The sequence below is a fragment of the Myxocyprinus asiaticus genome, chromosome 9, assembly GCF_019703515.2.
Source record: "Myxocyprinus asiaticus isolate MX2 ecotype Aquarium Trade chromosome 9, UBuf_Myxa_2, whole genome shotgun sequence".
In the NCBI taxonomy this organism is placed as follows: domain Eukaryota; kingdom Metazoa; phylum Chordata; class Actinopteri; order Cypriniformes; family Catostomidae; genus Myxocyprinus; species Myxocyprinus asiaticus.
Genome location: NC_059352.1, coordinates 41,771,329 through 42,048,020, shown reverse-complemented (window position 1 = coordinate 42,048,020; position 276,692 = coordinate 41,771,329). Strand labels below are relative to the sequence as shown.

Sequence of the window (276,692 nt, the reverse complement as noted above, 5' to 3'; positions counted from 1 at the left end):
GTGATTTTGGGTTACTTTGGGACAGGGATGATGGAACTTCACCTGCTCCAGTGATTTGTTGAAGATCTGTGTGAAGATGGGGGCCTGCTGGTCAGCACAGGATTTTAGACAAGTCAGTGAAACAACATCTGGGCCCTGTGCTTTCCTTGTCTTTTGTTTCCGGAAGACCCGGCACACATCCTCTTCACGGATCTTAAGTGCAAGTTGAGTAGCAGGTTAGGGAGGAGAGTGGTTGTAGGAGGTGTTAATGTTTGTGTGAAGTGAAGGTCAGAGCGGGTGTGGGGTGTGAGACTGAGCTTTTCAAATCTACAGTAAAACACATTCAGGTTGTCAGCCAGTTGTTGATTCCCTACAGAGTTGGGGGATGGTGTCTTGTAGTTAGTAATGTCTTTCAGGCATCTCCACACTGATGCAGGGTCATTAGCTGAAAACTTGTTTTTCAGCTTCCTAGAGTAGCTTCTTTTAGCCACTCTAATCTCTCTTTTCAGTATGTTTCTGGCCTGATTGTACAAGATTTTATCTCCACTTCTTTAAGCATCCTTTTTGGCCTGACAAAGCTGCCTGAGTTTAGCTGTAAACCATGGTTTATCATTGTTGAACATTAAGTCCTAGTAGGAATGCACATATCCTCACAGAAACTGATATATGATGTCACAGTATCTGCAGCCTCAAATGCACTCCAATCAGTGCAGTCAAAGCAGGCTTGTAGTTCCAGCTCTGCTTCATAGGTCCATCTCTTTACTGTCTTTACTACATGCTTAGCTGATTTAAGTGTCTGCCTGTAGGTCAGAAGAAGTGGAACCAGACAGTGATCAGAGTCCCAAAGCTGCTCTAGGGACTGAGCAATATGTATTCTTTAATGATGTGTAGCAGTGATCCAGTATATTTCTGTCTCTGGTGGGGCATGTAATGTGCTGCCTATATTTTGGCAGTTCACGGGTGAGGTTAGCTCTGTTAAAACTGCTGAATATAATAAGTGAGTCCGGGTATTTGTCGTTCTGTGTCTGTGATCTGATCAGCCAGCTGTTGCAGCACTGCACTCACACACGCTTTTGGAGGAATATAAATACTCACCAGAATAAACGAGGAAAACTCCCACGGCAAGTAGAAAGGCTTACAGTTGATAGAGCGCTTCCAAATTAGGACAGCACATCTTCTTTAATGTTGTTACATCTGTACACCAACTTTCATTGATGTAAAAGCATATTCCACCGCCTCTCTTTTTCCCCGTTAACTCCACAATGCGATCCGCTCTGAGCAGCTGGAAGCCCGGCAGATGTAACACGCTGTCCGGAATGGCTTCACTCAGCCAGGTTTCTGTGAAGCACAAGGCAGCAGAGTTTGAAAAGTCCTTGTTTGTACGGGTGAGATGTAGTTCATCCGTTTTGTTAGGAAGAGAGTGGAGATTCGCTAGATGAATACTCGGCAGCGCTGTTTGAAACCACGGCAACTAATGTCCAGCAAAACATCCGAATAGTCAAAAACAGGGAAAAGATTGTCTGGTATGTTCAGCAGTTCGTCCCTGGTAAAACTGATTGGAAAAAATTACTAAACACAGGACAAACAAACAAAAATAACAAAAGAATTGGAGAGCTCCACACTGAGGCTGCCATCCGTGGCACCATGTTGAGAATAATCAGTTTTAACAATCTGTTTTAGCTCCATAAAAGAAAATGTATACTATACAGGTGCATCTCAATAAATTAGAATGTCGTGGAAAAGTTCATTTATTTCAGTAATTCAACTCAAATTGTGAAACTCATGTATTAAATAAATTCAATGCGCACAGACTGAAGTAGTTTAAGTCTTTGGTTCTTTTAATTGTGATGATTTTGGCTCACATTTAACAAAAACCCACCAATTCACTATCTCAAAAAATTAGAATACATCACAAGACCAATAAAAAAAATATTTTTAGTGAATTGTTGGCCTTCTGGAAAGTATGTTCATTTACTGTATATGTACTCAATACTTGGTAGGGGCTCCTTTTGCTTTAATTACTGCCTCAATTCAGCGTGGCATGGAGGTGATCAGTTTGTGGCACTGCTGAGGTGGTATGGAAGCCCAGGTTTCTTTGACAGTGGCCTTCAGCTCATCTGCATTTTTTGGTCTCTTGTTTCTCATTTTCCTCTTGACAATACCCCATAGATTCTCTATGGGATTCAGGTCTGGTGAGTTTGCTGACTTGTCAAGCACACCAACACCATGGTCATTTAACCAACTTTTGGTGCTTTTGGCAGTGTGGGCAGGTGCCAAATCCTGCTGGAAAATGAAATCAGCATCTTTCAGCAGAAGGAAGCATGAAGTGCTCCAAAATTTCTTGGTAAACGAGTGCAGTGACTTTGGTTTTCAAAAAACACAATGGACCAACACCAGCAGATGACATTGCACCCCAAATCATCACAGACTGTGGAAACTTAACACTGGACTTCAAGCAACTTGGGCTATGAGCTTCTCCACCCTTCCTCCAGACTCTAGGACCTTGGTTTCTAAATGAAATACAAAACTTGCCCTCATATGAAAAGAGGACTTTGGACCACTGGGCAACAGTCCAGTTCTTCTTCTCCTTAGCCCAGGTAAGACGCCTCTGCCATTGTCTGTGGTTCAGGAGTGGCTTAACAAGAGGAATACGACAACTGTAGCCAAATTCCTTGACATGTCTGTGTGTGGTGGCTCTTGATGCCTTGACCCCAGCCTCAGTCCATTTCTTGTGAAGTTCACCCAAATTCTTGAATCGATTTTGCTTGACAATTCTCATAAGGCTGCGGTTCTCTCGGTTGGTTGTGCATCTTTTTCTTCCACACTTTTTCCTTCCACTCAACTTTCTGTTAACATGCTTGGATACAGCACTCTGTGAACAGCCAGCTTCTTTGGCAATGAATGTTTGTGGCTTACCCTCCTTGTGAAGGGTGTCAATGATTGTCTTCTGGACAACTGTCAGATCAGCAGTCTTCCCCATGATTGTGTAGCCTAGTGAACCAAACTGAGAGACCATTTTGAAGGCTCAGGAAACCTTTGCAGGTGTTTTGAGTTGATTAGCTGATTGGCATGTCACCATATTCTAATTTTTTGAGATAGTGAATTGGTGGGTTTTTGTTAAATGTGAGCCAAAATCATCACAATTAAAAGAACCAAAGACTTAAACTACTTCATTGAATTTATTTAATACACGAGTTTCACAATTTGAGTTGAATTACTGAAATAAATTAACTTTTCCACAACATTCTAATTTATTGAGATGCACCTGTACTACTTTCAAAATTTAATTTTGCCTTTGCTTTTTATGGCAACCTGAACCAATAAAAACATCTCAAGTCGATACCAACTTGGATTTATAGCAGAGATGTCCCAATACCTTTCTTTTTTTTTTTTTAAGAACAAAATGTTTTTCAGAATTCCATAAAAATAGTTTACATTTTTTCAACCAAATTGTGTCTAAATAAATGAATTAATTAAATCTTTAATCAAATTAAATTACAACAATTAATTTTCAATATAATATTTTATTATTTTTATCAAATGAAGTGTTTTCATACAGAACCTCACAACACAATCCAAAATACAACATCAGAGTTATTTTTGTCAAATAAAGTGCTGCATAACAGAGCATAGATTGCAATGTGCAATATTGATTAAATATTATACAATTACTATTGATTTATTATTAGCACTGTAAAATCTAATTAGTTGACCTTAAGTAAATGTACTTATTTGGCTCAAGTAAACTGAACTTAATTTGTTTAAGTAACGTTAACTGTTACAGGTAAACTTAACTCATCTGTGATTGAAAGTATCATTGTTTTTTTTATTTTTATTATTAACAATTTTTATTGATTCCATTCAACTAATTAAATAAACATAATAGAAAATGCGGAATCAAATTATATAAAATAAAACCCTTCCCCCGATCACCCCCCACCCGACACAAACACTCACCCCAGTGGTCATAAATGTTTAGAAACATAAAAAAACACACACACACACAAAAAAAGTATACTTTCAAAAAACAATAAAATTGCTCACATTTAAAACTAGAGATCCCTGCACTACCCCTCCCCGAGAGCCTTCCAAAAAGGCCAAATACCTGCCCCATTTCCTGTCAAATAACCCCAGATTGTCCAGCCTTCTATACAATCCTTCTTCAAAGGCCATCACCCTCCCCATCTCTGAGCACCACTCATGAAATTAGGGTGCTCAAGATGTCCTCCAACCCCTTAAAATAACCTGTCTGGCGATCATGACGCTAGTTAGAACCCAACTCTTTATATGCTTATTCTCAAAGTTGATGACCATCCCATCACCCAAAATACAGATTATGGGGCAAAATGAAAGCCGAATGCCCAATACATCACATACAAGACTCTGAACTTTCAACCAGAACTCCTGGATCTTAACACACCCCCAAAAGTCATGGGTTATGTCTCCATCCTCTGATTGGCATTGCCAGCATTTTATCCCCTTTTCTCCCCAATTTGGTATGCCCAATTCACAATGCGCTCCATTAACCCAACATGACTCTATCCATCCTAGCAACTGGACCAACTGGTTGCTTAGGAAGCCTGACTGGAGTTACTCAGCACGCCCTGGATTCGAACTTGTGACTCCAGGTGTGGTAGTCAGCATCTTTACTTGCTGAGCTCCCCAGGCCCCTATCATCGCCAGCATGAAGTTTTTCAGCAATTTGTGCTATAGTAGCTCTTCTGTGGGATTGGACCAGACGGGCTGGCCTTCGCTTCCCACAGACATCAATAAGCCTTGGGTGCCCATGACCCTGTCGCCGGTTCACCGGTTGTCCTTCCATGGACCACTTTTGGTAGGTACTAACCACTGCATACCGGGAACACCCCACAAAACCTGCCGTTTTGGAGATGCTCTGACCCATTCGTCTAGCCATCACAATTTGGCCCTTGTCAAAGCTGATTATGTTGACTTTAAATACAGAGGTGTCATGCCCACATTGTGAAAGCAACTAAAAAAAAAAAGCAGTTGAATGATGCCCCTGAATAACTGCTATTTTATTGAGAATTTAAACCAGAGCATATCATAGATAAGCAGCAATGACGGTGTCTTTGGATTAAACAACATGTCTCATTCTTAAAGGGATAGTTCACCCAAAAATGCAAATTCTCTCATCAATTACTCAACCTAATTCCATCCTATATGCAGGGTTGGGGAGTAACGGAATACATGTAATGGGATTACGTATTTAAAATACAAAATATAAGTAACTGTATTCCACTACAGTTACAATTTAAATCATTGGTAATTAGAATACAGTTACATTCAAAAAGTATTTTGATTACTGAAGAGATTACTTTGCATTTTATTGTCATTTGTTTCATATAATATTTAGTCCTTTTAAATGGAAAACATTTATACATATAAATGATGCGATCAAAAGTGTTTTTGAACAGCGGTGAAATACTTTGTTATGATGTGTTACATTCATACGAGCAGACAGAGAAGTAAGTTTGAAGTAAGTTTGGAGCAGAAGAAATAGAAATAAACCTTGTGTAAATTGTCAGCATTACACTAAGCTAAAATGTTATTTCTAGCCATTTTACATGCACATGTTACCAGGCACGATCATATTTTTTTATCAAGAAAATTCACGTTGGATCATAATTTCTTTTTTCTAGTAAGACCTTTGATATTAGGGCAAAAATCTTATTCTTGATAAAACATTTTTTAAAGTTTTCCTGTAAAAATAACACTGCATAAGATATTTAGGTTTTCCAGAGAATGTATTTTTAACATGTGTATTTTGTCTTACTGTACTGGCAGAGTTTTTATAGTCAATACAAGTAAAAAAATCTACCAGTGCTGAAGAAGTAATCCAAAGTATTTAGAATACGTTACTGACCTTGAGTTATCTAACGTAAAACGTTACAAATTACATTTTACAGCATGTATTCTGTAATCTGTAGGGGAATACATTTCAAAAGTAACCCTCCTAACCCTGCCCATATGTGCATGACTGACTTTCTTCTGCTGAGCACACACAAGATTTTTAGAAGAATATCTAAGCTCTGTAGATCCACACAACACAAGTGAATGGGTACTAAAAAATGTAAGCTCCAAAAATAATGCATAAAGGCAACATAAAAGTAATCCATATGACTCCCGTGGTCAAATCCATATCTTCAAAAGTGACATAATAGGTGTGTGTGAGAAACAGATCAATATTTAAAAATGTTTACTATCAATATCCACTTTCACTTTTACATTCTTCTTTTGTTTTTGGCAATTTTGAATTCTTTATGCATATCGCCACCTACTGGGAAGGAAGTGGAATTTATAGTAAAAAGGGATTTTTTTTTTCAAAATATATTTGTTTCTCACCCACAGTTATATCGCTTCTGAAGATATAGATTTAACCACTGGGGTCTTATGGTTTACTTTTATGCTGTCTTTATGTGCATTTTGGAGCTTAAATTTTTTGGTACCCTTTCATTTGCATTGTGTGGACCTACAGAACTGAGATATTCTTCTAAAAATCTTGTGTGAGCTCAGCAGAAGAAAGTAAGTCAAACACATTTGGGACGGCATGAGGATGAGTAAATTATGAGAGAATTTTAATTTTTGAAACTATCCCTTTAAGATGCTAAACTGCTTGATTATCACTCCAGACTGACAAAACAAACATAAGTATAAAGTTCTCAGCCATGGTTTTAACATAAAACATTTTAGTTCTGTCATTATCCATTATTTATGTTTAAAGCAGTATTTTTCAAGCTGCAACATCAATGTCCTACTTAAGCATTTGTAACAATATTTTGCTAGTTCTTTGTTTAAATTATTATGCATAAAGTGTGTATGACCTCATTTATTGTGAGTCCTACCTGGAGTAGTTGTACATTACACTTTACAATTCCATATCTTTATATTTTTATTATTTCACTGCAAATCTCCATCTCATTCTAAGTATGCAGGAGATTAAATATGTTGGTTTTAAAATAATAATAAAGTAAATTTCTGTGGCATGAGAGAGGTTTTGTAAATAAAATAGCAAGTGTAAATAAAACAATATTTTTTTAAACAATGAGAGGAGATTGTACAGAATTAGAAGATTATAGTAATGTGGGGTCAAAAGCATCAACCTCATGCACCGATGGCTGCCAAACACTGGCAAAACAACAATTACTAAGTACCACAGAACAATAGAGGCTACACATCTTTCAGAACACAAGTGCATTGGCACTGGTGTTTGTTTTCTGGCATTGCTGGTGCTGTTAATGGTGTTTGTTGCTTTTTCTGTGAAGTAGCTATCCGCCTGGCTTAGAGTCATTGATTTTGCCAATCAGCGACCATGTGAATTTTTCAAAAAAGGATAAGCAGCAGAGGGTTTTCCTAGAAAAAAAAACAAAACAACAACTTCCAGGCCATCAATGCGTTTGTTTGCATATGCAGTTGAATGTGAGGACATCAGATATCAAGTTATTAAAAGGAGTTCCAGAAAAAAGACGAGATTTAAATGGACCACAAAAGTTATTTTCAATCTAATCAAAGGTGGTTCAGTGCCTTAATGAGCACAGTTTCCTTTGGTCTGTTTTCGTATTTCCTACTGAAACATAAAGTTGGGGTGGGACTTGTATAACGGGCTTGTGCCTTTTTTTAAAAAAATAGACATTAGGCTTTAGTTTACATTACAGCCCCTGGCAAAGCTAAACACACCCCTACTGCTTCTCATGCCAGAGCCGGTGTTCAGCTGGGGAAACTGAGAAGTGATCTCAATACCTAGTCTGTACTCTCTTCCACTGACTTGAGAACCAAATGATGATCTAACTGACCACGTTACTACATTACCAGGCCACAAACGGTCTTTGCTTACAACGAGGCTGGAGCCATTGTGCCAGTCAATGCAGATGAATGAGAAACAATCCAGTAAAAGAGCAATATATCAGTGTTTTGAATCACAATACACTAAACATACAGTAAAGAATAAAGAGCATTTACTTGTGCTGGACATCACAAGAAACCACTGAAAAATGGCTGCATTTAAAACTCCAGCAACTTTTCTTGCATCCAACTACCACATGTGAATTCCATTCTCAGATGGCACACGTACATCTCCGAGATGTCTGTTTTAGATCTTTTCATCTGGAAAACATCACAATCTAATTAACATCTGCTAAACATCTTAAAAAGATTTACAAATGTTCTGAATTATAAACGTCTTAAAACATATGCTGAATGTCTTATTGACATCCCAGACATACTTATTAGCATACGTCTTATAGACGTTTTGCAGATGAGAAAACAACCTAAAAAATACGTCTTCCAGATGTAAACAGACACATCAAATAGACGTCTGGGTGTTGTATGTGTGCTATCAGGGTTTAGAAGTGATCATACCAATGCCCTATTCCCTTCAAAGATAATTACACTCCATTGTTAGCCCTTTTACACTAACAAGGTTCGGGGGTGGGTTCCTGGGCCGGTGCGAATTCTCAAATTGTTCTGCACGTTTCCACCGCAGAAAGGCCGTTCCGGGGCGGAAAAACTGGTCCCAAAATCTTGCTGGTCTCTACACATGAACCGATTATGTCAGGGGGCAGAAGGCGGGATAATGTTTCATCACCAGGTGCAGTTTTCCAAAAAACAAAAGTGACTACCGTCTGCAGCAAGGAGTAGTACTTCACTATATAACAACAACAATAAAAAAACGCACAAAAATGTCAGACCTCAAAAGCGTTCAGTATGAGCACTTTACTTGCGATATGGTGATATGGTCTTCTATGGAGATCCAAGATGAACTAGGGAGATTGCAAAGGGAAATAAGTCTACAAGTGTTGTGCCAATTTTTCACTCACTAGTATCCTTATGTTTAGGGTTGGGCTTTAGGGAGAGGGAACAATAGCCGCTTTTCCACTCTCTGGCCAGTGCGAGCCAGAGCGATCAACTGTCCAGCCGGGGCCAATAGCCTCGGACCTCGAGCCGTGAGACCAAAATCGATCTGCATTCCCACCATCAGGCCAATAGCCCTGCAGCTTTGCCCTAAAACCCGCCCTTAAAACGCCACCCTGTTGCCAACGTCACACACCCTGCCCATTTCACAAGCAAGAGGGAAGCTCAAGCTGAGGTATCATGTTATCTAGTTATCTAGAATATCGAGTTTATATTGTATGTAAACATTAGTTAATTAGCAAGACAAGTTAGCATTGACAACTCACAGACTGTAACTGCCATGGTGTCCCGAGTGGTCTATCCTCTAACAGTGGGACGATGTCCCAGCACACTGTCCATGATCTTGAGCCATGATCTTTAGGCACCGCTTTGTCCATTGTAAAATTTAACGGATTTGTACTGTGCCTGCAATTTTTACATTTTTCCATAACCTGTACTGTTATGCAACCTGCAAGTTCGGCGATCTTGTTGCTGAAACCTCTGATCTGACTCAGCGAAATTCTGCTTTTGACATTGACCCCACCTCTATCCCCAGTTGGCCTTGTTTGGCGCAAGGGAAATCGGTGGGCCAAAGGCCATTGACCGTTTGCCCCGAGGAAGCCACGAGACAGCACAGTGAAGCCCCGGAAGTGACAGTGGGAACGTAACTTGCCCTGGCACACACTAGCATGACCTCATTTGGCCTGGCTTGTGCTCAGTCTATTGGCCTGAGATATATATATATATATATATATATATATATATATATATATATAAATAGATTTTTTTATATAAAATATGAGACATATTTTAATTTAGAAATATTTTGATATTTTATTTTTCATGTCATTCATACGTTTTTAAAGCCTTAAAATTAAATCATAGTTTATCACTATTATTTGATTTATATATTTGAAGGTAAATATGTACAAATTTCTTCTAAGGTGTATAAAGCAAACAAGTAGAAAAAAGCACACCTTGACAATTTATATGACAATTAATCTTCATAATCGCAATTATTTGTTTGACAATTAATCGTCAGCCACATTTCATAATCGTGACAGCCCTAGTCTGAAGACATACAAATTATAAGGGATTAAACTTTTCTTTTGATCGTTGATTCAGTGACTAACTAATTTCACACAAGACACTCATTTGTCACCACCTTCTGGCATCACCAGAAATGGTCACTGAATCATTAAATGGATCTGAACGAATTTTGGTGAATGTAGTCAAAACACTCGAGCCACTTGGATACATTCAAATCCCACAATGCACAAGCACAAGGAAAAAATAAAATTGTGCACATGCACAATTGGCATTATTGTAATTGATTAAATAATTTATTTAGGACCAGCTTGTGCTCAGTCTATTATTGTCATGTGTGAAACAGAATCAAGTGCCCCACAAGATGCCCTTTATTTTTGCAGCTAATTCTGCAAAGGTTTGCAATTAATTTGCAATACTTGAATCTTTAAAATATTACAAATATTAAAAATAAATAATACATATATTAATATAATACTTATAAGTATATATTAATACATACTGTAATATATTAATACTGCACTGTAAGTATTGGGTCTGTGCGAGCCACCTACTGACAGCTGTGTCCCCCCCACTTTTAAAACGATTGCTACGCCCCTGTGTCTGTATTTCTGACGGTTTATTCGACTATCTGTCTGTCTGTCTGTCTATCTGATGGTTTATTCGTCTATCTATCATCTATCTGTCTGTCTGTCTGTCTGATGGTTTATTCGACTACCTATCACCTGTCCATCCATCCGTAAAATTTCAATAAAATCAAATTTCAGTCATGGGTTAAATGAGAACTAAAAAGACTTTTGGGTGAGCGGGTGAACTTAGGAACTGCCAGACACAATCGAGGTAAACCAGCCAACTGTGTGATATAATCCCCAATTTATTTTGCAACAAAAGAAAATCCTCATAATCGGTTTATCATCCGTCACGCCCTAATCCTCGTGGGGTGTGACTGAGGACCACTATTCATCCCAGTGCCAAACTCCAATGTCCAATCCCCTTCCCTCTGTCGCATCTCTACCGTGGAACTTTTAAAAGCCGCTGCGCTCCACACATCCAGCACGCATGAGCTTCTGTCTGCAAGCGGTGGCACACCTCAGCTATTAGAAACTCGTAACTTTATTACTTTGTGACACATTAAACATGGCACTTCAGTGCACTATTCTGCACGTGAGCCGCAAGAGTCTGCTCCAGGAGACGTGCAAGCAGTTTTTCCTGCAAGCCCACGGGCTGCACAAGTCCGAGGCGAGCGGCTCTCTGGAGATCGCGGCGCACAGTCCAGCGGCTCTCAAGGAGGAGAACATGGTGCGCCCCGCCGAGAAGGCGCAGAAGGCGGAGAGAGTAAAGACGCTGCAAGAGATGCCCGGACCCAGCACCATCTCCAACCTCATGGAGTTCTTCTACCGGGATGGCTTCAGCCGCATCCATGAGATCCAGGTGAGTGGAGATGTGAACGGTCAAATGTGAGCCTTACCAATACGCGTTGTTAATTGGAGTTAATTACCCTGCCCACACTTCAAAACAATCGCCCAATATTAATACACTCACAGCTGTTGTATGATGGGAACGTTCGCCAGAGCTCCAGAAAACCCACACCGACTGTCGCGTCGGAGGCTGTTGAAAACTTTTTTTGTATTTACATTTGCATGGCACTTTGGTGCATTTTAGGCGCACAACTCACACGTTCAATACACGTCGAAAATGTTAACGTGGTAACATCTAAATTAACTGGTTTAATTAAAGTCAAAATATTATTTAACATCAACCTGAATAGATTAGGTTACACCAACAAAACTAATCGTAAGGGTTAAATCGGGTAGAAATACCTAGGTAACGATTGCAGTTTTCCTCTTTTTACAGTGCACGATCATGCAAAAAATAAAACGGAAACATTACCTTTTAAAAAAAATTTTTAAAAATTATATACATAATTATTATTTTTTTTTATTTATTTTTTTTCAATACTCGTTATTAATGTGGCATGAAGTATTGTTGCGCATTTAAGAAGTACGCTTGGATTTGCGTAGATTGGAATACAATAAAAATGTGGCTACGTAAACTACAGCGCGGACGCGTGAGAGGTATTGAATTACTTTTCGAGTTGCATAAACTGGCGTGTCTCCACCCCATCCTTGGGTACAGTTGCAAAACCTTATTTTATTCAAGGCGCGGTCTGGCGAGGGGATCAGATTCAAATTGTATAGCAAGCAATAAGGTGTCCCTGCCAAACACTTCAGAAATGCCCACATATAAAGGCTAGATTCTTAGAACTTCTCTAAGAAAACTGTCCCAGTGGAGTCCAGTGCTATTCCAACAGTCATTGTTGAGTGGAATGCATACATTTACAATCACTGACTGATAAAAGTGGTCAAGTTCTGTGCGAGAGTCTTCTTAGTCTTAGCATAGCGAAATGTCTTCCAGGATATCTCTTGCTTAAGCAAACTGTAAGCGGAGAAAAGCACAGAGGTGTCTTTGTGTTGTCTTAACATGAATGGGTACAGAAGACTTTGAAAGGGGAGATTAAAACAGGCCAACCTCACTCAACTGTCACTGCAAGGGCTGTATTTGCAAATGACCTCAAGTATTTGCAAATGGGCCAGGAAATGTGCTCTCAAACATATTGAAACAGTTGACTAACAGTCATATGGTCTTTGTGGAGTCATAGAATGGTCAGTCAGGAAATATGTGACGTTTTTGTGCTTTATCAGCATTTTGAAAACTGTTTCCTCATTATTTATAGGCAGGGTTGGGAGGGTTACTTTTGAAATGTATTCCACTACAGGTTACAGAATACATGCTGTAAAATGTAATTTGTAACATATTCCGTTAGATTACTCAAGGTCAATAACGTATTCTAAATACTTTGAAATATTTCTTCAGCATTTGTAGATTTTTTCACTTGTTTTGACTATAAAAACTCTGCCAGTACAGTAAGACAAAATTTAAATGTTAAAAATACATTCTCTGAAAAACCTAAATATCTTATGCAGTGTTGTAAAGATAAATCTAATTGATATTTTTACAGGAAAACAATAAAAAAATATATTATCAAGAATAAAATTTTTGCCCTAATATCAAAGGTCTTACTAGAAAAAAAAGAAATTATGATCCAACGTGAATTTTCTTGATTAAAAAATATGATCGTGCCTGGTAAGGTGCAAGTAAAATGGCTAGAAATAGCATTTTAGCTTAGCGTAAAGCTGACAATTTACACAAGGTTTATTTCTATTTCTTCTGCTCCAAACTTCAAACTTACTTCTCTGTCTGCTCGTATGAATGTAACACATCATAAGAAAGTGTTTCACCGCTGTTCAAATGCACTTTGGATCACATCATTTACATGTATAAATGTTTTCCATCTGAAAGGACTAAATATTAAATGAAACAAATGACAATAAAATGCAAAGTAATCTCTTCAGTAATCAAAATACTTTTTGAATGTAACTGTATTCTAATTACCAATGATTTAAATTGTAACTGTAGTGGAATACAGTTACTTATATTTTGTATTTTAAATACGTAATCCCATTACATGTATTCCGTTACACCCCATCCCTGTATATAGAGTACAATGGGGCTAAAGGCACACCTTAACGAAAAGGTGCTTTTTTCTGGTCACAAAGTGTATAAAAAATACATTACTTTTTTTTTTTTTTACTAAAGATTGATTGAGCAACATCATTTGTGTAAAAAGAAATAAAAACTTAAGGAAGTTTTGATTAAAATTTGCAAAACAAAAAAAATAAAAATGGCGAAAGGTGGCGAGTGGGGGTAAAAGGTTTATAGTGATATCTTGTAAATACAGGGACAATAGTTATAGTGCAAAATTTGTCAACTTTGTCTAATATGTTTGAGACGGCAAGATGCTTTGTGTAACAAATTAAAGGGGCATTCAGTAACTTTTTTAAATCATCTTGGACTTACACTGACACCTAGGGGCATGGATGCAGCATCATTCAAAATCAATAGTTTTCAGTTACAGATGCCATTGTAAAATTTCACTATACACATTATTAATTTAATCCAAGAGTGAAAGTGTCCAATAACAGGGTGGATACTGAGATTAAGCCAGTAGTATTTGACTGGTCATGTGATCCTAACATAGCCCCATTAGGTGACCCTCTCCATGTAAAATAAAACAGCTATTATAAGGTTAGTGATATGACTCATCTCATGTGAGTGGTCATGATATTTTACATATGTTTCAAAATTATAATTCATTGCTTTAGGAGTACAACTTTTTAATGAGGAAAGAATTGAAAGAGTGCACCTTTAAGAAATGTTTATTCAAAATAACCACTTCAGAAAAGGGTTAACCCTATTTTCTGTTAATTTCAATCACATCTGGCATTTTATGACATCTCAAGTATTCTATAAACAAATTAATCTCTATTGGATCAGTCAATGTGAGCCCACTTTGAAAATTTTTCATAACAAATATATTCACTCTACTTAAAGGAATATTCTGGGTTCAATACAAGTGTAGCAAAACTTCACACAGGGAGGGAAGGAGGACACAGGGAACTGGGTTTCTTCAGTCTCAGGTAAGGCTTTTTAATTGATCTCTGGCTCTCTCTCCCCAAGCTCACTGCAACTAGAAACAGGTGTTAATCATAATCTGGCTCAGGTGTATGCACCCTTACCGCTTTCTCTCTCCGGGCGGACGCTTGACCACGCCCCCGCTGCCACATATCACCACCGCCTGACTCAGGCCGGGGAGACATCCGGCCTGTCTACCACTTCCCGCCCCCATTTCTGGAAAGGAAGTCGGCGACAGCCATCTGCGCTCCCAGCCTGTGGACCACCTTGAACTTAAATGGCTGAAGAGCCAGATACCAACGGGTGATCCGCGCGTTAGTATCCTTCATGCGGTGGAGCCATTGGAGCGGGCCATGGTCTGAACAGAGAGTGAAGGCCTGCCCCAGCAGGTAGTACTGGAGAGTGAGGACCGCCCATTTGATGGCAAGATACTCCTTTTCAACGGTGCTGTACTTAGTCTCCCTCAGCGAGCGCTTGCGACTAATGTACAGCACCGGGCGCTCCTCCCCCTCCACAACCTGCAAGAGTACGGCCCCCAGCCCCCTGTCTGAAGCGTCCGTCTGTAAGACAAAAGGGAGAGAGAATCGGGTGAATGTAAAAGCGGCCCTCCACAAAGTGCGGCTTTCACTTGCGTAAATGCCTGTTGACACTACTCCGTCCACTGGACCAGGTCTAGAGCTCCCTTTTTAGTGAGATCAGTCAGCAGGCTGGTGACGTCCGAATAATTAGGTACAAATCTCCTATAATAGCCAGCCCCAGGAACTGTCTCACCCACTTTTTGGTCTTGGGCCTCGGGCAGGTCACAATCGCCGCAGTCTTATCAATTTGGGGACGCACCTACCCGTGGCCTAAGTGGAACCCCAGATACCGTACCCCTCCACCTGTCCAATCGCGCACCTCTTGGGGTGATCAAAGGGTGCTTGCCACATTTCACATCTCGTTGCTTTTGTGCAGGACCCATCCGCGCATATTCCCTTTAATACATTTCTGAATTCAGGCCAATTAGTCTCCAAAATCAGCAGATGGGTGAGGCGGGAACTAACCGCGGCCTCCTCTCTGTGTTTTGTTCCCTGAAATTTGATCACAAGGGTCACCACGGGGTAATTGTGAAAATCCCCATGCACACACTTCACCCTCAACCTTTTGGTTGTGCCCAAAGCCTCGTGTTGAACCAAGCATTGGTGGATAGTGGTCTGATTACAACCCGTGTCCACCAAGGCTTGGTGTGTACTCCCCTTGACTCTTACCGGTATCCTGTACCCTCCAGCCCGATCGGGGCAGCCTGTGGAGTTTCAGGGATCCGGACTACAGTTCCCAGCTCCATCACAGGACTCTGATCCCAGAAGTGTTCCGGATCCCGCAACGCCAGCAGGCCGGCCCAGGCGCTTCGCCCGCACTTGAGGGGGAAAGCGGGAAGGCACAAGAGTCGCCGGGAAAGGGATAAACCAGCACAAGTGAGGAACTGGCTTCAGCGGCGGGGTTTCATGCCCCCAGGGTGCAGGAACAGGGCCTGCAGAGAGGACAGAGTGAGAGGGGGAGTGGGAAGAGATGGGAGGAAGCACAGGGGGAGGGGAGAGAGAGACAGAGGACTCTTCCGTCCTTGGGCACACCGCCATATGGTCCTCCACCAGCTGGACCGCCGCCTCCAGCGACACCGGGCGATGGCACTGTACCCATTCTGCCGCCCCTTCTGGAAGCCGGTGGATCAGCTGTTCCAGCACCACTTGGTCAATAATTCCCTCGACGTCACGGTCCTCCGTCGTGGTCCCCCGCCAGCAGCAGTTTTCGACTTCATCAACCGGAAGAGCTGGCGGTGTTGTTCTGGGCTCCGGCCAACCCGCTGCAGGATGGTTTTCTTCAAGACGTCATAGGCCAGGAGACTAGCCGCCGGCAGTTGTTGAGCTGCGAGCTGGGCCTCCCCGGACAACAAAGGGATAAGCCGGGCCACCCACTGAGCACGCGGTCTGCTCAAACAGGTCGAGGAAGGCTTCAGGGTCAACTTCCGTGCCCATCTTCACGAGTGAGGGCGGGGGCAAGGGACTAGTGTTGTTCGGGGTCGCAGCCGAGGCTTTCTCCTTGCTGAGGAGGCTTTGGATCACCTGCCGGTCCTCTGCTTGAGCCCTGAGGATCTCATAGAGGGGATCCTGGTCCTGACGGAGCTCAAGCAGGGCCTGTTGGTGGGAGTGGTGCAGGCCGGCGAGGGACTTGAGGACTTCAGCCAGTGGTGAGGACTACATGGGGTGTACTTCCTTCAGTTCCATGTTCCCGGGTTGCGGCACCAGTGTAGCAAAACTTCACACAGGGAGGGAAGGAGGACACAGGGAACCAGGTTTCTTCAGTCTCAGATAAGGTTTTTAACTGTCAACTTTCTGAGCTTACAGCGTCACAATAACTCAGTAGCTTCACAATAACTCATTAGCTTCACATTAACACATCAACTACTCAGCGGGACTCTAGGTCTCTGGCTCTCTCTCCCCAAGATCACTGCAACTAGAAACAGGTGTTAATCATAATCTGGCTAAGGTGTATGCACCCATACCGCTTTCTTTCTCTCCAGGCGGATGCTCGACCATGCCCCCACTGCCACAACAAGTTAAGATCAACTGACAACATTTGTGGCACAATGTTGATTACCACAAAAATTAATTTCTACAAAAAAAGAAAAAATATGGGTTACTGTGAGGCACTTACAATGAAAGTGAATGGGGCCAACCTGTAAACGTTCAAATACTCACTGTTTCAAAAGTATTGCCACAAAATGTAAACAGTGTGCATGTTAACATGATTGTAGTGTGATAAAATCGCTTGCTAACCTTTTCTGTGTAAAGTTATAGCTAATTTTACAACTTTGCTGTAAACACTAAAACCCTAAAACTACCGTAAAAACGAAGATTTAAAAAACTTTACAGTTCAAATAACGCAAGTTTTAACAGAAGTGTTAATGTAAGTGATTTTTATAAGCTTCACATTTCTGTGTTGAAACTCTCCAAAAATTGTCCCCATTCACTTCCATTGTAAGTGCCTCACTGTAACCTCGATTTTTGCTTTTTTTTTAAGAAAAGGAGAAACAAGTCAAAATTAATTTTTGTGGTAATCAACATTATGCCGTAGACTGAGCTTGACTGAACTAATCCTTTAATCATATCAGTAACCTTATAAAAGCTGTTTTATACTACATGGAGAGGGTCCCCTCATGGGGGCTGGCATGTTGAGATCACATGAACAGCCGAATTTTACTTGCTTTATCTCCATAATCTCTATTATATACATTTCTACAATGGCATCAGTAACTGAAAGCTATTGCATTTGAATAATGCTGCATCCATGCCCTTTGGTGTCATCGTAAGTCCAAGATAATTTAAACAAAAAACAAAAATTACTCTGTGCACCTTTAAATTCTTCAAGGAAGCTACTTGGAATTTTAGTTTGTAAAGAATTTCATAAACAGGCACAGTTTATATTTGTCTATAAAACTAATTTGAAGCATTTAAGCATATGCCTTTATATCAAACAGTTTTTATGACCATGAGAAACATAAATTCAAAATTCATCAGTGAAGTGTGTCAACTTTTGACTGGCAGTGTACTGTATATATTTAAGGTTTATACAGTATATATTCATATATTTTCATAGTAATCAGTGATGATGACCTTAATGCAGATTAGCAGGAGCTCAGCTTCAGAAATCCAGGCTTTGTTAAGCTTTAAATCCGAAGTATACTTGACTTATTATCAGTAATCCACTTAACCACATGAAGTGAATTGGCAATTTTTCAGCTGTAAGAAACACATTTAGTTAAAAGTAAACTAGAAGGAGGTGAGAGGTTTAAATGATTAAATGTCATTGGCGACACCCACATAAATCAAGTGTACAAAATAATTCCTGCTCCACCTTTTCTTGTAGATGGAACACTCTCAGAAGTATGGGAAGATCTTTAAGTCACGATTTGGACCTCAGCTGGTGGTATCCATCTCTGACAGAGACATGGTGGCTCAGGTTCTCAGGGCTGAAGGTGTGGCACCTCAGAGAGGAAACATGGAGTCCTGGAAGGAATATAGAGACCTGAGGGGGAGATCCACTGGACTAATTTCAGCGTAAGAACCTTCTGTTGTGCTTTCTGGAGGAGTGGAGTAGTTGAATGGTTTAAGAACTGTGCTGGTAACTGAAAGGTTGTAGGTTCAAACTTTACAAGGAGTTATTCATAAATGCATCACCACTGTGCCCATGAGCAAGATACATAATCAGTTTGTTGATTGATTGGTACTTAAGTCAAATTAATCTTCCAGGGGGACTGTGTTTGTAATCAGTGTATTAGAATTCTATACCAAAGGAAGTGTCAGGTAAATTACAAAATAATAATGCCCCTGCTGAAAAGACCAGCTTCCAGCTTTCAATTCCATTGAAATATTCCATTGTTAGATGCAATGTTTTGTGGTTTCTCAGTCTCTGCTTACAAAGATGGACAATGTAAGACTTTTTTTCCCTAGCGAGGGGGACGAGTGGCTGAAGATGCGCAGTGTTCTTCGTCAGCTTGTCATGCGCCCAAAAGATGCAGCCGTTTTCTCCCCTGATGTTAATGCCGTGGTATCTGACCTGGTGGACAGAATCAAGACACTGCGAAGCCAGCAGAATGACGGCCTTACTGTCCTCAACATCAATGACCTGTTCTTCAAATATGCAATGGAAGGTGAGCCAGATATTTCTGTGGTAAATCCAAGTATATTTATTTAGCTCTTGCTTTGATCATGGATCAAGATTTGGCATCCCTTCAACATAACTCAGGGTTTTCCCTTCATGGTTTTTTAATTTCCACTACCATTATCGTAGAATCAGGTAGCACTGTATACTGAATTTATCTGGAGTGGAATTTCAGGACTTTGTATAAATTAAATTAGATCTAGCTACCTGGGAAGTCTGAGTAATCCTCTTTGTCTATCATTTATCAAATTAAATAGAATTAATTATTTATTCCAACAGTGACCAAATGGAATTTATTCACAATGGAAGATTGAATAGGATAATTTCCCAAAAACGTATAGTTCTGCGTACTTATTTTTATGGGAGATTTCTGTGATTTGGTGTACAAATTCTTTTTAGCTAGTAACTTTTGTGGCTGTTGAAGAAAATTGCCTATTAAATTGTTAAATGGCAGTCCAATTTAAAGTATAATTTTTAATGATGTTTTGGAAGCCTCCAAAGTTTGATAGTTTGTGGAATCTCACATCACTCCAATTTGAACAGCAGAACATTAATTTAAGATTAGCATCAGATCTAAAATGTTTGTTTTTAACCAGTTTTTTAGCAAGCAAGTGCTATTATTTGATTAAGACATCATTTGTAATCTGCAAAGCACATAAATATAAATCTATATAATACAAAAAGTGGATGTGGTTTGATTTCAATGTTAACTCTTTTCTAGGTGTGGCAACCATTTTGTATGAGACTCGACTAGGCTGCTTGGAAGACAAAATTCCAAAGATGAGTCAGGAGTACATTGCTGCACTGCACCTCATGTTTAGCTCTTTTAAGACCACCATGTACGCCGGTGCCATTCCCAAATGGCTGCGTCCCATCATTCCCAAACCCTGGGAGGAGTTTTGCAGCTCATGGGATGGCCTCTTTAAATTCAGTAAGAGCATGGGGAACTGTGTTGGGATTCAGTGGTCTTTTACAAATCTGTTTGCTTCAGTGATGTGTGGTTGTGTTTGAATTTTGTATATATGTTTTTTAGGCCAGATCCATGTGGACAAGAGGCTTTCAGAGGTCAAAAAGAAGATTGAGAAGGGCGAAGCGATTAAAGGAGGTTTGTTGACTCATATGCTCGTCACAAGAGAGATGAATTTGGAGGAGATCTATGCAAACATGACAGAAATGCTCCTGGCTGGGGTTGACACGGTAAGCACACAGGATTCTGGGAAGATTTAATTGCTAAGAGGTTGCTCTTTCATAGCTTATGAGACTTAATGGAGGTCTCAGCTTAATTTTAGTATCAACTTTTTCTTAGATGTTTCTCCTAAAATTCCTGTGAAATTAAAGTACACGCAAACAAGACAATTGTTGATATCAGACTGATACCACTGTTAATTCGGTGACAGGAGGTTGAAAGTTCTGCTGCTGAAATTGGTCTGTGCTTACTAGAATTCAACTGACCCCAGTGGCCGAAGTTGGAAGTGTTGTTAAAGTGAAATGTCCAAAGGGTGGCGCACAAAGCGACTTGTATTATTAATTGTACATGAAGTAATTCAGTCAAAAAGAACGCATATTTTATTAACCCTATGCTTTATCCAAAACCTAACCCTGAACCTCACCGTCAGTGGATTAAAAATGTCATTTTTGAGTAAAATTGCAACCTCTGAATCACGCTCACAATTGTTTATGTGAATGCGATTAATCCCTGGTTTCCATAGGACCAGATCCCATATCTCAATATCAGTAGCGCCAGAGGGAAAATTGCTTGAATTGCATAAATAGCTTATAGGATAATGGCGCTTGTCAGTAATTCAGGAGAATGAGGTCGATTTCACTGTAAATGAACTAGAGGTCGACCGATAGTGGATTTTGCCGATACCGAGGAGGTGGAGGAAAAGGCAGATAACTGATTAATTGTCCAATCGTTTTTTGAAAAATCAATGTATAGAATGATAAAAAAAAAAGTCTTTCCTTACTATGAAGGGCACAGACATTGAGGCTGCAAAAGTCCAAAATGAATAAAATCCCAAAAGCAATTTATTGTGCAACCAAAATCTCAATAATAATGTGGAAATTTAAGATTTTGTACATTACAGGGGACTTTCAACTTTAAACAAGTCCAAAATACACCAGAGATTCTTATTTTGAAATGACAGAGACTTGGCTAACTTACAAGGCTCTAGATGCAAGTACTTAACAAATTTAGCTTTTTATAGCCTATATATATTCACCTGATGAAGAGTTTTTATGTACATATTTAAATAGTCACCAAAAAAAATGTATAAAAAGAAACTATCGGCATAGATTTTTGCAGATAACCGGTAGTTCCAAAATGCAACTATTGGCACTGATTAATCAGTAAAACCGATATATTGGTCTACCCCTTAAATAAACATTAAGAGTCAGCATGTTGATTTTCCCGTGTGATCATGTTGTTGACATACAGTTTGAGAATAGAGCTTTCAAATGAACACGGATAGGATAGTTTAGATAATTAGGTCTTAAGAATTTGATGTAAAATGTGTGATTTTATTTAGAAATCTTTGACTTTTGATAGCAGCCTTTATGTTGGCAATACAATATTTTTGAGATCTCTTCTGAAACACAGAGAAATGTGAGGTTATCGGGGACTTTTTCTCAGGAGAAACAGGAGATTTAAGCAAAGCTCTTCATTTACTCTCCATTTAATCTCACTGCTGTCTAAGAGAAACATTTGAGGAATTACAGAAATCTAATTTGTGACTTTTCTGTGCCATGAAGCCAGTTTACATCAGGCCATTATATTAAATATATTGTCATGGTAGATTAAATTGTACAGTGTGAAATAAGACCTGTTGGCAATGCCTGCACTGATGTGATGCTTAGTTGTAGTTATACAAAGCCTCCAAGCTGCGAGTGTGTGTGTGTTGAAGTAAAAAGCCAAGACACATTGTGTATTGAGACAGCTGGTGAAGCGTTTGCCTCTAATGATGATGACAAACGAACTTTCTCATCAGGATGGTGTCACCGGGTGCCTTTTTCTCTTACCATGAACTCTTTTCAAATGGTCAGATCGAGACGGGTGTCCAAGGTCTCCATGGAGATCTCTGTGTTCACCTGACCTCACGCTGACCTCTCCCCATACGTCTTACCACCAGCTATTCATAATAAACTAGATGTGCCAAGACTCTCCTGTTTCACTGATGTGTCTGTTGGCATCTCCTTCCCTTTGATCTGTCTCTTTGTTCGTTTCAACTGTGGGATCACGTTAGCAATCATGAGCCAAAGCTGGTCATGTAATCTTTCTCTCTCTTCCATCTCACTGCCTTTTCATCTCTGGGAGCCAAAGGGCCTGTTTTGGGTTATTGGTTCAATAAGGAATTAGTCACCCAAAAATGACAGAGTATTGCGTTAAAAAAACTTTGTTCACACTGCACACAAATCTGATTTGGTTTTCAAATTCGATCTTTAGGACTGACTGTTTGCACTGTCATTTTGCAAGTTGTGAAATCTGATCCATTTGTTCCAATATATCTACACCGTTTGCTAAATGAATGATGCAAGTAGCATTATGATGCCTGTAAATGTTGTCATTTAATAGCTGTATGTGTGGAAAGAGAGGACTGAAAATTTTGAATTGACACTTTGCTGTTGTATGAGAGAACATGGGTAATGGAGGCATTACTGTAGTTACACGTTCAGACATATTCTGTGTTCAAAACATTTACATTTCAAACCAATTATGGACGTGGGTTGAATTGGGTTGGCAAATATTGGACTTCATGTGGTATTTTGCTGTTCAGACTACAAAAAAACTAAACATATTTCAGTAAGATATGCCCCAAAATCAGATTTTTGTCACCGGTCTGCACAAAACCAAAGAGTCAGCAAAGAGCTGTGTGATCACTGGAGCTGAACACACATGGCAGAAGCATTTTGGGTTTTGGTTGAGGATGAATGGGTGTAAGTGTGGCAGGTGTTTGATCACAGGATAATGGGGCAAAAAATGTCAAGGAGGGAGACACCAACATGGGAGTGATCGATGTTGACTGGGCGATCTTTGAAAGAAACTGGAAAAAGCACCATGGGGGGAAGGTGGATGGATTTTTAGTCCAGGGACCTATAGAGAATCAGTGGTTATATAATGGACCATCTTATGCAACACTACAATACATAGTGGTGAAACATTCTTAAACGGGCTGAGGTATTAGATAATGTAAATATTTCTAAAAATCTTCAACTTTCTTTTCTTCTGTCTCTCCTCTTCACCTCTCCTCTGCAGACCTCTTTCACACTGTCATGGAGCGCATACCTTCTGGCAAGACATCCCATGGTACAGCAGGAGATCTTTGAGGAAGTGGACCGTGTGCTGGATGGACGGGTCCCAACTGGAGAGGATGTTGCTAATTTGCCCCTGATTAGAGGGCTTGTAAAAGAGACGCTCAGGTAGGCTCCGCCCACCAATGGTCAACAGGCATGTTTCTATAAGACATCTTAAATGATCAAACAGCAGAAATATTAGTGAAGTTTGACAAGATGGCTTAACAAAGCCTGAAAGTTTACAATAGTTTTAATAGCTTGAAAGTTAAATGGTTATAGTTTAAAGGTTAAACAGGCCTTATGGTTTTTTGGGTGGCTTTAGGCAGTTGCGATGGAGTTATCGTTGGTTACTTGGGCATTGCTAGGTGGTTGCTATTTAGATGCATTTTTATCTAAAATATGCACTACCAATGCTTTCTGATACTCTTTTATTACAGTAAATGGCAGGTGCATGTGCTGGCACTGATTAGCAACGCGGACAACCGAAGTATACTTAGGCTTTAGTCAGAACAGGCTGTAGGACTGTGCCGAGATTGGAGGATATGGCTTGAAAGCTTTAGGAGGAATAACAGTCATAATTTTCAATGGAAGTTTAGGATTTGAAGTATAGGATTTTTGATTGTTTGCTATGGGAAGCTACTGTTAGTCTGATCAGAAAAGATATAGCACACTTAGTCAAAACAGGCTGTAGGACTGTATTAAGTTTGGTGGATGTAGAAAGTTGTAGGAGGAGTTAGAGGCAGTTAGGGGTTTACCAAGCCAACATATTTTAAGGAACCGCAGAGTTTATTCAGTTAATGACACATATACAGTGATCTTTCAAGAAACGAGCAGTATTTATTACAATTTACAGAATGTCTAGTCTTAAAGATTCTGGGCTCATTCATCTCTCTCTTATCCCTGCAGGCTTTTCCCTGTTCTCCCTGGAAACGGCCGTGTTACACAGGATGATTTGATCATTGGAGGTTATTTCATCCCTAAAGGGGTAAGAGTAGATATTTTATTTATTTTTATTTTTTTTTTGGGGGGGGGGGGGGTGTGATTTTTCTCCTCTTTTTCACCCAATTTGGAATGCCCAATTCCCCATGCGCTTTTAAGTCCTCGTGGTCGCGTAGTGATTCGTCTCAATCCGGGTGGCGGAGGATGAATCCCAGTTGCCTCCGCATCTGAGACCATCAACCCGCGCATCTTATCACGTGGCTTGTTGAGCACGTTGCCACGGAGACATAGCACATGTGGAGGCTTCACGCCATCCACCGCGGCATCCGCGCTCAACTTACCACGCACCCCACTGAGAACGAACCACATTATAGTGACCATGAGGAGGTTACTCCATGTGACTCTACCCTCCCTAACAACTGGGCCAATTTGGTTGCTTAGGAGACCTAGATGGAGTCACTCAGCACACCCTGGGATTCGAACTAGCGAACTCCAGGGGTGGTAGCCAGCGTATTTTACCACTGAGCTACCCAGGCCCCGGGTAAGAGCAGTTATTGTGTGACTGTGTGCATATTCAAAAGTACTAATATGCCTTTGTATTAATAGAATTAATACATTCATTTTGTATTAGTAGTATTAATATGCAATAATATGTACTGTATACACTGTATATACTATCAGAACTTGCCAAATGCTCTTGTCTTTCTTGCAATTCAAGATTTATTCATTACCTTGACCAAAATATATGTATAGATAGGGTGTGGCTAGAAAAATTACAGTTCACTTGTGTAGTCAATGTATTAATTGTGCTAAAAAGTACATTGTCCTGCAATTTAAAGAACAACCAAAATCAAACACTCACCAATGAGTCTTACCATGAAAAACGAACAACTTCCTCTATTCACAGACTCAGCTTGCTCTGTGTCATTACTCCACCTCCATGGAGGAGGAGAACTTCCCCCATGCTGATGAGTTCCGTCCAGACCGCTGGATCCGCAAGGATGCCTCTGACCGTGTCGATAACTTTGGCTCCATTCCATTTGGCTACGGTATTCGCAGCTGCATCGGTAGAAGAATAGCTGAGCTGGAGATGCATCTGGCTCTTACACAGGTGTGTGTGTGTGTGTGTGTGTGTGTGTGTGTGTGTGTGTGTGTGTGTGTGTGTGTGTGTGTGCATGTATGTACATGTACAGCTGAATAAATGTAGCATATTCATGCAATTAGTCAAAAGTCAAAAGTACCTGTTCTTTGGGACTAAGTCGTTACTAAAATTAAAAAGGTATATAGTAAAATGTATTTTATTATTTTTATTATGTTGAACCTATATCTCACCCTCGTGAGTGCTGTTGCACTGAATAGAAGTTTTCATTATTTACTTAGTTTATAATGTGACGCTGTGTTGTGCAGCACTTAATTTGATGTAAAACAAGAGTAATGTTGTGTTTTAGATTATGTTGTGAGGATCTTTACTAAAAAATGTATTGTTTTGTTGAAACGTAACAGATCTATTTTCATTTGATTTAAGTTTAGATTAATTTGATTAGACACTTTTTGATGATGAAATGTAATTAAACTTTTAAAACATGGAATTCAGAAAAAAAAGGGGGAAATTTGGAATTTGGTTTTGATTTTTTTTATAGAATTTAGAATAAAATAAATAAAACTGATTTCGTAGGGTGCTACTAAAAAAAAAACGAAGCAATTTTTACTTCATTGACAAACACTCGAAGGAAACATGCTATGGTTTTAATCCATTTACACGGAAATGTAACATTTTAATAGGCTAATGGAGTGTGTTCAATAGCATATTACCTATTTTTTCCTGTGGTATTGAATTTGGTATCGACAAATGTGAAATTTAACTGGTATGGGTACCAACTACTGAAATTTGGGTATCGTGACAATACTACATGCAATATAATCATAGTGTTTGAATTAATTTGTCTAATGGTATGTTGCTGTTTTTCTCTATCACAGCTCCTTCAGAAGTTCCACATCGAGGTGTCTCCCCAGACCACTGATGTGCGTGCTAAAACTCATGGCCTCCTCTGTCCGGGAGCACCCATCGACCTTAGATTTGTGGACCGAAAGTAGACTGCCATTACACTTTGTGTAAATACAGTACAAAACTTAATCCACCTTGTGCTTCTAGAAGTCCAAAGATGGTTAGTGTCATTATGTATTACAGTGCTTTTAGTATTTTTTTAATAGTTTTAAATAGAGTTTCTGTTTGGTTGGTAGTTTTATTAATTATTGCTGCTGTGTAAGAATGTACAGATCCAAACAGATGACCGAATATTTTCAAAATGTTTAGAACTTGTGCTCTTTTATAATATCAAATCAATACCGATTACTTTCAGAATTGTGTTTTAAATGGCAAATCTTTTTTTTTATTATTCAAATTAAATATATTTTTTTTCCCTCTCAGCTTAAAAATGTATGTGGTCAAGAAAAATTTGTATATAGAAGTTTTACAATTGCATTAGCTTTAGTATCAAGCTCATTATTTATTTAACATGGATACTTGCACATAGTCGTATATACACGCTTAACATATACGCTTAATGACTTTTAGCTTACAAGCAAGACTTCCCTAAGCAAACATAAGTAAGTCCTACCACAGCTACAAAGCTACTTTAGAAAATCAGGAGTTATGCTGATATCCTGTCCTATAGACACTAATGTCATAAAATATTGTGTACAGGAAACACTTCTAATCAAAAAGATGTCCATCTTGATTTCAGAGTGACTATGATTTTCTTATGAATATGAAATATCATGTCTTTGTCATCAGGGATTTTGTAAGTTGTTCCTCTGAGGAATACATTTGAACGCAAAATACAAACTTGTGCCTCTTTGTTAGTGCACTAGCCATGTAGGCACGAGATGGATAATGGGACATGTTGAGAATGAATTACTTCAAGACAAAAAGGTGAAGCCACTCAAAAATGCACTGAGTCAAGTTTGGAAGGGTTTGATATGTTGACACTGTTCAATGAGCTGCTGAATTTTGTAAGAGAATAAATAAAATGAATGAATTGCATTTTATTGCATCGTTTTTATTATTAATCTGCTGTTTTCCTCAATTTCCTGTTTTCCCACAGAGTGGGAACTATGTCTAAAAAGAAAAAAAAAGTTCAAAATGGTCTTCATTATCAGGTTTACTTAAATTTCATGAAACTAAATAAGGACTTGATTTTTGCCTTTCAGAATCATTGCACTACAATGCCTTATGTAACACTGACTCAAAGAGGTCATTCAGATAAAAGTTGTGTTGGATGATGCATTTAATCTATTTAACACTGATACTGCAAAAATGACATATGATTCTTCACACATTGCTCACCCCATTATATAGCTTTATCTTTATTTTCTTATAAACTCTGTAACTGAAGGTTTGACTGAAACATGATGGAAGGTTTTCTGAAAGAGACTATAATGTTACTAATGTTTGGAAATAAATTTGGAAATGTAAATTTTTACAATGCCAAAATAAATGTTTATATATATATATATTTCTCATTACCATAATCAGTCCAGACATTTTACTTTTCCTATTTTTAATAATGATTATCATTACCATAATACAGTAATATTTACTGTATTACGATGAAGACACTGTTATACAACTATTTTTTAAATTAAATCAGCATAAATTAAAGACACTAGTACAAATACTACCATAATACTTAACTACTTAAAGAGATAGTTCACCCAAAAACGTTCACTTTCAAATTCTTTCACAGTTTGAAAGTTAAGTAAAGTGGAGATTGATAGTAAAAAGGACTAAAAGGGTTAGTTCACCCAAAAATGACAATTCTCTTATCATTTACTCACCCTCATGCCATCCCAGATGTGTTTGACTTTCTTCTGCTGAACACAAACACAGATTTAATAACACTGTTAGCAGTGTAAATATGTCACCTCTTTAGGTCCATACAATGTAAGTGAATGGTGACTCCAAAAAGCTACAAAAATGAGATAAAATCAACATGAAAGGAATCCATAAGACTCCAGGGGTTTAATCATTGCCTTCTGAAGCTATCCAGTTGGTTTTGGGTAAGAACAGACCAAAATATAACTTGGCGATCATGATTTCAAGCTCGATTACACTTGCTATAGTGCTATCTATCACTCTGTGCATATATCAAGTGCTAGGAAGTGTAATCAAGCTTGAAATCATGATCATGCCTAGAGACTGCAAGGACAAGATGTAAAGAGAAAAACAGTTACATTTTGGTCTGCTCTAACCCAAAACCAACTGGAGCGATTCAAAAGACTAAACCACTGGAGTCTTATGGAATACTTTTTTTGCTGACTTTATCTCCTTTTTGGAGCTTTTTGAGTTCTGGCCACCATTCAAATGCATTGTATAGACCCACAGAGCTGAAACATTCTTCTACAAATCTTCATTTGTATTCTGCAGAAGAAAGTCACACATATTAGATGGCATTAAGGGTGAGTAAAAGATGAGTTCATGTTCATTTTTGGGTGAAATATCCATTTAAATATGTATCTGTTTTTCACCCACACTGATCACATTGGTTCTGAAGATATGGATTTAACTTTTATGGTCTTATGGATTACTTTTATGAGGACTTTGTGATTTTTGGGGCTTAAAATGTCTGGTCACCATTCACTTGCATTGTATGGACCTACAGAGCTTATATATATATATATATATATATATATATTTAAAATCTCCATTTGTGTTCTGCAAAAGAAAGTAAGTCATACACATCTGGGATGGCATGAGGATGAGTAAATGATGAGAGAATTTTCATTTTTGGGTGAACTATCCCTTTAATAGTCACTGAAACCTGCCATGTCGATCTCTCGATTATGTAATCCTTACCTCTCTCCACCAGATGGCAGGATGCTATGATGATATGAAACAAATGGGGCAAATTTACTCAAGCCACGTTAGTGGCATAGAGTGAATTATCTCAGACCTCAATACCTATAACCAAATGAAGAAAAACGAAAAATGCCAATACCAAGTGTGGTTTTGTGAGGCGCATTAGCGCACGCACCAAACCTGTGCCTGTCAAACAAATAGGAGTAAGCTTTCAAGTTCCGATTGGTCCAAACAAAACGAGCCACGCACTCTGATTGGCTAGAACTCGACACAAGTCGAGTCTCTGGCCATCCGAGGCGTTATTATTCTGTGACAGCCTGTAGATGGCGCTGTGGACTCACTTGCATTTTTGAGCGAAAGAGCATCATTGCAATTCAGTGAACTGAAGTAGCGTATCTGTGTGTGTACAGTGTTTAAAAAAAAAAAGTGTACTTACTTCCTAACATTTTTCGCTCAATGTGTCGTTATGCTCTCTTGGATTCATTTAATCTCCAGACCATCTCAGTTTTCGCGCTATTATCGTTCAAGTGCTGGGATTTTTATAATATGATCTCAGTTATAATTGACAGCGGTTTATTTTCATCGGGTCGCGCGCGTTGAGCCTAATGTAAACAAACCCCGGTCGGAAGTCACAGATTAAGTGAATTTAGTTCACGAATTCACCTGAAATCACCGTCAGAGGCTTGAACCGTGTGTCGGAGTCCGTGGGAAATGTCTTTGTCGTGTTCCCAGGCTCTGGACTGAAGTTTAAGCCGTTTATTTGAGTGTGTGATTCTCTGTCTGATTCGTCTCGAGGCCTCAGATCTGTGGATGAGGAAGTGAACGGACCGAGCTCACCCAGGTGATTAAATTATGTTTTTTATAACGGTTTTATCAGACGAGTGATTGATTAAGACATTTTAATCTTTTTAAATGTTCTTCTTATAACTCGGTTAGCTGATAAAGCGGTAAGTATTGTTAGCACGATGCTAATTTTGGCCTAGAGTGCTAAGCGGATAATTGATAAATGTTATTTATCAGCCTGAAAACTGATATGAATGATTGATTCATGGCACCAGTGAGACTACGTTTAGTAAATAAATTAATTTCTGGTCTTATTTGTGTGTTAAAGTCTAAACACAGTTTTTAAACGGAATTGACAGTACTTTTGACAGTACTTTTTTATGCTAGCGAGCTAAATGATTAGCTTCATGAACCATAAGAGTAAGACGATTGTTTTTGGCATATGTTATTTATTTGTACTTGAGTTGTCATATGATTTTGGGAGTTTAAAAAAAGATAACCTCATTCATTTCAGATTTAGACAGCTTAAAGGCAGCTAACTAGATCTTTTGATTGTGAAACTTTATTATTCTGATGTCGTGAGATGATACTGTGTAATTATAAAGGTTTCTTTCCAATTTTACTTAAGGTAAACTGTTTACTGTTCTATTACAAGGAACAATTCATTGCCAGGATTTCCATTATTGGGTTATTGATCATCAACAGTTTATGATCAAATAGCAGAAATATTTGCACACCTCTGTTTATGACCGTTTTATGCAATAAAATAATATTCTTCTTGTCTAGGAGAAAGGATCTCCTCTTTCCTTTGCTCCTGGGTGAATCGGTGATCTGTCAAAATGGGTATGTTGTCAATCAATACACTTTAGTAAAGAATTGTAAGACAAAATATGCTAAAAAAAAAAATCTGACTCTTGTCTGTGTATTATAATAGCTAATTATAGATGTTGTCTGTATTGTTAAAGCTAGCTTTTAAATGTTTAATTCAATTGCTCATAATGATTGTACCCTACAGATGAGCAGGAGGCCCTGAATTCCATTATGCAGGACCTGGTGGTATTGCACCGATCCAGCCGACCATCCGGTCTGTCTGACCTGGGCAAACCCAAAGCCTCCTCCCCCAAGAACCAGGTCTGACTATGCACTCTTTTGTAATCCACATCAGCACCTGTCACCTCACTAAAGCATGCTTGACACCCTAGTTACTGGGATCTATTCAGAATTATTTATTGTGTAACTGAGAGCAAGGCTGTTATTTTACTGTAAAATATAGCTCTTATAGTTTCATACACACACACACACGCACACAAATGCACAGAGCTTTTACTGACATCACTCCGAGAATCTTAACAGTTTGTGCTCTGGTTCCTACTGTTGTGATTACACACAACTGTACTTCGTGATATGTGTGTGTGTTTATGTAAAATTGTGTTTGTTTGTCCACAGAATGATGTAAGGGTGAAGTTTGAGTACAGAGGAGAGAAGAGGTAATGACCACAAGTGCTGCTTCTGTTCTACATCACTTCCTATTTTTAGCACTTCCCTCTTGAGGTTTCTCTTAATTAAACCTATCCAACTGAGCGCTGTGGTCGCTTCGTAATGGATGTTTTGTTAATTTCTCTAAACCTGCGTTTTTATTCCCAGTCCTTAAGGATTACTTCATATAAGATGTTTTGTTCTGAGCTTTACGATCGACGGCGCCTTATTTAGTTACCGGTAAATTAAATTCTACTTGTAATGCATGTGTATACATGCATCCGTGCATATGTACATGTGTGTATACAAAAGAGGAGCGTTTGTAAGAACACGCACACCAAAAACAAACTTTGTAAGGTGCAGTGTCAAAGAAAACAAGATTATCAAAAACAAAAAACTCACACACTCACTGCTCCAAAAATAATTTTAATCCAAAACCATGTGGTTAACATTTCGACTCGAATAACGTTCTGAAGAAGACTTTAGGATTGGGAATATTGATAATATTCTTAATTTTTCCTTGTAATTTTCTTGTGATCTCTATAACAGAGAAAAGCTTCATAAGGAGCAGTGTATCAGAGAATGAGTTTGGAGGAACTGTTTAGTTAATTCTGTTGAAGTACTATATGATGGTGTGGTTAATAATGCATTGTCTGATACTTTAGGATCCTACAGTTCCCACGACCCGTTAGTCTGGAAGATCTGAGCACCAAAGCTAAAGTAGCATTTGGGCAGAGCATGGACCTGCATTACACCAATAATGAGGTAACAGAAATGCCGCCTTTATCACATTTATGATTATATTTATATGAATATATTGAGAGGTTTGTGTTTGTGGGTTATATTGCAGAATTAATTATGCAGTCACATTTGTGCCTTCCCTTACTCTTGTTTGCCTGTTCTTTTTTTTTTAATCTTTATTCTTATAGCTTGTGATTCCGTTGAGTACTCAGGATGATCTGGATAAAGCCGTGGAGCTGCTGGATCGCTCAGTACACATGAAAAGCCTGAAAATCCTGCTGGTGCTCCCTTCCTGCACTCAGGTCAGAGAGCGATTGAGATCTTACGCATTGTAAACCATCCTCAGAGTGGGGGTGCTGATGTGAGGGCTGTTATCATGACAAAATTAGAAAATCTTTATCTGATAACTTAAGAAAACATAGCTAGATAACTATATTAGTTGTGATATTAAATGGCTGTGGCTTTTGGTACTGATGATGTTTGACTTTGAAGGCCTGTTTCAGTATGTATAAAACTGTAAGTCAAAGTATTCTCCTACTTTAAAGGAATATTCCGTGTTCAATACAAGTTAAGCTAAAACGACAGCATTTGTGGCATAATGTTGATTACAACAAAAATTAATTTCGTCTTGTCCCTCCTTTTCTTTAAAGAAAGCAAACATTTGGTTTACAGTAAGGCACTTACAATGGAAGTATAGGGAGCCCGTAAATGGTAAAATACTCACTGTTTCAAAAATATAGCCACAAGACGTAAACAAAATGAGTGTTAATATGATTTTAGTGTTTTGACATGATTTTTCTGTGTAAAGTTATATCCAATTTTACAACTTCGTTGCCATGACAACGTAATGCCTAAAACCCCGAAAACCAAAAAAACGACAATTTAAACAACTTTTCAGCTTGAATAATAGGGGTGGGTAAAAATATCAATTTTCCAGTGTGTCACAGTTTTGAATGATCTCTATATAGATTCTTAAATCCCAAGATCGATCTTTTACTCTACGTGCAACCAAAGTCCTGGTGCAAACCTTTGCTACAATGAGAGGAAATCACTCGCATTAGCTACCAAATTTCGTGCTATATGTCTAAAATGTATATATTTGACAACTGGCTGGTAAATGTTTACATTTCACTCACCAGTAATTGTGTAGTATAGTGGAGTATTCAGAAGCGAGATCCTTTCACTGCATGTTAAAGGGGCATTTAGTAGTTCTATAGTTAGCGTTAGCATTGCTCTTCGTGTACTTTAAGTACCGATATGAGAGTGTTATTAGACGTTGTACTTCCATCTATCGATGTGGATCAGCGAGATCGTCTCTGCTGCCCCTGCCAGCTTTGGAATATCATTTGCATCTGGAAGATGTTGGCATTTGAGGTAATTTCTAAAGTCATTTATTTCTACTATAATATAATTGCTTTGCCTAAAGACGAACGTCAGAATTCAAGCAAACAGACTTCTACAGTTAAGGACAGATTATTATTGTCCCTCATATTAATAATCTTTGGAGACTGTCTACGTTTCACGTTATTTCTAAAGACAGTTATTACCTTCATTAGAGAACTGCTTAGTGTAAAATAATCCTCAATTATCTAGCGATACAGAATGTCAAGGTAAAGGAAATAGTAGAATTGTTTTTGATGATCAAATGTAGCATGTCCATAAATACAGTATTTGGCAAACTCGTTTTGTTTCCAAGCAACCAAAGTCATGGTTTACACAAAATCCAAAACAATCGCTGTGCCAAGCTACTTTGCATTAAACGAATTAAGACGTATGCCTTTTCATAGAGGTGGAGGTAGATGGGCCCCCCTTCCTATAGCTGTGATAACAAAGAAAAGACAATTACACGGTGCTTTTCGGTTGCGTTTGTAAAAACAGCTGAAAACTGTCCATAACTAACATATGTTGACTACACATGTCATTTTAAAAGGTTCGAGGGAAACTTGTATGAGTTTTCTGTAAATTCCACTAATACTATTTTCGAGAGTTGTCTAAACTATTAATAAATCCTTACCTGTCCAAAAAAAAAAAAAAAAGCAACATCGGCATCACTACTCATGTTTTTCTCCATCATCAAATCTTTCCTCCTTGTGTATGCCGTACCAATGTTTACTGTAGATTTTTTTTTTTTACCTTGCTTCTTGTTTCAGACCTTTTTCACTTCTGCAGTACAGCTACTGAATCTTCCGTTGTCTCCACTTCTAAAGCACGAAAATAAGTATGTTCCATTGTGTTCTGTTTGCTCTTCGAATCACCAAACAATACTGTGCTAAGCATAGCCAAGCGTTCTGTAATGCGTTTCCAAAGACGAGATCCACGCAACCCATTTGTCATTGAATAATGTCTCTTTTAATACCCTTTCTGTTCTCTACAGTCAGTTGTGAATAAACCTTTCATTGTAATCATGCATGACACAGATGATATAAAGCCATTCGAGTCCACTCTCATAAACATACGCTCATCTACAGACACTCTTTACAGAAATGCCTGGTTTGTTAAAAAGACAGTACTGGTTTTAGCACATGTTCAACAAATCAATGTAAATAGAAACAATTATCCAATTAAACAATAAACATGTAACAAAAAATTATATATGAAATATAAATCTTCTTTATTGATTGAATACATTGATTTGTTCATTTTTAAAAAGACAAAATGTGACCAAAATGATTAAAAACTAATAAAATATAATTAGTAAAATATAGGGGATTTTTCCCCTTTTTCTCCCAATTTGGAACGCCCAATTCCCAATGCGCTCTAAGTCCTCGTGGTCGCATAGTGATTCGCCTCAGTCCGGGTGGCGGAGGACGAATCCCAGTTGCCTCCGCGTCTGAGACAGTCAACCCGCACATCTTATCACGTGGCTTGTTCAGCGCGTTTCCACGGAGACATAGCGCGTGTGGAGGCTTCACGCCATCCACCGCGGCAACCACACTCAATTCACCATGCGCCCCACCGGAAACAAACCACATTATAGCGACCACGAGGAGGTTACCCTATGTGACTCTACCCTCCCTAGCAACCGGGCCAATTTGGTTGCTTAGGAGACCTGGCTGGAGTCACTCAGCACGCCCTGGGATTCGAACTAGCGAACTAGTGAACTCCAGGGGTGGTAGCCAGCGTATTTTACCACTGAGCTACCCAGGCCCCCAGTAAAATAATAATTTCATAATGTACCTAGTTAGGCGGTCTCCTGTATAATTAACAGCATTAGCTGGGAAAGAATTGCTTTCATATGTAAGCAAGAGGGACATAATAACTGAAATATACCCATTTGAATCGATATTGAATTGATTTGAAATTGGAAATGAATTGAGAGCTTGTGAATCGGAATTGAAGCAAATCGGGAAATCAGTACCAATGCCCAGCCCTGTCGAATAATACACATGTTTTACAGAAGAATAAATGTAAGTGCTTTTCTAAAATTATAAGCCTTTTTAAACCCATTCTTTTTTTCGAGAAAAGGAGGGATGTCTACATTTTTTTTTTTGTGTTCGTCAACATTATGCCACATATGTTGTCGATTGAGCAGAAATATTCCTGTAGTCCTTGTACTGAACTGTATTTCCACATGGTGGCCTAACATAAATAAAATTGTATGTATTTAATGTTATAGATACTATATTGTAACTGCTGGTTTTTATGGTGTATGTTTTTATTCTCTTGGGTTTCTTAATGTTTTTTTAAGAGTTTTTTTTTTTACGATGTACGATGGAAGCACTGTTGTAGCCCCCCATTAAGATTAATAATGTTCTAACTTTTATATGCTAAATGCCCTTAGTGTAATTTAGACTGGGTTTTTGCTTTTTCAGAACTCCAGTAAGGATCTGTTGCCTGCTCAAGAGAACTTAGACAACACAGACTTCAGAACCACAGATAAAAAGAGCATGCTGGCACTCATAGGTGTGTTGCAGTGTCTTTAAATTATTCTATTCACCTAATATGTGCACCATGCTGATTTCAGATTATTTTATACATGTATTTTTGCAATATAGGATTAAGTGAAATGTATCAGAGAGACGTTTATCATCACAGTCACATGGCTATAGTGATGTTTCTATAGCCACGTAAACTTTTGACAGCTTAAACAATTTTATTCTTGTACTAAGTCAAGTTGAACAGTGATATATGAATGATTAACAAACTATTTTAAACAGCTTTCTGTCCATGTCTCCTCCTCCTGCTCTCTTTCTAGGTTCTCAGTCAACAGATCGCAGTTCTCCTCCTCCAGGCTATATTCCTGACGTCCTGCAGCAGGTGGCAAGAAATGGCTCATTCACCAGCATCAACAGTGAGGGCGAGTTCATACCAGAGAGCATGGACCAGGTACAAACACTGATAACACACACAGACATGTCTTGGCTGTAGCAGTTTTATCAGCTTGTGTGTCCTGTTTGCTTAGTTATTTTTTCCTGTCTCTCTCTAGATGCTGGACCCTCTGTCTATGAGCAGTCCTGAGAATTCTGCATCAGGCAGCTGTCCTTCCCTGGACAGTCCACTCGATAGGTGAACTAACACAAATACTACTCCTTACTTATGCAATCCCACATATTCACACTTCCATGTTGTTAAATTGTGATATTGACTTTGCACTGATCTTTCGCCCTGCAGTGATACCTATCCCAAATCACGTATGCCTCGAGCCCTGAGCTATCCAGATAACCATCAGGAGTTCCCTGGTAAGCCCTCATTCACCTTTCTGCTTTGATGTAACATGAAACCTTGCATTAGTTAAACATTTCTCAGTATCTCATGGTTTGTAGTTAAAGTGGGTTTTTTAATTGCTGATACCAATATCTAGTGAGCAGGGTGACCAATCGCTGATGAAATGCCGATATATTTAGTAAAATGTAATGATAGCAGATGTGATGAGGGGCCTGGGTAGCTCAGCGAGTATTGACGCTGACTACCACCCCTGGAGTCGCGAGTTCGAATCCAGGGTGTGTTGAGTGAATCCAGCCAGGTCTCCTAAGCAACCAAATTGGCCCGGTTGCTAGGGAGGGTAGAGTCACATGGGGTAACCTCCTCGTGGTCGCAATTAAGTGGTTCTTGTTCTCAATGGGCCGTGTGGTAAGTTGCGCGTGGATCGCGGTGAGTAGCATGAGCCTCCACATGCTGTGAGTCTCTGCGGTGTCATGCACAGCGAGCCACATGATAAGATGCGCGGATTGACAGTCTTGGAAGCGGAGGCAACTGAGACTTGTCCTCTGCCTCCCGGATTGAGGTGAGTAACCGCGCCACCATGAGGACCTAGGAAGTAGTGGGAATTGGGCATTCCAAAACTGGGGAGAAAAGGGGATAAAATTATAAAATAAAATAAAAAATTATAGCAGATGTGATTTACACAAAATTGCTTTATATAAATGAACACTTATTTTGAGCAGTATTTACTCAAAGATTTTAGATCTGATACTATGTACACTCAATTAGCCAAGCAGGTGATGTTATCAACCTACACTCAGAGAGCACATTATTAGGAACACTATGGTCCTAATAAAGTGCTCGACATGGTCATCTGCTGTTGTAGCCCATCTGCCTCAAGTTTCAATGCGTTGTGCATTCCGTGATGCTATTCTGCTCACTATAATTGTACAGAGTGGTTATCTGAGTGACCGTAGCCTTTCTGTCAGCTCAAACCAGTCTGGCTATTCTCCGTTGACCTCTTTCATCAACAAGATGTTTCCATCCGCAGAACTGCCGCTCACTGGATGTTTTTTGTTTTTGGCACCATTCAGAGTAAACTCTAGAGACTGTTGTGTGTGAAAATCTCGGGAGATCAGCAGTTACAGAAATACTCAAACCAGCCTGTCTGGCAAAAACAATCATGCCACAGTCGAAATCACTGAGATCACATTGTTTCCCCATTCTGATGGGTGATGTGACCATTAACTGAAGCTCCTGACCTGTATCTGCGTGATTTTATGCATTGCACTGCTGCCACACAATTGGCTGATTAGATAATCACATGAATAATTTGGTGTGCAGGTGTTCCTGATAAAGTGCTCAGTGAGTGTATATTGATCATCTCAAAATGGACAAATTTCAGCCGATTATACAGCATGGTTGAAATTTTGGTCTGTCACTTTTAATGATTGTTTCCCCATTGCAAATGTAAAAAAAAATGTTTCTGCTGTTTCTCAGAGTACGATATTCCAGTGTTCGAGAAAACAGGGAAGGGAGGCACCTACCCAAGGCGATATCACATCTCGCTTGGTCTGCAGGACTACAGCGATGGTGAGATTTGGACCACGGTCATGAACAGATGCTTTGGCCATATTTCCAACAAGCAAACATTACAAAACTAAACCATGCTTTCATGCATTTTGAAATGTTTGAAATAGTTCCTACTGTTCCTTCGATGGATCTACTCATTCTATCTTTCTCTTACTCCACTCAGGGCGAAAGACGTTTCCTAGAGCACGACGGACACAGGCTCACGGTTTTCGTTCTCCGGTGAGTTTCAGTCCGACAGAACAGCGGAGCCCCAGCACCAGCAGTGGAAGCAGTATCTTTACGCCTGAGCTAGAGGAACCTGGACGCAGACGGCGTGGCAGCGATATAGAGCCCAGCTCCAACCCAACTCTATCAGTGATGGACATCAGCCCTCCCAGCCGCTGTAAGTGATTTTACAGCTGTGCAGAGGTCATGCTCTGCTGTAATTGTTCCCATAGTTCTATGGGAACTCTGTTGTAATCGTTCCTATGTTTTTCCCATTACGGATGTGACCTAACGTTACCTTGGTATTGATATGCCTTTGGGCCTGTGATCACTGATTGATGGTTTCCTAGAAACTGATAGAGCTCAGCCTAGTACTAAATGTCCTTTGAGTTTGGATAATCACCATGAGTATTATTTATTATTTTGCACTTCAGCTGTAAATATTTGTTGCTTAATATTCTTAAGACAAAACTTTTGACTTTATTAGTCGTGCTTGCAAAGGAAAGCATTGCTATTACTTAGGGCTGCAACTAACAATTATTATTATTAGTTTTATTTTTTATTATTATTTTAAATTATTTTATCCTGCAGACTAGTTAACAATAAAGTTTTGCATATACTCTTATGTAATTGTTTTTTGTTTTCTTATTCGATAATGAAATAATGTATTGTTAGATGTTTTTGTTTCTTTACACAAAGAGTACTCTCAGTTCCACACAGTGAATTATAGATGTTCTAAACTCATTAAGAAAAAAAAAACACTGGTATTGGATCGGGATCAGTTTCGGCCGATACTGATAGGACAGGTATCGGATCGGAAGAGAAAAAATGGTATCGTTCCATCCCTAGCTATTACTGTTGCTTATATTAGGGATTATTAGTGGTGCTTGCTAATTAGTGCTTTTCTAAACCTCTAAACTTGTGTTATACTTTGGCATCCCACCCTTCTAACACCCTAGCACCCAAAAAAACCTAGCATTGTGGCAGCGAGTTCCGCACAGGCAAGTGTTGCTAACATAATCTTCAGAAAATGACAAAATCAGTTCATAAATATCCCTCGTCTTATTGTGCATGTGGTTCTATAGGAATTTTTTTTTCTTCTTCAATTGTTCATCAAATTGCAACTTTATTCACCTCTGAAACAACTTTTATGCTGATGTAACTAGTATACATGTGGGAAATACAATGAACTAATAATATTTTAGCCTACTGTTTCACCATGCAACCAAATCCCAATGGATAAAATGAAGTGCCACTCTACTGGAAGTTACATGAAATTGCAAATGCCATTTGATGTTGACTTAAATCAGTTACAAAGACTTTTTGAAAAGTTTTTAACCTATAACTCTCCTGCCACTCATCTTTGTCTACAGCTCCTCGGGCTCCAACAAACTGGCGTCTGGGGAAACATTTGGGACAAGGAGCATTCGGACGAGTGTTTCTCTGCTACGATGCAGACACTGGCCGAGAACTCGCCGTTAAACAGGTCCAGTTTGACCCGGACAGCCCTGAGACCAGCAAGGTAAAGCTGGTTTTTCAGTGTTCGGAATGCAGATTTTTGGATTTTACATGGTTAAAGGGTCATGAAACCCCAAAACAATTTAACAAATATGAACAGGTTGCACATAATTGAAAACAATGGAAGCACTTATTATGTTTATTAAAGGGTTAGTTCACCCAAAAATGATAATCCTCTCATGATTTACTTACCTTTAAGCCATCCCAGATGTGTATGACTTTCCTTCATCAGCAGAACCGAAGTGAAGATTTTTATAAGCACATTTCAGCTCTTTTTGTCCATACAATGCAAGTGAATGGGTGCCATCAGTTTGCTGGCTATTTGACAGTCAAAAAGGCATATTTAGGCAGCATAAAAGTAATCCACATGACTCCAGTCGCTCCATGTCTTCAGAAGCAAATCGATTTGTGTAAAAAATAAATGAATAATTAAAACTTTATTTGGAATTGTCCCACGTTCCGTTTTCATCTTTCTCCGTGTTTGTCTCTTGCTATCAGTCCCACATGCAGCCAGGAGGAGCATCGTACACATAGATATTTACATACCACAATATAGACGGTGTAGAAAAATCTCTACCGGTTGACATTTTAGTCCCCACGATATATATATCTCCATACCGCCCGGCCCTACTGGATAACTTTACACAGACATGGTTAGTAAGCGATTTTATCACGCTAGAGTCATGTTAACATGATGAGTATGTAATTCTTTTCTGTGGTAGTCGACATGCCACAAATGTTGTCGTTTAACTTGTATTAAACCCGAAACAGTTCTTGTAAGAATAAATATCTATAAATTAATGTTAAGTCTCAAAGCAGTGCTGGTTATGATGGTAATGTCTGCTTTGAGTGCTGTGCGAACTTCAGTCTCAAAAGTCTGAACAAAACATTCAAACCTTTTTGCAGATTTGCTAACTGTTCAATTGTCTTCACTCTTACATTTTTTTTTTCCTCATGACTGATATACAGCAAAGTGCTCCAGAACACTTTTGTTTTCATCACCACTCATAATGTGATGTTCAGCCATCTCTGTTGTTTGTGTGTTTTGGAACACTTCCCACCCCTGTAACCACCCACATTTTTTAATATTTTACGCCCCTTTGATGAGCCTTTTTTCAGTTTTAGTTGTGAACAATTGGTACTGAATTAGGGGGGCTTCATGACACTAAAGTCTAGAGAAAGAATCTAGTGGACCTTTGCAATTATTGTGGTGTGTGTGTTCAGGAGGTGAGTGCCCTGGAGTGTGAGATTCAGCTGCTGAAGAATCTCTTCCATGAGCGCATCGTTCAGTACTACGGTTGCTTGCGGGACACACATGAAAGAACGCTCTCTATCTTCATGGAGTACATGCCTGGGGTGAGTGTGAGTAAATGCAGACTTGAGCGCACGTGTTCTCATGCACTTATTGTGTTTCATTCAGCCTTCTGTGCAATAGGGCTGCAACTAATGATTATTTTGATAATTGATGAATCTAACGATTATTAGAACGATTATTCGACTATTTGGGCGATTATTGCAACAGTTAATCATTAGCTCTTAACCGACTATTCAGGTTGTGCCTTGACTTAAAAGGTTGTATTAAACGTGCTCACTAACAATAAACACATTCAAAATATATACAGGATATTAAAATGAATAAATGTCTATTTTTCCAGCCTGTTGTATTAGTATTTATTTATCACACCTTATTTATTTTAGATAGGCTACAGTTCCTATATATTGTTATTTACACAGGGCAAATAAACTATTTATCAAATCTACTTTTATTATGTATCGTATTTCAATGAGAATATAATTCATTACAGCTGACAGTTACGTGAGCAAACAAGGTTTGAACATCAACCGTAACAAGATCAAACTGAAACTGACAGCTTTTTAACACTTCTGTGTACAAATTTGAAGGCTGCTTATTGGATCAGTACATTTAAATGTCATATTATGTGACTATGCATTACTTTACGGAGAGCTTAGGACCTACTAGTTAAGTCTTGCCTTAAGAACAGGTTAAGTGAGACTTTTCAGCCCTACCTAGGGTGCAACCACATGAACATCTTACGTATTTATCTTGAGAGAAACTTTATGACAGGATCCATTCAGGACACTAGTAAATGCCTTGTGCTTTACTTGCATTTATAAATGCATTTTTCATAGGGCTCCATTAAAGACCAGCTGAAATCATACGGTGCTCTAACGGAGAATGTCACACGGAAATACACACGGCAGATATTGGAAGGCGTGTGCTACCTGCACAGTAATATGATTGTCCACAGAGACATCAAAGGTGAGATCCAGCAAACTGAATTGTTTTTTTGACAATAATAGCTTGTAGTCTTTGACTCAGGCTACTTCATTTGTGGCTGTCAGCTGCAACAGCAGCAGTCTACATTTTTTTTAATTGTTGTGCATGTGAGCATATCCAAGTGTAGTCAGACAGAACCCAGGTACAAATATTAAAGATGCACTCAGTAAATTTTGTGTTTGTGTCATCTTGGACTTACACCGACACCTAGTGGCTTGGATGCAGCATCATTTAAAATCAGTAGTTTTCAGTTTCAGATGCCATTGTAGAAATTTAGTAGTCACAGGCAGCCATGATTACTTTAATCAATGAGTGAAAGTGTCAAATAAAGAGGGCGGTTACTGAGATTATGTGAGTTGTATTCGGCTAGTCTTGTGATTCTAACATGGCAGCCCCCATGAGGGGACCCTCTCCATGTAGAATAAAACAGCTTTAAAAAGGTTACTAATATGACTAGAGTCTTCGTTTTAATGTGAGTGCTCATGATTTCCTACATGAATTGCAAAATTACTATTCATGTCTTTAGGAAAAAATTACTGAGTGCACCTTTAAGAATCCTTTTATTGGGAAGGCTTGCCTCATGAGTATTAGTACTAGACACTTTATGTTTGCTACCTTGCAAACTGAATTGACACTCGTTATTGGAATAAGAATTGTTGGATTTTCGACTTTAAATACAATTTAAAATCCTATATGGCCGTATAGGTATCTTTCTACACATTTCAAGTTTCCAAAGGTGTTTTCTCATGTCATAATACCCCACGCGTCACCCCACCCTCCATTTTTATCCACAGTTTTTAATCTTGATATCTGAAAACCTACAAATCCTATTCTCTCCTCTCCTTCTTTCCTGTTCTCTCATTCATGTAGGTGCCAATATCCTCCGAGACTCTGCAGGTAACGTGAAGCTGGGTGATTTTGGAGCGAGTCGGCGACTCCAGACCATTTGCCTGTCCGGAACGGGCATCAAATCAGTGACAGGAACACCTTACTGGATGAGCCCTGAGGTCATTAGTGGAGAGGGCTACGGAAGGAAAGCTGATATCTGGTAAGGCTGAGACCCCTTAAACATACATGTATCTCAAATTAACAAACAAAACTCAAAATCTTTATTTCCAAATTAAGAATGATTAAAAAAAGGATTGGTTTTGTGTATGCCACGTTAATACTGATGGTAATTTTGCCACGTTTCAAGGAGCATCGGCTGCACTGTAGTGGAGATGCTGACTCAGCGGCCGCCCTGGGCAGAGTACGAAGCAATGGCAGCCATTTTCAAAATCGCCACACAGCCCACCAACCCCACTCTTCCACCTCACGTGTCGGACCACTGCCGTGATTTCCTTAAACGGATTTTTGTGGAGACAAAACAGCGACCTGCTGCTGAGGACCTATTACGGCACACTTTTGTCCACTAGCCACTCCCCCTTTTATCTCTGACCAATCAGAGACTTCCTTAAGTGTCTGTAGGATCGTCGCCTTTTGAGACTCCCCTCACTGGACCAGAGCACGTAGGGATGGCAAACAAGACGGCAACGTCCTAAATCTCACATCTCTACTGGGGCAGGAGGGTGATTTGAAAAAGCTTGATTCTGTATGAAAACATTGCACCTTATTTTCACTTAGGGGTAAGCACCCCTTAAGACAAACGGATATCGGTATTGCTAAAGACTAAAAGTTCTTCTTTTGTTGAAATGATCTGATATTCCCCATGATTGTGGAGAGAGAGCCTTAGCTCTGGGGAGTCCAGTTGGATTCTGGATGCACTGGGTTAATGCAGGAAGATCTTGGAATGTCAACCCCAGAACAAGGCAAGTACGCCAAAACGCTGCTAATGGTTAAATGAGGAAAAAAAAAAAAAAAAGAAGAAAATAAGAGATGACAGAATGTGTGGGTTTCTCCAGCCCAGCTGTCATGGCGCTTCTATAAGTTCTCATATTCTTGCACAGTCCTCATAGAACATGTACAGTAGGGTCCAACAATCTGAGACTACATTGAAAATATGGGATTAAACAAGAATAAATCTGGATATAAACAATGTTTAGGGGTTTTGTGTATTTTAAAACATAGAAAAGTAAAATTAAGAAGAAATATTTTTGATTTTCACCATTTCTATGTCACTAATCAGATGTAAGCAAATTTGTGACATTGACCTTTGTATAAAAGTTCAGATTTCCTTGCTTCCATTGAAGCACACAAGATGCTCTTGGGAACATTCTCAAATCGTCCTGGGTTAACATGGGTCATCAGGTTTTGCACAAACTTGCGGAGTCCATGCCAGCTCAAGTGCAAGCAAAAAGGGGGACATTATCAAATACTAAGAATAGCTATTATGCTAATAATACAATTTGCAATGAAAAAGATTGTATTAAATTAGAAAAGAGTGCAAAAAAGAAGCATTTCCACTAGTAGTCTCAGACATTTGAACCACACTGTACAAACACTGATCAAAGGTCTTACTATACAATATTTATTCACTATGCTGTACAAACATTATGTTTGCTGGACTTTCCCCTCACTCTCTGATTGCCGCCACATACCACAGTGTACATTCTCTACAGCTCTAGAATCGTCAGGGTGTCGTATCTCTGTTCTTTTCTACCGTCTGATTTGTTTCTGTCTTCACTGCGTGCCTTTTTAAAAAACGTCCTTCCTGGTTTTTGTATTCTGCATCAGTATCCAATCATTTTTCTAGAATTTTAGAGGTTTAATGTATAGATACTCACGAGTCTTTCTGACTTTGGCCTGTACAGGATTTAGTAACGCTCGGCTCTTCATACTGTTTCTAGGTCGGCATAAGCAGAATAACTCTGCCTTCTTTCCCCAAGGTCCCTCTGCTGGTTAACTGACCTCAGGTCAGATTCACCTGTGCATTCTCTCAACACAATGCCGTACATTTCAATCTGATCAAATGCAGGTTGAATACACACACACTCACCAAAGCGAAACACCCAGACCACACAGATAGGTTTTAGTGCCTGGACACAACTGCCATACAAAGCCAAAAGGCGGTAACTATGCCAACACTGAGAATGAGGAAAAATGGTTTCAAAGTTTGGTTGTCCAGCCTGAATATAAAATAGTCTCACTCAATTTTCTCTGAATATGAGCAAAGTTGAGCCAAACCTGTGACAGATCATAGTCTAAGAGACGTGATTTTGGTCCGAGCTCATAAAATAACTCATAAATGGTTGTAAGGGAGTGGGGGGGGGGCAGAATTGGGAAAGGACCTCGAGCCAGGACTCAAACTCTGGTTTCCCGTGTTGCTAACACACCATTTGTCGGCGCACTGGTCATAAACAACTCATGGTCAAAGCTCAGTTTTGACAAAATTTGTAGTTGGTGCTTTTGCCTTTGCAGGACAGAGTAGATCATCATATTACAGTAAGAATCGCTGTAATTCCAGTATGATCATAGAGCGGTAGATTGTACTGAAGAAATGGATTGCTCTCTTTATGAAAACGGCAATGTAAGTGCATTTCTTGTGAAGACTACACAACCTAGATAATTTCAGTTGATATTCTCTTAACCAGAAGTCTTATAAGTTTCCTGCTGATGTTCCAATTCTTCAGATGACAGTGTTCTTGTCAGAGGTTCACACTCTAATGTATTTTCAGTAAAGTCAACATATGCAGAATTTCACAATACGTAACGATACTCAGCACTTAACAGTACTTAACGGTCTGCCTATGAATTAGCCTCACTATCCCATGATGCCTTGGGACAGGACATTTCACCCGTTCACACACTCGGTTACACACACTCAGCTGCAGTGCGAACACTCCTGGATATTTGAGTGAGCTGTCTTTCACATTACTGTTTAAGATATGCTCAAAGATCTCACTATCTCTCCTTCATGTAGTGCTGAAGTGCCTGCCTTCAGACGTAGGTGAATACATACCTTTTGACGTTACCTTTTTTCTTTTCCATAAGCAAATTTTGTTTATGATTTATTTTCTTCTTTTCTGTTTTGTGTCTTATTTTCTCACGAACTGCCTTTCTTAATTAGAAATAGATTAATTTTCCCCTCCTATAAAGAAGATGGTATGGTACGGTACTTGTATGGTGCTTGTAGTATTCATTCCCATAAGTATACATTAATTTAATAATCATAGAATAGAAACACAGACATTTAAAATTCAATCCAAGCAGTAATTTAATGTATTGCTTGCTTGCTTGCTTGCTTGTCAAAATTACTGTATTAAAACAATAAACCTTGATGTTTAATAGGGTGAATCTCATGAAAACGTTTTTTAGGACTATTACGCTGTTTTTGCTCAAATCTTCTGCCGTTTGTTTAGTGGGCTTTTAAAATAATATGGTCAAATTGGCAGATTCAATTTACATCAAGCTTTACTGGCAAGATAAACTTAAGTGTACATTGCCATTGCATTATAAGACACTATACATGCAGATATAAAACAAATTGAATGCTGAAATTATTTTGCTGAAGTTAAAACTCTCAAAACTATTATTTTCTCTGCACACTCTCGCGTGGTTTCGCTTTTGACACTGGTTCAGATGACAGTGAGTGACCGTTTTGGGGCAAAGCAGAATGGCAGCTTTCCCAAATCTCTCTCACACCTGGTTCAACGCTTGTGGGTTAAGTCTTCATTTTCTGTACAGTAAATCTGTTCCCGTGTTTATTATGCCACAGACATGAGTCGCACATAATGAATAAGTGTGCACTGCTCTACAGAATCTGGGCCCATATTCACAAAAAATCTTAAGGCTGAAAGTAGCTCCTAACGTGGAAATTTAGGGGTGTGTCACTCCTAATTTTAGGACTTGTAAAATTTTAATCTAAGAGTAATTCATGAAGCATTTTAACACTAAAAGTAGCTCCTAAACCCATGACAGCTTAGAAGTCGTCCTGAGGACTTCTAACTCCTTAAGAGTGACTCACAAACGATCCAGAGCATGCTGCTGTTGTCAGTCCACATTAAAAACAATATATTAGAATATTATTATGGCATTGACTGTTTAAAAACGTATCGCCTGAATCACAGTTGAGTCTAATGTATTTTAATGATATAATATAATTAGAAATATTATAATCTAGCCATTGACCTTTTAAAAAAGGTATCGCCTGAATCGCGAGGGTGTTTTCATTATTGTAAACTAGTTAGAGATGCAATTACCTCTGCCACAAACTGAAACAACCCAATTACACCGGAGATAAAGATTATAAAAACTCTGCACTCCCTGGACACATCTAAATAAAACTGTGTAGCATGGATGAATTGGGAATTTCTGTCATCCGTCAGCAGAATAATCTAGATTATCAAACTGTAAATGCCCTCTTCAGACCATGCATCGTTCGACATTTCATAGCGAATTTTTTGCTGTGGATGTGCGCTCGCTGATGAGAAAAAAGGGGGCATTCTCTGGGAATCACAGCAATCGCAGGGCTACCCAGTGTTTTGATGCTATTGACGGGATGCAAGCTCGTTTCATTACATCAACACAGGATTAAGAAATGTTCATCAACCGAAAAAATATCTCTGTATCTGTGTGTGTGTGTGTGTGTGTGTGTGTGTGTGTGTGTGTGTGTGTGTGTGTGTGTGTGTGTGTGTGTGTGTCATTGTCTGTCTTAGCTGACAAATAGCTGTTCCCTGTCTACCAATCACTGAGGGTTATTTAAAAGAGCACGCTAAAAAATGTGACATCATCCATAGCAACGAAGTCAACTCTGCCTTACTCTTATCTTAAGATTTCCTTACTAAAACTTGCTCTTAGCAGTTTTGTGAATAGGTTTAAAGCAAAGCCTCCTAGCTAGGAACTCTTTGGATAACTCTTAGTGGTAAGATAAAAATCTTTGTGAATACGGGCCCAGTTTTGGTGTTATGATGTGCAGTCGAGTCGAGCGTGTACCTCCTGGTAATTTATATGCCAGTTTTAGCCACAGGAAATGGGGGGAAAAACAGGAAGTGAAAAAAAAATGGATACTGCATTAATTGTTCATTCTTTTAACATGTTAAACAGTCAGCTATTAATCACAGAAATTAATTTTTTTTAATTTCCCATCCTTAATAATTATTTCAGTTGTAAAGTACAATTGTAAGTATACATCATGATAGTATTTGTTGAACTAAATTGAATTTATGCTGATTTTAACTGAAAACAATAAACATAAAAACTAAGCCTGTCAATTTAACATGGTAATTCAGTGCTTATAAAAAATAACGCTTTAAAATGAAAGCAATTGATCATGCCCCTTGATGGTAAATTCAGTCACAATTAAATATTGATGTATGCAATTATTTGCGATTTAATTCCATTAATTAATCGGGATATCATGTAATTAATTCGAAAAACTTTAATCAGTTGACAGCTCTAAAAAAAATTAATAATAAATAAAAAAATAAAAAAAACGTTTTTTTCTAAACAGGATGATTTTCATTGCTGAATTAAAGTAATTAGAATATGATTTTTTTTTTTCTCCACATTATAATGACAATTTGGGGGGGAAGTTCGCTTAATTGTCATGAAAATAATGTCAAGATGCAAAAATGCTTTAATGGTCCTAAAAATATACTTAATATTCTTCATGCAAAATATAATTTATTATTACTTCTCCTTTGAATTTAGGGGTGAAATATGACCCTGACATTTTCTTTCGTGAGATTCATGCTATGACGCTCTCACTATAGCAACATAAAAAACCTCAAGCCAATAGAATGTGGTCACATGAGTGAAGCTGTCAGTAGGGGTAGCTATAGCAACGTCACCAGTAAACTGCGGCATCACATGTGGTACTTACTTGTCAGATGGTATAATTACACTCCAAGCAAACGTTTGCAGTTTTGTTTACTGATGGTGACTAAGAAAGTCTACCTCCATTGTGTAGTTAATTTGGAATGATTTCTTGAGACATGGAAGACCTACTCACAAATAATAGACCTATTATATTAGCATTTGTCTTTCCAAGTCACCTTTGAGTCGTGACGACACTTGACTTGGCCTATAGTCATTTAAACATGGGCAGGCTCACTTTGTAAGCCCCTTCCAGCTCTTTCTTTAATGTCTTCATTTTATTTTGCCATGTGATGCAGACCCGCTCTTCCCAGCCTTGGGTTGCTGTGGCAGTATTTGAAGGAATTTCTCAGCACCCAATGTAATGAGCAAAATTTCTGATCCATAGAGGTTTTAAAGTGCCAGTTTGTAGAACTAAACAAACACATTTTATTTAAGCAGCAAAAGCATTACCCATTCAGATGTTGTACAAACATACTACAAGAAAAGTAGTCAGTGTTTGTTTGTAATGTATGTACTGTTTCGATTTTCCTATTGATGCTGAAATGTTTGCACATTTTGAGACCATGGTTTTTACACTGAGTTTAATACTTTTGCCAGTGATTGTCAGTCATTCTGTGTGTGTTTGTACATGTGATGTTCTTGCAAGAGTCTTGAATGCTTTTTCTTCTTTTAAAAAGGATCTGAGATAAAATGGTTGCCCTGGTTACCAGTTTTGTTAGCCAAGTTGGTGACATGGTCACTCACTGATATAAAGTCTGCTCATCTACCCATAGTAAATTGAAATTCATTGCTGATGGTTGGCAGTGCCAATGTCTGTCAACAAACAGACTTGTTAAGTTAACATTCTTTTATGGTTCTTTTATGAATTCCAATAATAACATTCAAATGCTTGCAGACTGGTGCCAAAGAATCTGACTTGACCAACGTAACTGGTACCCTGGCTAGATGATGTTGTAATGTGCAAACTAGGAAACTTCCTACATGAATGTAATGTCAGATTATATATATATATATATATATATATATATATATATATATTTTTTTTTTTTTTTTTTTTTTTTGCACCAGTAGGTGGCATTATTCAACTGCTTGTCTGTGTATAAATTCTAGGATTCTAGAAATACTTTTCCAATATAACATTAGAGCTCTGTAGCTGCAGAACTCACTATGTTTAATGTGTGAAAGTCACAACCTTTGACAAGCTCTTCCTCAGCTCAGTCCAACCCTCCCCGCGGCCCAACATGCCGTACTGCTGCCACTCCAGGGTCATGAATGCACTTTGTATTTGTTTGTGTGGGTGGGTATATTGTCTGATAAAAGTGAGTGTGTCTGTGTGTGTTTGTCTGTTATTCAAATAAAGAGACTTCTTTTCTGTGTGACGGTTGAGTGAGAATATTGCCAGCGCACTCTGGCCAAAATGCGTTGCGCCTCCTACAACTGATAACAGAAAAGTAAAAAAAGACAAAAACAAAACCAGTTTTGAACTCTGAAATTAATTTTTTTGACAATACTCTTATCTGGTACAAAACTTATATCTGTTGTTTGTCCTCTTTGTCTATTTTATGAGAAAAGCCATGTTTATAATTCAATTTGGTTTGTGACCAATAAGCCTGTTTATATCAAATCTGTATATCAGTGGTATGCATATTTTTTTATATATATTTTTTTTATTTTTTCTTTGTTTTTAAACTCAAAATTCTACACATGATTGGCATCAGAAAGGCCCACTGAGGCAGTACTGAGCAGACTATGTCCAGGATGAGATCATGAGATTGCCTATGACAGCTGGCACTTTGTAAAGAGTTGCTAATGATAATGAAAATAATAATAAAAAATATTTATTTCACATTTCATTGTGTTATATTGTTTTTTTGTTTTTTTACCACAGTGCTGTTTATTGAATTTTTATTTTTATTTTGCCATATTCATTACAATACTATAATAATACAATAGAAACACTTCTCATACCCATACTGATACATTACACAGCGTAAACATAAGACGAAAAAATAAAAATCTAAGTAAACTCAGCTCAGCATCATAATAAAATACTTTACCAATAATTTCCACTTCCATTTTAAGGTTCACACAATTAACTTCAGTATACTTAAAATTTATCAAACTTCTCTGATTGTCTCTTTGCATTGTACATAAGTTTTTCTGGGCGACTATTAAAAAAAGTTCATTCCTCCATCACTGTAAAAACTGATTTTGACATTTAGTTGTATCAGTGAGCTTTTTTTGAGTTGACAACTAAATATCATGCCAATTTAAGTTATGTTTCTATCAACTTGTACTAAAGATGGATTAACAATCGTATTTGCCATTTCAACTCACTTAACAAATCTGATTACAGTTACTTTTATAGATTACATGTTTACATATTAACAAAGCAACAGCAGTAAATTGTTAATGTATTGATCATTTTCATACCAATATTATCATATTCTTACCTTGAAATGAAATAGTCTCACAGATGAACATTTTGAGCATGTGCTCCTTTTACGTTACAACAGTAAGATATGCACCTCAGCTAAGGAATAGGTGATGGACTATTACTATGTAGTAAGGATTAAAAGTCAGTGTGTCAGAGTTTTGAGCTGTTAGCTTTGACCTACAAAAATCATTGCTGTTGATTTCAGGTTCATTGAATGAAAAAGATACAGTGGCATGCAAATGTTTGGGCACCCCTGGTCAAAATTTCTGTTGCTGTGAATAGTTAAGTGAGTAGAAGATGAACTGATCTCCAAAAGGCATAAAGTTAAAGATAAAACATTTTTTTCAACACTTTAAGCAATATTAGTGTATTATTTTTATTTTGTACAATTTTAGAGTGAAAATAAGGAAAGGAGCACTATGCAAAAGTTTGGGCACCCCAAGAGATTTGAGCTCTCAGATAACTTTTACCAAGTTCTCAAACCTTAATTAGCTTGTTAGGGCTATGGCTTGTTCACAATCATCGTTTGGAAAGGCCAGGTGATGCAAATTTCAAAGTTTTATTCATACTTTGACTCCTCAAATCTTATCCCAACAATCAGCAGCCATGGGCTCCTCTAAGCAGCTGTCTAGCACTCTGAAAATTAAAATAATTGATGCCCACAAAGCAGGAGAAGGCTATAAGAAGATAGCAAAGCCTTTTCATGTAGCCTTTTCCTCAGTTCGTAATGTAATTAAGAAATGGCAGTTAACAGGAATGGTGGAGTTCAAGTTGAGGTCTGGAAGACCAAGAGAACTTTCAGAGAGAACTCCTCGTAGGATTGCTAAAAAGGCAAATCAAAACCCCTGTTTGATTGCAAAAGACCTTAAGGAAGATTTAGCAGACTCTGGAGTAGTGGTGCACTGTTCTACTTTGCAGCGACACCTGCACAAATATGACCTTCATGGAAGAGTCATGAGAAGAACACCTTTCCTGCATCCTCACCACAAATTTCAGCATCAGAAGTTTGCGAATGAACATCTAAACAAGCCTGATGCATTTTGGAAACAAGTCCTGCAGACTGATGAAGTTAAAATATAACTTTTTGGCCGCAATGAGCAAAGGTATGTTTGGAGAAAAAAGGGTGCAGAATTTCATGAAAAGAACACCTCTCCAACTGTTAAGCACGGGGGTGGATTGATCATGCTTTGGGCTTGTGTTGATGCCAGTGGCACAGGGGAACATTTCACTGGTAGAGGAAAGAATGGATTAAATTAAATACCAGCAAATTCTGGAAGCAAACATCACACCATCTGTAAAAAAAGCTGAAGATGAAAAGAGGGATTGCTTCTACAACAGGATAATGATCCTAAACATACCTCAAAATCCACAATGGATGACCTCAAGAGGCACAAGCTGAAGGTTTTGCCATGGCCCTCACAGTCCCCCGACTTAAACATCATCGAAAATCTGTGGATAGACCTCAAAAGAGCAGTGCATGCAAGACGGCCCAAGAATCTCACAGAACTAGAAGCCTTTTGCAAGGAAGAATGGGCGAAAATCCCCCAAACAAAAATTGAAAGACTCTTAGCTGGCTACAAAAAGCTTTTACAAGCTGTGATACGTGCCAGGAGGTGTTACGAAGTACTGACCATGCAGGGTGCCCAAACTTTTGCTTCGGGCCCTTTTCCTTTTTTGTTATTTTGAAACTGTAAAAGATGAATATAAAAAAGTAAAATTGCTTAAAATATTAAAGAAATGTGTCATCTTTAACTTTCAGCCTTTTGGAAATCAGGCCATATTTTGCTCGCTTAGCTATTCACAGCAACAGAAATTTTGATCAGGGGTGCCCAAACTTTTGCATGCCACTGTATGTTTAAATATATATATATATATTATTTCTTATTACCTCATCAATGGTGTGCTCACACATTAAATGTAATTGCTTCAAAGGCTTCATTGATGTTCGTAATGCTGCACTGTAAAAAAATTGCCAGGATTTGACCAGATGTAAGATTGTAATTTCTTACAATAAAATACTGTTTTCAAAATGTTACTGTAAAATAAATGCAGGCTAGGTCATTTTCTGTCACAACAAATTACTGTGAAAAAATACATTTGAATATCACACTGCATTATGAGAAAACTGTGTTTTGTTGTCACCATTATGGTGTTTGGTGTTCCCTTTGAATGGGACCTTACCTTATTTATTTCTAATTCACTTTCCTCCAATTGGTGTAATTGTGCTAAAGAACATAATTTATTGTACTAAGATGTATGGAGAAAGTTAATAAATTTAGTGATTGACTTTATATCAGACCATATGATTTCTTTGAAAGTTAAATATATATATATATATATGTGTGTGTGTGTGTGTGTGTGTGTGTGTGTGTATACAATTAAAAAGAACAATGAGGAAGGGATTTTTGTAAAGTTACACTATAATATGGTTGGTTTCATCTCTCATTAACTTTTTTTTATGAGTTGTCAATCAGGCATGCAAGATATCAACACTCAGCATACAAATCTCAATGACAATTAACAAACACTGTAGATAAGAAAAAAAAAACAGAAGAACATTGTGATTCTATGACACAGCACTGCTATATTTCAGTAATTTATTGGCCCTTTTCACTGTGAAGTCACAGTATACAGTTGTCTTTTAATTTATTAATTTTTACAGTGTGCTTTTGTTTTATGCCCCTAAAACGAACTTGATGTCTCATTGTTTTGAATTATAAACTTGCTGTTATATTTAATGTTTATTTAATTCATGTAATGTTTAATGTAATTTTTTTAAAATGTCATAAGGAGCTCTTTTTGTGAGGCTCTTCTTGTTAGTAATGAAGTATGGAATAAATTTTTTTCCTCTTTGTACTTTTATGTGAAAATGATTATTCTACTTAAATGCATGTGACATAACATAAAATAGAATCAGGTTGAAAGTAATCCAAAAGTAATCAGATTAGATTACTTAAAAATGTAATCTATAAGAGGAATTTTCTGATTATATTTATTGTCATGTAATTTCGATACTTAATCAGTACCTATCTACAATTCACAAGTAATTCACCCAGCACTAACTGTTAGTTAATAGTTGTGTGGTGATGTTAAGAGCTTATATTTTATTTAATGGTGTTTGTTGAGTGTCAACATTACTGAGGTTTGTGTTGAAAACGTTGCGCTTCCTGTTCAAACTATTGGATGTCCTGCCTTTGCTGGTGTTCATAGTTATTTTATCAGAACATAAAACTTCAAAACTGTAGGTGCTGCAATGTATTCTGGGTAGCCTTGTGTGTCACAATATTCAAGTTATTTGAATAAAGCCTGTTCAATCCAGATTACTAACAAATAAACAGTTCTGTCAATGGATTATATAGTTGTCTCACAAAACTTCTTGAAAGAAATGATATTTTTTGTTAATGTAACTTGATTTAGTTAAAGCAAAAATATAACTGAGTCAGCTATTTTTTTTTTTTTTTTTTTTTACAATGATTGTGTTACTGATGATTCTTTTACTGTTTTCCAGTTTCGTAATATACACATCTTAGCAGCAGTAGTAAACATCAAAACGGTTTTCTTTCCAAATCAACTTCACCTAATAAACTTAAATCACCCATCAAAACAATTACAACTGAGTACTTTTAAGTTGTTCCAATTAATGATATGTACCATTGCAGAATTTTTCCGTTTTTTTTTACATTCTCAAAACATAAACATTATCTCTGCATTTCAGGAGACTACATCGTGGGCGTCCCGAAGATATATTTGATGTAAAAATGACATTTTGTAGGGGGTGTAATATGTGCAGTGTATTACATTAAATTGTAGTAGTTTTTGCTTTGTACTAACTAGTAATTTCTGAGAAATAATGAGTATTTTTTTCCCCCATTCTTTCACTGAATTTTCACATTGCATCTTATTTTCCCAAATTGGTTTTCCTTTTAACTAATCATTCCAAAGTTCAACATTCAAAACTTTATGTGAAATAAATCTTTTAACAGTATTTCTGGTATCCATCTGATCGAGCTATCCAGCTTTGAACTTGTAAATATTTAAAAACATGATTCGTTACAAAAATAGCCCACAGTATTAATGCCCCTAGTTCGCCATGTCAACGTTGTACTATCTATGGGCATGTGGTATTTATCCCATAATGGGGTATATATGGTAAAAATGTCAAATCCAAATAGTTTATTACTATTTCTCCAACACCTATATGGGTTTTGTGACAACATGCCTCGCTATTTAAGGGGACTGTCAAAACGTCAACATCGGTTAATAAACAGTAAAAGTGGGAAACAGTGTGCAATTTTTACTTGTTATTTTTAGCCAAGACTTCAAGGTATGTACCTACAAAAATGTACACATGCTCAGGTTTCACAGGATATTTTATTCAGAGACAATTTACCCTATACTTGACTAAACAGCCTGCTTTTTGTTTTTTGTTTTAAAGTCTCGGCATGTAAACAAACCCTAGGCGTGGCCTAACTCGCCGATTCGAAGGCCGTGTCTCGAAACCTAGTGAGCTGCAGACCTAGGCAGCATTTTTGGATAATTTGGAGGGTAGTAGCATTGTGAGAAGTTATTTAATGTCTAACCATTCTGGCTAGGTAGGCAGGCACCTCACTAGGTTTGGAGACATAGCCGAAGAATCCCGCCCAGGGTTTGACATAAAACATCTGCGATATTACAGAGCGCAGAACTATTGCAAAAGATATCGCCAATCATGCTCTCCTGCGGTCTTGTAAGAGCCGATCACTTAGCAGCTCGTGTCGCTAGAAATTTCGTGCCAATTCATGAAGTGGTCACGCGAACACTGAAGTCGCAAACTAGCGATTTAAACGTGCAGAGCACTTCAGCAATGACGGGCAAAACCAAAACCAAAACCATAGATGATCTACCGGGACCCAGTCTGGCCACTACAGTGTACTGGCTCTTCGTTAAAGGATATGCGGATAAAAGTCATGCAATGCAGGTAAAACGTCTTTTTATACATAAATGTTCGATGTAAGTAACGATTAAATCAGCTATAAAAAAATTCTACGCTACATGTCAGGCATAGTTTGGTAACATTTTTATTTTATTTTTTTATTATAAGTCACTACTAAATCAGTTGTTTTGTGCTTTGTTGGACATCCATCAAAATGTAATAATATTTCTAACAATTTTTGTACATGAGCTAATGATCTGTTATGGATAAATTAACTTTCATTAATAATAAGTAGCATAAATATCATGCATCAATGCTTAGCAGAACAAACTCAAATATAAGATTATGAGAAAATATATGAAAATATTCACAACTTTTCTATTGAAATGTAAACCATATAATGTAGCCTTATAATTTTTGTTCATGTTGTAAATGAAAATGTTTCTAGTGGACTAATAAGCATGGTATCCTTTTTTGAATGATCCATAAACCCATTACTGACCTTATTGTGTTATTTTATTTTGCTGTATGTGTAATTTAGCATATAAGGGTGTTTCTTCAATTTCAGGCACTTTTATGTCCCAGGGGATGATTTTTATTAAGCAAATTAATGCTTTTTTTCTTTCTGTTGTATGAAGGTCACATTTAAACTGACTTGGAAATTATTATTTTTTTTTTAACCAGGCCTTTGTCATTTATTTTTGGTACTTTTCAAATGTCTTATGTACAGATGTTACTGTTTTAGCCTTTTAGCCTAGTATTAAACTATAAAAAATCCATTATAATGTCATTATCATTAATATCGGCTGACCGATATATCGGTCTGGCACTAAGCAAGACAAAGGAATCTGACTTTACTTTCAAGTCCACAGTGCTGAAAGTGCCCGAAGTTTAAGAAACACCCATAAGGGGCCTGGGTAGCTCAGCGAGTACTCCTAAGCAACCAAATTGGTCCGGTTGCTAGGGAGGGTAGAGTCACATGGGGTAAACTCCTTGTGGTCGCAATTAAACCTGGATTGAGGTAACCATGCCACCACAAGGACCTACTAAGTAGTGGGAATTGGGCATTCCAAATTGGGAGAAAAGAAGATAAAAAAAAAAACACAAAAAAAAAAAACACTCATAAATCTCAAAGGCTCAGGAGATGCTGGTGCTGGGAGCTGATAAATGCAAAAGATATTTGTGGAATGAGGATACAGAGCTTTTTCTCTAGATCTCTTGAGATCAGATATCTCAGCACATTTAGTGGGAGTGGTGTTGTACATTGGCTTGTAATCCAAGGGTTGCATTCTCTAATCACTGTTATGTCCTTGAACTAGAGCAAGGCTCTTAAATGGGGTCACATCATCGAATTTTTATTGATCTTTTGAGTTAATTGTTAAATGAAACCATATTTTAACTTTCAAAACTCAAAACTTCCTCCCCATTTATTGGAACTAGGCCACAAAACAGCCCTAGACCCTGTAAACAGCAAATAGTAGGCCTATCTGAGTGTGGCCTGTGCATGTTAGCTAGTCAGAAAATGTGTAGGTGACCCTGTCAAAATATTTCTCTTTTAGTTTGAGCAGCCTGACGTGTAAACTTCTGGCTCAACTGAGGGCATGAAATTTGGTTTTGCTAACCAATCACAGATTGTCCCTGTAATAAGTGTGTTAAAAGTCACTTTGAGTAAAAGTGTAAGCTAAATAACAAATTACCAATATAAAGTAATTTTTTTTCCCCATTATGCAGGTGGAGCACAAACGCCTGTATGGTCCGATCTGGCGCTCCCGATTTGGGCCCTTTGATGTGGTGAATGTGGCAACAGCAGAACTGATTGCACAGGTGATCCGTCAGGAGGGCAGGTACCCGGTGCGGACGGACCTGCCACACTGGAGAGAGTACAGAGACATGAGAGGACAAGCATATGGACTTCATGTGGAGTATGTATCTCTTTCTTACACACATATACAGTACATACTACTGGTCTATTACAGAGCCTAGTACCAGAGAAAAACATGCATAACATGTTTATTTGACTGGTCTTCCTGCCCCAGTTTATGAATTGTCTTCACATTTATGGCCTATTATTGGCTTTTCACCCAATAATGAAAATTCTGTCATTATTTAGCTACCCTTGTGTCATTCTAAACACATGTTGTTATTTTTTCCATGAAACACAAAAGTAGACATTTTTGAAGAATCTTTTTCGCAGCTCTTTCCATACAGTGACAGTCACATAATGACCAGCTCTGTCAAACTCTTCTAGAAAGCACAATAAAAGTATCATCAAATGTCTTCTGTAGCCATATGATAGCTTTGTGTGGAAGAGACCAAAATTTAAAGGGATAGTTCACCCAAAAATGAAAATTCAGTCATAGTTTACTCACCCCTGTGTTGTTATAACCCTATATGACTTTATTTCTTTTTCTGAACACAAAGGGAGAAACTGTGAAAAAATGTTGTGCTCAGTGATGTCACAATGGCAGTTTATATTGACTACCTCTTCAAGCTTCAAAAGAATGCAAAAGAATAATTCAGATGTCTAATAAATTATTCCATGAGACTCATGATTTTTATGAAAGCATACGATAAGGTTTGGTGTGAAATAAACCAAAATCAAATGTATTATATAGCAGTGTTGTAGTACTCGAGACCAGACTCGGTCTTGTCATGGACTCGACTCATTCTTGACTCGAACTTGAGCAAGAAGAGTCCAGTCGAGTCCCTTTTCAAAAAATATACAGTGTAAAGCTTCGACTGATCTGACAAACATTTTTGACTGACAACAACAGAGATCTTGACGTCATGTCCCGCATTTCAATCTGCTGAGTAGAATCAGAACTATTGATGCCCAGTTCACAAATAAACCATTCAAGTGAGTCGGTTCTTTTCAGCAAATTGGCCAAACAGGTTAGCAAAAAGGTCTGAATCGATTGGCTATTCAGTCCGATTTGTTCATTGGATAAAGTGGATATTTACCTACAGTCAACAAAAGACTGCTTTTTTGAGAGGTAACTTTAAGAATCTTCCAACTTGGTGCTGTGTCTTGATAACAAGTAGTTGTTCACACCAAATGCGTTGTTGCATCCACCCATGCTATTTTTCAGTTGTTTTTCTATGTAAACATGCTAAATACAGTGGTGTGAAAAAGTGTTTGCCCCCTTCCTTACTTCTTATTTTTTTGCATGTTTGTCACACTTAAATGTTTCAGATCATCAAACAAGTTTAAATATTAGTCAGAGATAACACAAGTAAACACAAAATGCAGTTTTTAAATGAAGGTTGTTATTATTAAGGGAAATGTGTGAAAAAGTGATTGCCCCCTAAACCTAATAACTGGTTGTGCCACCCTTAGCAGCAACAACTGCAATCAAGCGTTTGCAATAACTTGCAATGAGTCTTTTACAGCGCTGTGGAGGAATTTTGGCCCACTCATCTTTGCAGAATTTTTGTAATTCAGCCACATTGGAGGGTTTTCGAGCATGAACTGCCTTTTTAAGGTCATGCCACAGCATCTCAATAGGATTCAGGTCAGGACTTTGACTAGGCCACTCCAAAGTCTTCATTTTGTTTTTCTTCAGCCATTCAGAGGTGGACTTGCTGGTGTGTTTTGGATCATTGTCCTGCTGCAGAACCCAAGTTCGCTTCAGCTTGAGGTCACGAACAGATGGCCGGACATTCTCCATCAGGATTTTTTGGTAGACAGCAGAATTCATGGTTCCATTTATCACAGCAAGTCTTCCAGGTCCTGAAGCAGCAAAACAGCCCCAGACCATCACACTACCACCACCATATTTTACTGTTGGTATGATGTTCTTTTTCTGAAATGCGGTGTTATTTTACACCAGATGTAATGTGACACACACCTTCCAAAGAGTTCAACTTTTGTCTCGTCAGTCCACAGAGTATTTTCCCAAAAGTCTTGGGGATCATCAAGATGTTTTCTGGCAAAAATGAGACGAGCCTTAATGTTCTTTTTGCTCAGCAGTGGTTTTCGTCTTGGAACTCTGCCATGCAGGCCATTTTTGCCCAGTCTCTTTCTTATGGTGGAGTCATGAACACTGACCTTAACTGAGGCAAGTGAGGCCTGCAGTTCTTTGGATGTTGTTGTGGGGTCTTTTGTGACCTCCTGGATGAGTCGTTGCTGCGCTCTTGGGGTAATTTTGGTCGGCCGGCCACTCCTGGGAAGGTTCACCACTGTTCCATGTTTTCGCCATTTGTGGATAATGGCTCTCACTGTGGTTCTCTGGAGTCCCAAAGCTTTAGAAATGGCTTTATAACCTTTTCCAGACTGATAGATCTCAGTTACTTTCTTTCTCATTTGTTCCTGAATTTCTTTGGATCTCGGCATGATGTCTAGCTTTTGAAGATCTTTTGGTCTACTTCACTTTGTCAGGCAGGTCCTATTTAAGTGATTTCTTGATTGAGAACAGGTGTGGCAGTAATCAGGCCTGGGTGTGGCTAGAGGAATTGAACTCAGGTGTGATAAACCACAGTTAAGTTATGTTTTAACAGGTGGGGCAAACACTTTTTCACACAGGGCCATGTAGGTTTGGATTTTGTTTTTCCTTAATAATAACAACCTTCATTTAAAAACTGCATTTTGTGTTTACTTGTGTTATCTTTGACTAATATTTAAACTTGTTTGATGATCTGAAACATTTAAGTGTGACAAACATGCAAAAAAATAAGAAATCAGGAAGGGGGCAAACACTTTTTCACACCACTGTAGATGTCTTTGACCATTGCATTATGTAACGCTGTGTTTTTGGCGACTCATGTAGGAGCACCACAATTTTTCTTTTGTCTTTTTTCTTTTGTCAAGTTAAAAAGAACATCAACTGTTAAAAACGCATCATGAGATGCCTGTGTTATACTCTTTTCCCCTGATAGCACATGTACAACACCCAGATGTCTATTTGATGTGTGTGTTTACATCTGGAAGACATCTATTTTACATTGTTTGCTCATCTGCAATACGTCTATAAGACGTCTCAGATGTCAATAAGACATCCTGCAAATGAGACGTTTATAATTTAGACTCATTGTAAATCTGATCTTTTTAAGATGTTTAGCAGATGTTAGATGCTTTCCAGATGAAAAGATCTAAAACAGACATCTCGGAAACGTACATGTGCAATCTGGGTTCGTTGTACTGCGTTGGTCTGAACGGCCTCTAGTCTTTTAGAAATACTTTAGCCATTAGTTACATGAATGCTACACATACTGAAGAAAATACTTCTCAAAATGTCATCAGAATTGAATGGTTTCTGAAAAAGTATCACTTTCTGCATAAACATTGTCATATTTAATACATTATTGTTTGGTTTTAGGCCCATTTCAGTTATTGTACATTTATACTGTATTTAATACATTCATAAAAATCTCTTGTCTTAGACTCAACCTTTACTGGTCTTGACTCGTACTCGACCCTCTTCTGATCTCGGTCTTGACTCGAACTCGACCTACTCTGGTCTCGGACTGGACTTGGACCCGTATGAGCTGGTCTCGACTACAACACTGTTATTTCGGATGAGCTGGTCTCGATTACAACACTGTTATTTAGTAAAAATGTCCACTGACCGTTGAACTCCTGTGCACGTTAACCCTGTCCCTGACAACCATGTCACTCATGTTTATCACATCTGTTTGCTGTTAGCCAGCTATAGTTTGTCAGTGCAGTAAGTAGTGATCTGCTTAGGGCACGAGAGCAACAGTTCATGCAACATTGCCCCCACGCGACATCGAGGTGAGAAAAGAACTTACTAAACATGCCTGAAGAGTTTGTAGTCGAAGAATTTATGCATTTCTATGCCCAGCCTTATTTTTTTGAAAGTTCACAGTGCACAGAGTTTTCCATGCGATGCCGAAAATAGAAAACAAGCGATCGATACAATGTACTGTCACTCCTTACTGCTGGTTAGGACAAAAACTCTGATTATCATAAAAAATATACCTTTTATCACGTGTCGTTTACTGTCAGGTTAGGACACGGTGTGACTGTGGCTGCTGTAGCCTCCTCTATGTTTCGGTTTGATTTCCGAGTACTCCGTTGAAATAAATAGATCAGTTGTTCTCTTCAGACATGTTTAGTAAGTTCTGTTCTCTGTTTTAGCTCTATAAATAAAAATATAATTTATGAGTGCAAAAAAAAAAACCTGGGGTTTGTATACATTTTGGTACAATTTTGCCATTTTTTTTTGTGTTACACTATTTATAAGAGAGAGATTGAGGAATATTTAAGAAGGGTGGGCACAACTCTTAAAAATGGATGAGGTATAGGGGGTGGAATGAGGTCCCGGGTCACTAAAGACCCAAGGAATTAGTTTAAGGGTCGAGCAACATTATGTAAAAATATTATAGATTATCCTACTTAAATGCATGTAACATCAAATAAACTAGAGTTAGGTCAGTGGTAATCCAAAAGTAAAACATAAATATATAGATTAGATTACTTTAAAAATATTATCCAAGAGATTACCTTACTGATTCCAATTTTAGTCATGTAATTTGTAATCAGTACCAGATTGTAATTATGAAGTAATCTACCTAGTACTGCATATAGACTACTTTTATGATCAGTATGAACTTCAACTGTCATATGGAAAGAGCTACATAAAGACTATTAAAGCAGTTCTACTTTTGTGTTCCTCGGAAAGAATAACAACATATGGGTTTGGAACAACATCAGGGTGAGTAAATAATGCCAATTAAATTTTTTGCGACTATTAACTATTTAAATATTAATTTTTATATCTTACATTACCATTTATTGGCCTTATGTCTCCAACTTGTATAAAGTGTATTACATTTTTGGATTTTGATGAGATTTTGTTTTTCATTTCTTTGTAATGGACCCGTCTGAAATCTTTATTGCTGTGTCTCTCAGTACAGGCCCTGAGTGGTATCGCATGCGCAGTGCCCTAAACCCTAAGATGCTCATTTTGAAAGAAGTATCTGCGTATGCGCCCATCATTCACGAGGTTGTGACTGATCTGTTACAGCGCTTGGAGCTCCTGCGTCTGCGCAGTCAGGACCAGGTCACCATTAATGACCTGGCCGCTGAGCTCTACAAATTTGGGTTTGAGGGTGTGTATGGCCCTGTATACATCTGGTATTAACATCCATCTCAGGTGATCCAATCATGCCTCCTGATACCTTATGGTGAAAGTTTCCATATATTATTTCCATAATATTTCCATCCGTATTGTGATGCACATGTCTTTTTTCTGTAAAATCTTTGCTGATTTTGTTAAAGTAACAGTAAGTATGTTGTTATTGATATTTTAAAATGAGTATTTGCTGAATTTAAGCAACTTGTGCGTGCTTAAAATTTGTATTATTATTTTATAGAAATATCATGTTAAAATATATCAAATATGATACAATAGGCTTTTGAGGTATATGTATATTATTACATTCCATTCATGCCCACCACAATAAAAAACACAGCTTTGAAAATACTGACATATAATTTTATAAGATATAAAGTAGCAACTGATATGTATTTTTATATGTGCAGCCTGCTCTGTCATTATAAAGATATCATTTTTTAAATATATATTGTTTTACAAGCTATTATGATGTCATCCTACTGAGACCGAACACACACACAAAAAAAAATTATAATTATAATTTAGCTTTTTCAAAGGTGCTTTATGTAAGATTGGCAACAAGCGTTTGAAATGGGTACTGCAATCCAAATTCTAAATATTGGGAGAGTTGTCTGCCCCGCCCCAGACTCGAAGCTCATGCGGGTTGCCAGAATGTTGACATGCAAATTAGCCAACTCAGCATCCCTCTTAAAGGATTTCTGGGCTTTAAGCTGTCTCCATCTTCCAAAGGCATCTCCAGTATTTATCCTTGTTTTACTACACCTCTGGTCATGGTGGTCTTTAGATGGATGGCGAGGCTTTTTAAGTCGGGTGGAATCTGTTATCTCTGATCCAGTTCGTTTGCTGACTTCCATGGCTGCAGCACGCAGTGTTGTTTGCCTGCAAATTTGTTCAAATCTGGCAACCCGGTGGTGTCAAAATACTGTTGGTGAGAGGGCCATGGGCGGAATCATACAGGCCAAAACATAAACAGAAATTCTGTCCCTGAATGGAAACTTCAAAGTAGAATATACTGGCTGTAGCATTGTTATCGTAGAAGCCAATATTTCAACTTAGCATGTTTCCTAATTCTCTAATGACATTATGGTCATTTCATGATTTAGTACAGTACAAATATTACATATAGCACCTACCTTTAAACATCAGTTTAGTGTTTGATGCATTAAAAAAGGTGAATTTCATTCATATTTGATTTGATGTGCTGAATTATAATCTCATACATTGCTATAGACCAAGGAGAGAATGCTGTCATGGCCAAACTCCCAAACATTTGGTATCTTTAAAAAGCCCAGGATGTCCTCTTAAGATACCCCAAGATTTACTACTGTGGCATGTATGGGCTAAGAGAACCTTAAATAACAAAAGAAAAATATATTATCCATTCTTTTTTTTTCCAGTAAACGAAAATGTTTTCATTTAGTTTTAGTTTTAATTTTCGTTGACGATAAAATAACACTGGATATAGATGGGCTGCATTATCACAGAGCTGTTTGCAGTGAACTTTGGAAACAAAGCCTAATCTATTTTTATACTGACACTTTTTTTCTCTTTTCAGGAATCTCCTCAGTCCTATTTGAAACGAGGTTAGGTTGTTTACAGGAGGAAATTCCCACAGCCACACTGCGCTTCATATCTGCCGTTAATGACATGTTGACGCTCTCGGAGAGTGTTCTATTCTTCCCACACTGGACACGTCGCATTCTCCCGTTCTGGAAACGGTTTGTCCAGGCGTGGGATGACTTGTATGACGTAGGTATGCTGAGGTGGGGCATGTTCACCAGAGGGTTTAAAAGCATAAATGTAATGCTTTTATTTACAGGTACATGAATTGTTTATTTGATATTTGAGCTATAGAGTTGTTTGCTGTCCTTTTAAAAGTAGGTCTACTTTTCTCGGTAGATGAACTGCTGCAGAGAGTTTACTGTGGGTGGGATTTACATTAGAACGGAGGTCTTGTGGTCAGTGCTAGTACTTTGATGCTCATGAGACACCAGTGTTCAAGTCTGTTGTTGGTCTTGTTCCCATCCCATTCCCCTTTATCACTCTCCCCTTGATTTCCGGTTTCTATGCTTATCAACAGAATGTGTCAAAATGCCACAAATAAAACAGACCCACTTTATATTAGGTGTCTTTAACTACTGTGTACTTAAGCATTTGATACAACGTACTTAATATGAACATACATGTTGTTGCATTGTACTAACATTCAAATTACCTGCATTTAATTACATCTGTAATTTAATCGTTAACCTTACCCCAATCCTAAACCTAACCCTACCCAAACCCTTACCATAAACCCTAATCTAAACCCTAACCCTACCCCTCAACCAACCCGTACCTCAACCTCAGAAGCAAATGTGAATCTTGTGAGAATTATGCAGAATAACATGTAGTTACACAATAAGAACACTGTATTGCATGTATTTTAATGTTTATACATAGTAGTTAAAGTTACCTAATATAAAGTGGGACCAAAAAAAAACCAGTCAGAGCTCCTGGAAAGATAACATTTATTGCTTGTCGGCATCGCTTTATCACATCGTGCCAGCCTGGTTAGGACACAGTTTTAACAATTCTACCACCAGTATCATGCTATATTTCATATTTTAAATGTGTATTTGTGGTGCAAATGATCATCCCATAAGTTTAATTTGTAAGTGCATTACAATAAATTGACTTTTATATACCATACTTTTTTCTTTGTTTTGACAAACTGAGGGACACGTCAAAATATTTTCTGTGGCAATCGACAACATGTCACAAGTGCATTTCAATAAATTGAATTTTAAATATCTTACTGTTTTCTTTGTTTTGACAAACTGAGGGACATGTCGAAATATTTTCTGTGGCAATCGCCAACATGTCACAGATGCTGTCGAAAGAGGTTAAATTGTATTTAACCCAGAATTTGCTAAGGATAGTAAAAAATTTATTCTAAATGACTGCATGTGTGACATACATATGATATGGTGGAGTTGAAGGACAAATCAGATTGGGAAACAGCAGCATAACCCATTGCCATTTCTATCTGTGTGTGTGTGTGTGTGACTTTCACTGTTGTTCAGCCCGACATCTGATTGACAAGAAGGTGAAGCAGATACAAGCTCAGATTGATCGTGGAGAGCAGGTGGAGGGCATGTATCTCACATACCTGTTGTCCAGCAACAAACTCAGCTTAGCAGAGGTGTATATCAGCATAACAGAGCTTCTGCTGGGAGGTGTGGATACGGTAAGAACAAAAAGGAAGTACTGTAGAAGTACAGTAGATAGTCATCAGAAGTTATTCATGTTACAAAAAAATAGAAAGAAGTTATGTTACAGAGATAGTTAAAAGCCAAAACACATAGGCTCAGTTCTAAAACCTTTATGATTAAGTACATTGAAAAACAAACCTATGGTTGCATATGTAACAGTAGCCAGCTGGTAGGTAGCTGTGCAGTGTATAAACCTCACTCCTCTGGCCTTAAGGGGCGCACTAGCGACTGACACTAGAAGCTGTAGCCTTTAGCGCCTCGTTAGCGCACCTGCCTCTCATGCCGGAGACGCCGGTTGAATCCTGCTTGGAGTGGGTCGAGCAGGACCGGTTACAGTGGTGCTGTGACCCGGATGGGAGTGTGGTTTAGGGGGGTGAGAGTAACGGTAGCCAGCTGGTAGGTAGCTGTGCGGTGTGTAAACCTCACTCCCCTGGCCTCAAGGGGTGCACTAGCGACTGACGCTAGAGGCTTTAGCCTCCTCTTTAGCGTGCCTGCCTCCCATGCTGGAGACACCGGTTCGAATCCCGCTCGGAGCAGGTCGAGCAGGACCAGTTACACATAGTTCTTTCAGTTAGTCAACTTCCCACTTTGACTTTGCGAAACATGTATTGTTACTTGAATTGGTGCTATTTTAGTGCATTTCTGTCTTTATACTGTGGAAGGTTTTGTTTGGAAAATGTAAATAAAGCATAATTTTTACATATTGTTTTGTTTTCTTTCCTAAGAATGAAATAAGTTTGACAGGAAAATAAGTATACAGTATATAGAGTAAAATGTTCAAACTTTCTAAATCTGCGATTAATCATGATTAACTATGAAAAATTATGCGATTATTCGAGATTCAAAATGTTAATCGACTTAAAGCACTAGTTTTCTAACAAAACCATATAAGTGTGGATGTGACCTTAGAATTTGGCCAAAATTAGGGATCTTAGAAGGCAGCATAATCGTGTCTACCCTTCAGAACAGTGTCGGGAACATGCCTATAATGCCTTAAAATGAGTTTTGTAGAAACAGAGCCATACGCACATGCACACACACAAAAGCCATTTATTTTCGACCTTGATGTTTGTGGATAAGTTCTGAAACTTATACTGATTCTTGTTTTTCAACAGAGCCATATGCACAGTTTTGCACACACACACACACACACACACACACACACACACACACACACACACACACACACACACACAAAAAACATTTATTCTCGACCTTGATGTTTGTAAATAAGTTATAAACTATAACTATAAAACTGATACTATACTTGATTGGTTGTTTATGACCTTGAACCTGAGTTTGTCAAGGTAAACTGATCCAGTTTAATTGTGCCCCACATTCATCGATACAGACAGGGATGATAATCTGCAACGCAGCATTCCTTGTTGTCTTGACCTGTTTCCGTGTACCGTGTATGAGGGCTTTGTATTGAAAATGAGAAAGAGAGTACCTTCTAGCCCCGCTCTTTTACCTCTTCGGCATCATTTACTTAACTAATGTGTGTCTATATCGTAAAATCAGCTGAGGTCTATGAATAGATGATTTGATAAGATATTTTACAGTCTTTTCTCTCTGTATGGACAGACCTCGAACACACTGTCATGGACCTTGTACCACCTTGCGCGTGACGCAGAGGTACAGAAACAGCTCTATGACGAGGTTGTCACGGTGTGTCCAAATAAAGAGCTGCCCACAGCAGACCACCTGACCAGGATGCCCTACATGAAGGCGGTTATCAAAGAAACTCTCAGGTAGGGGAATTCACCCTAGCATCACCCTGTATTCCCTTTTTCAGTGAGGCCTAGTGAGTTGTAGTGCTTTTTGTGTGTCATTTGTCTGTGTTAATGCATTATGTGGGACTCCAAATGCAACTCTGAGCATCTCACAGACCCGCACTGCGAAACACACTCAGAGCAGCACCTAAAAAGCACATGAAGATTAACCATTTTTGAATCGCTGTGATGTGCATGTGCTGTCAGGTTCACACCAAACTCCCGCGAAAATATAAGCGAGCATTTTGATAGTGAACGCAAATCAAATCCGGTTTCACTTTAATTTAACGATCGTGTAATGGTAATTGTTCTTGGTCATCACGCAGTGTTAAAGGCAAGCAGTAACACAGAGGAGACACCCGCTTACTCTATTTCTGTGGAGATGATATATGTTTCTTCATTCTATTCTATTATATAATATTAGATTTTCAGGTTGGCTGGGCTCCAAAAACAACAGTGTAATTGTAAAATTGCCAAGACTAAAGTAGACCAAAAAAGCATTTGGAAATATTTTGATTTTTTCATTATATTTCATAATACCCCTGCAATATTTTTAATAAATAAATATTTAAAGCCTTAAAGGAAATAATTTATCCCTACTTTATTATATGATTCCAAGTTAAATATGAAAAAATGACTTCTTAAGGTGTATGAAGCACACATACACATTAATTAGTATGAAAATTTGTATGACAATTGATCATCATAACCATTAAAGCCTTAAAACAGACAATTATTCGTCATAATCGTGAAAGCCCTAAAACTTAAAAAACTCTTAATTGCAATTATTTCTATGACAATTAATCGTCAGCCAAATTTCTGAAAAAAACAACAACAAAAAAAACCACTCATGTCTGAATATGAACTTGAAATGATGATCTGTGGGTAAGCTGGCTTTAACGAAAACTCAGATTTGTTAAATTAAAGCTTCACCTTTGTGCCTGTAACCTTCATGACACCTGCTGTGTTTACTGAGGATTTGTTAACTTATGGTCAGAAAAAGTAGGTCAATATAAATAATTGATGCACAACTAAATAGTTGTACAAAATAAAAGATACATGGAATATGCTTGTTACTGTATTATTGTAGGCAGTTTTGAAGCAATATACAAAGTAACAAAAAATAAAACGCATACACTTGAGACTTCGATGTGACTGTCTTTTTATATAGTATGTCGTAATATTATGTAAATAAACATACAAAAATATTATAGTATTGTTTTCTTGTTAACACTGTTGGGTAATGGTGCTCAATATGCCTTTGTAGCAGAAACTGTGTAATCAACAAATGGAAAAGGAACACTAATACTGGACTAAAAACTCTTAACGCAGAGAGTGGACTTTGCCATTTCATTTCAGAAGTCCACCACATGCCTCTGCCATGTATAGTCTATTTTTTGTAACCAGGTGACAGTTAAGTAGTCAACAAGTGTTTGCATTATGCAGAACAGGATGACCTTATAATGTTATACTGTGCCCAATAAACGTTGGTCTGACTTTCTTAAACAATCCAACTCATACCAATAGTAATCAACACCACTGTGCTTGAGCTAAATGGAAGTGGGAGATGTAATGTCAGAGATAAAGTTGAAAAATAATTAAATAGGTAATTATTAATAGATTGTAAAACACAATTACATCGATGCCACAAGGCAACTTAGATCGCTTATGTAACGATAACGATAGTTATCAGTTCTTTTAATGATGCACATGACAAAATGAATGACTTGTAGTTCAGTAAGTGAGTTAAGAGTAATTCAGTAACCTCTTCGACTGATTCATAAGTGATTCACAAGAGTCATTATTTGGGGAGTCGTACTACACTGTTGCGCTGTTCTGTGCAGAAGATTTGCTGTGATGCTAAAAAATAGTGCAGAAAACACTATTTAGAACAGTGTTCCGTCCGCATTGCAGAAAAATGCACGTTTGAGCAATCTTCGATTCTTTCATTTAACACCAACCAATGAAAGTTGTTGTGGTATCTTTATGGTGTTTTAATATTTTATAATTCATCAAATATAAATTAGGGTTAACCCCCTGAGACCCAAGCGTGACTGCTGTGTGCATTTTCTATTTCTCTTTTTGATTTGTAACTAGTAGCACCTAATAAACAAGCAAAAAATTACAAGAATTCTAGAGCAAATAGTTTTCCTAAAAATGGATGGTAACATATATTGACTAAGTTGTGAAAATTTAAATAATACCAAGCTATAGAAAGTCATTTTTTTTTTAATCATACTGTTTATGTTTCCAGGAGTGTTGGTTATTAATTTCTTGAGACGTTACAGACATTACATCAAAGATTAAATGGCAAAGTAATGGCCAGCATCATCCAATCACTGCCAACCATGTTAAAATAAAATTATACATCATAAATTCCTAATCTATGTAGTGATTATCAATGTCCCATGTCTACCAAACATGTTGAGTGGTTCAAACATCATCTGCAGCCTGAAACTGAAATATAGGTCAGATTTTAGGAGTGATTGCACTTAGCTGCATAGAGAGCAATAGGATGCTCCCTTGCTCACTATTTAGTGAATGACTTAAACTCCAGTGTGCTGTCTGTCTGCACTGGTGTCAGAACAGTTCTAAATGCACCTTATCTTTAAGGGTGTAAATCGGATGTTTCATCACAATATGATCATGTACCGATTCTCTTGGCCTGCGATCCGATATTTGCCGATACTTCAAAGTCTGCCACGATACGATTCGATTCAGGGGCCTGCGATCGATATTGCGATTTTATGTGCCTATTTTACACAATCAATTACAGTTTGTTTTTTTTGCCCTCAAATGCAACCAAAATAATTAGATTATTTTATTCAGCTATCTGTATACACATTGGGACATCCACAGCAAAGTAAGGTACTTCAGATGTTGAAAACAATTATACAGATAAATAATATAAAAAATAAAGTCACACACATGATCATCACTCGTTTGATGACAGCTAATTTTTCAGTTTAGTCCAATTCAAAATACTTACATACCCATGACTTGTTTCCAACTATCCGTGCTATCCGTGGTTTTCTTGGCTACAACTTCCACAGCTGTAATGAAAAATTATTTTACAGTTAACTGAGATCAATTTTAGTAAGGGTCTTGATGTGTAGATGTGTAAAGTCTTATAACTGATGCCACGAGAGCTCACATTTTAAGGAGTGCCTGGTTGATGTGCTCGCATATCCACATCCCACACAAAAAGCATATTTAGTGCTCATAAAGTCAAACGAATGTAATAAGGTTGCTTCATCACCTGACGGAAATGCGTACGGACGTGGCTGAAATGAGAGTATTAAAATAATATTTACATGTTGTATCGATAGCATTGGATCGTTGGTCATTGGATTGATCGTTACACCCCTACTTATTTTCATCTTAATTCCATACAAAGCCTCTGAAAGTAACATTTTTCAGCTTTTGGATGAACCCATTGATTGTCAGTGTGAAAATGCACAGTGAATATAGCATTTCTTAGGAAAAAATGTGTTAAAATACACCATGTATATTATGTTTAGCAGCGTGGCGTTTTACAATAAATTGGTCAAATTTTACAAATGGCATATCGGATGAAACTAGAGACTAATCTTTTGTCTCAAACAGGTTTCAATGTTAAAAATTCATTAGGTTTCTTACCAGATGTAGTTTTGTTGGCGTTTCTTCCAAAGACAAACTCCACTGTGGTCGGCACCATGTTGTTTTGTCACATGACTCCGTGCGTCAAAAGTTGAACCCTTACTGACAGCACAGGTTCTCTTGAACTGGGATTACGTTTAAATAAATTTAAATTATGCGTTGCATTAAATACGCGTATTTAATGTGTACGAGGGGTGTATGAGGATAAATGTCAATGAGTTAAATTGAAGGTAAAATTTTTACATCTGTGATTAATGATTGCTATATGAAAAGTACAGTTTACGAATCGGTGAGTACTAATTGATAAATTGAGAGTGCTGTTTTTAAATCTGTGAGAATTGATCGAGAAAAGGACGGTGAAGTTTAAGAATCTGCATGTACTGATTGAGAAATTGAGGGAAGAGTTTTTTTAGTCTTTGGCCCGACATTTTTAAACTGAGTAAAGTTTATAAACTGAGAGTACAGATTTACAAATAAATAAAAGTATTTAAAAAATGTGATTAATATATATATATATATATATATATATATATATATATATATATATATATATATATATATATATATATATATATACACAGGTGCTGGTCATATAATTAGAATATCATCAAAAAGTTGATTTCACTAATTCCATTCAAAAAGTGAAACTTGTATATTATATTCATTCATTACACACAGACTGATATATTTCAAATGTTTATTTCTTTTAATTTTGATGATTATAACTGACAACTAAGGAAAATCCCAAATTCAGTATCTCAGAAAATTAGAATATTGTGAAAAGGTTCAATATTGAAGACACCTGGTGCCACACTCTAATCAGCTAATTAACTCAAAACACCTGCAAAGGCCTTTAAATGGTCTCTCAGTCTAGTTCTGTACGCTACACAATCATGGGGAAGACTGCTGACTTGACAGTTGTCCAAAAGACGACCATTGACACGTTGCACAAGGAGGGCAAGACACAAAAGGTCATTGCAAAAGAGGCTGGCTGTTCACAGAGCTCTGTGTCCAAGCACATTAATAGAGAGGCGAAGGGAAGGAAAAGATGTGGTAGAAAAAAGTGTACAAGCAATAGGGATAACCGCACCCTGGAGAGGATTCTGAAACAAAACCCATTCCAAAATGTGGGGGAGATTCACAAAGAGTGGACTGCAGCTGGAGTCAGTGCTTCAAGAACCACTACGCACAGACGTATGCAAGACATGGGTTTCAGCTGTCGCATTCCTTGTGTCAAGCCACTCTTGAACAACAGACAGCGTCTGAAGCGTCTCGCCTAGGCTAAAGACAAAAAGGACTGGACTGCTGCTGAGTGGTCCAAAGTTATGTTCTCTGATGAAAGTAAATTTTGCATTTCCTTTGGAAATCAGGGTCCCAGAGTCTGGAGGAAGAGAGGAGAGGCACACAATCCACGTTGCTTGAGGTCCAGTGTAAAGTTTCCACAGTCAGTGATGGTTTGGGGTGCCATGTCATCTGCTGGTGTTGGTCCACTGTGTTTTCTGAGGTCCTAGGTCAATGCAGCCGTATACCAGGAAGTTTTAGAGCACTTTTTGCTTCCTGCTGCTGACCAACTTTATGGAGATGCAGATTTCATTTTCCAACAGGACTTGGCACCTGCACACAATGCCAAAACAACCAGTATCTGGTTTAAGGACCATGGTATCCCTGTTCTTAATTGGCCAGCAAACTCGCCTGACCTTAACCCCATAGAAAATCTATGGGGTATTGTGAAGAGGAAGATGCGATATGCCAGACCCAACAATGCAGAAGAGCTGAAGGCTACTATCAGAGCAACCTGGGCTCTCATAACACCTGAGCAGTGCCACAGACTGATCGACTCCATGCCATGCCGCATTGCTGCAGTAATTCAGGCAAAAGGAGCCCTAACTAAGTATTGAGTGCTGTACATGCTCATACTTTTCATGTTCATACTTTTCAGTTGGCCAAGATTTCTAAAAATCCTTTCTTTGTATTGGTCTTAAGTAATATTCTAATTTTCTGAGATACTGAATTTGGGATTTTCCTTAGTTGTCAGTTATAATCATCAAAATTAAAAGAAATAAACATTTGAAACATATCAGTCTGTGTGTAATGAATGAATATAATATACAAGTTTCACTTTTTGAATGGAATTAGTGAAATAAATCAACTTTTTGATGATATTCTAATTATATGACCAGCACCTGTATAGTTGTGCTGAAAAGTTTGCATACCCTGGCAGAAATTGTGAAATTTTGGCATTGATTTTGAAAATATGACTGATGATGAAAAAACTGTCTTTTATTTAAGGATAGTGATCATATGAAGCCATTTATAATCACATAGTTGTTTGGCTCCTTTTTAATCATAATGATAACAGAAATCACCCAAATGGCCCTGATCAAAAGATTACATACCCTTGAATGTTTGGCCTTGTTTCAGACACACAAGGTGACACACACAGGTTTAAATGGCAATTAAAGGTTAATTTCCCACACTTGTGGCTTTTTAAATTGCAATTAGTGTCTGTGGATAAATAGTCAATGAGTTTTTAGCACACATGTGGATGCACTGAGCAGGCTAGATACTGAGCCATGGGGAGCAGAAAAGAACTGTCAAAAGACCTGCGTAACAAGGTAATGGAACTATATAAAGATGGAAAAGGATATAAAAAGATATCCAAAGCCTTGAAAATGCCAGTCAGTACTGTTCAATCACTTATTAAGAAGTGGAAAATTCGGGGATCTCTTGATACCAAGCCAAGGTCAGGTAGACCAAGAAAGATTTCAGCCACAACTGTCAGAAGAATTGTTTGGGATACAAAGAAAAACCCACAGGTAACCTCAGGAGAAATACAGGCTGCTCTGGAAAAAGACGGTGTGGTTGTTTCAAGGAGCACAATACGACAATACTTGAACAAAAATGAGCTGCATGGTCAAGTTGCCAGAAAGAAGCCATTACTGCACCAATGCCACAAAAAAGCCCGGTTACAATATACCTGACAACACCTTGACACGTCTTACAACTTTTGGCACACTGTAATTTGGAGTGACGTGACCAAAATAGAGCTTTATGGTCACAACCATAAGCGCTATGTTTGGAGAGGGGTCAACAAGTCCTATAGTGAAAAGAATACCATCCCCACTGTGAAGCATGGTGGTGGCTCACTGATGTTTTGGGGGGGGGTGTGAGCTCTAAAGGCATGGGGAATCTTGTGAAAATTGATGGCAAGATGAATGCAGCATGTTATCAGAAAATACTGGCAGACAATTTGCATTCTTCTGCACGAAAGCTGCGCATGTGACCCTAAGCCAAGTTGACCCTCCAGTGGTTACAGCAGAAAAAGGTGAAGGTTCTGGAGTTCCATCACAGTCTCCTGACCTTAATATCATCGAGCCACTCTGGGGAGATCTCAAACGTGCGGTTCATGCAAGACGACTAAAGGCTTTGCATGACCTGGAGGCATTTTGCCAAGATGAATGGGCAGCTATACCACCTGCAAGAATTTGGGGCCTCATAAGCAACTATTACAAAAGACTGCACAGCTGTCATTGATGCTAAAGGGGGCAATACACAGTATTAAGAACTAAGGGTATGCAGACTTTTGAACAGGGGTCATTTAATATTTTTCTTTGTTGCCATATTTTGTTTTATGATTGTGCCATTCTGTTATAACCTACGAATATGAATCCCATAAGAAATAAAAGAAATGTGTTTTGCCTGCTAACTCATGTTTTGTTTAAAAATGGTACATATATGACCAATTCTCCAAGTGAATGCAAACTTTTGATATATATACTATATATATATACATATATATACATATACACACATATATATATATATATACATATATATATATATACATATATATGTATATACATAATAAATTAAATTAAAACAACAATAAAAAGTCAAACATAGAAGTAAATAAAGAAAAATACAAAGTAAACATTCACACATACATATACTTATCAACTAAATTCAAATTTAAGAAATGTGGATGGGTTATTTTTTTATTTTTTTATTTGCCGCATCCTTCAATAACACACTCTTTGCAAAGCCGACATGACATTTGTGACATGATCACAAAACAATCTGCACTGAAATGAGCCCTGTAAATGGTTAAGAGCAGACTGAAATGATCCAGACCCTGTTAAAAATAAACTTAATCTGTGCTGAAATGCAGAGCAGCAGGTGCTAATACACACTGTCAGGACAAGCACAATGCCTGGAGTACTTCAACACATGTATGGTTAGTTATTCTGGTGTTCAGAAATAATATCTTCACTGTGACTGGGACCAAATAGGCTTTATTGACTTGTAAATTTAGGCTCTTATGTGTTAATGTATTTGATCAGAATTGCAGTTATTTTGGAATGAGCCATTTTTGCATCTTGGCTCCAATTTCTCATGATATGACCCCTTTAAATGTAGGATGTATCCTGTTGTCCCTGGTAATGGACGCTTGACTGTGGACACAGAAGTAATTGTGGATAATTATTGGTTCCCTAAGAAGGTATCCACTTGTTGTGTCACACATACATGTACAAACAGCCTGAAACAGTATTGCTAACTCTACAGTATATCTAATTAAATACCTAATATCCTAACTCCAGTGTTTGTGTTCTCTTTCACAGACACAGTTCCATCTCTGTCACTACGCTGTGAGTCACGATGAAAGTGAGTTTCCAGATGCGGAACGGTTTGTTCCAGAGCGCTGGCTGAGGGAGAACCCGTCTCGCTCTCAGCATCACCCCTACAGTTCAATCCCATTTGGGGTTGGCGTGCGGGCCTGCGTGGGAAAGAGGGTGGCAGAGCTGGAAATGTACTTTGCTCTGTGTAGAGTGAGTATGACCCATTTTCACATTTTCTGTAGGTTCCATTTTACACAATTTTCAAAATATTGTGTTAGCCGAGAACAAAAGCAAAGAAAATCAATCAATCTTTCTTAAGCACAAATTGTTTTTTACTAGTCTGTGTACTCATATCTGTGTCTTGTTAACTAATGTGAAGTTTATGTTTAAACTTCAGGTGTCTCAGACATTTTGCTATCGTTATCTCTCTCCGTCTCATGAATTTAATCCTTGGCCTTTTGATCCTGCAGCTGATGCAACATTATGAGGTCAGAGCCGATAAAGGGGCCCCACTGATACAGCCCAAGACCCGAACCCTGCTCATACCCTCTAAACCCATTAACCTGCAGTTTATCCCTCGGGCCTGAAGAGAAACCACCAAGAAATCTGTTTTTCTAATCAAATCAGCACTCTTTATTCATTTAGTTTTGCCATCTATTCCTGCAGGCCCTTACCCACAAATGCCTATATAGGGTAGAAGATGGAAATGGGCCAGCAAAATAAATAAAAAATCAACTGAGCTCAAATATTTTAACAGATTGTTACAGCTGAGGTCTTGGATTGTCTTCTGGGTTTTTGAACAAGCTTTTGCCAAACTTTTTTTGTCACGTTTGCTTCTATGCAGCAGAACACTGTGTGCACTGTGTTCCTTGCAATCTTATAAAAGAGACAAAGACGTTCTGTCTGTGTGCTGGTGACAGTGACTCTATAAAACCAAGCTGTTTAGTGTCTGATCAAGAAGAAACAGCGTTTTTAAAAAACACGTTTACTGGCTGTCATGTTTTTTGCTTCACAGTGGCTCCAATATGTTATTCATATTTTTCATAGATTATGAACATCAGTCAAATCATGATCAATGGACATATTAATAATTTGGAAATACACTTTTCCCTTTTATAATAGCCATAGAGGGAGGAAAAGTGAGAGATTATATATTTTGTGCAGATGTTTTTGAGCATGGTTGAAAGCTAGGGACAGAAATGCTTCTATTTTGTATTTTTCAAATTTAATACGGGTATTTCATTACAAATTACATTACCAGCATAACAGTTTGAGGGAAAATTTTAATGGAAAAATTTACATTTTACTCTTATGTCAACCTGCACTCCAGCTGGCACGGACTCCACAAGTTTGCGGAAAACCTGATGATCCATGTTATCTCAGCGTGATTTCAGAATGTTCCAAAGAGCATCCTGTGTGCTTAGAAACATGGAAATCTGACCTTTTGCACAGAGTTAACATGTCACACATTTTCTGACATTTGATTAGTGCCCTAGAAATAGTGCAGAATCTTAAATATACATTCAATGTCACAACTTTGTTTTACATTTTCAAAATTCTAAAACTTTATTTTCATGTTTAAGTGGGATTTTAAAAATGTTTTTCAGTGTGGACTTTTGACCCCACTCTAGATTAATTTATTTGAAATAAATCTGTTGTCAGATCGCCCACATGTTGGCTTACATCTAGGAAGATTTCTTTCCAAAGGCAATACTCATTTTATGTCGTTATACAGTAACCATTGTAATATCATTGTAATAATAGATCAGTAGATCAACATAACCACAGCTTTCTACTAGAAATGGTATGATTGCTTGGATTACTGATTTCTTTTACAGACATATTACAGCAAATAACTGAGTAATACATAATTTTTGGAGCAATACACTTTCTGTCGTACCAAACACTACGTGCTCTGTAAGTGCAAAAGCATTGTAATAAATGGCTTTGGGTAAAATTGGCTGAACCTGACTGTAATATGTTCTTGAGCCATCAGATAATACAGAATGAGCAAGCTTGCCGCCTTGTGGTATTTTATGTACTATTTGTGGACTCAAAAGTTCAGTGTGTTATTTCTATTGCTCCACACGGCTATCTGTTTGAGCAGCCTGACGGAACATTGCTTTTAACCTGGTATTTTATAGCTCCATGGGTCAACCAATGGGTGTGTACTCAGCCATTACTAAAGTGTGTGTGTGGGGGGGGGGGGGGGGGAGCTAACCACATCCTCCAAACCACATCCTCCACAGTTTTAGCAATATATGTGTTGCGTTAATATGCATTATTAATAAAAGTTGTATATCCTTTCTTATATGCTAAAATGATAACTTTCCTGACCCATGTCTTATTGAAAAAAAGACATAATTTATATATTATATATATAAAAAATATATTTATTTAAATTGTTCGATTATTTGTCTTCTTTATGTATACATTTTGGATGGTTTATAAAAAAAAAAAAAAAACATTTTTAATTATTTTTATTTGTTTATTTTTTTCCTTCACCTGTAATTGACTTTATGATTGTATTCATACATTGTTTGATCTTATTGAACATTTATATAGAAAAAATTCAGTTTTACCACCATTTTTGGACTTTTCAGACGGTCCCTTACCACACCCTCTACAGTATTAGCACGTTTTAGCACAATGTGTGGACTTTTCAGGCGCTCCCATACCCACCGTAGGCTAATTTTCCAACTTATATCAATGTTAAATGTGCGATCTGGAACGATTTCACCGTGACGCCATCTGACCAGCTTAAATACTGGACAAATCGCGTCCCGTACTGTTTCAATACTAGACGCATCATTTTATCTTTAAATACGGGACGATCCCGTATTTTAAGGGACGGGTGGCAACCCTAAGCTGAACATCAGAACATAATACTGGGACATTGATCGTTTTCCACAGTCAAATATGGCACAATAATTCTGCAAAAGTATATGGTCATAATTTTATCCAAAACTATTTAAAGGCATTGTATACTCCCCTGTGTTGTTAGAACCCTATGACTTCCTTTCTTTTTCTAAACACAAAGTGAGAAATTTTGAAGAAAAAAAAAATGTGCTCAGTGATGTAATACTGTGACAGTTTATGGTGACTACCTCTTCAAGCTTCATATAGGAGGCAAAAGTATAATTCAGAAGTCTAATAAATTATTGTATGTGACTCATCCCTTGTCCTGAAGGCACATGATAAAGGTCCCGATATACTTCAAACGAAATCGAAAAATAAACGGGAGTGATGAACAAAATCTGACCAAAAAGGTGTTTTCGCGTTCGTTTAGGACGGTGGTTTAACAGCTCGCCTAAAATTTTACCGCCTGCTAAACACCTTCTTACTGCCATTGGTCCACGTCATAGGCAGGTGTGACCTGGAGCTCCACCTACCTTAAAGCCGACTGCTAATGGACCCCTTTCACAGACACGTTATGACCACTGATATATATATATATATATATATATATATATATATATATATATATATATATATATATATATATATATATATATATATATATGCGTTTCTACCTTCTTTAACAACGTAAATGTAGCAAACTTTTTTATATTTTCAATTTAAAACATATTTATTGTAAATGTATAACATTAAATGGAATACGTTTAAAAAAAGCAGTTACAATAGCTGCGTTGAGGCTTCTAACACATCTGCTGAGGGAGTTACAAAAATTATCCTGTTTCTCTCTTATTACTACTGTTATCCAGCGCTGTGCATTTTTATCTTCTTTTGCAAAGCTGTGAAAGTTTAATCGTTGATTTTTTTCTTTTGTTGTTGGGTAAGTTAGGTCCCCCATCCACCGCCATTCAAGTTTAGCCAACTATGAAGACTTCCGTTTTGCGGAAATCTACTCAAATACTCTGAAGTGCCCATTCACTCATGTGCCATTTGCAGCGAAAGCCATTCACACATCTGCCCAAAGTAAGCCTATCATTATTCTTTTGTCTTTATTCTGCACATTAACACTTTTATACATGCATCTTTGCAATAGTATCAGTGTCATCATAAATTACAATAGCAGTGTAGCAGACGAATATTATAGCATATATTAAAACGCGTATAGCGTGTTAGCGCATTAGCGTCATGAATTAAAAATGTAAAGACAAATGGTATATTCTCTACTGCATATATATTACTTTAAATCTTCATTGTGTGGTTAAAACAACTATACTTACAGAATGAGGCATAAAGTCATTGACAACACATTTTAATGTCACATTAGTTAAGGTTTTACTGAGCATCCTCATATTTAAATGCTCCTCTTAATGCCTCCCACAGCAGTGTGGCCGGTGTCTGAATGTTTTTAAACAGTATACCTTTGCTCGGCTGTTTAGAACTTCTTTTTACCCCTCAACGAAGACTTCTCCAGATGTAAATCGGGGCTTTAAGGTTTAGTGAGAAACAAACCTAAATCTAATGTATTATTTAGTGAAAATGCTCACCGACCATTGATCTCCTGTGCGTGTTCATGAGAGTGCACGAGAGCAGCAGTTTTGACAGCCCCCGCTCGCGAGATGGAATGTTCAAGCGAGAAACTGCTTTCTTTTCTTCAACGGGACCACCAGTGATATTAAAAAAGTCTTAAAAGTTAGAAGTCAACGAGAAGATGTATTTCTATGCCTAGCCTTATTTCTTTGGACCGGAGTTTCGAAAATCAAACAGAGAGATGGAAAAGGCTAATGCAACCACACATACACAATTGTACTAAACTCAAAAACTACAGTCAGACAGAGAAGAAGTGTTTTGGATGTTTTGCTTATTAAAAGTGAACTGGAAGAATCAGAGAGAAAGGCGGAGGGAGTGGGAATGTCAGTCACTTTTTCTCCATTCTGAACCAGTGTGTAAGTGACAAAACTCTGACTGACAAGAGAGAGACCTCAGCGAAACAGTCGGTAGGTGTGACACCCTCAGCCAAAATGAAGTGGTTTTTGCCGAATAGTGAGATGCTGGCTTTAAAATACTGTCATCAATCTTGCATATTTGGGTGAATCTCATAAAACCTATAATTTACATTATATTTGGGCAGCTATTTTTCTACTTAATTAAGCAGCTTACAAGAGCAGCTCCTATCTACTTGAATTGTGAAACACGAATATTTACAAAACGGTTGGTCAAGAGTACAAAGAGCATATTTCAAATCAGCAGTAATATCTGACAACACTGGAATCATAAATTGTGCTTCTTTACCTCAGATTTAGCTAAAAAAATCTAATATTTCCCTGCTTGTATAGTTAATGTGCTTGTGCGTTCTCGAGTTGATTGATAGGCGATGTCTGTATCTAAAAGAAGATTGGCTCTTTTACCTGTTGTTCTGTAAAGGGAACAATTGTTATATGCATGGTGTTACCCAGACTGAAATGTAAGACACACACAAGTGTTTCCTGTGTTATTGTTGAAGTAAACATTGAGTATGTTGAAACGCTAGTCATGTCTCATCCTTTCGTATTATATAACATAACATGGTGTCAGAAGTGGGATAAACTCCGTCGGAGTGTCAGCATGTCGCCAGTGAGGGAGTAAAAAAAATGTCAGTATAGAGTTCAGTGTATGCAGGGAGGGAAACCGCGAGTGTGTCTCCGTCAAAGGAGTGACTGAACTGTGAACAGAAAAATAGGAAGATGGATGAAACAGCAAATGTGCCATAGTTGACATCACAGCTGATGCCTCCAGGCAAGTTTGATTTTAGCAATGTGAGTGAATGGCCCAAACAGCTTGCGGAACATTGTGAGTTTGGAGCCCTAAGAGAGGAATTAATAAGGGACAGGATCGTAGTTGGCATACAGGATGCAATAATATCTGAAAGTTTGCAATTAGATCCTGAACTCACATTAGCAAAAGCGATGACTAAAGTGAGACAGAGCGAGGCTGTAAAGAGACAGCAGCCTATTCTGCTCAGCAGCTCATGTGATGGACAGACAGCGGAGAATATCGATGCTGTACACACAAGGACAAGACAGACAAAAAAGGGCATGAAATGGCAAAAGTAAAAGGCTCAATGTGAAGTAGACAAAGACTGTAAAGTTTCAGGTTGTGGAAGATGTGAAAATACAAAGAAACACAATTGGAAAGAGTGTCCAGCACATGAGGCGGAATGCCGTAAATGTCACAAAAAGGGACATTATGCAAAGCAATGCTGGTCACTCAGATGCAAGCTGAACAGAGCATGGAAGACTTTGCTTTTCTGGGGGAAGTGTGTTCATGAGACACAAATGAGTGGATTGAACTAGTCAAGCTAAATAGTTAAAGTACAGAATTCAAGCTGGACACTGGTGCAGCAGTTACTGCAATCCCAAGCAGCAGTTTTTCTGCAGAGATACATGGTGCACTACAGCCACCCCGCAAAGTACTGTACGGGTCCTGGAACCAGGCCCTTAATGTTCAAGGATTTTTCAAAGGGGAACTGAACAACAAAGACAAAATATCCAAACAGGACGTTTATGTTGTCATTGGACTGTCAAAAGCACTACTGGGGCTGCCTGCTCTTGAAGCTTTACAGTTAATTCACTGCTGAACATCACATCCATTGGAAGCTCGGGCTTTCTACCTTACATCAAATAAAATGCCGCATAACCGGTGGACTTATGTGCTGTGCAGTTATAAGCAAAGGTCATCATTTGCAACATCTGTGGCCATTTTTGCTTGGTCCTCAGTGGCCGTGCTCTGATCATACTGCCCAGAGTTCTGTTGAATCGTTCAACATGACCATTTCCCATGGGATGGTATGTGGTCGTTCTGGACTTTTTGACACTGGTGACTTTAAGCAGCTCTTGGATCAGCTGGCTCACAAAGTTGACCCCTTGATCTGAATGGATCCTTTCTGGAAAGCCATACATGCAGAAGTATCTGTCCCACAGTAGTCTCGTCACTTGTTTTGCTGACTGGTCACTGCATGGGAAAGCATCTTAGTAAAATGGTCTGTTATGACCAAGACATCAACACTCTGACCACTGGAATTCTCTGCAGACCAGAAATCTATGCAGACCAACTCTAGAGGGCTTGATGTTTTTACACTTTCCAGGTGAGCTCTTCCTTCGGGCTCTGGCATTTTTCTCACTACACAATGCTTGCAGCGCTTGACATACTCATGGACACCTCGCTCTAAGCTGATCCAAAAGAACCTCTGTCTTGCCAGAGATAAAGTCCTGCTCTGGCCTTGGTGTCCAGCTTAATCATGGATACCCTGCAGGGCATGCTTAACCAAGGAAGATGGAACAACATACCGGAATCTCTTCTTACCCGTCAGGGCATTTGTACACACTCTGTACAGAATTCCATCAAGCATTTTGAACTTCTCCCATTACTTCAGAGTTTTGAGCACCTTGAATGTCTCTCCAGCCCTCTCACGCCTTGCTGGTCTCTTTCCTCTGCTGACATAGAACAGGACTCTTGCAGAGTGGCATCATCGTGCTGCTTCTTCTGCAACTCGTCCAAGGAGAAAACTGGCATTGCACTTTGACCTGGGTGCAACAACTGTTGGGTGTCCTGAGTGAGCTACAAAACTGCTCTATCCCTTGTGCCTGCTTCTCACTCTGCGTAACCACTGATGAGAGCCGACACTTCAGCACTGGTAAGTTAAAAATGTTCTGATCTCTCACAGGGGAGGTGTTCAATGATCTGTGTATTGGCACTAAATCTGAAGGCATCTTGGATGGTGTTTCCCCCAACCTGTTCTGCTTCTTCCAATAATTCACCATATACCTCAGACATCAGCCTCTGACTAACACAGCTAGGGACGAAGGGCTGCCTGCTTAAAGCCCTGCAACCACATTTATACTGCCAGGTATGTACTGAATACTGAAGCTTTAATGGGCCAACTTAGACACCCACCTCTGCTCATACATGTCGAGCTTGGGCTTTGTCAAGATTTAAGTTAACAGCTTGTTGTCTGTCCAGATAGTGAAGTCATGTCCCTTCAGCCACTGGCTGAACTTGTCACAAACGGACCACTTCAAGGCCAAAAACTATAAGTGGTGGGCAGGATATTTCACCTGGGCACGGGTGAGAGCTTAACTGGCAAAGGCAATAGTTTGTGCCTTGGCCTTTCCTTCTAGTGCATGTGACAGTACAGCACCTAGTTTGTCGAGCAATGCATCCATAAATAAAATGAATGGATGGTTGAAGTTGGGGTGAGATTCTAAAAGGACAGTTTACAGCTTTTGGAATGACTCAGTATGCTCTCTTTTCCAGTCACCGGGGTTTAGCTTCCTGAATGCGGCAGCACCTCTCTCAGGGGATTTTCTTCCCTTTGGTGCAGCAGTCAACGTGAACAAGGGCTTTTCAATACTGGAACAATTCTGGATGAATTTCTGGTAGTACATTACCATTCCCCAGGAATTATTTTATTTTCTTCTGGGAAGGCGTTACCCCATCCTGCATCAAAAGTTCTGATTCAGATATGGCAGCAGTAGCACTCACCTTGTCTGGATCAGTTGCCACTCCAGTGTTATCGATGAAATGTCCCAAAAGTCTCACACTCCTTTGAAGGAAATGGCACTTTTTTGGGGCCAACTTCAATCCATGTGTGCTGAGCTTGCTGAATACCACCTTGAGCCGCTTGGTGGATTCCTCCTCATTTGGGGCATACACAAGAAGGTCGTAATAGTAGAGTGAGGAAGTTCTGATCCCCAAAGATGTTGGTCATGATTCTCATAAAGCTAGCTGGGCTGTTACATAGCCCTTGTGGTAAACGATTGAATTCATAGAGGCCCATGGGAGTCGTGAAGGCTGTGAACTTTTTGTCTTCCTTAGACGTGGCGATGTTATAGAATTCAGAGGTTAAGTCCATTGCACTAAAGATGGCATTTCCTCTCAGGGCAACTAAACAGTCTGCCAGATGGGGTGAAGGATGGGCATCCTTCAGACGCAGACGTGAAGATCCCCGTTTTTCTTCCATGACAGTACAAGTGGTGAAGCCCACTCACTGCAGGACGTGCGTATAATTTCTTGCTTCTCCATCTCTGAAAACAAATTTCTCAGCTTCTGATACTGAGCTGGAGGGACACACCGGTATGGAAGTCTGAAGGGTCGACTATCTGATAGATGAATATGGTGGACAATATCCTTGGCCTTACCACAGTCCAGCTTGTGATTGGAGAATACACTCTCGTGCTTCTTAATGAGCTGTAACAGCTGGTCCTTCCAGTATGGGGATACCTCACATGACTCAATATCCAGGTCACTGAGATTAAGCCTCTGCAGGCTTTCACAGATATCAAGGGCAGAACAACCATCTTCGCTACCAGCCACACCATCGGCGATGCTCTGGCTCTGCACACTCACCATCTGTTCTTGTGTGAGACTAGGGTACACATCAAGGTCTTTAACGGACACAACAAGGAACACATCAGCTATTTTGGAGATCCTCTTCAGCATGATGGGCTTGTCAAGCAGATTTATAATCTAAACTGGCACCCATCTATCACCAGACATGGAGGCTATGGCTCTCCCAACCATAACCCTCTTTTTGTGCTTTGGGTGGTTCAGTTATTATAACACTGCCTACTGAGATAGGGGAATTTGTTGGAAGCCTTTCCCATACAAGATGTTCTCGTCTAGGCAACAGAGTGATGGCCTGAGCTAGCTTTGCGGTGCCCACAATATCAGGGATCTTGTCACCTTTCCATCTGCTAAGACCTGACAACATGTTGAGGGATTGTTCGATTTCTGGCTCCCAGATGTTTCAGGACAGTTCATCACATTCCAAAAGTCAGGTGTTTGCTTGAGTTGACTGAGGAGGTACTTGATGACATTTGTGCCAAGAATTAACTGGTCTTTCTGCCCTGCAACAACTAAAATGGGTACACTGACAAGCTTACCATAAACACTCATTGTAGCAGATAAAAGACGGGCAAGGAGGAGGCGGGAACCGGCTGAACAGTAAACATAAATTTTTATAAAAACTCAGTATAAAAACATAAAACAAACACGAACACACATGTAGCACGGCCATGTGCATCTCTCTTTCTTGAACCGGCACCTCTGGCTAGTCTTTATCCCCCTCCCGGCTGATTAGCCCGATTCAGGGTCGGCCATGTGTCCTCATGGGCTGGCCCTGTCCTCCTCCTCATCACACTCCCCCATTGCCCGACTCAGGCAGGAGAAACCCCCGGCATGACGCACTCCCCTCCCTTCCTGGAGGGGGGGCATTGCCCTTCTGGCCGTGCCTGCCGGCAGGTCTTCCCCACCTTTTGGAGCCCTGGGAGAGCTGAGGGCAGGGAAAGGGAAAGAGTGAGGTAGAGCGACAGAGAGAGAGAGAGAGGAGAGAGAGAAAAACTTGCTCGCTGGCTCCCGGACGTGCTGTCGCCCTGTCCTCAATCGCTCCTCTGCCCTCTGGCGGACAGCAGCGAGTCCTCCGGCCCCTGGTGGATGGAACCGCTCTTCCCCTTCTTCAGCATTGTCTCCACTGGTGTCCAATTCAGACCTGGTCAGGCAGGGTGTCAAAGCCTCCTAAGAGGTTAAATTTGAAGTATGACAAGAAAAAAAAGAGTTAAGATGTTATATTTCCTTAAAGAGAAATGTGAAATGTTGGGAAAAAGGGGAAATTCTTTACTTAACAGGGGAGGTAAAGGGAACAATTGTTATATGTATGGTGTTACCCGGACCAAAATGTAAGACACACACAAGTGTTTCCTGTGTTATTGTTGAAGTAAACATTGAGCATGTTGAAACGCTGGTCATGTCTCATCCTTTGGCATTATATAACATGACACCTGCAAGGCAGGACTTACTTTCTACATCTTGACTGTTGGGTGTTCCAATTTCTCCCTGTCATTTAAATAGAAGTGGCCTGTCTCTGCTAAATAGTCTCTGGTATAATGCAGTTTCCCCTCTTCAAACACACCCGGCCCCAGGCATCAAATTTTTACTTCCAGCAGTCAATAATGCCAAGTTCTTGTGTGTCTTGTAACCAGTCATGACGTGGCAAGTTTGAATTTGCAGAAGTGATTTGAGAACTGCGGCAGAAGGAAAGATTTTAAGCAAATAATGACTTAAAGCTGAAGTATGTAACTTTTTCAGTGTTAAAAAACTTTCTTCTATCCCAGCTTAATATGCAGAGACAACTATAAGTAAGCCATTAATAGGCTGATTTTCTCGAAAACTGTTAACACTGTCTGTGTGATGCTATAAAAATGACTGTTTTTTTTTTTCTCCAGGGACCTGCTTAGACCCACCCCAACAACATTACTCAACCAGTAGTGAGTTGGGGCTGGGACTATCTCTTTGTTTGACCAATGGCAGATGAATGGTGTATTCAAAAAACATTATTTTTGCAAATGGCGCTAGTGTCACAGAAATAACTTACTTTAGCTTTAATCAAATAAAGCTATGGCTTCAGGAAATTTGGAATATAGCACAAAAGTACTAGTTTTATAGTGCTTTTATGGTGATTTACGAGCTTGACAGCCTATTAGCTTTTGAAGATCTTGGCTTTCAAAGTAGTGGATGTTCTACATCAGAGGGTTAAAGGAATAGTTTACCCAAAACTGAAAATTCTCTCATCATTTACTGAACCTCATGCCATCTCAGATGTTTATGACTTTCTTTCCTCTTCAGAACACAAAGGAAGATTTTTTAGAATCTTCAATTTCAGCTCTGTAGGTCCACACAATGCACATTAGCAATTACTGTAATACAGAGATGATTTGAATGCTTAATGTTGATTACATTTAAAATACTTTTTAACATTTAAAAGTTTTTGTATGACAGTTTTTGTATTAGACCTAAAGTACAGTTCTGTATTATCTGCACTGATGCTGCTAATGACAGATTCACAGATGTACAAATGATACATAAAACAAAATGTCCAAGATGAAAAATTGTCAGCTTTATTATGAACAACATTCCAGAGTTTAACAAGTGAAATACCTGCTAGATTTATTTTTTAGGTTTATTTACACATATTTCTAAAATCTCGGAACGCTGACAACTGAGACTACTTTTCAAAAATCAACAACATCAATTTTATATCGACTAATTTGAGTGAACATCTGTCCTGCTATGATTCCGATGATAACTTATTACATACTACATTTGATGATGTCAAATGTAAAAACCAGAAGGTCGGGTTTAGAAGGCAGTGCAGACCACCAACGTTTTATTCAGCTTTCTTTTTTTGAGCCTGACAGGAGTAGAGGGAGCGTTTTCCTCTGCTGTGTATCTATTATGGCAATGTCAAAAATATTATGTACAAATTTAAAATGATACAGAATAATACATTTAAATCTATAGTTACAAGTACAGTTATGAGCATTGTGACGATTGTGATATTGCACAACTTGCCGTCACTGCGATTCTATTTGTTGGAAAAGTGTAGAATACTTTGTACAGAACACTGAACTAATTAAAAGAACTGAAGAAAATAATAGATGTGCCACACCTAACAGCTGTAAAAATAAGACACTTATGAAAAAATGTTTCCAAAAATAAAATCTCAGTAAAACAAAATATACACATTGTGCAAATGACTCGGCATAGACAGAGAGACGGGGAATTAAGGAGAGCCCCATTAACAGTCTGTTGCACGTAATTGAGCATGTTGATGAAAACCAGTGACATTAACATCCAAACAAATCCACACGTATTTTACTGACAAATTGACCTTTGTTGCCTCTCTATACAACACAATCTTTTTAAAATTATTAGCAATATAATATATTTTCTTGAACTTCCTTTTTTTCTATTCGTTTTTTTGCCCATATCGTCTATGGGAGGTGATGATGCACCATTTTTTGCAGCGTGCATCTTTAGTCCTTATCTGTATGACAGCAGGGGAAAGAGATGGGTTTTCCTGTTTTGACGACCAATGGCAGCTTAGCAGAAGGTTGAATGGCATGTCTTCAATGCCTGCCCAGTGTAGGCTTGTTCACTGTGGTGAAACTGAAGGGTGAATGTGTTTGGTTGAGTTCTGGCTGTAGTGGTTTTATTCCAAAGTGTTGAGAGGGCGTGGCTTTACCGGTTCGAGGACAGCACATGACCTGGTACCCAGCCTTCTGCAGCAGGTGATTGGCTGTTTGCTGGTCGATAAACCAGGCACATGTTCTGCTGATTGGATGCCAGGATCTGTACCTTCTCACCAACCACCACACAGATCTCGTCCTCCTTCACAGCATTGTAGTCCTGCGTGACGTGCACTGATGACAAGCCGTTACACTCCCCCTCATCCAGGTCCTAGAGGACAGAACAGACCCACACATTTTCATTAAAGGGATAGTACATCCAAAAATGAAAACTCTCTCATCATTTACTCACCCTCATGCCATCCCAGATGCATATGACTTTCTTTCTTCCACAGAACACAAATGAAGATTTTTAGAAGCTCTGTAGGTCCATACAATGCAAGTGAATAGTGACCAGTGAATTTGAATCTCCAAAAATCCCATAAGTAATCCATAAAACTCCAGTGATTAAATCCATATCTTCAGAAGTGACATGATAGGTGTTGGTGAGAAACAGATCAATATTTAATCATTTTTTACAATAAATCTCGAATTTCACTTTCACTTTTGCATTCTTTGTGCATATCACCACCTACTGGTTGGGGCTGGTCAAAGGTGGAGATTTATAGAAAAAAAAGGACCTAAATATTGATCTGTTTCTCTCCCACACCTATCATATCACTTCTGAAGATATGGATTTAACCACTGGAGTTTTATGGATTATTTTTATTCAACCTTTATGTGATTTTTGAAGAAATTCACTACTCACTTGCATTGTATGGACCTACAGATTTAAGATATTCTTCAAAAAATCTTTGTTTGTGTTCCGCAGAAGAAAGAAAGTCAAACACATCTGGGATGGCATGAGGGTGAGTAAATGATGAGATCATTTTTATTTTTGGGTGTACTATCCCTTTAAGAATAGAGATAAAGTGACATGAAAAGGAATGCACAACCCATTTTACTTAAGTAATTTGATGGAATTCAGAGTGAAATGGGAAAATCAATGAGAACAAAATGCAGGGTGTGACTTGATGTAACCATTCGGAATTGAATAGATTGTGAAAAGTGGGTGTTCCAAATGAGAATGTAGGTGGGTAGTTGGCAGGCAGGGGTTGAAAAGTATGAGAGATTTGCAACGTCAGTCGAATTCCTTTTGGAGGTTGTACAAGTTAATACATTTTGATTAAAGAACACTAGGGCTGTCAACTGAATATGCTAATTTAATACAATTAATTATATATATATATATATATATATATATATATATATATATATATATATATATATATATATATATAAACATTAAGAATAATTAACACATTTAATCTAGCTAACATTCCATATTTCAAATTAAAGAATTTTTGCTCCATCGGAGCAATTCAAGCTTGTATCATCTAATTTCCAAGATCGTTTCTGGGTGTCTGTGGTCATCCATCTACAGGACAACGTCTGGTGTTCACAAACAGATTGATTGAGCACAATAGAATGGATAGAGAATGCAAGGACCATGAAATTACTAACTACTATTGACTTGATGAATTGTGCACAACAAGACCAGGAAGGTGTATTAGAAATAGGGCCAATGTTTATTTCATGTTGACTTTAACATATGTCTAGGTGTGGACTGGCCATAGGGAGAACCGGTGGGAAACGGGGCCGAATTGACGGCGATAAGCTGAAATGAGCCACCGCGTTATACCGAACGGGCTGCGACTGGCTGAAGAGGGCTGCAAAATGGCGCCGCGATATGCCGAAGGGGGCCACGATATGCAGAAAAGTACAGCGACAACCCCCCTTTCAACAACTTTTGGCCCGATTTCTATTTAAAACACAGGGCCGATTTCTCTTCACAATACGCCCCTGCATAAGTCCATCTTCATATGGCTATACAGTGTTGAAAGGCTAATCAGGACAAAACTTCAAATGGACACAAGTCTGTTGCTCACTCACTCTGCCTGCGCCACTGTGCCAACCTTGACCTGGCACTGGCATGGGAAATAAATAGCTCAGCATGAAAGCTTAGCTTGGAGACATTTAAAAATAAAAAAGTAGCAAGCAGCTCTTCCAGTCTGGTATTCGTTGACAGTCTGATTTATTAGGGCCACAGAAAGCAGGGTGTGCCAGGGCCAAGATATAAGTTCACCAGAGAAAGAGAGAGAGAGAGAGAGAGACTGCAAGGAGAAGAAAGAGAAAACAATGACAGAACGTGAGGAAACAGAACAGAAGAAAGAGACACTGCAGAGAGAAGAAATAGGTATAGAACACAGTGAGTGCTGGGAAAACTAGGCCATTCCCCCCACTAAGGATAACTAGAGGCACCTCTCCTCCCTTAAAGACAATCAAAGTGGAACTTCACAGCCCCGCAACACGGGAGAAACTCAGTTCAGCAGGATACACATCCACAGACAGCATTGACTAGCATAGTGTGAACTAATTATGTTTAATTACATCTATCTGGCCTGAATGAGATGCTAATTAAAATGGTCTGGGCAACTGATTGATTTGAGATCCCATCATTTTAACTACAGAATGCTATTGAGATAACTGGATTTTTGCTTTTAGTCACACAGGTTTTTAGGGAGCTTTTACACTAGTTTGTTGGTGCAATAAAATCAAATTTGATGTCTAATTATTTATTTATTTGGTAAGTAGTCATGTAATAAGCCAGATAAACCCCATCAGGGTGATACAAGTCCTCTCCTTCATGTCAGGTTCTGTATAAGTGGGATGTGTATGTGACATCTGCATAATCAGTTGATTAGAGTGGATTAAATCTTGTTTGGCAAACATGCTCACCTCCTCTGTAGGCTTGTTGGGTTTGTGGGTGGGGCTTCCATTGGTGTTGGGTTTGAGGGGGGTGGAGGGGTGAGAAGACGAGGAATGGCTGTTATTGGACAACTGTCTGGTCAGAGAACCTCCACTTTCCCTCTTCTGGTACTCCTGTGGGTTCTGGAGAGCTGATCAGGAACATATTAGAAGAAGATTATTGAAGAATATCAAGAATTCTTTGAAAATAAAAATCCGAGAACAATTCAAAACAGCACAGATCTGTCTGTTTATCAGCCAACAGCTGACAATACCAACTCTACAATCCCTCCATCCATCTTACAAACTCATCCATCTATCTATCCATCCATCGATTCACATTACTTACAGAATCATCCATCCAGCCACACTTCTTACAAACTCATCCATCCATCTACATTACTTACACAATCATCCATCCATCCATCCATGTAATTTACAGAATCGTCATCCATCCATTCATATTACTTACATAATCATCCATCCACATAATTTATAGAATCCTCCATCCATCCATCATCCATATAACTTAAAGATTTAGCCATCTATCCATATTAGTTACAAAATCATCGATCCATCCATCCATATAACTTACAGAATCATCCATCCATCCATATTATTTACATAAACATCCATCCAAATAATTTATAGAATCATCCATCCATATAACTTACAGATCCATCCACCATCCATCCATCCATCCATCCATCCATTTAACTTACAGAATCATCCATCAATCCATATTAGTTACATAATCATCCATCCATCCATATTACTAACAGAACCATCCATCCATCCATCCATCCATAAACCATCCATCATCCAAATAATTTACAGATCCATCCATCCATCCATATAACTTACAGAATCATCCATCCATCCATTCATATTACTTATATAATCATCCATCCAAATAATTTATAGAATCATCCATCCATATAATTTACAGATCCATCCATCATCCATCCATCCATCCATCCATTTAACTTACAGAATCATCCATCAATCCATATTACTTACAAACTCATCCATCCATCTATCCATCCACCTATCCAAATAATTTACAGATCCATCCATCCATCCATCCACATTACTTACAAACTCATCTGTCCATCTGTCTATCTATCATCCATCCATTCACATTACTTCAGAATCATCCATCCATCCATACTTCTTAAAAACTCATCCATCCATCTACATTACTTACACAATCCATCCATCCACATAATTTATAGAATCATCCATCCATCCATCCATCCATCCATACACATAACTTAACAGAAAATAAAAATCAGAGAACAATTCAAAACAGCTCAGATCTGTCTGTTTATCAGCCAACAGCTGACAATACCAACTCTACAATCCCTCCATCCATATTGCAAACTCATCCATCTGTCTATCTATCCATCCATCCATTCACATTACTTTAAAAAATCATCCATCCATCCACACTGCTTACAAACTCATCCATCCATCTACATTACTTACACAATCATTCATCCATCCATCCATCCATCCATGTAACTAATAGATTCATCCATCTATCCATATTAGTTACATAACCATCCATCCATATTATTTACATAATCATCCATCCATCCATCATCCACATAACTTACAGAATCATCCATCCATCCATCCATATAACTTACAGAATCATCCATCCATCCATTCATATTACTTACATAATCATCCATCTATCCACATAATTTATAGAATCATCTATCCATCCATCCATCCATCATCCATATTGTAACTTACAGATATCCATCCATCCATCCATCCATCCATCATCCATATTGTAACTTACAGATACATCCATCCATCATCCATCCATCCACATAACTTACAGAATCATCCATCTATCCATATTAGTTACATAATCATCCATCCATACATCCATATAACTTACAGTATCATCCATCCATTCATATTACTTACATAATCATCCATCCATCCACATAATTTATAGAATCATCCCTCCATCCATATAACTTACAGAATCATCCATCCATCCATTCATATTACTTACATAATCATCCATCTATCCACATAATTTATAGAATCATCCATCCATCCATCCATCCATCCATCCATCCATCCATCATCCATATAACTTACAGATACATCCATCCATCATCCATCCAACCATCCATCCATCCATCCATCCATCCATCCATCCACATAACTTACAGAATCATCCATCTATCCATATTATTTATATAAACATCCATCCATACATCCATATAACTTACAGAATCATCCATCCATTCATATTACTTACATAATCATCCATCCATTCACATAATTTATAGAATCATCCATCCATCCATCCATCATCCACATAACTTACAGAATTATCCATCTATCCATATTAGTTACATAATCATCCATCCATCCATCCATCCATCCATATAATTTACAGAATCTTTCATCCATCCATTCATATTACTTACATAATCATCCATCCACATAATTTATAGAATCATCCTTCCATCCATCATCCACATAACTTACAGATCCATCCATCCATCATCCATCCATCCACATAACTTATAGAATCATCCATCTATCCATATTAGTTACATAATCATCCATCCACATAATTTATTGAATCATCCATCCATCCATCATCCACATAATTTTAAAGATCCATCCATCCATCATCCATCCACCCACATAACTTATAGAATCATCCATCTATCCATATTAGTTACATAATCATCCATCCAGCAATCCATATAACTTACAGAATCATTCATCCATCCATTCATATTACTTATATAATCATCCATCCACATAACTTACAGATCCATCCATCATCCATCCATCCATACATCCACATTACTTACAGAATTATCCATCCATCCATATTACTTACAAACTCTTCCATCCATCTATCCAATCATATCAACTTTTTATTTAAATTTTATCTATATAAATAAATTCATTAAAACTTTAATCAAATGAAAGTATAACGAATAATTTTCAATTTTCAAATTAAGTGCTTTTATTCAGAACTTCACAGCACAATCCAAAATACATTGAAGTAATAAATAATAATACATTCAGTGTAAATTCAGTGCTTCATAACAGAGCATCACAGATCCTATTGCTTAAATATAATACAATATTATTATTATTAGTTGTAGTAGTAAAGTAGTATAACAGTGAATGTTACATTTCTGTCATACTTTTTTCATTTAATTTGAGCTTTTATATTGGTGGAGCTTTTATTTTGAAGTGTTTCTGTGTTGTTATGACCAAGTAGCTCTGACCAGATCCCTTCTATATAGGGAGCCTACAAGCTTAGCCTAAAATAGCATAACGCTGCAGTCCCATAGACATGATATGGGCGGTACACTAGCGAGGAGACACGAGGCCGTTCTTTTTGAATGGATATCAATGGGGGAGATGCTTCATTACGAATAGACTGTTTTTGTGAGGAAACAGCTCATCATTTAATGAACTGACCACCTGTTCGCTAATCTTCAACATGTATTGCACTAAACAATCCTTTTGGAGTTAACTATGTTTGGAGTTTACTACGATAAAATTGCTGTTTTGTAAGAGAAGAAACTGACTATTTTGCGACAGGTAGGTGTCAGTTTACGGCTCTCCCCATTCATTTGTATGGTATCCGCAAACTGTGACTTACCATTTCACCATTACGCTCTCGCCTAAGGTAAAAACACTGAGGTTTTTTATCTCAGAATTCACCTTATGCACCAGAGAAAGTAGTGCGCAGCCATCTTGAAAATGTTGTCTCTGAACTTCCGTTCTAGTGGCTCTATATAGATATCTATGGTGTTGATGTCAAAGTGTAATTACCTAGCGAAGTGGATTTACAGGTTATAGAGTTGTCATAAGCTATCATGAGTATTTTAAAGTGTTCAGGGGATGTCGTAACAACTGGAAGCAGAGCGGAGAGATTTTTAAACAAGAGTACTTCATTCATAAATACACAAGATCCTACCTTCAAGCTGTGGATGTACTGATATGCCTCTGTGCTTATGAAACTCCAAGAGACAACACAAAGCCATTAAAAATATCTTGAACGACACCTCTGACCATCTTCTCATGTCATTCACCCATCGCGTTATAGTTAAGGTAAGCAGATTTTTCACGCACACACACACACACACACACACACACACACACACACACACACACACACACACATGTTGGTGCAGCTATCATTATGAGGACTCTCCATAGACATAATGATCTTTATACTGTACAAACTATAGATTCTATCCCCTAACCCTACCCCTAAACCTAACCCTCACAAAAAAAAATTCTGCATTTTTACATTTTCAATAAAACATCATTTAGTATGTTTTTTTAAGCGATTTGAATTATGGGGACACTAGAAATATCCTCATAAACCACATTATAGCATAATACCCTTGTAATTACCAGTTTGTAACCTAAAAATAAGTCCTCGTAAACCACTTAAACCCGCCCACACACACACACACACACGTGAAAGTGTTTGTTTTATTTTATATTCCGTTTACAACTATTTTAATCACATTTAAGCCTCTAAAAATTGTAGGGCGACAAATTAATTTTAAAAAGTGCAATTGTAATTTTCTTTAATGTTGAACTTGCATGTGTAATAATACGAGCTGTCACTGTTGGACATTTCATATCAACTACACATTTTAACACAAATTATTAACAAGCTGAAACCTAAAAATTAAGGAGAATTGCACGTATAACAATTAAACGTGTATTATGAAAAACATGCAGTGTCATAGCTGTCCAGATGTGATCTGCCAGGTCCAATTTACCTCTGCAGGTGTCAGAAAATACGAACATTTAGAGTGACAGAAAAAACACCTCACGAGAATTTTCACGTAGTAAAGGGGTGCTGTAGACTCACACCATCAACTCTTGATGAAAAATACTTTCTGGGCTCCCACAAGTAATCCATTTTGATCGACTCTTCTTAGTAGCTTCAATACAAACAGGAAGTTAGATGACAAAATTCGGAAGAGCGGAGCATGGAAAAGGGTGGGCTGAATAAGGTGAATAGAAGCTCTCTGCTCTGAAGTTATGACGAGCTTCCCACTTTGGAAATGCCAGTCGTGCCAACGAAGAAGAAGAAGCCACTGAAGAAGCCGGTCGCTACATGACTCAAAGTGATTATTAAACCACAAAGGCTGCTATTTAATTAAATAAGTATGTACTCTGTTTGTGCTTTGTGCTACAAAGTGAATTTGTGGTCTGTTCGCTGTCATCTGCTTCAAACAGAGTGCTCAATGCTCATGACAGTGTTCCCTGTATGAGCCAAAGAGGATTAAAAGGTACATGCGGTGCAGCTGGCGTTGGCACAAAACTGTCTCCATACATTCACAAGTGCTCACATTTGCAGCGCGCCGCTCATGCAAACTATATCTTTCTATAATTAAATCACACCTTTTGCAGTAAAATAATCTCACTAGGACATAACATGATTTTAATTTGTGCGCTGAATGTTTATGTAATGACATTCGTATGTCAGATGGTATCGGTTTGTGGTATCGGAGCATTTTTACGAGTACAAGTACAGTACATGAGCGGACCCAATACTGATACCAGTATCGGGACATCCCTATAATTTACAGATCCATCCATCAATCCATCCATCCATCCACTATCATGCCACCCATCCATTTTTTTGTTCATAAATCACTGAACATTAACCCTTTTTGGAGTTTCTCACCCGTGAGGAAGTTCATCTGCATGTCCAGTAGTCCTCTGATACTTTGCACCCACACTTTCTTGATATCGATGTTAGCGGCCTGTAGCGTTAACCGTTCAGATGAGCCACGACATAACAACACAAACTTACAGGTGTCACTGTCCACATGTTCCTCCATGCTCAGGTAGCTCACCTGCAAAGGTAAACACATTATAAACACTACACCTTTACTATGCATAACATAAAAAAGACTTCTTTTACTGCTGCGGAACAACCACACTGTATGTGTACCTTGATGCTCTTTTTAAACTGGTACCCTGGTGTTGATGATCCTTTTCGCAGCAGCTCACTGAAGATGACGATCTGTTCGAAGAGGAAGACTCTGCGCTCTTTACTGCGTGATAGAACGCCAGAGTCCTGCTCTGTCACGAAGAATGTGTCCTGCTGCAACAACTTTCCCTGAGCTACCAGCTTCCCCTACACAGAGAAACATAATAGAGAGTTATGAATCTTGTGTTAACACTCTGTTGTGCAATGCTGATGCAATGTGATAATCCTTGCACTGATACATACATTATGTGATTGTGTTTGTGCCTACACATAACCTGGTATTTCTCCCTCATGTAGAACTGTATGAGGTGAATTTACTAAACGGTTGCCCCATTGTTGTGTGGATTCTGGCACAGAAATCCTACATCTTTTCCACTAACCACCCAGAATCTAGTTAAATTTCCTTTATATGTAAATTACGCAAATTATATATTGTGTCTTATTCACAGAACACTATTTGCCTGGCACATAGATGCTAATGTGTATTTTCTATTGATAAAGGCAGCAGTCACTCATCAAATGATCAAATAATCAGACATATATTCAGATGCGTGCTGTAGTCAAGCACAGTTTCTACAAAGAGCCAATTCATCTAATTCCTTTCTGTCATCTTTTACTGTTGCTGAAGTCAAGCTCCAAAGTTGTTAGTCTAGACAGTGTAAACAGCATCAAGAACAGTGTTAGCTTAATAATAGAACTTTTTTCTTAAGCTGCTTTGAAATCTCTTAATTGTCAGTGTAATTTTACAGCTACTACTGCTGGCAGTAAACCTTGCAACTACAATTTGATTAGCAAAATTGTTATGATAAATGGTAAGTAAATGACTTACTTTGCAACTACATTATTAATATAATAATTACAATGCAATACAAATTATTTGAGGTTTAGTTACTCTTATGTTCAACTTTTTCATAAGGTGTCTCTGTTATTGTTTTTGAAACAATGTCAGCAAAAGGTATATATCTATTTTTACCTCATAGCCCTGCAATCGCCCCAGATTCATCATGTCGTTACATTGTTTGGGCACCAGGAACATCAGATCAACTGCTTTCTGCAGAAGTCAAGTCACAGACTAGCAGTGTCAATACATGACTGGACATTAAGGATAGAATATATTATAAATATTGAATTGATTCAAATTTCTACAGAACTGCTTTAGGCCACGTACCTCTAGCTCTTTACAGTCCAATCCTGCTTTAGAGCTGTATTTCAAAAAGTCCTTGAAGATCCAATGCAAAAAAAAAAAAAAAAAAAAAAAGGAAAAGAGAGCATATTAAAATAGGATAATAATCTGACCGTATTGTATTGATAAAACAAATAATAAGAGTGCTAATACCCTACAAAACATTTGATGTCCAGGGCATTTTTTTTTTTACCTTTGGGAGCATATTTATTTAGACTATTTAAAATATAAACTGTGTCTCATTTGTTAATGTCAAATACGTTAATTAAATCAATTCATTAATACAAATTCTCAAGACAGAGAATTTATTACCTCTTTCTCAAAGAATTAAATCAACATCAGCTCATATTTATGCCATAATACTGTAGGTATAACTAAGACTAAAATAGAATATTCAGAACTACAGTATAGATGTTACAAACAGAAACAGAAAAAATATTTTTGCCCCCACATTTAGAATTTCGGGGTCATTTAAAAAAAAAAAAATGTGTGCCATTTTTGCACCGAGTCACCTATACTTCTGACCCTGATGCGTTGTTGACTTTAAATGATTGCATGTGTTTGTGTAATTGATTATATGTTACCTTGAGCAGGAGCTGGTATTTGGTAATCCTCTGGATGGGTTTAATGAGAAAATCACTGATAGACAGTCTGGAGTTTATCTCCTGCTGCACCTCCTGATAGAAACATCAACAACATCATCAAACTGAGTACTTCACCGGATCAGCACATGCTGCCTTTCCACCGACAGGGTACCAGTGCATAAAATTATGTTATTTAGAAATATTGTATGATAAGTATGAATTGGTTGCTAAGAACTTTGATGGCTGCAATAAAAGCATAAAGATGCTGAATTAAATTACTTTGGATGTTTAATTATGTTCTCAAAACTTGTAAGACACATAAACAAAGTGGTTCACAGATTCCCTGGCGAACACTGAGTCCAGTGCGAGAACCAGCTCCATTTTGGTGGAAAAGGGGCATCAGAGGAGGCAAAACAGAGCTGTCCTTCAATAACACTCACCTCAAAGTATGTGTCATATTCAGCTACCACAAACTCTGAGCGGGGCTTGTTCTGACAGTAGATCACATACATGTGTAACCTTCTCTCCTGGATAACACAAGAAGACAATCAAATGAGGTTTACTACACAAACACATGTTAGTTTTTTTTATTTATTTTTTTTATCATGGTGGGAATTTTCCATTGAATATTATCTCAGTTTATTGCACACAAAAGAAATAGCTCTTTGGCTGAACTTGAATCAATCATGGACAGTGGTTCCAGGTGTTTGAAATGGGTTTTCTTTACTTAGATTTATTATGTAATCTCAACACAAACACTTTGTGTAGGAAGAACATAGTTGAATTGGGTAAACCCAACAAAATTAGAGGTGTCAATATAACTCAAATAAATATCTTTTATTTCTTTATGTACTTACTCTGAAATTGAATGTTAGCATGCTAAATACATGCTGGTTGGAAGCACTATAGAGTGTAGTTTAGTAACTATGCTATAGTTAGCACAGCATTTGCTCAGCGAAGCGAGCACACAATCTCATGTGACATTACCTGTCCTCATCTTTAGCTCAAGTTCCACTCTTCACCATAATTGTAACCCCCAAAACTCCAACATAACAGAAACTCTTCTAAATCTCAACATAACAAAACAGTAAAGGTGCACTCAGTAATTTTTTTCCTCATTTAAAAGTTTTACTCCTAAAGAAATGAATAGTTATTTTTAGACAAAAGTATAAAATCATTAGCACTTACATGAGATGAAGACATATCAGTCATATCAGTAACCTTATAAAAGCCGAATACTACTCGCTTAATCTCAGTAACCTCCCTGTTATCAGACACTTTCACTCATGGATTAAATTAATCATGGCTGACTGTTAATAGTATTTTTTATTTTTTACAATGGCATTGGAAACTAAAATCTACCATGTTTGAATGATGCTGCTTCCAGGCCACAAGGTTTCAGTGTAAGTCCAAGACGACATATTCACAAAAATGACTGAGTGCACCTTTAAATACTAAATTTGTATCCCCCTTTATATTCATCTTGCACAAAAACACATGAAATAACACTTCATTTTAACATTTACTCTCCTTGTCGAGTCTCATGCAAAGCATGCTGGGAAATGGAAATCCCCTGCCCAGTTTAATCAATGCTACATTAACACCACAAAAAATATTAATGTAGTCCCAACTCAAATGGATTAAGTAAGCTTTAATTTTTACAAATTTAAATAGATAGAACACAATGAAATCAAGTCATGACAAAATGTTCCAGAATTGTGTTGCTTTAGTTCATTTTAATTAAGTAAATTGAACAAGCAGCAAAAATAAAAAAAATGTTTGTGAGTTAATGTTTTTTTTTCTATTCCTTAACACTACCCCTAAATCTAACCTTTGCATAAAACTTTCTGAATTTTTCCAATTTCATTAAGACATTATATATAATATAAAAGTTAATAATAAGCTGTTCCCTATCTGTCACTCACTCGACGTTGGTGTCGATGTAGTGACACTAGGGGTCACTCTTGGGAGCCCGAGACACCTCTGGTCTTTGATAAAAGGCCAATGAAAATTGGCGAGTGGTATTTGCATGCCACTCCCCGAACATACGGGTATAAAATGAGCTGGTATGCAACCACTCATTCAGATTTTCTCTTCGGAGCTGAACGGTCATGCTCGCTGAGCTGAATACTACTGTTCATTCACCTCTGCTGGATCTGATGGCACATTTCAGGCTTCTCCCTCCTCTGCACTGCAGAGAATGCCCCTGGGCGCTTCGGCAGAAAAACTAGAGAGTATATTTTCTGAAAGAGCATTTTTCCCCTCGAAAAGAGTATATATTTCTCTAAAAGAGCGCACACACGGAACGTCTTTTTAAAGACGCGTCTTTTTAAAGATGCTTTTCCGATTGTGTGTTATTCCTGGTTGTGCTCGTTATCTCTCGCCTTCTAACGGTCACGATCACTGTCTTTCGTGTCTGGGCACTGCTCACGCGGAGACAGCATTCGTGGATGGTCATGTTCTCATTGCGAGAATATGTCCATGGCAACGTTGCGGTCGCGGCTCGCCTTCGTAAGAAAGCGAGCCACCCCAGAGGCTCCCGCCTCGGTCCTTTTACCCACGGGTATGAGGCCAGCGCGGCTAGCACTGGGGGTGATTTGGGGACGCCAATGGGACCGCCTCCGCCGGGTATCCCCCGCGGACCTCCCATTCTCCAGCATGCTCGTCTGCCCCGATCGGGCTTCCGGGTGAGTCCGCCGGCTCGTCTCACGGCGAGTTCGACCTCTTATTCGGAGCCCGCGAAAATGATGAGCTCTCGAGCGCAGCATCGGAGAGCGGGCTCGTCCAGTCGGAAGCCTCAGCTGGGCTCCTCCCTTCGGGGTCGATCGCCCAGTCACAGGCTGACGCGGAGATGATGACATGCTTTCCCAGGCAGCCGCGAGCGTCGGTTAGAGTGGATTTCACCGCTCTTCCCTGAACCCTCGCGGCTCGGTGATTGGTTCCTGGGCTCACGGCGCCGCTCAAAGCCACGCCCCGCCCCGTTCCTTTCTTCCCGGAAGTGCATGAAGAGCTGACAAGGTCGCGGGAGGCACTTTTTACTGCCCGGTCCCGATCTTTTCAGCTATCCCGCTCTCACTACCCTCGATGGTGGGGTGGCCAAGGGTTATTCGGCAATCCCCCGGTGGATAAAGGCATGCGTGGTGCACCTATGCCCGCAGAGCGCCGCCACCTGGCGCGGGTGCCCAAAGCCCCCATCCAAGGCCTGTAGGTTTACGTCGTCTCTGACGGCCAAGGCCTACGGTGCCGCTGGACAAGCCGCCTCTGCCCTGCACGCCATGGCTCTCCTGCAAGTCCGCCAAGGCGCTAAAGGAACTGCACGAGGGTAGTTCCGCCCCAGGATTCATGCAGAAACTGCGCTCAGCGACCGACCTCACTCTCCGAGCGGCGGACGTCACGGCGCGGTCTCTCGGGCGGACGATGGCCACACTAGTGGTCCAGGAGCGCCACCTTTGGCTCAACCTGGTCGAGATGGGTGAGGCCGACAAGACACGATTCCTTGCTGTCCCCATTTCCCAGGCGGGCCTATTCGGCGACACCGAGGACTTTGCCCAGCAGTTCTCGATGGTAGAGCAGTAGATGGATGCTAGCCGGCATATCCTGCCCCGGCGCGGCTCAAGATCCCGCACCCCATCTACTCATCGCCAAGAGCGTCCCCCTGCAGTGACTGCACCGGCTCCGCCGCAGCCCGCCCCTTCGGCCTGGCCCCGGCGTGGAGCCCACCGCAGGAAGCAGACGCCACCCGTCTCACGGCCGCCCAGAACCCGTGAAAGTCTTCAAAGCGCCCTTGAGACGGGTGACCCAGGGACAACGAAACCCGCTGCTCTGGAGCTGGTAAGCAGATCTTCATCTTTCTGTTACCTTTTGCATTTAATTGCGCTGCATGCCCAAGTGGCTGCAGTACTCAAGAGCTCAGCAAGAGTGGTTTCCTTGTTCCCTGGGTCACGTATCCGGTGTGTATGGCTGGCATCACGACCACCATCCACCACTCCATTTGGCAGGTTGGCACTCCAGCGGCGGTCTCCCGCCCTGAGCGCCCAGCTGTGGCACAAATCCGCCCCCGATGTGACAGTCTCCACGGGTCACGAGGACAGGCCTCTTCCTCCCCCGTCCCAGGCTGTTCCGGGGGTGGTCACAAGGAGCCAGGTAAGTGCTTCGATGTCCTCGGACTCAGCACAGCCACGACGTGGTGTGGCACCTCGAGCTCCGCCCCGCCCCGCCGCGAGGCCCCACCTGCCGGTACATCTGATGACGTTGTCCCTTTGGTCCCCCTTGCGCGGAACTTGGACGCATGGCTTGCGCCTTCCAGTCCGTCACGAGGGCTGGTCCGGACCGTCTGACTTGGCTGCGCGATTCACTTCGCTGGGCATCCGCCCAGGTTCAGCGGTGTCCACTTCACCTTGGTGAAAGACGAAAATGCTGCTACCTTGCACGGAGATCGCTACCCTCCTACGGAAGGACGCGATAGAACCTGTCCCTCCAGCCGAGATGAAGAAAGGGTTTTACAGCCCCTACTTCATTGTACCGAAAAAAGGCGGTGGGTTGCGGCCAATCTTGGACCTGCGAGTACTGAACCGGGCTTTACACAGACTCCCATTCAAGATGCTGACGCAAAGACGCATTCTAGCGAGCGTCCGGCATCAAGATTGGTTCGCGGCGGTAGACCCGAAGGATGCGTACTTTCACGTCTCGATCCTTCCTCGACACAGACCCTTCCTGCGGTTCGCGTTCGAGGGTCAGGCATATCAGTACAAAGTCCTCCCTTTTGGCCTGTCCCTGTCTCCTCGCGTCTTTACGAAGATCGCAGAGGCTGCCCTTGCCCCATTAAGGGAGGTGGGCATTCGCATTCTCAACTATCTTGACGACTGGCTAATCTTAGCTCACTCTTGAGACGTGTTATGCACACACAGGGACCTGGTGCTCTCACACCTCAGCCGACTAGGGCTTCGGGTCAACTGGGAAAAGAGCAAGCTCCTCCCGGTTCAGAGCATCTCTTTTCTCGGTTTGGAATTGGACTCGGTCTCCTTGACGGCGCACCTTACGAACGAGTGCGCCCAGTACAACCTCCGGGTGGAACCAGTTTTGTCCCAGGTAGTGGCACGCAACACAAGCGGATAAGCCCGGGATAGCCGGCCGGGTGTATCGCTTGCACATAGCGCCTTCCACCTCCTTTTGAGCTGAAGACGTGCGCTGTTAATTCCCAGTAGTGTTCACAAAAGTCATTCCCTGGTTGACTTCCTCCGAGCCCTGTGGCAGTCGAGTTTTCGGAGAGACTCGCTGCTGGCCCAGTACATGCGCTAACTAAGAGCCCGGTTCTGGGGTAGGTGCTCCGCATGTGGCGGTTCCCTGTAAGGCTAACCCCATGCGATCTATATCTTCCGCTAATTCATTTCCCTGCTGGCACACTGCATCTTTCTTGGGCAGAGCCCCTCTGCCCCAGTCTCCATGTTGTAGTAACTCCTCCCCCATTGGGCAGGATCTACCTTGAAGGCTCTCCACATGGTTGGAAAGACCATGTGATGTATTCTTCCACTTAAATATCCCCCCCTCTCTTGGGGCGAGGTGTGGTCTCCGCGGTGTCCTCCCCTTGGGAGGGACACCCCCCGACTAGACCTGGCGGCCCAGTCAGATAATCCCCCTTCTTTTTTAGGGAGTGGAAAAAGAGAAGGGGAAAGAGGCCACGACTGGGTTAAGCCTGTCTCTATCTCTGGGTAGTCGACTTGTCCCCAAAAAGGGCTGTTTGACACTCATAACTGTGATGGGGGAGGTTACGTGTCGACCTGGTGTGCTTGCTATGAGGCACACAGCAAGTCTGCCCACCACACACCGCCAGTTCACGTAACACAGTTCAGCCTTGTGGCGACCCCTAGTGTCACTACATCGACACCAACGTCGAGTGAGTGACAGATAGGGAACGTCATGGTTAATGGTGTAACCTCCGTTCCCTGATGGAGGGAATGAGACGTTGGTCCCTCCTGCCACAACGCTGAACTACCCGCTGAAGTGGCCGGACCTTATATCGGCTCCTCAGCGTAAAACCTGAATGAGTGGTTGCATACCAGCTCCTTTTATACCCGTATGTTCGGGGGAGTGGCATGCAAATACCACTGGCCAATTTTCATTGGCCTTTTATCAAAGACCAGAGGTGTCTCGGGCTCCCAAGAGTGACCCCTAGTGTCACTACATCGACACCAACGTCTCGTTCCCTCCATCAGGGAACGGAGGTTACACCAGTAACCATGATGTTTTCCTTGTAAGGACCAATGTCAAAATACATTACTGTGCAAAAGTCCAAGGCAAATTAGGTGCTTCACAAAAATATTTGTCTTAATATTTGATATCTTCTGCTTTAGTGTTTCAAAAGAAATATACATTTTAAATGTCCAAACATTCCTTTTGCAAATACAATAGAATAGAAGTATTCACGAGTCCTGCAACAGATGTTATGGACTCCACACAGCCTGGATCTGGGATCTCTACATCACTGAGTCAGTCTGGGATAACATGAAGTGACAGAAGCATTTTTAACAGCCTGTGGCAAGTTCTCCAAGCTGCTTGGACCAACCTATCTGCCAACAACCTTGAAAAACTGTGCAAGTGTACCTAGGAGAATTGGTGCTGTTTTTAAGGCAAAGGGTGGTCACATCAAATATTGATTTCGTTTTTTATGTTTACTGCACTTTGTATAAAGTTAATTGATAAATACAAATTATTCATTGGATTATTTTCGAAAACATCCTCACAATAAAACATTTTTCACAACTGCTTAAAACTTTTGCACAGTACTGTAGGTGATTTCAGGGTTTACTCTTCTTGTTGTAGGGACATTTGGTCAACACAGAATGCTGGCAAAGCCTGACCCCCATCCCCCTCTACACATACTGTATAGAATTTATTCTGTTGAACTCACATGCTTGATAAATAGCTCAGCCAGTCTATCGTGATCCTGAAGACATTTCTCCAGTTCACCGAGGAAGAACCTTAAAAGAGTGCAAAGAAAAGCTTTTGTTATGCTCATAAACACCCCTCATTCAAACCACACAAGATTCCCACCGGAAATTCAGTTTATTTCCTCCTTTAGTGTGCGTCCTACCTGATATCAACCAGGAAATTTTTTGCATGTTCAAGTTTTGCATGCTGATTTTTTTTTAAATGAGATTCTCAAAACAGATACTTTTGTATTTATGATAAATGTCTGCAAGACTGTGACAACATTATGCATCAGATACAGCAACTGTAACATCAAAGGCCTAGTAAATGGGCAAGTTTTGCTAGGTATGGGCATTTGAAGTAATTTTGTGATTGAGTACTTTAACACATAACAAAAAGAGTATTTGATTACTTGATATTTAGAATTTATCTTCAATTTTTGAACCTGTTTTTCCTATGAAAAAATTAGCACTATGCATAAACAACAAGATCTAGATAAAAAAAAACAAAAAACATAGAAACATACTTTCCAAGTCTTCTGAAGCAATACAGTCACTTTAAATAATGGCAGAATTTTCTCTTTGCAAGAACTAACCGCAAGATTTAGGTGAGAGAAGCAGTTTCAATGTTGGCCACGGCAGGCAAAGGCACAAAGGAAAATCAAACTGTAATATACGAGAAGTGTTTTTTTAAAAAATTTTTATATTTAAAACTGAACGAGTACTCGATTAATCGATTGCTTGTGCACATCCCTAGTTCTTGCTTGCAAAGCAGCAATGACGTCACTGAAATATTTACATACTAAATTGCAATTAGTCTGGACCAGCTAATGCGCATGCGCGTTCTTGAGTTGATTGACAGGCGGTGTCTTTATCTAAAAGGTGATTGGCTCTTGTACCTGTAAGGTGGCCATTCCAATTTCTCCCATTCATTTTAATACCAGTGGTCCGTGTCTTCTATACTGTCTCTGTATATAAACAACACAGGCAAAAGTCCTGCAGTTTATTTATTTATTCTTTGTGTTTGTTTGTTTGTATGTATGCAGACATAAAAATGGTAGTGTATAGTAGGTTCGGTTTAAATATTGTTTATTTGCTTTTGCAACTTTTCTTCTGATTATTTTAGTTTTCTGCTACACTCAGAGCCGCTGAGTTCAGTGTGAGCCACGCAGCAAAAATAGCCGAAACTATCCGCTCACTGGGATGCTTCATTACACGATTCACGCTTGCAATGTGAAGGGTGTAATCTGTTAACATGGGTGCCAAAACGTGCTGCTCATGACTCACTCACGCCCCGCTCACGGAGGATATGTGAAACCGGAGTAATGTTGGTAGAGTTTTTGACAACATGATAAAGAGATTACTTACTCTTTATGCCAGTCGTAGATTTGATGAATGTTCCCGAAGACTATTTTATCCTTCCCAGTCATGTCCTCAGGAACACCTTTCTCTCTGATCTTTCTCATAAAGCCCTGAGATGAGGAGGAAAACAGACATTTAGAGATCCTTAAAAACGAACATTACTCAAAAAAGGTTATTTGCAGCACCTTAGGCTGAACAAAGAACTCTTTTCTTATCAAGAATTTTCAGTTTAAAGAGTTCTTGAGCTGCCTGTGTGGCTCGTGGAGATTGAAAATGTTAAATGTTACATTACAGCGTGTCAGAAAGTAAATGAGAATTGTTATAGAACTTTTAATAAAGGGGCAATATTTAGGCTAATTATCAGCCCCTGGAATTGATCATGGGCAATTATTTACCCTTATTGGGGCATATTTTTCTAATTATTATAAACACACAGTGTGTAAGTTTATTTATGCCAAATACTTTAACTACAATTTTATCTATTAATAGAGACAAGGAGCTCTATTTTTGTAAGCGCGCAGAGTGCAGCGCTATGTGCAAAGACCGTGCGCTACGCGATTTAGCTAAAAGCACTTGCGCATGCTTGCACGAAAATACCAAAACTTCATGGCCATACCCACTGACACTGCGCTTATGACTTATAGCATAGCACTAGCGCTCTTAAAATAGGGCCCAAGTTCTCAATTTTGACAACTATGGTGGTACCTATAAAATTTAATCAAACATATTCATAAATAATACACAAGACATCTTAACACAAAAATGCATGCTAGAATATGTATTTTAAATAATCGTCTAGTTCCTATAATACATTATACAGCTCTCTACCATCTACTGTCACAATAGGTTTGAATAAAATCATTTTTGTTAGTTTTTATTATTTTAAATTTTTTTTTAAATTTTAATTAAACCGTGAGATTTCTGGGTTCTTTAAAGCACCAGAATATAGATACTTTTCTAAAGAACTACAGCAGTGTTTCTCAGTCCTGATCCTAGAAAACCTCAGCACTACACATTATGGATGTTTCTCTTATCTAACACAAACACACCCATTTTAGATCTTGTAGTCTTTACTACTGAGTAGAATCAGCTGTGTTAGAAAAGGGAGACATCCAACTTGCAATGCTGTAAGTCCTCCAGGACCATGACAGAGAAACACTGAACTAGAGAATAACAAGTTCTTGCTGTAATTATAAAAGGTCCCATATTGAATGAGGCTTTTAACCCATTTTTGATTTTGACTGGAACATTAATTTTCAAGGGTGTGTGTAATTGGTAAAGGTTTGAAGAATTGTCTTTGGGGGACAAAAATCATAATACAAGAATGCACTCAGAGGGCTCTATTTTCTTGACTATGCGCAATGACAGTGCACTGCATCTTATACAATTTTCATGAGAGGGCAAGCGCAAATTTTGTGCCACTGCAAACCGCAAGTCGGCATGGGTGTGCACAAACTGTGTGTGTATTGTATGTTAATGAAGAGGCGCAAAGCACAATTTGCTATTTTTATGAGAATAAAAGATTTTAAGTTCCTTTTGACTATCAATCTCCACTTTCACATTCTTCTTCTTTTGTTTTCGATGATTTGCATTTTTCATGCATATCACCACATACTGGGCAGGGAGGAGAATTTATAGTAAAAAAGGACTTAAATATTGATCTGTTTCTCACCCACACCAATCATATGGCTTTTGAAGGTATAGATGTAACCACTGGAGTCATATGGATTACTTTTATGCTGCCTTAATGTGCTTTTTGAAGCTTCAACATTTTGGTACTGATTCACTTGCATTGTGAGGACCTACAGAGCTAAAATATTCTTCTTAAAATCTTCGTTTGGTTTCAGCAGAAGAAAGAAAGTCATCCACATCTGTGATGGCATAAGGGTGAGTAAATGATGAAAGAATATTCATTTTTGGGGTGAACTTTACCTTTAAGGCATACGGCTCTTAAAATAGGTCCCTGAATGACATTCATGCAAATCAACTGTTTTGATTGAGAACAAAAGCATCACAGTGGTTCAACCGAAAATTAACATACATTGCATCATGCCATGACACCTAATACACTATTTTATCTGTAACTTAAGACAGATTACGAAGATGGATGGACCTTTCTGTGTGATTTTGCTGATATCTAGTCCAATGTATTCTGTGCCACATACCTCTACAATGACACCCAGATCCTTCACGTAGTCTCTCTCTGTCTGTACCATTTCATTTAACACAAACCTGTGGATAAGAGAGATATGAGATATCAGAATACACATGCATAAACAGGTTTTCTTACATGACTCATAGACACCTATACATATCAGATGGGTGCTTACATTCGCCCTCTCAAGGCCTTGTTCGTCTGCTCTGTCTCTGGGTCTCTGGGTATCTGATCCGACAGGGTGACGCTGCCCAACACTGGGAAAGAGCCAGGATCTGGTGTCTGATAGAGTGAAAGAAAAAGAGAGAGACAAGAATCAAAACCAAACAAAAAAACCAAACAAGATGGACAAAACGTTCACAAACAGGCCAAGTGAGCTGACATTTAGTGCAATGAGTTACATGAATTTCAGAATTTCTTAATATTTGGTATATCCTCTTTTGCTTAAATTTTAGCGTGCATTACAGAAGGAACAAAAAGAGGAAACAAAATAATAAAAGACTGAAGAAATTCTGCGGTTCACCTTCTCCTCCTGAGTGGAGGGGTCCTTAATGATCTCCATCGGGGGAGGGAGGGGGGTGTGGGGTTCGTCTTCCTCTTCTCCCCCACTGTTCACTCCTCGTCTTCCCCTCTTTAAAAAAACAGAGAGAGAACATTATACATCGTTTAACGGAGAAAACAAACAAAACAAAAAACAGGTAGGAATCTATCATTCAAGATCTCCAACAGTAGGAACAATATTCATAAAACATGCACTTGTGCAGGAGGCACAACACGGTTGACTAGGCTTCCCTAAGATCCCTGATGTTAGGTGTGCTTTCAGAAGCAAGTGCATTTCTACGCCTTTGGCATGTGGTATTGCAACAATGTTGCTGGAATGTTAAAATGTCTTAGACTAACATGTTCCTTTCATTTGATAAAATGTAATTAGTTTGAGAAAGAATGTTTTTTATTTATTGTAAATAGACACACCTCTTCGGTGCTGTCTTGGTGTGGCGGGCCTAATTCTATGCTCTTGCGGCCATCTCGTTTACGTTGCTTGTTGTTGGGTTTTTTGGCGTTAGCATTGTCACCCTTGCCATGGCTGAGGCGGCGTACGGGACTAGTGAGCCATTTCTTTAATGTGTTTCCAGTAGTTCCAGAGCGTTTAGGTCCCGGAGAACCGGTCGGCAAAGAAGTCACCGATGTCTGCGGCTGCAGGGATGCAGCTGACTCAGATTTGACCTCTGAACTTCCCACAGGATAGTTTTCTGTAAAACAAAAATGACAGAGAAATTGAATACAGATAATGAATACAACAGTCCAACAATGGAAAATAATAGACAATCAATAAAAGTAAAAACAATTCTGAATCCATTCCAGAAGTTGTACAGAGAAACAAGAAATTAAGACTTAATTATACACTAAATTAATTGTATTGAGGAATTAAGTGTTTTGAGTTCTTCAGAACATATAGTACATTATATAGATAACATAATTTATAACCTCAACACACAAGTTAAACTCAATCGACAGCATTTGTGGCATAATGTTGATTATTTTGGCTGGTCCCTCAGCAAAAAGTGAATAGGGCCAATTTTGGGAGGGTTTAAAGGCAGAAATGTGAAGCTTATAATTTTATAAATGCACTTTCATTAATTCTTCTGTTAAAACTCATGTGTTATTTGAGCTGTAAAGTTGTTTAGATTTGTAGTTTTTACAGTCGTTTTAGGCTTTTAGTGTTTATGGCGTTACGCTGTCATGGCAACGAAGTTGTAAAATGGATAAAACTTTACACAGAAAAGGTTAGCAAGCAATTTTATTACATTAAAATCATGTCAACACCCATATTGTTTACATTTTCTGGCAATACTTTTGAAACTGTGAGTATTTTAATGTTTATGGATTGGCCCCATTCACTTCCATTGTAAGTGCCTCACTGTAACCTCGATTTTTGTTTTGGTTTATATATATATATAAACTCAAAACACTTAAGAGCATAATATATAACCTTATACTCAGAACATTTAGATCATAATATATAACCTCAGGACATTTAGAACATATTACAGTATATAACCTCAGAACATCATATACTGTATAACTTTTTAAGAGCATGTAGAACATAATACATAACCTCAGAACATTTACAACATAATGAATAACCTCGGAACATCATATATAGCCTTAACAAACTTAAGAGCATCATATAAAATCTCAGAACATCATACTCTATATAAACTCAACACACTTAAGAGCATAGTATATAACTGTATACTCAGAACATTTAGAACATAATATTTAACCTCAGAACAAGTAGAACATATTTCTGTATAAAACCTCAGATCATCATTAACTGTATAACCTCAACACACTTAAGATCATTATATATAACTGTAAAAACTCAGAACATTTCAAACATAACATATAACCCCAGAACATTTAGAACAGAACATGCAAAAGTATCTAACTTCAAAATGTGCATATAATATACAGCCCCAAATTTTTAATCTCTTTCACCAGCTTAGATAATCAAGTCTTAGAGATGCTTTAGATGAAAAATCAAACCCACAGTACCAAATCCAATAGAAGAAAACTGATTAAGCCAAGAAACCCAAGAGCTCTGCGTCTTACCTCGGTAGGCTGTTGGAAAGCAGCCCTCTTTACTCAAGTGAAAGAAAAGCAATTGTCTGGTCTCTGTGCTAGCTGGTAAGTGAGAGATGTGATTGCAGAGTGAAAAAACCAGCTTGACCTGATCTGATCATAGAGTCATTCTGTAACTCCACAAAGCAAGACATCACAACAAAGTGCAACTGGATGACCAAGGAAAATCTTTAGCATGTAAAAATATTCCAAGTTATTTTTAACCTAATGTCTATTTATAGCATGCATAGCATGCTGTCGATTACCAAAGACTCTTTTGACTCTTTCCTCAGTGTGCATTGTAAATGATCGTGAAATGTGTTTACATTAAACACACTTATAAATAGAAGCTTAAAGGAATAGTACACCCAAAAATGACAATTCTGACATTATACTACAAACCCATATGACTTTCTTCCGTGGAACCCAAAATAAAATGTATTTTTAGCATATTGTATAATGAAAGAGAATAGTGACTCCAGGCTGTCAAGTTCCATAAAGTAAAATTAGTCAATACAACTTGTGCACTACATTATAGAAAGGTGATCAAATGGCTTCAGAATACTTGAAATATAGCGCACAAGTCATATTGAATTCTTTAACTGTGGTTACATGGTCCTTTTTAGAGCTTGACAACCCAGAGTCACTATTCACTTTCATTATATGACAATAAGCCTATATAATGATTTTTTTTGTGTGTGTGTTCAACTGAAGAAAGAAAGTATTGAAAGAATTCTCATTTTTGGGTGAACTACACTTTTTTTCAATTGAAATATTTATTATTTGATCTGTGTGATCTTAATCAAACTTTTGAGGTGGGACTATTTTTATAAGTGGACAAACTTCTAGTTATCAACATAATTCCTGTGGGTGGCAAAGGGAAAGTAAATGGGTTTAACTTTATAGCTGCTCATGACATGAGTTGAAAGATTGGACAGCCAATGACATTGCACAGTGCTGCAAAAACAACTATCACACAAGTCTCATGCTGACACGTGTAATGTTCATGTGCAAAGAGGTATTCACACTGAAAGCGATCGCGGTGCTGTGCAATTGCATGAGGCTGAACTCTGCTCAACTTTGTCAGATCTCCATTGTCTCCGTCGCACGTCGCCTCAAATTGAAAAATCTCATTGAAAATTAATGACACTGCTCACCTAGCCACAACAACTCACTGTAAGTGTGAACGCCCCTTTATGGTTACACAGTACATTTGAAACAATGTGATAGCTGCATTTTTAAATGCATATTCAAGGTTCTACCTGCTTGTCAGCTTCCATTATAAATGTATTAAATTGCATTTCCTGCTTATTTATAAACACTAATAAGGCTAAAAGACATTAAGTGGCCTACAATATTCCTCATATCTACAGAGAATGGGATACTCGGGGGCCTGGGTAGCTCAGTGGTAAAATACGCTGGCTACCACCCCTGGAGTTTACTAGCTCGCTAATTCGAATCCCAGGGCGTGCTGAGTGACTCCAGCCAGGTCTCCTAAGCAACCAAATTGGCCTGGTTGCTAGGGAGGGTAGAGTCATATGGGGTAAACTCCTCGTGGGTGCTATAATGTGGTTCGTTCTCGGTGGGGCGTGTGGTGAGTTGAGCGTGGTTGCCACGGTGGATGGAGTGAAGCATCCACACGCGCTATATCTCAGTGGCAACGCACTAAACAAGCCATGAGATAAGATGCGCGGGTTGACGGTCTCAGATGCGGAGGCAACTGGGATTGCGAATCACTACGCAACCACGAGGACTTAAAAGCACATTGGGAATTGGGCATTCCAAATTGGGAGAAAAAGAGAATGGGATACCCAAAAAAAGATCATTATGTGCATTGCGTATTCATACCTGCTGCTGTATGATATTGTGAATAGCATTTACTCATTTCTGATTCAGAGATAGGGATACTGAGCTATCACAGACATTGCGTAAGTAACTTCCTTTGGGGTGGGAAAGTGACAAAGGTCACTTTTTTTTTGTTAAGAATTTCTTGAAAGAGCCATTTACCCTCATCCGCCCCTGAAACTGCTAACACCCCCCAGGTATTCGGTCTCCCCCTGCATGTCCTAATGACCTGAGGGAGTATCCACACTGACCATGTGCAGGAATAAAGCCCCTTTGTTAGAATAACCCTTAATTTCCTCAAAGTTTCACACTGTCACTGTAACAAGCGTCTGATGCCTTAACATTCCAAACATAGCACCAGACAAACAGAAGCTTCATACCGTTACGTTTTTATCTAAAAACAGGGGAGACAGCCAGTTGAAAATAACATAGTCACCCACACATGTGCACAAGTTGCTGATCCAACATTCTGTCCAGTGAACAAAAAAAAACAGGGTAAAGTATGTCCTCTACATTCACACTCACACAAAGACTGCAGTCCGGTAGAAAATGCAGGTAAGCATATTGTTATTTGGTTTATCTAAAGCATAATTCACACTGAAACACTAAGGGCCAGAATGTACAAACGCATTTTCAAGGAGAATGTGATTCTTCAAGAAAAAGAAAAAAGATCAAACAGAGCAGGCAACTTGATTTGAGCTTCAAAGCGTAGTGAAGAGCAGACGCATCGGTTTGTTGATGGAGAAATTAGGTTACAGGAAAACAGAAGCTTGAGGGGGCAGTACCACACACACCGGGAATACAGTCAACAAACATCACATTTGCTATTTCTTTCATTAGTTACATTAAGCTATATGTAAAAAAGCAAACAAGACATTATTTAAAATATTAAGATATTTTTAAGTGAGTGATAAAAAGATCAAATAATCAAAAGGCAATAATTTAAAGTGGATCCTTTAATTCCTCATTAATCTAATCCTATAACTTTAATACTTACAGATGTTTATTAAATTAACAAGTATATGCCCAACAAAATGTCCCACTGTAAAAATGTTTCGTCAGGTAACCTAAACAAAACTATTGTTTAATATGACATTAGGTTACACAAAGTTATTTGTAAGGTTCATATCAGGTAGAAATAGCCCCTTTAGGTGTTCAATATAGGTTAAATTCCTAGGTGACGCATGGACTGATAAAATGTGCACCCCAAATGCATTGTAAGTCACTTTGCATAAAAGCGTCTACCAAATGCATAAATGTAACAAGGCCATGAGAGGGCAATGTCATTTGACCTCCAAAAGAATTTCAAATCGGAGACGAAGGCATTAAAAGGACAACATCACTGCTACTTCAACATGCTGCTGCTACTTAATCAATGTTTTCGCATTTTACATGAAAACCTGATATCTGTGAAAAACGGCAGCCGAGTCGCAGACAAAACACTGGTGAGCTCATCTCAGATCTCCAAGATTCAGATCAGTGAACTGTTACATTAAACAACAGAGTTTAGATCAGTGGTTCTCAACACTGTTCCTGGAGGCCCCCCAACACTACACATTTTGGATATCTCCCTAATCAAACACACCTGATTTGACTCATCAGCTCGTTTGTGGAGACTCCAAGACCTGAATTAGGTGTGTCAGAAAAGAGATATACAAAATGTGCAGTGTTGGGGGCCTCCAGATACTGGGTTGTGAACCATTGGTTTAGATGAAGAGATTAACATAATTCCACTAACACAAAAAACTCAATCATGATCGTTAACCTAGACACAAAACACCCAACTCCCACAGGGCAACATGAACACATATATTAACATAATGTTGTGTATTAAAAGCAATTCAACTGTACGCATCTGCAGCAATTTTTTGTGTTGAGTTACGCACCTGCTCCATCACAACAGCAAATCTTTCCCAAAATCCAACTGAGACAAACTCCACAAGAGCCACACGACCTCCCACTCCGCATGCTGCTCGATCACTGTCTCACATGTGCATCCATAGACAGGTGAGAGAGAGAGATGGGAGGAGGAAGGGAGAAAGACGGGATGGGAGGTATGAAAGGCTTTGACTCTGTCAGCTTCAATACTGAAGCTCCGCTAGAAGTTAAGAGCTACTCTTAACAATAAAGGGGAGGGGCCAGAGGCGGGGCCAGGGGCCACAGAGAGATAGAAGGAGAGTGAGAGAGAAAATGGTAGAGAGATAAAGGGACAAAGAGAGGGACAGAGAGAGAAAAGGAGGTGAAAATGAGTTAAAGAGTGGAAAAAAGGGCAGAAAAATGACACCGAGAGAACCTGGGACACTGTGTCACCAGAGTTTCCTGTTTAAAGTTCCATATAATTATCCCTGAGATCAAACTGCTCACGTTATTATGCAAAAATGTAAATTTCTTCAGAAAAAATATACTCTGCTGTTTTTCAAGTGATTCATGCTGAGACAATTCAGTTGCAATTGTGTGTGAATTTTGTTTGTGTGTATGTGTGTGCATGTAGAAATCAGCGATGTCTGCATGCTGCAGTGGCCCACTTTTGAGAGGGTGTGTCTACTGTATCTCACAAGACCACTGTCCCCACTTCTGCAAGGAGCAAAGACAGATCCAGTACATAAACACTATTTTTATGCAATGTTCCCTCTAATTTTTGTTCTTGCTGAGCAAAACTTTTTTCTATTGGTCAGATACTTTGGTCACAAGAGCACCCCATGTACTAGACCTGTTCCTATTTACTAGAACTGTTGCATTCCTTACAAAGAAATATTACAAAAATGAATAACAATGTAATGCAATGTAATGTAATGCTCTATTTGGCTATACTCTCACTGAGCACTTTATTAGGAACACCTGTATACCTACTTATTCATGCGATTATCTAATCAGCCAATCATGTGGCAGCAGTGCAATGCATAAAATCATGCAGTTACGGGTTCAGTTGTTGATGAGAGAGGTCAACGGAGAATGGCCAGACTGGTTTGAGCTGACAGAAAGGCTACAGTAACTCAGATAACCACTCTGTACAATTGTAGTGAGCAGAATAGCATCTCAGAATGCCCAACACATCGAACCACAAGGCGGAATGGCTGCAACAGCAGAAGACCACATCGGGCACTTTATTAAGGCCATAGTGTTCCTAATAAAGTGCTTAGTGAGTGTATATCACATTTTGGTCGACCCCCTCTTTGGGTCACATAAATGGATATGTGGAGTGACTTGCCCATTCATTTAGCTCTGATTCAAGAAATCTCTAACCTTGGTTCCCCACATATTTTTGAATCCACCTTTTGCACTGAATGTTTTTTGTCTGCACACTAGCAAAAGTGCATCAGAAGTTACATGGCTATGCAAATGAGTTCACACTTTATATAAGGTGGCCTTAACTACTATGTACTAACATTAAATACATAGAAGACTATGTATTTACTGTGTAACTACATGTTGTTCTGCAAAATGCCCACATTTGCTGCTACTGAGTTTGAGGTACGGGTAGGTTTAGGAGTAAGGGTAGGGTTAGGGTTAGGGGTTAAAGTTAGGTTTTGGGGTAAGGGTTGGGTTAGGAGTAAAGTTAAAAGTGTAACTACAAATGTAACTCAATGCAAGTACTTTAAATGTAATTACAATGCAACAACATGTATGTGCATAATAAGTACATTGTATCAAATTATTAAGTACATAGTAATTAAGGCCACCTAATATACAGTGGGTCCCTGAATTAACATATCTTCAGCAACATACAAAATACACAATTCTCAAATACATACATCGGAGATACAACACACTCAAATTTAAAACTCATTCTTGTGTGGAAAGCCCATTCACAATGAGAACCTGTATTTGTAAAGATCAAACCCAAGAGACCTTGCTCATACAGGGACAGGGGTCAACCTGATACCTCCTACCATCTTCTACTATAGAAAATTAAGTAAGTTTAGGATAACTGAACACTCCCCTTTACAACTGCACTCAGTTATAACTAAACACACAACTCTCTTTGTGATTTTCTGAGGTGAATTGCTCAGAATGCAATAGCTCAGAATAAAAACAGCTGTTTCTAGAAAATTCTGCTGTTTGGAAAAGCACTTCAAAGCAAAGACTCCACTATGGCTGAAAAGGTGTTTAATAAAAACGTTGATAAGAAAGTTGAGTTTGTGTTGTGGCAAAACTTTTTAGCAAAATTCAAGGGAGGAGAACTGTATAGAATATTTCAACGGATTTTAGTATCCCACGATGTATAGCCAATATGTGAAATTCCTATTCAATATAAAATATCTTGTCCCCTAAAAGAAAAAAAAAAGTGTTCATAATTTTGTTCCAGGTCCTGGGTTGCCCCTACTAGAAATCTATTTATACTTGGAATAGGTTAACTATTAGGACGTCACCCCTGTAGCCTTGTTAGACCGAGTCTTTCATGCCTTTCCATGTTATTATGTAACACTTTCTGTTTATTATTACCCTGTTGCATCAGAAACGGGGTAATAAAATCAGGGCAGCAAACACACACACACACACACACACACACACACACACTCCACATACACACAAAATAAATAAAAAGTATATAGGCAGAAGTGTGGATAAGCATAAATTCAAACGACAAATAAAGACCGAAAAACCAGGGAACAACAAACAGGAGCAACTTTAAGAAGTATTCATGTTAGTGTGATTCACAATGCTGCCATCTTGGCATTTTAACTTCCATGGTAATCATTTAAATGTACATTGCTTTACTTTTTTTTTTTTAACAGAATGAAAGACAAGTTGAAATTATTTTTTGTGATAATCCACATATGTTGTCAAAAGAGCATAAGTTGTATTTAATATGAGGCCTGTCTCACGAAGATGGTTTTAATGGCTACGCTGAGTTTAGTTTGACCAAACTTTGGTTTATCAGTCTCAAGAAGGTGGGTCAGTTTTTACTATTGTACATCACCATAGTAACTTACGCTACACAGCTAACCTGTTCCGGAGCAGGTTTTGTTCTGGGTAACAGATCGCAAACAGATACTGAACCAATCAGCTGTGAGTAAAGTGACATCTGACACAATAAAGTCACTCCGACTGTACCTCTTGCTCCAAATTAAAGCGTGCTTCTCAGGGAAATGTATATATTAAGATTTAATGCATTATATATATATTATAAGATGATCTATTTAGAGAACAGGGAACCTTAACAAATGTATCAAAAAGCACATAAAAATGTATTATTGAGTTTATTTACATTTCTTGCATACCTGTATGCAGTGCGGGATGCTAAAAATAAAATACTGTTTGCAGAAGTGTTTGTATGGTGATTCTAACACATTAAAGAAATGGTTGTCCCAAAAATGAAAATTCTCTCATCATTTAATCACCCTCATGCCTTCCCAGATGTGTTTGACTTTCTTTTTTCTGCTGAAGACAAACAAAATGATTCTTAAGTGAGCTACTCTATTAGCTTGAGCTCCTTTTTCACTGTACATCTTGCCATTGCGGTTTTTAGGCACGATCATGTTTTCAAGCTCGATTACAGTTTCTAGTGCTTGACGCATGCGCAGAGGCGCTAGGAAGTGTACTCGAGCCTGAAATCATGATCGCCAAGGAGACTGCAGATGGTAAAGAGTTAGTTTACCCAAAAATGAAAATTCTCTCATCATTTACTCACCCTCATGCCATCCCAGATATGTATGACTTTTTTTTTCTTCTGAACATAAACAAAGATTTTTAGAAGAATATCTTAGTACTGTAGGTCCAAACAATGCAAGTTAAAGGTGATCATGCATTTGAAGCTCCAAAAAGCAGATAAAGTCAGCATAAAATCCATTAGATTCCAGTGGTTTAATCAATGTATTCTGAAGCAATCCAGTTAGTTTTGGGTGAGAACAAACCAAAATGTTACTCCTTTTTCACTGTACATCTTGACAGCAATCCTTGGCTATCAAGTGTAATCGAGCTTTAAATCATGATCGTGCCTAGAGACTGCAATGGCAAGATGTACAGTGAAAAAGGAGTTATATTTTGGTCTGTTCTCACACAAAACCAAATGATGTGCTTAAAAAGACTTTGATTAAACCACTGGAATCATATGGATTACTTTTATTCTGACTTTATTTCCTTTTTGGAACTTCAAAGGCCTACTCACTATTCACTTGCATTGTGTGGACCTACAGAGCTGAGATGCTCTTCTAAAAACCTTTGTTTGTGTTCTACAGAAGAAAGAACTTCATACACATCTGGGATGGCACGTGGGTGAGTAAATGATGAGAGAACTTTAATTTTTGGGTGAAATATCCCTTTAAAGAAGTGTGTATTTTGTGACAAGTCTTTCTACCTGAACAAATATTCTAGTTAAAATGATATTGTAGGCTAAAAAACTTCAGCGACGTCAGTGGTGTTTCTTCTTGCTGTTTAAATGTTTAAATCCTTAATCTTTCTATAATAATCTCTTGATCTTCATCTGAGAAGTAAATCACGCTGAAATTCTCACGAGAAGTAAATCGCGCGGACTCATACGCATTGGCTGTTCATGACAATATTCAGTCATTCGGGTAAGCATGGCCTCAAGATCAAACACTGAGTTGACTGAGAATGTTTATAGCGAGAGTCTTGAGGTCACTTAACCCGATCTAAACCTGTCTAGATCTGTTTCGTTTTGTAAACCTGAAACTTGCTCTGACAGTATCTTTGTGAAACAAGCCTCTAGAATATTCCTTTATACATAAACAGGCATGTTTGGACACACCTGCTGTACTCATTCTTTTTGTTTACTGTTTTACATGTTTTAGAATAAAAGTCATCAGTAGTCTAGCCAAAAACGTTTGGGTGGACGGGCCAAGAGATATCAATTACATGAGAGCTGTAAACTTTTTATTTATTTTGTTTTATTTTTTACATTTTTTATGTTTGGATAATTGTTTCCAGGGATGGATTTAGGGCATTTAGACAGCTTCTACTTTGAGAATATTAAAAGATCAATCAACAATATTCGTGTTTTAGTACATTCAGACATTTTTATTTTATTTACATGCATAACATATGGAACGTTACGAGGTCTTATGGCTGAGAACATACAGTATATTTATTATTATATGGGGATTAGACATTTTAACCATAGAATGGATCAATTTTGGTAATTTATTCCCCAGAACAATTTGCTGGTGTGTCTTTGGATGGATATAAATGATGGAAATGGGTATTGTTGCTAAGTCTCTACTATGGTTTACTGTCAATAAAATCTGTTATTTCTCCACCTTGCAGCTCTACTCTCATTAAAGTAGGGGGGGAGATGACACCATAACACTTTACAATAAGGTTCCATTCCTTTACATTCGTTAATGCATTAGGTATCATGAACAAACAATGAACCATATACTGTATTTTTTACAGCATTTACTAATCTTAGTTAATGTTAGTTAATAAAAATACAATTGTTCATTGTTAGTTCATGTAAGTTCATAGTGCATTAACTAATGTAAACATAAACAACGTTTGATTTAAAAAATCTAGTATATGTTATAATAGCTAAGTTATATTAAGGGTGTGTTCACACTTGGCAGGTTTGGTTTAAATAAAAAAACTCTGGTGTGACTGCTCTGTTAGTGTGGTTTATTTGAACCTTGGTGCACACCAAACAAGCGGACCGAGACCCCCTGAAAAGTGGGTCTCGGTCCGCTTCCAAACGAACTCTGGTGCGGTTCGACTGATATATGAACGCAGCATGGACCAAAGATGTCTAAACAGACCAATAACAGGATGTGATGTCACAAGATGCGACCCTAAAAATCACGTGATTTGATAAAATAGAAAGGGCAGTAATTGAGCAAAATGAGCAGAGGGCAAACATGGAGCAATGAGGTAAAGTTCCTTATTAACATTTGGTCCGACGAGCATATTTCCAGTATACTGGAAAAAAACGCACAAAAATGCTCAAGTGTACAAAATGTTCAGTGATAGGTTAAGGGACAGTGGGTCCAACGAACACATTTAGCCCAGCAGCCAGCATTGTTTTGGATGTTCAGCAAGTTCTGTTGCAAAATATACGTCATAAAAGCTGTCCAATCAGGTTGTGACCTTATCCTTATGCCTTTTGTTTTGTAAATTTAGGTTCAGTGTTAAAAATGCCAGTGTGAACGCTAAACGAACCAGGAATAAATGTATCATTTTCTTTTTTTGGTCCGGACCAAGAGAACCAAGAGAACTGAACTACAAGTGTGAACACACCCTAAGAGCTAGCTAGGTATGTTGTTTTGAAAGCTTTGATGCTGACATTATCCAGCTCAACAGCCTCTGACATTAGCAGTTCATGGTTCAACGCCAGCATGCTTTTGGTGGAATAGGGGCATAAGACAATGATTGGGTGGACCTGAATACTCAATGGGTGGCACAGGCCCACCCAGGCCCACCTGTGGCTATCCCAGTGTATGAAATCACACATTGTATGAAATTAATAAGTCAAACTATCTTATATTGTAGCTTCTGCAAAGTAGCCACCCTTTGCCTAGATTACAGCTCTGCACACTCTGGGCATTCTCTCAACCAACTTTATAAAGTATCCACCCGAGATATTTTAAACAGTATTGAAAGAGTTCCCGTGTAACACTATCCAGTCCAACTCATCCAGTTTTTTTTTTTTTTTTTTTTTTTTAAGAAATTCATAGGTTGGCACAAATGATATTTGTCCACAAAAATAATGTCAAGCATTTAAGCACAAACCTTTTGTTTAAATGGATTTTTGATAATGAGAAGCATAAATTAATTCAAGAGTGTCCGCTTTTGACTGGTAGTGTATATAATCAGAGTTGAGTTGTTAGTAGAACTTCTGACAACACCTTAAGAGAGTGGTGACACTGGAGGATTATTATTATTATTATTATTATTATTTTTACCTTGAGTTAACCTTGAGTGTAAGTATTAGTTAAAAGTAAGAGACAGCACAGCTTGACATAGTTTTCCAGTCATTTTGACCTGTCATTTCTTGTGAAGCCTGTCTAAATCTCCTTTTCCTAAAACCCACCTGGAAAAGGCCAGCTCCCCCTTTCCTCTGCCTATTCTTAGATCCAGGTCTGAACATGGTGTCAGGAGGTCAGAGGGTTCTGGCAAGGATGTTAAGAAATGTGCTCCTCTAAACACAGGAAGTGAAGCAGGGAGACAACAGGAAGTAGAGGGACTACAATACTGAGTGTTCCGCTTCAGACAGTATAGGGCCTTAACTAAGACACACATTCACACACCACTCCAGAGCTCACGCTAGCACCAACCTGACCTAAAAATCAAAGCTACACACTTGTCACCTATGCTTGAAGTGCCCTCTAATAGTTAGAACATATCTTCATGGCAACAATATATTGACATTGAACGTTGCTTTCGAATGTCATGTACCATGAAATCAACCCCATTTGTCTGAATTACTGACAAGTGGCAGCCCTCATCAGACATTTCATTCCATCAATTCAAAAGTGTTTACCTATTCCTCTGGTGCTACTGATAGCTCATTGTGCAAACAACTTCTAAAACAAGAGTATTGGTAACATGGAAACCAGTAAGTAATCAAGTTCACATAAACAATGGTAAGCGTGATTGTGAGGTTGCATTTTCACTATAAAATTTTATTTTTACTCCACTGTCGCTTAGGTTTAGGGTTTGGGTTAGGGTTTGGGTAAATAAAATGTGCATTCCTCTTGACTGTATTGCATCATTTACAACTAAAAATACAATTGGTGCCACTCTGTGGACATTTCACCTGGAAACTGGAGCTCATGCGTGCCCACACGTTCATCAACACTTTCAGCTTCAGCCACTGGGGGCAGTCATTAGAATTTCAGTAAGCACAGAAATTGTCTTGCATGGACATTTCTGCTAAAAGTGCTGTGTAAGCATTTATTATTATTATTATTATTATTATTATTTTTTTTGTTTTTTTTGCAATACAGCACATAAAATGTCTCTTTTACCTGACAGGTATAATAGAAATAGGTGTCTTGAGAAATGAAATCTGTCTCTGTGGCAGCCCTAGGCTCTACAAAAAAAAACTAAAAAAAAAAAAACTGTCTAACTGTTTTTTAACAAATCTAAAATGCTCTCTGCCTGTGAATCATTCTGTGTTCAGGGTTTGCTCACCCGTCTTTGGGGGGCAGGGTTTTGGTTAGAGGGTGTAGAAGTTAGCAAAATGGTGGAAGTTAGCAGAAACGTAGTACCTCTAAGTATGGATCCACTGTGTTATTATTCATCTCAGCAGGTTGGAGAAACATCTCATGAGCCTGTAAGGGTGGACAAGACTGAAGCCTTAAGCTCAGCCTGAGCCCACCAAATATATACATCAGTCCCATAAGTAAGATCAAAGCAGGACACAAGCTTTTGGTAGCATTACAAGTACCTTATGAACTTCCAGCACCCTGTTAATTAATCATCAAACCCTAATTGCACTTTATCCACGAGACCAGAACTAATTCCCCTGGAAGGAGCCTGAGTACAGTGTAATGCTGTTGATGTGGGTCAAAACACATGAAAATTCATCTTTCATCTTCTTTTTGCAAAAAAAAAAAAAAAAAAAACACCGGGCAAATTTATGTACTATAAATGTTTATCCATTCATAATAAGATCCATTAAATCTGCAATTCTTCTTCTGTCCCTACAGTACAAATGTGTGATGTGAACTCTGCTAATCTTCGTTGTGTGTTGGTTTTGCCTGTTTATTGTGTGGGCATCTTTTCTTGACTAAGCGCATAACCAACATTACCAAATTAATGGGTAACACTTTTTAATAACTTTTAAGCCATTAAGAAACATAAATCTGTAGTTTAAAGTACAGTATGAATGTATATGAAAATAAATGAATCAAAGTCTCATGATTTTCTATCTGAATAACTACTTTAAATTAACTAATGTAACAAAACAGCATGTGCAATGAAATTAACTTCCATAATGTGATGCATTTCCAAGTGAAAGAGAATATTCAGTAGGCAATAATGTAATGCAGGACTAGGACACAAAATAAAATAATGAATGTGTACAATAAGACCAGCAAGATAAAGTAATTCAAGTAACCATGCTAAGTAATTTGTAGTTTGTTTTGTTGGCTAATATGACAATGTTTTTGGACTTAATACTGACACCTATCGATGTGGATGCACCATTACTGAAAAGTTTTCGGGTATCAATGTCTTTCTGAAAGGATAACGTGAACAGTATTTGGCTGGTCATGTGATCTCAACATGGTGGCCAGCAGGGGGGACCAGCCCTATATAGGATTTATAAAAAACTATTATACGCCAGAGTCACCAAGATATGACTGGAGACTCATGTGAGTGTACATCATGTTAAACATCTGCCAAAAGTGTTACTCATTTCTTTAGATGTTACACCTTACTTAGTACTTTAAGGAGGGAATTCACAAAGAATGAATTGCGCCCGTTAAATGTGGTGGTTATTTGCAATCGCTGTTTGTGCTGGTTTAGCGCCCAATTCACTAAAGTAATTATACAGATCACGCAATGGCGTAAACGCGCCCATAAAATCGTTGGTGATCGCAATTTGCACATGCAGTTCCAATCTTGTGAGGCAATTCTTAGCGCTATAGTGGAGTATGCAACAGACCACCCCTATACTGTGATCCAGACATCTGAATCATCTTTTTAATATGCCGAAAGTGCGCTTGAATACACGGCTCCTCTGGATATATGCCAGGTGTTAACAATCTTCTCCATCATTTGATCATTATTTAACTTCAATTTTGGGGCTGTTTTAGCTTCCGTCTGCACTCAAATTTAAAAGCTCACCATTTACACATATTGTGGACTAATTGCCAAAAAAAATTATAATTTTTAAGAAAACCCCCCAAATAGTAATAAGAAAATACTCCAATTATTCATAAATAATACTGTATATGTTTACAATCTTGTAATGAATAAAAAAGAATGATATATATATATATATATATATATATATATATATATATATATATATATATATTTATACTGTATCCTAAGATATATATTATGTCCTAACTTTGTAAGCATGTAACTTCTATCTCCCTCCAAAAAGTCATAATTTATTCCACTAGCAGCAGTTACAAGATTTTTTTTTCCCTCTTTCACCTTCCATCACAAAATGCTGATCTGAAATGTAGGTGGTGCTCTAATGCATTTTAGCCTTCACAGATGTACTCGTCTATAGACATTCAGTCTAATTTTCAATTCATGCACCACCCCCATTGTTTCAGCAAATATCTTGGCCTCTGAGTGGACTAGAAGCTCAACCTAGGTGTCATTGGAAAGATCCTCCCCAGTAACATTGGATTATTCACACAAACAAACTTTTTAGAAAACAGCCTAAGGTAAAAGCAGATATAAAATTTTTAGGTATGTTGGTGATGAGAATGAGAGCTTTCATTTGATATATGATTTGACTATTTAAGTGCTATTTGAAAGACCTTTATATTCATCTTACTATTGCAACCACATTACCTCTGTGAATGTGAATGTTTTCAGGCCTTATTTTGTTAATGTAACATAAAGGCAAAAGTTCAGATTCTAAGCTTTCAAACGATACCACATATGTATGACTTATGTATCAATAGTCTTTTTAAGCCTAAACATTTTTCACGACATAGCGCCCCTTTTTGGACCTGCCGATGGGTCCGCAGAGTTAAAGAGGTTAATAACTTACTGCTGATATGATCGATAGAAAATGTTCACAAACATATCTTTTAAATTAAAATAAATTGTATTGCCTGCTTAAAATGTTGCAGTAATAGTGCTATGTTAACTGCACTGACATTTTTTTGTAAATGAAGCGCAACCTATAATGAGCCTAATTTACATAGAAAGGAGGTGTGTTTGTGCAGAAAGGAATGACAATAACTTAATTTAAATACTCAAGATGCAGCGCAATTTCCACACTAATTGCACCTGATTAAACTAGATTGTAGGTGGTTAATGAATAAGACACAACTTTTTGCGCTGAAATACCACATGCCAAAGTGGCGCAACTGTTTAGAGAATTTTGTTTAGTGAATTCGGCCCTGAGTACTTTAAGAATTTAAATACGGTCAATTTTAATTTTATGTTGTTTTTAAGCATTATGAAATGTAATAATGTTATGACTTATTAATGAAAGTCATGAAAGTTATTATAAAGCATCACTCAATTACATTTCCTTCTCACATTCTCTGTTGGGATTGTGTGTGTGTGTGTTTTTTTTTTATGTATTCCTGTACTGTATGTACCTGTCTTTCTGAAAACTCTTTAACTTTGTTTAGCTTTGTGAAGGTGTGACACATGATCTTCTTTGTCACTCACCTTTCCCAGGTGGGAAGAAGCAGTCCATGTCGACACTACTTCGGGAATGAGACACAGAAAGGGTACTACTGGGAACCAGACCCTCCTGAGGGGGTGAGTTTTCAGTGGTCCTCACCAGACACCAGCCAGGTCGCTCTCCAGACCGCTCCAAGAGCTCGACTGTCTGACCGGACTGAACACTTAGCTCACCCACCGAGCCCGCAACGAAGTCCTGCAGAATCACAGTCTGCTCACAACCGCCTGACAACTACAGAGAGAGAGAAAGGCATGTTTTTAGTTTTCATTTTAAGTTCTAGAGCTTGACTGCTGACAAACATGCCTCATGAGTGAACATGGTTGACGATGAGTCTCTGAACAACTTTATTCAAATGCCAGACTAAACTTAAGTTTAACAATTTCAGTTGACAAGTCTCAGGACAGATGTTTCAGTTTAACTGGTGTCTTAGAGCCTTAAAAAGACAGAACAAACAACTTAAACCCATGAGAAGTCATCCGAATTGACTGAATCATATGAAATTGTATGAGTTCGTTCGTATGAATTCGTACAAATTCTAGACGTGCAAATACTTGGATGTGTAATGCGGAAGTAAGTGAAAGTTCCACGTGTCAGATGTTGTGTACATGTTTGTTAATTTTATACCCTAACCCAAACCCCATATCTAAACCTTACCATATATTAGAGTCTGTTAGGATGATTTAAAGCTTAAAGAGTATGTTTTGTATGACAGAAGAAAGTAATAGTCGCATGTAAGGGGGTTCGAGGGAAAGGAGGAGGCGAGAACTGGCTTGAGAACTTAAATAATAATTTAATGAACAACTTAAACAAAAACACACAACCATAAACACACAGTACAGCTGCCTGTAATTCTCTCTCTCCTGAGAGATGCTTGACCACGCCCCCACTGCCACATCACGTTTTAGAAGGAGAAGAAGGAGAGTCACTTGACTGGCTGTTGCAAAAGTTGTACGAATTCGTAAGACCCAACTCGTACGATTTCATACGATTTAGCCAACTCGTAGCTAACTCGTATGAATTTGTACCATTTCTCCGTGAGAATGTGTTGGAACAAATTGCATTTAAATTTGATTAATTTGTGTTCTTGAAAACTGTGTTGAAAAATCGGAGAATTGTGAAAATTGTAATTAAACAGGTAGCTTTGCAAAGTTTATGCACCAAAGTTACTTTTATGACAAAACATCATGTCTCTTTATTTCATCAGTCTAAGAAAAAGCTTTACTTTTTATTTGTAAATATTTAAGTACAATTAAATGTAGTCCTTTTTACTTTACCTTAAGTATGTTTTTGGCTAGAAACTTTGACTTTTGAGTATCCAAACTACCACTTAAGTACAAGTTTTCTATACTTTTTAAACCTCTGCATAAAAGACACCAATGTTTAATAAATAAGTAAATATATTAATAATAATAATAAAAGCAAACCACCCTTTTAACAAGTAATATAGTTAATGAGCTTATTGTATACTGTTAATGGCTCATCATTCTTTGAGCTTGCTACAGTAGTGTAGAATTCAATTGATGTGCTTGTGTTTGTCTATCAGCTATTTTACAACCACTTTGAAAGTAGCTCATCCAATCAGATTTTATTGCCAGAACGATCCATTTTATAAAGAGACACTTTGGGGGCTTGGGTAGCTCAGAGAGTATTGATGCTGACTACCACCCCTGGAGTCGCGAGTTCCAATCCATGGTGTGCTGAGTGATTCCAGCCAGGTCTTCTAAGCAACCAAATTGGCCTGGTTGCTAGGGAAGGTAGAGTCTTATGGGGTAACCTCCTTGTGGTTGCGATTAGTGGTTCTCGCTCTCAATGGGGCACATGGTAAGTTGTGCATGGATCGTGGAGAGTAGCATGAGCCTCCACATGCTGTGAGACTCCGCGGTGTCATGCACAGTGAGCCACGTGATAAGATGCGCGGATTGACTGTCTCAGAAGCGGAGGTGAGAAACTGCGCCACCATGAGGACCTACTAAGAAGTGGGAATTGGGTATTCCAAATTGGGGAGAAAAAAAAAGAGATGCTTTGACCAGTGTATGTTTGTGTGTGTGTATGTGTTTGTGTTTGTGTCTGTGTCTTCTCTCATTAGGCTCACATGACTTGTTTTAATTAAGTCTAAAACTAGTGCAGTCAGCAGGAAAGATCATAAAGTGTTTACAACCCGGAGTTAAACGCCCCTCATTAAAAACAGCCATTCACACACACACTTACACACACTCCATACTGAGAGACATGGCCAGAACAAGGTCATTAAGGGGCAGTTGGGCTACCAGGACAATTATTTCTTCATCAATTGCCCTATTGTTGAAATGTTTTTTTTTCTTCAATATTATCAATACAGCAATTTAAAATGTTACTTCTGTGTTATTGGTAAAATAAGAAAATAAATAAATAAAATCAAAATTGACCCTATTAACTTAATAATAAATGTAGCTGGTCTTACGACGGTCGGTGCATGTTATTCTAAAGTTTGTTTCCACAGTCTTTCTTTAAAATGTAGTGAATTACATCTCTAAACTTTTTTGACTTGATGTAACCAAGGCCATGCAGGTGTGGGACAATAATTTCAATCAATAATTAGTGATTGATATTAATTGGCCTATTTTTGGACAACATGTCATATGGAAAATCATGCCATCTTGGCAAATTAACAGAAGAGTTCCTCCTTGTATGAATTCCAAAATCTACTGACAGTCCAATCACAATATAAGAAACATTTTCTGCTTTCAATATTTTGTGAACTTTGTAGAGTATATACTCTACATTGTTTAAAATTTGTTTGGTTTCAGCAATTTTGTGTATGTAAGTCAGGTAGGATGGGGAACAAGTCCTGATGGTTGCGCTGTACTGGCCCAATCGGACTTGGTTCTCAGACGTGATGCTCCTGGCAGTAGCCCCTCCCTGGCGTATTCCCCTGAGGCGGGACCTTCTCACTCAGGGGCAGGGCATGATCCGGCACTCACAGCCAGACCTCTGGAACCTCCACGTCTGGCTCCTGGACAGGACGCGGAAGACCTAGCAGGCCTTTTGCCAGCGGTGATACACATGACCACTCAGGCCAGAGCCCCCTCTACGAAGCGGCCGTACGCTCTGAAGTGGCGTCTTTTCGTGAACTGGTGTTCTTCCCATGGGGAAGATCCACAGAGGTGCGCAGTCAGGTCTGTGTTGTCCTTCTTACAGGAGGGGCTGGAGAGACGGCTGTCTCCCTCCACCCTGAAGGTATACGTGGCTGCGATTGCAGCATATCATGATACACTGGATGGAAGACCCTCGCAGCAGCACGACCTGATCATCAGGTTCCTCAAGGGCGTGAGGAGGATGAATCCTCCTAGACTGTGCCTGATTCCCTCTTGGGATCTCTCTGTGGTCCTATCGGCTTTATAGAGAGCCCCATTTGAGCCCCTGGAGCAGGCAGAGCTCAGCACTCTGATGTTGAAGACGGCCCTCCTGGTAGTGCTCACCTCTATCAAGAGGGTTGGGGACCTGCAGGCGCTCTCTGTCACCAGCGAATGTCTGGAGTTCGGGCCAGGACACTCTCACGTGATCTTGAGACCCCAGCCCAGTTACGTGCCCGAAATTCCCACCACTCCCTTTCGGGATCAGGTGGTGAACCTGCAAGTGCTCCCTTCAGAGGAGGAAGACCCGACCTTATCGTTATTGTGTCCAGTTCACGCCCTGCGCATTTATCTGGACTGCACGGAAAGCTTTAGACGATCGGAGCAGCTCTGTCTGTTTTGGAGTACAGCAGAAAGGGAAGGCTGTCTCCAAACAGAGGCTGGCCCATTGGATTGTGGATACCATATCTTTGGCTTACCAATCGCAAGACCTGCTGTGCCCCTTGGGAGTTCAGGCGCACTCCACCAGAGGCGCACTGGCGAATGGTGCCTCTCTAACAGACATATGCAGAGCAGCGGGTTGGGCTACACCCAATAGCTTTGCGAGGTTCTACAATCTCCGCATAGAACCGGTTTCGGTCCGAGTGTTACTGGGTACCAACAGGTAAAGGTCGGGCAGACAGTTGGGTGTATCACTTGCATTAGGGCCTTTCCCCTCTCGAGGTGATTATGTGCACTGTCTTGTCATAACAGTTCCCCATAACTGGTGAACACTGGACACCCTCTCGATTTCTTTAGCACTGTCCGGTGACAAACTCGGTGGAAGAGTAATGCCACCAGGCCCGGTACTCGTGGTTTGGCCCTTTTCAGGTGAGCCTGTGTACTTGGGCTCAGTGCTCCATACATGGTGATTCCCCCCTCGGTAATCCCGTATGATGTATTTCCACTGTTCGGTTTCCCTGTCGGTGAACCCTGTGTCTTCCCCTCGGCAGAGCTTCGCTCTACCTCAGCCACTGTGGCTGTGTACCCTCTCCTTAGATAGGGTCCTCCCCAGAGATTTCATTCCATATGCGAACTTCCCGGTCGGTAAGTCCGGTAGGATATGGTCTCTGTAGTGCTCTCCCTCCAGGTGCTCGGCGGGAAATTGCTTAATAAAGAAATCAGGAAAGGCCACTGCCTTTAGCCTCCTCTGGTAAGTGCTCTCCTCCCACCATTAACGGGACCAGGGAGGCGCCTTACCTGACACGCTGGAAGGTCACGACGTGGTGGAGCGCTCGCTGCGAGGCACGCAGCAGCTTGCCCATGTCCGCCCGCCGTACCTCGTGACACGGTTCAGCGCCTGTGGCATTTTGTATAGGGATCCCTAGTGTCACTACATCGACACAACATCGAGTGAGTGACAGACAGGGAACATCTCGGTTACTGATGTAACCTCTGTTCCATGATGGAGGTAACGAGACGTTGTGTCCCTCCTGCCACAGCGCTGAACCGACCGCTGACATGGCCGGGACTCTCTCTCGGCTCCTCTGCACAAAATTTAATGAGTGGTGCACGACATCTCCTTTTATACCCGTATGTCCGGGGCGGAGAGTGGCATGCAAATTCCACGTGCCAATTCTCATTGGCCTTTTCTGAATATATCAGAGGGGATTGGGGCTCTCAAAAGCGAGCCCCTAGTGTCACTACATCGACACAATGTCTCGTTCCCTCCATCAGGGAACAGAGGTTACATCAGTAACCGAGACGTTTTCTCACCTACAGATCAAGCTTCAAATAAAGGGTAAATTTGCATGTAAATGCATTCTGCAGCCTAGAATGGACTTCTCTATGGCCCGTATTTGCTTTTGACACCCTGACTTGAAGATCAGATCACATTTAAGGAGTCACTGACACCGAATTTTACACAAACAAACTTCTTCCAGAATTTGTACAAAACTAATCCCAGATGAAGTGAAAAGCAGGGCAGGCAGAGGCAGAAAGAAATGAAGGATGGTCAATTTGATGTCACACTGCAGAGAGAAACCAGCTCACTGATTAAAAGTATTGTACTGAACACATCAGCACCTGAGTCAAACTCACCCTACATTGATGACACAATCAATTACACACAAACGGACACACACATTTACAGACAGACAAATTACGTGTTCTAATCTTGTTCTCTTTGTCGAACACACCCACTGAAACAGAAAGAGTGCTAAAGTGTATTTCACACAGAGAGGACGAAAAGTGTGACAAGGCAAAGTCAACTCTAAACAGCTTTTCTCTTATGGAGGTCTCTCCACCTTTAAACTCTGCTCATGGGTGTGGGTTCAGAGTTTATGTTTTGACTAAGCATCTCACCCTTGACATCACCACTCCCTGAGTGTAGTTATGTCTGAACTCACCCCTGTTCTGGGGTTGAAACACACATTCAGTTAGAAGATCAACTAAAATAAAACTCATCTTTGTATCATCATAGATGTGTGTGTGTCTGGTTTTGCTATCTGGGACAGTTTTTTAGAGATGGTACCACAGTAATACTATTGTTCTTTGGACGTTTACAATGACAACCTCATGTTTTTTAGAACATGTACTGTACCATGGTAGTTCCGTGATATTTTTTGAAGTACCTTGGAATACCATGTAAATACCATGATATATGAATATAGTCGATGCTGGGTAGTAACGGATTACACAATCAGATTACAAAAATCAAGTACTTGTAATTGGATTAAATTACCTTTTTAATAACTTGTAATCGGACTAAAATTAGTGTATGTTTATGTGTGTGTGCCTGACTGCGTGTAAATTAGACAATAATTATTTCTGTTCTCAAAGCTGGTAATAAAAGAGGCTCTTATTCTAGATTTACAACTCTAGAGTCCCTGGAGAGTGAGGCAGAGAGTGAGGCAGAGAGCAAGAGAAGTGTGTGATTGGGTGTAGGGAAGAGATACACCCTCCTCTGGGGAACGTCTGGGGTTTTCCCGCCCTGATGCTTTATAGCTGAGCAGGAATTCCCACTATATGGAGGAGAGTATTCCATACTGACAGAATTCCCAGCCAGGAGGAAAGCATAATCCCCCACAGAGAATTTGACAGTGTGTTACATATAAACCATATGAGAGTATTTAGCTGACGTTTTGCCTTTATTCACAGCTTACCACAGACGTCATATAATGTAGACTGGAGTCAAGATCAGCTAGTAATATATCCATAAATATATCAATTCAAATAAAATGTAAATTTTGTCATTATTTACTCACACTCATGCTGTTTCAAACCCATATGACTGTTTTGTGGAACACTAAAGGTAATGAAAGGCAGAATGTTAGCCATGATCACCATTCACTTACATTGTATGGAAAAAAGATACAAAGAAAATGAATGGTGACTGAGGCTGAATAAATACTAATAATGTGTTTTTATGTAGTGTTAGGTTTAGTCATTATTATAAAATTCTGCCTAACACGTGTTCGATGGAAGAAACAAAGCCATGCGGATTTGAACTACTGATATATTAACCATTATATTTTATAAAGTTTTGACAAATTTCATGGAAACTGGATGCCAGTATCATACCTAATATTGATTGTAAATCTGATTTGTGACTGAAATGTGACTGACCTAACACACCCACAAACACATGGAGTAGAACTTAAACAGCCACTCCCTTCTAAGCAACCCAATCCAAATGTGAGCTCATGCTTATGGGGATAGAAAACACACACAGACACACACAAATGCAGACAAAAAAGCTCAAGTACACACCTACATCGAGAGTGCAAATGTCACCAGAGACACTTTAAATAATATGAGAATGAATATAGGGGAAAATTGTAACATAGTTGCTTGTTGAGCTGAATTTCGATAACTGCCAGATATTGGTTAAACAGCTACTTATATACCATGTTATAAAGTGTCAATAAATACGTATTCCAGTATTATAGCAGGGTAATGGACATATGCTTTATATGTGGGTAGTTGGCCCATGCACATGGACTATTTTTTTATAAATCAACATCAAGATTTGAGGTTAAAATTGATATAAAAGGAAATTGTACAGTTAGGTACTGTAACTGGTCACCATTTCAAGAAAATCTTTAATCACCTTTTTGCCTTCACTAGTTCATTTTAATTGGTCCTGCAGTGTGATAAATGCATGTTTAAAGTATACATATTTCATGTGGTCTCTCAATTAATAATGTTATAAAAACTGCATGCATTATAATTATAAAAGAATTAACTGATTTAAATTGTTTTAGATAGAGTCTAGCATTGCATTACCAAAATAATTTCATGTCAAATACAATGTGTGCATCTGTATGTATTGGTTTATATAAGTTTGGGGCCAACTAAGTTTGAGTCTCAAGAGAGATTATGAGAAACACACACACACACAAACACAACAATAAGAGTGAAGTAAATTTGAATTGCTCCCTTTACACACATACTCCAAAACAAAGCATGCTAGTCTTTTATGCGAAATTCTCCAGTGTGTCAGTAATTGAGTAAAAAGTTGTTTTCAATTGGAAAACAAAAGAGGCAGTTAAAATGGTCTTGGTACTTTTACTGGAGTTGATGTACCAAAACATCACTTTATAATAAAGCTACACCTACAATAAAACTTTTTTATTGTCTAAAACTACTTTAATCACAGAGTTAAAACTCACATACCGACCAGGATTAAAACTTATTTCTAATTTAAAAGTCTAAAATACTAATATCTTCTCAAGAACTAGCACTTATAAAAAAAACTGTATCAAAAAGTTAATGAGCCAATCTAGTCCCCCTAAATCCCCATAAAATCAGCTTGACACATGTTTACTCACAGGTCTGGTTCTCTTGGGTAGTCTGAAACTCCTCCACCTGCGCATAGTTCTTTCTGTATCTCCAATTCAACCAACCAGTGGTGAGTCTGCCAACCAGATATGCCCTCTGATTGGACAATAGTCAGGTAGCAAATAGTCTAACCCAACCTCTCAGACCTAGAGTCTCATGAAGAGCTGAAGACTAAAGGTATGTTTAACATGATCTTTAGAGAGTATGAGCACAATACTGTCAGTCCCATTTGCAAAGCTGTGGTGTGACGAGAGAGAGTTCTGCCCAAAAGTGGAAAAGAGGGAAGAGAAAGAGTGTTAAAAAAAGAAAAAAAATGAGAGAGGAGGAAAAATCAGAGTCAGCAATGAAAAGATAGAACACCCTAAACTAGGCGTCTTTTGGCATACAAGAAAGTAGTAAGGTCAAAGATGTGTATGTGTGTATGCACATATGTGCATGTGTGATAAAGACAGAGAGAGCTTCAAGATCACCACAAACACACACACACACACACACACACACACACACACACACACACACACTTTAGCTGTAGTGTGTGTGCTGACAGCATGCCAACCATAACTTCCCACAGACACAAACAAGTCAAGAAATGTCTAGTGTATAAAAATAAGGAATATGACAAGTCTATATATTGTTCTATATTTAAATGTCCTTTTAGCCACCCACCCACACACAGTCACACACACACTCAAACCACAATGACATAAGACGCCGCTTGCTAGTACAATGACTCCAAAGAGACAAAAACAGAGAGAGACATAGAGACAGATAACGAAATTAGACATCTGTAATTACATGACTAATCGCTTGTTGCTTTGTTAAGTTATAAAATCATCTGCCAGATGAATAAATGTACATGTAATTTGAATGTGTAAGAAAGAAAAAAACGTGCAATTGGACCAAACTTGTGCCGAAAAAGGCTGTGATTTCACCCAAGTCTTGCCATTTTTGTGTGCAATATGCATCAGACAGTCAGTGAACGGTCAGGGGTTGTGCTATTTGAGGCTGAGACTAGTACATATCATGATTTAAACCACACTGAGCACCACAAAACAACTGATGTGGAAGGATTGTGTGCTGTTAGAAAGCGAGTGTCTCCAGGAGACAAGAGCCACTCTTGAGTCAGAGCTTCTTTGTCTGTAATTATATGGTCAAATTATATGGTTAAATTAAAAGAGCAGAAAGATTGGCCTGAGGTTAAGTTCAGGAGCAAGTAATAATACAATTACAAAGAAATGACATGAAATAGAGAGATCACAGAGGGAATGGTGGTTTTGTCACACTGAAATACTGGATGAAAAACAGTGAACCAGACTCCAATTTAAGTGGGACAGAGCAGAAAATGATCTAGCAAAAACAAACAATAAAAGCAGAGAAAGAATGAGGATTAATGATATTTATCCTGCAGACAAAAAATATCTTGGGCAACATTAAATCTTAGTAATAAACTTTATAGGTAATAAACTGAAAGTTTACCAGAAAGCTGGACTGCTAAAAGACGATACCTGAAGACATATCTGGGACATATCTCATTGTTCTGTGTTTTTATCAAATGATCTACAAAATAAAACCATAAATCAACTAGAATACATAAGAGAGAAAGGGGAGTTTTATGCTTCAGAAATTTTGGATGGTATTTGAACATAACCACACCCTGAGATGTCCACACACTAGACTAGAGCAAACACACACACACACACACACACACACACACACACACACTGCAGAGTGCACTTCTCTTACTGTCTTAAACACACATTCAGTATGTGTTTATTTTCCATAGGTGGAGGAACTCCTACTGGACACAGATGAACACACACATACATACTATACATTCATACACATATTGTACAAACAAGCAATCAGATACATAAATGCACCAAAAACCAGCATCACAAACTAAATTGAACTAAATTTGGATATTGATCTGGTCTGACTAAAATTTCTGATCATATGACCTCTGTCCAAGCTAAATGGCAATACAGCAACAGCCGACAGGTTCCCAGTAACACTACTGGAAAATGTTGCCAGTAGACATCCTACTGTTATTGTGGTGTTATGTTGTTGTAGTGTAGTCCTACCTTGTCACTGTCCACAGTGTTCTGGGATGTGCGGGAAGCAATGGAGATTGTGTCAGGCTGACTGCTGGCATCACCCTGACTGTCCGCATCCTCAGTGGTGTCCCTGGAAGATGACATATATAATTAGGGATGTCCCGATACCACTTTTTTGAGAACGAGTACAAGTACAGATACTTCCTTTTTGGCACTCGCTGATACCAAGTCCGATTTTTTGTGAAATTCCATATCAACAGATTATTTTAATTTTATCATGAAAATGGTGTTTACATAAATAAATTATTTTTCATCAGATGAAAATATAACAATCCATTTTCAACATAATATATTTTTTTATTTAATGAAGTACTTTTATACAGAAACACAGCACAATCCAAAATTCAACACTGGAGTTATTTTTGTCAAATAAATTACTGCATTACAGAGCATCACAGATGTGAGACATTGCATAAATATAATACAATTACTATTTATTTAATATTATTATTAGTAGTAGTAGTATTACAGTGAATATTACATAACTATGCAGTAGGGATCTATTTCTGTCATATTTGTTTTCAATTTAAATCGAGCTTGTATTTTGGCTGAGCTTTTATTTTGAAGTTTTTCTGTGTTGCTATGACAGTAGCCTTTCAGTCCAGAAAAGCCGGTAGCTACGTGACTTAAAGTGATTATTAAACCGCAAAAGGATGCTGTTTAATTAAATAAGTATGTACTGTGTATGTGCCTTGCTCTACAACGTGAATAAGCAATCTGCTCATCAGCTACAAACAGAGCGCACAAAGCTCATGATGGTGTTTTCCGTGTATGAACCAAGGAGCTCTAAAAGATATGAGGACCCAATTCCGATACCAGTATCCGTATCGGAACATCCCTATATAAAATACAAAACCCATTCCCATTGAGATCACATACACAATGTACAATGAGACATGGAGAGCAGCTATTTGCTGTCTAAGAGATACCAGGTTTGGAACCATGAAAAATGTGGCATTACTTATGTTTTGTTTTTTTTTGTATCCCCTTTTCTCCCAATTTGGAATGCCCAATTCACACTACTTAGCAGGTCCTCGTGGTGGCACGGTTACTCACCTCAATCCAGGTGGCGGAGGACAAGTCTCAGTTGCCTCTGCTTCTGAGACCGTCAATCCGCACATCTTATCACGTGGCTCGCTGTGCATGACACCGCGGAGACTCACAGCATGTGGAGGCTCATGCTACTCTCCGCGAACCACGCACAACTTACCACACGCCCCATTGAGAGCGAGAACCCCTAATCGCGACCATGAGGAGGTTACCCCATGAGACTCTACCCTCCCAAGCAACCGGGCCAATTTGGTTGCTTAGGAGACCTGGCTGGCATCACTTAGCACACCCTGGATTTGAACTCACGACTCCAGGGGTGGTAGTCAGCGTAAATACTCGCTGAGCTACTCAGGCCCCCTAAAGCACCATTAGCATTACTTATGTTTGATTTTTTGTATTGTATTTTCCTATAATGTGTATTTGCTTGAGTAAAACTGCCCCCAAACAGAGACAATGTTACTAGAATGGATACCAGTCACATTTCTTCATGGCTACTTTGTGGTAAAACAGAGGGATAAAGCTTCGTTAATATCTGCATACTGGGTTTTGATTAGGTCAGAGGAACTTAAAGGGAAACTAAGAGGCTGATTTTGAAATTACTATTATTGGAGTCTCTGGGACCCCAAACTAAAAACAGTAAAGTCAATGTCAACAAATCATGAGGGTTAGGTGAATATTATAGATGAGAGAACAGGGTAAACAAGAGAAAGTGACAAAATCTATATTTTGTAGAACTGAGAATTCTCATTATAGCAAACTGGTTCGTTCGACAGTTTGTTTCAAAGAGTCATCACTCCATAGTGTTTAAAAGGCCCTGCACATAATTTTTCATCTTTTATTATTGTGAAATAAATGTAAAATATAATAATAATAATAATAAAATTAATTACTGATGTTTATCATTATGTTTATGTAATTATTTAAGTTTTGTCAGATGTTCTCTATTGCAGTCAATTGAATTTTAAGAGCTTTGTGAATCGGTTCAACCATGATTTATTTAAGAATCAGACATTAGTAATATACAATACTGTACAGTAAAAGCAGTATACCTCTTGCTGATGCTGCGCTGTCTGGCTGGGGTTTTGGGAGGGTGTATGGGCTCCTTTAGCGCCCCCTTCAGGTGGACTGTTCTTTCCTGAATCACCTCCCTGATGTTCCTGATCCACTCCTGTTTTACATCTATACTGGAGGCCTTCAGGAGCATTCATGAAGCAGAGAGGAGAAAGAGAAGACAGTATATAAGAAATAACACACAATAACCAATTAGACTGAGCTTCATACATACAGTATGCTTTACATATTGGATGTTTTGAATTGTGTGTGTTTTTTTTAACCCTTTTTGACACTTTCATTGAAATAAACTAGATAGTGAAGAGAAGACAGGAAACGTTGGGATGAAGAGACTGAATTGCCCAAATGAGCACCAAGTCTCAAACTTTTTTATTCCGAAGTTATATTGGTCAAATTAGTCCTCTTTACAATACTTTTCTCTTTATTTTGCATATACTCTGTCATGTCAATCAGTTCCCGTCTCATACGCTAATCAATAATCAACATTTGAGTGTGTGATTGCATATTTCCCGCGATTGTGATTCTGTGTAAATATAGGCCGGCTCTGTGCAGCATTCAAAAGTCTGTGAAAAAGTGCATATTTGCCACTTTGATATGACATCTACATGAAATAAAATTACTCTATACAAGCAAATTTAGCCATAAGGCATGTTTCATGCGGAGCGCGAGCGTGTGCTCATTTAGGTGCCCATATTAACAGGTTACAGCCTTCATACTGGGTGTGTGAACTGTGCAGCGCTGCACACACTGAGCTCAGTGGAAAACACTGTGAAAAAACACCTATAAACCTATTAATCTGCATGGACTTTCTGCAGTCTTTTTGAAGCAATATAAAATACTGTAATAAACTACTCACCCATTGATTGAAAAAAGACACGTGTACAAGTTTCACATGCAGTGACAGGCACACACACAGCTTCTAATTAGTTAATCTGACTGAATCCAAATAATTTAAGCTGTTTATATTCTGCAGTCTGGGGTTTGGGTTTGGTTCCGTGTGAATTTGGATGTAAATGTGATCCTCCTCCGCATACAAATTAGATCTCATGTCGATTACTTTTATAATAGTTCTTAAAGCTGATGTATGTAATTTCTGCGACACTCTCGCCACTAAACGGAATTGCAAAAATAAACTATTTTCAAAACAGCTTTCCGAATATGCCTCTCGTCTGCTGTCGTTCAAATAGTCAGATAGTCCCACCCCAACTCACGACATCGGTTGAGTAACGTTGTTGGTTGGAGTTTAAGCGGGTCTCTCAAAACAAACACAGGAATTTTTATAGTGCCACAGAGACACAGTGTTTACAGTTTTCAAGAAAATTAACCTATGAATGGCTTACTTAGGCCACATCCACACTAATATGTTGTCGTTGGAAAATGCATCTTTTTCTCTATGTTTTGGCCATCCGTCCACACTGAGATGGCATTTTTGACAACGCTTTTTGAAAACGCTCTCTCAAGTTGATACGTTTAAAAACGCTGTCTTTGCATTGTAGTGTGGACAAGGCAAATGGAGAGAAAACGATGACGTATTTATTGTCATGTGACGCAGTCATGTGATTCATTCACCCCAAAACAATCAAGATGGCATTGTTGTGCATTTTATTCACTTTGATAGCATTGTTAAAGATAAATGTTACTTTGTACAACCTTCACATTACATTCCTTCATAGGCGATTGGAAGTTTACTCGGAATCGCTGTCTGGCGACAGAACACGATGACAATTGTGTTTCAAGGCAGCGTTTCCCAAAAACATCGTAAGTCTAAGTAGATCACAGAAACCATTGGCGCCAATGGTCTCTACGATCAACTTCTGGTTTTTGGGAAACGCAGCCCAGACCATACATGGAACAGCGATTTTTCGAATACGCTGTAAGGAGATTTAAGCGTTTTCATGTGTTTCAGTGTGGAAGATACATTTTTGGAAAACGCTTGAAAACGGAAGTGTAGATGGAGAGCATTTCAAAACTAAACAAACAATGATTTCAAATATATCCTGATTAATGTGAAAGTAGACTTATAGTTGTCTCTGCATATTAAGCTGGGATAGAAGAAAATATTTTAACACTGAAAATGTTACATCCTTCAGCTTTAATGACCGATCTGTGATAACCATTTCATAATTCATGGCCGTTATCACAGTAAAAATTCAATGTAGTAACCCAGAAATCCATTTATTTTCTGTATAGAGCTGCAGCTCTGTCATGCAGTCAGCACTGAGACACGGTCAGTGTGAAAGCTGAAAGCGTGTATGCTGTTGAAGTAACGTGGCAGCGCTGCTCATGCCCCACACACACAGTATATGAGAAACAGGTATTATGTACTTGTAACACAGTTCAATGGAAAGGCGGAGGCGAGAACCGGCTTGACAATATAAATAATATTTTAATAATGAACATAACCAAAAAGACAAACACACACAGGTGTCGGACAGCTGTCCGTAACTCTTTCTCTGTCGCACTGACGTCTCCGGTCGGCTTTATCCCTCTTGGGCTTAATCAGCCTAATTAGGGGCCGGGTGTGCGGAATCACGACCCGGCCCCGCCCTCCGCCCTGCCACAGTACTGTAATAGGCTCATCACGCTGTTAAAGGGGTCCCCGTACAGAGTCATGGTATCCTTTACATCAGTAACTAGGATGCTTCTCCGACAATTCTGTGGGTTCATTTGACACAGATCAACACAGACATAAACAAATCTTACCTTGAGAACTGTTTTGTTGTCAGATGTAGGCGTCCGGCCAGCCCACAGTGCAAACTTACACGGATCCCCTTCAATGTGTTCCGTGACTCCTAACTCTGATGTCTGTCAAAACACATTTCCATTCACACTAACACTAATAACTTACTAATAAAGTGGAAAATAGCCTTTAAGGCACTCAAGATCTCATTTACGCTGATGGTATTTACACATTTTGACAATGTGTTATCCTGGAGCTTCTTACCAGCAGCTTGTTCTTGTAAACGTATTTGGTGCGCCCTGATGAGTCTTTCATCTCTTTGCTAAAGACTAGGGAGATCTCGAATAGGAAGAGGTGGCGGTCGCGGCCCTTGCGGATCAGTGATTTGGGGTCCCACACCTGGAAGGTGTCCTGTAGGATCAGCTCACCCTGTACGGCCAGATTCTCATCAAAACCTGAAATCACAATCACACAGATGTCGCAACCCAATCTCGACATCAACCCAAACAATTTGTACGAGTTCATTCGTACAAAAACGTACGAGTTATGCTGTTCCGTGTTAATCCAAAACTATGCTTTTGTAACCCCTAACCCAAACTCCATCCCTAAACCTAACCATATAGTGTAACACCTTACCCTACCCAGAACGAATGATATGAATGAATGAATGTTAAAATCCCTGATGTGTAATATGGAAGAAAGCGACACTTCCAGGTTCCGAACGAGTGTTCATGAAGCGAATGTAATTGGTTGATGTATAAGTCACACATTTTCGTACGAATAAAGTCATATGAATTATTACGAATTCACCACCTCGCAGTACTGTCACGAATTCTAATGAGATTATGTGCATGCCACTATACAGTTTAAAATTCGAACACAATGTTAGACCTGAAACAAGCTTCTTCTACTTCTGAAGCGATATTTAAATCCTTTTTTAATGTAATTCTCCTCTTTCACTTTCAAAATGTGAAGGTGAAAGTGGAGACTGATAGTAAAAAAGGACTTAAATATTGATCTGTTTCTGAAAATTATGGATTTAACCACTGGAGTCTTATGGATTACTTTTATGCTGCTTTTTCCAGGTTCAAATTTCTGGCTACCATTCACTTGCATTATATGGACCTACAGAGCTGAGATATTCTTCTAAAAAATTTTGTATGTGTTCATCAAAAGAAAGAAAGTCATACACATCTGGGATGCATGAGGGTAGGTAAATGATAAAAGAATTTTCATTTTTGGGTGAACTATCCCTTTAAAATCTGGTAGCACCACAAATATGTGGTGAAAATATGTGATCGGGATGTAAATAGGGCTTAACGAAACAAATATCACAGTTAAGTTATATATAAACTTTTCTAAACTGTTTACACTTATTTCATATATCTGTCCAGTCTTTTGCCATTTCTTTTCAAATGTTTCATGTTGCGTTAATAATTAATTAGTAATTATTTATTTAATATGGCTTATATGACGGATGTGAAAAAAAACACAAACACATAAAACTGTTTATGAAAAATATGTTTATTAAAACTGTTTATCATAAGAAACTGGTAGAGAAAAAGCTATTTTAATTACTCATTGACTGATATAATTGTAAACTAAAAAAGCACAGTTTTTCTGTATACATCTCATGTTTGTTATCAGAGATGCTGCAGTTATCACTCACCCTCCAGCATGCTAACATGCATGGCGTCATTAGCGCGTTTGGGCACACTGAGCATCACCTCCAATCCCTCCTTTATTTCTCCTTTACCTTCCTCACAGCATGTCAGCAACTCCTGTTCACAAACATACACATTCACAAACAGAACACAACCATTCAGTCATCCAAACTGATTCAAAATCTATTTAAAATGTGATAATTATCCAGACACATCATCACAGCATCTTAAGGGAAAGACAGAATAAAACCTTCAGCAGCAACTGATATTTGGTGATTCTTTGAACGGGTTTGATCAGGTATGATGAGATTGAATTGGCCAGCCCATGTCTCCTCTGGATCTCCTGCGAGAGACACGCACATTAAATCACAACAAACTTTATGACCAAATTTATTACATGACTATGAGGTATTTTATTCAGAAAGTAAATAGTCCATTTGGATTTCATGTTCACTTTAAACCTGAGCCATAATAGAGCTTTTCTCATTTATCTTCCTTGTGAGTTTTATTGATCTGAATGGAATAGAGTTGTGCGGGTGGATGATAGCAGCTCTCTGGCGCCCCCTTTCCACTCTTTGAACCATCTCTAACATGCCCCCCTCTACGCCACAATAACCTCCAAAAAGAAATGAGGGGGAAAGAGAGACAACTCACATCGAAGAACCTCCCGGCCTGGCCCTGGATGAGCTGACTGGAGTCAGGTTTGTTTTTGCAGTAGGTGACGTACATGTGGAATTTATCAGCCTTCAGGATGTGGACACAGACAAACATGTTCACTGTATGTAATGTAACACTCTCAACAGAGTTTGGAAGTAGCAGAAACTACTACTTTAATATTCATAGTTCAAAGCTGAATTTATATTTTAAACCTTTAAAGTTTTAAATAATGTTCAGAAAAATGCATCATAGACAATTTCCCATATTTACAACCTTTCAGCACACATTGGTTTTTAAACATTCATACAGAGTAAAATGATGATGACTTGCCCACACTGCAATAACAATATGTTCTCCAAACGAAGCTATATTTTTTATGAGGAAAGAACATGATGACTCATCTGCGTCTCACCCATGTGACAAAACAATGGCCCACATCTTCTGGAAGCTGCTCATAGTTCTCCAGCTCTTTCAGAAAAATACTGTAAAAACAGTGAATAACAAGAAAAATCATAACTAATTAACATTCAGTACTAGTATTTTTTCAATTTATTTTCTCCAAAGGCATTCAAAAAATTCTTCAATAAAGAGTTAAGCCATATATCTGAAATATTACCAAATGAATCAGAGTCCAATCAAATCGCACTGTATCAGAATCGAATCGAATAGAAAGCTTGTGAATCAGAACTGAATATAAATGGAAAAATATGTATTAATACCCAACCCTACTGAAAATCTGAAGACTCTGTCCTTCAATTATTTTTTGAGTAAATGAACCCCGTGATTCTCGTGAAGCATTGTGAATGATGTAATTGAATCAGAGATGGTACAATATAAAACCATTTTAGACATTGATTATATGTACACTGATGAGCCAAAACATTATGACCACCTGTCTAATATGCTGTTGGTCCTCCGTGTTCCACCAAAACAGCTCCGACCCACCGAGGCTTGGACTCTACAAGACCCCTAAAGGTGTCCTGTGGTATTTGGCACCAAGACATTAGCAGCAGATCCTTCAAGTCCTGTAAGTTGCGAGGTGGAGCCGCCATGGATCGGAATTGTTGGTCCAGCACATCCTACAGATGCTCAGTCCGATTGAGATTTGAAAGCCTGGGCAACACCTTGAACTCTTCATGTTCCTCAAACCTGTGTGCAATGTGTGCAGTATGGCAGGGCGCATTATCCTGCTGAAAGAGGCCACTGCCATCAGGGAATACCATTGCTATGAAGGGGTGTACCTGTTCTGCAGGTGGCACGTGTTAAATTTACGTCCACATGAATGGCCAGATCCAGGGTTTCCCAGCAGAACATTGCCCAGAGCGTCATACTCCCTCCACCGGCTTGGTGTCTTCCCACAGTGCATCCTGATGCCATCACATCCCCAGGTAAAAGGCACACACGTACACAGCAATCGACATGATGTAAAAGGAAATGGGACTCATCGGACCAAGCAACCCTCTTCCACTGCTCCAAGGTCCAGTTCTGATGCTCACGTGCCCATTGTAGATGCTTTTGACGGTAGACAGGGGTCATCATGGGCTCTCTGACCAGTCTGCGGCTACCCAGCCCCATACGCAGCAGGGTGCGATGCACTGTGTGATGTGACACATTACTCACGTAACCATCATTAAAATTTTCTGTGACTTGTGCCACAGTAGACCTTCTGTCGGTTCGAACCAGATGGGATAGACACCATTGCCCTTGCTCATCGATGAGCCTTGATCACCCAACACCCTGTCGCCGGTTTGTGGTTTGTCCCTCCTCGGACCACTGTCGGTAGGTACTCACCACTGCTGACTGGGAGCATGCCACAAGCCTTGCCGTTTCAGAGATGCTCTGGCCCAGTCATCCGGCTATAACAATTTGGCCCTTGTCAAAGTCACTCAGGTCTTTACTCCTGCCCATTTCTACAGCATTTAACACGTTGACTACGAGAACTGATTGTTCGCTTACCATCTAATCTATCCAGACCTTGAAATGTGGCCTTGTTAGTAGATGATCAACATTACTCGCTCCACCTGTGAGTGCTCATAATGTTTTGGCTCATCAGTGTATAAAAACAATATGTATTTTGTATATGTATATTAAATATTAAATATTGAGAGTGTAGGGAGACTTGCATCATTTGCTTCATGGGAGTAGGCTCTAGCTCTGACTGGTGGATCTCTCTTTAGGATTATGGGTAATGTATTCTTCACCAGGAATTTGGTAATTAAATACTTATTTGAAAAATTTATTTGAAATCACACTGACTTCCACTGGCTTCAACAGAACCATATATCATTGCTTAACCTCAAAGCTCATGTTTTGTCTGTTTATAAAGGTTTATTTGTTATCATTAAAAATCAATTTCTCTAAGAAGAAAATGAACAGGATTTTTACACACTTCACATACCAACCATAATAGTAACAGCTTTACAAGCCATCAAAGTGACGGTTTAGTGTTAAGCAGCTGCACTTATGTAAATCAAGCATATATAAATCTGTAAACCATGCCTGTTTGAAATACTCAGATCGTACTTGTTATGAAATTCATAAATCTCCTGAATATTCCCAAAGATCACATGTTCCTTATTTGCGATTCCAGATGGGATCTCCGCCCCACTCGTCATTTCCCACATGAATGTCTGTGTACAAACAAACAAGGAGTGTTAAAAATGAAAATTCTCTGATTATTTACTCACCCTTGTGTTGTTCTAACTTGTATGACTTTCTTCCATGGAACATACAAGGAGAAATTTAGCAGAATGTTAAATGTATCTTCCACTGTAGCAAACTGCACAAATTAGATTTGAGAGCTATGGTGGAAGAGAAGATTTTCAGTGAATAACAACCTCTATTTGTCTATAAGTCTGTTCCTCACACAAAGCCATTATACAGCTTCAGAAAACGTGGAATATTGCGTACAATTCGTATGAACTACAGCTATGATACTTTTATAGTTGTTTTTGTCGTTTTTGGAGCTTGACAGAGTCTAGTCCCCATTCACTTTCATTGTCTGGAAAAAACTGTTTGAACATTCTGCTAAACTTCTCATTCAAAGTCAAAGTGTATAACAATGTAACCTTTTACAATTCTTGCAATCAAGAACCATGACTGAAATGACGAACAAAACTTTAATATTGTAAAATGTGTGTAGAACATTAAATTTGAACGCTCATAAGTTATAAGTCTCGCTGTCTTCATGGCACAACAGGGCCACTCTCACCTCCAAACACTCCTGCAGGTCTCGTACGTAAGCTCTCTCCGTTTGCAACAGCTCAGCCATAATATACCTACAGAGAGAGCAAAAACCCCCTGCTGAAATTCAACCCAATTACAGACATTCAAATGCACAGAAAGTCCAAGACAGCACTCTCACATCACAAAACTAATTCCTCAGAAAACCATTTAGATTAAAAAGGATTTTCTGTGGGGAAGAAAATATTAATGTTGTGATTTAGTTTGGGACTATAGGCTTAACCTGTGCCCAGGAAACTGGCACACAGCATGAAGAGCTGGATAAAGAATCTGATTGGTCCTTAAAATCTCTCTGAGTGATGAAGTTCATTTTATCACTCACTCTTTCTTTCTGGCAGATTTCTTCTTTTCTTCATTGACCTCATGGTCGGGGTCATTGAGGTTGACCTCTGGGTCAGTGTGGGTCAGGCTGGCAGGAATGATGTCTAGCTCCAGGTCTTTATTGTCCTGTTGAAGAGAACAGAGGGAAGTACTGATATTATGCAGAAATCATGTGATAAATCCTGCAGGGTTACCAGACTGAGGTCATACAACTGTCAGCTTGAAAGTTTTATGTGTATATGAGACAATAAATAAATAAATAACCAGTAACTTCAAAACAGACAAGCAGAACAAAGTACAGCAAGATCTAAAAGACTACAAATAAAGATCCCATGAATTTTTTTTATTTTCTGCCTCTCACCTCAGAACACAGTCCCAGCGCTTGGTCTAAGCTGCAGTGGTACTGACCCATCCGCATGGAGAAGTCTCGGTACCGTCTGTCCACTGTTGACACCCACCTCTTCAGCTCCGTCATATGGACATGTCCTTTCTCCACCAGACTACCAGCCAGCTGGATCAAGAGCTTCACCTTTTCCTGTGTTTGCTGAAAGAGAAGATGAGAGTAGGAGCCTTGTTTATAGATGGATAAATAAAACCACTGTCTTTGCTTAAACCTGTGCAAAATTGAGCATTTTAGCTTACGAGCAAGTCACATCTCACTTAAATCATAATCAAACGCTTCCTTTCACTATTTAAATCAATTCCTTAGTTGACAAGTAAGCATATTCATGTAATCCTTGAGCATGATGAAGGTAAACAGATTTGGTTTGATGTCCAAGATAGAGGGCTCGAGATACTGGAAGAATTGTCATGGTAGTGAGGACTCCATTTAGATGAAAAATTCAACATACATGAAATAATTTTGCCTTGTTTTCCAGTAAAAATAACTCCTTCCAGTTGTATGAACCACTTTTATGATACTTTTATGCTTTTTTATTTTATTTTATTTTTTTTTATTTTGGAGCTTGACAGCCCAAAAAGAGCAGCCAGAATATTTTTCACAAATTTACCTTTAGAGTTCCATATAGTATATGTATAGTATATAATATATAGTATATATTCCAGTATATATTTGAATATTTGATTTCTTTTTGATAACTAAGGCTTTAAAGGTCATTATCCTTGTGAGACCCAGCAATTCATTTTTGTATAGGACTTTTGTTATTTAACGTGCACCCATTATGATTTTTAAACGTGCCTAATTTTGTTTTAAAGGTCTCATACAATAGATTTACATGCATCCAAGGTCAAAAAACACTTTAATTTGCTCATAATTTAAATTGCAGCATTACCTTTTTTTCCCAGTGTCAAAAACGACTCATTCAATGATCCGTTTTAAAGGATTCATTCTAAACTCCTCCTTTCAGAGAGTCTACTATGCTCTGATTGGTCAGATGTCCCAGTCTGTTGTGATTGGTCTACCGCTTACAGCGCGTGCCGGAAAGGAAACGCCCACTATCATATCCGAGTTTCAGCTCCGTCTGAAAAAATGTCTGTTTTACCTTACCAATTTGAGCCCGAGTCCGATAGTGATACATCGGAAGGTCAAACCGAACCACCATCGCAAGCACGATGAGAACAGGACGTTTCTCTGTGGTATATGTAGTTTGACAATAACGTGAGTTTGCCGGTTAGCAGAGGCTAACAGCTAACAGGCTAACATCCTGCACTGGCTGTACATGTAAACAGTCCAGAGGTGGGTTTTTTGTTACCAAATTACGTAGGTTAGTACAGGAAGTAAGTCTGGAATTACTAACGACTTGTTTCAGGTGTTCAGAATCGGTTCTTTCTTTTGGGTGTCAATAACTCCATATTCGTGCACTTTGATTTTTGAAACTTTGCGGATTTTTTTACATTCACAAATAGCTATATAACACACTACATGAAAGGTAATATTTGAAAAACCATATTAGGTGCTCTTTAAGTTTCTCTTAGCCCATACTTGCCACACTAGTAAAGAGTATCTTAAAGGGATAGTTCACTAAAATGTTTTAATTCTCTCTTCATTTACTCACTCTCATGCCATCCCAGATGTGTATGACTTTCATTCTCTTGCTGAACACAAACGAAGATTTTTAGAAGTATATCTCAGCTCTGTAGGTCCTCACAATGCAAGTGAATGGGTACTAAAATGTTTAAGCTCCAAAGAGCACATAAAGGCAGCGTAAAAGTAATCCATACGACTCCGGTGGTTAAATATATATCTTCAGAAGTGATATGATGGGTGTGGGTGAGAAAATAATCAATACTTAAGTCTTTTTTTACTATAAATTCTCCTCCTTGTCCAGTAGATGGCGATATGCATGACGCATGCAAATTGTCAAAAACAAAAGAAGAAGAATGTGAAAGTGAAAGTAGGGGTTGATCGTAAAAAAGTAATTATATATTGATCTGTCTCACACCCTCAATTATCATATTGCTTCTGAAAATATGGAGTCCAATGGATTAATTTTACGCTGCCTTTGTGTGCTTTTTGGACCTTTAAAATGTTGGTACCCATTCACTTGCATTGTGAGGACCAACAGAGCTGAGAAATTCTTCAAAAAATCTTCGTTTGTGTTCTGCAGAAGAAAGAAAGTCATACACATCTGAGATGGCATGAGGGTGAGGAAATGATAAGAGAATTTTAATTTTTGGGGGAACTATTATTTTAAGAGGACTTCTGCTACAGTTACAATTTTGCTTCTCAACTAAATGTATCTTATTTTAAGGATATTTTTACTGGAGAAAAAGACCAAAATTCTGAGAAAAGATGCAGTTTTTGCAGTGTGAATAAAACTTCTATCTTGATTTACTCTGATTTTAAAGAATCATTAACAGTAGCTTTTTACCTTAGCGGAGACACGGAAATCTTCGTACTCTTTCAGCAGTTCCTGAGATTTTTCATTGCTATCACCAGGAGATGTGTGTGTGGACAGAAAGTATTCTCCTGTCTCCTGTAACCAGTCTATGGCCTGTGTAAAGGGTACAGTTTTAAAAATGGAAAATACATTTCATGTGTTTATGCACAATCTCCTGTCATTGGACAAGTATATTTCCATTCTCTGCTGAACAACTGACTAATTTCAGAGAGGCTTGCTGCTCTGCTAAACTGCAGAGACAAAATCAAAACCACTACATTATCAAAATCCAAAAAATAAAATAAAAATAATAATAATTCACCTGTTTGGCATGTCGTTCAAACAGAACGTACTGCTGGCACTGATCTAAACGCCTCTTTTTCATAGTCCAGAAATGAAGGACACGATTTTCCCGCTGTAGTAGCTCACTCAAAATAGCTAAACATAAGAAAAACACACAAGATCAATAAACAATTACAAATACATGCAGAAATAATCACATACAGGCAGACTGTATATTTTGGAAATACTGGTTTTAATTAGTCCTGAACTGACCTTTGACCTGGGTCTCAGTGGCACGATTGTGTGTGGCGACCCCGGGCATGCTCACGTTGTTTCGATGGATGTACTTGAGAAAAACCTCTGCGTTACGACGTGCTAAAGTACATGCCTAGAAGCAGGGAATTAACACATTTCTTAGATACATGCAAAGCTCTTAAACACCCATAGAGTGACATCCCTGAATTATTTTGTATTTACCATCAGGAAAAGGTGTCTGGTGGACTGTTGATATTAAAGTAAAGTTTTAAAAGAATAGTTCACCCAAAAATGATAATTCTCTAATCTACAATTTACTCACCCTTATGCCATCTCAGACTTGTATAACTTTCTTTCTTCTGCAGACCCCATTGACTTGCATTGTATGGATACTGCATATACACATCATACACTATATGGCCAAAAGTTTGTGGACACCCCCTTCTAATTAACGGATTTGGTTACTCCATTAAATCCAGTAAAGAAAACTCTTAATGTTTCTTTATGTAATGGCTTGGGCTTTGTGTGCTTCCACATTTGTGGCAACTGTTTGAGAATAGCCCTTTTCTGTTCCAGCATGACAATGCCCCTGTGAACAAAGTGAGGTCCATAAAGAAGTGGTTTACTGTGTCTGGCATGGAAATAATTGACTGGCCTGCACAAAGCCCAGACCTGAACCCCACTGATCACTTTTGGGGTGAACTGGAATAGCAACTGTAAGTCAGGCCCCATCGACCAACATCAGTTCCTGACCTCACCGATAGCCTTTTGTCTGAATGAGAGCAAATCCCTGCAGCCATGTTACTACATACAGTATAGTGGAAAGCCTTCCCAAAAGAGTGGAAGCTGTTATTACAGCAAAGGGTGCCTGATGCCTAAGGTTTTGAAATCAAATGTTCATCAAGCACATATGGTGTCCACAAAATTTTGGGCATATAGTGTATCTTCATCAAAATATCTTTGTTGTGCTCCGCAGAAGAGGGATATTGTTGGACGTTTGCTCAAACGGCCAATATTCTGCACTTTTGTAGCATTTTATTATTTCCCCCTAAAGCCCAATTATAATGTTAGTAATGGATTTTTGGACTAAAAAGAGGCAGAATTTAATTTTACATGACATTGTTTCCTCTTTAGAATTAAACAGGCTGTTTTACTACTGTACCTTTGACACTTATATATGTAAATGACCTGTCTTATGATTGGCTAACCTTTTTGCATGTGAAATGAATAACACCAAGTAGCTTAAAACTGATTGTGCATTGACATATGGGCGGGGTGGTCACATGTTAATGTGATCATGGCTGTGACATCAGAACCATGATGATTTCTGAATGACCTGTATTTCTAACTTAGTTTACCTAAATGGTGGAAGCTTTGCATTGTGAATGTTAGAGTATTTCTACATAATACATCAAACTCTTATTTCAAAAGAGAAAGGAAAATCCTGTTTTTAATTTTTTGTCCCTTTTAACATTACATACATGTGATCACATATGGTGAAAAATTCTAGATTTAGCTGTAGATGCAGTTGTTTCTAAAGGTCAGATTTGTCAGAGGACAATGGATCTCTGTTGTGCAGGTGTTTGAGTCTCTCTGTGTGTACCTTGAGAAAGGCCTCTTTCTGCTCCAGGTGTTTGTTGATGAGAGGACTAACGTGGTCAGTCTCTGCCGTTGAGCCCAGTTTATCATGACCACCACACCAGTCCTCTTCTCTCCGGTATTCTAGTTCTAGGCTCTCCAGTACATTACACACCTAAGACAGAGAAAACAGACACAGACACACACACCATGCTGAGTGCCATCTGAGTCCATAACTGAAGTTTCCTTACTAATCACATTAATGGTCACCCAGGTTTTTCAATGACTAGTGCTCTAATCTGATTGGACAAACAGCCATTGACAATTTTTTGAGTAGATTTTGGAACTGACACAAGGAGAAACTAACATTTCTGTTAATCAGGCAAGTGGGTATTGTTATTGGCCGATAATCTCAAAATAGCCAAAGGTCGGTCAATTAATTGCAGATACACTGGTGGCCAAAAGTTTGTAATAATGTACAGATTTTGCTCTTATGGAAAGAAATTGGTACTTTTATTCACCATAGTGGCATTCAGCTGATCACAATGTATAGTCAGGACATTAATAACATGAAACATTACTATTTGACGAGCAATTTGAAAAAAATGTACTTAAACTACTTCAAAGAGTTCTCATCAAAAAATCCTCCACATGCAGCAATGACAGCTTTGCAGGTCCTTGGCATTCTAGCTGTCAGTTTATCCAGATATTCAGGTGACATTTCACCCCACGCTTCCTGTAGCACTTGCCATAGATGTGGCTGTCTTGTCGGGCACTTCTCACGCACCTTACAGTCTAGCTGATCCCACAAAAGCTCAATGGGGTTAAGATCCATAACACTCTTCTCCAATTATTTGTTGTCCAATGTCTGTGTTTCTTTGCCCACTCTAACCTTTTATTTTTGTTTTTCTGTTTCAAAAGTGGCTTTTTCTTTGCAATTCCTCTCATAAGGCCTGTACCCCTGAGTCTTTTCTTTACTGTTGTACATGAAACTGGTGTTGAGTGGGTAGAATTCAATGAAGCTGTGAGCTGAGGACATGTGAGGCATCAGTTTCTCAAACTAGAGACTCTGATGTACTTATCCTCTTGTTTAGTTGTACAACTGGCCTTCCACATCTCTTTCTGTCCTCGTTAGAGCCAGTTGTCCTTTATCTTCGAAGACTCTAGTGTACACCTTTGTATGAAATCTTCAGTTTTTTGGCAATATCAAGCATTGTATAGCCTTCATTCCTCAAAACAATGATTGACTGATGAGTTTCTAGAGAAAGCTGTTTCTTTTTTACCATTCTTGACCTAATATTGTCCTTAAGACACGACAGTCTATTGCATACTGTGGCAACTCAAAAACAAACACAAATACAATGTTAAGCTTCATTTAACGAACCAAATAGCTTTCAACTGTGTTTGATATAATGGCAAGTGATTTTCTAGTACCAAATTAGCAATTTAGCATGATTACACAAGGATAAGGTATTGGAGTAATGGCTGCTGGAAATGGGGCCTGTCTAGATTTGATAAAAAATTACTTTTTTCAAATAGTGATGGTGCTGTTTTTTACATCAGTAATGTCCTGACTCTACTTTGTGATCAGCTGAATGCCACTTTGGTGAATTAAAGTACCAATTTCCTTCCGAAACAGCAAAATCTGTACATTATTCCAAACTTTTGGTCACCAGTGTATATTGGTTTATCTCCGTGACAATAATATTAATCATCATACACTCTCCGCTATAACTCACCTGCTCGGAGGTCTTGTAGAAGGCCACGGAGGCATTAACCAACTTCAGTCTGTCTTCCATCTTCAGCATAAGGGTTTGCCAGTGCAGGGCTACGGTCTCAGCACATGCCCGTACGGCATCTGGGTCATAATGGCCCGCCTGCAAAAGCAGCTCTGCTCTCTGCTGGAGCTGCAGGGCACTCTGGTGGGTGCGCTGGAGGGAGTCGGCGTGGAGCAGAGACTGTCAGTGGGGCAGGAGAGAGGACTTTATGGTTAATTTTTTTATTTAATTTAATTTTAATTTTTTTTCTCCCCTTTTCTACCCAATTTGGAATGCCCAATTCCCAATGCACTCTAAGTCCTTGTGGTGGCGTAGTGACTCAACTCAATCTGGGTGGCAGAGGACGAATCCCAATCCCACGCATCTTATCACATGGCTTGTTGAGCGTGTTACCATGAAGACCTAACACGTGTGGAGACTTCACGCTATTCTCCACGGCATCTACACACAACTCACCATGCACCCCACCGCGAGCGAGAACCACATTATAGCGACCAAGAGGAGGTTAGCCCAATGTGACTCTACCCACCCTAGCAACCAGGCCAATTGGTTGCTTAGAAAGCCTGACTGGAGTCACTCAGCACGCTCTGGATTCGAACTTGCGACTCCAGTTGTGGTAGTCAGCATCTTTACTTGCTGAGCTACCCAGGCCCCTCTATGGTTCATTTTAATTTGTGAGGTGAACTTAAATTAAGTTTGTTAACTGCCAGTACACAAGAACCGCAGGAGGGTGAAGAAGATCATGGAGGGACTCTTTAGGAGAGCAATTAAGACGCGATCAGTGCGACATCCTGCCGTTCAGGCCAACACAATCACCAGTGAAACACAGCCTGATGTATTCATAAAAGCATATGCCAAATTAATTTAACAAATGACCTAACAAAATCTTTTCCATGCAGAATTGTTTTGGTGGAGCAAGAAAAGGAGGAAATCTTGTGTATTTTGACATGCTCGCAAATGGTTGACATGCTGATGGTTATGCAAAAAAACAGTCAGGTCTGCATTAATCAGACACCTTTGCATTTATTGAGTAATGAACTTTAGTATATGAAGTTCATATTTAAATGAATGTTTACCTACATTACTGTTTATCAGTGGTTCTTAAACTGTGGTATGCCACACAACTCTGGAAATGTTATAATACGAACATATTTTTATTTTAAATTTGAGTTATTATTTTGTAATGTTTTATTTCTAATTTCTAATCTATTTACAATGTTAAAACAGCTTTTTGTATCTTAGACTCATTTGCATGATGGATAGTCCACATTCCACTTTAGCTATGCAAGATCATGCTTGGATTATGCAAATAGCAAAGACTGAGGAGACTGACAAAAAAAGGTAAGAGATTATGTTATCTGATGGCAAGCTTTCAGAGTGGACTGCTTTTGACCAACTTGATCACATAAGAAAATGTATATGTTGCCTCCAAATGTTCAAGTACCCTGACATTGACCCCATTCTGCCAAATTAGACAAGCGGCAACCCCCATCAGACATGATAGTGCATTGACAGGTTTTAGTCTAATGGAAACCAGAGAAATTATTCAGGTTCACATAAACAATGGTGAGCGTGATTCGGAGGTTGCATTTTCACTCTAAAATTACATTTTTACCTAAAAATTACTTTTTAGGTTTGGGTTAGGAAGTAAGATTAAAGAAATAGTTCACCCAAAAATGACAATTCTCTCATTATTTACTCACCCTTATGCTATCTAAGATGTGTATGACTTTCTTTCTTCTGCTGAACACAAAGATTTTTAGAAGAATATCTCAGCTCTGTAGGTCCATACAATGCAAGTGAACGGTGATCAGGCTTTTGAAGCTCCAAAAAGGAGATAAAGTCTGCATAAAAGTGATCCATACCACTCCAGTGGTTTAATCAATGTGTTCTAAAGCGATCCAGTTGAGATCTTGACGCTTTACGTATGCGCAGAGCGCTAGATGGTGCTATAGGAAGTGTAATCAAGCTTAAAATCATGATCACCAAAGAGACTGCTGTCAAGATGTACAGTAAAAAAGGAGTTACATTTTCAATCTGTTCTTACCCAAAACAAACTGGATCACTTCAGAAGACATTGATTAAACCACTGGATCAAATCAAATCAAATCACTTTTATTGTCACACAGCCATATACACAAGTGCAATGGCGTGTGAAATTCTTGGGTGCAGTTCCGATCAACATAGCAGTCATGACAGTGATGAGACATATACCAGTTTACAATAACATCAAATTAACACAACACAATTTAAAGTCTAATATACACATAATTACACACAACACAATATACAAATAATAACATACATTGTACAGTACAATACACACAATATAGATACACATTATTCAATAAAAAAAGTATATATAGTATATATAGAATGTACAGTAGGTTGTATTGTACTGTATTGACATTCAGGCTGTCGGTTGATAGTAAGTTGTTAAGAGAGAATATAATATAATAATAATATAATTTATGACAGTCCGGTGTGAGATATAAGAGTAAGAGTAATAAAGTGCAGTGCAGATGTATTTTGATCGTGGGAGATCAAGAGTTCAAAAGTCTGATTGCTTGGGGGAAGAAGCTATCATGGAGTCGGCTGGTGCGGGTCCTGATGCTGCGATACCGCCTGCCTGATGGTAGCAGTGAGAACAGCCCATGGCTCGGGTGGCTGGAGTCTCTGATGATCCTCCGAGCTTTTTTCACACACCGCCTGGTATATATGTCCTGGAGGGAGGGAAGCTCACCTCCGATGATGTGTCTGGCAGTTCGCACCACCCTTTGCAGTGCTTTGCGTTTGTGGGCTGTGCTGAGATGCAGCCAGTCAGGATACTCTCTACAGTGCAGGTGTATAACCGTGTGAGGATGTGACGGTTCATTCCAAACTTCCTCAGCCGTCTCGGGAAGAAGAGGCGCTGAAGAGCCTTCTTCACAACGACTTAAGTGTGGATAGACCATGTGAGTTCCTCAGTAATGTGGACACCCAGGAACTTGAAGCTGCTGACTCTCTCCACTGGTGCTCCATTAATGATGATGGGACTGTGTTCTCTGTCTTTTCTTCTGAAGTCCACCACAAGCTCCTTTGTCTTACTGACGTTGAGGGAGAGGTTGTGCTCCTGACACCAGTGTGTCAGAGTGTGCACCTCCTCTCTGTAGGCTGTTTCATCATTGTCAGAGATCAGACCTACCACCGTCGTGTCATCAGCAAACTTAATGATGGCATTAGAGCTATGTGTTGCCACACAGTCATGTGTGTACAAGGAATACAAGAGTGGGCTGAGAACACAGCCCTGTGGGGCTCCAGTGTTGAGGGTCAGTGATGAGGAGATGTTGCTGCCTATTCTAACCACCTGGCGTCTGCTTGACAGGAAGTCCAGGATCCAGCTGCACAGCAAGCTGTTTAAGCCCAGAGCCCGGAGTTTCTCATCTAGCTTGGAGGGCACTATGGTGTTGAATGCTGAGCTGTAGTCAACAAACAACATTCTCACATAAGTGTTCTTTTTTCCAGGTGGGAGAGAGCAGTGTGTATTGTAGATGCAATGGCATCATCAGTGGAGCGGTTGTTGCGGTAAGCAAACTGCAATGGGTCTAGAGAGAGAGGCAGCACAGAGCAGATGTAATCTCTGATTAGTCTCTCAAACCATTTGCTGATGATGGGGTCAGAGCAACAGGACGCCAGTCATTTAAGCAAGTGATTTTTGATTGCTTTGGAACAGGCACAATGGTGGATGTTTTAAAGCATGTGGGGACTACAGACAAAGAGAGGGAAAGGTTGAAAATGTCCTTAAAAACACCAGACAGCTGGTTCGCGCACGCTCTGATGATATTCGGATATTTGTGGATGTTCACCCGTCGGAAGGATCGGGTTACATCCGCTATAGAGACGGAGAGTGAACTAACCTCTGTAGCTTCAGCCGCGAGAGCTCTCTCCGCGAGGGCGGTGTTATTTCCCTCAAAACGAGCATAAAAAGTATTTAGCTCATCCGGGAGAGAGGCAGCGGTGTTTATGGCGGAGTTTTTATTCCCTTCAAAGTCTGTGATGATGTTAATTCCCTGCCACATGCTTCTAGCGTTGGTGGTGTTAAACTGTCCTTCAATCTTATTCCTATACTGGCGTTTTGCTGTTCTTTTTCGGAGGGCATAACTGGCTTGTTTATGCTCCTCCGCGTTCCTGGAATTAAAAGCAGAGGTCCGCACATTAAGTGCCGTGCGAACATTGCTATTAATCCATGGCTTCTGGTTCAGATAGATCCGTGTTGTTCTGGTCGGAACGATGTCCTCTACGCACTTTCTGTTGAAACACATTACGCTATCAGCGTAAAGCTCGATGTCATCATCAGAGGCGGACCGGAACATCTCCCAGTCCGTGTGATCAAAACAGTCCTGTAGCGTAGAATCTGATTGGTCCGACCAGCACTGGATCGTTCTGAGAGTGGGTGCTTCCTGTTTCAGTTTCTGCCTGTAAGCGGGCAGAAGCAGAATGGAAGAGTGGTCCGATTTGCCAAATGGTGGGCGGGGGAGGGATTTGTAGCCATCCCGGAAGGGAGAGTAGCAATGGTCCAAAACCCGGTCCCCTCGTGTGTTGAAACTAATGTGCTGGTGGTATTTTGGTGCGACTGATTTGAAACTGGCTTTATTAAAGTCCCCGGTCACAATGAATGCGGTCACAATGAATGCGGCCACAGGGTGCGCGGTTTCCTGGTTGCTTATAATCCCATACAGTTCCTTGAGTGCCCGGTCTGTGTCGGCTTGTGGCGGGATGTACACATTAGTGATAATGACCGCTGTGAATTCCCTCGGTATCCAGAATGGTCGACACAGAAGCATGAGAAATTCCAGATCAGGAGAGCAAAAAGACTTGATAGAATGTAAGTTCCTCTGATCACACCTGGATTTGTTGATCATAAAACATACACCACCACCTCTGCTTTTACCTGAGAGATCTTTCGCTCTGTCCGCTCGGTGCACGGAGAACCCAGCGGGTTCAACGGCTGAGTCAAGAATCTCCGCAGACAGCCAGGTTTCCGTAAGGCAGATAATGCAGCAGTCCCTCGTCTCTTGTTGGAAAGAGATCCGCGCTTTCAGCTAGCAGAGCTTGTTATCCAGAGACTGAACATTTGCCAGTAGAATACTGGGTAGCGGGGGCCAATTTGCGCAGCGTCTTACTCTGATAAGAACGCCGGCTCTGTTTCCCCTTTTCCTCCTGTGTTTCCACGGCCGTGCAGCACAGACAAAGGGCTCCGCTTGCGTGTTTGTAAACAGCGGGTCGGCATTGAGGAATTTGAAGTCCGGTTTATGGTGTGTAATTGCTGAACCAATGTCCAAAAGTGTTTGTCTGTCGTAGACAATAAGGCAGACAACATCCAAGACAAAAAACATAAGAACTGTAAACAAAACAAACAAAACACTACCATGTTGTGTCAGAGCTTGCAACGCAGCAGCCATACTCAGTGCCATCTTGAGTCCAATGGATTATGTTTATGCTGACTTTATCTGCTTTTTAGAGAGCTTCAAAGGCCTGATCACCACTCACTTGCATTGTATGGACATTCAGAGCTGAGATATTCCTCTAAAAATCTTTGTGTTCAGCAGAAGACAGAAAGTCATACACATCTTAGATAGCATTAGGGTGAGTAAATGAGAGAATTTTCATTTTGGGTGAACTAACCCTAATAAAATATGCATTCTTGTTTACCTGTTAAATAATTTACAACTAAAAATAAAACTCAGTTTTGGTGCCAATCTGTGGACATTTCAGCTGGAAACTGGAATTCACTTGTGCCAATACATTCAACAACACTTCTAGCTTTGGCCACAAGGGGCAGTAGTTTGAATTTCAGTAAGTAAAGACTGATTTAACAGCATAACTTTTGACCTACTGTCGCCAAAATCAAAGTGTTAAAGGGATAGTTCACCCAAAAATGAAAATTCTCTCATAATTTACTTACCCTCATGCCATCCCAGATGTGTATGACTTTCTTTCTTCTGCTGAACACAAACAAAGATTTTTAGAAAGATATCTCTCTGTAGGGTCATACAATGCAAGTGAATGGTGTCCAGAACTTTGAAAATCCAAAAAGCACATAAAGGCAGCATAAAAGTAATCCATTAAACTTCAGTGGTTAAATTCGCATCTTCAGAAGCGATATGATAGGTGTGGGTGAGAAACAGATCAATATTTAATTCTTTTTTGCTATAAATCTTCACTTTCACATTCTTCTTTTCTTTTTGGCGGTTCGCATTCTTTGTGCCTATCGCCAACTACTGGGCAGGGAGGAGAATTTACAATAAAAAAATAACTCAAATCTTATCGCTTCTGAAGACACGGATTTAACCACTGGAGTCGTGTAGATTATTTTTATGCTGCCTTTATGTGCTTTTTGGACCTTCAAAGTTCTGGCCACCATTCATTTGCATTGTATGGAACTACAGAGCTGGTAGGTCCATCTTCGTTTGTGTTCAGCAGAAGAAAGAAAGTCATACACATCTGGGATGGCATGAGGGTAAGTAAATTATGAGAGAATTTTCATTTTTGGGTGAACTATCCCTTTAAGATCAAATTCTAAATTATTTGAGTATTAATGTGCTTGAATTGGACTGCAATATTTGTAGATTAAAAAAATGCCATTGTAAACTTTCTAAATGTTACTATTGTGGTTTATACAGTGTGTTTTTAGATGTTGCTCTGTCTTTCCACAGATCTGTAAAGGGTCAGTCAAGGGTCTGATGAGGGTCTTGCAGCACCATGATTTATTTTAACAACAGAAATATAATATTGATATTATTCAAAATATTATATTATGTGTATGTAGCTCACATTAAGCTTGCACTCAAAGAGATGCTGACAGGGGGGCCTGGGTAGCTCAGCAAGTATTGACGCTGACTACCACACCTGGAGTCGTGAGTTCGAATTCAGGGTGTGCTGAGTGACTCCAGCCAGGTCTCCCAAGCAAACAAATTGGCCCGGTTGCTAGGGAGGGTAGAGTCACATGGGGTAACCTCCTCGTGGTCGCGATTAGGGGTTCTCGCTCTCAATGGGGCGCGTGGTAAGTTGTGTGTGGATCGCGGAGAGTAGCATGAGCCTCCACATGCGGAGTCTCCGCAGTGTCATGCACAACAAGTCATGTGATAAGATGCGTGGATTGACTGTCTCAGAAGCGGAGGCAACTGAAACTTGTCCTCCACCACCCGGATTGAGGTGAGTAACCGCGCCACCACGAGGACCTACTAAGTAGTGGGAATTTGGCATTCCAAATTGGGAGAAAAGGGAAAAATTATAATATATATATATATATATATAAAACAGATGCTAGGGGGAACACTGTTGTGACTAGGCAGTCTTTGGATTTAATAAAAGGAGGTACTTTGCCTGAAAAGTTTGAGAACCAGTGCTGTAGATGATTTAAACATATTGGCTCGCTTATATATGGTGGAAAAGAAATTTTGGCCGATACTCAGCGCTGACTTCCTTTGATTTAGGGAGGCTGTCGTTAGTTGAGAATTATACGCAGCAATTTACTGAATTAAAACTCAGTCTTTATTTCGGGGTAATGCGCTTTTTACAGCTCATAAATTTGCTGAGTAATTGTTTAGAAAAAAACCAAGTCAGCTCTTTGCGATGCCATCGTTTAGATGAATATGACTGGGGGGGGGGGAGATATAATTTGTAGACCAATTCATCCTCTGTGTATGATAGCCTACAACAATGCGGGCATACATTTTTGCAATCAGATGCCACTCTCCCGCCCCTTCAAAAATGTGTACCCACCTACAGTGTTGAATAATTTGTTGGATATTAGCCAGGCAAAGCAGACAAATTATTTCCTAATTGCAGGTGCTGGTGTTCACAGGTTTTAATATTCAATATTAATGTTCACATTAAAGGATATACCTCAGGGTATTATATGTGGGAGTGTTTGCGTGTGTGTACCTCAATTGCGAGCTGGAATTGCTCGTGCTCTCTCTGAAGTTGCTCCGCCTCAGACAGGGAACCAGCATTTGCTGTGCTTGCCGTCAGCATGGACTCGCCATTACGGATCCAACCCAACACCTGCACACAGCATTACATGCATGGTGAATGCACATACACATGTACACAAATAAAGACACATACAATGGGGTCCAAATGTCTGAGACCACTAGTGAAATGCTTCTAGAAATAGGGAGGAAACTTAAATATTTCTTTATCATTTTACATCATATTGTTTAAATTTTTTTAAGAACCTAAACATTCTGGTTATTTTCCAGGATTACATTTGATAGACTCAGACTTTGGATCCCACAGTATGCATCATGGAGTAGCATTATAAAACCAATAATAAGCCACATTTCTATATATGACAGCAGGGTGCAGCAACATTGAAGCTGAGCTTGTGGGATTCCACCAACCCACGTTATGTAACACCCTGTGTACATTAACATTCAGTTTCTAACATAATCGATGTACAAGACAGTACATACTGTATAGAAACAAGATATAATTGATAAAAATAAAAGACAAAGCTAAGAAGTATTGAGAAGACTTTACTGCCAATAAGAATTTAGTGCTGTCTGTAAAATAGTTCAAATAATTTGACGGATTATTTTTTCTGAAATGCAGGGCTGCAATCTGCACCCACACACTACGAGTCTGGATATGAGTGTGTGTGTGCTCAAAGTGTCAAGGATAAAGGCAATTAGCTGGCATTTGTACTCTAATAGCATCAGTCAGAATCTTGGACTGCAGTAAAGCACAGGTTTCATACCTGAATATAGAAGTCATAAGAACAGACATTACGATGACGGTCATTTAAAAAAGGATTCCTGAAAATGATCATGAATTGAGATAAGCAGTTGCACCGATTAGTCTATAAGTCAACTGCCACTAGTCATTGTCAGGGTTGGGAGGGTTACTTTTGAAACATATTCCACTACAGATTACAGAATACATGCTGTAAAATGTAATTTGTAACGTATTCCATTAGATTACTCAAGGTCAGTAACATATTTGGAATACTTTGGATTACTTCTTCAGCACTGGTAGATTTTTTTTCAATTGATTTGACTATAAAAATACACATGTTAAAAATACATTCTCTGAAAAACCTAAATATCTTATGCAGTGTTGTTTCTAAAACAAGATAAATCAAATATATCTTGTTTTAAAGATTTTTAGATATTTTTACACGAAAACAATACAAAAATTATTATCAAGAATATGATTTTTGCCCTAATATCAAAGGTCTTACTAGAAAAAATTAAATTATGATCCAATGTGAATTTTATTGATAAAAAAATATGATCGTGCCTGGTAACTTCAGCATGTAAAATGGCTAGAAATAGCATTTTAGCTTAGCGTAAAGCTGACAATTTACACAAGGTTTATTTCTATTTCTTCTGCTCCAAACTTACTTCAAACTTACTTCTCTGTCTGCTCGTATGAATGTTACACATCATAAGAAAGCGTTTCACCACTGTTCAAATGCTCTTTGGATCGCATCATTTATAGGTATAAATGTTTTCCATCTGAAAAGACTAAATATTAAATGAAACAAATGACAATAAAATGCAAAGTAATCTCTTCAGTAATAAAATACTTTTTTAATGTAACTGTATTCTAATTACCAATGATTTAAATTGTAACTGTAGTAGAATACATTTACTTATATTTTGTATTTTAAATACGTAATCCCGTTACATGTATTCCGTTACTCCCCAACCCTGGTCATCGTGTTATGTCTGTTAGGACGACTAGTCATGGATTAAATGACTTCAGATATTCAGACAGTAGGAGGACAACTGTCATTAGCTTAATAACCTGTAATGGCAAAAATCTCATCCGCATCATCTCAGCACTGTGGAGATTCTCGCCACACACACACTATCTATTAACAGCGTTGGACTTGCCAGAAACAGCAAAGAACACTGATGCTGTGTGGTTTATGGAACCTTTTCTCTATTAAAGGAATAGTTCACCCAAAAATGAAAATTCTCTCTTTCTTCTGCAAATGAAGATTTGTGGTCCTTACAATGCAAGTGAATGGTAACCAGATCTTTGAAGCCCCCAAAATCACATTAAGGCCATATAAAAGTATTCCATTAAACTTCAATGGTTAAATCCATGTCTGCTCAAGCGATATGATAAGTGTGGGTGAGAAACAGGTCAAAATTAAAATATTTTTTTACTATAAATCTCCACTTTCACATTCTTCTTCTTTTGTTTGAAGTGACTCGCATTCTTCGTGCATATCACAACCTACTGGGCAGGGAGAAGAATTTATGGTAAAAAGGACTTTCTCACCCACACCTATTATATCGCTTCTGAAGATATGGATTAAACCACTGGAGTCTCTATGGATTACTTTTATGCTGCTTTTATGTGCTTTTTGGAGCTTCATAGGTCTGGTCATCATTCACTTGCATTGGAAGGACCAACAGAGCTGAGATATTCTTCCAAAAATCTTTGTTAGTGTTCTACAGAAGAAAGAAAGCCATACACATCTGGGATGGCATGACGGTGAGTAAATGATGAGAGAAATTTCATTTTTGGGTGAACTATTCCTTTAAGTTTGTACGACTTTCCAAAAGAGGAAAAGAATAGAGAGCGGTAGATTACAACAATTAAAAAAGAGAAAGATTCCAAATTTACTGTCACTCCCTCAGCAGCTGGATTTGAAACTCATTGACTATTTTTTAAACAAATGCCAGGGTAATATAACACAAAGTATAGTGATATAAGAGTGTGACGAGGATGAGGGTGTGGCTGGACCATGATGGAGCATGGCCGGCGCTGAATCAGCTGATCAGCGGGAGAGTGAGATAAGGGGCGAGTTGGAGAGAGAGAGAGACGCATGCGGCCGCATTGCATGTGTGTCTGTGTTTGTTTTTGTTTGTTTTAAGTTAAGTTTCTGATTAAACTTTACGTTGACTGTTCAGCCAGTTCCCGCCTCCTCCTTGTCTGTCCTTATACTGTTACAGTGGTGCCGAAAACCGGGAGGAAGGAGGGATGCGCTGTAGCGGAGTCCTTGCCGCTGCCATCTGCCAAGGGAGCAGCCGCGCCCATTTACCTGGGGACAGAGGGGTCGCTGCCAGCCGCTGAGAGCTGGAGGAAGGGGAGGAGCCATTCCATCCACCATGGGCCTGGAGTACTCGTTGCCGTTTGCCAGGGGAGGAGCGAGCTGGCGTCCGCCAGAGGACGGAGGACCTGTTGAGGACCGGGCAACAGAGCATCCGGGAGCCGGCGAGCAAGTTCTTCTCTCCTCTCTCGCTCTCTCTCTCTCTCTCTCTCTCTCTCTCTCTCTCTCTCTCTCTCTCTCTGTGTCTCTGCTCGCCCTTTCCCTCTCCCCACGCCTCCTCTCTTCTCTCCCCCCAGGTTCACAGGAGGTGGGGTGGACCACCGGCTGACAGAGCGGGGGCAGCGTTTTAGTCAGACCGGTGATGGAGCACGGCCGGTGCTGAATCAGCTGATCAGCAGGAGTGCGAGATAAGGGGCGGCCGGAGACGCCGATTGGAGAGAGAGAGATGCACGCGGCCACGTTGTATGTGTGTCTGTGTTTGTTTATGTTTGTTTTAAGTTGAGTTTCTGATTAAACTTTACGTTGACTGTTCAGCCGGTTCCCGCCTCCTCCTTGCCCGTCCTTATACTGTTACAAAGAGTACATTACATAATTACAAAAAAAGGTATATATAAAAAATCTGTTAGATTTACCCTTTTAAATTAAGGCAGAAACATATCATCCCAGTCAGTGAAAAGAGTCCATTATGAGTTGTTTTCATAAGGCAAACATTGACCCTTCAACCAGAAACAATTAGTAGTCTAGCAAGATCTAATTGAGAAGTAGCATCTGACTGCAAGTAAACACACCTGTTTGACCTCTGCCTGCAGGTGTCGTAGTTGCAGGCACTGCTCCAGACGTTTGTGTGTGAGTTCGGCGCTCACTTCCAACTCATGCTGTTTCTCATTCAAAAACTCCAAAAGCTCTTGAACTCTGGAGGCCAAGTCGACGTCTTTCTCTCCAGTAAGCTCCATACCTAAACAGTTCATACACACATACATACATACATACATACATACATACATACATACATAAATGCATGGTCATATGCATCTCACCACGTCATGACATCATTTCATACATTTGGTCACAAGATGCAATGAGAACCAGTGAGGTTAGATGTTATTGATACAGCCACCATATTTGATTTAAGTGCTTTACTAATATGATTTGATCTGAGAGTAAATAAATTACATTTTGTTCTGGTCATCACACAAATTAAAAATATCGCTACAGTAGACTTGGAATATAGTGCATGAGTCATATTGATTACTTTAACTATGGTTTTAGCTTGACAAACCAGATTCACTATTCACTTACATTATTTTGAATAAACCCTTTGAAGACTTTCTAAAAATTCCACTTTTTCCACTTTTGCGTTCCACGGAAGAAAGTCATACTGGTTTGGAGCAAAGTTAGGAATCAAAAACTCTGCTTCAGTCATCCATGGATTATCACAGTGAAAGTTCTTTCCTCTGTCCAGCAGGGGGCGCTGTACTTTGAGCTAGGCTTCAGGTCTCATCTGAAGGCTAGGGCTCTCTGTAATCTCAGTGAGTAGTTATTATGGGAAATGAGGGGGGAATGTGTCAGACAGGTGAACGAGTGATGGAATGTCCCTGCTGCCCAGCCAAGTGGCAACTACACACAATCGATCATATGTATGTTTGCGTGTCTACAACTGCAGGATGTGTGTGACAGAGACCGGCATCTGTGCATGTGCACGAGACTATTAACCTCCTTCTACTAACCCTTACATCACCCCACTTATACTCAGCTACCTGCCCGTGGGCAGTCTCCATGGCAACACCATAGCGGTCCACGGAGTCCGTTCCCATGGGAATGTGAAATGTGTGAGTGACAGGGCAGCCCTCTGCAGTATTCCGAGCATCCTCGCGGCAACCCGATCACGAGCGGTGGAGTGTGTCCACGGCAACCCCAAAATAACAAGCCACGGCCCCATCACCATGGAAACCTTGGTATAGGAGATGTAAGGAGGGTTTCTATAGTAACCTCACCCCGATAATGGTATGAGAGATCCCAAGATCCCTGTATGGAGGAAAAAATCTGGCCCTCCATCATCCCTCCACCCCTTTCCAATCCATTTCACCCTTTCTTTCTCTGTCACACACATGGTTTCCATCCTTATCTTTTCCACACATCCCTCCATTTCTCTCCCTTCCTCTTTCATCCCACATACAGTATCTAAGACAGCCTATAATGTGTGTAGCAGGTTTCCAATGCTGTGTCCATGGTAACTGTCAATAAAACGTAGCAGAGCAAAGAGGAGTGAAGCGATGGCTGATTCAGACTCTTTTATCTCTCCACCGAACACTAACTCATCATCACGCCTGCGTTCTTTCCATCTCTCACCAACCTCTAAATCAGATCTGAGCGAACACTTTTTCTGTTGTATTATCTGTCAGAGTATCTGTATATTGACCAGTCTAATGGGGCCATTCACACTGAATGGGTTTTTGATTCCATCTGCAATTGTTTTTCAATTTTTTTTTCCATGTGAACATGCGCTTGATGGATGACTTTGATGTTGCGTGGCATCTTGCTTTGTTTACAGTGTCTCATGCAGGAGCACTGCATTTGTCAGGTTAAAAAGAACCACAACTTTTAAAAATATGTCTCGGGACTCCTGTGGTCTGTTGCACTGTGTCTTGATTTTTACAGCGCAAGAACACTTTTGGTCTGAACAGGCTTTACAGACTATTTCCTGTGTGTTTACATCATGTCTTAATCATGGGCGACGCAAGCAGATTTGCAAAACGTAAGATGGCAGGGGAAGAGTCATTCATTTTTATGAGTAAAGCTCTACCTGTTTTTTTAGGGTTAGGTTTAGGGGTAGGGTTAGGGGTTGGGTTATTGTTTATCCAATCAATCAGATAGCGCTTCACTGAAATGTTCAATTAGGTATCACTCCTCTCATGAATATAAACAAGTCATCCTCTGCGATAAAGCGATAAGCACTCTTGCCTGTAAAGCTGAGATTTTGCCCTTACCAGCCACAACCGCGACAAGCAACAGGACTTTTTTCCGTTGGTTGATGTCTATTTCTGCCGTGTCATGCTGGATAACTCCACCCACAGGGAAATCTCATTGGTCCAAAATCCTACTCCTCATAGCTGTATACTGAACATCAAAAATTTTCTGATTGGCTGAGATTGTGCAGGATTTTCATTTTAATTGTTGACAGACAAATGAGTTGTCACTGGAAACTTACTATGGTGTTCACATTGAGACAAACTTTGCTTAGAGTCAGACTACTGTTAAAAAATGGATGACCTTTTTTATATTTTTTACTTCGGTGTCTTTGCAAGTCGTTGTTCACCTTCATAGATGACTGAAGCCCTGGTTGATGTGCCTTAAGAGACAAGGAGCACACATACTGCAGAACCAACTTTAACACTGTGTAATAACCAGGTGCAATGTGAGTAGTTTCAGGGACAAGCAATTTGTCTGTCCACACTGAACATGAAACTGCTGCATGACATGGCACGATCACAGCCAATAAGAACATATTTGATGCTTAATGTACTGTACAGTTATGAAAGAGAAGGATTGCAGGTTGACAGGTAAAATAAATGTTTTATTAGTATTAGTATTATTTTATGAAATATGTAGCCATCTCCACCAAGGCGGCTGCACTTGCACACTTTTGTCTCTGTAGAGTTGCGATGGACAATTACCTTATTTTCATGGCCAGGAGTCATGATCAGAGTCAGATTACATCAGGGTTTATTGGAAAAGCCTTTCAACTACTTAAACATTCCATGAACGACAAACGCTGAATCAGCACGATAAATTTGTGAAAACAAACACCAAAAAATGGCAAACAATGCCAAACGGATTAACGCACTGATCCAAGTAAACACAACCATTTGAAGTTGGTGTTTGTTGAAAATTAAACTAGCTTTCAGATGAAATGATTACCCTCCTTCTCTGCCCATTCCTCTGTTTTATAGCTCTAGTATCCTTGTCCAGTCCCTCACCTGAAGCCTGGACCTCCATGATGTACTGGTGGAGGTCTTGTCCCTGCTGTATGACCTCATAGGTCATGTTGCTCATGGCAAGTTTGCGTTCAGTGTGTCTGTGGAGTCTCTGTTCAGCCAGTGTTAGTTCCTCTGTGTTAAAGTCAGATGCCTGACGCATTAGATCCTGTTTCCATGTGTCAAGCTCACCCATCACCTACAGACAGAAGGCAGAAGTTACCAGCTCATACTTATGAGGTAAACAGACAATAAACACACACAAATTTAATCTGTAGAGCAAACAGCAGAGAATTAGAGTAAAATGACTTAAAGTCCCTTTAAGACAAGTCACTTCACTTGGCGGCCACCTTACCAACTATGTTCTATATAGGTAACAGGCATACAATTCCGAATTCTGTCAATAACATACAGTATTTCCAATCAGCAATAAAATATGCAAACAAATGTTTTGTACAATTTGCTTTTACCTCATCACAGTAAAAAAAAAAAAATTTTTCAGGCTGGTCCATTTAGTTTACATGTGTGTTGTACAGTAAAAAAAAAATATCAACAAGGCAGTTTTCTTTTAACTGAAAGGCGGACTTTTATTCCTGCAGCCACCATATTGAGTGTTATGATTTTTCAAATTCATTTTTCTATGAGTGGTTTGTTCTCTATTCACCTTTGGGACAGGGAAGATTAATTAAGGTATTAAACAAGCAAGAATAGAAAGCCAAATACACACAGGAGAATAAATAGTCATATGCATGTTGCAAAGCAGCACCCAAACAACTGATTGAAGATTAAAACATTCAGTGTTACATGATGACGTACACAAAGGCACACAGATATACAAAGACAGGCATACAAAGGCACGTCTGTTCATATAATTCTACACCAGATATGCAGTTTGGGCTCAGGCCATCAAACACACACACCTCCATGGCATACTGCTCAAAGATCCGGAGCTGCAGGAAGATGTCCAGTTTGATCCTGCGCTCGTGGTAAAGCTCCTCCATATGAGCCTGAGCTTCATCCAACTGCTGGAGAACCCCTTCAATATGAGCTACTGAACTGGTGTGAGGCAGCTTATTACAGGCCAATGCTGAGTCCCTGTATGAGCACACACAAACATTCAAGTACAAATCGATATCAATAGTGGATTTGTTAGTCCAGAAGTAGTATATCAGCATGCCATCACAAATATGGAAAGGACTTCTTCAGAAGCAATTCTGAAAAGAATATTATTAAAATGTATCTTTAAATTGAAAATTGCTGGAGCTACGGACTTTTAGTAAGCATACTTTATCAGGCACATTGAGCTGGGATGCTCATACATGAGACATGAGCTCAAATCAGGACAGATCCTGTTCCCTTCTCTTCTCCCAATCATTTGCTGTCATCTCACCCCCCCCCCCCCCCCATTAAAGAAATAGAAAAAGGCCAGCACCGTGGTACAGTGATCATACTCATGCTCATGAGAAATTGTAACTGTGAATTTCATGATTTAGGTCCCATCATAGTACAGAGACTAAACATATCAGGCTTACAAATGACTTGCTCTTATCATCTGACCATGGCAGCATCTCTCTTCTAGTGCTTTTAGATCTTAGTGCTGCCTTTGATACCATAGATCACGACATTCTCTTGAAAAAGCATTAGCATGGCTGAGGTCCTATTTATCCAACCACTACCTCTTTGTTTGTGTTAACGAGGAATTTTCAGATCAAGTATAAGTAAAGTATGGAGTGCCACAGGGCTCAGTTTTAGGTCCTCTACTATTCTCCTTGTAAATGTTTCCACTGGTAAACTTTATCAGGAACCATGGAATTAGTTTTCATTGTTATGCCGACAATACTCAGCAATATATTTCTTCAAGACCTGGTGAGATTTCCCAATTCTCCAAGTTAGCAGAGTCTATCATTGATTTCAAAGACTGGATGGCTAGAAATTTCCTTCTACTCAATTCTGACAAAAACAGAGGTATTAATTATTAGACCAAAAACCTCTAAAAATAAGATGCTAGAATATAATTTGTCTTTTGATGGATGTACAGTTAAGAACTCGGGTGTTATGTTTGATAGCAATCTATCCTTTGATAATGAAATTTCTAATGTTTGAAGAAGAGCAGTTTTCCACCCCATAAATATTGCTAAGTTATGACACATGCTGTCTGTTTCTGGTGCCAAAAAGCTAATTCATGCATTCATGACTTTAATACTAGATTATTGAAATGCACTACCGAGTGGATGTCCCTCAAGCTCAATAAATAAGATTCAGTTAGTTTAAAATGCAGCAGCATGAGTGCTCACTAGAACCAAGAAATATAATCATATCAGCCCAATTTTATCGTCACTACATTGGCTGCGTGTTAAGTTTCGTATCAATTTAAAATGTTTGCTAATTACCTACAAAGCTTTGAATGGTCTATCTCCTCAGTACGTAAGCAACCTTCTATCCAGCAATAATCCATCATGTTCACTACAATCACAAAATTCCATCCTGTTGATAGTACTTATAAAAATTCACAAAAGGAGGTTGATCCTTTTCCTATTTGTTTCCTAAACTATGCAGTAGCCTTCCTAACATTGTGTGGGACTCAGTCACACTCTTTCAGTTTAAGTCTAGACTAAAGACTCATCTCTTCAGCCAGGCATACACATAATTTATCCCTCAACCTGTAGTTAGGCTGCATTAGTCATGTCTGCTAGAACCGGAAATACATCTCATATTCATATGCACTTATATTCTTCTATTTGTTTCCGTCACATCCTTGGGATACATATTCCCAGGTTATCAGCGCCTGTCAATTCCAGCTCCGGTCCAGCCCGATATTCAACTCCCACTGCTGTGTGTCATTGAGTGATGACTGCTAACTGCAGACTGTGCCAAACAGACAGTGAGGGGCACTTAGATGATCACTGACCACGTTTACATGCACTTAAGAAAACGGTTTTCCAGTATTCCAGCGTTTTTGCAGAAAGCGGCATTCTGAAACATCATGTAGACGAGAACACAAATTTCCTTACACCATTTAAAGGATTAAGAGAAAGCAGTTTAACACACCTAGGTTTCTCTAGAGAAAGTGGCTTAATGTGGCCATGTAAACACATAAGCAGCGTTCTAACAGGTTTTTCAGGAGTGCGCATGTGCATGGAACAGACCAGAGAACAAACTTCATAGGATGAAGCCCAACAACAAGTCAAAACAGCAGAAATAATTCAACATTTCTGGGACTACAGTGGGAAAAGCACATACATGGAATGTATGGAATACATAGACAGTAAATGAATGCCAACTATAGACTTCATCAACCAAATAAAAAAAGGAAACTGCATCTACAAGCACTTTCACAGTCAATTCAGGATGGACTTCAAAGACACTTAATCATTCATCTTACAATTCATTCACTTTAGTTTTAATCATTGCCCACCAACATCTACTCAGTTTATTCAATTAATACATGACTTGTATAATAAATATATAACTAATATTGTCATTATATTCATGCTGTATAGCCAGAGGGGAACTGGCTTCCCCATCTGAGCCTGGTTTCTCCATAAACTAACATCTTGTGGAGTTTTGGGTTCCTTGCTCACTGGAAATCTAAAGACAAATAATTTTTAAAGCATGATTTTCAATCAAGTTTTCATTTAAACCTAGTTATAAATGGAAAATACTGTTGGAAAATAAATGTTTTATGGCAAAACTGTCATGAGCGGTGAATGCACCAGTTGGCTGAAGAGAGTTTTCAAACTCACCGCAGGTGCTGAATAAGCTCCTCCCCTTCTTTGATGACATTGAGCGTGGCATCCAGTGTGCTGCTCTGCTGCTGCTGAAACTGTCTGATCAGCTCCTGAACAGCATCCACAGACTCAGAGTTCACCAACGGCTCCACCAGAGACTTCTGCAGATCCTCCATCCACGACCACAGCTACAGACAGACAAATAGGTAGACATTCAGCAGACAGACAGACAGACAGATAGACAGACACATCAGACAGACAGACCGACAGACAGACAGACAGACAGACAGACAGATAGATAGATAGACAGATAGATTGATAGATAGAATATAATTTCACTCATGAACAGAGGAACTCTTACATCAGTTTGTGTGTTTGTACATTACCTCTTTAGTGTGGGTGTGAAAAGACACAGAGATATCCAGCAACAGTTTCCTCTGCTCCACCCTGCGGACAAACTCTTGAACTCTGACCTCTAGGTGATGGGCTGCAGCGTAAATTTCTTCAGGATCACACTCTCCCGTCTGAGCCAGCTGCTCCGCTGCTTCCAATAGCTTATCTGCATTAGTGTAAGTATTCTGGTGTAGGAGAGAGAGATACAGAGACAGAATATAATATAACTAGAGAGAAAGAAGCACATTAGAAACATATTACATAAATATTAGCAGAATGTTAACAGGATAAGTCCATAAAAAAGGGAAAAATACATCTCTAGCATGTAGAATTGACAACACTAGTCCCACCAATGTTTTTGCTGGTTTATGCTTTATTAACGTTAATGCGCTAATTTCGATTAAATATTTGTAATTAATCGCATGCGTTAACGCATTACTTTTGACAGCTCTAATCTAAACACAAACATGATATTTCAAGCTAAAATTTTTGTTACTTTAGTGGAGTAGTTTTCGACTACTTACAAATGTGGTTAGAGTGATTTGATCACAAAACATTTTGGACCCCATTACACCTGTAAGCTGTTGAGTGCCAACTTGTGATTGGATCGGCCGAAATGGATCTTACTACCAGGTATAACAGGATCTGTGATGAATGGTATCACTACTACAGCTCATTTGCTCTGCTCTCAAGATGCACACACACAAACACTAAACAGAGTTTGTTCTAACCTGAGCCACCTCCTGGAAGTCGTCATGTCGTTTTTGTAGCGCTCGTGCTCTGTGCACAGATTTTCCAACTCCTGTGTGTTTACTGAGGAACGCCTCTCCATGGTTTTCAATCCAGTCCAAGACCTTAGCACACACACACACGCACACACACAAGCTGTAATTAAAAGTTGGGCAAAATCTTCTGCCGTTTTCCAGTGGACTTTTTAAATTATAGGATCAATCAGGCAGATTCAATTTATATCAAGCTTTATTGGCAAGATAAACTTAAGTGTACATTGTCAATGCATTATAAGACACCATCCATTCAAATATAAAACAAATTAAATGCTGAAGTTTAAAATATCAAAACTATTATTTTCTCTGGCTGTCGATCAGTCTTTATATCACGCACATGCTGGGTCTCTCTCACGTGGTTTAGTTTTGATACTGGTTCAGATGACAGTAAGTGAGCGTTTTCAGGCAACGTGAAGAGATATGGCAGATATATTTGATTGTCTATTCCGAATTTAAAGGTGAAATGTGTAATTTTGCACCACTAGCATCACCAAACAGTGACTGCTTTTAAACATGTTTTCCCTACCGTCTTACATTGGCTGGACAAACAGATAGTCAAAGTCCATACAAGATATTCCAAGTCTTCTATAGGCATACAACCCAAAATTTAAGTAATTTTTCAGTGAAAATCTTGACATCTTGAAACAATGCAAGTTCTCACATAAATATGTCACACAAAGCATGAGAGTGAAGCAGAGCGATGTGACACTCCACTCAATAATCTGCTCAATGCGCGTGCGCTCTGCTCAACCGCTCACGGCCCAAGTGAACGCTCCGCTCAAGTACCGGTAAAAAAACGTTCGCTCAAATCCCGCTCCAACATGAAATTTCTCTGTAGTAGACTATACTTGTTTCCAGGCACGCACACATGCCCAAGCAACTGCCCCTTTGCCCACGTGGAATGAGGTGCCGCTCTGGGTGAAATATAGGCCATATGCCGACATTTATTCAATTACAAAATGCTTAGTAACGTACACTTCTGAAATTATGTGATTGTATTGTTGTGTTTTAGTATATAAAACCTCGCTGTTTATTTTGTCATTGTTTACAACAGCTGTTAGATAATCGTGTCTAACTGACCATCGTTATCATTTGTAATCAGTCAAATATTTCTCTGTTAGCACATTGCCACTGAACATCTTCAAATAATGCCATACCATTTTTTTCAGTTCTAACTACCTTTATTTACTTTAAACAAGTCATCAAACATGCCACTACAAGTGATAAAACATATGTGGGGTGGCGCAGAAACTCGCATATGTGCAAATTCATGCTTTTCAGATTAAACTGGATCTGAGTGACACAACCGACCCAGAAAAACACAATCTTTTCAACTTTAAAGTCTGTTTAAGTCGTTTATGGCAATAATGAAAATATGGACTGGTACCAGGAAAATATTACAGGTTTTCCAATTAAATTTTTTTATTGATTCATAGATACAAAACAAAGAAAAAAACAACAAATATACAATGAATTAACATTTAAAATTTAACCCCCACTAATAACCCTCCCCAATCACCAACCCCACCCTGACCCCCAACGAACACCCCTGTGGTCACATATAATAATACACACACACACACAAAAAGAAAACAAAAAAGAAAATATAATAAACATACATAATTAAACTAAACTTTTCTCTCCACAGCCCCTCCCCGAGTGTCCCCCAAAAATAATAATAAAAAAAATAAAAATAATTGCCCCATTTCCTATCAAACAAGTCCCAAATCCCAAGCCTTCTACTTGCCACCTCCTTGAAAGCTGCCACCCTCCCCATCTTCGCACACCACTCCGGAAATGAGGGCGCTCTATCCGACTTCCATCCCCTTAAAATAATTTGCCTGGCAATCATGATACTGGTCATAACCCAATTTTTTATGTGTTTATCCCCCAAATTTTTGACCGCCCCATCACCCAAAATAGAGAGTCTGGGGCAAAGTAAAATTTGAGTGCCCAAAACATCACACATAAAGCTCTGAACCTTCAACCAAAATTCTTGGATCTTACCACACCCCCCAAAAACATGGGTTGTGTCTCCATCTTCTGACTGGCATCGCCAGCAGGTGAGTGTATCTTTTAAGACCAAGCCTATACAATCTAGAGGGGGTCCAATAGAATCTATGTAAAATCTTGAATTGCATAAGGCGCACCCTTGCATCTCAAGATGCAGACTTGTCGTTTTTTTAGAATCCTAGCTCACACTCCCTCCTCCAATTCCAAGTTGAAATCTTTCTCCCATAGTTTCTTGACAGAATTTAAAGCTCCGTTCCCCAGACTCTGAATTAGCAGGGAGTAATACACTGATGCCTAATAACCTTTTCCAAAAGCAGTAATCACCTCCCCAGAGTATCTACTGCTTTAGGGGGTGTGTGCTACTCCCAAAAACAATACAGAGCAGGTGACGCAGCTGTAAATACCTAGAACTGAGATCTGGGAATCCCAAAATGTTGAACCAAATTTTAAAAAGATCTCAACACTCCACTCTCATATAGGTCACCGAGTGTAGTAACCCCCCTCCCAATCCACTCTGACCAGCAGAAAGGGGACTTATTAATACATAATTTAGGGTTCAGCCATATGCTTGAGGCAACATTTAAATAAATGTCAGAATTGGACACTTTTGTCCATACCGAGTGCAAATGCGAGATAACGTAATTTAACTTCTCTGATTAGTTTGATAGAAAGGCTTTGCAATGGCAAAATAGGGGCAAAAACTTCCTGTTCACTGCAAAACCAGGGAGGGGCTCTCTCAGGTGGAAGTGACCAATGAGCCAAATGTCTAAGACCAAATGCATGATAATAAAACAAAATCTTGGGTAGGCCTAGACCACCATTGTCAAAAGGCCTATGTAACTTATTAAAATGTAATCTGGGATGCTTACCATTCCAAATGAAGGACTTCGCTATGCTATCAAATTGCTTGAAATAAGAGAGGGGGACATCTACAGGGAGAGACTGTAACAGGTAGTTACATTTTGGAATACAATTCATTTTAATAACATTAACCTTCCCAATAATAGATAAATGTAATGAAGCCCATCTGCCCACATTGCTCGAAAAACTTTTTATTAAGAGGTCAAAATTAACTCTAACTAAATCAGACAAATTTGATGGGAATAAAATGCCCAAATATTTAATGCCCTGTTTGGGCCACTGGAAGGCGCCCGGCTGGAAAGCTGTTACTGGGCAGTACGCTGTCAGATCCAAAGCTTCGGATTTAGACCAACTGACTCTGTATCCTGAGAACTTAATAATAGTAAAAAAAAATTAATAATTCTATGGAGGCAAGGCATAGATCTAATGGGGTCGGAGACAAATAATAAAATATAATCTGCATAAAGCAAAAGCTTATGCGCCACACCACCCGCCACCACCCCTGGAAAATCATCTTCCCTTCTTATCGCGGCAGCTAATGGAAGTAAGCAAGACAGAATAATAATGGGGAAAGAGGGCAGCCCTGCCAGGTGCCCCTATCCAGAGTAAAATAATCTGAAATTAATCAATTTGTTTGTACCGCCGCTACCAGGTGTATATAAAGTAACTTAATCCATCCAATAAAAGTATTCCCGAACCCGTATATTTCCAAAATCTTAAAAATGTAATCCCATTCTACCATATCAAACGTCTTTTCGGCGTCAAGTGAGATGACCGCGACTGGAATCTGATCATTCGCCACTGACCACATAATATTGATGAAACACCTAATGTTTTCAGAAGAGCTGTGGCCCCAAATAAACCCCACCTGATCTATATATATAAGAGATGTCATAACACAACTTAATCGGTTAGCCAGAATTTTTGACAATATTTTTTATGTCTAGCTGGATCAGGGAAATTGGACAATAACTTTTACACTCACTTGGATCTTTGTCCTTTTTAAGAATCAGACTGATTCGGGCTTGTATCATGGTTGGCAGAAGCTTTCCATTCTTTAATGATTCCGTATAATCTTCTAACAAATGTGGAGCCAGTTCTGTAGTATAAGATCTAAAAAACTCAGCGGCAAAGCCATCTGGCCCCGGTGCCTTGACAGTAGGCAAGGCCTTAATTACCTCTCCAAGCTCCTCCAAGTTTATCTCAGAATCAAGAGAATTTTTTTGCTCAATCGTCAGTTTAGGAAGTTCTAATGGTTCCACAAAGTTTCTAATGTCTTCATCAGTAGACGAAGATGTGGAACTATAGAGATCAATTAATATCAATGGCTGAGGTAAATATTTCACCACCAGCAGAATTCACTGAGGGAATGGTAGAAAAAGACTCTCTCTGCTTTATCTAGCCAAATATCTAGCCAAAAGCTTCCCTGCTTTGTCCTCCGACTCAAAATATGACTGTCTTGTCCTGAATAGCCAAAACTCCACTTTCTGCAACAAAATAGTATTATATCTGTATTTCAATCAGGTCAATTCTCTGAGGCCATCAGACGACATTCGGCACTTCAGCTCTGCCACGACACTTTTAATATTCCCTTCCAACTCCACGATTAATCATGCTTTGGATTTTTTGATGAATGAGGCATACTGTATGATCTGACCCCTAAGAACTGCCTTAAGTGCCTCCCATGCCATGCCCACAGAGGATACTGAGGACCAGTTGGTCTCCATATAGACACTGATTTCAGCCTTTTGCATTTGTTGGAATTCAGGATTTTGCAAAAGGGATACAATAAAGCGCCAACTATATGATTTCTTTTTCTCCGTTTGTGGCAACACCTCTAAACTCACCAGGAAGTGATCTGAGGCTAAGATGCGTTTCTTGAAGAAATACTACATCATATTTCTTATGTTTAAGAAAAGAAATAACCTTCCTTCTTTTTATGAGGTGCCCCAACCCATTCACCCAACCCATTCACAGAAAAAATTGATTGTGTGTCAAAAATAAAATTATAACAACCACATTCCAACATTAGTGCAAAAATCAAATCCCGAACATCCCCCCGAACAAAAAAAAAAAACAGAAAAAAAAAAGTGCGCATTAACACAGTGCATGACAGCGCCAACCAGCGTCCATCCCTCTGAACTCAAACAGTCCATGTATGCCTACGAGAACCCCCCATGACAACTTTGCCATTGGATTGCTCAAGTCCGGTCCGAGACAGAATTACACAACAGAAAATAATCTATAAAACAAACTTCAGCCCATAGGAGGCATAAGCACAAAGAATGTGCAGATTCATCCACAAACTGTCCCAAAGGAGTGTTATTCCACAAAACAAATTACAGCTGCTAGGCGGAACCAGCACAAAAAGAAACAAAAAAGGCGCTCAGCTTCCTCGGACAGTCAAGTGAATATTCAGTGAGTCAGGCCCACTCGGCTGCAACATGAGAACCACAAATAACTTACTCAGTCATTGACTTTATGAAGGACATCGCTTGCTGTGGGCATGTGAATGTTTTACGGCCATCCTTAGTATCTATTCTCAATTTGGCCGGGAACATCAGTGCAAAAGCGACCTTCTGTTGATGTAAGAGTTTCCTGCATTCCTTGAATCAATCACGTTTCTCTCTTGTCGAATTCGCAAATCTGGGAACAAGAAAATGCTGTGGTTCTTCCAAGAAAGCCTTCCTTTACTCCTCGCCTCGCATAACATGAGATCTTTATCGGGCCTGTCTCCCTCCACGGATCTCCGAGCCGGAACTCTGTGAGCTTGATCGATTTCCAGCTTATGGCCTGTTATGTCGAGCAGACTCGTGAAGAGCTCATCTAGGAATTTCACCATATCTCGGCCTTCTTCGTCCTCAGGAATTCAAACAATTCGGACGTTGTTTCGCTGGTTACGATTCACCAAGTCTTCCAAGTTTTCCCAAATGCGCTCCAAGTCCGCCTTAGTTGCTAGCGGGTTAGCAGCTAATTCCCTCTCCAATGACTCCAGATAATTGATCCGTTTCTCAACATCTGCCACTCTTGAAACCAACTCAGTGAATTTAGTCTCCATGGCAGTGATCGATCAACGTATTATAGCAAGATCCTCCAAGTCAGCAACAGCCTTCGTCAGAATTGCCGAGACGCTCGTTAACTGACGCCGAATTTCCCGCACTTCACCGTCCAAATTGACTCCCGGGCTTTCGGCCTGCTACTCAGGGGCTTCAGCTTGAGCACGTAAGTGTCTTTTAATGTCTCCAGAGCCTGATTAAACTGATTAAATTATTACTGATTAAATGCTATCAGACTTTAGGTCTGTAAATTAAAATGAGCAATTTCTCATTTTCTAATTTTGTGTTCAGTTCTAAAGGGCGTATTAAGTTATCCAGAAAAGAGCATTGAATGTTCCTCTTTTTCAGTATTGTTGCTTGATTAATATTCCCTACAAATTTACAGTATACACTGCATCCGGAAAGTATTCACAGCGCTTCACTTTTTCCACATTTTGTTATGTTACAGCCTTATTCCAAAATGGATTAAATTCATTATTTTCCTCAAAATTCTACAAACAATACCCCATAATGACAACGTGAAAGAAGTTTGTTTGAAATCTTTGCAAATGTATTAAAAATAAAAAACGAAAAAAATCACATGTACATAAGTATTCACAGCCTTTGCCATGACACTCAAAATTTAGCTCAGGTTCATCCTGTTTCCACTGATCATCCTTGAGATGTTTCTACAACTTGATTGGAGTCCACCTGTGGTAAATTCATTTGACTGGACATGATTTGGAAAGGCACACACCTGTCTATATAAGGTCCCACAGTTAACAGTGCATGTCAGAGCACAAACCAAGCCATGAAGTCCAAGGAATTGTCTGTAGACCTCCGAGACAGGATTGTATCGAGGCACAGATCTGGGGAAGGGTACAGAAAACTTTCTGCAGCATTGAATGTCCCAATGAGCACAGTGGCCTCCATCATCCATAAATGGAAGAAGTTTGGAACCACCAGGACTCTTCCCAGAGCTGGCCGCCTGGCCAAACTGAGCGATCGGGGGAGAAGGGCCTTAGCCAGGGAGGTGACCAAGAACCCGATGGTCACTCTGACAGAGCTCCAGCATTTCTCTGTGGAGAGAGGAGAACCTTCCAGAAGAACAACCATCTCTGCAGCACTCCACCAATCAGGCCTGTATGGTAGAGTGGCCAGACGGAAGCCACTCCTCAGCAAAAGGCACATGACAGCCCACCTGGAGTTTGCCAAAAGGCACCTGAAGGACTCTCAGACCATGAGAAACAAAGATTGAACTCTTTGGCCTGAATGGCAAGCGTCATGTCTGGAGGAAACCAGGCACCGCTCATCACCTGGCCAATGCCATCCCTACAGTGAAGCATGGTGGTGGCAGCATCATGCTGTGGGGATGTTTTTCAGCGGCAGGAACTGGGAGACTGGTCAGGATCGAGGGAAAGATGAATGCAGCAATGTACAGAGACATCCTTGATGAAAATCTGCTCCAGAGCGCTCTGGACCTCAGACTGGGGCGAAGGTTCATCTTCCAACAGGACAATGACCCTAAGCACACAGCCAAGATAACAAAGGAGTGGCTACGGGACAACTCTGTGAATGTCCTTGAGTGGCCCAGCCAGAGCCCAGACTTGAACCCCATTGAACATCTCTGGAGAGATCTGAAAATGGCTGTGCACCGGCGCTCCCCATCCAACCTGATGGAGCTTGAGAGGTCCTGCAAAGAAGAATGGGAGAAACTGCCCAAAAATAGGTGTGCCAAGCTTGTAGCATCATACTCAAAAAAGACTTGAGGCTGTAATTGGTGCCAAAGGTGCTTCAACAAAGTATTGAGCAAAGGCTGTGAATACTTATGTACATGTGATTTTTTTTCGTTTTTTTATTTTTAATAAATTTGCAAAGATTTCAAGCAAACTTCTTTCACATTGTCATTATGGGGTATTGTTTGTAGAATTTTGAGGAAAATAATGAATTTAATCCATTTTGGAATAAGGCTGTAACATAACAAAATGTGGAAAAAGTGAAGCGCTGTGAATACTTTCCGGATGCACTGTATGTACGAACTGTATGCAATCTAAAGGACTGTGGTTAATTATATAATAATTACTCTGGACTATGGTTAATTATATAATATAATTACTCTGGACCCAACTCACCCTGCCCACTACCTTTTTGAACTGTTGCCTTCTGGCTGACGCTTCAGAGCTCTGAGCACCAGAACCGTCAGGCACAGGAACAGTTTTTTTCTTCAGGCTATCCATCTCATGAACAGTTAAATTGCCCCATTGAGCAATAACTATGTGCAATACACAGTTTAGTCTTTCTTATATTTATCCAACACATCCAACCTCTTCTGCCATTTCATTCCTCTGAAAAAAAAAAACAAAAAAAAAAAACATTTGCACTGTACATAACAGATTGTATTAGATTTGTATTAGACACACTACCCGCGTGTATGTGTGTATGTATGTATGTATGTATGTGTGTGTCTGTACGTATGTGTATAATTAGTTTTTATTTTGTATTATTATCTATGACTTGCTGCTGTTTTTGTATTGTTTTTGTATTGTTGTACACTGGAAGCTCCTGTCACCAAGTCAAATTCCTTGTATGTGTAAGCATACTTGGCAATAAAGCTGATTCTGATTCTGATTCTGATTATTATATAAGTAAATACCATGTACCCCCTTTGTTTTTCCTTGATATTTTTAAAGCAGCGTAAAGTGAATCTGGATTTTGTATGCGTCAAACGATCATGTGTTGTGCGCGCACTCTTTATGTGTACAGCAGTGTTTAACCGTGGATTTAACAATCCAAAAATATTCATCCTGCATAAAGTGAGATTTTGTCCAATATACAGTATATGTTAGATGAAATCATGTTTAATGATCCTAAAACAAATAATACATATTTAATCCACGAATTACACTGCCTTCCTTTAAGAAAAGTTTTTTTCTATTGTAGGCTATAATCATTTATAGCTTTTTTCTCTGCGCATGAACGCAGCAAGTGATGTCGGAAGATGGTATCCGCAACCACTGATCTTGTGTCAGTGTTTTTGTTTTTTTTACGTTTCAATTATCATTAAGGTATGGATTTGGCTTTGGGAAACTGACCAGCATTTATGTGCCACTTTATCCCGGAGCTTAAATCGAAAGCAACGGGCGGTCGATTAAGTGAGATAATTCCCCTATGAAATTCTCTATGTGAGAGCGGAAATCATTACCAATCAAATGCTCAGTTGTACAATGGAGGCATGAAAGCAAAATGCTGCACCTGCAAATTAACACTGATCCGCAAGATCATACATGTTTATTAGTTTTGATGCAGGGATTTTGTGTGTGTGTTCACTGGGATTCAAGGAAATATGCTTTGCCAATATACAGTATTGTTAAGCTTACATATTAAATTGAGGGTGCTTTAACATTCACAACTACGCAAAACCTAGCCTGCATCTAGCTGGCAGCTGCACTGACATGAGTGCAAAACAACAAGATACCTTACCATCTACTTATCTCTTAATTCATTATCGAATGGTAGTGTAGCCTACTAGCTCACCTTTTGCTGCGCTACCATGTTCACGTAAAACATCCTCGTGCTCTCTGGCAATGTGATGCTTAAGATTCCAAAGGGAATCTTTGCTCATTTTCACAGTCTCTCCACTCCCGTTCGATTTCTTCTCCTTCCTAGTTCTTAGCTTTGATTTTTACTTTACATTTATGTATAAGGTTTGCAACTTCACTAAAATAATTTTTGAACTCTATAACCTCAGGCTGATTGCTCATTTCGCAGATTCCCAAACCAGCATACCATGAAGTGCATTTTGGGTTGAGTGAGCGGCACTGAGCGGCCTGAGCAAGCGGAGTGGAATCTTAAAAAAGGTGCTCTCCACTCAGGTGGAATTATCCCCCACACAAGTCACATTAACTACTTTTATGATACTCTTGGATCCTTTTTTATACTATAAAGACATTAACAATCAACTGCCACTGTATTGAAAAAATGGACAAGGATATTACAATTTCTCCTAAATGTGTTATGTGCATAAAAAAGAAAGTCATACAGTATGTGTTTGGAATGACATGAGGCTGAGTAAATTATGACAGAATTTACAGTCTCTGCACAGCACTCAAGCTCTTTACAGCTGTATGCTAAACAGTGAACTCTGATGTGGTCCTCTGAAAGCAACCTGAACCCCATTTATTAAAAGAGCTTTTGGGCAAAAACAGCAGAATAAACAGTTCACACTGAAAAGAACTTCCTGTGATCTGTTCATCTGCAAGGGGAAATTCTTCTCCACCAGAAGTCCATTGCACGAAATTAACTATCACGTGGTTTCCCATTGAGGTGACTGTATTTAGTCCACGGAATTGCACAACGCGAAGGTAAAAGTGGCCACGTCTTAAGAATAAATTGATGTAAAATTAATGTTGATAGCATAGCTCAGATTTTTTGTTCCAGGAAGAATTTTGAGATAAATATTTGAGTTCATATTGAAATCTCTGCCTTTGGATAGAGTAGCCGACTTTGGTATCTTGGTAAATCTGAGCACAGTTTGAGACATTGCTGAGATCTCTTCTGAAAAGACACATGAAATTACTAAGCTCTTTTTCTCAGGAGAAATATTTGAGAAGCAGGAGTTATTAAAAGTCTCCATTTGCTCCACATTTTATCTTCTTGCTGTCTTTGAGAAATAATTGAGATAGAGAAGAGATTTCATTTGTGATTTCTCTTTCCAACGGGAACTTATTAAACACATACTGATCGCAAGAGCTTAAATAGTTCAATGTCAAGGGTCTCAGAGGTATTTTGGAAAGGTTGACCAACCTTTAGCAGTTAGAAGTCACAGCTCTTAGGTTCAGTGCACAAGCTCAAAGCCCGAGCAGGCCTGATTTCTCTCTAAAGAGGCCCTGTAAAGGTTCCAGTCACATCAAAGAAACAACACAGCCCTGACAGAGAGCCAGTGAAGCTATAACAAAAAGGCCCTGAAGGCGACGGCCACAGGAAGTGAAGTGTATTGTTGGAGGTATTGACTGGAGGCCAAGCACAATACTGTGGTCCCTTGAGGACACTGAGGCAATCTCAGTCAGTTCTATGAGTCACAGTCCATGTCACTTCCACTAATATTCTCTGCACTTGATATTTTGTTCTGCAGTGGGTGAAACATCTTTACATGCAAATATCTACAAACAACTGCTGAAAGGTTGAGAGTCTATGGTCACATACAGGTGCATCTCAATAAATTAGAATGTCGTGGAAAAGTTCATTTATTTCAGTAATTCAGCTCAAATTGTGAAACTCGTGTATTAAATAAATTCAATGCACACAGACTGAAGTAGTTTAAGTCTTTTGTTCTTTTAATTGTGATGATTTTGGTTCACATTTAACAAAAACCCACCAATTCACTATCTCAAAAAATTAGAATATGGTGACATGCCAATCAGCTAATCAACTCAAAACACCTGCAAAGTTTTCCTGAGCCTTCAAAATGGTCTCTCAGTTTGGTTCACTAGGCTACACAATCATGGGGAAGACTGCTGATCTGACAGTTGTCCAGAAGACAATCATTGACACCCTTCACAAGGAGGGTAAGCCACAAACATTCATTGCCAAAGAAGCTGGCTGTTCACAGAGTGCTGTATCCAAGCATGTTAACAGAAAGTTGAGTGGAAGGAAAAAGTGTGGAAGAAAAAGATGCACAACCAACCGAGAGAACCGCAGCCTTATGATTGTCAAGCAAAATCGATTCAAGAATTTGGGTGAACTTCACAAGGAATGGACTGAGGCTGGGGTCAAGGCATCAAGAGCCACCACACACAGACATGTCAAGGAATTTGGCTACAGTTGTCGTATTCCTCTTGTTAAGCCACTCCTGAACCACAGACAACGTCAGAGGCGTCTTACCTGGGCTAAGGAGAAGAAGAACTGGACTGTTGCCCAGTGTTCCAAAGTCCTCTTTTCAGATGAGAGCAAGTTTTGTATTTCATTTGGAAACCAAGGTCCTAGAGTCTGGAGGAAGGGTGGAGAAGCTCATAGCCCAAGTTGCTTGAAGTCCAGTGTTAAGTTTCCACAGTCTGTGATGATTTGGGGTGCAATGTCATCTGCTGGTGTTGGTCCATTGTGTTTTTTGAAAACCAAAGTCACTGCACCCGTTTACCAAGAAATTTTGGAGCACTTCATGCTTCCTTCTGCTGACCAGCTTTTTAAAGATGCTGATTTCATTTTCCAGCAGGATTTGGCACCTGCCCACACTGCCAAAAGCACCAAAAAATGACCATGGTGTTGGTGTGCTTGACTGGCCAGAAAACTCGCCAGACCTGAACCCCATAGAGAATCTATGGGGTATTGTCAAGAGGAAAATGAGAAACAAGAGACCAAAAAATGCAGATGAGCTGAAGGCCACTGTCAAAGAAACCTGGGCTTCCATACCACCTCAGCAGTGCCACAAACTGATCACCTCCATGCCACGCCGAATTGAGGCAGTAATTAAAGCAAAAGGAGCCCCTACCAAGTACTGAGTACATATACAGTAAATGAACATACTTTCCAGAAGACCAACAATTCACTAAAAATGTTTTTTTTATTGGTCTTATGATGTATTCTAATTTTTTGAGATAGTGAATTGGTGGGTTTTTGTTAAATGTGAGCCAAAATCATCACAATTAAAAGAATCAAAGACTTAAACTACTTCAGTCTGTGTGCATTGAATTTATTTAATACACAAGTTTCACAATTTGAGTTGAATTACTGAAATAAATGAACTTTTCCACGACATTCTAATTTATTGAGATGCACCTGTACTTCAGATGCCCTCAGTCATGACTGTTTATTGTTAATGTGTGTGTGTGTGTGTGTGTGTGTGTGTTTGTGTGCATGTACTGTATGCTTGTCTGTGTGATGCATGTGTGCGTGCATGTGTAAACATGCATGCATGTCCATGTGAAATATGCATATGTGTATATATGTACATGCTGATGCATGTCTGTGTGAGTCACCTGTTGCACATCTTGTTGAAACACACATAGCTGCAGTCTCTGGTGCAGTCGGAGCTTGCAGTGTTGCAGGAGACCCTCTAGTCTGCGATACTGATGAACAACCTCATGGATCACCTCTAGAACCCCCCTCATAGCCTGACTATAGTCAGCCCCAGCTGTCAGAGACCCAGAGTCAGCTGGCGGCTGGGGCCTCTGCAACACATCCAGCAGGGTCTTTCCTTTCTGACTGACCTAAGATCAGAATCACCACAGAGCTTTAGTCATTTGGATAAAAAATACTACTTCATTCAAATATGTCTTAAGATTTTGTGGCAGGGCAACCAAAGACATACACAGTATTAGTTTTTTTAATAAAAGTCATAAATATGAAAATAAAAAATAAAAAATAGAACACAACGGCCCCTTTTACAGTAATTCAGCTTATGAAGTGCTCACTTCTGTGTATGCTGTGGAGACCTGCTCGTACAGATTCTGGTGGTTGTGAATGGCCATCTCAAGCTCCTGCGTTGCTGTCGGCAACCCACTTTCACTGCATGACTTCACCCAGCCCTCCATGCTGGACAGAAACTAATAGTACAGGGAGAGAACACCCTCTTAAACTATACAGCATGAAATGTCCATGTAATAAAAACAGAGAGGACAAAGAGACATTTGAACATACTCATCAAAAACAAGCATAGACATAATTAAAAAGAACTGCTGATAATCTCACAAATTGGGGTCATAAATCAAAGGCATGACTTAGCTATGTGTGCATATTTAGACAAATGAGTTATTAGTAAAGGAAGCAGAGTAAACTGAGAGGAACCTAAACCACAGTTGCACAGAATAGAAATTTGGAATTGTTTGGAAAAAATAATTCAAGGTGACAAATTAATGATAAAATGTGGAATAGGAAATATACATAGATACTGGGTAAATGATAACATTATTAGGGGTGTAAAAATAAATTGATACATTGTGATGCATTGATCAGAAAATGAAAACTTAATATATGGATTAAAATGTATTACAGTATGTGTTCATTTCTTATTCATAATACAATTATTGACCTATTTTCAGTTGTAAAAATCTTATGACTCATACCAAAATAATAAAATAAGATGAACTTTTACCATGTTTAGTAAATAATGATAATTTAATCAAATTGTTATAACGCATTGCTATAACCACCCCTTCGAATAAAAAAAAAAAAAAAAAAAAAAAGGAAGGAAGGAAGGAAGTGGTGGAACAATAAACCATTCGGCTCGATGCCAAACACTAGCCATACCGGGTAGTGGTCCAATGTCTTAACACAGGGTAGTGAAAAATTGCTTGCATGCTCTTATTCACAGTGGGATGAAATAGACTAAAATTTTGGACCTAACACCTAAGCTCTCTAAGAATGGCTAGTAGCAAGGGGTTATCGGCACATAAAAATATGAATCTTTCAAATCAATTGACACAAAATAGACCAGCAGACGGACATGACACAAAATCTCCACAGGGCCTATCCAGCATGCATGAATAACGAGGTATTAAATTTGTGTTGTGACATGGCAGCTTTCTGGCATGTCACCAACAACAGTAAAAATTGGCATGGAAGTGACCTGTGTCATGCCACCAACTCATTCCCGGCTCGCCACATCGGGGAAACCTAGAGGGCTGCTATGGGACATGGAGGCGCCTTAAATCCCTGTGTTGCGACATGGCTTCTGGCATGAAGTCTACAACAGTAAAAACGGGGCAAAACTGCCATGTGTTACAGGGCAGATGTCACACTCTCGTTCCCTGCTCAAAACAGTGGGGAAAGTGAAAAAGTTCATTCCTGACAATTTTTAGTCAGGGGTGTCATTCCATGGACACCGGGCCACCCGGGCCTGCCAAATTCCTGAGCAGAGATCTTAGTGGCCGGGGTGCCAATTTGTGGCATGGTACTTTTAACAAGCAAAGCAAAGTTGACATCTGAAATCTCACTGAACAGGGAAAACATAAAGCCATAATGTGCAGCTCTGGAAAGAACAGCACCGAAGGCGAAACTTGGAGGCATGCCAACATGGTGAACCCCTCCTTTTTTTAAGGCCGATTTGTCCTGTTTCCCACCCTCGAGGGAAAATACGGTAAGTGCCCCACCTGAGTGTATACACGTCTCCCCAATGAAAGCCCAGCATCCAGCAATATAGCATCCCCCTCATCGCCGCCAAACATGATCATATCATGCGTGACATTACAATAACACAGAAGTGTTCAAAGGATATGCTTTTAGCTGGAGCACGCAGGGAGATGGAGTTCTACTTACTGACCAGGTGCAGATTAGAACAGTGACATGATGGTTTAGGGTTCCAGAGTACGAGAGATGACAATGTGAACCTGAAAGAGGAGAAATTCTGATGGTGTGGCACTGGGTTCCAGTTTATATGCCTGCAATGATGCAAGCATAGGGCGGAGCGCCAAGTGCCACCAGTCAATCAAATGGTGATGGTATAAGGTAAGGTGTAGAATAGAAGCGAACAACTAAAAAAATGACTGAGGGGCCTAAAGTTGGTAAAAATTTTAAGGATTTACATTATAATCTTAATGTGCTCAAAAACAGTAAGAATCAGATACCAAGCTGCCCAGTCGTACCTGTTCAGACTTTTGGTGAAACACAGTGGATATGGCCAGGATGGCGCTGCGCTCCTCCAGCGCTGAAGCAAAACTCTTCCAGTCCTGATCTAACTGACTGGAGATCTGCTGGATCTGATCCGCTGCGTAATGGCCCGCCTCACACAGACGTGATGCCACAGAGACGATACGTGAGATATTCACATATGCATTCTGAAAAAATGAATGAGAGAGAGAGAGAGAGAGAGAGAGAGAGAATAGCAGTGGGGAAGACATGAAAACAGATGAAAGAGATATACAGAGGGAAAAAGGTCGGGGGGTGGGGAGAAAGAGACAGGGTGGCAGACAGAATAACACTGTTAAATTTGTAAAAAGAATCTGCATTTATGTTATTTGATTTTGTCCTGCTAACTGTATCAAGGCTGTCTACTTTTAGCATTCCCTTAGAACAGCTGGATGTCCTACCATAGAGTTCATGGCAAAGTGGTCGTGCTGGGTCTGCAAATCTGCTGCATGCTGGTAGCTTACGCCAATGTCTGTGAGTGACTGCAAGAACAGCTCTTTATTGTGTCCTATCCACTCAAACATCTATAGAGAAAAGGAGAGAGAAAAAGAGAGAGAAAGGTGGTGTTGGAGGGGTCAACATTCACAGACAGTTTGGTTCCAAAAACTTCCTGTACTAAATGCTTAGAAACACATAAAGTAGCAAACTATGATCATGGGCTGTATATTACCATACTGGACCAATCCAACTGCATGCTTATGCATAAATATTTAGAAAAGAGCAGACAAAATTGCTCAACAGTCATTGTAGGCCATTGGGTGATTTAGCTCTCTGTTAGTATTGTAGGGATCTACATGTAAACCTTAATATAAACTCTCTCTCTCTGTCTGCTTTACAAGTAATATCCGTTTGTATTTCGGCTCTAGTGGAGCACAGATGGGCTCAGTCAGCAGGACTGAGGAGTGTGAGACTGCCTCTCAGTTTGGGTTTAAACAGAGCACAAGGGCTCCTGCAGATTTTCTGCCACATAAGGGAGTACAGTGAAAATATCATAATAATTTCAATAAATCATTATTTACATTTTTGCATTACTTTTATTTAGGATCCAAAATTTACTTTCTGTCACACCTGCCAGATTTTTTGGGGGGGGGATTTTTCCCCTTTTTCTCCCAATTTGGAATGCCCAATTCCCAATGCGCTCTAAGTCCTCGTGGTCGTGTAGTGATTCGCCTCAGTCTGGGTGGCGGAGGACGAATCCCAGTTGCCTCCGCGTCTGAGACAGTCAACCCGCGCATCTTATCACGTGGCTTGTTGAGCGCGTTGCCACGGAGACATAGCGCGTGTGGAGGCTTCACGCCATCCACCGCGGCAACCACGCTCAATTCACCATGCGCCCCACCGAGAACAAACCACATTATAGCGACCACGAGGAGGTTACCCCCCTGTGACTCTACCCTCCCTAGCAACTGGGCCAATTTGGTTGCTTAGGAGACCTGGCTGGAGTCACTCAGCACACCCTGGGATTTGAACTAGCGAACTAGCGAACTCCAGGGGTGGTAGCCAGCGTATTTTACCACTGAGCTACCCAGGCCCCCCACACACCTGCCAGAATTGAGATAATTTACTGGCCATAAATATTCCTTACATGCCATAAAACTGTATTTTGAAAAATTGTTAAGGCTGTCAATTGGTTACAACTTTTAATTGAAATGTTGATTACTTCATTAAATTGCTTGCAGATATAAATTTTAGCTGAGTAAAGCCACCAAATGAAGATAAAAACATAATGGTGGTATTTTAAGCTTGAATTGCTCCAATCATTGGAGTTACTTATTACAGAAATGAACATACAGGTCAGGGAACATGATTATGTAAATTTTTTATTGTGAGGTTTTTTTTTTTTTTTGTTTGTTTTTTTATAATCACACTAAATGTATGCATTATAATTGACAGCCCTAATATTTATTTATTATTAAAATATATGTTTTTGAATCTATGAAAATTGCATTTGGCTACAATAATGGAATTTTTGTTTTTTACATTGCATATTGCATTATGAGCCTGTCTCTAGCTGAAACTGCATCTGTCAAAAACATGAAGAAATTTGATTTTGTTCCTAATATTTTAATTTTGGTGGCTTAACACTAGAAATATTCCACATACTGTACGTGTTCCACATATTTCACATACAGTAGGTACTCAACCAGAAGAGGCTTAGTGCCGCTGCAATCACTGTGTGGATTAGTCATTATCAGCTCTAAACTGCTAAGGGGCGCTATAACCATAGAATTTCAACAGGCCAGAGCTGAACGCCTCAAAGCTCTTTCTAGCATTGTCACGACCATTTAATTGGAGGAGGTAAGGCACGTTAAGCTTGTTTTGCCAACCGCCATAAAAGAAAAGAAGAAAAAACAGCAAGTAATAAAAGCAAGAACACCACAACAACTTTTAGTTGCTGGTTGGACGTTGCAATGGAGAAGCATGTTAAACCCTTTCCTGCAACATTCAGGATTTATGAGGACACCCACCATCGGAGACTGATTTGTTTCCATTTATTCATTCACATTTTATTAGAGAATTGTCATTTGTGAGTATTTTTATACATTTGCACAGACGTTATGAGTAAGCATCATTAGGCAGCATATTCAAACAATTGTAACTTTAAAAACTGTCAAGACTCCCAGGCTATTGGCAGAACCTTTGAAAACATGGTGTCCGCTGAACACCAATTCTGGCTTAATTTTTTCAGGTCTGAGCAACAAGGACAAAGCTGTTCTGCTTGATGCTCCCGTGTCACAGCAGGGCCTCTTCAGTGACGCTATAAAAGGCTTCACGAAAGGTTTCGGTCAGCTAAAAAGCAATCGCTGACTTACAAATACATCCTGCTGAGGTGGGTGGTATTGTAGCTCAGCCGGTTCGCTCATGCTTCCCTTTGGGCAGCGCCCAGCAAAACAAATTGCCCTTTCTGGCCCTCACCCCAGCGGACAGGTACCTTCTGGGCATGACAAGCATTCCTGATGGTCCAGGACCTGTAAAACAGGGACAAATTACCATGGACCACTACCACTCCAGCTCCAGAAAAACCCCAGAATGGGATTGAGGTCTTTCGGCATCTCCAACTGGGTACCGAACACAGTATGTGGTTCAGTTTGCAAGGCGACCGCCTCGCTTCAACAGCATTTCTCTCCTCCACTGTGTCATGCAGGACGTGACAATCCTATGCTCAGAGGTACAGAATCTCATCGCCAAAGACGTGATAGAGAGCGTACAGATAGGCAAAGAACAGAAATGCTTTTACAGATGTTACTTTCTAATCACCAAAAAGAGCGGTGGGCTGCAGCCCATACTGAACTTGTGGCACTTGAATCGGACACTCAGGAAGTCTCCTTTCAAGACTGAGACTCAAAGACAGATTTTGTGTCATGTCCGTCTGATGAATCGGTTTGTATTAATCGAGCTGAAAGACCTGTACTTTCATGTACAAGTTCCCCTTGTCACTTGAGATTTGCCTTTGAGGGGACTGCATTTCAATTAAAAGTTCTACTCTTCTACCATTGTCCCTGGCTCCATGCACATTGAAAATGTGTTGATGCAGCACTCGCTCCACTGAGGCTGAATGGCGTCCGGGTTATGAACTACCTCAACGATTCTTCAGGCGAGTACTAGGTTTGATAGCCACAGCAGCCGCCATCACCCAGTTGGTCTTGTTACAGATGAGACCTCTAGAGTGTTTAGTTCAACTCGAGGTTCCCTCATCACGTTTGGGGGCACATTTGCCTTTGCCTCCAAGTGACGCGTCACTGTCTAGCAAAGCTTGCTATCTGTAGGATGCCCCAGTTTTATCTGAAGGGAGTTGTGCTCGCCCAAGTGGTCAGATGCAAAAACTCATGACGGATGTGTCCAACACAGGCTGGGGAGCCCTGTGCTATGGTCGGTCGGCGTTTGGCATCTGGACATCACAGTCCTCTTGGCTCTAAGGGCCTTTCGATCAGACATACAATGTCGTCACATTCTGATTCGTACAGACAATACAGCAGTCATGGCGTATATGATTAGTTAAGGAGGAGTACGGTCATGCCCAATGTTCAATCTAGCATGCCAAATTCTCCTTTGTATCGAATAATTTTTCCATCAATACGTGCAGTGCACGTCCCGGCCACCTAAACTGTGGAGCAGATTTACTCTTGCATCAGAGTGTCAGGCCTGGGAAATGGAGACTTCATCCTCAGTTAGTTCAGAGGATTTGGGAGATATTCTGGAAAGCTGAGGTGGACCTGTTTGTCTCCCAGGAGACCACACACTGTTGCCTCTGGTACTCAATAACACAAACTCCACTGACGACCCGGAGGCCTTTATCGAGCTGTTAAGTGGACGACTGAATCCTGGGGATGGCCCAACAAACAATGGGCGGTCCAGCTCTTGTCGCTGTTGACCAGGGAGGCCAAATTTGCGGCCCAACAGCTTCTGGTGGCAGACGTCCTGGAATACGAGAAGCTAAGATGAGCCATCCTGCAGCAGGTCGGTAGCTGCCCAGAATAGCATCGCCAGCATTTCCGTGCTCTGATGCTTGGAGAGCTCAGCCGCCCATTTGCCTTTGCTCAACAGCTCCGTGACTAGTGCGGGCAGTGGTTGTTGACAGCAGAATGTGACGCTGTGGCCGTGGACAATTTGGTGGTGCTGGAGCAGTTTATCACCCGGCCACCGAAAGGGACAGCAGAATGATTCCGGTGCCACTGCCTGGTGTTGCTGGATGAAGCCGTCCTACTGGCTGAGGACCATTTGGTGGCGGTTCAGGGGGCCAGCGAGCCCTCTTTTCTCTCTCTCTCCTTCTCCATACTCCCCTTCCTCTTGTCCTCATCCTGTTCCTACTCCCAGGAAACGGGAAGTTGTTCTCCCTAAACAGGCTCCCCAGACCCAGGGACCTTTCAATCTGCCGGTTCCCCCTGTGTCTCTCCACTCTCTTCCACAGGTCAGTGAATCCGCTGCCATGGTTGCAGTCTGGTCAGGTCTGCTGGAGCTGCGGGGAACCAGGGCACTTATGATGCCCCGTGATGAAGGTGGAGACAATGGTCCGGATCCCCGATGGACCACAGGCTGCCCCCGATCGAGCAGGAGCGTACCGGTTACCTATCCCCACTTTTCAGAATAATCTCCCGAGTGAGAATTCTGAAAGAGACCATCACTGATCAAGGCACAATATTCATGTCACGTACACTACGTGAACTGTACGAATTATTAGGCATTAAATCGATTCGCACCAGCATTTATCACCTGCAAACCGACGGGTTGGTCGAACGATTTAATAAAAACATTCATAAGTTCGTAAATTGAAGACACTAAGAATTGGGATAAGTGGCTCGAACTCCTGCTGTTTGCAGTACGAGAGGTCCCGTAAGCCTCCACAGGGTTTTCCCCATTTGAGCTACTGTATGGGCGGCGGCCGCATGGTGTGCTCGACGTCATAAGGTCAAAGCTTGGGAGGAAGGACCTTCGAATAACAAAAATCAAATTCACTACATTCTGGACCTTAGAGTAAAACTCCACACTTTGGGACAGGTAACACAGGGGAATTTGCTTGTGACATGTTTTCACCCCTTCCCGGTCACACAAACCTTATAGAGCACCATATCGAGACCACCCCGGAGGCAGTGGTTCGTGGCCGCCCCATCGCCTTCCTGAACACAAGAAAAAGGGTGTTCAGGAAGAATTAGAGGCAATGCTGGAAATGGGCATAATAGAAGAGTCACACAGTGATTGGGCCAGCCCGGTAGTTCTGGTACTGAAGAGCGATGGCTCAGTCTGGTTCTGTGTTGACTACTGGAAAGTGAACGCGGTGTCCAAATTTGATGCTTGTTCAATGCTGCGAATTGATGAGTTACTCGATCAGTTGGGCATGGCTCAATTTTACTCGACGCTGGACTTAAAAAAGGGTTCCCTTGGCAGATCCCTTTAACTCAAATATCATGAGAAAAAACAGCTTTATCCACACCATTCGGATTACACCAATTCGTGACGCTTCCGTTCGGTTTGTTCGAAGCCCCGGTCACGTTTCAGCACATCATGGACAAGATCCTAAGACCGCATACGGCATATGCCGCCACATATCTAGACTATATCATAATTTATATTAATGACTGGTGGCGGCATATGCAACATCTGAGGGCTGTCCTGAGAGCGCTGCGGCAGGCGGGACTCATGGCCAACCCGAAGAAGTGTGCAATTGGGCGGGTGGAAGTTAGGTATCTGGGGTTCCACTTGGGTCATGGGCAGGTGCGTCCACAAGTTAACAAAACTGCGGCGATTGTGGCCTGCTCGATGCCCAAGACCAAAAAGGAGGTAAGGCAGTTTTTGGGGTTGGCTGGCTACTACTGGAGGTTTGTGCCTAGTTACTCTGATGTCACCAGCCCACTGACTGACCTTACTGAAAAGGGGGCCCCCGATCCGGTCCAGTGGACAAAGTCATGCCAACAGGCTTTCCTGAAGGTAAAGTCTGCACTTTGTGGGGGGCCGCTTTTGCATGCACCTGACTTCTCTCTCCCCTTTATTTTACAGACTGATGCATCTGACAGGGGGCTGGGGGCGGTGCTCTCGCAGGAGGTGGGAGGGGAGGAACGGCCAGTGCTGTTTATTAGTCGCAAGCTCTCCTTCAGGGAGACAAAGTATAGTACCATCAAGAAGGAGTGTCTTGCGATTAAGTGGGCTGTTCCACTACTACCTGCTGGGGCGGGCTGCTCCTACTCTGCTCCAATCACGCTCCTCTGCAGTGGCTCCACCGCATGAAGGATACTAATGCATGGATCACCCGTTGGTATCTGGCTCTTCAGCCCTTTAAATTCGAGGTGGCTGACTTTCTCTCCAGAAATGGGGGGGGGGGGGGAGTAGGCAGGCCGGATGTTGCCCCGGCCTGAGTTGGCGGTGGGGGTATGTGGCATGGCGGGCGTGGTCATGTGTCGGTCTGCGGGAGAGAGAGAGCGGTAAGGCTTGTCACCTGGGTCGTAATTATCTCTAACACCTATCTCTAATTATAGTGATGGTGGAGGGAAACCTGAAAAGGCACGCCAGAGTGTCAGAGTGGGAGAGAGAGACCAGAGCCTGTTCCTGTAGTTGTGTTTGATACTATTGACCTGTTTGTGTGTTTGGCCACCAAGAGCCCTTTTTGTTTTAGTTTCTGTGTGATGCTGAAAGAGTGAATAAATTCTCACCCCAACTATTCGCTGTCACCTGAATCCTTTTAACAGATGTTTAAACAGATCTAAAAAGCCACTATAGGTACAAGGTGGATCCCCATGAATTTATGCTCAACTGAAGTTGTCTATAATGTACCGATTTCATAGCACAGTAATGTTTATTAATTTGTTTAGCATGTAACCATCTCTCTGTTGTAACTTTACTTTTAAATAAACAATTAAAAATGTATTAATGTAATTGTTATATTGCATATTTCTTCGTATTATTTTCATGTTCAATGAAGTATTTCATCATTATTAAATTCTTGTTTTGAATTGTTATATTACAGTCTTTTATTGTTTGCAGTGCATAGACCTACTATTGTAGTATGATGGTTCACTTGCATTGTCCACTGAGGCTGTAGATTGTAATATAGTGTCTTCAACTGTACTCATATCAGCCATTTCACAAGTTTCCCCTCTTGATATGATATGTGTAGTGCAATACAAACATTGTGTATTGTGTAGTTGATAAAACGCTTTAATAATTATATTAAAATATAATTAAGAGTTGTTTGTTGTTTGTCTTCCACAAAGTAATAGAGCGGTTATACATTTTTAAGTGAATAACATAATATTAAAATGAAAATAGCTCCTCATGACTCTACTCTGCAGGTCATATCTGAGTCCTCGCTCAAGCCATGAGATTTATCCGCCAGAAGAGCAGTGCTAATCACAACTCATGTAAATTGTTCCTCTGCAAGTAACTTGCAGTTTTACGCTTCAACCATTAGAGGGCCAAAAGTTACATACTGTAGTGTAGCTTTAAGAATAATTTTTACTCACATTTGGTGCTTGGTGAGTTTTATTTTGATATTTTGGAGTACATTTTTGTTATTTATTAGAGTTATTTTGGACCCTGCCTTCATCCCTTATTATACTAGCATTGAGATGATTTTCTCATTAAAACAATCTAAATCTTGGATTTTCTAAATTTTCCTAAGACAACTTGAGTGGTATTTGCCTATGCAAAGCTCACCACTATCATGCTAGGGTGTTGCGGGTGGTTGTCAGGGCATTGCTATGCAGCTGCTAGGGTGTTCTGGGTGGTTGCTAGGTCATTGCTTCAAAAATGCCCACTACCAAGTCTCGATATTCTGGTCTCTTAAAAATAGCTCGGGTCCTTCTTTCAGTGTAAGTCTAAAGGATTATTTTGCCCAGTTTATTATCCGCCAAATGAAAATTATAAATATGACTGCTTAAAAAACTACTAGCACACCTCTTCTTATCATGCCACACAATTTGAGGTATCATTAATTTTCCAAGCACTAACAGTTCTACTGCCTTTATGTCCTTTTTGAAGGATGAAAGTGTTAAAACCCCATTGACCAAAAAATCTGAAGTACTTTTCTCTCTTAATAGTTTTCATCACATCATGGTTATACCCTTATGATTTTTGTTTGGTTATAATTGTTTCATTACAACACTTTTGTAAAATGTACTTCATACATGTTCTTTCTCCCATTTCTCCCCCAATTCTGGTCATCCCTAACTGGCTGCTTTGCCTTTGTCTTATTTTTTCACTTAGGCATCTTTCCATCATGCTCTCCTCCTTTACTCTCACCTTTTCTGCATCCTGCTCATACAGTCTTAACTGGAAGCACTGGTCCAGCTGTTGTTTACGGTTGTGCCAGGCCTGTAGCAGGTGCTGTCGCGTAACTTGAAGTTTATCCAGCAGTGCGGAAATCTTAGGTACCAAACTTTGGAAGTCTGCCCCACCCGAAAGCCTTCCGTCCCCCCCATCCCTGATCTTCTGAAGAAGCCTCTGTCCTTCATGGTCTGACTCATCCACTGGTGCCTTTGTCATGGTCTTCCTCAGCCGAGCATGCTCCTCCAGGAGCTTCCGCCCTTCCTCTGCGTTAGCGGCCAACTCCTGGTGGGAAAGCACCTCCTGCAGTTCCTCTAGCCGGGAGAGGAGGTGCAGAGCGCCTCCTGTGAACTCCTCAAGTGAAACACGGAGCTCAGTCCATTCCACGTGGTCATACTCTAGGGTGCCTTCCAGATCTGCTGTCAGCTGGGATGGGTCCACCAACTTAGTCAGACCTTCCACTGAAACCATACTGGTCTAAAGGAAAAAACAATGAACTCATGTAATTTACTCAAATAACCAAATATTTATACAACAGTTAGTTCCGGTCCTCTACTTCAGTGGTTTCTTAAACTTTTCAGACCAAACACCATGTCTGATCATATCAGATCATCCAAATGCCACCAAGGTACCATCTTAACTATTTATGTACTGCACTGTCAATGTAAGAACTTTGGCTCTAATTACTGATGTACAAAACTATTGAAATTGTAAACAGATAAGAAAATAGAAAGAAATAAAGAAAATAGGTAAAACTAAATATGATCATCTTGTAAAATGTAGATTTTTAAATAATTTTAGTAGGGCTGTCAATCGATTCAAAATTTTAATCAAATTAATTACATGGTATGCCGATTAATTAATCGAATTAATCGCAATTAATATATAAATATTTGCTGATAAAGCCCCTCAAATAGCAATAATTCAATACATAATGAGTAAATAATTATAAATAGTTATATTTAAATAATTATAAACAAAATATATACAGTACATTATAAAAAATAATAATAAAGATAATTAAAATGGATTACATTATAGTGGCACACGAGTAAAGCATGAAAAAGATGGTAACACTTTACAATAAATTTCCATTTGTTAACATTAGTTACAACATTAGTTAAAATTAACTATTAATTAGCAATACTTTTACAGCATTTATTAATCTTAGTTAATATTAATTTTAACATATGCTAATACATTTTTAAAATTAAAAGTTGTGTTTGTTAACATTAATGTACTATGAACTAACAAGAACTAACAATGATCACTTGTATTTTTATTAACTAACATTAACAAAGATGAACAAATGCTATGAAAATATATTGTTATTTGTTTATTCATGATACCTAATGAATTAACTAATGTTAACGAATGGAACCTTATTGTAAAGTGTTACCAAAAAGTCAATACAAAAAGTGGCTTTAAAATCTAATATATTGTTTATTTCCATATTATTGAACATAAGCCAGTCATTGGCCTACAGTTCACAGCAATCCATTTTGCAATTGAATTCGTCAATCTGTCCGAGATCGATTTATTTTAAGGCCTTATCTAAGGACGCGTCAATGTACATCTGCGTCAGACGGATATTTTGGAGCATCTCCGTTGAGTCATAAACATACCATTTTAAGGTCGCTGTGTCACGTTTAACATAGTTTGAAACTTAGAAAAATGTGTCTTGAAATCCCTGCTTTCGGAATTCCCCTCCATCAAGCTGTCTAAATGCAAGATTGCCTCCGCCTTATGTTGTGCTGTCTGTTGTCAATGTGTGTGGTTTGTTCGCTGTGCTGCGCGTTGCCTATACAGCTGGAGTTTCGATAACTGCCCCCTGGAGAAAACAGATGGTACTTCAAGCTTGAATTATGGTCCAGGGACATGATTAATTGCGTAAATTTTTTAACGCGTTTTTTAATATAATTAATCGTACTGAATTAATGCGCTAAATCGACAGCCATAAAATTTTACTATTGTAAATTTCTAGTTATGTTGCGTACCACCTAGGGGTACCACAATTTGAGAACCACTACTCTAATCTGATTGAACAAGCAGCGTTCCAAGAGTGCTGATATTTACAGTATCTCCCAATTACAGTACAGCAATGGTATACTTCATAGTTTGCATCAATCCGCTTGCAGGCTGTCATGGAATTACAGATCACAGCACGTGAGCGGTGCAGAGCGGGAAGCAGAGTTACGTATTTTTTTCTGGAGCGAGGAACGGGTTGCTTGGAAGTCAAAAGTCAGCATGTCAGGGATTTCTCTTGCTCCAAGAACACTCAGAGCAGGGTGTCTCTCACCAGTAAGCAGGGAGTGGGAAATGGAAAACCTGGAGTAAAGCTGGATTCGATTACAGAACACTTTGAGCAAGAAGGGGAAATTGATCCAATCCACTCCATATCCTTGCAGTATGTGACTGATGCTTTGGCTTCTTTTGGAACTATTTTTTCTGTATGAGAAACATACAGAGTTACACAAACTTTCTGACCAAATTTAGTTTGAAACTCAAGTTGCGTTTTTTGTATAACGCAATCAGCATGGCTATCATTTGGCCTTAGGCACGAGGCCCTGGGTAATGTTATATTCAGTACAACAGCTCTCTTGCTTAGGGCCGTCGGACCAGGGGTAATGGTAGACCTGAGTAAAAGGGGCACTCACTGGTGGGGGGCCCACCAGAAGTGTAGTCTAGGGCATATGCTGTATGCCCACCTATCTTTCTTTTAATTTTGCATATGCCCACCTGAAATAAAAGATGATACGTATGGCCGCCAGAACAACGAGTAGTCTTTTGACCCGGAACTTTTTCAATCTACTAACGCGATGCCGCAGCACAGTTGAGTGAATTGTGTTTTTTATTTTATTTTAAAAAGTGTACAGAGATTCTCTCTAAACACGCACGGAGCTGCAGGAGGCGGGAGAGCAACTGATGGCACTGGCAAGACAGACAGTCCGACTAAGCTGATCCACCAATCAGAACGTTCATTTCAGAAGTGATTGGATATTTGCTTACCAATAATATTTTCCATTTCAGTAAGGGGCGGTACATTTCCAGCATCTGTAAATTTATTTCCCTGCTAAACGTGTGCATATATATATATATATATATATATATATATATATATATATATATATATATATATATAGATATAGATATACACATATAGCAGGGAAATAAATTCAGGCACCAACAATCATGCCACAGTCCAAATCACTGAGATCACATTTTTTCCCATTCTGATGGTTGATGTGAACATTAACTGACGCTCCTGACCCATATCTGCATGATTTTATGCACGGCACTGCTGCAACACGATTGGCTGATTAGATAATCACATGGAAGTTTGTTGGTGCCAGACGGGCTGGTTTGAGTATTTCTGTAACTGGTGATCTCCTGGCATTTTCACACACAGCAGTCTCTAGAATTTACTCAGACTTCACACACAACAGTCTCTAGAATTTACTCAGTGCCAAAAACAAAAAACATCTAGCGAGGGGCAGTTCTGCAGATGGAAACGCCTTGTTGATGAGAGAGGTCAAAAGAGAATGGCCAGACTGGTTCGAACTGACAAAGTCTACGGTAACTCGATAACCGCTCTGTACAACTGTGGTGAGAGGAAATCATTATCATTTCATTAATCGATATCAAATCATTTAAATTCATATTTACTGTAAGCAGGAACACAATGTCACTATACACAGAAAAGCACATAACAGTACACAAATAAAACAAATAACCATTCATTTTTATGTAGGCTATATATGGTTATACAAGATAACGTGTTAACATGAACATTACTACACTCATATTAGCTACAATGCTTAACAGTTTATTGCATATTATGGATTAGTTTCTTAGTTAGAGTAATAATAAACTACAAGTTACCATACCATGGTTCTTAGCAGTGTACTCTACACCATGCCAGCATGAAACTTACCCTGATATACATTTTGTAAGTTTATGTGGGACTACAATTACAACAGTCTGGGTTGGGTCTTTCATAAGTTCGCAGTATGCCCACCTCTTCAGGCACTACTACACCACCAGTGCCCACAGAAAGGCTACATTAATTTTCCATTATATTATCATGAAAATATTATACAGTATTTAGTTAAAACATGCTATTGGTAGGAATAAAACATTGCAAGACTCATAAAAATGGGGATTATCTGCCTTATCTTCTCCTGTGTTAGCACTTCCCCTCCCCACCCCAAACAAAAACTCAAGTGGTCTGGCCCTTCAGCCAGCGTGCATTGTTAGATTTTTTAGTTGTTAGAAATCTATTTAAACAGGGTCCAAAATTAACACTCGACATGCGCCAAATGCAAGAAAAAAATTGCCTTTGGCAAATAAATTATACAGAAACATTCACCAGTGTGCCAGTACCATTATTAGCAACTGTATCATAACGGTATCATTACGGTTTAAATTGAACAGTGAGATCAATAATCTAATGCTTGCTAAATAAAGTAACATGCACGATTCAAATAAAATTATCAGTTACATCTTTTACCTCAGTGAAAAATTTACCATCAGAAGTTTATCTAGGATCCCTAAAGGTTTTTCTCTCCAGAACATGAAATACATGTGGAGTATTCCTCCCATTAAGCCACCAGAACAATATGTGAGGAAGTCATGACAGTGTTTTTTATTTTTTTCTGAGAGTGGCAGTTATACTTTATTTACACAATGAACAACGTCTCATTATGTACTGTATGTAACCTTGGTTCCCTGAGATGAAGGGAATGAGATATTGCGTTTATTAACGCATATAGTGGGAGTGCCTTCCTACACGACATAGTTGAAAACTCTCTACAATAGTGCCAATATTCTAATATTGGCTATGGTGTTTGAGCCCTGCCCGTTTTGGCACGAAGCTCTCTGCTATAAAAGCAGGTGCACAAACACCATTTCCTCAGAATTTCTGACTGAGAACAAGGAGCGCATCGCTCATACCTCAAGAACTCTGAGTCTTGTAGTAAGGCTAGCATTCACAATGTCTCGTTCCCTTCGTCACAGGGAACCGAGGTTACGTACGTAACCGAGACATTCCCTTACGATTAAGTACACATGACGCTGCTTTTATTAACGCATATGGGGAACAGAATCCCATCACGCCACATTGCTCGAAATAACCTCCCAGAAAGGAAACATGACGCCGCAGTCTCGTGGGACGGCGATCGACATGAGTATGCTGCAGTGAGTGAATCTCGTGTTGAGCCAGGAGGGGAGCACTAAGAACGAATATATGAACTATATATATAGTATGAATTAACTCCTTCACGAACCCAGTTGGGAAGGGAGTTTATTTATAATGTAAGTGCTTGTGACTTTTGGTAAATTACAATGGCTTAATGCAGGTGGTTGTGTAAAAGATGGGGAGCTTGTCCTAAAATGGAGGAGCTTAAGTATATACATTTAGCAAATGAATAGCAAGTGCTCTAAACAGAGATGTCTTGTGAAGAGAGAGGCATTACGTCTAGGTTGTAAAACCGTGCAAATGTGTTTTGAGAGGGCCATCCTGCTGCAAAACATATGTCTTGTAAGGACACACCATTCGTACATGCCCATGAGGAGACCATGCCTCTAGTTGAGTGTGCTTTTCCTATTAACATTTTATATTGATTCATATAGTTGACAAAGAAAAACAAAACATATATACATTGAATCAACATTTAACTCCCTCTACTACCCCTTCCCCTCCCCAATCATCAATCCCACCCCAAACCCCAATGAACATCCCTGTGGTCACACATAAGTACACACAATAAATAAATTAATTAATTTAAAAAAGAATAATAATAATAATAATAATAAAAAGAATATAATAATCATACACATCTAAAACTACACCTCTCTCTCCACAGCCCCTCCCCAAAAGTTCCCAAAAAACGCCAAATAACTGCCCCATTTCCCATCAAATGAATCCCAGATCCCCAGCCTTCTACATGACACCTCCTCAAAAGCTGCCACCCTCCCCACCTCCGTGCACCACTCCCGAAATGAGGGTGCTCCAGCCGACTTCCATCCCCTTAAAACAATCTGTCTACCTGTCATAACACTGGTCAGAACCCAATTTTTTATGTGTTTATCCCCTATTTTGATAACCGCCCCGTCGCCTAAAATACAGAATCTGGGGCAAAACAACATGTGCCCAACATGTCACACACAAAACTCTGAACCTTCAACCAAAATTCTTGGATCTTAACACACCCTCAAAAAACATGGGTTGTGTCTCCATTTTCTGATTGGCATCGCCAGCAGGTGGGTGTGTCTTTAAAACCAAGCCTATATAATCTAGAGTGGCTCCAATAGAATCTATGTAAAATCTTGAATTGCATACGGCAAGTCTTCTAGACCTCTAAATCTCTAGATACAGACTTGACGTTTTTTATAATCCTAGCCCACACTCCCTCCTCCAATTACAAGTTTACATCTTTGTCCCATAATCTCTTGATAGAAGTTAAAGCTCCGTCCCCCAGACTCTGAATTATCAGGGAGTAATACACTGATGCCTCATGACCTTTTCCAAAAGCAGTAATCACCACTACCAGAGTTAAACACTCTGGACACTTTTGTCCATACCGAGTGCAAATGCGAGATAACGGGGTGTAACTTCTCCAAATAGTTTGATAGAAAGGCTATGCAATGGCGAAATAGGGGCAAGAAATTCCTGTTCAATACAAAACTAGAGAGGGGCTCTCTCAGGTGGAAGTGACCAATGAGCCAAATGTCTGAGACCGAATGCATAATAATAAAACAAAATCTTGGGTAGGCCTAGCCCACCTTTGTCAATCGGCCTATGTAACTTATTGAAATGTAGTCTGGGATGCTTGAAATAAGAGAGGGGGACAGTTGAGTGTGCTTTAACACCAATTGGGCAAGTCATACCCTGCAACTCATAAGCCAGGGCAATTGCATCGACAATCCAGTGAGAAAGTCTTTGCTTGGAGATGGACATTCCTTTTGTCCGTCCTCCATAGCATTCAAAGAGCTGATCAGATATCTTATCTGGTGTGTACGCTCAACGTATGCGTGAAGTGCCCGCACAGGGCATAACAAATGCAATGATTGTTCCTCATCCGAATTAAATGGAGAAGGGAAGAAGGCCTGAAGGTGAACGACCTGCACTCTGAAGGGTGTGGTTAGGACCTTAGGCACATAGCCTTTTCTGGATTTGACAGTGGCTTTTGAAAGACCAGGGCCAAACTCCAGACATGAATTGTTGATTGATAGTGCATGCAAGTCACTGACCTGTTTTACTGAAGCCAGAGCCAGCAGTAGTGTGGTCTTAATGGAGAGCATGCGCAAATCAACAGAGTCCAAAGGCTCGAAAGTGGGCCCTTAGGACTAAAGTCCCAAGTTGGGACTGTAACCGGCTGAGGTGGGTTTAATCGTCTTGATCCTTTAAGGAACTTTATGATTAAATCATGCTTGCTTATAGAGGCGCCGGCTTCATGTGCGTGATACGCAGATATAGTTGCCACATACACTTTGAGCATTGATGGAGTGAGTCATGCATCTAATCGTTCTTGAAGAAATATGATAAATTCATGTATTGGGCAGTTTACTGGGTCTTTGCCATGTGAGAGACACCAATCAGTGAACACATTCCATTTTAGCGCATAGAGGCATCTCGTAGACGGCGCTCTGGCCTGTAAAATGGTGTTCATGACTGAATGCATCAGTTCTGGCATGTTTAACGCGCTCCGTTTAGGGGCCACACATGCAGGTTCCACAGGTTCCTGGGCTGGGGATGCCAGATAGTGCCTTGCGCCTGAGAAAGGAGATCCCTTCTCAGCGGTATTTCCCATGGCGAGCTGTACAGCATCTCTAACATTTCCAGAAACCATGGCTGGTTGGGCCTTTCGGCGCAACCAATAGAATCGCTTCCTTGTCCTCTCAGACTTTGCATATTACAGAGTGAATCAGGCGCACCAGGGGAAACGCATATTTGTGTTATGCCGGCCATTTGTGTGCCATTGCGTCCGCTCCCAGCAGGGCTTGGGACTTCGCGTACCAGAGGGGACAGTGGGTATTCCCCACTGAGGCAAATAGATCAATTTCTGCTTTGCTGAATATTTCCCAAATCCTCAATATAGTTTAATGATGAAGTCTCCATTCTCCCGGTATCACCCCTTGGCATGACAATAGGTCCGCATCGTAATTCAGACGGTCTGGGACATATGTCGCTCTCATGGAGAGGAGATGACGCTCGCTCCATATGAGGAGGTGGCGCGTCAGCCTCAACAGTGGTGGTGAATGAATTCTGCCTTGGCAGTTTTTATATGCCACAACTGTCATGTTGTCTGAGTGAACCAGGACATGACAGTTCACTATTTCTGACTGACAGGCCTTTAAGGCTAGGAATACAGCCAATAGCTCTAGGCGGTTGATGTGCCACACTTTCTTCGCACCTGTCCTGGAGCCAAAAGTCGAGTGTCCATCGCACACCACCCCCCAAACTGTGTAGGAAGCATCCATCTGCCACAGCGTGACACCTCACTGGTAAAAGGTAGGAGCTGTCCAAGGTAATAAAGCAGCTATACAGCAGCGGGATATAGTGATGCGCATGCGCCCTTGGTGCCAAGCATGTTAAGCCAGCTCTGAAGAGGTCTCTCTGAAGAGGGCATACATGCGATAAGATCTGTTTCCGAGTAATCATTTTGAAGGGGCGCTTTGTGAGTGCGCAATTTAAATGTCTCAGATCCAGGATTGCCCGAAGCCCGCCGTCTTTCTTTGAGACTAGAAAATAACAGCTGTAAAACGCTTTTTGGACTTGACAATTTGGCACAATCTCTATCTCGCTTTTCACGAGGAGACTGTGTATTTCGGCTCGTAACACTGCCGCGTATTCGGACGTAACCGTGGAAGACAGAACACTGTTAAAACAGGGTGGCTGGCGTGCAAATTGGATCGTATAACCATGTTCAATAGTTTTATGCACCCATTCTGAAATACCCGTTAGGGCTCGCCACGCATCCGTGTAATGGGACAGAGGGAAATTTGGTTTGCTTACCGTATGATATGATGCAACGTTCACCATAAGGAAGCGGTTGCACATAATGTGTGTGCTTTGAAGAGGAAAAGGGCTTTTTTTTTAATGTGTGAGCATCTCGTGCATTTGCAATGAGTGTTGTATTCTTTTTTGCACTTATTGCATTTTTTAAAGCATTTATTGAGTGCAAGACACAGAAACAACATTTTGAATAACATTGTGAACAACAACATTCCTTTCCCGACAAACAGCAGTGGGGAGATGAGGAACAGCATTCTATGTCTCCAATAAAGCCTTCTATGGAACAGACCCGGAGGGAACCGCAGGCTCTGTTTTCCGCTTCAAAGGGTTGTGCCCGTCAGGAGCGCTTTTGCAGCACGGGAGTGTTTCTCCCACCGGCGCGGACAATGCGCTGGTATGGCTGCTTCTGTTTGGGCCACGGCTTGTGTGGCCTCACCGGTGGCTCGGCAGCGGATGTGATGTACTCCGTTTGGGAATGAAGTGTCTTATAGCGTGACTGCTGCAGAGTCGTGATGTAACGCTTAGAAAACTTAGTCACCGAGCCGTCAAAGAGGCCGGCTGGAGACACTGGAGCATCCAACAGAGTGGCTTTTTCCCTATCACTCATTTCTGTGAAGGTCAGCATTATATGACGATCCAGAATGGACTTGCCGATGGCCTGCGCATTTATTTTTGTGGCATGCAGCTATAAGTCTGTAGCAGTGTGGAGGTCTTTGAAAGTCTCTGGATCAAAGCCTTGCTCATCCATTTGCTTGAGGATCTTGGCTTGAAATACCTGGAGCACTGATCCAGCTTGTCCTGCCACTGAGTAAGCTTTTCCAGCCATTGCGGATGTTTGTTGACATGGCTTGGAAGGATGTATGGGGCGTGATTTCCATGCTCTGTTCCTCGCTGGGCAGAGGTGTGCCACTACCACCTTCTCCACAGGGGGTAGTTGGGCATAACCATTCTCTTCCCCGTGATCCACATTAGAGAGGATGGCGTCACTGCACAAGCATGCTGAGAAGGACACGCACCAGGACTTAGACAGTTTGTTATGAACTTCGAAGAAGAATGAGGCAGATTTGCGGGACGTGGTTACTTGACGGCGTCCGGACTGCAGGAACCATTCATCGAGGCGAGACTGTTCAGGTTCTTTTGGGGGAGACCACTCAAGGTTAAGCTCTTCGACCGCCTTTGTAAGGACGTGGAGCATCTTCCTGTCAGTGCACATTCCTCGCCCTCGCTGGGGGAGGGGCGGCAGCATCATCCACTAACCACCCGCCTGATACAGCAAGAGAAATTACATCGTCATTATCATCCCCAGAGGCTGCGTGCTCTTTTTTAGATGGCCAGAGCTCGTCTCGCACATAGCGTATAGGCAAAGATACACCTCATGGAGATTGAGGGGCTTGCAGAGCGTGTGCCGGCACGCGGACCACCTCAAATTCATCTTGTTTGACCTCGTGGCCCCGCCGTGCCACCTCATGTGAATCCTCGGGTACCACAGAAGAGGTGGGTGGGAGGGCGCATGAGGCTGAAACGTCCCTCAGAATGAGGGCGATTCGTGAGCGAAGCGTTTTGAGACTCATGTCCTCACAGTGAGGACAGTCTGTCTCCATGAGAGCTGAATCTGCATGGGCGCGGCCCAGACAACGAATGCAGCTCTCATGTTGATCTGATGGCAGGATGTGCCTCTCGCACAAGGAACACTTATGGAACGACATCTTTAAAAAGACACAAGCATGTATATTTATATCACACAATATACAATACACAATATGCAATTGCTTTGTAAGGATACACAATCCATGCCAAAGCGCTGCGGGGAATCAGGATGCTGAGGCCTGTTCACCAGCGAAGCATCAAGTGGCAAGGTGGTGTGATGTTCGCTGGAGCACTGCAGGGGAGCGGAAAGTTTTCCCGTGAAGATTCCGCCCGCTGACTCGTTTATACCAAAAGCGAAGGTAGAGGGCTTCTTGACAAGAGATGATCGCTGTCTTGAAGGAAGAATTTCTGAGGAAATGGTGTTTGTGCACCTGCTTTTATAGCAGACAGCTTCGTGCCAAAACGGGCGTGGCTCAAACACCATAGCCAATATTAGAATATTGTAGAGAGGTTTCAACTAGGTCATGTAGGAAGGCACTCTCCCTACAGTGGTGTGAAAAAGTGTTTGCCCCCTTCCTGATTTCTTATTTTTTTGCATGTTTGTCACACTTAAATGTTTCAGATCATCAAACAAGTTTAAATATTAGTCAAAGATAACACAAGTAAACATAAAATGCAGTTTTTAAATGAAGGTTGTTATTATTAAGGGAAAACAAAATCCAAACCTACATGGCCCTGTGTGAAAAAGTGTTTGCCCCACCTCTTAAAACATAACTTAACTGTGGTTTATCACACCTGAGTTCAATTTCTCTAGCCACACCCAGGCCTGATTACTGCCACACCTGTTCTCAATCAAGAAATCACTTAAATAGGACCTGCCTGACAAAGTGAAGTAGACCAAAAGATCTTCAAAAGCTAGACATCATGCCGAGATCCAAAGAAATTCAGGAACAAATGAGAAGGAAATTAATTGAGATCTATCAGTCTGGAAAAGGTTATAAAGCCATTTCTAAAGCTTTGGGACTCCAGAGAACCACAATGAGAGCCATTGTCCACAAATGGCGAAAACATGGAACAGTGGTGAACCTTCCCAGGAGTGGCCGGCCGACCAAAATTACCCCAAGAGCGCAGCGACGACTCATCCAAGAGGTCACAAAAGACCCCACAACAACATCCAAAGAACTGCAGGCCTCACTTGCCTCAGTTAAGGTCAGTGTTCATGATTCCACCATAAGAAAGAGACTGGGCAAAAATGGCCTGCATGGCAGAGTTCCAAGACGAAAACCACTGCTGAGCAAAAAGAACATTAAGGCTCATCTCATTTTTGCCAGAAAACATCTTGATGATCCCCAAGACTTTTGGGAAAATACTCTGTGGACTGATGAGACAAAAGTTGAACTTTTTGGAAGGTGTGTGTGTCCCATTACATCTGGCGTAAAAGTAACACCGCATTTCAGAAAAAGAACATCATACCAACAGTAAAATATGGTGGTGGTAGTGTGATGGTCTGGGGCTGTTTTGCTGCTTCAGGACCTGGAAGACTTGCTGTGATAAATGGAACCATGAATTCTGCTGTCTACCAAAAAATCCTGAAGGAGAATGTCCGGCCATCTGTTCGTGATCTCAAGCTGAAGCGAACTTGGGTTCTGCAGCAGGACAATGATCCAAAACACACCAGCAAGTCCACCTCTGAATGGCTGAAGAAAAACAAAATGAAGACTTTGGAGTGGCCTAGTCAAAGTCCTGACCTGAATCCTATTGAGATGTTGTGGCATGACCTTAAAAAGGCAGTTCATGCTCGAAAACCCTCCAATGTGGCTGAATTACAACAATTCTGCAAAGATGAGTGGGCCAAAATTCCTCCACAGCGCTGTAAAAGACTAATTGCAAGTTATCGCAAACGCTTGATTGCAGTTGTTGCTGCTAAGGGTGGCCCAACCAGTTATTACCTTTAGGGGGCAAACACTTTTTCACACAGGGCCATGTAGGTTTGGATTTTGTTTTCCCTTAATAATAACAACCTTCATTTAAAAACTGCATTTTGTGCTTACTTGTGTTATCTTTGACTAATATTTAAACTTGTTTGATGATCTGAAACATTTAAGTGTGACAAACATGCAAAAAAAATAAGAAATCAGGAAGGGGGCAAACACTTTTTCACACCACTGTATATGTGTTAATAAACGCAATGTCAAGTGTACTGAGTTGTAAGGAACCTGTGTTATTTGTCACTGATATATAAGGAAAAAACAGCTAAATAATTCCACTGTCAAAGTAACCAAAATAAATTTGAGTACAAATAATGCAATATATAGTTTCATGGTTACTAAGAAATATTTATTTATTTTAAATACATTTTTATAATAAAATCATAATAAATATTATAATTTGTTTCGTAATATTATATTTTTAGTAAATTTTGGACCCTGTGTGAAAGTAAGTTAGCAAGTTAAGACTTGCTAAAACTACCTGAGAGCAGTAAAGCCTCAGGAAAGACTGAACAACATGGCACTCCTCTCATTTTAGACATCTTATTTTATAGTGACTTTGCCAACAAGAAAACTTGTAAATGTATTAATAAATAAATGTAAATAAATTTTGATAGTAAGAATGTTTTTTTAAACTAATTTGTTTCTTGATTCAAAGCAAATTTGTGATCGAAAATTAAAAAAATGTAATTACTTATAAATAATCTAGCACTGTTAAATACCCATCTAATTTTTATTTTATTTTATCCCAACCACAAACCCAAATTGTTTAGGGAGCACTAAAATAATTTTATGCCCGGGGCACAACATTTGGCGCTTCGCCCTTGCTCGCTCCATATGCGATATTGTTTAAATAATATAAAAATCTTTCAGCATGAAGGTTAGATACAGTGGGGGCTCTATTCCAATTATAGAAGGCAAGTCAAACTTTTTTTTTTTTTTAGAGATCTCTTTATGATTTTTGGATTGGAACAAATGCATTTAGTTATGGATATGAAAGCCATAAAAAAAATCTAACTCCATGTAAAATGCTGATTCTAATAAACTGTGATATTATATATTTCATTTTGTTTCTCAAAAACAAAATTAAATTCTTGTACCTCAAATGTGAACTTGGCACTGCCAAAGTTAGTCTTCTGCTTCTGCCAGAAGTTGTCTGGTTTGATAATGAGAGCGATGCAGATCTCAGCTGGAAATGACTCCTGCAGGGTCTTCAGCAATGGCTTGATTAGATCCCACTTAGAGCCGCGCATGTCGACAATCACTGTAAACCCTCGTATACTTACATCCTCACTGCGATCAACACAGATAAATGAAAGAAAACTTAAGGCCAGATGCAACTTTGAAAAACTGCATTTGTTATGTACAAATGCTTAAGATTTTTTACTTAAGCTCATGGCATATGCTTAATGCTTAAGCAAGGTTATACATTGATGAAGCTATATATTTTGAGTAGCATTGCACTGCATCAGAATGGCCCAATGATCAGATAGATGCTCTAATCAAAACCTTTTAAAAATATCAAAAGTCCATTCTTTGTAATCTTGCCCTTAGCAATTTTATCATGATAAGGCATAAAATACTTTACAATTTTTTACACACCCTAATGTCATTCTGAACCTGTATGCTTTTTATGTTTTCCATGGAATATAAAAGGAGGCATATTTATGCGCTCTTTGTATTACAACTGAAGTTTGACAGACATGGTGACTATGAACTGCTGTTGCACAGAAAAAGACTGCGTAAATAAATGTCTCTTTTAGTGTTTTACATAAAAATAACAACATATAGGTTTAGAACTACATGAGGGTGTGTAAATAACAACAGAATTTTCATGTTTGGATGAACTATTTCTTTAGGTAATTTCAGAGTAAATTTTATAACCTGGGCACAGTCGAGAGGTAGGTCACCAGTTTTCGCAGGTCTTCCTGCTTTATTCTGTCATGGTTACTGCGTGCTGGGAAGGTAAGGATGGGTCCCCCTCTCTTGTCTCTTCCTCCTGAAGAGAAGAGGATAATTTTACTTCTAATTTTACAACACAAAGTGTTACAATGGCCCTAATTATGGTAATACCCATGAGTCTGTGTGGGTGCATGCTTAAGAGGGTGTTTAGACAGAGCCGTTAACTACTAGAATGAAGCAGGCTGAAAAATAATGGGCAAATTCAATGAATGTGTGTGTGTGTTTACAATGAAGTTACACATTTCCCACCTGAGACAAAGGCAACCTTCTCTCTTAAAACTGTCAGAACATCAGCCGCCTTTATTCCATCATTCCTAAGAGATCCTGACGAGAAAGAGGGAACTGAGAGAGAGTGGAAAAAATTGACAAATTATTGTTTATTATTATTATTTTCACTTACTCATTTGCTCCAAGAGCGAAAGAACAAATCCACTACTACATTTGAATGACTTTCCAGAAAAATAAATAAATAGAGAGCAGTGGATTAAGACAGTCAGATGGGTGAAGATACCAAATTTACTCTCTCAGCAGCTGTAATCAAAACCCCCTCGCAGCTGTGGTGATTAATTTTTAAAAATAATTCCAGGGTAATATAACACAAAACATAATGTTATAAATGTACACTCAATATTTAAAAAATGTATCACATAAACAAAGTCTGCTAGATTTACGTTGCTAAATAAGGCTGAATCATGTCATCACAGTCTGTGAAAAAGGTCTATAGAAAGAGATTGAAGTCAAACTTCAGTAAAAATCTTCTCCTCCACCACAGCTCTTACACCATTAGCTTGGTTGCACTGTATTTTTTCCAGAAATCAAGATGCCTATTGTCCCATACTGTCCCATTACACGAGGTAACCCTGATGGTGAAATGTCCAATTTTCAAGAACTTAAAATGCTTAAGCGTTCCGTGTTCACAAGGCGAAAACTTGGGAACGCTACGCAGCTCTCAAATATGGCGCTGTATGATGTGTGCATCAAGTTTAAAGTCAATGATGTTTGGTCATGAGATAAGCAAAAAAAAATATATATTTTTTTTTTTATGCCAATGACATCCAACCTGCACCATAGCTTTCGTATCTGGTTTGAAAGCTACAGCAGAGGGTACATTTTCAGTGAAAATTACAAGTTACAGCTGTACCTCACGCAAAGCCATTGTATGGCTTCAAAAGACTTAAATATAGTGCAAGTCGCATGGACTAATTTTATGATACTTTTAATAATGCTTTTTATGCATTTTGGACCTTAACAGCCACAGTCCCTGTTCACTGTTATTAAATGGAAAGAGGAGTTAGGATATTCAACAAAAATTCACCTTTTGTGTTTGTGGCAGAAAAACGTTATACAACTCTGGAACGACCTGAGGTTGAATAAATAATGACAATATTTAAAATTTTTGTGTGAACTATTCCATTAACAACATTGGTCATTGGAAGAACTAGATTCAAAAGTGTGCAAATAACATAAAAACATTGCAACAACAGTGGTAAATATACAAACAGCATGGTGTGTGGGCATGCTAATTGAGCTTTAGCCAGCAGCATTGCTGTTTTTTATGGTACATGGATAATTAGGGACACGTGAATACTATAAATGCTAAAAGAGAGACTCTGAGCATGAAAAATAGAGTAGTAGGCCACAGTAGGTTAAAGGTGCAGTATGCAAGATTCAGAAACCATTGTTATTAATGACACCTGTGGCCGTTAAATGAACTGCAGCCAGCTACCTGTTGCTCACGCACACACTCCATAGGGACACGAGCGAACATCGACCAAAACAATGACGTAATGTACAAAGAGACTGAACGTGATTCACCGACATCATGCTGACAAATGAGGTAGCGTAATTAAAATTACACAGTTATGATTGTTTAACTACAAACTGTGAGACTGTATATTATATTTGTCTCTCCAGTGCTGGAACAGGGCTAAAACAAAGTGTGGATATAGGTCTGACTATGCGAGACTGTAGTTTGAAGTAATCACTTTTCTTTGCATGATACATTGACTGCATTTATACCATAGCCTATGTCGGCGTTAGCTAGCTAGCCAGCTTTATCAATAGCTGTTAGCTAAATTTTGACAGTAGCTGTTTATAAAATAGACTGTACATTATAAATATGTTGACACAATTCAGTATTAATGTGATTCCATCACAACTGTCATTTTGATATATCGATGCACTATTGTTTTATAATAATAGATTGTATATATTTTCTGCATAAACAAGTTGTTACACTAATCAATGGAGCTTTTTGCATTATCTTGAACATTGTCTAGCATTCATTTCATGTGTTATTGTAGTTTACCTTGCTGAATAATTACAGATTAACATTGACATTAACCTGACTTTTAGTATAAAGAGAAGATCATTGAAATTATTTGAAAGTTACGAAGCAAGGTAGCTTGCAATTCGTCAGCGTTAGCAGGCAAGATCAAGTTAGCTAAAATTACACAGGTCAATCCTTATGGCACCATATTTCACATGCTTTGCAGTTATGTAAGCTTACCTGTCCAGTAAGAAGAATGCCAATTCAGGGTCGGTTTTGATCCCCAAAACCGAATGAAGGTCCGTCCAGGAATCAAATGCCCTGCCGATGTTCACTCTAGTTTTCACTCGACCACGATCATGTTCCCGCTGAGCCAGACGGGATTCAGTAGATAAATGTTTTTTTTTTTTTTTTGGCTTACTCGGAGTTTGTGTAGGAGTCGGTGTTGTGCTGGGAGCCGAACGTATGCTGGATTCCATCTCTAAGATAACGTTACCTAGTGTTGCAGTTTGTTGTTGCTGTTGAATAGCGGAAGAGAAGCTACTGTCTGAGGCAAGGCTCTCGGGAGCGCGCATAAACGTCACATGCTGTGGATTTTCCCGGCAAAAGCGACCCACTCCCTTCGCATGAAAATCAGTCTACAGGCTTTAATAGGCAACCTAGGAAATCCGGGAAGGGCTAATTGTTTAAGTTGCGTTACAAGCCATTCACACATTGGCAAAAAAAAAGGCAAATATTACATGAAAAATTTTACATATTGTACCTTTAAGCAAAGGGGAGCAGGGGTGGGGTGGGACTAGCTGTTGGCACATGTCCTTCTGTTTAGATTCATTAGTAGTGTAAACAGCCAATGGGGGAAAGTTCAATCATATTTAAGCACACATAGACAGCAGAAACTCACACACACATGCTGCATGCTCACAGATGTGGCACATGCACATACACTTGTCGTGACTGTACAGTACATCTGTTGTGTCTGTATAAGGCCTACAAAAGGTCTTACAGAGTGTATGTGTGCATTTCATCTCTTGTGCAGACGTGTATTTGTTCGCAGACTGCATAAACTATTAAACTTGAGTGGAAGAGTCTGAGACTGAACATGGCATGTTAAATTTACTGTGAGAAACAGGGAGGCTTTCTCCTGCCCCTGCTAGAGGGCACACACTATTTCAGTCTCTCACACACATATATATATAAGGCTGCTTAAACAGTTTTAAGCATGGCTATTTCCTCTTTACAACTTTGTAAATTCTTCCCTGCCCAGTAGGGGGCGTATGCATGAAGAATGTGAATCACCAAAAACACAAGAAGAAGAATGTGAAAGTTAAGATTGACTGAACAGGGAGGAGAATTTATTGAAAAAATTGACTTAAATATTGATCTGTTTCTCACCCACACCTATCATATCACTTCTGAAGATGTGGATTTAACTACTGGAGACATGTGGATTACTTTTATGCTGACCTATGTGATTTTCAGAGCCTCAAAATGTTGGCACCCATTCACTTGCATTGTATGGACCAAAAGAGCTGAGATATTCTTCTAAAAATCTTCTTTTGTGTTCTGCTGAAGAAAGAAAGTCATACACATCCGGGATGGCATGAGGGTGAGTAAATGATGAGGTAATTTTCATTTTTGGGTGAACTATCCCTTTAAGTGTATAACTAAACCTGTACTGTATTGCACTTTTGTACTTAAAGTGCTGCTCTTTTTCTCATCGTCATTTAGCTCTTCGAGAACGAGAACTGACATCAATGCAATGTCATGTCATGTCATAAATTACTGGTATTTTTGGAATCACAATGCTGAGAAACAATTATCATACAAAAATCACTGATAAAATTCTCCTGCTTATGACTGAATACATGACAGAAAACGTGCACTGATTTTCAGCCCTTACAAAAATCGAGAGTTCTGGCAAACTTGCCGACTCTTGGCAAACACTTCTTTGTCTCCAAAGGTTTGCTGCAAATTTCTGGCAAACATTTGCAGCGAATCACAAGCTCATTTGCATGCAAAAATAATGAGTGGGAAATTTGTGTCAAGTTTGTCAGAACTCCAGATTTTTTGTAAGGGTGATCTTTCCCCCGGCCGCTTCTGTCAAGTGTTGTGTCTGTGTAACATAGCAACAGCTGATATCAAACACAACTCATGCAAATTGTTTTAGGTCCATTTCTCTCGATTGGATGGAGTTCATATGGAATGCAATTTTGTTCCCTTAAATTCCGGACGATTCCATATTATATGGGACAATTCCATATTATACGGGACGATTCCGTATTATATGGGATGGTTGGCATCCCTAGCCCTAGGTGTAGTTAATAAGCATAACAATACATAAACCACAAATACTGAGTTAAATTATAAATTTTTCTATTACAATTAACTTTATCTATGGATAATTTTTAGGACTAATTGAAATATCCGTATATTTATAATCAACATTTCTCTCACCTCATTCACCATCTTTATTTGTTCACTAAGTTCGGAGCAGTGCATTCTGGGATTGCCTTCACTGCAAAGAATTCATAATATACTGTCTCAGAATTTGACCAAAACGAGGTATAATTATGCTGCCTACCTTCTAGAACATCCTGCACATTGTGAATACTTGTAGAGTATGATGCCTTAAAATGCTGCCTACATATAGGTAGGCATCTAACTAGCCTAATATTTTTTTGACAGGTCTCTTTTAATTTTTCTGTTGCAGAAAAATGGTCAAGGATATAAGGCTGAAGCTACAACAGTTCTCTATCTGTCACTCACTCGACGCTGTGTCGATGTAGTGACACTAGGGGTCACTCTTGGGAGCCCGAGACACCTCTGGCCTTTGATAAAAGGCCAATGAAAATTGGTGAGTGGTATTTGCATGCCACTCCCCGGACATATGGGTATAAAAGGAGCTGGTATGCAACCACTCATTCAGATTTTCTCTTCGGAGCCGAACGGTCATGCTCATTGAGCTGAATTCTACTGTTCATTCACCTCTGCTGGATCTGACGGTGCATTTCAGCGGCTTCTCCCTCCTCTGCACTGGTGCACTGCAGAGAACGCCCCTGGGCGCTTCGGCAGAAAACAAGAGAGTATATTTTCTGAAAGAGCTTTTTTCTTCTAAAAGAGTGGCACACACTGAACGTCTTTTTAAAGACGCGTCTTTTTAAAGATGTCTTTCCGATTGTGTGTTATTCCTGGTTGCGGTCGTTATCTCTCAACTTTGGATGGTCATGATCGCTGTCTTTCTTGTCTGGGCGCGACCCACACGGAGGCAGCGTTTGTGGATGGTTCATGTTCTCATTGCGAGAACATGACCATGGCAACGTTGCGGTTGCGGCTTGCTTTTGTAAGAAAGCAAGCCACCCCAGCGGCTCCCCACCAATGGCCGAAACCTCCGCAGGGCGAGCAGAATTGCCAACAACTCGAGGCAATTGATGTGGCAATGCAGTTACGGACCCGTCCAGAGGCCAGCGGCTGTGTGCCCATTGCAAACAGTGCCCCAGCCCATTTTGGAGGCGTCTGTCATGACCACGACATGCCTGGAGACCAGTTCTAGAGGAACACCTGCCCTTAGAAATGGCATATCACGCCCAGGACATGCCGCCCCTGGTAGGGCTATGGGGCCCATTCTACCAGGGATGTAATGGCTTCCTGGGCCTTGGCCAGGGGTGCCTCTCTAACAGACATTTGCAGAGCAGTGGGCTGGGCAACACCCAACACCTTTGCAAGGTTCTACAACCTCCGGGTGGAACCGGTTTCCTCCCAGGTAGTAGCACGCAACACAAGCGGATAAGCCCGGGATAGCCGGCCGGGTGTATCACTTGCACATAGCGCCTTCCACCTCCTTTTGAGCTGAAGACGTGCGCCATTAATTCCCAGTAGTGTTCACAAGTTTTGTTCCCTGGTTGACTTCCTCCGAGCCCTGTGGCAGTCGAGTTTTCAGAGAGACTCGCTGCCGGCCCAGTACACGGGCTAACTAAGAGTTCTGTTCTGGGTTAGGTGCTCCGCATGTGGCGGTTCCCTGTAAGGCTAACCCCATGCGATATATATCTTCCGCTAATTCGTTTCCCTGTTGGCAAACTGCGTCTTCCTTGGGCAGAGCCCCTCTGCCCCAGTCTCCATGTTTGTAGTAACTCCTCCCCCATTGGGTAGGATCTACCCTGAAGACTCTCCACATGGTTGGAAAGACCATGTGACGTATTCTTCCACTTAAATATCCCCCCCCTCTCTTTGGGCGAGGTGTGGTATCCGCGGTGTCTTCCCCTTGGGAGGGACACCCCCCGACTAGACCTGGCGGCCCAGTCAGATAATCCCCCTTCTTTTTTAGGGAGTGGAAAAAGCAGAAGGGGAAAAGAGGCCATGACTGGGTTAAGCCTGTCTCTATCTCTTGGGTAGTCAACTTGTCCCCAAAGGGCCGTTCGACACTCATAACTATGCTGGGGGAGGTTACGTGTCGACATGGTGTGCTGGCTATGAGGCACACAGTAGTCTGCCCACCACACACCGCCAGTTTACGTAACACAGTTCAGCTAATTGTGGCGTTTCTTATAGGGACCCCTAGTGTCACAACATCGACACAACGTCGAGTGAGTGACAGATAGGGAACGTCATGGTTACTTGTGTAACCTCCATTCCCTGATGGAGGGAACGAGATGTTGTGTCCCTCCTGCCACAATGCTGAACTACCTGCTGAAATGGCCGGACCTTATATCGGCTCCTCAGCATAAAACCTGAATGAGTGGTTGTATACCAGCTCCTTTTATACCCGTATGTCCGGGGGAGTGGCATGCAAATACCACTCGCCAATTTTCATTGGCCTTTTATCAAAGACCAGAGGTGTCTCGGGCTCCCAAGAGTGACCCCTAGTGTCACTACATTGACACAATGTCTCGTTCCCTGAGGTTACACAAGTAACCATGACGTTTTCAAATGTCTGAATCTGAAAGTAAACATTTTTTTTTTTTTTTTAAATACATTTAGCTAGATGCTATCACTTGCATGCAAACAGTATGCAACAAGGGTTTGTGGTAACAAGATGCAAATATAAAACATGCATTATGGGTGTCTGCATGACACATGCAGTATCTTAATTTGACTCAAAACAGTTATAAAGCATTCATAAAAGAAAACAATCTGCTCTATTGCAGCTTTAGCCAGTAGTTATACAGGGACCATTGCTGATCTGTGGATACTGCAGATAGCTTCATAACATCTAAGATGAAAGGAAATTGGCATCACTAATGTCATAAGACTATCCACTGCATAAAAAGCATTGTATCCATATTTCATAAGGATACCATGCACTGTTTTCTGCATGTTTTATGAGATCTTCATCATGTATGCTTCATTCGAGTACACTTGGTCTAAGCCTGTATGTGATGTAAGACAGATTAACTCTGTGTATTAGGGTGTATAAACGGTTTGTTTTGTATCATTGTATATTTTCTGGTAATGGTTTTAGTTTGATTTACAAAAAATCTAGTTTTCTGGCAAACTAGCCACAAACTTGCCACAAATTTGCTGCGAATTTGTCCCTTACTATTTTCACATGCAACTGAGCTTGTGATTTGCCACAAATGTTTGCCAGAAGTTTGCAGCTCTTCACCGGTAGTGGTGAACTTGCAGCAAACCTTTGGCAACAATGGACAATTTGCTGCAAGTTTGCCGTGAAGCTCATTTGCATGTAAAAATTACCAGTGGCTAATTTGAGGGAAGTTTGCGGCAAATTTGCAATGAACTCTCGATTTTTGTAAGGGATTTATGTGAATGTAGAAGGCGATCTTAGGTCCTGTGACTGGTCACATCTGTTTTTCCACAATTTTTAATCACTTTTTTACCTTCAGAAGTTTTCCATGTTTAATTTTTTTTAGGTGGAGTATATATGTCACACCACAATGTCAAGTACCCATTTATAGAAAACACACATGATTAGTTATGTTGTCATTGTCAAAGATCACTGTGGCTCACTGGCAACTAGTAAACACCAACAGCATCACACACACCAGAAAAAAAAGTAAATAAGAAAGATACTGTATATACAATACTACCCCCAAAACTGCTCCAGTGAGAAACCGTTAGTATTTATCATTTGTTTATCTACATCTCTGGTGAGCTCTTGAACCATGGTACAAATCCATACCAAACTGTGGGTGGCGAACCATAGGAAACTATTTCACCCCTAGTGATCATGCATGCATTTAGTTAGATCAGCATTCGGAAAAAAGAGCACACAGTGGACCAATAATGTAATCTTGTTCACTGAATATCAACAAAAGAGTCCCATGTTTAATATACTGAATTACACCAGGAAATGCTCCCCATAATCCAACCTGCCTACAGAGTCAGGAAATTAGACATTCTGTATTCCCCAAGTTACAGGATCAGGGTGTGTCCACACAAACAGAAACACAAAGCTCAGAAAAGTATCAGGAAATGGTCTCTCTACAATTTCTAAATGAAACCAATCCTGCCAAAACATAGCCAAATGGCCCCTCAAGATAGAATCCTGCCAAGGGCCGCATGAACAGTGACATTACCAGTTAGTTAAGTCTTTTGGCACACCCACTGGGGAGTCTGAAAACAATGGTTGACTAAGGTTTGGTGTTAGAATTAAAGGTGTTATTTTTTCCTCATTAAAAATGTTTTTCTACTTAAGTAATTCCTTGTAATTTTGAAACATACTGTATGCATAAAATCATGAACACACTAGAGATAAAGACTCCAATCATATCAGTAACCTAATAAAAGCTGTTTTATTCTACATGGAGAGGGTCTCCTCATGGAGGCTGTCATGTTAGAATCACATGACTAGCTGAATACTACTCGCTTAATGTAAGTAACCACCCAATTATTGGAAACAATCACATTTATGGATTAATTAATCATGGCTGATAATAAATAGTGAATTTCTACAAAGGCATCGGTAACTGAAAATGTCTCGGTTATGTATGTAACATCAGTTCTCTGAGATTAAAGGAACGAGACATTGCTTCATGCTGACGCATATGGGAAATTCCTTTTCTGACGACCTAGTTGAAACCCTTCTACAATAATGCAAATTCTAAGATTGGCAATGGTGTTTAAGCCCGCCCTTTTAGGCAGGTGCAGAAACAGCATTCCTCAGAATTTTCTGACTGAAGGACAAAGAGCACATCACTCGAACCTCAAAAAATTCTGAGTCTGTAGTGCGGTCAGCTTACGCAACGTCTTGTTCCCTTCATCTCAGGGAACTGAGGTTACATACGTAACCGAGATGTTCCCTTATGATTCAGTTCACTCGACATTGTGTAATGTTGATGCATATGGGAAACAGAGTCCCATCATGCCGCACTACACGACATAACCCTCCCAGAAAGGGATACGAAGCATAATACTCGAAAGAACATGATAACGCAGTCCTGTGGGACGGCGACCGACATGAGTATGCCGCAAGTGAATAACCCTCGTGGTGAGTCAGGAGGGGAGCACCTACAATGGAAATATAAACTATAGTCATATAGTATGAATTAACTCCTTCACGAACCCAGTCGGGTAGGAAGTTTTATTTATAATGAAACAGCTTGTGACTTTATGGAAATTACAACAGTCTGAATGCAGGAAGCTGTGTAAAATAACGGGGGAGTCCATACATAAAAAGACAGGCATAAGTTTATGTTTGACCAACGAAATAGCAAGCGCTCTAAACAGATAGGACTTGCGAAGAGAGAGACATTACGTCTAGGTTGTAAAACCTTGCGAATGTGTTTGGAGAAGACCAGCCTGCTGCAAAGCATATGTGTAAGAACACACCGTTCGTCCATGCCCATGAAGAGGCCATGCCTCTAGTTGAGTGTGCTTTAACACCAACTGGGCAGTTTGTACCCTGCAACTCCTAAGCCAGGGCGATAGCATCAAGGCACCAGTGGGAAAGTCTCTGCTTGGAGACGGACATTTTGTGTGTCCTCCATAGCACACAAAGAGCTGATCAGACAGTCTGAAATGGCGTGTGCGTTCAATGTATGTGTGTAGTGCTCGCACAGGGCATAATAAATGCAAGGACTGTTCCTCATCCAAATTAAATAGAGGAGGGAAAAAGGCCTGAAGGTAAATCACCTGAGCTCTGAAAGGCATGGATAAAACCTAGGCACATAGCCTTTCCTGGGTTTGACGGTGGATTTTGAAAGGCCCAGACCAAACTCCAGACATGAATTGTCGACTGACAGTGCTTGCAAATCACTGACCCATTTTACTAATGCCAGAGCCAGCAGTAATGCGGTCTTAAGAGAAAGTATACGCAATTCAACAGAATCCAGAGACTCGAAGGGGGGGCCCGTGAGCGCTTTTATGACTAAAGTTAGGTCCCAAGTCGGGACAGTAGTCGGGCAAGGCAGATTTAGTTGTCGGCTTCAGGTGTGTGATATGCAGAGATAGTCGCAACATAGACTTTGAGCATTGACGGAGTGAGTCCTGCATCCAATTGCTCTTGAAGAAATGTAAGAATTTCAGGTATGGGGCAGTTCACTGGGTCTTTGCCACGTGAAATGCACCAATTAGCGAACACATTCCATTTAAGTGCATAAGGGCATCTTGTGGACGGTGCTTTAGCCTGTAAAATGGTGTTTATCACCGACTGAGCCAATTCTGGCTTGTCCGCTGTGCTCCGTTCAGAGGCCAAACGTATAGGCTCCACATCTCTGGCTAAGGATGCCAAATCGTGCCTTGTGTTTGAGAGAGGAGGTCTCTCCTCAGCAGTATTTCTCATGGAGGCCCGTCCAGTATTTCTACCATCTCCAGAAACCAGGACTGATTGGGCCATTTCGGCACAATTAACAGAACTGTTTCCACGTCCACTCTGACTTTGCTGATAACAGAATAAAGGAGGTGCACCGGGGGAAATGCATACTTGCGTTTCGCCGGCCATTTGTGGGCCAGCGCTTCCTGGCGACATATGTACGCCCTTACTGTTGTGTTGTCCGTATGAATCAGAATGTGGTGATTCACGGTGTCGGAATGAAAAGCTCTCAAAGCCAGCCAGTAGCTCTAGGCAGTTGATGTGTCACACCCGTTTCGCACTTGTCCAGGTGCCGAAAGTCGGGTGCCCATCGCACACCACGCCCCAACCTGTGTTGGATGCATCTGTGGTCACCACTTTTCTTCTGAAAATTTGACCCAGTATAACACCCTGTAGGTAGAAGGCCGCTGCAGTCCATGGTGATAGGGCAGCCAGACAGCGGCGAGTCACCGTGATGCGCATGCGCCCGCAATGTGGAATGTGTCATTTGAGCCAGTACTGAAGAGGTCTCATGTGTAACAGACCTAACGGTATGACGGCGGATGAATCGTAAGGGAACTAATTTGTTTGAATGATGCTGCACCCATGCCCCATGAATCCAAGATGACAGATTAAAACAATTACTGAGTTCACCTTTAAATATTGTGCAAGTTAGGGTTGCACGATTATAGCAAAAATTATAATTGTCGATTATTGCCCTTGATATTGTAATCACGATTATTAATGTCGATTAAAATATTAAATTACCATGACGTCACAAAGTAAGCAACCCTGCAGTTCTTCAGAGTATCAGATTTCAATGGTGGATATGAGCTTTGCTCCAGTTTCTTTTAAGCGTCTTTTAAGCAATAAATATTGTAATAATGTTTGTTAATGTTAGGACAAATAAAAATTATTTTAAATGGATATCTATGGTATAGAATAAATTAAATTATTGATAAGTTACTGCTTAAATTATTAGTCCACGTACAGTAAATAATATGACATATTAAATATTCAAACTTATTAATAGCCGATTTAAATTGACCCAGTTCCTTACTGCGTTCAGTAAGCCCTTTGCTGGCGAGACAGGGGACCATTCATCCCGTTAGATTTTCAATGGTGATCTTGTTCATGTAAGATCATCGTTAGATCATTTTTGGCCTCAGTTGTTGAACTTTGGAAATTAAAAAAGTCATTTGCGATCGGAGTTTGTGCGATTCGTGAAAATGTTAAATCCCCTAGTACCTGCTGGGTGGCAAATGGGTCTTATTAGAGCAGACGCGATAACAATGATGGTGATTCCTGAAATATGCTATTCATGCCATATTCTTTATGTTGGCTACACCTTCAAAACAAACTTAGAACAGTTATGCTGCATTACTTTATTGCTATTTTGTATAAAATTCACATTGGCCTACTTATTAACATGACAAAAGAAAACTGTTATTACATTTTTAATAAATTGTACACAGAAATCAGCAATGCAACAAATTCTCCCATTACAATGACTGCTGTCACTCACTGCAGGCTGACACTGTTTGAGACCTACATTTCGATGCAAGCTCAGTGACGCTCCGCACAAAGGTCTGCACTCTCGCGAATGCGCTCATTAAAAATTAAGCTGTCTAATCAGCATAATAAATCAATTATTTACACCGCGTCTATGTCTTGATTAGAACGGGAGCGTTTTAGTTTTGTCGTGTTGCTCATTTGCAGTGTATTTAACATCTTCGTTCAAAGCGAGCAGTGCAATATGCAATGAATCCAAAATAATTCCAAAGTGCTTTTCGCTCTTGTTCTACAGCTTCTTTTCGAGTGTCAGGTTATGTTTCTTCAGTATTAATTTTTGTGTGCCACCGCGAACAGAGATGGAACATAAAGCATCTGGGCATTCAGATGGTTTAAAACTTGCGCAATAGGATCAGTTGTCATTACTGATAGGTAATTTAAGACTAATTTAGCGGCTCTGATTGGCCATTACCGTTTCATTGCTCAACGGACATGTTAGTGATTGGTTGGAATACTCACCCGCTGCAAAACACGTTGTAAATAGAAACCATTGATGCAACAGGTGCAGACTTAAATTGAACGCTGTAATCGTCATTTTTCACGATTACATAATCGTGGAAGCCGTAATCATATTCGCGATTAGTTTTTCGATTACATGTGCAGCCCTAGTGCAAGTGTATGCAGTGAGATCATGAACTGGACCCAGTCCAATAACACTGGACCATGATCTTCTGTAGCCTTATTTTATGAGGGATGTTGGCTTGAATGGGGCATGGGGGCTATTTTCGGAAGGGTTGTTTTGTGTTCAGAGATATCCATAAATGGACCACTGGGCAAAAAGGGAATTTACTGAAATCTCTTAAAGGTGCACTCAGTAATTTTTTAAGCATTTAAAAAGTTTTACCCCTAAAAAATAAATAGTACTATTAAGAAATCCATTTAAAATTACGTACACTCACATGAAATGAAGAATCCAGTCATATAAGTGGCCTAGTAAAAGTTGTTTTATTTTACATGGAGCTGGGCTGCCATGTTGAGATCACGTGACCAGCTGAATGGTCCTTTTTTTAATTTTTTTTTTTTTTTAATTTTTATTATTTTTATTGAACTTTATTGACCAGTAAGAAAGGTACATTACAAACGTAAATGGCCTGGTAAAATAATAGAAATTTCTTATCCAGACAACAGACAAGCACAAAAAAACAAAAACAAAGAAAAAACAGTCACATGAGAAACATGTAAAGGATGAGAAACTGAAGTACATGGGGTGGGGGGTGGGGGTGACAGGGTCTAGGGGTTCTCTGCAAGTTTAAGCTCTTCTATTAAGTTACAAAGTTCCAAGGCAACCTTCTTCTTTGTTGACTTCAGTGATAAGAACTAATGACATAGCTCCTTGTGAGCTGAATGCTACTTACTTTATCTTGGTAATCCTCCTGTTATCAGACACTTTCGCTCACAGAATAAATTAATCATAGCTGACAGCTAATTGCTCATTCCTACAATGGCATTTGTAACCGTGAACTATTTTTTTTTTCCGTGGTGCTGCATCCATGCCACTAGGTGTCAGTAAGTTTGATGACTGCCGTTTTGGCCAGCGTAAAAGTTACTGAATGAGGTAAAAGGCCTTAAAGCCTTAAATCCATACTGTATGCGAACATTCAGAAACAGCCCACACCGCTGGGGGAGGCATTTAGAGGTACATTTAAATATGAGGATGCTGACATTAAAATGTGTTATCAATGACTTATATGTGTAGAATTCACACAGGATCAGTAAAAGATGCTTTTTTAACCACTTGATGATGATTTAAAGTAATATATATGCAATTTGTCTTGTTTACATTCTGAATTCATAGCGCTAATGCGCTAACATGCTTTACATGGCCATAATATATGCTGATTACACTCTGTTATTGTCATTTATGATGACACTGATACTACTGCAAAGATGGGTGTATAAAAGAGTGTAAATGGGAAGAATACAGACAAAAGAATGATGAAAGCATATCTTAATTTGGCCAGAAGTGTGAATGGTTTTCGCTGCAGACAGCACATAAGTGAATGGGCACTTAAAGGAATAGTTCACCCAAAAATAAAAATTTGCTGATAATTTACTCACCCTAAGGCCATCCAAGATGTATCCGAGTTTCTTTCTTCATCAAAACAGAATTTAAGACTTTTAGGATTTCATTTCAGGCCTCCTCCTCTAAACAATGCAAGTGAATGTATTCCATTTTTTGACAGTCCAAAATGCATATTTAGGGTGTATCAAAATAATCCACACGACTCCAGTCGACAAATAAAGTTCTTCTGAATGCAAACGATTGATTATTTTTAGAAACAAAACAATACCTATATACTTTTTAACTACAAATGCTCACTTCCGTACATCTCTGTGACTGCGCTCATGAGAGGGATGACGTAAGCTCGTTGGTAAGGTCAATCGTCACGTGGAGGAGGAGTCAGGAAGCGTGTCATTGTTTACAAGAGAAACTTGTGCCGTTCACAAACCAAAACAGTCCAAAACAATTTAAAAACAATATAAAATAAAATAAAAATCATTTCCAAATAATAATAAATTTTAAAAAAACGATGTAAACAATGACGCGCTTCCTGACTCCTCCTCCACGTGACACGTGACCTTACCAATGAGCTTACGTCATCCCTCTCATGACCGCAGTCACAGAGATGTACGGAAGCGAACATTTGTAGTTAAAAAGTATATAAGTATTGTTTTGTTTCTAAAAATAATCAATCATTTGCATTCAGAAGAACTTTATTTGTCGACTGGAGTCGTGTGGATTATTTTGATGCACCCTAAATATGCATTTTGGACTGTCAAAAAATGGAGGACATTCACGTGCATTGTTTAGAGGAGGAGGCCTGAAATGAAATCCTAAAAGTCTTAAATTCTGTTTTGATGAAGAAAGAAACTCAGATACATCTTGGATGGCCTGAGGGTGAGTAAATTATCAGCAAATTTTCATTTTTGGGCGAACTATTCCTTTAAGAGTATTTGAGTAGATTTGATCCCTTTGTAGACTAATTAAACAAACAAAAAACAGATGTAGGTAAGTATGCATCAGCTCACTAATAACTATGCACGCCGGTGTGTTCATGTTGACTGATGTTAACTGACTGAATGCCGTGAACAGGAATTAGCTGCCATCCTCAATGTAGGTGGAGCTCCAGGTAACACCTACTGATGATGTGGACCAATGGCAGTAAGAAAGGGTTTAGCAGCCAGTAAGAAATTTTCCTGAAAGTTTGCCCAGGTAAACTGTTACGAACTACCGAAACGTATGCAAAAACACCTTTTTGAATAGATTTTGTTCTAAATGACGTCACACATGTTCATTCTTCGATTTTGTAGGAAGTGTGCAGAGGCCTTAAGGGTGAAAATGTGCAAACTATAAGTCAGCCATTCATAGCAACATAGGCTCAATCAATGGCTCGAGTCTGGGGCAGGACTAGCCTACCCATAACCAGTGGTATAAGGCAGGAGTGTAAAACCTGATTGAAAACAGTTATTATATTTGGAAAGTGGCACAGAAATTGCACACTTCACTTTTAACAAGCTTGTAATTTAGTACAATTGAGCTGAAGTCAAAAGAAATTAAACATCTTTAATATTTTAAGATGATGCGTGTATTCCTACTAAAATAGACTATGAAACACTTGGTAAAGTAAACCTCAGATTCAAGGCAGAAAAAGTAGGGTATGATTAAGACATTCCGCTTCTGATAATATCTTTTAATAGTCAGATGGCTTTAAAACATTATATGTACACTTCTCAGAATATGCTAAGAAGTCCAGTCTCTTTAACTTGGTGTTCAAGTGAACAACATTGATCTGTTCATTTTTTTTTTCTACGTATAGACGATATTCCAATTGTGCATTGCTGTCAAATGACAGAAAGTAAAACTATCCTAATGAAAAAACTGCCACTGAGTAACACTCTGATGGATAAAATCCAAAAATACTTCTGAAATTGATTTCAGTGTCTACTGGCCAACATAATCACTGAATGTACCTATTCTGCTCCAAGAACTCCAGTCCTGAGCAGAAATCTTGGCAACAGTTGCTACAGCAACCCCTCTGGCCTTCATTCAGGAGAGATGGCCTGCTGAGGATGAAGTGTGTGGTAGCAGGCATGCCTTTCTGAAGACCATGTTTCAATTTTAAGCACAGTCATCTACTGAGTGGTGTGCCCTGTAAACTCTTGTAAATCTTATGTTAAATCCGTATGTTAAATCCTTATGTTCAGGTATTATGGTAAATCATCAAATGCAGTACAGGTTGCGGTTTTGCTTTGTGGTCTAGTTGCTGAAGATGACACATTTTTGAAATGGTATTTGGTCAAATAAGTTCAGTACACGGCTACTCAATAATTTATTTGGGGAGTTATGGACCATCTATTTTTAAGAGGTAACCCGTCTAACTTTTTTCTTCCGTGGAACACAAAAGGAGATGTTAGTGACTGACAGCCCCAGTCACCATTCACTTCCATTGTATGGAAAAAGATGCAATGAAAAGGAATAGTGACTGAGGCTAACATTCTGCCTTACGTCTCTTTTGTGTTCCATGTAAGAAAGAAATTCATACAGGTTTGGAACAGTGTGAGGGTGAGTAAATGATGATCATCATTTTTATTTTTGGGTGATCCATACCTTTAACATTACAAAACTTTGTCTTTTCAATTCCTGTCATGTTTGCAAAAAGAACTTTACAAATAACAACAATGCAATTTGACCCCCTAAGTTGCAAAGGTCACGCTATTATCATGTTGCAACAGATTTCCCCAAGGCAAACCCTTATCTCCAGTCATTTTCCTACTTTTCATACTATTACACTCTGGGAAGTGGAGACACTTTCTAGTTCAATGTGTGATGACACATGCCACAACAACATGTCTCCTTATAGTACCCAGTTACATGCAAAACATCTGGAATTGAAAACTTTATCAATTACTAACTTACTGAAGTCAAAGACATACAGTAGTTAAAAAGAACGCATAGAAATGTTGCGCTCAGCTGGCACAATTCATTCTTAGTGAATGTATACTGTATATGTTTTCACTGTTAAGTGTGTCTCTGATATAAATTACTGTTGTCAAATTGAACAGTGTCCAAATGGAAATGTATATCTCCTTGATCTATGAACTTTTGATGTATATTCATAATTCACAAGTAACCGTAAGTTCATCTGTTGAGTGGTTCATAACAGTGCGAGATGTGATCTTTAAGATCTGACTGAAAGCCACAAGGGGATTGGAGCTAAAAAGTCATGTCACAATGATGTGAAAATTCTTTCTCTGGCAAATCTCAACCTTTAAATGGCAAAATATTTTGATGAGAAACTTCAGTCAGTGGATAGTTACTTTTTTAATTCTGCAAAGGATGCCAACAGAGGATTTGTAACCATTACAATTATAATGGATCATTATGTAACAGTGATATTAAGAGATGAAGATTGTCCTCACACATGACCACACATACACATCTAGCCTGTATTCATTATGACATCAAGTGACTTTTTTTATATAGCATTTGCAGATGACTTCATTGGCTTATAACATCAGAAAGGAGATACAGCAGTTTTACCACATTACAGATTAATGTGATACTGTAACTTTTCGGAAATAGCAGTCAAAGCAAGCTAAGCAGCTTAAAAAGTTTCCATTTGTATTATACAGGGGCCTTTCTTGGTTTTTAGGCCAAATATCAGGCAACCTCAATTGCTGTTGGCGTAGCCCATATTAAATTACTTTTGAAAAGAAAAAAAAAAGTTGGCGAGTGGCATAATTCCAAATAGCTGCAAATGTTTTTTGCATTATGTTTAAATGGTTTATATACTGTATGCAGTGGTCCCAAAAAGTAACAAAACAATGTATGAATGCCATTGCATTATATAAAAAGAAAAAAAGAAGAAAAAAATCACACCCAAAGGCATTCATTTTAAAGATAGCAGAAGCACACTTTTCAAGATAAAACATTTCACTAAGAGACATTAGTTTAGTTTTAAATTATAAAGCAATATATACAGTGCTGTAAAAGATTTTTAAAAAAAGCATTTGGACACTTTCTGGTTGTCAAGTGTCAGTGGAACATGTACATAGTAAATGTGAAAAACTAAACCTGTGCTTACTCTTATCTAGGTCACCTATGTGAGGGGGGGTGGGCTGAGCCAACCCAAATGTGAGTCTTGCCCACCCAATCAAACATTTTGTATACATGGTTTTACATTTTAAAAAAAACTTTTTTTTTTTCCAATTTGTGCATTGGTTGAAAGCAAAATGGGGCGGGCTGTGTGTTGCAGACATTAAGGGTGGGCTGTAGACTGCCCAACCAATCACAAAACAGCACAGGAAATGTGTAGTGTTTTTCTATTTTTGTCAATGACCGAAAGCAACGACACACTCAAGAAGCGGCTGATGCAAACCAGAGAGTCCGAGACATCACATGAGTGAGAACAGTAATAAGAGATATTTTTGTGCAATGCATAGGTTTTTAATGCCCATAAAGAAGCCTGATGCTGTCTCAATGTGCAGTGACCATGTGGCTGCTGTTAATGTACCACAGGCTCCCTATTATCAAATATCTCCTTGACTCCCTCTACCTCCACATCAGCTCCCCAAATAGCCTGTAAATAGTTTATTTTTTGTTGGTCTTGCACAATAGACGAATGACACGAATAACACTCTGTACTTTAAATACATTAAATAAATTTGAGGAACATCTATTTTGTTATTTAGATACTTATATTTTGCGGGAGTCCCACAAGTCATTTCTTTATCCTGCTCCCGCGCACACATCATCCTGTGCCGCACTCTGTTGCGCCGGGTCCCATTGATTCCGCGGCCAATATTAACTGATAGTACCGTTCGTGATCATGATTCATAGCTGGATACAGTGTTTTGCAGGAAGTGTGCTTCTGTTTGCCCTGTTGTTAATTCGGCGTCGATGAGAGATGCTGTCTGTCTCTTAGTGTCTTACATCTCTTTTATATACACATTTTTACAGTGCTGTGATAGTTTGTTGTTCATTGTTTGTCATTGCGCTTTAAACTACTCTGTTTGCCATGAAAATAACCTTTGGTGCTTACATAGCATTACTTTCCATCCATCCATCTATCCATCCATCCAAATTCCTGTATTCCCTAAATGACTTTACACATATAGTTTCACTGGTAAAAAATATCAATACTCTTTACTACCCTACAAAGGCCATACTCATGAACTAACACTGAAACTGAGAAAAATGGCTTGAATTATTTTGATGTGGATTTTGTAGTTACTGCATTTTCACACAATGGTTACTCTGAATTTCAGCAAAGGAGACAAACTCATCTGTCACCTGACAGATCATAAGAGACCTGTTTCATTCATAACACTGTTTTGCATTTTGCCTTTGTGGGGCAGAATCATTACTTATTACATTTCTGTCAAACAGAAAAGTCAAACAAAAAGAATCGTCATCATTTAATATTATATAATAATAACTTCTTTAAGCAGTTCCCATCTGTCAAATTTAGGTTCTTTTTTTTTTTTTTTTTTTTGTAATTAACATTTTTTATTGATTCATATATACACCACAAAGAAAAAACCAACACATATACAATGAATCAACATTTCACATTCAAACTCCACTAATATCCCTCCCTATTCACCAACCCCACCTTGACCCCCAACGAACACCCCTGTGGTCCCACATAATAACACACACACACACAACCAAAAAAAAAAAAAAAAAAACAGAAAACAAAAAAGAAAATATAATAAAAATACATAATTAAACTAAACTACACTCTCCACATCCCCTCCCCGATAGTCCCCCCAAAAAACTAAATAATTGCCCCATTTCTTAACAAATAATCCCAAAACCCCAGACTTCTACTTATCCCTTCCTCGAAAGCAGCTACCCTCCCCATTTCCACACACCACTCCGAAAAAGAGGGCGCTCCATCTGACTTCCATCCCCTCAAAATTATTTGCCTACCAATCATGAGACTAGTCAGAACCCAATTTTTTATGTGATTGTCCCCCAAATTTATGACCGCCCCATCACCCAAAATACAGAATCTGGGACAAAGTAAGATTTGAGGGCTCAAAATGTCACACATACAACTCTGAACTTTCAACTAAAATTCTTGAATCTTAGTACACCCCCAAAAAACATCGATTGTGTCTCCATCTTCTGATTGGCATCGCCAGCAGGTGGGTGTGTCTTTAAGACCAAGCCTATATAATCTAGAGGGGGTCCAATAGAATCTATGTAATATCTTGAATTGCATAAGGCGAACCCTTGCATCTCTAGATGCAGACTTGACATTTTTTAGAATCCTAGCCCACACTTCCTCCTCCAATACCAAGTTTAAATCTTTCTCCCATAATCTCTTGATAGAAATTAAAGCTCTGTCCCCCTGACTCTGAATTAACAGGGAGTAATACACTGATGTCTCATAACCTTTTCCAAAAGCAGTAATCACCTCTTCCAGAGTATCTGCTGCTTTAGGGGGGTGTGAGCTACTCCCAAAAATATTACAGAGCAGGTGGCGCAGCTGTAAATACCTGAAGAACTGAGATCTGGGAATCTCAAGTGTTGAACCAAATTTTCAAAAGATCTAAACACTCCACTCTCATATAGGTCACCAAGTGTAGTAACCCCCCTCACAATCCACACTGACCAGCAGAAAGGGGACCTTTTAATACATAATTTGGGGTTCAGCCATATGCTCGATGCAACATTTAAATAAATGTCCAAATTAAACACTCTGGACACTTTTGTCCATACCGTGTGCAAATGCGAGATAACGTGATATAACTTAACTTCTCCGGTTAGTTTGATAGAAAGGCTTTGCAATGGCAAAATAGGGGCAAGAACTTCCTGTTCAATACAAAATCAGGGAGGGGCTCTCTCAGGTGGAAGCGACCAATGAGCCAAATGTCTGAGACCGAATGCATAATAATAAAACAAAATCTTGGGTAGGCCTAGCCCACCTTTGTCAGTCGGCCTATGTAATTTATTAAAATGTAATCTGGGACATTTACCATTCCAAATGAAGGACTTCGCTATACTATCAAATTGCTTGAAATAAGAGAGGGGAACATCTACAAGGAGAGATTGTAAGAAGTAGTTAAATTTTGGAATACAATCCATATTAATAACATTAACTTTACCAATCATAGATAAATGTAATGAAGCCCACCTGCCCACATCGCTCAAAAACATTTTAATTAAGGGGTCAAAATGAACTCTAACTAAATCAGACGAATTTGCTTGGAATAAAATGGCCAAATACTTAATGCCCTGTTTGGGTTACTGGAAGGTGCCCGGCTGGAAAGCTGTTACTGGGCAGTATGCTGTCAGAGCCAAAGCTTCAGATTTAGACCAATTTACTCTGTATCCTGAGAATTTAGAAAAGGAATTAATAATTCTGTGGAGGCAAGGCATAGATCTAGTGGGGTCAGAGACAAAAAACAAAATATAATCTGTGTAAAGCAAAGCTTATGTGCCATATCTCCCGCCACCACCCCTGGAAAATCCTTTCTTATCGCAGTTGCTAATGGTTCCAGTGCAAGACAGAACAATAATGGGGAAAGAGGGCAACCCTGCCGGGTGCCCCAATCCAGAGTAAAATAATCTGAAATTAATCCATTCGTTTGTAGACCGGGTGTCTATAAAGTAACTTAATCCATCCAATAAAAGTTTTCCCAAACCCGTATATTTCCAAAATCTTAAAAAGATAATCCCATTCTACCATAACAAACGCCTTTTTGGTGTCAAGTGAGATGGCAGCGACCGGAGACTGATCATTCGCCACTGACCACATGATATTGATGAAACGCCTAATGTTATCAGAAGAGCTACGACCTCGAATAAACCCCACCTGATCTATATGTATAAGAGATGTCATAACTTAATCGGTTAGCCAGAATTTTTGACAATATTTTAACATCTAGCTGGATAAGGGAAATTGGATGATAACTTGTCTTTTTTGTCTTTTTTAAGAATCAGACTGATCCGGGCTTGTGTCATGGTTGGTGGAAGCTTTCCATTTTTTAATGATTCCGTATAAACTTCTAACAAAAGTGGAGCCAGTTCTGTAGCATAAGATCTAAAAAATTCGGCGGCAAAGCCTACAGCCATGGCTCCGGAGCCTTGCCTGTAGGCAAGGCCTTAATTACCTCGCTAAGCTCCTCCAAGGTTATCTCAGAATCAAGATAATTTTTTTGCTCTGTCGTCAGTTTAGGGAGTTCTAATGGTTCCACAAAATGTCTAATATCCTCATCAGTAGACGAAGACATGGAACTATAGATAGAGATAGACTTATTTAAAAGCATTATTAATATCAGTGGCCGAGGTAAATATCTTACCACCAGCAGATTTCACTGAGGGAATGGTAGAAAAAGACTCTCTGCTTTATATAGCTAGCCAAAAGCTTCCCTGCTTTGGCCACCGACTCAAAGTATGATTGTCTTGCCCTGAATAGCCAAAACTCCACCTTCCGCAACAAAATAGTATTATATCTGTATTTCAATCGGGTGAATTCACTGAAGCCTTCAGGTGACATTTGGTGCTTCAGCTCTGCCTCTGCACTTTTAATATTCCCTTCCAACTCCACGAGTTCTCGTGCTTTGGATTTTTTGATGAATGAGGCATACTGTATGATCCGGCCCCTAAGAACCACCTTAAGTGCTTCCCAAGCCATCCCCACAGAGGATACTGAGGACCAGTTGGTCTCCATATAAACATTGATTTCAGTCTTTAACATTTGTTGGAAATCAGGATTTTGCAAAAGGGATACATTAAAGCGCCAACTATATGATTTCTTTTTCTCCGTATGTGGCAACACCTCTAAACACACCAGGGCGTGATCTGAGACTAAGATGTTTCCAATTGAGCAATCCACTACAGACGAACTTATATTCTAGAATAAATCTTATGGACTGATGAAAAAAATGTATAGTCCCTACCAGATGGGTTCAAAAGTCTCCAAATATCTGTAAGACCAAGATTTTTACACATCATATGAAGCGTCAGTGTTGCTCTAGCGGGCTTACGCACTATTGCTTCACAATGATCAAGGACTGAGTCCAAAAAAAGATTAAAGTCTCCTCCCAATATTATATCATGAGAGGTGCCAGCGGCTTGCAACATCCCTTCAAGATCTATAAAAAAGCCCTGATCATCAGCGTTAGGTGCGTAAATATTAGCCAAAATCAACCTTTGCCCCTGAATTTCTACTAAAACAATAATGATTCTTCCTAATTTATCTTTAATCTGTTTGAGACATTTGAATTGTAGATGTTTACTTATCAGTGTAATGACTCCCCTGCTCTTACTTGAGCCAGCACTAAAGAAAACATGTCCACCCCGTATCTTCCCAAATTTGTCCGCTTCCTGCGGGGAAAGATGCATTTCTTGAAGAAACACTTATCATATTTCTTACGTTTAAGAAAAGAAATAACCTTCCTTCTATTTATGGGGTGCCCCAACCCATTCACATTCCACGTGGAGAGAGATAATCCACTCATATTAACATTTGACATTTTGACATGTTAGAAATAATAGATTGTATGTCAAAAATACAATTATAAAGACCACATTCCCCATTAGTGCAACAATCAAACCCCGAACTTACACCCGAAACAAACAAACAGAAAAAAAAAAACGTGCACATTAACCCCACGCACGACAGCGCCAACCAGCGTCCATCCCTCTAAACTCAAACAGTCCATGTACGCCTACGAGAGCCCCCGCGACAACTTTGTCAGATTGCTCAAGTCCGGTGCTTCTACACAAATGTTTTGAGACAGAATTACATAACAGAAAATAATCTATAAAACAAACTCCAGCCAATAGGCAAAATAAACACAAAGAATGTGTAGATTCATTCACAAAACTGTATCAAAGGTGTTTTACTCCACAAAACAAGCTCCAGCCTCTAGCAGAACCAGCAAAAAAAAAAAAAAAAACAATCCGTTCAGTTTCCTCGGACAGTCAAACGAATGTTCAGTGAGCCGGCTGTTCATGAATGCAGGACTTAATCCTTCCAATGTCCTGCCAAAAATACTCTTCAGCCAATATGAGGCATAAGCACAAAGAACGAGCAGATTCATCCACAATTGTCTCGAAGGAGTGCTTTTCCACAAAACAAACTCCAGCTGCTAGGTGAAACCAGCACAAAAAGAAACAAGAAAGGCACCCTGCTTCCTCGGACGGTCAAGTGTATGTTCAGCGAGCTAAGCTCACTTGGGGGCAACATGAGAAACACACCATGACTTCCTTAGTCCACTGATTTTATGAAAGACATCGCTTGTTTTGGGCATGTAAATATTTTGCGGCCATCCTTAGTATCTATTCTCAATTTGTCCAGAAACATCAGTGCAAAAGCGATCCTCCGTCGATGCAAGAGTTTCTTGAAGGAGTGTTACTACACAAAACAAACTCCAGCCGCTAGGCGGAACCAACACAAAAAGAAACAAAATGGCGCCCTCAGACAGTCAAGTGTATGCTCAGCGAGTCAAGCTCACTTGGGGGCCACATAAGAAACATCAAATGGTTTAATCATCCCATTGTCTCTATGAAAGACAATGCTTGCTGTGGACATGTAAATACTTTGTGGCCATCCTTAGTATCTATTCTCAGTTTGGCCGGAAACATTAGTGCAAAAGCGACCTTCCATTGATGTAATAACATATCTCTGCCTTCCTCATGCTCAGGAATTTAAACAATTCAGTCATTGTTTTGCTGATTACGATTCGCAAGATCTTCCAGTTTTTCCCAAATGTGTTCCAAGTCTGTCTTGGTCGCTAGCGGATTAGCAGCTAATTCCCTCTCCGATGACTCCAGATAATCGATCCGAGTCTCGACATCTCTGACTCTTATAACCAACTCAGAGAATTTCTCCTCCATTGCCGTAATCGATCGATATATTACAGCAAAATCTTCCAGGTCTGCTATGACTTTTGTCAGCATTACAGGCATGCTAGACAGCTGGCATTGAATTTCTCCCGCCGCGCCATCCAAACTGGGTCCCTGGTCTGCGGGCCTGTCTGAGGTATCAGCTTGAGCAGTAAATGTCTTTTAATATCACCAGAGCCCGAGGATTTTAAATTCTTTGACATATTGACCTCTTAGAACAGTTATGTAGCAGGGTGTATCGAATCTCACCGGTTTATGACAGAAAGAATCAAAAACTAGCAAAGTGCACAGAGCTCGCCGTTCACACGTCCGACCCTCGCATGGCGCCACGCGACTCCAAATTTTAGGTTCTTAATCTTGATCTCTCCATTTAATATACAGTTGTGCTCAGAAGTTTGCATACCCTGGCAGAAATTGTGAAATTTTTGAATATTTTGAAAATATGATTGATCATGCAAATGTCTTTTATTTAAGGATAGTGATCATATGAAGCCATTTATTATCACATAGTTGTTTGGCTCCTTTTTAAAACATAATGATAACAGAAATCACCCAAATGGCCCTGATCAAAAGTTTACATACCCTTGAATGTTTGGCCTTGTTACAGACACACAAGGTGACACACACAGGTTTAAATGGCAATTAAAGGTTACTTTCCCACACCTGTGGCTTTTAAAATTGCAATTAGTGTCTGTGTATAAATAGTCAATGAGTTTGTTAGCTCTCACATGGATGCACTGAGCAGGCTAGATACTGAGCCATGGGGAGCAGAAAAGAACTGTCAAAAGACCTGCGTAACAAGGTAATGGAACTTTATAAAGATGGAAAAGGATATTAAAATATATCCAAAGCCTTGAAAATGTCAGTACTGTTCAATCACTTATTAAGAAGTGGAAAATTCGGGGATCTCTTGATACCAAGCCAAGGTCAGGTAGACAAAGAAAGATTTCAGCCACAACTGCCAGAAGAATTGTTCAGGATACAAAGAAAAACTCACAGGTAACCTCTGGAGAAATACAGACTGCTCTGGAAAAAGATGGTGTGGTTGTTTCAGGGAGCACAATACGACAATACTTGAACAAAAAATTAGCTGCATGGTCGAGTTGCCAGAAAGAAGCCTTTACTACGCCAATGCCGCAAAAAAGCCCAGTTACAATATGCCTGACAACACCTTGACACACCTCACAGCTTCTGGCACACTGTATTTTGGAGTGACGAGACCAAAATAGAGCTTTATGGTCACAACCATAAGCGCTATGTTTGGAGAGGGGTCAACAAGGCCTATTGTGAAAAGAATACCATCCCCACTGTAAAGCATTGTGGTGGCTCACTGATGTTTGGGGGTGTGTGAGCTCTAAAGGCATGGGGAATCTTGTGAAAATTGATGGCAAGATGAATGCAGCATGTTATCAGAAAATACTGGCAGACAATTTGCATTCTTCTGCACAAAAGCTGCGCATGGGTAGCTCTTGGACTTTCCAGCACGACAATGACCCTAAGCACAAGGCCACGTTGCCCCTCCAGTGGTTACAGCAGAAAAAGGTGTTGGTTCTGGAGTGGCCATCACAGTCTCCTGACCTTAATATCATCGAGCCACTCTGGGGAGATCTCAAACGTGCGGTTCATGCAAGACGACCAAAGACTTTGCATGACCTGGAGGCATTTTGCCAAGACGAATGGGCAGCTATACCACCTGCAAGAATTTGGGGCCTCATAGACAACTATTACAAAAGACTGCATGCTGTCATTGATGCTAAAGGGGGCAATACACAGTATTAAGAACTAAGGGTATGCACACTTTTGAACAGGGGTCATTTCATTTTTTTCTTTGTTACAATATTTTGTTTTAACCTACAGTTGAATATGAATCCCATAAGAAATCAAAGAAATGTGTTTTGCCTGCTCACTCATATTTTCTTTAAAAATGGTACATATATGACCAATTCTCCAAGGGTATGCAAACTTTTGAGCACAACTGTATTTCCTTTCACTCCATCCTTATTTTCCTCCTTGATATTATTTCTCTCCACTCCATCCTTGCATTCGTGGGGACTCTGATTTGTCTTTGTAATTTGCTTTAAGGCTGTAATTCTAATTACTCAGAAAGTGTAAAGTTGTCAGGGCCCACTTCAATCTTATGATTACATACAATGTTTATCAGTTTATTTATTTCAATATATTTTTTAATATGGGGAATAAGTGTAAAATATAGTTATATTGGGCCTTATGATCTTGACAATTACGCCATGTCATGCCAATTAAAGGCATTAAATGAGTAGTCTGAATAACCCCCCAATCCCAAATGCCCATCTTTAATATCCCCCAGGCCACCCTAGCATAGCTGACAGGAGCCGGCCCTGCTGTGTGTGAACTTGAGGGAAACTGACTTCATACATCCACTAAAAATGACCTTGACACCAGCTGCTTTAAAGTCATTGCAAAAATGTCTAACTAAAGTGAAGGTAGCTCTGAGAAAATGTCTAGCATCATTTGTTTGCAAATGCCACTTGGTTTGATATTTTGTTTTCGGTCCCACTTTATATTAGGTTTCTTTAACTAATATGTACTAACACTGAAATTCATACAATACAATGTACTTATTGTGTAACTACATTTTGTTCTGCAAAATTCTCACAAGATTCACATTTGCTGCTACTGATGTTGAGGTATGGGAAGGTTTAGGGGTAGGGTTTAGATTATGGTTGGGATAGGGTTAGGTTTAGGATTAGGGTGAGGTTAACAGTGTAACTACAGATGTAATTAAAGGCAGGTTCTTTAAATGTAAGAGCAATGCAACAACATGTATGTACATAACTAGTACGTTGTATCAAATGCTTAAGTACATAGTAGTTACAGGCACCTAATCTAAAGTGTGACATTCATACATTTTTAAGTGTGACAGAAGTGTCCAAATACTTTTTGGGGCCTTCTAGGTGATGAATGTTCATACAGGTATTTATGAAAACAAACCATCTCTTAAAGGAATATTCTGGGTTAAATACAGATGAACAAAAATTGTGTAATGGGTCTCGGGCGAACATACAACACAGATACGGTTAATAGAGCTAAACTTGTATTCAACCATAACATTTCTTTGAAGCAACATCCGGTATCTGTTTCTTACTATCTCCTTCTTACACCTTAAACAAGACACCCTGGAAATGTACTCTGCTTGAATGAGACATCCGTCCCAATAAAGTGAGCATGATCTCTCACACTGGCACACCAATATCCATCTCTGCCTGATTCCATATCTGATACATGGGCCAACCTGATTCCCAGATGTCCAACACTGTGCGCATGATTATCCCACCCTCTATGAACATACTAATCCGATGAAGAGAGGGAGAAATACAGGCACTATTAGACTGTGAATATGTTGGATAAGAGTGCAGGGGGTATGAGAGGCATGTGCCAGACAATCTCTGTCATGGGAGGGATCACGGCTCACAGTGAGAAGACACTCTGAAATCTGCCCTAGCACACACCTCCTGCTATTACTGCTAACTGAGATATCAGAGAGAGAGAGAAAGAGAGAGAGAGAGAGAGAGAGAGAGAGAGAGAAAGAGAGAGAGAGTATTCTAAGCATGCATATCTACACACACATACACGCTTACCCACATATATGAGCATGTTCAGCCATCTCTGTGCATACAGTATACTGATAATCCTATACTGCAAACCAGCGGTTTTCAACTGGTAGGTCACAACAAAGGTGCCCTTACGAAAATCGGGAGTTCATGGCAAATTTGTTGCAAACTTGCCACAAATTCGCCAGTGATAATTTCACATGCAAATGAGCTTTGTGGCAAACTTGCTAAATACAAAAAATAAAAAAATAAAATTTAACTAACATAATCATGCATGGTTAAGACAACTACATAAATAAGGGGGCTGGGTAGCTCAGCAAGCAAAGACGCTGACTACCACACCTGGAGTCGCAAGTTCGAATCCAGGGCGTGCTGAGTGACTCCAGCCAGGCTTCCTAAGCAACCAACTGGCCTGGTTGCTAGGGTGGGTAGAGTCACGTTGGGTTAACCTCTTTATGGTCGCCACAATGTGGTTCTCGCTCTCTGTGGTGCCATGGAGAATAGCGTCAAGCCTCCACATGTGCTAGGTCTCCGCGGTAACGAGCTCAACAAACCACGTGATAAGATGCACGGATTGATAGTCTCAGACGCGGAGGCAACTGAGATTCGTCTGCCGCCACCCAGATTGAGGCGAGTCACTACGCCATCACAAGGATTTAGAGCGCATTGGGAATTGGGCATTCCATATTGGGGAGAAAAGGGGGAGGAAAAATGCTTCCCTTATCTTTGGTTGTTGATGTTAAAATTTGTGTGTTCTATCAAACTCTTCGGTATTTTACTGCAAATTCAACCGCAACTTGGTAGAAGTTAGCCAAATTAGGCAAATGTCAACATGGACATGCCGTAATCCTTGGAAACCATAAACAAAATAATGCAAGGTAAAAGAAAATACAACTCAGACTACATTAAATATGGGGTAATTGTCAGTGAGAATAATAATCACATGATTTGTGCCAACCACAATATGTCATGTGCCGTGAATTATTGGCTGCCTACAGTGCATTCGGAAAGTATTCACAGCGCTTCACTTTTTCCACATTTTGTTATGTTACAGCCTTATTCCAAAATGGATTAAATTCATTATTTTCCTCAAAATTCTACAAAAAATACCCCATAATGACAACATGAAAGAAGTTTGTTTGAAATCTTTGCAAATTTATTAAAAATAAAAAACGAAAAAATCACATGTACATAAGTATTCACAGCCTTTGCTCAATACTTTGTTGAAGCACCTTTGGCACCAATTACAGCCTCAAGTCTTTTTTGAGTATGATGCTACAAGCTTGGCACACCTATTTTTGGAGCAGGTTTTCATCAAGGATGTCTCTGTACATTGCTGCATTCATCTTTCCCCCGTGAAAGTGCTGGTCTTTACAGTAAATAAAGTGCTGGTCTTTACAGTAAATAAAATCACTCTGAAGCACAGCTGGTGGAGGCGTCACGGTGGACAAATAAGCAGGGGCAAGATGGAGACTGGGAAAATTGAGAATGTTGAAAAGACCAGTTTAGACCAGTATGAATGTCCATGCTGGTAAATGTGGTGGTTAGTGCTGATTTGCTGCTGGTCTGACTGGTAGACCGGCATAGCCACGCTGTTCACCAGTAGGTATCTCTGTTTAAACTGTTTGACCTAGGAAGTCTAGCTGGCTACGCTAGTTTAAAAGCCTCCCATATCGGGGACCAGCCTGCAAAACACAACATACCAGCAATGCTGTTCCTTTCAACGGGGAATTCTTATAATAAAACTCTTTTCTGTTCCTCGTGTAGGAGGTACTGTACAGTAGTTTGAGTGTTTGTGCGAATCAACAGGCTTCTGCCTCAGAAACATGAATCAATGTCACGACCGACAAAAGGCTGAGAGCCACTCCCGCGCCCGCCGCGGTGCCGCGCAGCGCGATCCCCGGCTCGTCCAGAGGTGAGAGGAACGTGATTAGAGAATGTGTTGAAGGTGTGAGAAAAAGTGACAGGTAAAGTAGCGCCCTATTAACAGGGGGATCCCTTCCTCTTATCCACAATATCCCAGACACAATATCCCAGACACACTAATGTTGAACGTGCCAAAGTACTGCTGTCTGCATAGTGCATACACTCTGTGAACATTAGACTGGATTTTGAGGAACATTGCAGTCCAATCACATATGTAGTGCATGCATGCTATACAGGTATAGCCTACCATGTGATATATAATGAGTGTGCTGTATATCCAGGCAATTATGACTTTCAAACATAATGGGACACATCATTAACACATGGGCTTCTACTTCTCAGTAATGAAACTACACCTCTAGGTGCACGAATGGATGGATGCACCTGAGTAAAACACGACCAATTTCTCAGGACCAGAATTAAACTCATTGACATCCGTTGATATAAAAGCTCATATATGCTATTCACCTGTTTTGAAAAACGGGTCCGTATCTGGATCATTCGGTCCTTCCTCAGCCGCCTCGGCAGAATTCATCATTGCAGAATATGTTTTCCCACGGACGGACGAGGATGATGATGGTAGATCAAACGGATTTCACACCCACGGATCTTTCAAATCTATGTGTGAAGAATACAGGAGCGCGTGGTCGTATCCATTTGTGTACGCTCGTAGTAGCGGATGATGATGTTGTGCGAGGTAATGCGCTCAGCGACACTGTCACTAGCGCTCCACCGGGCGCTATTGTTTAAAGCCGACCCACCTCTGCAAGACAACTGCTGAGAGAACCCCAATAGAGAGAGCCGTAAAAACCGCTTACGTGATGTTAATACCGTTCTAGTAAAATCCCTTATTCATTCGTTATCCATCCAGCCGTATAGGACCAGTATATTCCGCCATCCGTTCGATGTTTCACACAATCCAGTGCATATAATGGCAGCGCTCCCCTACACCGCTTGTTAGAGGTACCGCAATGTTAGAGGCAATTTGCCTTCCACAATGGGCTTCTAATATTTCAGATTAAACAATGCAAGTAGAAGTAACGCAGCCGTTATTTTAAAAGCATATATAGTAGATCTGGCGCTCGAGACAGGCTCTTCTTGTAATGCAGTGTGCAGAACTGAATCAATCTGTCCTCCTGGCGCGCTCAAGCGCTTCTTAATAATGGGGTGTGTGTGTGTATTTTCAAGAGGCCGGAGAACTCTTACCATCACCATACGGTCCTATTTCAGAGACGCTTGCTAATTAGAATCAATGAATTCGTCTGTTAGGATAGGCTATTATTACAAGTTCAATGTGAAATGAACATTTAATCATTCATTATTATTTTTTTGTTGTTGTAATATTTACATATAGAATATGGGTTTGGGTGGTTTACGAGAACAATTTTTTTAGGTTACAAACTGGTAACTACAAGGGTATTATGCTATAAATGTGGTTTATGAGGACATTTTTAGTGTCCCCATAATTCAAATCGCTTAAAAACTAAACGATTTTTTTATTTTTTATTTATTTATTTATTTATTTATTTATTTTTTTGAAAATGTAAAAATGCAGAAAGTTTTTTTTTTTTTTTTTTTTGTGAGGGTTAGGTTTAGGGGTAGGGTTAGGGGATATAATCTACAGTTCATACAGTATAAAAACCATTATGTCTATGGAGAGTCCTCATAATGATAGCCGTAACAACATACGTGCGTGTGTGTGTGTGTGTGTGTGTGTGTGTGTGTGTGTGTGTGTGTGTTGCCATATAGACCTATCATAGTTCTGTATGGGTTTAATGATTAGTAGCCTAATACATAATAGTGTACGCATTATAATGTACAGTATTTAGAAATTGTATAATAATTAGTCTCGGAATATGCATCTTGGTACAGTATATAAAGATAAAGTTTAGTTCAGTGGGAGGTATATTGTTTTATTTGGTGGGAGTTTACTGATCAGCACCCGTCAATCATCACGCCCTCTTATAAATGAATGAGGGTGTTTATTTGAAATCAAATGCGTGAACTAGAGCACAATTGTGTTGTTTCTGGAAGTTAAATATTCCTGTCGGCTCTAAGCAGGAAATTTGGTCTTCCTGTGATTCAGATTTTGCCCTGCCAGAATTCAATACTATATATAGGAAAACAAATCCCGACGTACTAAATGACGCTGTAATACCATTATTATTATGGCAGAATAACAATTGTTCTTGTGCATAACATAACTTTAATGACTAAGAAAAGCATTCTTAGAGGGATTACAGTACATAAAGGCTATATACTGTACATGAAGAGAGAATGTGCTCGCAGATGTTGAAATGCCGCCCTCGTGAGGAATTGTGGCGTCATAGTAGAGTCGTCTCTATGGTTCTATTTGGAATCATACAAAGTATATTAAAAGTATTCAGTATTATTTGATGTTTTGACATTCTGTCTGAAACAGCATCGCCACTGAATTCGACAAAATACACAGCGTTTAAGTAATCAGCCTATATTTGTCTAATTTTGCTATTCTTTACGTTACACTCTATCAGATGGATTAATTTCTGTGTTTATTTTCTTTATAGGCCCTAGTTTAGACTCATGTAATGGCTCTCATGCCAAGGAAAGTGGTCATCCCTCCGGAACTGCCGGTTATTCTCATGCGGTTTACTGAGGATGCCATCAGAACCCAGCCGGAGGATATCATTGAATGGGCATCTCTGTAAGCATCACTTTGTAGACACATTGTATCTGCTGAGAATGCAACTCTTTAATTTATCAAACATTCATGAGGAAGAAACCATATTCTTGAGGGTACGCAGGGAAAAGTTTGTGACTGCAAGAAGTTCTCTTCCAGGTACTTTAGAGCGCTGGTTCAGGGAAACCTTCCTGTGAGAGTGGTGCTTCCCATGCCTGAATCTGTGGACCTCAAACCGGAAATTCTCGCAGCCATGCATGCACAGGTGAGGTATATTACTTCATAGATCATGCATGTACCATGTCAGGCAGAAACATATAAGAAAAAATAAATAAAAATTCACAGTCAAAGTGAAATCACATTTTCAGTGTTGGGTGTATTCTGATTACGAAGTAATTAGTTACTGTAATCAAATTACTTTTTAGTCAAAAGTGTAACACATTACATTTTAAAATCGTGTAATCAGATTACAGGTACTGACTTTTAGTTAAGGTAATTAATTTTAAGTACATTCATTGAGTGACATTTCTAAGATAATATTATGAATGTAGAAGACATTTAAAATATGAATTAATATGTTCATGTTCATCTATTTCTGTGACAAAATTCATTGAACATAACAAGTTAAGAACATAAGTAAAGTAATTAGTAATTTGATTAATTTTTCGCTGAAGTAATCAGTAAATTAGTAGTTGATTACTTTTTTTAGTAGTAACTTACCAGAACACTGCTCATTATAATATAAAACTAACAATTGAAGTATTTTGAAGTGGCTTACATTGGCTTACTCTGACACCTAGTGGCATGGATGCTGCATCATTCAAACACAGTAGTTTTCAGTTACCAATGCAATTGTACAATTTATGCACAGTAAGCCAAGATTAATTTAATTAATGAATGAAAGTGTCCAATAACAGGGCAGTTACTGAGATTAAGCAATTAGTATTCAGCTGGTCATGTGATGCTAACATGGCTGCCCCCATGAGGCGTCCCTGCCCCATGTAGAATAAACAAGCTTTTATAAGGTTACTGAAATGACTAAACTCTTCATCTCACATAAGTGGTCAACAAATGATGCAATTACATCAATATGGTACTATACACATGTTAATAGGCCACCTTTTCTTTTGTTAGCTGGGCATGAAGGACACAGTGAGTAAATTAGAGGTGGTGCAGGTGTGGCGGAGATTTGGGCTGGCTGAGGAACTCCTTGGACACATCTTCTCCGTTGGCAGTTTTGGTGAAAAGCTTGAATGGATGAGATTCTTCGCTCTGAACTGCAGCTATCTAGGAGGGGTGAATAAAACTATAGAATAAATAACAAAAAATAATAAAAAACAAATAAATAAATAAAAATCTATGATTTACACATAATTATATACTGTATGATTAATTATATGTATTGTCAGATGGAGGGAATAGGATGATGTCTTATGGGATGATGTCTTAAAATACAGTATATCTATTGTTGTTAACTCTGTTTTGCTTTTGTATTCAAAGACATTGAGGAAGGCAATGGCTCATGCATGCTTTATACTGAGCGGTGACCCAACCTGCATGGACTCTGATGCATGTTTGTCATTTGAGATGTTCCGTGACCTGTACGTCTATCTGGGAGAGATGGACCGAGAGGTTTCCCAGGCCCAGATTGAAACAGCACTCACTTACCTCGAGGCCCAAGCGTGAGTAAAATGTTTCCTGCATCCTTTGTCTTAAATATTTTGTTATTTATTGTCGTTATTTACCCACCCTCATGTTGTTCCAACCTGTAGGTTGTTGTTGTTGTTTTTTGTTTTTTTTCTGTGGAATGCAACAAATAATTATTAAAGAATCTTCACTCAGCTCTTTTGCATACAGTGACAATTCATGGTGACCATGTCTGTCAAGATCAAAAAAAAAATAAAAAAAATAAAAGCACCATAAAAACTAAAAAAATTTGTCAATTTAAACTACAATGGAGGGCAAGATTTTCATTGAATAACAACTTAAATTTCATCCTGTTCCTTACACAAATAATTTTCATCATATTTTTAGAAGACTTGGGATATACAGGTAGCATGAGTCATATGGCTAGGCATATAGTTTTATGGTGCTTTTTGGAGGGTTTTTTTTCATCCGCTTTCGAGCAGAGGTGGTCACTATGAACTGTCATTTGGAATGAAATAAGGATAAGCAAATAATTACAGAATTTTAATTTTTTGGTGAACTTTAACTATACAAAAGTAATCTTGTGTTGTTATAACAGAAGTAGTTGTTCTAAAAATAATAATAGAAACAGATTATAAGCAATCAAGCAATTGTCTTCTATAGCTGAACCCTGACTTCATATTTTTGTCTGATATTTTGAGTGGCTTGCCATCACCTTTCCCTGTATAATGCCTGCTATCTCTATCTCTCCATGACTTCTTTCACCACAGGAAGGCAAATAATGGCATGGTGAAAGTGTCTGATTTCATCAGTAGTCATAAAGTGTGTTTGGGATGAGCATCTAATGGGATAACAAGAGTAAGAGCGCAGACTGAAACCTCATCCACCCTCTTCCCAGGAGGCAATAAAAACCAGAGTTAAAAAATAGCTTTCAGAGTTCTGTTTTCTTCCTCTCATAAGACTGGACATAATGCATGGCACTCAGCACTCTGCACTCACATGTGGTCAGCAGTGCCGACAACACCTGTAATGGATACAGTTTTGACCACCACTTATGATGACGGAGAGTCAGATAATCTAAATGTAACAAAATTCTAATAAATTTCTACATAAGGCAACTTACTTGTGCAGACATACTGACCCGTATCTAAGATACTGTGACACAGCTGGTTTAATCATGGTCTTTTAGGCTGTCAGCACATCAGACAGGAGAAATTTTGCTGAAGTTAAATTCGTTAAAATTTAATTGCTGGATATAATGAAATTTGAATGGATTTAACTGCAACATTTCTCTAACTTAAATGTGTTTATAGTCTTTAGTGTATCAGTCAAGGATTTGTCACTTAATATAATTTTGTATCATGTTATTATGAATGAATTATATAATATTGCATTCTAAATATAATAATATATGTATTATTTTATTATTAATTAAATACATAAAAACGTATAATGGGGAAATAAAGAAATAAAAAGTGTTTTAAGCGGCCATTTTAAAATCAATATATATATATATATATATATATATATATATATATATATATATATATATATATATATATATATATATATATATATATGTTATTTTGTAAGACAGTTACTTCTAGAGCTAACACGCGCCAATATCATGTTACTAAACCGCGAATTGTCAGTAAACGGTTGATTATTTTGTCGTTCCATCTCCATAGAAACGCTTTCTGGCGTCTGAAGCCTTCATGGGCGTTTATCCAGTTTGGGAAAGCGATTGGATATCGTTCAGATGATTGACAAAAACTAAGACAAATAAATAGAAGGTTTATGAAGGGCGTTACCAAAATGCACCAATGAAAATCAGAAGTGAAAATCAACTGCATTTCTATTGGTCAAAAGCACTCGTCTTCCGTTTTGAAAGGCAAACTCAACGCTTGCATGGTGGCGATTGTGAGGCGGATTTGAATCTTCTTTTAATTCTTTAGTTTTTAAATTAGTACGGATTGATTTTACATTTGTGCTTTACGATTTTTGAGGTATTCAGCCCCAATATATACCAAAAAAAGCAATGGTAAAACGTTATTAGACCCGTATTATCATGAAAAGATATTACCTATATTTGCTGCATGGTAGGTGATCTTGGTGAATTTTGCAGATTTATTAAAAGTTAGATCCAACATGGCAAGCCAGGGAGTATCAAGACAAAAGGTAGTAGTTGCAGTAAACTATTACAGTATACATACCGTTGTTATGCCATGTTTTGTTTTGTACCTAAAGCAAAGTGTTTCCAGCAGGTGGTCTCATCAGGCAGGCTTACAGGCCATGGATGGGGACACATTCACAAGAAAAAGTAAATGAGTAAATCCTTTATACACTGCATCACTGTTAGACACTTTAAAATATGTGAAACAAACAAACTCAATCTGCTGCCTGGTTTAGGGTTACTGGGAGATCTGTGCCACCTCTTGTACCATCATATTCCCTTTATTCTACAGACTCGGAAGATCAGGTAAAGGAATTGCACATCTTTTAAGTCTTAGGAAAAATTTCAGTAAGTGTGTTAATGAATTGGATAAAATGGAGACATGATGTATTCAAGCTCTTGTTTCATTCTTTCCCATTGAAAATTGTATACAGGTGACGACAGTACACAAGGGCCTGGACCAATGTGCTGCTTTACTCAATGGGACACTTCAAGCTGAACAAGCAGGTGTGATATTCATTTTATTAAACTCAATCTTCATTTTTCATGTTTAGCAAATGTGTAGTGATAAGATTGCTAATATTCACTCAACAGACTCGAAGCCCAAACCACAGGGAATAAAGACCATCTCCTTCAAATCCAAACCCAAGAATTTGTCAAGTAAGACTGCGATAGACAAGAAAAAACATGGGAGGAAGGGAAACATGGCTGTACATTTGAACAAAAGGCCAGGTAATTATTATTATTATTATTATTATTTTAGAAGTCTCTTGTGAAAACAAAAAAGGAACAAAGTTAGATTGTCCTTTATTGAAAATTCAACAATATCAACATTTAAATGCCTCTTTGGGTGCCATGTCTACATTTGATTGCTTCTAGTATAATGATTACATGTATACACTCACTGAGCACTTTATTAGAAACACCTGTACACCTACTTATTAATGCGATTATTTAATCAGCCAATCGTGTGGCAGCATAAAATCATGCAGATACAGGCCAGGAGCTTCAGTTAATGTTCACATCAACCATCAGAATGGGGATCTCAGCAATTTCGACCGTGGCATGATTGTTGGTGTTAGATGGGCTGGTTTGAGTATTTCTATAACTGCTGATCTCCTGGGATTTTCACGCACAACAGTCCCTAGAGTTTACTCAGAATGGTGCCAAAAGCAAAAAACATCCAGTGAGTGGCAGTTCTGTGGACGGAAATGCCTTGTTGATGAGAGAGGTCAACGGAGAATGGCCAGACTGGTTCGAGCTGACAGAAAGGCTATGGTAACTCAGATAACTCCTCTGTACAATTGTATTGAGCAGAATAGCATCTCAGAGTGCACAACATGTCGAACCTTGAGGTGGATGTGCTACAACAGCAGAAGACCACGTCAGGTACTTTATTAGGACCATAGTGTTCCTAATAAAGTGCTCAGAGGGTGTTTATTTGTACAGTATGTATATAAAAACAAAATGACTTATATATCAATATAGTTTGATAATCTACAGTATATATATCCCTTTTTATTTTATATAGGTTCGGTTCAAAAGACTCACCTAGGTTTAGCAGGGCAGCTGTGTTCCCATAGTGATCAGAATCCTGGGATCAGACAGACACAGGGGTCACATGATCAGCCTGCAGGACTAACCCCAGTGACACAAGCTCAGCAACACTCAATTCCACTGGCCTGCTCTCAACCTGCTGCCAGCTGTAATCTGCCATCTTCAGGTACACACTCACACTCACACACATATAGAACAACTGACTCTTGTTGTTAGCCCATAAATGTACCCATATGAACAACTAGAATGCACATTTTGGGGTGTTTGTGTCTCAGTTGAAGAGTAATGATCTAAGAACATTGGTATTAATAACAATAAGTTGTGATTATCAATGTTGACTTTACAATTAAGATTGTATGCATTAATGTACTGTTGATGAAAAGTAGCTTTCCAGAAAACACTACTCATTTAGCTGGTTTATGAGGCGACAGGTATGCATGACAACTAAATTCCCATCATTCTCTGTAGCTGTTCGAGAATGATAAAATACCCATATAAAGCATCAGTTGCACCCTGAATATGCTTCCATAGCTCTTTATTTTGTTGCATTGTCAGGATGTAAAAAGGGAAAAATTTATATGAAATTACCCAAAATGGCAATTTTTTCAAACCAAATTCATTTGAATGCACATCACATCTTATTTATGACCTCTGAGCTAGTAAGTAGGAACTTTCCAGTCAGCATTAGATCATGATTAGCAAAGTCTTCCTTTAAACAGTGTTACTCTAATGCTGGCCCTGATAGGATTTCAATATGATCTCAATTTCTCTGTCTGTTTTCAGGTCAGGTTCAAACATCTACTCTGTTTAACTGTCGGCTGACCACATCAACACCTGCACAGAGCCCTCAAAGACCTGGATCAGCCCACAGTGAACATGTATGTTTATTGAACTAAAATCCACTATGCAAGCTTAAATTGAACAGTGTTATATATATATATATATATATATATATATATATATAATAGTGATGATTTTTATCTAGTGTTGGGCGATAAAACTTATTTTCTTTTCAATGCAATACCAAGTACAATCAAGGTCAATATCACTCTTCCAGTATCAAATGGACATTTTTTGTGATTTCTGATGATTAAATGGGTAATTACAATGTTAAAATGAGCAGAAGAATAAATTGCTTCTTTACTACACAACTATTTGATAGCACAGTTCAGTTTCACTTCAAAACTTGCATTAATATGCATTAATTTCTGTGGTAAATAAATATTAAAATCACTAGTTTAAAAACTTTGAAAGTGTTGAATCAATATTTTTGTTTGTTTTATCTCAATACAACATCGGTATTGAAAGTACTGATACTTCAAGATCAATCCGCCCATGCCTAGATTTTCCTCTCTCGTTTGTTAATTTGTTCTCTAACTCTACCTATGCCTTTCTCTGTCATTTAGTGTACTTCAAAGTGTTTGCAGAGCAATGGTAGCTCATCAGGGGAGTTTCATCACATAACTCCGTTGTGGCCTATAAATGCTGTCACCTCTCGCTGCCCACATGGGTCAGTTACTGCTTCTCCTCTCCAAAATGGACCGAGCACTCAAGTAGTTCGAGGGGTGCCTTTGATCACCAGTCCAGTCTGTGGTGTTCCTCAGGTTGGATCTATAGGGTCGAACATTCCTTTGGCATCCTCCACTGGGTCACTGAGATCACCTTCAACAGCAAGACTAGCAACACAAGTCCCCATCCAGGCTCACATCAGCCAGTCTCAACGTGATCCAAATGTACCAGTACCGATACATTACAATGCTCATGGACAGGAGATCTGTTCAGAGGAGAGTGGGGTGGTACCAGCACAGAGGAAGAGGATGAAGATCAGGATGGAGTGTACACTACACCTGTCAGAGACATAAATTGTGAGACCAGCAAGGAGAAATTAACAGATCTGAGTCTCAAAGCCAAACGCGCTAGCCCAGAGAAAACAGCCTGTAAATTGATGACTGTCAAATATCTTCTGGGAGAGCTGAAGACTGTGGTTGCTGATCAGGGTGAGGTTTGATTTTAATTTTCCTCCCATAAGACAAGCATTACTATTACTTTTGCTTAAACTTAAGCCCTAGGTATACCTCCAATTTGACGAGAATGCTTAGCTTTTGCATACAGTCAAATGCAAGCCTTTCAAAAGTATACTCCATAACTGCGTAGTCACATGCAAGCCTGTCAAAGTATACTTCATAACTGTGTGCACATACACAGGCAGTTGGCGCATGTGTGCTATGACTGCTATGAAACACCTGACTATTTCTCTTCAGGGGCCAGTTGCATAAACATAGCCATTAACTTAAGACTTCGTCTAACTATTAGTCTGACTAGCTAAAGATGCCATAGAAAGCCAGTTGCATAAAACACTCACAGCTGTCTTTAGCAAGACAGTCTAATTCCTATTGGATTGTGGGAAAAGGCAGACACTGAACAGCTTAAAAAAAATGTCAGACTCTGGACGCTCAATTCAATTTTAATTAGATGAAAATATTTGCTTATTAGAGGAACACAATGCTTCAAAATTGATTCTAATGAACAAATTTAGTGCTTTTAACCCAAATAATTAAAAACACAAGACACTTTAACATCGTAGAAGTCAAAGTCTTCTACAAAGTCTCAACTCAAGCCCCTTTTAGTGCTCAACTGAAGCCCCCACCAGCTCAGCTGACAGTTATTTTCCATGGCAACATAGAATGTCAATGAAAGTTAGCCTAGGGGTCTGCTGTCTTACATTTTGGTCTTATATTAGACCGATCTAAGTTTTTATGCAACTGACTGAAAAAGATAAGACCAAAATTTTAGACGACTAACTAGTAAGACTAGTCTAAAAAAGTTTTATGCAAACAGCCCCAGGAGTTAGACCCATAAAGATGTCTTTATTTTTCTTCAGACTTGAGCTATACAAATGCAAGTATCTCCAGACCTCCTCATACATGCACTCTTGACTTGCACATCCACTGTTTTTACCTTCATCTTCTGATGTTTAGCGGCGATTACATCATCATCTGGTGCTTTTTCATGACAGCAATGGCTTACATGTGAATGTTGCCACCTTGTGGACCCACTAATTAGTGCAAATAACTCCAGGTGCATACGCATTCAAAGACATACGGTTAGAAAAATCGGGTTATGCGTGTTCAGTGCTCCAGCACTCTGCTGATGATAAGATTTGCATCACGCGTCCTGTGCATTCGCGTCTGACCGAAGTATACTTTAGACTTTAGGATTAAGGCCTTTGCACACCAAACGCGAATGTTTGGTGTGATTTCTTGCTGTGATCAACATTTTGAATCGAAACAATAGATTCCTAAAGAGCCATTCTCACCTGGAGCGAACATTCGTGCCAAATCGTGCGGTGACAAAGCGAAGGTTTTTTTTTTACAGTGTCTTTTTTTTTTTTTTTGCCCGGCGAAGAAATGCCCCGACCAATAATATATAAGATTTAGATCACGTATCAGAAGCTGTTGCAGTTACCAGAACCAGAGCAACTGATGGCGCTAAAACACAGAAAGCTGTTCACTACACCTCTGTGAAGTTGGCACCCCATATAATTAAATAATCACCAAAACTATTCCATTCGTTTGTGCTGATTTGTGCCGCAAAAATTAACGTTTGTGCTGGTTTGGTGTTCGAAATATTAAGCATTCTTTTTTGGGCTGTGTGATGTCACTCTCCACCCCATCTCGCTCAAATCGATCCAAACCGGTGCTGGTCGTTAGTGCTCAGTTAGTGCCGGTTTGTGCCGTTAAAACAAACGTTGTAACTATTTCCCTTCCTTAGATATAGCAAGAATGTTTTCGGGAGCGGTGACGTCATTCTCCACCCCATGTTGTCTAAATCGCTTCAAACTGGTGTCATTCGTTTGTGCTTGATTTGTGCCGTTAAAATGAGCACTTTATCTATTTCCATTCCTTAGAAATAACAAATATGAATCGGGGCTGTGAGGTCACTTTCCACCCCATGTCGTCCAATTCGCTCCAAACCGTTGTCATTCGTTTGTGCTCGATTTGTGCCGTTAAAATGAACAGTGGAAAAATCCAATTGAAGATAAACAAAATGCACTCCTGGTCAGCACAGAACGGTTTCAAGTTCTCACAAACAAAAACCATCTGTATGCATTTCTGTCAGCTTCATTCGCTACACAATGAACCAGAGCTGTTTATGGACGGAGTCCCCATTAAAGTTGTTAAAGAGAACAGGTTTCTTGGTATCACTTTTGACAACAAACTGACTTTTATTCCTCACATTAAATCACTAAAAAATAAATGTTTTATAGCAATGAATGTTTTAAAGGTTTTATCCAAAACCAAATGGGGAGCAGACAGCTCAACTATCATGAACTTGTACAGAACCATGGTACGCTCAAAGCTGGACTATGGAAGTATCATTTAAGGATCAGCTAGGAAGTCATACATATGACTTTTGGACACTGTACACCACCAAGGTATACAACTAGCTTTGGGAGCCTACAGAACATCACCAATCCAAAGTCTCAATGCGGAAGCCAATGAACCTTCCTTGGAAATCAGACGCCTAAAGTTGGCCTTACAATATGCAACCAAACTTAAAACAAATGAAGAAAACCCAGCCTATTCAGCAGTTTTCCTACTTCAGCATTCAACAATATATGAAAAAACCCAAGTTTCATTCGTCCATTTGGCCTATGTATAAAAACCCATCTGGAGAATCTGAAAGTGGATCTAAACAGTGTGGAACAAACAAATTTCTGCAAAATTCCTCCATGGGATCTCAAAAAGCCTAAAATCCATCTGGATTTAACAAGGAACCAAAAATCCAAAACGCATCCGAATGATTTCCATCAACAAAATCTGGACATAAGAGCAGTATACCCACAACATATCCCAATATATACAGATGGATCTAAATCTGGAAATAAAGTGGCAGCAGCTTTTGCAACAAACCAACTGTGTCAGGGTATCTGCATCCCTGACCAAAGTTCAGTTTTCACTGCAGAGGCAAACGCTCTACTACTGGCACTGAAGTTTATTGAGACTGCTACACAACATTTTTTTTTAATTTTTTATAATAACTGATTCAAAATCATGTCTTGAAGCATTGGAAGCTACTAAAACTGATCACCCAACAATCGTGAAGGTTTTAATCAAACTGTCATCTCTTGAAGCAAAGAGTTTTAATATTATTTTCTGCTGGGTACCTGGACACTCAGGAATCTCTGGTAATGAACAAGCAGACAGAGCTGCCAGAGGAGCACTATCTACTGAACCAGTAAAATGCCCTATACCTTCCACAGATCTGAAACCAACTCTGAATGTATATATCAAAAACAAATGGCAGTCGGTGTGGGATCAATGTTTAAACAACAAATTACGAGAAATAAATCTTGTTGTTGGAACAAGATACAGGTGCATCTCAATAAATTAGAATGTCGTGGAAAAGTTCATTTATTTCAGTAATTCAACTCAAATTGTGAAACTCGTGTATTAAATAAATTCAATGCACACAGACTGAAGTAGTTTAAGTCTTTGGTTCTTTTAATTGTGGTGATTTTGGCTCACATTTAACAAAAACCCACCAATTCACTATCTCAAAAAATTAGAATACATCATAAGACCAATAAAAAAAACATTTTTAGTGAATTGTTGGCCTTCTGGAAAGTATGTTCATTTACTGTATATGTACTCAATACTTGGTAGGGGCTCCTTTTGCTTTATTACTGCCTCAATTCGGCATGGCATGGAGGTGATCAGTTTGTGGCACTGCTGAGGTGGTATGGAAGCCCAGGTTTCTTTGACAGTGGCCTTCAGCTCATCTGCATTTTTTGGTCTCTTGTTTCTCATTTTCCTCTTGACAATACCCCATAGATTCTCTATGGGGCTCAGGTCTGGTGAGTTTACTGGCCAGTCAAGCACACCAACACCATGGTCATTTAACCAACTTTTGGTGCTTTTGGCAGTGTGGGCAGGTGCCAAATCCTGCTGGAAAATGAAATCAGCATCTTTAAAAAGCTGGTCAGCAGAAGGAAGCATGAAGTGCTCCAAAATTTCTTGGTAAACGGGTGCAGTGACTTTGGTTTTCAAAAAACACAATGGACCAACACCAGCAGATGACATTGCACCTCAAATCATCACAGACTGTGGAAACTTAACACTGGACTTCAAGCAACTTGGGCTATGAGCTTCTCCACCCTTCCTCCAGACTCTAGGACCTTGGTTTCCAAATGAAATACAAAACTTGCTCTCATCTGAAAAGAGGACTTTGGAACACTGGGCAACAGTCCAGTTCTTCTTCTCCTTAGCCCAGGTAAGACAACTCTGACGTTGTCTGTGGTTCAGGAGTGGCTTAACAAGAGGAATACGACAACTGTAGTGTCTGTGTGTGGTGGCTCTTGATGCCTTGACCCCAGCCTCAGTCCATTCCTTGTGAAGTTCACCCAAATTCTTGAATCGATTTTGCTTGACAATCATAAGGCTGCGGTTCTCTTGGTTGGTTGTGCATCTTTTTCTTCCACACTTTTTCCTTTCACTCAACTTTCTGTTAACATGCTTGGATACAGCACTCTGTGAACAGCCAGCTTCTTTGGCAATGAATGTTTGTGGCTTACCCTCCTTGTGAAGGGTGTCAATGATTGTCTTCTGGACAACTGTCAGATCAGCAGTCTTCCCCATGATTGTGTAGCCTAGTGAACCAAACTGAGAGACCATTTTGAAGGCTCAGGAAACCTTTGCAGGTGTTTTGAGTTGATTAGCTGATTGGCATGTCACCATATTCTAATTTTTTGAGATAGTGAATTGGTGGGTTTTTGTTAAACGTGAGCCAAAATCATCACAATTAAAAGAACCAAAGACTTAAACTACTTCAGTCTGTGTGCATTGAATTTATTTAATACACAAGTTTCACAATTTGAGTTGAATTACTGAAATAAATGAACTTTTCCACGACATTCTAATTTATTGAGATGCACCTGTATGTGTTCCCTTTTAATAATCGCTGGGATCAAGTCATTTATACACGATGCCGGATAGGACATACAAGACTCACACACCAATTTTTACTATCAGGAGAAAATTCACCAAAGTGCTCATCTTGTCAGAACCCACTATCCATTAAACATATTTTACTGGACTGTCATACCTATACACATCTGAGGAACCTGTATTATTCAGTTGATTCTTTTGAAAAAGTTTTTAATCAAGTGAATCCAAATTTAGTTAAGGTTTTTAGGAAAAATGAATCTTAAACACCTCATTTAACTTATTTAACTATTTTTAATAACTAAACCTGGTTCCTGCCATGAATATAGCCATAGAAGCTGGCATGGTGTAAAAAAATGAAAGAAACAAACAAACAAACAAAATGAACAGTGTGTCTGTTTCCCTTCTTTTGAAATAACAGATTTAATTCGGGTCAGTGATGTCACTCTCCACCCCATGTCGTCTGAATCGCTCCAAACCGGTGTCATTCGTTTGTGCCGGTTTGTGCTGATGAAAGAAACAATCTAATTCCCTTACATAGAAATAACAAAATTATCTCCTGGATCTGTGACGTCAGTCATGCATTTACCTCATCTCGTCCAATGCATTCATTTTCTGTCTCGTTTGTTTGTGCTCGCTCGGTGCAGGTTTCTTACTGTTGCTGTCATTGTTTTTATTTTTTATTTTATTTTCTTTTAATATTGACAGTTTGATCATTGGCAGTAACTTCAAGCTTCAAATCCAAATCATATATGCCCTGTATTTGTGCGTGTGTAGCACTTGTTTGAATTCACCTCGTGTATATTGGTACTTAATATAATGTTGTTTGTGTTCTGGTTCATCGCTGAACCAAGTATTACATCTCGTTTATTACCATTATGTTTAAGGAGTTTACTGAAAGTAAAAAGTAGCCTAACTTTACCTCAGTAAATATATCGTTAAGGCCACTGCGTTATAATAACCGTTTGCTCGATAGTGTGGCAAAGTTAGTTTTATATTTGACATTCAGAATCAGAATGAGCTTTATTGCCAAGTATGCTTACACATACAAGGAATTTGTCTTGGTGACAGGAGCTTCCAGAACACAACAATACAAAAACAGCAACAAGACTTTTAAAAAATAATTAAAATTGAATAAAAAAATAGATAAATATTGAAAAGAAAAAAGTATATATAGAATACACAATAGACTATATATAAATATATATATATATATATATATATATATATATATATATATATATATATATATATATATATATATATATATATACACACACACACACACACATATGCATATATACATACACATACACACATACATATACATATATACACACATATATGAATATATATTCATACATACACATACGTAGTGCAAATCTAAATACAAATTGGTTATGTACAGTGCAAGAGAATGTAATGGCAGAAGAGGTAGCATGTGTTGGATAATATAAAAAGACTAAGCTGTGTATTGCACAAAGTATTGCTCAAAGGGGCAGTTTTATCTGTTCATGAGATGGATAGCCTGGGGGAAAGTGGAGTCCAGAGTGATTTTTCCAGCCTTTTTCCTCACTCTGGAAGTGTATAGTTCTTGAAGGGGGTGCAGGGGGCAACCGATAATCCTCTCAGCAGTCCGAACTGTCCTTTGTAGTCTTCTGATGTCTGATTTCGTAGCTGAACTAAACCAGACAGTTATTGAAGTGCAGAGGACAGACTCAATGACCGCCGAGTAGAACTGTATCAGCAGCACCTGTGGCAGGTTGAACATCCTCAAATGACGAAGGAAGTACAACCTCTGCTGGGCCTTTTTTGCAATGGAGTCAATGTGGGTCTCCCACTTCAGGTCCTGTGAGATGGTAGTGCCCAGGAACCTGAATGACTCCACTGCTGCCACAGTGCTGTTTAGAATGGTGAGGGGGGACTGTTGGGCAGTTCCTCCTAAAGTCCACAATCATTTCCACCGTTTTGAGCGTGTTCAGCTCAAGGTTGTTTTGAATGCACCAGACAGCCAATCTGTTTATCCTCCCTTCTGTATGCAGACTCATCGTCATCTCGGATGAGGCTGATGACAGTGGTGTCGTCTGCAAACTTCAGGAGCTTTACAGAGGGGTCCTTGGCGATGTAGTCATTGGTGTAGAGGGTGAAGTGTAGTGGGGAGAGCACACATCCCTGGGGGACACCAGTGCTGATTGTACAGGTGCTGGAAGAGACTTTCCCCTGTCTCACAAGCTGCTGCCTGTCTGTCAGAAAGCTGGTAATCCACTGACAGATAGACATGGGAACAGAGAGTTGGTGTAATTTAGTCCGGAGAATAGCTGGGATGATGGTGTTGAAATCTGAACTGAAGTCCACAAAAAGGATCCTTGCATATGTCCTTGGTCTGTCCAGATGTTGCAGGATATGATGCAATCCCATGTTGACTGCATCATCCACAGACCTGTTTGCTCGATAAGCAAATTGAAGGGGATCTAGAAAGGGTCCAGTGATGTCCTTCAGGTGGGCCAACACCAGTCTCTAAAATGACTTCATGACCACAGACATCAGGGCGACAGATCTGTAGTCATTAAGTCCTGTGATTTTTGGTTTCTTTGGGATGGGGATGATAGTGGAACGTTTGAAGCAGCATGGGACTTCACACTGCTCCAGTGATCTATTGAAGATCTGTGTGAAGATGGGGGCCAGCTGGTTAGCACAGGATCTAAGATATGCAGGTGAAACGCCATCTGGGCCCTGTGCTTTCCTTATCCTTTGTTTTTGAAAGATGCGGCTCACATCATCTTCACAGATCTTAAGTGCAGGTTGAGTAGCAGGAGGGGGGAGGAGGGGGGTTTCAGGAGGTGTTTGTGTTTGTGTGTGTGTGTGGTGAAGGTCAGAGTGGGTGTGGGGACATTCGTGACAATACCCATTAAACTCAATGACCGTTTGACCTAGAGACCAACTGTAAAACACTCAGAATATTATTCCTTATATAGCACAAGACTTATTTTTGGGAGTAAATGTTCAGTCATTTTTATACAGATTCAATTATACCTATAAATCTATTAAACTCAATGACTATATAATTATAATAGCTGTATAAAATGTACTGAATATTAATTTGTGATTATTTAATTATATGGGGTGCCAACTTCACAGAGGTGTTCAACACCGCCATTAAAACTGAAGGAAGTCGAGAAAGAAATCCTGAAACAGCAGTGAGGATGTGCATTTCATTTGCATTAAATGCCTTATCTGAAACATTTTTTCTCATATTGGTTCTCTAAACATGTGAATGATATTGCTGCATCACTGCCTTGCATACCCTTTAAAAATTATCTGAACTTAAGTGGATTGTCTTCATAATTTACTCCAGTTTCATTGTTTTGCTTTTGCATTTAATCTTACGTGAGTTCTCTTATATCTTTAATATATCGCGGAGCCTTCGTTTCACTTTTTAAATAAACAACTTTATGGATCACAAGTTTTTTTTCTTCGCAAAAATATTAATAATATTAATACTGTTGCTGTGACTTGCAGTGCACTCTGTGTGCCTTTGAATACCAAAAACAAAATCGTTATTGCTGTGCTATTTTTAATAGTCGTTAGCAGTATTAAAGTATCTAATAATGGGTCAGACTAAAGATGGGTTTGTTGGGTGAGATTTGTTTTATTGCTTGCACTCTTGGAACATTTAAATTTCATCACATTTAATTAGTAACATAAAGGGTTTTGAGCAAATATAACACAAGTAAATGTACATGGCAATAAGATACAGTCCAACATTTATTTTAAATATTTGTTTTAAAAGTCATTATGAGTGTGCGTCACAAAGTGATTTTAAACAAATGCACTTAACACAAGTATATTCAGTATGTGACAGAGGCATATAATTAATATTGTTCCAAATGATAACAGGTCTTAACCGTTACACCATTTTTTACACTCGATTCTTTCTAATCATCCCCACAGACTGTGTATTCATGATAATACTGTCATGTTGTCCAGCAGGTGAACTGAAATAGTTTGTGAAGTGTCTTGAAAGTTTGCTTTCCCTTTGAGCAATTCAACAACATGCTCGTCATCGCTGCTTGAGCTGGAAGAGAGATGCATTTTATTTTTTCGATCTGTTCGCTAGAGAAACCTTTGCTTTTCTTGTTTGTTTTGTAAACGTGTCAAGTGGTTATTTCTTCTCTCCCAGTGATGGGCGGACCAGCTCAAAGGTGCGTTGAGTCACCTTCCGTACCGGGGTTAAATTGCTTGTCGATTAGCACCACCTATTGTAAAGGCGTGAATGTGCTAACGGTAAACATTCGCTCCACTTTCTATGGGAATAGGCCATTCGTCAGTGATTCGCTTCTCATAATCGCATCGCATTTGGTGTGAAAAGGCCTTTAGGGATTTTTCAAAAGCCTGCGGGGGGCCTGGGTAGCTCAGCGAGCAATGATGCTGACTACCACCCCTGGAGTTTGAATTCAGGGTGTGCTGAGTGACTCCAGCCAGGCTTTCTAAGCAACCAAATTGGCTGGATTGCTAGGGAGGGTAGAGTCACATAGGTTACCCTCCTCGTGGTTGCGATTATAGTGGTTCTCGCTCTTGATGGGGTGCATGGTAGGTTGTGTGCAGAGATCGTGGGGAATAGCGTGATTGCCTCCACACGTTATAAAGGTAATGCGCCCAACAAGCCACGTGATAAGATGCGCAGGCTGACTGTCTAAGAAGTGGAGGCAACTGAGATTTGTCCTCCGCCACCTGGATTGAGGTGAGCAACTGCGCCACCACGAGGATCAAGTGAGCATTAGGAATTGGGCATGCCAAATTGGGGACAAAAGGGGGTAAACGCCTGCGTAAAATAGTTGCGTAACTCATCCTGCACCATTTGTACTTATCATGAATGATACCTCAAATTGTGTAGATTGTTGACGTGAGGTGTGCTTATGTGCTATTACTTTTCTAAGCGATCTGACATACAATATTTGCCTGTTGGACAACAAAAAACCCTATAAGGTGTTTTTCCACATAATTGTGGATCTAGTACCTGAACTAAAATCAGTTAGTTTTGGAACTATAGGTCCTTTCCCACTGCAGGGAACAAACCTGTTTTTGGTACTTTTACCTGGAACTAGTACTTTTCGTTGTTTTCACACATGAGGAACTATAGTCCCTCTTAGCCATTTAGAAGGACTTTAAACTGACTTTTTAGCTCGTACTGAACATGTAGGTACTTCTACCCCAGAAGAGGGACTGTGGAAGATGCAGCAGCCAGTGACTGGTCAAACATGTATGACACATAAAGCAATGAGAAACACAAGGAATCGGCAGCCTGTTATTTAGGGGACTGTGCTAATTTTCAAATACCTTAACAGAAATAACATAAAACCAACAAAATAGCCAAAGAGTATCGCCTGTTTCGTGTGCGTGTGCGCGTGCAGGTGACATTGAGTTCCCTATCGATTAGGTTCACTCGGCATTTTGGTGAAATGCTTTGGTGAACTCCTTCTCCAATGACCTAGTTGAAGCCCTTGTATCATAACGCCATTCTTATGATTGGCAATGGTGTTTAAGCCCTGCCATTTTAGGCGTGCATTTGCCATATATAAGCAGGTGCTCAATCACCATTTCTTCAGAAATTTCTTCCTTCAAGACTGACATTGTCTCATCTTGACTACGACAATAATCTCATCTGAACTGCCCTCTCTTCACCATCGGCGGACACCTTCCAGCGGACCGGATTTCCCTGCAGACGCATCAGGACTTTCTTCGCCTGACTCGCAGCACCTGCAGCGAAAGATTCACCTGCCCCCTCTAGTGTTCCGCTGAAGAGTTTCTCCACCATGCTGCCGACATCGGGTTCTTTGTCTCAGCGAGGCATCTACCCGCTTTCCGCAGCATTCCTGCAGGAACTGTATCCTTTGAGATACATACAGTTGTATTCAAAAGTTTGCATACCCTTGGAGAATTGGTAATATATATACCATTTTTAAAGAAAACATGAGTGAGCAGGCAAAACACATTTATTTTATTTCTTATGGGATACATATTCAACTGTAGGTTATAACAGAATGGCACAATCATAAAACAAAACATGGCAACAAAGAAAAAAATTAAATGACCCCTGTTAATACTGTGTATTGCCCCCTTTAGCATCAATGACAGCATGCAGCCTTTTGTAATAGTTGTCTATGAGGCCCCAAATTCTTGCAGGTGGTATTGCTGCCCATTCGTCTTGGCAAAATGCCTCCAGGTCATGCAAAGTCTTCAGTCATCTTGCATGAACCGCATGTTTGAGATCTCCCCAGAGTTGATAGCTCGATGATATTAAGGTCAGGAGACTGTGATGGCCACTCCAGAACCATCACCTTTTTCTGCTTTAACCACTGGAGGGTCAACTTGGCCTTGTGCTTAGGGTCATTGTCGTGCTGGAAAGTCCAAGAGCGTCCCATGCGCAGCTTTCGTGCAGAAGAATGCAAATTGTCTGCCAGTATTTTCTGATAACATGCTGCATTCATCTTGCCATCAATTTTCACAAGATTCCCCGTGCCTTTAGAGCTCACACACCCCCAAAACATCAGTGAGCCACCACCATGCTTCACAGTGGGGATGGTATTCTTTTCACTAGGCCTTGTTGACCCCTCTCCAAACATAGCGCTTATGGATGTTACCATAAAGCTCGTTACTCCAAATTATAGTGTGCCAGAAGCTGTGAGGCATGTCAAGGTGTTGTCGGACAATGTAACTGGGCTTTTTTGTGGCATTGGTGCAGTAAAGGCTTCTCTCTGGCAACTCGACCATGCAGCTCATTTTTGTTCAAGTATCGTCGTATTGTGCTCCTTGCAACAACCACACCGTCTTTTTCCAGAGCAGCCTGTATTTCTCCTGAGGTGTTTCTCCCGAACACTTCTTCTGGTAGTTGTGGATGAAATCTTTCTTGGTCTACCTGACCTTGGCTTGGCTTGGTATCAAGACATCCCCGAATTTTCCACTTCTTAATAAGTGATTGAACAGTACTGACTGGAATTTTCAAGGCTTTGGATATCTTTTTATATCCTTTTCCATCTTTATAAATTTCCATTACCTTGTTACACATGTCTTTTGACAGTTCTTTTCTGCTCCCCATGGCTCAGTATCTAGCCTGCTTAGTGCATCCACGTGTGAGCTAACAAACTCATTGATTATTTATACACAGACACTAATTGCACTTTTAAAAGCCACAGGTGTTGGAAATTAACCTTTAATTGACATTTAAAACTGTGTGTGTCACCTTGTGTGTCTGAAACAAGGCCAAACATTCAAGGGTATGTAAACTTTTGATCAGGGCCATTTGGGTGATTTCTGTTATCATTATGATTTAAAAAGGAGTCAAACAACTATGTGATAATAAATGGCTTCATATGATCACTATCTTTAAATAAAAGAGTTCTTTTTTTGCATGATCAGTCATATTTTCAAAATCAATGCCAAAATTTCACATTTTCAGCCAGGGTATGCAAACTTTTGAGCACAACTGTACATATATATATATATATACACACACACACACAGTTGAAGTCAGAAGTTTACATACACTTAGGTTGAAGTCATTAAAACTAAAATTTTAACCACTCCACAGATTTCATATTAGCAAACTATAGTTTTGGCAAGTTGTTTAGGACATCTACTTTGTGCATGACAAGTAATTTTTCCAACAATTGTTTACAGACAAATTGTTTCACTTTAAATTGACTATATCACAATTCCAGTGGGTCAGAAGTTTACATACACTAAATTAGCTGTGCTTTAAAGCAGCTTGGAAAATTCCAGAAAATGATGTCAAGCCTTTTGGCAATTAGCCAATTAGCTTCTGATAGGCTAATTGGAGTCAATTGGAGGTGTACCTTTGGATGTGTTTTAAGGCCTACCTTCAAACTCAGTGCCTCTTTGCTTGACATAATTGGAAAATCAAAAGAAATCAGCCAAAAAAAATTTGTGGATCTCCACAAGTCTGGTCCATCCTTGGGAGTAATTTCTAGATGCCTGAAGGTACGAAGTTCATCTGTACAAACAATAGTACGCAAGTATAAACACCATGGGATCACACAGCCATCATACCGCTCAGATGAACGTAGTTTGGTGCAAGAAGTGCAAATCAATCCCAGAACAACAGCAATGGACCTTGTGAAGATGCTGGAGGAAACAGGTAGCAAGTATCTATATCCACAGTAAAACATGTCCTATATCGACATAGCCCGAAAAGCTGCTCAGCAAGGAAGAAACCACTCCTCCAAAACTGCCATACAAAAGCCAGACTACATTTTGCAAGTGCACATGGGGACAACGATCTTACTTTTTGGAGAGATGTTCTCTGGTCTGATGAAACAAAAATTTAACTGTTTGGCCATAATGACCATCGTTATGTTTGGAGGAAAAAGGGTGAGGCTTGCAAGCCGAAGAACACCATCCCAACTCTGAAGCACTATTTATGGCATTATATTTGAAGACATCCTCACTATGCAACATTTTTCCCAAGTGCCTAAAACTTTTGCACAGGACTGTATATACAGTACTGTTCAAAAGTTTTAGGCACTTGGGAAAAATCAGTCTGAAGCTGAGACTAGGCTCTATTTACAGTGCTGTCTTTCAGTTGTCGTCTCTGTTCTGATATCTAGACCTGATTTATGAAATCTGATACCCTATTTCTAACCTGAGATGGATATCTACTTCACTTTCTGTAACAATCACAAATGGACTGGAGCTTTGATGTTCCTGAGTCCAGAAACCCTGGGATAGAGTTGCTGGTTTTGCAGGATTTTGAGCAGATTTTCCCTTTTCTCTTCTGTGCAGACAGTGAGGCTGTGCGTCTGATCTCAGAGGTGGAGCAGAACATCTCACTGCATCCTCTCATGGTGGGCAGCACCAACATCCAGGCCGAGATCGCACTTGCCCTGCAGCCTCTCAGGAGCGAGAATGTACAGCTTCGTAGGTCAGTGATCTTTTCTAAGGATCTGAGTCTCTGGCAACTGAGAGTCTGGCCTATGCCATGAGTGCAATGATGGAGTTTACTTATTCAGCCTGACTTCAGTTATGTTGTTTCTTTATTTCCTTGCATTTCAATCAGTTGTGTATTGGTATATTTGTGATTTGTGTTCATGTGCGTGTCTTCCAGACGTTTGCGAATACTCAATCAGCAGTTATTGGGGAGGGAGAGAGTTGAACAGCGGGCCAGGCCTTTGGACTGCAACATGGAGGGTGAGCAGATCCATTTCTAATGAATACTGAAAGAGACAGCTTACCTCTCTCTGCTTTGTCTATCAAAGAATACATCATGTAAAAGAGTGAATACACACTAAAAATGTGGTCTTTGAATCTAGTCTTTCATTTTCTGTCTAGCCAAGTGGATGTATGTAAACAAAACCTGTGTGTGTGTCAATGGTTGCGCTGCAGTCATTGAACCTCACTCTCCATACTCAGTTAAATGAGAGCCGTGGAGAGCTTGAGGGTCTGGAGCAGGAGAACATGCGTCTACAGAAAGCTGTGGAGGACAAAGAAAGTGACCTGCATCAACACAAAGAGCTGTGCGAGTTAGAAAGCAATCGCCAAAAAATACAATCATGTTTGTATTTGGGAACGAAGTTAGACACTTTTTCATTTACACTTTACATTTTTGCATTTACATTTTTCAATATAGGATTGTCTTAAGAAAGGACAATAAAAACGAAGATAAAAGGACAATTTTCTTAAAATTAATAGTTCACCTAAAAATAAAAATACTGACACCATTTACTCACCCTTATGTCATTCCAAATCCGCATGACTTTCTTCTGCAGAACACAAAAGGAATATTTCGTGAGAATTAGTGGTCAACCGATGTGTCACGGAGGCCGATAAATCGGCCAATATTCCGAATTTTTAAATTATCGGCAACGGCGATACATTTCCCATTTGGCCAGTTTGCTTAAGGATGCGTGGGTGCCGATAATCGCCTGTTTGCATGTGAAGCGTCTGAGACATGTAAAGGAGCAATCACAGTCCTTTTTTTTTGTTACGTGCCATGGTGCTACAACAATAGTAGACCAGTGTACAACAGTCTCATTTAAATGGTCCACATATCAAACCCACGGCAGACACGTATGAGCTCATAATGTTAAAGTGCTCGCATGTTTCACTCTCGCTATCCCTCCTCAACTGTTCCCTTTAACTTTTACTGTCTTATCTAATGAGAAAAAGGCAAATATCAATAAAACTAATCATGTACTGTCTGCAATATGCAGATACAGATGTAATAAACAAACCGCACAAAACTTCAGCAAATCCAGCATCCTGTGAATGCTCATATTTCTTCCTCCTAAAGCACATATTCTATCAGTCTCTTTTCAACAGTTCCCTGTGACTTTTAACTTTCTTGTCTAATGATAAAAAGGCAAATATCATACTATTTTCATATACCGTCTGCAAATAGGCGGATGTCTCATTTAAACAGATGTAATTCACGAACCTTGCGAAACTCCAGCCTTTTCTTACCATTGAGTGCTCATCTAATAATATCTTCCTTTGAAGCGCATATTCTATCAGCCAGAAACAAAATTTCAGGATCAGGATCAAAAGTTCCTCTGATTCACAAATCATGACGGTCTGTCCGTGACAATCCAAGTAGGCAATCCAGGCCATTTAAACTGTCAGGAGACTGCTGCTCGCTGGATCCGCATGAGCACGTATGTGCAACTTCAAAAGTAAAAGTGTTTCACGTTGACTCGGTCTTTTGTGAGAAAACGCGATTACTAATGTGCACATGCCATCCATGGTTGCTGGACTTCTGTGTGTACTGTTATTTCCTTCTTCCTAATATATTAACAATTTCTTGTGAAAATAAAGTACTAAAATTTGATGACTAAACAGAAATCTGCTATCTACCATTTAAAATTGTGTTATTTTTAAAGATTCTTTTTACAAATTAAAATTTGTGTGTGAAATTGAGTAAATAAAGTGCTAAATAAAAGTATATTAATTTGTTAGCAATTTTTTGTTTGTTATTTACTATATTAAATTGTGTGACATATCGGCATTGTATCAGCCTATCGGCCACCCTGCTCTCTGGATATCGGCATCGACTATTTTAAAAAATCCATATCGGTCTACCACTAGTGAAAATGTAAATTTAATAAATTCCTTGTTGGCTGAATTAAGTACAGTATCATAGAGAGTCTCTATAACACTTAAGAAAGCACCTAATAGAGTAATAAAATTGGTTCATGTGACTTGTGCATCATATTCCACCATAATTTTAGTAGTTATTCACTCACAAATCTAATCAAATCGTAAACAGTAGGGATGGGTAAAAATATAGATCTTCATTTGAACGATCTCGATATTGATTCTTAAATCCCAAGATCGACCTCTTACTCTATGCGCAACCCTCCACTAGAATGAGAGGAAATCACTAGCATTTGCAGCCAAATTTCATGCTATGTGACTTAAATGTATATATTTGGCAACTGGCTGGTAAATGTTTACATTTCACTCACCAGTATTTGTGTAGTATAATGGTGGAGTATATAACAGCAAGATCCTTTCACTGCTTGTTGAGGTAAGTTCCGTGTAATGTGTGTGTGTCCAAAGACGAGATCCACATGACCCATTTGTCATTGAATAATGTCTCTTTTAATACCCTTTCTGTTCTCTATAGTCAGTTGTTGATCAAAAACAACCAAAAATATACATTTAATTCTAATCATGCATGGCACAGATAAGATAAAGCTGATAAGAGTCTCTTGTGAACATGCGCTAATCTATAGACGCTCTTTACAGAAATGCCAGTTTTGTTAATAAACCGTACTGGTTTTAGCACATATTCAACAAATAAATACTTGTAAATATTACAAATTATGCAATTGAACAGTAAACATGTCACAAAATATAATATATGAAATATATTATTTTCTGATTGAATACATGGATTTGTTTATTTTTAAAAAGCCAAAATGTGACCAAATTAATGAAAAACTAATAAAATATAATTAGTAAAATAATAATTTCATAATGTACCCAGTTAGAAGGTCCCCTGTATAAATAACAGCATTAGCTGGGAGAGTATCTTTCATTTGTAAGCAAAAGGGACATTATGACTGAAATATACCCATATAAATCGATATCTAATCAAACCAAAATCAAATCAAGAGTTTGTGAATCAGAAATTAATCAGGAAATCTGTATTAATACCCAGCCCTAGTGAATGGAGCACAATTCCAAAATGGTGAGTGTGATCTGTCAAAATTATTTTAAACTCACTTTAATAAATGGAATTCATCCAATGATTACATTTTATTTTGTGTTCCTCAAAAGAAAAATAAGTCATAATGGGTTTGGAATGATATGAGGATGAGTAAATTATGACAGAATTTTAATTTTTAGGTGAACTGTTCCTTTAAGACAGATGTGGTACAAATCATTATAGCATTTGTCACATGTTACAAGATAGGATGTCTTTTTATAAAATGTACATAACTAAAAATGTACTGATGTTAAAATTATAAATACTTTTAGGCCTCTTTCTTTAAGGAATAGTTCACCCAAAAATGAAAATTCTCTCATCATTTACTCACCGCTTTGCCATCCCGGATGCGTATGACTTTCTGTCTTCAGGAGAACACAAACGAAGATTTTGAAAATAATTTCTCAGCTCTTTTGGCCCATACAATGCAAGTGAATGGGTGCCAAAATTTTGAAGCTCCAAAATTCTCACAGGTCAGTATAAAGGTACTCCATATAACTCCAGTGGTTAAATCAATGTCTTCAGAAGCGATTTGATCGGTGTGGGTGAGAAGCAGATCAGTCATAATTAGTAAATTTTTACTATAAATTCTCCTCCCTGCTCAGTCAATCTCCACTTTGTTTCACCTTCACATTCTTCTTGTGTTTTTGGTCATTCACAATCTTCATGCATACGCCCCCTACTGGGCAGGGAGATAGTTTTTTTTTTTTTTTTTTTTTCACCAAAAATTGACTTAAATATTGATCTGTTTCATACCCAAACTATCATATCGCTTCTGAAGATATGGATTAACCACTGGAATCGTGTAGATTACCTTTATGCTGCCTTTATGTGCTTTCTGGAGCGTCAACATTTTGGCAACCATTCACTTGCATTGTTTGGACCTACAGACCTGGAGGAGACTGTATCATATCACCTATCATATCGCTTTTGAAGATATGGATTAACCACTGGAATAGTGTGGATTACTTTTATGCTGCCTTTATGTGCTTTTTGGACCTTCAAAGTTCTCGCCACTATTCACTTTCATTGTATGGGTCTACAGAGATGAGATTCTTCTAAAACTCTTAATGTGTTCTGCAGAAGCTAGAAAGTTATACACATTTGGGATGGCATGAGGGTGAGTAAATGATGAGAGAACTTTCATTTTTGGGTGAACTATCCCTTTAATATTGCATGTGATTTTCACATTACATATCCTTGCAGAGCTGAATGATGCATTCACGGAAATGCAAAGCTGCCAAAGTAAACTCGAAGAGTGTGAGATTGCAAAGTCTGCATTGACTCTGAGTCTCCAGCAGAGGGAAGCAGAAATCAGCAGACTGCAGGAGGTCATCAGGTAAGTCAACTCGATCTCAATAAAATTATATCTTCAAATGTAATTCGAAAAATATATCATGTAAAAGAAGATGTGGGTCAGATGCTGGTGGGTTTAACCTCTGCTGTTTCTTTCATGAACAGGAATCTGCAGAGAAAGTGATACTGATGTATTAGATCAAATTTCAAACTCTGTAAAGACCTATCTTCAGACCCTAGATAGGATTGGACCGGCCTCTCCTCCCCAAAGAGTCCATGTGAGGTCCCAGACAACATAACCAGCTTCCTCTGAACAGTCTGATGTTGGAAAAGAAAGCTTTATATTATCAGATACTAAAGTCTGTTCACCAACAGTCAGGGATATACATGAGTCAACCCTAGAAGTCATAGGTGAGAATGTGACACAGTTATTACCACAAAAAAGAACAACTTTTGCCCCTTTAAGAGAGATGCCGATGGTCCAGCTTGCCACTGGGGTTGCTCAAAGTAAACCTCACTTTCAGTGTAATGGGCTGATAACAGCCAAGAGTCAAAGGGAAGATTTGGATGGGCCTTTAGGGCTGAAATATCTGGGACGTGCTTTTGAAAAGCTTGGCATCTCAGATGTGCTCTACACTCAGAGCCGAGATTTCCTTTCAGATCATGGTGTGGCCTTGCAATTAAATCAGAAAAACAAGGGCCTGGATGATCACACAGTGCAATCCCAGCATGCCCGTCGGTGCCTAAGGAAGGGTATTGAGTCGGCATATTCTGGGCGGCACTCAGTGATGGAGAACACCTTCTCCTCTTGTGATATTAAGTCTTTAGCATCTGATTGGAGTATAAACTCCTGGTCTACATTTAACACGCATGATGAGCAGAATTTCAGGGAAGGCCTAGCAGCATTAGATGTCAGCATAGCAAGTCTGCAGAGGACTCTAAAAGCTGATTTAAATAAATGACAATTTGTACTTAAAGGTGCTCTAAGTGTATTTTTATTTTAAATGTGATTTTGTGTGTAATTTATGGATATTTTACCTGTCTTTGTTTTTTATTACATTTTTACTTTGACATTTTTAATTATCATTGTTAATCTTTGTTTTGGGTGGTTTTATGACTATACTTCAATTAACTATGCATGAATGGATGAATGGAAAAGAGATATGAAGACAATTGTTTCTAGAAAATAAAATGAAGCAGCTGAATCTGCATATATTCCAGTCACTTCAAGGAATGTTCTTCTAGCTTCATGGAGCATACAAGTCATGTCAGAATGATTGTATTTTCGAGTTAAGTGCATATGAACACCACCACAAAGTCATAATTTTAAGTGATAAATTCTGGATTTTCTTTGAGCCCCAACTTTCCGAGTTGGGTGCGTGTCGATTAAGAATCATGATGGAAGCAAATTGTTATTTGCAATAATTCAGTTTTACTTGAGGATTTTGATTGTGCAGTTTAGTTTGTATTTATTATACTGTTAATGAAGAATAACAATAAAACTTGCCAAAAAATAAGACTCTTAGCTGGTTTCTGCAGCGATAAGCGTTTGCAACAAAACTACATTTCCCATCATTACATGTGGCCGCACAAGAATGATAAAATGGATAGGTAAAGCATTAATTACCAGAGCTGGGTAGATAACTTCTGAATTGTAATCTGGTACAGATGACACAGTCAGTAACACAATCTCTTGGATTACATTTTTTTAAGGTAATCTAATTTGATTGCTTTTAGATTACTTCTGATCTATTGTTTATTTGAAAAAAAATATATATATATAATATATGTATAAATCATTCTAAATCAGCTTACAGCTGAAATACATTAGGTAAGTCTACACATTTTAACAAATGGAGGGGGGTTTGGGGTTGATGTGTTTGGGCCTGATACTAGCCACCAGCCATAATTGCGCTGAAGATGAAGTGGTAATCCACACTAGGACCGATTGCATTAGTGTGGTAAAGTTAGTTTAATTTTTGCTAATTGCTTTTGTACTCTGCTTTAAAAATGTATATTTATGCGCTTATGTGACAACTTCTGAGACTTTAAA

General features: G+C 39.5%; 5 protein-coding genes and 1 pseudogene across 5 annotated transcripts; 5 read left to right on the top strand and 1 right to left on the bottom strand.

The window, feature by feature from the left end:
- Nucleotides 1-10,901: 10,901 nt before the first annotated feature.
- LOC127446271 (cytochrome P450 27C1) lies at nt 10,902-27,436 on the top strand. Its single transcript, XM_051707042.1, has 9 exons — nt 10,902-11,364; nt 18,370-18,560; nt 18,954-19,153; nt 19,886-20,095; nt 20,198-20,361; nt 23,417-23,580; nt 24,361-24,439; nt 25,301-25,504; nt 26,371-27,436. The coding sequence occupies exons 1-9, from the start codon at nt 11,071-11,073 to the stop codon at nt 26,485-26,487; spliced, it is 1,623 nt and encodes a 540-aa protein (XP_051563002.1). The 5' UTR covers nt 10,902-11,070; the 3' UTR covers nt 26,488-27,436.
- A 2,174-nt stretch (nt 27,437-29,610) lies between these two features.
- Nucleotides 29,611-51,110, top strand: map3k2 (mitogen-activated protein kinase kinase kinase 2). Its single transcript, XM_051707038.1, has 17 exons — nt 29,611-30,092; nt 30,821-30,877; nt 31,050-31,165; nt 31,481-31,521; nt 32,176-32,275; nt 32,440-32,553; nt 36,064-36,154; nt 36,447-36,577; nt 36,678-36,757; nt 36,863-36,930; nt 38,393-38,485; nt 38,649-38,867; nt 40,063-40,211; nt 41,432-41,563; nt 42,359-42,488; nt 43,377-43,554; nt 43,702-51,110. The coding sequence occupies exons 2-17, from the start codon at nt 30,874-30,876 to the stop codon at nt 43,919-43,921; spliced, it is 1,866 nt and encodes a 621-aa protein (XP_051562998.1). The 5' UTR covers nt 29,611-30,092; nt 30,821-30,873; the 3' UTR covers nt 43,922-51,110.
- Nucleotides 51,111-56,190: 5,080 nt separating this feature from the next.
- LOC127446272 (sterol 26-hydroxylase, mitochondrial) lies at nt 56,191-78,947 on the top strand. The gene is made up of 9 exons (XM_051707044.1): nt 56,191-56,656; nt 58,343-58,533; nt 63,483-63,682; nt 65,264-65,461; nt 66,774-66,937; nt 68,547-68,713; nt 76,790-76,871; nt 76,993-77,199; nt 77,460-78,947. Exons 1-9 carry the CDS (start codon nt 56,408-56,410, stop codon nt 77,574-77,576), a joined length of 1,575 nt encoding a protein of 524 aa, XP_051563004.1. The 5' UTR covers nt 56,191-56,407; the 3' UTR covers nt 77,577-78,947.
- Nucleotides 78,948-88,809: 9,862 nt separating this feature from the next.
- Nucleotides 88,810-247,231, bottom strand: LOC127446262 (kalirin-like). The gene is made up of 48 exons (XM_051707027.1): nt 246,609-247,231; nt 215,425-215,517; nt 215,098-215,212; nt 214,314-214,506; nt 200,599-201,099; nt 192,270-192,392; nt 191,826-192,017; nt 189,657-189,788; nt 189,222-189,452; nt 176,288-176,410; nt 175,550-175,741; nt 175,179-175,351; nt 172,356-172,530; nt 171,439-171,634; nt 168,250-168,416; nt 164,338-164,457; nt 156,373-156,591; nt 154,659-154,808; nt 153,074-153,188; nt 152,841-152,956; nt 152,510-152,632; nt 150,040-150,222; nt 149,680-149,804; nt 149,326-149,392; nt 148,638-148,744; nt 146,527-146,596; nt 146,112-146,201; nt 145,708-145,800; nt 145,463-145,574; nt 144,058-144,248; nt 143,817-143,918; nt 141,092-141,234; nt 138,960-139,062; nt 128,710-128,956; nt 111,952-112,229; nt 111,503-111,610; nt 111,155-111,261; nt 110,990-111,056; nt 108,831-108,934; nt 107,444-107,513; nt 100,977-101,063; nt 100,537-100,629; nt 99,938-99,988; nt 99,743-99,820; nt 98,731-98,916; nt 98,461-98,632; nt 92,742-92,902; nt 88,810-90,174 (listed from the first exon to the last, which is right to left on the bottom strand). Exons 1-48 carry the CDS (start codon nt 246,676-246,678, stop codon nt 89,956-89,958), a joined length of 6,933 nt encoding a protein of 2,310 aa, XP_051562987.1. The 5' UTR covers nt 246,679-247,231; the 3' UTR covers nt 88,810-89,955.
- Nucleotides 247,232-248,707: 1,476 nt separating this feature from the next.
- Nucleotides 248,708-252,213, top strand: LOC127445684 (ropporin-1-like protein). The gene is made up of 5 exons (XM_051705907.1): nt 248,708-248,823; nt 248,959-249,064; nt 249,934-250,095; nt 250,300-250,481; nt 252,135-252,213. Exons 1-5 carry the CDS (start codon nt 248,708-248,710, stop codon nt 252,211-252,213), a joined length of 645 nt encoding a protein of 214 aa, XP_051561867.1.
- Nucleotides 252,214-252,342: 129 nt separating this feature from the next.
- LOC127446283 (coiled-coil domain-containing protein 14-like) lies at nt 252,343-276,143 on the top strand (annotated as a pseudogene).
- Nucleotides 276,144-276,692: the final 549 nt, after the last annotated feature.

What these genes read in the sequence shown, in the direction of transcription:
- LOC127446271 (XM_051707042.1), top strand. Translation starts at nt 11,071, where the DNA reads ATGGCACTTCAGTGCACTATTCTGCACGTGAGCCGCAAGAGTCTGCTC. An exon ending in CTTCAAATATGCAATGGAAG is followed by an intron (nt 19,154 to 19,885) that starts GTGAGCCAGATA and finishes ACTCTTTTCTAG; the next exon opens with GTGTGGCAACCATTTTGTAT. An exon ending in GTTATTTCATCCCTAAAGGG is followed by an intron (nt 24,440 to 25,300) that starts GTAAGAGTAGAT and finishes CTCTATTCACAG; the next exon opens with ACTCAGCTTGCTCTGTGTCA.
- map3k2 (XM_051707038.1), top strand. An exon ending in GAGCATGCTGGCACTCATAG is followed by an intron (nt 36,155 to 36,446) that starts GTGTGTTGCAGT and finishes CTCTCTTTCTAG; the next exon opens with GTTCTCAGTCAACAGATCGC. An exon ending in TACCAGAGAGCATGGACCAG is followed by an intron (nt 36,578 to 36,677) that starts GTACAAACACTG and finishes GTCTCTCTCTAG; the next exon opens with ATGCTGGACCCTCTGTCTAT.
- LOC127446272 (XM_051707044.1), top strand. Translation starts at nt 56,408, where the DNA reads ATGCTCTCCTGCGGTCTTGTAAGAGCCGATCACTTAGCAGCTCGTGTC. An exon ending in TGCTGGGAGGTGTGGATACG is followed by an intron (nt 66,938 to 68,546) that starts GTAAGAACAAAA and finishes CTGTATGGACAG; the next exon opens with ACCTCGAACACACTGTCATG. An exon ending in ATTATTGGTTCCCTAAGAAG is followed by an intron (nt 76,872 to 76,992) that starts GTATCCACTTGT and finishes TCTCTTTCACAG; the next exon opens with ACACAGTTCCATCTCTGTCA.
- LOC127446262 (XM_051707027.1), bottom strand. Translation starts at nt 246,678, where the DNA reads ATGATGAATTCTGCCGAGGCGGCTGAGGAAGGACCGAATGATCCAGAT. An exon ending in AGAAAGAGGCCTTTCTCAAG is followed by an intron (nt 153,189 to 154,658) that starts GTACACACAGAG and finishes CCCTGCTTCTAG; the next exon opens with GCATGTACTTTAGCACGTCG. An exon ending in CTGAGCTATTTATCAAGCAT is followed by an intron (nt 101,064 to 107,443) that starts GTGAGTTCAACA and finishes TGTGTTATCCAG; the next exon opens with GAGAGAAGGTTACACATGTA.
- LOC127445684 (XM_051705907.1), top strand. Translation starts at nt 248,708, where the DNA reads ATGGCTCTCATGCCAAGGAAAGTGGTCATCCCTCCGGAACTGCCGGTT. An exon ending in ATCATTGAATGGGCATCTCT is followed by an intron (nt 248,824 to 248,958) that starts GTAAGCATCACT and finishes GTTCTCTTCCAG; the next exon opens with GTACTTTAGAGCGCTGGTTC. An exon ending in TCGCAGCCATGCATGCACAG is followed by an intron (nt 249,065 to 249,933) that starts GTGAGGTATATT and finishes TTCTTTTGTTAG; the next exon opens with CTGGGCATGAAGGACACAGT.